The sequence below is a fragment of the Callospermophilus lateralis genome, unplaced genomic scaffold (genome assembly GCF_048772815.1).
Source record: "Callospermophilus lateralis isolate mCalLat2 unplaced genomic scaffold, mCalLat2.hap1 Scaffold_43, whole genome shotgun sequence".
In the NCBI taxonomy this organism is placed as follows: Eukaryota; Metazoa; Chordata; class Mammalia; order Rodentia; family Sciuridae; genus Callospermophilus; species Callospermophilus lateralis.
In genome coordinates this window covers 5,897,891-6,186,248 of record NW_027514380.1, presented here as the reverse complement: position 1 = coordinate 6,186,248, position 288,358 = coordinate 5,897,891, and the positions used below count along the sequence as shown (strand labels likewise).

The 288,358-nt window shown below is 37.8% G+C and overlaps 2 pseudogenes; both read right to left on the bottom strand.

Moving 5' to 3' along the window:
* Positions 1 to 111,800: 111,800 nt before the first annotated feature.
* LOC143389069 (mucosa-associated lymphoid tissue lymphoma translocation protein 1-like) lies at positions 111,801 to 217,345 on the bottom strand (annotated as a pseudogene).
* Positions 211,405 to 217,082, bottom strand: LOC143389031 (small integral membrane protein 30-like; annotated as a pseudogene).
* Positions 217,346 to 288,358: the final 71,013 nt, after the last annotated feature.

The window sequence follows — 288,358 nt, the reverse complement described above, 5'->3', positions numbered from 1 at the left end:
TGTAACTCAGTTGAGATAGCTCCTTTCCCTGGCCAAAGGCAGTTCCAGAAAGGGACTCTTCTCTTAGCTGTCAGAAGCCTGCACAGCCAGGAGAAAGACTGCCCTGGGACTGAGGGGTCTACTTACACACACCCCAAGCCAGACTGACCTTCTTTCTGAGCAAAATCAGCATGATGGGAATTCAAGGCTAGATCAGTTGTTGTGATGGGGGTCCATCCTGTGTACTATAGAGTCTGATGAGCGCATATCGAGCACTGACAACTCTGCAAGCCCCATCACCCCATTTTCCCTTTGGCCTCACCTCTGAATAAGCCCTAAGAAAGCTGGCTCAGGGGCTCTGTCTTGGCTTTAGTGGGAAATTCAAATCAGGCAAACTCAGGCCCATGGGTGGGACTCTTCATCCTAGCTCACCTCCTAGCCACACTAAAAATCCAAGCCATTCTCAGACTATCTCAGCCCACCCTTCCACTCTCCATGAAGCCTCCTGTGTGAATCACAAACCTTTACACACCTTCTCAGTATGCATGACACGATACCCTCAGTCAACACTGAAACCAAACTTAGGAGACTCAACCACATCCTTGGCCTTTACCCACTCCATGCCATTAGGACTCTCTCCACCCAAAACTGTGGCAGCCAAAATCTTCCCAGATATTGCTAGATGCTCCTACGTAACAAAATGGCCCCAGGGGTTGAGAATAATTTTACCAGGGTTTTGCTGAAGAGTTCACTGACCTCATGGTTCATCACATCCAGTGTTCTGTCTCAAGGATTATTGTATGACACTCAGAAAAAGTCTGTGGTGGCTCTCAATTCCAACGACGAAACAAAATAGGAAGAGTTTCATTGGTGCTGAGGATGTAGCTCAGTGGTTGAGCGCTTGCCCAGCCAGCAAAACAGCCCTGGGTTCCATGCCTAGGAGTGAAAATAAGGCGTCCTGAGTTCTCACTGATACATTGGGAAGTATGACATGTGTCTTCTAGTCTGACATGTATCTTTCTATCTGCTGACTGTGAATTCAGCAGAAGAGGTCTGGTGAGAAAACAGTCTCGAGCCTTTAAACTTTGATTGTTTTGTTTATGGGGCACATTAGCTCCTTCTTTGGAAGGAACATAAAATCATTTAAGCCTAGTAAAATGGCACAAGACGTGCTTGCCTGCCATTTTAAAAACCCATTTTATGAAGTGGGAGTAAAGCAGAATGGCAGAGTTGGGTTTTAATCACTGGAGTCTGGACCTCCCTGCTGGGGAGCTATATTACGCTCTTCAAAAGACTAGAAACTGCAGAGCAGAAAAGAGCCAGTAACCGAGGGGAAGGAGAGCCTTTTAAGTGAGTAATTTCTGAGAATGTTTTTGCTAACAGTTGTCGACCACAGAATCCACCACTTTACCTTGGTTGCCTTAATTTCTAAATCTATACTTGCACTAAATTATACAGGTTGAGACAAAGTGGCTACCCAGTGACGTCAGACCCAACCCGTAGTTATTTTCAAATATCTATCTGGAATATAAGAATAAATCTCTCCCAGCTTCTATTCAATCACCCTTTATTTTTAATGATTAGTACTGGGCCTTGAGCCCTGGTGTGCTTTACCACTGAGCTACATCCCCAGCCATTTCTATTTTTTAAAATTTTGAGAATGAGTCTCACTAAGTTTCTGAGGCTGGCCTCAAACTTGTGATCCTCCAGCCTCAACCTCCTAGGCCACCTAGATTACACCTAGATCTGTGCCTGGCTTCAAGCATCCATTTATGCTCATGATAATGAAAAGCATTATTTCTGCAATGTGATAGTTAGACAATCTTCTATTTCTGTGGTACCATTAATCAAAAATTTTAAGAGTATCATTTTAAATATTAATTCAGTTGTAAATTACTTTATTCTTGATATATACTGATATAAGTTTTAGTCTTCCATATTTTGATTTGGTTAACTCAAGGCTGATTTATTTGAAGGAGGCATAGGTTTCAATAGGGGAATCACTCATTTAGGAGGAGGTTTAGTCCTTTGTTGGGGTGGGCTGGCAAGAGCATGCTAGATATTAAGCACATTTGTTCCTCGGCTTACATAAGGGCTGCGTTCTGATAACCCACCATAAATTGAAAATGCATTTAATCTACCCAACCTACCAAATATCATAGCCTAGCAATGCAGTGCACTGAACAACGTTGGCTATTTCCTTTTGTGATCGTGGGACTGACCAGCAGTTATGGCTGGCTGCCACTGCTAAGGATCAAAAAAAAAAAAAAAAGAGAGAATCATACAACATTTTGCTAGCCTGGGGAAAAAAATTGAACTTGAAAATTTGAAGTGCAATTTCTACTGAAAGCATATCTCTGTCACATCATCACAAATTAAAAAACAAATCCTACATTGAAACAGGAACCCTTACAAGACGTGGACTATCTGTACATAGTATAAGAGCTGAGACACCACATAGAAGCCACTTGGTACAGTAACTTCTCCAGGGAGGGCTCCTTGGATTTCCGGGAATAGAGGGCGAGCAAAGTCCGATTCCACACTTATTTTCCACCTTCTGTTTGTAGAACAAGAGATAAGGGTCCTGGGAGGCAGGAGGAGAGGGAGACGTTGGGTATTCGATGGCTATCACTGAGGTAGTTTCCATTCCATTTCCTTCCTTCAGGTGGGTTTCTTCCCGCTCTCCTGCCTCACATATTCAGCTGAGGTGACGAGTTTCTCTAACCCAGCAGTCCTAGGTTGTCTGTCTTGTCCCTCCCCCTTTCTAACCTAATTTTGCTTCTTTTTATGGAAAAAAAAAATAAACTTTGCAAAATTTTTGCATCTCCAACTCCTGCCACCTAATTATTACTAGTTCTTTGTTTCCAGTTGAGTGTGAGTTGAGGGTCACAGGTGACTGGTAACACTGCCACACAATTAATCTAGTGTGATTGTTGCCTCGCTGTAACTAGGGCAGTGCTGGGGGGGGTGTGGAAAAGTCCACAAATGAATGAGGGATATGACTGTTCTCAGTGCAGTCCCCATAATCCAGTTTCAAAATGCAGAATCTTAAAGAAGTAGAGAAATAAATTTTTAACAACAACAAAAAAAAAAAAAAAAGCATGACACACTTGGCCAAGAAACTGAGTATTTACTAGGGAACTAGAATAAAACAGTGTTTGGGAGAAAAATGGTGCTGAAACGTTTTCAAATAAAGTTTTATTTAGAACAGGTTTTGAGAACAAACTAGTGGTACTAAAAGCTTGAGCCTGATTTAAGTAGTATTTAATGTGGGGGAGCTTGAGTTATATGCTTCATAGAGGTTGCAGGCACCTGCTTAGGCACTTACCACTCCACCCTCATCTTGTCAACACCCATATTTGATGGGTTCCTTTGGTCCAAGGATTACATAGGCCCTTCTCATGAAGCATCAAGAGGAAAACTGTGCATGAGGATATGTATATGAGGGATTTGTTCCAAGATATTCTCTCAAAGTTAAAAGCCCTCTAAAATTATGACCTGAAGAACCTTCAACTGGTTTTGCCATCAATCAATGTTTCGCTGTGCATAATAAAACATAATGATGCTAAGACTTCCAGAGCCTACATAACACTTTAATTTCCATATAAAATATTAATACTAAGTAGCTTTAAACTAAAGTAGAACTTTGATTTCATGGGCTTCCAAAGCACTTTAAAAAAAGACACCATTGTCATAGACTGGCAACATTTTAAAAATACCCACTAAAGAGAGCTCCTTTTCAAAATGAAAAGGAGTTATTTGCAGGTACACTCAGCTAATTTAAAAGAACTTGGTAATTTAAGGGAATTTTCAAAAAAAATTGTAATTACAAAGTCAAAATATAGCTTGAAATTTGAAAGTCAAAGTATGGTTTGACTTTCACCCATCATCTACACTGTGAAAATAAGTATTATGAGACAGAGATGTTTTCATTTTAATGATGCATCTAGGAAGTGGATCAACACATTGGAAATATCATTATTCTGTTAAAATTGAACCAGCATTGAGTATCCGTCAAAATTTATCACAGTCGATTACGACGGTACATTAGCTGTAGTTTACTTAAACTACCAGCACATAATTGGCTCTTTAGAGATTATTATTAAGAGCATAAATCTATCAAAAAAAAAAAAACAAATAAATCCATTGCATTACTGTAATAAACAGAGAAACTGCTTTCTTTGAATCTTACAGATTACAAAATTTTACCCAAGTAAAGAGGGCTGGGCTTTATCCTGTTCAACCTAACATTTTATGGATGAAGGAACCAAGGATCTGTTAGGTGATCTATTAGAGATCCCTCAGCTAATTAGCAGTTGACCTAGAGCTAGAATCCATGAGATAGGCTAGAACTGATGAATCCTAACAGGAAACAGTGTTTTCCATAGGGTTAGTTGTGACTTGCTGTTTTACAAGAAAGATGTGTGTTTTAGTGATAGATAGAAAGGTCCCTCTCTGCCACTTACTGGCTTTGGCCAAGTAAGTCTCAGTGCCACGATTTATTTGTTGGTAAATAGAAAATTTCACCCAGGCTTCTTTCTTAGGGTTACTGTGACCAACAAATAAAGAAATTCCTTTATTTATTCTATATTTTATCACACACTTGCATATTTATATTATTGTGTTGGGTGTTAGCTGAAAGGTAAATTGGATTGGGTCCTGACTTTGAGGCTTCCCAGGTAGTTGAGGAACTAAGACTCTTGCCTACCTCTTCCCTACCAGAGGGTAAAATGTTCCCTTTGCCACATCCCCAGGATCCAGTGAAACTTGTGAAGTGCAGTCAATGTTCTGTAAATGCTAAATGAATAAATGAATAAAGGACCAATTGAGCAGGAAGGAATAACTAATGTAAATCAAGAAGGTGAAAGAGCTTTGTGGAGACAGAGTTGGATGATTTGCATGTTTATAGGCCATGGTCAGAGTCCAAGAATCCAAGAGGTTGATGTTAACTCTCTGAGCAGAAAATCCAGAAGCGCAAGATAATGGGTGCCAATCCAGAAAGCAGAAGATGTATCATGAAGACCATCTAGCAGATTGTCTTCACTCAGAAACGAGGGCCTCGTATTTTCTGATCTTCCACATTTATGAGAGAAATCCAGATTTTAATTTTTTTTTCAATTTTCCAATTTTTCAATTTTCCAATTTTTACATGTTAGCAACCAATTCAAAATTAAACAAACAAACAAAAAAACCACTATGCCACCATACAAATCAAACATTTCTCTGGACCAAATTTGTCCCATGGTCTGCTTGTAGTTTACCTCTAGACTAAATAATCTTCAGGATTCTGACACTCTGATTCTTTATTTGTGCTGCATTTCTTAAGCTATGATGGCCAAGGTTAAGGAGGAATGGGATTAATTTTGGAGTGAGCCCTCATTCCTACCCATGTGTCTTGGTTAACTTTTCCTTATGAGTTTGACACCATTTTTTTTTCTATGCAAGTTTGGTCTGTAACAACCACAACATAAACATGACTTCCTAGAATTTTCGAGAGAGAATTAATATTTGGAAACCATATCCCAAATATGGAAACATTCCATTTGGGATATGGAATGGCTACTCATCACAGTTGGTCTTACAGAGTCTTTTTCTGAAATGTTTCCCCAAAGAGAAGCCCTTAACTGAATGTCGACAGTTGAGAACTGACAGAAAGAGGTTCTTAGCTTTCCCGTTGTGCATTTCTCTGCTGGCCTCCGTCTCTATTTTCAACGAGCTAGCTGTTTTAGAGCAGTGGATGCCTTTTATTATTGCTGACATAGATCTTGGGTATTTTTCCCCCCAATTTTCACCATGTACATTGATTTCTTTTGTGTTTATTCAGCTAAAACTTGCATGCCTGAGAGAAATTGAAATCGTATGCTATTTGTCATTTTACCCAGCCATGTCCTTAAATAATGCCTGCTTCTTTTTTATTGAAGATTTGAAAAATAATTTATTTATAGAATTTCTCTGAAAGCAGGCTGGCAGCATATTATAATATCTTGCATCCCTTGACCCTACAGTGCACTTCTTCCTATTTCCTTTTGTATGATATACTGTTTGGGGGGAGGGGACTTCATAGGTTTCCTTTTTGCTTAGTTTTTCTTTCTCCTTCTCTCTCTCTTTTTTCAGTATAGGAGATTGAATCCAGGGGTGCTCTCCCACTGAGATATATCCCCATCGTAATTTATTTTCTATTTTGAGACAGGTCTTACTAAGTTGCCCAGACTAGCCTCAAACTTGCAACCCTCCTGCCTCAGCCTCCCAAATAGCTAGGATTGCAGGGATGTGCCTCTGCATCTGGGTCCTCCTCTTACTTTCTTGTGCCATAGTCTGCCTTCAGTCATTTATCTTCACTGTAGATTTACCATGGCAATTCCTGAAATGACAAAATAAAATTGGATTTAGTTTGGAGTAGCACGGTACAGGCTGTGAGTTAGATTTCATGATTTGACTTTCATCCATTTCCATCATTCCCCAACTCTGTGACTTCCGGCAGCAAGATATATACTTTTATTAAATCTTAGTTTCCTCATCTGTAAAGTGGAGATCAGAATAGTATCTTCTCGTAAGACTGTTTTCAGAATTCTGGCTGACAGTTAGTTGTATGTAACACACAGCAATTATTACACACTAACTGTGAGTGATTATTTTATGATTTAAAAAAATATGTTCTTAGTAAGGATCGCTTTCGGTTACAAGTAGATTTGGCTACAATTTAGTGAATAATGCTTGCATTGCACTGTCTGCTTTTCCAAAAATTCTACCCCTTCTCCCTCCCTTTTTTTCTGCCTTCTATTGCCCTCCTCCCTCTTCTTTTACTCTCTCTAATCATTAAATATTTGAGAACCACTGAGTATCAGGTACTAGACAAGAGGCTGAGAAAACATGGATGATCAAAAAGATTGTCTCAGGTCTCAGGAGCTTGCAGGATGCTGGGATGGGAGCAGGAAGGGCAGCTAGTCTCACAAGCACGTGGATGCACAATTAAAAATCATAACACCTAGTCAAACTGAATGAACACCCTCAATTCACTCTTGCTTGAGGAACTGTGGGTGAGAGCAGCATCCTCAATATGTGTAAGGTGTTTACATCTTGCAAAGCACTGTGCTCACTTGGTTTAATTTGATAATGGTCAGGTGACATAGATATTACTAATCCGCACTTCCCAGAGGAAGATATTGAGAAAAATGCATGGCTTGTTTAAGGGTCCTACAGTAATCTTATGAAGCTCCATTTTTAAGCAGTCTACCATGTTGATGGGCTTTCTTGGTAGTAAATGTGGCTGTAAAGGAAGTGATTTTACTTTCTTGCAGTTAAAAGGGCCACAGCCAGTGCCCAACAATGACTAACTTCAGGGATCAACCAGGAGCATGCTCCCAGCTCCACTCCTGAGACCCCTAGTGGGTTAAGGAGCCTTGACACTGGAACTTACTTCCCATGATTTCTCCTGACCAGAATGAGTGCCCTCATCACAGAAGAGATTCAGTCTTTGCTTCTAGCAAACTTCTTCATGAGTCATTATGCAGAAGAAATATGGCTTTTTAGTTTTAGCAAAATATAAGTGCAAAAAAGCTCATGGCACGTTTGGATCTTAAAGAGCTTTAGTTCAATGTATTCATTTACTAAAAAGGAAGCTGGGGTATGGTGGGAAACACTATAAAGGACCCCCAGAGACATCTGGGTCCTAATCCCTGGAATCTGAAGGAGGTGTTGCTTTATATGATGAAAGGGACTTTGCAGATATAATTAAGGTTAAAGACCTTGAGGAGACTGGTCTCAGAAATAAGGATCCAGTTCTTGTTCCTGGGGTGATGAAGATTAAACACCCAAGAAACACTGAGGCAAATTTTATTTTGCAGAGAGAGAGAGAGAGAGAGAGAAATTCCTCTGGAGAGGAGCCTGGGTGCCCCCAAGAGTATGTGTGTGGGTGTGTCTTGCATTTTTATAGGTCTCAGATTTCCTCTTTTCTTGTCTAGGTGACCAAAAGGCAGGAAAAGAGCCTCGCAGGGGGTACTCATTAGCAATTCCTTGTGTTGGGAGGAGCTATCCCTCACCCCCTGGTGTAACCTTGAGAGGGGGAAAGTGCTCAGGAGACGTTAGCATTTCATTGCCTTTTCTTTTGAATTAGTTCCCCTCTTCCCATGGCAATCATTTATTATCTACACTGACTTTGCCCAGTTCTCTGAGATGGGGGAACACATCCTGGACTATCCTGTAGAGTCCAGTCCAATCACATGAAGGAAAATGTAAGAGAAAAGCAGAGGAACAGATCTCAGAGATACAGTGAGGAGAATCCACCCATGGTTATTGGCTTTAAAAACTAAGGAAGGGGATGGTGAGCCAAAGGATTTGGGGTATTGGGAGCAGCCCTCCCCTCATGGCAGCAAGAGACCAGGAATCTTGGTGGTACAACAGTGTGGAGGTAAATTATGCCAACAACCTGAATGGGAAGGAGATATGTTTTCCAGAATAGAGCCCCAGAAAGAAAAATAGCTCTACCTGGATTTTAGCCTATCAAAACCTATGCTGAATTTCTGACCTACAGAAATATCAGATGATATATTCATGCTGTTTTAAGCTGCAGAATATGTATTGCATTGTTATGGCAGCAATAGGAAACAAATATAAGCCCAGAGAGGTTCATAGACTTGGTGAATATCACCTAATTTATTGCAAACTGGGAGACAGACCCAGGATTTTGGACTATGGGTTGATCTGGGTATTCTCGGTCCCTTCCAACCTCAATGAATCCCTCATACATCTGGGTTCTTCCCCTTATCTTGATTGTTATCCCTCATGCGTATCTGAAATTATCTTGCTTCTAATTAAGTTTCTGATCATCTGTCTCACTACCTAGAATGGAAGCTCCCTGAAGACAGGGACTCTGTTTTTTATTGTTCACAATTTTCTACTTTGTTATCCCTACAATGATGATGACATACAAAGTACGGCTTCATAAAAAATGTAATGAGTGAATGAATGGATGGAAAAAAAAAGCATGAATAAATATGCTTGTGCACAATCACTGTGTCAAAATCAGCAAAGACAAAATGATCGACCTAAAAAGAATCTTTCTATCTTTTTTGGTCAAATCTCTCATTTCAAAATTGAGGAAGCCTAACTCTCCAGAGGTCAGAGGTCCATTTCTTAGGAAATCCAGACGAGAGCCTAGGTCTGCTGACCCCCTGCACAGCCCATTCCTGTTTTTCATTTGATGGGCACCAAAATATCACATTTTGAAAGCCCCATGAATCCGCTGTGCAGTCAGAAGGTAAAAATTAGAACTGACACCACCTCGGTGTATATATTTCTGAAAACACCCGGGGGCAATACCTGTCCTGAAAGTGTTGGCCTTTTTAATCTTTCTTTCTATATTAGATCAGATAGACCCCTGACAAGCCAGAACTTTCAGCCCTTCTGAAATAGAGATCATAGAGCACTGTAGAGGGAACAGGCTTGGTGAATCCACATCCTGATTGTGCTGCTCTGGGCTAAAAGGGGTTGACTCTCTGGCCTGTAGGTCTGTTAGAACTCACTTTGAAACAGATCATTTGTTGACCCAATTTCCTTTTTGACTTGTCTGCTCCCAGTGGCCAATCTTTTCATTTCTTCCTCTACGTGTTTTAGTAAATCATTTCTTGTTTTATTGTTTATGCCAGAAGAAAAATCTGGAGCCAAGCCATTTACTTTATCAGCTACAAGTTTCGTCCCCAAGTGTGTGCTGTGAATCCTCTTCCTCCAGGGACAGCTTTGAGGTGACATGTAGGCTTAGACCAAGGACATCTCTGTGGTGACCATCAAGGACAGATTCCTGGAGAACTGCCCACCCCTGTCCCCCAAGGCCACCAGTGCCTTGTGGCACCAGGCAGCTGAACAAATTGTGGTTTGCACTCCTGCGTATACTTGGGGAGTGATTATTCTGTTGGAAATGTTTTCCTCTGATTTATAAAGATTCTCGCCTTCTTTACATGTGGACTTTATCTCCTTCTCCTTCCTGAATAACAATGACACCCCACCCCCAAAAAAATTACCCATCAGGCCTAAGGGGGAGCAGAACACAGCATTTTAGAAATAAACAGACCAACAGAGTCCAAGGAAAGACGGGCTAAGCATCAGTTTCTAACCACAAGCGACTGGAGCCTTATGGGATCTCTCTCCTTCCTTGTCCTGCTTTGTCATTTCCTCTTGGGCCTGGAAGTATCTCCTGCAGGGTCAGGAAGACAAGGCAGATATGTCTCCTGGGCCGTCTGGAAGCACATCCCGTGCCCAGACTGGTGGCATCCATCCATGTGGCAGTTCCTGGCTGGTTCATCTCAGTGTCCCCCCGGCCTCCTACTTGCAGACAGGAAGCAGCAGGCTCACCCGGGCTCCCACAGGCGAATGCCACAAATCAAATTGTCATTGCTTTCATGAGCCTGACCTAGGCAAGGGCTCCCAGGAGACAGCCACTTTTCAGGAAAGCTTTTTCTATTCTGACCAAACCCTTGAGGCAACTATTTTGTGAAGAGTTTGAATATTTAGTCTTCCCATCAGGAACAAAAGCTGCAAAATGATACTCTGGGCGGTGTTGACAGTAACATCAAGCAGCAGGAAACCCAGGTCTGGTTTCATTGCTGTCTTGAACCAGCTGGGCCACCTTGGGAGAAGGTCTTCACCTCTCTGGATCTTTGGTGTTTCTTTGTGTAGAGAGAACTGGTGGAATCAAGAAACGGCAAAATGGAGGCTTGGGGTCTGAATGCAGCCTGTGAATGTATTTTACTTGCTCAGAGCAATTTCTTTCTTTTGATTTTTAAAAGCAAGTGTTTTGATGTCTTTAGTTGGGCCAGTTACCAGACAGATGAGATCTCGCTCCGTCTTGACTTGAACTGTGTTACTCATTTATCTTATCCATTGGGTCCCTGAGGCATTTTGTATCATAACCCCTCAACCAGATGATCTTGAAGTGTGTTACTGGCTTCAGGAGTTGATTGCTTTCCCTGTTTTGAGTCATCTGTAATTGAAGAAAACAGAGGTGAATTAGACATTTTCCATACGTGTTTAATCTAGATTCTCGATTCCAGGGGACTAATGACTTTTCCCATTTTAAATGTCCACAGATTTCCATGCCCTCTATTAATTGTTACTAGGAACTCTGTCTTTGGCAAAAATTTGGTAAATGCCTCAATGCCTCATGAGAGAGAAGACCATGATAAATTGTGCCTAAGCAAAGCCAAGTGTATGCTTTCAACTGTTTTAGATTCGCAGAAAGGCAAACCTCTTGGTGGGTGGCAGAGTGGCCATCATTCTTCATGCATAGTCTTGGCAATGTGCGATGCAGCTGTTCCCATCAAGGGGGAGAGTTTATTTCTTCACCCCTTGACTCTGCGCTGGCTTGTCACTCTGGAGCACACAAAATGGCGGAAGTGATGTTATACCAATTTCCAAGCCTAATCCTCAAGGAACCTGGCATGATTCCATTTGTTATCTCAGAACTCTGATTGCCTTCATATGCATAAGCACCAAAGAGCTTGCTGGATTCCAAAAATACTGGTGGCCCAATCATCCAGATTTCCCCTCATGTATAAATAAGCCCAGAAGATGCTAGAAGAACCTCCCCAGCTGATCCTAGCCCAAATGGCTGCACTAGAAACCACAAGCTATTTAGTTCATGGTGGTTATTTTAAAGCACTCAGTTTTGGGGTGTTCTTTTACGTAGCAAAATCTGATATGAACCGATGGGCTAGATTCATTCTCAAAAACACTAAATAAGGATCATGTGAGAATACAGATGAGTAAGATGCTATCTCTGTCTCCAAGGATTATACCATTTCACTGGGGAAATGAGAAAAATGCACGGGTATTGACAGGAGAAATAAGACGTAGCAGACACCATGATGAAGTGAAGGCTTTGGGAGTCTAGGTTGCAAGACTGGAAAAGACTTTGTTAACAGTTCCATCTGAAGTGATGTTCAATCCTCTGTGGAATTGCACAGGTGACGGTGAGAGACAGATTTGCTATGGGGGGTGGGGAGATAACTAATAGCAAATTTATAAAGTCATCACAGAGGCAGGGGCAATGTCAGCAGGTACTTCCTGCGCTCCTGTATCCCTGCTTGTGCACATACAAAGACATACGTAATCAGAGTCCAGAACTCAAATCATTCACGATACAACGGGAAAGACAAGAGTGATGGGGAAGAAAAATCATAAAATAAGGCAGGAGGCTTCTCCGGGAGCCACTGCAGAGAAGGCTGCGATGTCATTGCTACAGCTTAGATCTTAAATGTCCCCCAAAGGCCCATGTTCTGGAGACTGTATCCCTAACCTATGGCCCTAGGGGAGGTCTTCAGGTCTTTTGGACTGTGCCCTTAAAGAATTTCCTCATTATCCTTGGAACACTGGGAATGGAACCACCCTTTAACCCAGCTCTCCCTCTCCTCAGTCTATACCCAAAGGACTTAAAAACAGCACACTACAGGGACACAGCCACATACATGTTTATAGCAGCACAATTCACAACAGCTAAGCTGTGGAACCAACCTAGATGCCCTTCAGTAGATGAATGAATAAACAAATGTGGTGTTTATAAACAATGGAATATTACTCAGCATTAAAAGAGAATAAAATCATGGCATTTGTAGGTAAATGGGTGCAGTTGGAGAATATAATGCTAAGTGAAGTTAGCCAATCCCAGAAAAAACAAATGCTAAGTGTTTTCTCTGATATAAGGAGACTGATTTATAGTGGGGTAGGGAGGGGGAGCATGGGAGGATTAGATGAACTCTAGATAGGGCAGAGGGGTGTGAGGGGAAAGGAGGGGGGAGGGAGTAAAAAAGATGCTGGAATGAGACGGACATCATTACCCTAAGTACATGCATGAAGACACCAATGGTGTGAATATACTTTGTATACAACCAGAGATATAAAAAATTGTGCTCTATATGTGCAATATGAATTGTAATGCATTCTGCTATCATATATAACAAATTAGAATAAAAAAGTTTTAAAAAGAAGAATTTCCCCACAAGAACTTGAAGGGAAGAGTAGGACCTCCACTCCTTCTTCTCTCTCTCTTTTGCTTCCCAGCCACAGGGTGAATGGTTTTGCTCCACATGTGCTTTAGCCACGATATGCTGCCTGGCTACAGGCCCAAATCAATGGGGACAGAAGGTCATGGACTGGTATCTCTAGAACTGTGAGCTAACAGAAGACTTTTCTATTCATCCCTTAGATATCTTGGATATTTCATCAACAGCAATAAAAAGCCGAGCTAGCAAGCACCAGTCATTTCTGGTGATAAAAGAAACTTATTTCTCAGACTTCTGTAGAAGGTGATGATGGAAAGTCCTCTTGGAAATTTAATGGTGAGAAACGTGCTGTTGATCTGGGCCAGAATCAAGGTTAGCAAGGGTGGTGAGTGAAGGCTCAGATGGGGGCAGTCTATCATGTTCATCTCCATGTTCTTGGAGGTCGGCAGAGAATCAGCCTTGTGGCTGAGCATGCTAAAGGGATCATTTACTTCCCATTCTAGGCAATGATCATATATGCAAATTTTCATATTTGCCTGCATATGGGGGAAATTGAGGAAATAATTTCAAAACAAACATAATAAAATACATTGGTCCATGATTTACAATTTTTTAAAAAGGCCTAAGTTCAATGACTGCGAGAGACCCCACCTCTGCAATCTCAATAGTTTCCAGGGATTTTTCTACAGGAGGTCAACTCTGAAAAATGCTTCATGATCAACCATGTTGAAAGAATGCAGCATATTATAAACTACTCATGGAAAGTTGTTTTTAATTTTAATTTACAAAGGTTCTGAGAATTTCCTGATTTAAAAAATACCAGTTTAGCACCAGTTATTCTCCAAAAGCAACTAAAACATCTTGCTAAACTTTAATCCAATCTGACTTTTCTTTTGCCAGAGATAGGAACCAAATCCTGATTGAGATGACTGATTTTTATCTATTGACTTGACTGGCTCACAGGGTGCCCAGATATTTGACTAAGTGTGAATTCTGGCTCTGTGTGTGTGTGTGTGTGTGTGTGTGTGTGTGTGTGTGCGCCTGTGTTTCTGGATGAAATTAACATTTGAATTGGTATTAGATAAGGTGGGATAATATTAGCATTTGATTGATAGCATATAGCCCCCTGCCTTTCATCACCCAATTCATCAAGGGCCTGAACAGGACAGAAGAGCACAGTAGGAAGCAATCTCTGTCCCTGCTGGACTGCATGCAGATATTGATCTTTTCTCTTGCCCCTGGACTGGAATTTACACCATTGTTTTTTAGTTTTCTAGATTGTGGGACTCCTCAGTCTTTTTAATCATGTGAGATAATTTCTTAAAATAAATCACTTTCTTTCTCTACACACACACACACACACACACACACACACACACACACACACATGCCTGTGCACACACAGAGTTTTGTTTATTTGAAGATCCCTAATACAGGGCCTAGGTAATTTACTGAGTCTACGTTTACTGAGTGACTAACATAGACCAAACCCATTCGTGTGTTTCTACAATTCCAGAATTACAGTGAATCACCATAAATTCATCAACTACCTCACTTTTATCAGTGGTAGTTCACTGACTACTTGTAGGTAACCTGGGAATCAGAATCCAGGCAATGACAATCTCTTTTATTCCAATCTTAACTTCTGATATCTATAGCCCTCCATAAGTCACACATCACACTTTACAGGGTTATATTACTAGATTACAGAAAGGATGGGAAAAGGTGAAGGCAGCCGCAGGGGTTCAGGAGGCTGAACGAGAGCAGATACAGAGCCACTGTGCTGGGGGGGGGGGTCAGAGAAGATGATGAACCAGCAGGAGATCTTGCTCAGGGTGCCTAGCTGCCAAAGCACAGGGACTTATTCTAGGCTAAGATCTGGATGGACTGCAGCCTCAGAGGGTCAACTTGGAGTATCCATTTGAGATGTGAGGTTGGTGTGGATTATAAATGGCCCTCATGGGCAGGAGAGACTGCACTCTGATGGAGCCCGAGGATGCAGATTCAGAAGGTCATTGCTGTGGAGGTTTTCCTGGGCAAGGCTCAGGAAAGGTTCCTATCCAGGCTCGGGGTCTTTTCCTTTTATGGTCTTAGGTGGGGGGGGGAGGTGGTCTTGTGAGGTCGATAACGCACATGTCTGATATTCCTGGTATGATTTGGGATGTCTATGTGTCCGGGTGCTCCTTGATACAGTTTGATAAGTTGGCACATATTAGCTATTTATCAATTTGTATCTTACGATGGGGCTGGGCAGAGGGTAGTTGTTTATTTGTACAAACAAGGTGCAGTTGTTCTATCCTGGCTCTTCTACTCATAATGCCACAGCTCCTGGCAAAGTACTGCTGTTCTGTGAATCGTGGAGTTGCTCAGAGGTGGGCACAGCCTGGGTAGTGCTAGAGATACTAGGAACCAGGTTTCCCTGGGAGACACTGGTCAGGGTGCTATTTCTCCTGACTTCTCTTTGCCTCATGCAATATCATGAGAATTCCTGCCTCTGAGCAGTAGGAACCCCGAATCTGGGGAATCTACAAAAGAAACATGGAGACATGGCAGGGGGGCTCCCTGGTGGTGGTTGAAGTGGCTTAGGACTTGATTGACAGCATTCTGATAGGCCTGATGAAGCAAAGGGCATTAGGGATGGTGTACAGAACATTCTAGATAAGACCTGCTTTCACACATGCATTTGCCTTTCCATTTGTCATGACAAGTAAAACTCAAATACCTCTCTTCTATACCAAAAGAGCATCATCTAATAGGGAAAAAGTACTATGTTGCATTAGGAATTTAATTTCATAAAGGATTTGGGTTCTTGCAATTTTTAGCAACACATCAATGCTGTGACATCACTAAAAGTATCCAGCCACATCACAGTGTCGGGTTCCCTCCTCTCCCTTCTCTCCCATACTTGAGTATGTTATCATTAATTGTTCCTGTCCCCTGCCTATGACTTTGCTTTCAGAGTATATTAATTCAGCTAAGATTGAGTAATAAGCCAGAAGCTTTTTAGGAAATTACAAGCTCTTAATTACATAATGTTGTAAAGACACCAGGAGGGGGTCGTGCAGATTAGAAGTTTGAAACACTGTAAAGAATGGCAGAATAAAAACGGTGACAGCTGCCCGGGTCAGAATTCCATCACACCTCATGCGTTTCTCAGTCCCGCAATGATAATGGGATTTTTGTTCCTGTGTTGAATATTCACACAAAGCAAGGAGACCACATTTAGACTTGGAAGCGGGGAAAAATAAAAGAAAATAAATGAAGGACAGAAAAATCTAAAATCTGTAATATGTTTTTAGACTTCTGGGAAGAGGGGCCATCTCCACATTTTGAGTACTATTTTCTGGATCTTTATTTAATTAAAGAAAAAGTTCACAGATTGAGCACTGAGGGGAGCACTCTAGAGGGAAGGATTTCCCCCTTTTTCTCACGACAGGGGTAATATAAAAGTTGTGAGACCTTCTTTCTCCATATCTCCCTTCAGTTTCCCGCTGATTTAGGGTCTGCCTTTCCCTGTAGTTCGATATGTGCACCTCTTGAGAGGTAAGAGGATCTAGTTTCTCACTTAACTGTGTTTCTTCCAGAGATCTGAAACCCCAGGGTGCATGACACATTGGCCCACCAGGTAGAACAAAGGCCTTTCTGTGGTCAGTATCCCCCCTCTCTGTAAAATATATATCAGAGCCTGAAAAAAAGAGGTGTTTTGAAAGGACTCTGAAACTTCAGTTGCACCTTTTGAAGCCTCAGGTTAACTTTGAGAACTTTGTTAGCCTCAATCTCACCACTGGCATCCACTAGAGACATCGCGCTCTGTTGCTTCCCCCAGCCCCGCGACTTTCCCTCTGGGCTGCCTCTCGGGTCTCCTCTCCCTGCCTGCAGACTCAGTGTGCCTCTTGCTTCTGGGCAGAACCAAGCAGGAGTGAGTGCAGCAGATCTGCTGGGTGGCCTCCGCTTTGCACAACTCTGGCGGACTGTTTATAGAGAAGGTGTTTGCAGTGGCTGTCTTGGGGCCTGTAAAGACTTTTAGGAGGGGATTATGGGGGAAGGAATGGCCCAGCCATTTCCAGGAGAATTTCTCTGTACTCAGGAGAGAGTCTGAGTTTCCCGGGCTGGCAGGATCACAGGGCGGTAAATTATGGCCTTCTGGATCGTGGAGGATAATGTTCCCCAGGCAGGCCTCCACGGGGCTGGCTGGGGGCAGACGGGAAGAGAGGTTATAGGGCACTGGAGGAGGCCCTCACACTATAGGAAATGTACTGTCTGTCCTCTGGGAGTGTAGACAGAAAGAACTCATGGAACAGGGGAGGGACTGCAAGTCACTAAAAGGGTATATGACAAATGAGTGTCACGGGCCACAGCTGTAAAAGAATTCAGAAAGGAAAAATTATTTCTTTCCAGAAGACATCAGAGAAAAATAAGGTATGATTTGGAGATTAAAAGAATATAAAAAGGGCTGGGGATGGGGCTCAGGGGTTGACGGCTCCTGAATTCCATTCCTGGTACCAAAAAGAACCAAAAAAAGTGTAATCAGTAATGTAGGACAACCTTTCAAATTCCTGAATATTATTATTTTTAAGATCTTAAATTTTAAAAAACCCACCATTTTTCTAGGCTGGGGCAGGGGCTCAGTGGTAGAGCACCCACCTAGCATGTGTGGGGCCCTGGGTTCAATCATCAGCACCTCATAAAAATAAGAATAAAAATAAAATAAATGTATTGTGCTCATCTACAACTTAAAAAAATAATAAAAAAAACACCATTTTTTTGTGAGACAGAAACGTGATAAAACTGGCCTTCACACAGTTGCTTGTGTTGGAATTGCTCAACGGGAATTAAAATGCTTTAAAATTTGAAAAAGTAGAGGTCACCAGGGTCCTTGGTTGGGAGTGGCCCCTGGGGTGGGGTGGGTAGGGGACACAGCAGGGGCTTTTGAGGGCAGCAGTTGAAGAGAAATTTCTAGATCCTGCCACAGAATGAAAGAGCAGGCCATGACCTCCCCTCAGACATGAGCCTGCTGTCCCCACAAATTTGACTTCCTGCGAAGCTGAAGAGGGATGGAGAGAGGGTCATCTGTCCCCGATTGTGTCAGACATGAGCCTGCTGTCCCCACAAATTTGACTTCCTGCGAAGCTGAAGAGGGATGGAGAGAGGGTCATCTGTCCCCGATTGTGTCGCTCCCTTGACATGATAAAAGTCCCTGTCAGGGACTTAGAAACCTAAACCAGCAGATGAAACCCATGTCCTTTGTTCTGTTGTGGCTAGAGACACCACCCTCAGTTGGCCCCCTGGCCCACAGCTGGGCCTACTGTCCACAGGTTCTTCCTCTGTCTGCTGGTCACCACCAAGAAACTTCTAGACAAATATGAGTAGCTGAGAGACAGGGATGCCTTTCTACGCCTCCTGGGGGAATTTCATGTTTCTGTCCCCTCACAATGAATATGGGCAGACATTCCATTTGGAGGAATTTCCTCTTTGCAGAATAGAAAAGTTTCTATAAAAAAATGAAAGTAGACTTGAAAGCCAAGAATTTTCCAAGCAGGACAGTGTTTTCTGATACCTTCATGTTGTCTGGGAAATTTCTTTTCTTTTCTTTTCTTCTTTTTTTTTTTTTTTTGTACCAGGGATTGAATCCAGGGGCCCTCGACCTCTGAGCCCCATCCCTAGCCCTATTTTGATTTTGATTTAGAGACAGAATCTCCCTGAGTTGCTCAGGGCCTCAGTGTTGTGGAGGCTGGCCTCTAACCAATGATCCACCAGCCTCAGCCTCCAGAGCTGCTGGGACTTGGGGTGTGCACAGCTTCTCCGGACTTTGTTTGAGAAGTTTGTCTTGGGGTTCAGGAGCTGGAAATTTGTTTCATCAAACACAGAATGAGGCTTCTCTTTTGGGTGTTTTCCAAAAGCCCCATTAATAGGCTCTCAGGTGGATCCCAGGCAGAGGAGAGCTTACCCTTAGCTTCCAGTCTTGAGTGTCCCTGTCCTTGTTGGGTTTCTGAAGAAGAGAAGGCAAGGGATGGCGTGATAAGATAATGCCCCCCTTGAACAGTGGGAAGTGGCCTGAGTGTCTGATCCTGTGGCCATGTGTCTCTGCTTTGGGACATTTCCATATCAGCTCAAAAGGAGCCTGATGGTGGCCTGCAAGCAGAAGTCATCTGTGACCTCCCCATTTGTCAGGAGAGCAGCGACCCTCAGCTCTTCTATTTTTTTTTTTTTTTTTTGAGGTGGGGCACGAGGGATTGAACCTGGGACACCTAAGCATGGAGCCACCTCCCAGACCTTTTTTGAATTTATTTGGAGACAGGGTCTCATTGAGTTTATCAGGGCCTCACTGGGTTGCTGAGGCTGGCCTCCAGCTTGCCCTCCTGCCTCGCCATCCTGAGCTGGGATGAAAGGCATTGGCCACCGCTCCCTGCAGTGTTGCTCTCCAGCCATGATGGTGTCACTGGGTTGTACTGTAAGGTGACTTGTCAGTTCTTGTGCTGTGGCGAAGGTACGAAGGTTGTTTGTGGGGAGGAGATGGATGTGAAGAGAAGGATGGTCCCATTTCGCACTGTGTCCCCATCAGCCATCCCTCCCAGAGCTGCGGATAAAGGAGGCCAAGCAGGTCTATGAGGGGAGGTGACCGAGCTGACGCCATGTGGGACCGAGAACCCCGTGGGCGGCTACGGCAAGACCATCAGCCACGTGATAATAGGGCTCAAGACAGCCAAGGGCATCAAGCAGATCAAGGGGAGTCTTTCCTGAGCCCTGTCCTCAGCACTGTGGCACCGGGCAGGTGGTGGTACCTCTGTGTCCCTCTTTCCTTGCCCTCTGCACTGTCGATGCCATATGGGACACTCAGGATAACATCGTGTAGTACAAAGGGACACCTCGTAGAGGGCATGGATGTAGTTCCCTTCATGAGGTAGCTCTTTGTTTTCTTATTACTCCTGGGAGTTGAGTGATTAAGAAATTTTTTCTGCCATCTCATCTGCCACATGATGACTATTGGCCACCCAGTCACAGTGGAGCATGCCTGTCATCCCAGCCACTCAGGAGGCTAAGGCAGGAGGATCACAAGGTGACGCCAGCCTCATCAATTTAGTCAAGGCCCTGAGCAGCTCAGGGAGATCCTGTCTCCAAATAAAATAAAAAATGGGCCTGGGGACAGGGCTCAAGGGTAAGTCACCCCTGGTTTCAATTCCCAGTACTGCCCCCTCACCTCCCCAAAAAGTCAAAGTGGACATAATTTTGTTTTCTTTTTTCTTTCTTTTTCATAATATTTTTACTCATCCACTGTTTTTATGATTGACTCACACTAGGTCTGTACCTGTCTTCTGCTACATAGCCAGGTACCCTGCTGCAGGCTTGGGGAAGTATTTTACCTGTGGCTCCTCACAGCTGTGTGCCTGTGTGTGCAGATGCCATGAATCTCATTTCCCTGTTTTCCATATCAACTCTTCAGGTTCAGAAAGAGGCTTCACAGTCATCCTGTGTCCAGTGCTGGCTGAGGGCCAGAGTGACTGTGAGTCCCTTGGTGCTGGGTGACCCCTGTGAGTCCTCTGAGCTCTCTGTGGCTCAGTTTTTCATCTCTAGACCACTCTCCATCCACCATAGAATCTCTCCATCTTTCCCCCTTTTATAATTTGATGGTTCTTTGATTCTCTGAGGTGGTTTCTGGGTCAATGCTTTATGGAGATCATGAAAATGTCACTTCTTCCAAGGGCTATTTTTCTGTTTTCTAAAGGGGCCTTAATCTCAGGAGCTTGGCTCTGCAAACCTCTCTCTCTCTCTCTCTTTAATCACTCACCACATCCCGTCCACCCTGGATTAATGAAGTTCTGAGAAGGTGGAACCTTCTCAGGAATGACACCTCGAGCCAGTTCATCTGGTAAATCAACCCTATGAAAGTGCCTGAGAAGAAAAGATAAAATTTGACCTCTTCCACATAGGAGAGAGGACACAGGAACACAGTGGAAATTTGAGACATCCATCAGTCTGCATCATCCAGCTTCTCGAGAAAAATAGCCTAATGAAGAACAGGAAAATTTTCTTCCAAAACAAAGGTGGTACCTACCTCTGATCCCAGCAGCTCGAGAGGCTGAAGCATGAAAATCGTGAGTTCAAAGCCAGCCTCAGCCAAAGCAAGGAACTAAGCAACTCAGGGTTACCCTGACTCTAAATAAAATGCCAAACAGGGCTGGAGATAGGGCTTGGTGTTCGAGGGCCCCTGAGTCCAATCCTTGGTACCACCAGCCCCCCAAAACCCAAGTCCTTCTGGGCAGTTTCCACACATGGATGAGATATTGGGACAGAAGGAGCTCAGGTGCATTGTGTCGAGTTGTGAAGTGTCTGAGTTTGAAGGAGGCTTACCAATCTTGGCCTGGGGACTCCCCAGCCCTGGTCCTGTTTGCACAGTGCCCCAAGGAGGCCAGAGAGGCTGGACCTTGATGAGCTTCTGGCAGCTCTTTTGGGGTGCATTTGGAAACATAATCCACCCATTTTAAGTGTTTGTGCAGCCCACAGGATTTTGATGCATGACATAGTTTACACTCCTCATCTTAATTCTAGAACATTGTCATGAGCTTCCAAGGGACTTCATTCCCATGAATGGCCACTTGCTGTCCCCTCCCCTGGCCTTTAGCCACCACAAACCAACTTTGTTTCTGGATTTACCTTTTGGGGGGCCCCTCCTGCCAAGAGAGCCCTGCACTGGGTGTTAGTCTGTGTCATGCCCCCGTCACCCCACTTTGACTCTGGACACTGTCTGGGACAGATCTCAGGTGTGTTTCCACAGGGTGGCCGTCTGTAGCAGCTGCTCTGGAAGCTCAGCCTCAGGACCTGTCTGCCAGCTGGGTCCTGCAGAGGCTGCTGTTCTTGCCCAGTGCACATCCCTGGGGAAGAGCAAGGCCCCATAGAGCACTGTCATTCTGAGATGGTTGTGCACAGCCCCGAGGGGCAGGAGGGTGCTAGGATTTGCTCTTTTGTGGTCCTGGGGCTCAAATCCAGGGCCCTGGCCATAGCAAACTCGTGCTCTGCCATTGAGCTGGGACCCAGCCCCAGGGCCAAGCTATGTTGTCTAGACTGGCCTCCACCTTGGTGATGCTCCTTCCTCAGCCTCCCGACCCAGACAGTTTTGGGGGATTCCAACTTATGTTTCCCCTTCTGAGCTGGACTCTTCTGTGGATGCTTCTGGGTGCTGCCACATAAAGGAGGAGAATGAGCCCCAGAGAGCCAGAATCATGGGCCACATCAAATGCAGCCTCGGGTGGCTAAGCAGGAAGCTCTGGTGTTGCTAACCCAAGAACTGGAGGTGTAGTGGTGATCCCGGGGGTGCCGTGGGGCATGGCCATGGACACATGTCCCCTCTAAGGGCAGCTGTGTCTCTCTGAGAATGCTTCTACCACTTTGCAACTTCTGAAGGCAAGGCAAGGAAGAGTAATGTTGACGTTGTCTTGTCTCCTGCAGGTAGACATGGTCACCCTCAGGTTCACCTCCTGGGGTGGTAACCCCCCAGTCCAGGCTCTTGTGCCCAGCCACATACCCTCATACCCACCCACTCCTAGGGTCGCTGACTACCTCAGGTGTCTGTCTATATGTCTGTCTCTCTCTCTCATGTTTAGTCCTGTGAACTGAACCCATAGTGCTTAAGCAGGGAGCCAGAAGCCTGCCCTTTTTATTTTGCTTTGTATTGTTTTGAGATACAGTCTCCCCTCACTAAGTTGCTGAGTCTGCCCTTCAACTTGGTGATCCTCCTGCCTCAGCATCCTGAGTCCCTGGAATTACAGATGTGAACCACTGTGCCTGGCCCCTCAGGTCTCTTATGGAAAGGTGCCTTCCCTTGGGGTCAGAAGGAATTGGAACGTGCATCATGGTTGTCTGAGTCCCCCTTTGTCTGGTTGGTTTTGCTTTAACTCGACCCCAGCATTTTTGAAAGTCTGCAGAAGAACTTGTGAAGTCCAGGGACGTCATCTACATGGATGACATCAACATCAGGGCTGTGAAGGTATGCTCCCCGAGGACAGTGCCATGCCTGAGAGTCTGCCAGAGAAAGACCTGGGTGACCAGGACATCACTTTGCTCAGTGGGGGTGGGTGGGGGAAGGTCAGCAGCTGTCCCTTTACCTAAGTCACCTTGACTTTTCTGTCTTCCTCTCCTTGTGACTTAAGCAGGCAGAGTGTTCAAGACCCAAACCCTGTGGGGGACAGGGACCAGACAGCCTTCGTCCCTTCCTGATGCACCAGGCGGCATCTTCAATCTTCCTTTATCTCCCTGGTGTTCCTCCCTGAGTCCTGAGCCTGGGGACTTCACCAGGTGGCTCCTCCTCTATCTGCTGCTGCATCCCACGGTGGCTGCACCTCCCTGATTTATGGATGAGCCAAAGGCCTCGTGTCACCCATAAATTACCACCTAGAAGAGCCTGGGCCCCCTGCTCCAGTGAGTCCCCTGGATGCTCCTTTATCAGGAGTAAAAAGAAAGGGATTCAACTCAGGGGCTCTTGACCCCTGAGCCCCGTCCCCAGCCCTATTCTGAATTTTGTTCAGAGACACGGTCTCAACTGAGTTGCTCAGGGCCTTACTAAGTCACACTGTCTTTCTGGTTCAACAGGAGATGGGCCTGGGCCTGCTCAGCGCAGGTGGCAGGAGGGCCTCTTCCACCCCAGCAGTTGAGGGCCATGGGGACAAGTCCTCGAGAATGCATGCTGGGGTAGGAATTAGAAAAGAACCCTGTGGTCCAAGTGTCTCAGAATGGCTAGAGCCAGAAGTGACCCCCCAGTTCCCCATACTGGCTGCTGAGTGGCAGACAGTGGGAAATTCAGTGGCTCTCAATGAAGAAGCCCTGGCTCAGGAGCTAGGGGACCACAGTACCAGGCCAGCCCTGGGTCCCTGCCACTGGCTGTTCCCTTGCCCATGAAATCCGAGTGAATGGCCCAGGCTCATGGGCAGCATTCTTTGGTCCCCCCAAGTCCCCTGATGTGACCGAACAAGATCAGGGCGAAAGTGCTTCCTGCAGTCTTGAGGGCAGCTGGTGTCAGCCTGTCCAGCTTCTGGGGGAGCTCAGGGCACCCTGGGTGACATTGGGGACCAGGGGTTCTGCAGCCACCACCTGATAGTGTAGAAGTCCCCTCTCCGGGTCCCCTTACTTGATCTCCTCACTGGGTCCCTATCACTGGGTCCCCTCGCTGGGTCCCCTATCTGGGTCCTGCCTGGCTGGCTGAGGGCTTCACATGGATACATGGCACCCCCTGCTGGGGAGCCCTGTTCACAGTCCCCCAGGGTCCCTGGCCTGGCCAGCAGGTGTCTTCAGAGGGTGCTGCTCTGTCCACCCTGAGCCCCAGAGAAAGTTCCATGGGAAGGTGGCTCTGACCCGAGAACCTGCCTGTGGGGATGGAGCCCCGTGGTCTCCAGAACAGGACCCTGGTGCCCAGTCCCGGGGTCATGGTCGAGCAGCACTGAGGGATGTGACCCTGCCCCCCAAGCCCAGGAGCAGGGGCTGTTACCTGGTGTCCAGGGAGCACACAGCCCAGAAGCAGGCTGGGCTTTGACCAAGGCTGGACTGGGCCAGGAGCTGGGGCTCTGAGCAAAAAGGGGTTGTGGTGGGGGCGGAGGAGTATCTGGGACATGGGCACACTGTGGGTGACTCCTGACCTGCTGCTGACAGGCTGCTCCCCAGGGGACCTTCCAGCTCCCTGCCCTGCTGACCCTCGTCTGACTCTGGGGCCCATGAGGGACAGGGGGAGAAGGTACAGTGTTGGCTGAGGGCTTCTTCTCCTGACTTTCCACATGGGCCCTCTGGGGCAGTGGAACATCTTGATGTGCTGAGAGCCCATGGGGCTTTCCTGACTCGGTGACCTTCCCAGGCCGGAGCCAGAAAGTGTCCACCCAAGCAGCTCCTGGCTTCAAGGCCCAACCCCACCCAATGCATTTAGAGACAGTGTCTCACTGAACTGCTTATTTAGTACCTCACTTTTGCTGAGGCTGGCCTCCAGCTACAATCCTCCTGCCTCAGCCTCCCAAGCTGCTGAGATGACAGGCGTGGGCCTGTGCAGTATCCAGTCTTTTTAAAAATCTTAGATGATGAGTCTGGACAGCGGCCTTGACCTCCTCATTTCCTTCTGTGTGGGGCTAAGGAGGAAGATCAGCAGCTACTGTGCCAGGCCAGCTCCAGGTCATAGGCGTCAGGCCATAGGCAGTGGTGTGGCCTGGTCCCAGTGGGAGCCTGTGGCCTAGTCCCAAGTGAGGCTTTGAAGAGCAGCCCTCTGGATATGCAGCTCCTACACCCTGGAAAACTCCAGTAGCACTTAGTGTGTCCACAAAACCGCAAAAATGCCACCATAGTCGGTTTTAGAATGCTGCCACCCCTGTCCCCATCAGCTGTCCACAGCCCCTCTGCTGCTGTGGCCTGTCCATCACCCCGACCTCAGGCAGCGGAAGGCTGATTTCTGTCCCTTAGCCTTATGTGGTTGTGTGAGTGGTGTGACTGACAGGCTTCACCCCTGTCCTCCAGGCTCTTGAATCTCCTGTGGCTGAGGAGCACCCATTGTGTGGGGCCTTCACCAGCTCATGGATCTGTGCACTCATCAGTGCTGAGAGCCATAGCCAAGTAGGAATGACGCATGGCATTTTTGGTTGAAAGGTGACCCTGCTCAGGGATTAGGGTGGCTCCAGGTTTAGGGTGGATCCTGCTGGATTAGGGTGGCTCCGGGTTTAGGGTGGATCCTGCTGGGTATAGGGCATATCCTGCTGCCTCAGGCGCCCACTCCTTGGGTTCCCATTGAGTTCTCGAGGGGTTCTGAGAGAATTGGTATGCAGAGCCTGGTGGAGGGAGTGTATTTTCCCAGAACGTGCGTGTAGAGTGCCGGTTAGAGTTCGGGAATAAAAAGTTGCTGTTTGACTCCACAAGGCTGTGTGATGGCTCGGTTATTTTGTGCCCAGCCAGACTGCGGCATATCAGCTCGAACCCGTCGGGGGGGTTTGGCTGTGGGAGTAATACTGTTGCAGATGTGTGGGGACTGCAGTTTTTTTCTTTTGGATCTGTGTGGAGGGGTGGAGCTGCTGTGTCACATGGCACCTCTGACCTTCCAAGGAACTGCCAATAGGATGGCTTTATTGCCACACTCCTACCAGTAATGTCTGGAGGTCTTGGTTTTTCCACGTGCCACTTGACATCTTTTACTGTCCACCATAGATGTCCTTGTGGGTGTGCGGTGGCCTATCACTTGATTTGCATTTGCCAAGGGCCAGTGAGACTGCATTTTTTGTGTTTTACTGGCTATTTGTATATCTTTGTAGAAATATCTGTTTTTATCCTTGACCCTTTTTTACTATGTTATCTTTTTATTATTGAATTGTAAGAGCTCTTTATATATTGAGGATACAAGACCTTTTCCACGTGTGTGATTCGTATTTTTTTTTATTCTTTGAGTTGTCTTTTCAGTGTTTGAACAGGGTTTTTGACATTAACGAGATTTGAATTTTGATTTAAAGCTCCAGTTGATTGTCCTGGAGGTATATGTGGCTCAGTGTTAGAGTGCTTGCCCAGTGTGCCCAAGGCCCTGGGTTTCACATCCAGCATCACATTCACATACAAAAATCAAAGAATTGCAGTTTATGTGCTTTTTCTTTTGTGTTTTTGGCCTCATATTTAAGATATCATTGTCCATCCAGGAGCAGTGGCACACACCTGTAATTTCAGAGGCTGAGGAGGCTGAGGAGGCTGAGACAGGAGGATCACGAGTTGGAGGCCAGCCTCAGCAAGGACCTAAGCAACCCAGCAAGATCCTGTCTCTAAACAAAAATTAAAAGGGCTGGATCTGGGGCTCTGTGGTGGAGCCTCCCAGCCCCAAACAAAATCAATAAAATAGGGGTTCTTGGGGGCCTCATCCTCCTGTGCTAAAATTACAAGCGTGCAACACTGTGCCTGGGGCCCGGTCACTGTTGATCATGTTCTTTCTCCTCTGAAGGATCATTAAGATCCGAGCCCAGATGGAGGGGATCCACATCAGTGAGAAGGCACTAAACCACCTGGAGGAGATCGGCACCAAGACCACTCTGAGGTGAGGCGGTGGCCTCCTGGACCCAGGTGGAGGCTGCACAGGGCTCAGGCAATCTCTGGGCTTCCAGGTGTGACAAGTCCTGGGACATCCCAGAGAAGCTACCTAGCTTAGACTGCTGAGCGTCTGAGGTTGGTTGTGAAAGATAGATTGATGAGAGAGGTCCCCTTGTCCTGCCGCTGACACTCCCTCTGCAGGAGGTCACCAAATCTGTCACCATCCTCTGGGACAGGAGATGGACAGAACCAGAACCTAGGCTCCCTGGGAGACTCGTCAGCACAGCCTCTCCCCTGGCCCCTGGCCCCTTGCTCCTGTCCAGATGCATGAGGACAGTGGGCTCTCCAGACCAGAAAGGGAGTCCTCTACAGTCCATGAGGCCCTGTGACCCATTTTCTTACCCCCACATGTCCCTTGGTTCCAGTTGAGCCTACAGCTGAAGCCTCCTGTGTGGTGGCTTCACTGAATTTTAACCTCTCTTAGCTGGAGACCCACAGGGACGGGTCCTTGATTCTGTTGATTTATTGTGACATTGGGCTAAGGAGGAAATCCAGGGCCTTGCAAGTGCTATGCAGGTACTCTACCACTGAATCCTGTCCCCAGCCCTCTTTTGCATTTTATTTAGAGATAGGATCTCGCTGAGTTGCTCAGGACTCGCTAAATTGCTGAGGCTGGCCTCCAAATTGCCATCCTCCTGTCTCAGCCTCCAGAGCCTTTGGGAAGCCACTGTGCCTGGCTTGAGGAATTTCTAGACTAGGGTTAAGATGTGAGGACCAGAACTTATGTCACACTGGTGGCCTTCCTGATGGGGCTATGACTGTGATGTTCCCATTTGTGGAAGCTCTCTCCTTTGCTGGCTCCACAACAACCAGCCAGAGCCTGCAGGGGGCCCAGCTGGCAGAGTCCTGCTACCCGTGGACCTGAGGGGGGACCTCTGGGCCTGGCTGGACTCCTGGCCCAACTGTCCACTGCAGGTTCTTGGTGCAGCTGTTGACTCCAGCCAACATGCTGGCCAAGATCAACGGGAAGGACAGCATCAAACAAGAGCCCATGGAGGAGACCAGCAAGCTGTTCACAACGCCAAATCCTCAGCCAAGATCCTGGATGACCAGCAGGACAAGTCCATGAAGGGACCAGGGAGGCTCTCCATGGAGACTGCGTCCCCATGAAGGCAGCGTGCACCACCTGGGCCAGGCCTCCCCTCTCCCATGAGCTCTGCCGTGTGGTTAGTTCTGTCTGAAGAGTTTTTTGTTTTAAATTATAACTATTTGGGGATTGTTTTGCTGGAATCCTCCCTCCCCTGAAGTGCTTTCAAATAATGTCTTAAAAGTTATTTGGACACCACCCCTCCCCCTCCATCTCCCTCCCTTCCTCCCTCTCTCTCCCTCTTTTAAGCTTTTTTTTTTTAGGGGCAAGGAATGACTAGGATTAAACCCAAAGACATTTTTATTCAGAGACAGGGTCTCACTGAGTTGCTCAGGGCCTTGCTGAGTTACAGAGGCTGGCCTCCAAACTGCGATCCTCCTGCCTCAGACTCCCAAGCCACTGGGATGACAGGCGTGTGCCACCATACCCAGTTGGCCATATCTTAATTATCTACTATTGTTATACATATTTCTTCTAACATGGCTTGGGCTCAAGGCCAAAGGTGTGGTTCTGGGCACTATCCCCAGGAAGGGTGCCTCTGTGTTTTCCACTGTGTGCTGTTGAAATTTCTCTGAGGTCAGGCCCTGGGACAAGCTCACTTGTCACAGGGGACAGTGGGGTCCAGGGTGAATTCTAAGCTTTACCTCCACCTCTGTCCACAATCTCCTCATCCACTCTGTCGCATGTCCCCACACCCTGGCTGCTGAGGTCCTGCCCATGTGGGGGATACCTCTGTGTGCTCATGCACACTGTGCTCGGCCTATTGGGAAGGAACCTTCTGGAATGGCCAGCTGTCAGGGACTGCCCCCTCCCACTCACTCAGTGGCCCTCTAACCCTGAAATGGTCAGTGATGGGGATATGCTAAAGGGACCAGGAGTTAACAGAAGGCTCTCAATGGCCCAGCAGGACCAACCTGAGCAACCAGAGAGAGTCGTTCTGGGTTTTAACCCAGTGCGCAGTGATGTGAGTCACACTGACATCACAGGAACTTGGTCAACACAGGGGGCTGGGCTCGGCCACCTGTGGGCTCCAAGTCAATGAGGTAAATGTGCAGCCCAGGAAGCCAAGCCCATGATGCTGCCCTTCACAGGTAGATAGGAGAGGAGGGTACCATGTGGGTGTGAAGCGTCCCCTCGACCCAGTCAGGAGGTGGTGGTTAATGCCAACTGGAAGTGTCTGCAGCAAGAGCCTTGACAGACACAGGTATGGTGGACTCCCCACACCCAGGGTCCCAGTCAGGCAATGAGCTCAGCTGAGGGACATAAGCACAGTACCTGACAAGTCCTCCCTCAAACTGCTGAAGTCACCCAGAACAAGGGAAATTGAAGAAAAGGTTACATCCCAGAGAAGCCTCTAGTGATGAAACAACAAGGTCCCTGGCTGGGATTTTATGACAGAAAAAAAGGGGCATCAGGTAAAACGGAAGGTGGTGGGTGCAGGTGGTGATGGTGCAACTATAAAAAATGATGGGTGACACACCAGAACGCACTGCTACTGTCACACTGCTCTGCAAATCTAAAACTGTTCTAAAATTCTAAGTTGCCCAGGGCCTCACATGGTCGTCAAAAGTTCCAAGAAGTCGTGTGCAGTGGGGTCGGCCTGTCATCCCAGCAGCTCCAGAGGCTGAGGCAGGAGGATTGCAATTGGAGGCCAGCCTCAACAATTTAGCCAGGCCCTAAGCAACTCAGGGAGACCTTGTCTCTAAATAGAATATAAAAAAGGACTGAGAATGCAGCTCAGAGGTTGAGTGACCCTGGGTTCAATCCCTGATACCCCCCAAAAGATGGAAGCCAACTGGCCATGAGAGCCCAGAGCGCCCTGGGCCGCACCCCCTCCCTTGGTGCTTGGACCTGGCCTCACTAGTGTCCTGGGTATTTGGAGGTTGTGGTCTTCAGATCTGACCTCTAAGGGCAGGTTTCAACCCGGCCCCACCTCTGACCCAGGCCCCAACCTTTCCCAGGAACAGGCCAGAGGCTGCAGTGACAGCAGGCTCCAGTTGTGGGTTGGAACAGAGATGCCCTGGTGACCAGAGGGGTCTTCTCATTCCTGCTCCACAGGTGTTGGGGAGGTGGCCAGCTGGCTCTGGGCAGAGGTGCCCCTGGGTGGGCAGGTGGGATGGCTGAAGGGCCTGATGACCACATTCATCTCCCAGAGGAAGTTTTGACCAGTGACAGGCAGTGTCTCCATCCATGATGGGCAGGACACAACCCGGGCAGGAGCAGGGGATTTGTCACCTCTTATTGCAGTGACATGCCATCTAGCGGCCATGACAGCACCCCCATTTTTGGTGCCATTTCAGCTTGAGCCTGAAAAATGGTTGTGATGTTTAGGTGAAGCGGGGGGGGGGGGGGGGGGGCTGGTCCCCGGAAGTGGTTGAGGTGGTCAGAGCTGGGCCCAGGTTCTGGGGTGCCTCCCAGCATGGGATTGGGTGACCCATCAATCCCAGCTTCCTGCCCACTCTCAGGGGTCTCAGTGGGAGTGGGAACCCAGAACAGGAAGGGCTTTTTTTTGTTGTTTTGGCACCTGGGACCGAACCCAGGGTCCCTTACCCACTAACACCATCTCCAGCCCTTTTTATATTTTATTTAGAGCCAGGGTCTCGCTGAGTTGCTCAGGGCCTCTCTAAGTTGCTGAGGCTGGCCTCCAACTTTCAATCCTCTCCCCTCAGCCTCCCAAAATGCTGGGATGACAGGTATTTGCCACCCAGCCAGGCTCCTTTCTGTTATTGAGCCTCGGTTTCTACATCTGTAAGATGGGCCTCTGTCTCCTATCGCTGGAGGGTGTGATCATATCCCATGGACCTGGGAGGTGATGTGTGATCAGCCACCCAAGCAGCCTGGATTAAGAGGAGCCCCCAATCCTGGTCGCTCCAGGAAGAGGACCTGGCAATCTGTCAACAAGGAGACACCCTTGGTGGTTCCACCCTTCCCTCCCAGTGATAGACCCAACCTGATTTTCTCTTAAAATTGGGAGTCATCTTGCCACAAAGCCATGAAAAGCTAATTTTGGCTTTAGTATAAATTACTGCAAATTCTGAACCTGCTTGGAATGCCTGCCCGAGCCTTGAATTCACCCATGACTGGCTCTCTGACCAGATAGCAGCCCTCTCTGAAACTTAGTGACACCTCACAAATCTTGGCCTTCCCTGGCCAGACAATGACCCTCTCTGAGGCTCTAATGACCTTCATAAATTCTGATGTTGGGGCCAACAACAATGTAAACTACCAACAGTGTGATGCTTGTCAGAGTTCTGTTATCTGTAACCCACCTTTGTGGAACTTTCTGGGCTATAAAGCTGGGCTGCAGGAAAGCTATGGCTGCTGTCTCATTCCTGTAGTTTTGGGTGGGAGAGACAGCCCCGCCAGTGGAAATAATAAGCTTGCTTTAGTTTGACTTTAATTGGAGTCAGTGGTCTTTTCTTGCTTCCTGGTCTAACTCCCCATTATTCACGTGGCTTCTGACCTTCAAATTCCCTGTGTACTCTAGTCCTTGGGGTTAAATTTTCCTGTAGTTTACAACAAGTCTAGTCCAATTATTATTTTTTTCTTTACAACACCACATAAATATTTGATGGAATGTTCAGAATGATTCTACAGGTCATTACAATAAAGTAGTCTTACATAGAAGGGAAAAAAAATTTTAATTGGGATACATTAACTATACTATTTTACTTAGAAGAGAGTCATTATTTTTTATTGTCACCTGATTTCCTAATTTTTCCCTTTTTTATTCTTATGTGAAAGACTCACAAGGGTAAAGCAAAATCTTTTAAAACTGGCCTCCAGTTTTTGGAGAAAAAAATTAAAAATAAGGCAACCCTTCAAAATTAAACATGGGAAAAAGTGATTGATCATTTTGAAACTGGAGATTTTTTTAGATGAAACTGCATTTCCCTATAACCAGTCTTCTCTGGGATACTGACTCACAAATTTTGAAGAATAAAATCTATGGACACTCAGAGAAAATAAGAGTAAAAAGAATAAGATTTAGTTAAGCAGGAGAAAATAGAACTCAACGACATGAGAGAGGACATGATCACAGAAAAACCCATTTTGGTGTGGCAGCTTTGGAGTATAGGTATGGTTTTGAGAAGAGCATGAGGCAAAATCTACTTAAAATAAATATTGAAAAAAGCATCCTGGTTACCCCCTGGGTTCACATCTGTCCTTTCTGTATCCCATTCTTCTTCCTGTAACTTCCACCTGGATTCATCCCTGGGAAAAATGATTTGGTTGAAGGTACTCCCACAAGTGAGCCTCAAGGGTTTTTACATTTGAAATAGGCCTTAATGGTGCTTATTAACATATCTATCTATTAGCCTCCAGGTGTGCTTGGAAGCTCTCCATTATCCGCCTGGTCATTTTACTATCTCTTCAACTTATCCTCAATCCAGGTGAGCAGGGAACCCTGGCTTTGGGAATGTGAAGTAAGAGCTGGAAATTCAGAGATTTATTCTGAATATGGATAGCTAAACCGGAGTTCTGTATATCAGACAGCTGTTCTGGACTTGAAATACTGCTCACATTAGATATAGAGAATTCAGGTGGCATGAGAACGGTGAGTTCAAAGCCAGCCTTACAACTTACTGGGGCCCTGAGCCACCCAGTGTGACCTTGTCTCTAGAAAAATATAAAAATTGTCTGGGGTTGGGTGTCAGTAGATAAACATTTCTGGGATTAATTCCTGATCACAAACAAACAGTCATATATAAAAAAAAATCAAACAAACAAAAAAACTCAGGAGTAGCAAAAACACGGGTTCTTAAAATCACAGCTTATTTCCTGAAGAAACACAGGCAATGGAGTGGCCTTCTCTTTTGATGTCTCTCTTTACCACATAATCTGGGGTCAGGCCAGAATAGTGGCACTTCAAAAGTGGCACACAGATTCCCACGTAGGATTTCAGGAAGGCCCTGAAAACACCATACAGTGGTGGCAAAGAATGCCACGGGTCTCCAATGCTGGTCTAAGGTCCACTAGAGTAGGCAGAGCCAACTGAAGACTGAGTTGCCACAGAGACACCTTCTGGTCACCAGTCACTGGAGAGAACTCTGAGGAGTCCCTGGCACCCAATTCCAGTTCCCACCATTGCCAGTCCCACTGGCTTCAAATAGCCTCCCTAACCAGTCTCAAATGTGAACACACACCTACCATTTCCTGGCTTCCAGTGTGCTCACTTTTTTCCTTGATAGTTTCTTTCAGCTCCTGTGCAGTGCAGAAAGCTGGGGCTCCTTACCTAGGACTGGAAGCATAGAAATGGTTTCAAAAAAATGGCAGGCTCCAGAAACAAAAGGAACAGAAGATGGTGGAAGCCTGTCCCTTCCTCACTGGCTGTGTGAGGACTGGACAGTTCTCACCTAAGAGACAGATTGGAAAGGGCTCAGGCAATTCCTTCAACAGAGCCTAGTAGGCCAACTGTTTGAGTGACACTAAACTGGATCTAACCCAGAAACAATTGATGTCAGAAAGACAAGGTCCTGGGGCTGGGGATGTGGCTCAAGTGGTAGCGTGCTCGCCTGGCATGAGTGCAGCCCGGGTTTGATTCTCAGCACCATGTACAAACAAAGATGTTGTGTCTGCTGATAACTAAAAAATAAATATTAAAAAAAGAAAGAAAGACAAGGTCTTGGCTGCTCTTTTTTTGTAGATAAAAGACTGGGGGGCTGGGGATGTGGCTCAAGTGGTAACTCGCTTGCTTGGCATGCGCGGGGCACTGGGTTCGATTCTCAGCACCACATAAATAAAATAAAGATGTTGTGTCTGCCAAATAATGAAAAGTAAATATTAAAAATCTCTCTCTCTCTCTCTCTCTCTCTCTCTCTCTCTCTCTCTCAAAAAAAAAAAAAAAAGACGGTGGATCGACCATGTGCAGTGGTGCTTGCCTGTAATACCAGCAACTGGAGAGGCTGAGGAAGGAGGATTGTGAGTTCAAAGCCAGGTTCAGCAATGGTTAATAACTAAGAAATTTGGTGAAACACTATCTCTAAATAAAATACAAATATGGCTCAGGATGTGACTCAGTGGTCATGTGACACTGAGTTAAATCCCAAATAGTAAAAATAAATAGATAAATAGATAACACTGGGGATCAGATCCATGGATGCTCACTACAGAGCCCGATGAACACAGATTGACAGATGGATTGATGGATGGAGAGAAACATAGATAGATTCCTGGGGCAGCATCTCTAAATCTCCTGAGATTGATTTTCAACTGATATTACAAAAATGCTCCACAGTCCTGAGATCTTTTTTTTTTTTTTTTTTTTTTTTGATTTGTTGTGAATTGCATTAAGGGTCTTAGGATGGAAATATTTCATGCGAGTGTTTTCTCACAATACATAGACCCACCCAGACAGAAGTTCATTGAAATTTATCAATGTATATAAGGTTAAATCAATTTGTGAATACGTATGTATATATTTTTATTTAAAAAATCACAATTTCAAAATTTTATTTAATATTTCTGTACTCTGGTATTATGAGAAAACATCTTGAGATTTCTACTCATAAGTAATTGCCTGAGGCAGCCATGTCCCTACTCCCCTAAAAAATGAGGCTCAAATAAAATTTAATGTTTCTAGCATTAACATTAAAATGAAAAAAAAGATGTGGGGTGCCAGGTCTCTAGATCTGTCAGTATCCCAGACTATGAAGTATAAGCAATAAAAAACAAACTTATTTGCAATTCTGCCTTGAGACTAATGGGAGGATTATGCTGTCTTCCCCCCCCCTTTGGTATGGGGTACTATGAGAATATGAGCACAAATCACAGCCATGGATATAGATAGAGATAGATATTGTTTTTCCATAGCTCAATACAGCCCATCAAGAGAGTCAACTTTAAATTTAAATTAAAATAAATTAAATCTGTATTGCCAGGGTCAAGCCCTAGCAGAGGTCCAGGGGTCTTGAAGGATGAGTGGCTTAGGTGGAAGAAGAGGAGACAGGACTACAGTTGCAAGTTACAAGGGATCTTCAGAGGTGTGTGCTGCCCCTAGAGGGATCTTTATTTCATACCTTTTTATAGATGTTTTTTCATGTAGTTAATGGATAGCTTGAAAGCTCAAAATTTATATAGTTTCTGAGAGTTACAATCTTTTCAGACATGTATTAATTACCTAAGCTATTGAGTATATTGTTTAAAATATTTTCCTATAACATTTGCCAATCATGATTAAGCTTTTATATTTTCACCTCAATCACTAGACTACACAACTGGACTGCAGGTATCTTGATCTATTATTAATTTTTAACTTTAAAACATACCTATAATTATATCATTAACCTTTAACTTTAATGCATACCTATGATTATTGGTAAGATTTTTTACTTCTAAAGTCCCAATATAACACACTTCAAATAGTGAAATCCTATTACTCTCAAGTATCCACTACTATGATAACTTTAGTTTAATTAGCCTCGTATTTATGATTTTTAAATTGCATTCTTAAGAATAAACTCTTGCAGATTTTATGGTTAGTAGGAATTATCTTTATTTCCCTGAATCCCAGAATCTGGTCTGTAACAGGGTCACAAAATTCTCTCCTTCAGCGTAACTTGTGTTCCCCTTATGAACATTATTTTGAAACTACATTTCTCCTGCACATAATAGTTTGATAAAGAATGTGACACAACCTGTTCAGTTGATCCAGAAAGGGTGCAAGTAAATTGCTTCTTGGAAAATAAAGCATAGAATCAATGTGTCAGGCCTATTTATTTATTTTTTTCATTGTACTGTGTGTTGAAATCAGAGCTAGTCAACCATCGAGCTACATGGCCAGCTCCTTTTTTATATTTTATTTACATAAAAGACTCATTGATTTGCTTAGTGCCTCACCGATAAGTTGCAGAGGCTGGCTCTAAATTCATAATTCTCCAGCGTCACCCTCCCAAGCTGATGGGAGGTATGTGGCATGTGGCACCATGTGCAATCTACAATTTACCCTAAAGGTAATTTAGTTCTTTTACCATGCTCAGTGAAAAATACTACAATGAAAATATAAATGTAGTGTTTTCTATGATGTAATTACTCCAATATTTTTAGATACATACCCAGAATTACTAGTACTGAATCATATGGTATTTTCATTTAACGTATTGAAGAACCTTAATACCATTTTTAAAAATAGCTTTATACAATTTATATTCTCACCAGCATTTTTAAAACTGAGTCTTTATATCCATGCTCATATGTTCTGGAGTACATACTATCTTTCAGATTTTCATTTTTGCTACTAAATATTTTTTATTTGTTTATTTATTTGTCATAGATAAATTACTTTTATTTATTTATTTTTATGTGATTTTGATGGTTAAACACAGTGCCTCTCATGTCCTAGGCAAGCACTCGACAACTAAGGCAGAACCCCATCCCCAATCTTTCAGATTTTTATCATAGGTATTCTGACAAAACTACACAGGATGTAGGAAATTTTTCATTTCACTGATGCATTAAATTTCTGATGTAACTGTTTTATATTATAGGCTATTTCATATATACTTTTCCTCCCGAGGAAGAGTGTGCTGTGAATATTTTCTGTGATGAAACAGGAATCGGTGATTTCTAACACATTTTTACACTACTGCTGAAAATTTTATTTTTTGAAAGTAGTTACAAACAATGTAAATCCAGCTGTTCATAATGTCTGAATATTTGCACAAGCTCAGTCTCTATTGCTTATAGAAATTGGAAGTTAAAGATACACTCCCTGGAACAGAAGTCCCTATTTTTAGATGCTCAGTACATGGAGAAAGTCCTTCTGAAAACAATTGGTAGGCCTGGAATTATGACTGGGGTGAACAAGGGTAGGTCAGGGTTCAGAAAGTGAACTCAAATCTTATTGAGTCTATCAGTAGTTTGCTTAATTTCCCCTTTTTGTAACTATAATTGAATCAAGAGAGAAGCAATTCTTCCCACAAGAGAAGTTAGCAAAACCACTGGTAAATCTCTTTTTTGGGACAAATTGACATCTTTGATATTGAACTTCACTGCCCTGACTTCAGGTTGTGAAGCAAATGAAAACACACCAAATAGAAGATGACCACTGTGTCCTTTTTATACTTCTATATTATTTCTTCTCTAATCAATGGATAAATTAAGAAGAAAATCACAGAAATTTTTAAAGTCAGCTTATATATGATCTCAATCTTTCCTTATTTAAGGTGACCCCTGACTTTAGGGGGATTTTTTCTCAAGTATCTGGCACTTTACTCAACAACTCAAATGCCTAGGTGTATCCCAGCTATTTCCACTCATTTTGCTGTAGGTATTGTTTTCAATTGTCCAAAGTATCTAAATCTTAATTTTCCAATGTATCTGAACTTATTGATGACTTTGTCAAAGAATGACCCGTAACATGAGTAGATGTGCCATCAATGTATCAGTAGAGGGAGGGAGGATTAAAAGCCTCATATTCTCCTATATTTCTGTCATGGTCCAGTTGTTGGTGTCCCCCAAAAGCTCACATGTGAGACAATGCATAAAGGTTAGGAGAAGAAATGATTTAGTCATTGCCTTAACCGCATTAGTGAACTAATCCCTGAATGAATTAACTGTGGTAAATGAAGTGATAGTGTGTCACTGGAGGAAGTGGAAATTGGGGATTTGACTATGGAGCATAAATTTGTATATTGCCCCCAAACAGAGTCTCTCTTTGCTTCATGGTCACCATGTAAGTTTCTTCCCTCTGCTACACCTTTCTGCCATATTCTGCCTCACCTTGAACCCTGAGAAATGGAGCAGTCATCCATAGACTGAAACCCTAAGTCTGCAAATAAACTGTTATTCCTCTACTATTTCTATGGTCAATTTATTTAGTCACAGTGGTGACAAAGACTGATTAAAACAACTTCTAACTTTACCTCATCTGAACATCTGCTTTTTGTGATGAATTTGAATGCAGTACCTTACATATTCTGCAAGCAAACTCTCTGGGAACTGTGACCCAAGCTCAAACATCTAACTTTAAATTGTATTGTATTATCCACTTACTTCTAGTGTTATTTTGGACATGGATAGGCTTAGACTATTCAATTGCTCTTAACGATACAAAAAAATTTACATGTATATGAGTTTGTGTTTGGTTCATACTATAACTCCTTGCTCTTCATTATTGTATTAGAGTTTTATAATATACATCAATGTCACTTATTGATGCTACTAGTTTACTTTCTTCTCTGAAGCAGAGGTTTTGGGGCTATTTCATATATACTTTTCCTCCAAAGTATTTTTTTTCTTTAGTCTCTTTCCTTTAAAAGAGAAGCATGCTAAAATCTCTTTGTTAATGTTTTTTTTCATAGTTGTAGTTATAAATAATACCTTTATTTTATTTATTTTTTTATGTGGTGCTGATGATTGAACTCAGTGCCTCCCATGTGCTTGGTGAGCACAATACCACTGAGAAAAACCCCAGGCCCACATGCTAAAATTTTAATGAAAAATTTTACAAATTATATTCATGGAAAATTGTTTCCTTTGTAATGATGAGTCATATCTAAAGACATGTGTGTAATTGGGCCTTTTGTGTCCTTGTTCAAGTTTTTATTTTCTGATAAATTCTACATATTTTCTTTTAAAACATATATGCACTTGTTTAAAGTAGTATACAAGTGTGACATTTATATCATACTGATGTGGAGTTTTGTCCTGCTGGTTAGGCTGAATGTAGTGTGGACAAAATATGTGTCAACCTTAGAAACCATTTTACTCACACTTTATTATTTGTATCTTCTCATGTGTACATTATCTTTTCCTTCACCTTACAGATCTCCACTATATGGACCATTCAGCTCTACTTTTATATGTATTTTGTCTTAAAAGGGCCATCCGTTTTCTATTTTAATCCTACTGGTGGGTAGAATCCTGTCCTTGAATAGGCACAATTTTTAGCAGAGGCTTCAGCCAGGCGCAGGCCAGAGGTGAGTGCGAGGCCCAGCGTGTAGAAGGGACTCAGGCGTGGCCCCCACTGGAGGAGCCAGTGGCTGCCACCCAGACCAGTGCGGAGTGGGAGAGAGGCTCCTGCTCTCCCCAGAGCAGCGGCTAAGCTGGGCAGGTGACTCCTCCCAGAAGGTGCATTCTTTGAGGGAAACGCTTTGCAGCTGCAGCACAGGTGGGAGAAGGTGAGGGGAGGCAGGACTCGGGAAGTGATAGGGGTGTGTGGGGGTGAAGAGGAGGGTCCAGCGGCGGGCTGCGCCTCCAGGAGGAGGAGGTGGAGAAGAGGCGGAGGACAGCCCTGGCCCATGTCAGCGCCTGGGGCAGAGGGTGAGGGGTGCTGCAGGACCCGGGCTGATGGGAAGGAGCTCCTGCAGGCAGGGCGGCGGTGGCGGCTTGGTCTGAGCTGGCCAGGCCACGGAGGGGGCGGGGAGTCAGCAGGCCGAGCTGCAGAGGGAACGCGGAGCCAGGGGGCCAGGCCATGGTGCGCAGGGGAGCAAGGGACAAGACTGAGGTGGTGGTGGGGGCAGGGTCTCAGTGTGGGCTGGGAGCTGGTAGGTCCTCGGTAGGGTGGAGAGCCATGCGGCCTGGCTCCAGAGGGGGGCGGGGAGCCGGGGGCGGGGCCGCGGTGGGAGCAGGGAGCCAGAGGCCCCCTGCCTCGGTGGGGGCGGGGAGCGGGGGGGGGGGGTGGTGGGCGGGGGTGGCCGGGAGCTGGCAGGGCCGCGGAGACGGGGCCTGGCCTTGCTGGGGGTGGGGAGCCAGGGAGCCAGGTCGCAGTGGCGGCGGGGAGCCGGGGTCTGGGCCGCTCTGGGGGCGGGGAGCCAGAGGACCGGGTCTTGGAGGGGGCTGAGAGCCCGGGTAGGCCCGCCAGAGGGGCCAGGGAGCTGGGGCAGGGCCGCAGTGGGGGCGGGGAGCCAGGGGCCTGGCCCAGATGGGGGCGGGAATCCAGGTGCCAGATCGCGGTGGGGTCCGGGTTCTGGGGCTTGGTCGTGTAGGGGGCAGAGAGCCCGGGTCAGTTAAAGGAGGGGGCGGGGAGCCTGGTCCTGGCCGCATTCGGGGTGGGGAGCCGAGTCCTGGTGTGGGAGGGGAGCTAGCAGGGCCGCTAGCAGGGCCGAGGTGGGGGAGCAGGGCACGTGCCCAGCAGCCATTAACTCACCGAGGCTCCATCAAGGTCAGCACACTCATTTCACGTACCTTCTCCAAGGCACAGGTCTCCCTGGAGACACAGGACAGGTGACAGGAAGGATCCTGGGGGCAGACACAGTCACCAAGAGGACACAGCGGGCCATCTCAGCCTCACACCACCCACAAACCACAGACTCGGACACCAGTGAGGACCCAACTCACAGGGGTGAGGACAACACCTGGCCAGGACGTCCTGCTGCAAGGCACGTTCCTGCCCAGAGGGGACAGGCCAGTCCCCCTGCCCCACCCCTGGACAGACCCCTCAGGCCAGCAGGGATGACTGGGCAGGCTGGGGGCCCCCGGTGCCTACGGGGAAGCGGGGTCAGAGGGGGGAGTCACCGCTCCCCGAGCCCAGCAGCCCCTACGCTCACGGGAGCAGGGGACATGGTGACTCAGGACTGTCACCAGGGAGGGTGATGTGGAAAGGGACAGGCGGCAAAAAAGCCCTGGCAGCAGAGAACAAGGGACATAGAACAAAGCCAGGGCTCAGGAGAGGGGACAGTGGAGCCCAGACACAGAGACCCGAGAACACAGAGCTAGGACCAAGGACCCAGAGGACACCAAGACGACACAGCGGGCCATCTCAGCCTCACACCACCCACAAACCCCACACTCCACACCAGTGAGGATGGGCAGGTAGGGCAGGAGGCAGCCCCTAGAAGGATGTGGGGGAGGGAAAGCCCAGAGGGCACTAGGGGGATTCTGGAGGGAGGGAGGGAAGGGACTGGGAGGTCGCAGGAAGGGGAAGGAAGGGGTACCAGGGTCGGAGGTGGAGGCCAGGGATGGGTAGGGTCCTCACCCCCCACCCACGCCCCCACCACCCCCCCCCCCCCGTCACCTTGGGGACAGGGTCCTTTTATCCTGGGGACCCTACGTAGCCTGGACACCTGCAGCCAGGACTCTGCATCCACCCTAGTTTCCACACGGAGTCCACTTCCCAGCAGGGGCCTGGCCCAGGACTCAGGGGCCCATAACAAAGGTGGAGGCTGGCCTCCCTGGAGCCCTGGAGGCCTCTGGTTCCCAGCTCAGCAGACCCGGGCATTTGCATGATGCCACGCCCTGGGGGATGCTCATGCTCTGCTATCCCTGATCCTGGAGGTGACCTGCATATATTTTCATATCCCTGGGTAATTAGGCCCAAGGGCCTGGGGGCATCTTGGCTCCCTGTCTCCCAGCAGGCTCTTAGGGCTGCAGCCATATCCTGGGGGTGCCCTGGCAGGCAGTTTGACCTGAAAAGATAGACTGTGTGTGTCCCCCACCATGAGGCCACTGTTCACCCCAGGTCTGGGCTAGTGGGGGGAGATCTCCAAAAATGGGGTCTGACCTTTCTCATCCTTCCACAGCTTCTAGAATCTCACAATAAAGGCCAAAATTCTCCTGTAAACACAAAACCAACCCCTACCAGTCCCTGGTATCCGCTCTCTCTCCATCACCACCCACGGTGGAACTTCTTCGTTGGAGGACCCACTCAGCAGGCTTCTGGTCACCACAGGAGCCTTGCACATGCCACTCCCAGCGGCAGTCTTGCACTTCCCTCATCCTGTTCACTCCCTTACAGATGGTTCATCCTTTGGATTCCAGGGAGAGTGCCCCTTCCTTGGGAAGCCCTCCCTTTCCTGTCTGACCTCGTGCTCCATTAGGCCTCAGCTCCCTGGTAAGGGAGAAATTATCACGATGACGTGGAGGAGCTCATGCCCACTTCTCCCCCACCAGACTGTCAGACTTCACTCCTCTCCTCACTGCCCTCCTGGGTCCTGCCCTGTACCCAGGGGTCCCAGGCAGGTAGAATGAATGGATGGATGGATGGATGGACAGATGGATGGGTGGATGGACGGACGGATGGGTGGATGCACACGAGGACCATGGCTGCCGACTCAGGCAGTGCAAAGATCTTCAGACCCTGTCAGCTGGGAACCAGCCACATTACTGTGCATGAGCCTCATCCTGATGACTCCCTGAGGGGGAGGCACGGGATCCTGTGCACCTACAGATGAGGAAGAGACTCCAGGGAGACTCCAGAGTCTAGACCATGCGGTGAGGAATTGGCAGACTGGGAGGCCACCTCAGGGCCATGTGGCTGGTCCCCAGCTCATCTGCGCACATCGCCAGGGCCCTCTGGACGGTGAGTTCACTGGCATGCACACAGCCTCGGCCTCGCTGGGCCACACCCCTGCCTATGTGCACCACCCTGGCCTTCAGTCCTCGTGAGCGCGCACGCACACACACACACACACACACACACACACACACACCAGCACCCAGACTCTCGCTCAGTGATTCACCAACATCTCACCTGCATCCGCTCTCTGTGGCCTCTGGGCCAGGAACAGACAGGGCGGGCTCTGCCAGCCCCCTCGGACTTTCTCCGGGGGACACACACCTGACTGCCACTAACACAAACATCGCTTCCCTAGAGCAAAGCTTTCTGCTCACACAAGAGTGGACAGATGGGCCAGGTGCAGTGTCGCACACCTGTCATTCCAGCATCTCAGGAGGCTGAGGCAGGAGGATGGCGCGTTCAAAGCCAGCCTCAACCACAGCAAAGTGTGAAGCAGCTCAGTGAGACCCTGTCTCTAAACAAAACACAAACCAAGCCTGTGGATGGGGCCCAGTGGTTGAGGGCTCCTGGGTTCAATCCCCTGTACCCCCCACAAAAAAAAGGAAAATGAATGAACAAAGAAGAGTTCACACTGATCCTCCCTGAAGTTCCCCACCCCACTCCACCCACAACATCCAAAAATGGCCTTAATAGTCATTGCAGCCACATTGATGCAGCACCTACTATGTGCTATTGACTGCTCTGCATTAAAAACAACCCCATGAGACACACCAGTACCTCCATTTAAGAAAGAAACTGAGGCACAGAGAGGTTAATTAACTTACCCATGGTCACACAGCTCAAAAGAAGCCCAGCAAGGTTTTAAACGCAGGCCACTTGGTTTTCACCCCAGACCCCTCAGACCAAAGACTTAGTAAGTGGGAGGAGAACATCAGATGGATGATCCACCTAGGGCAGGAGAAGACTCGGGTGAGTGGAGCCTTCCATGATACAGACAGTGTCCCCCCCTCAGGGGCTACCTGGTCCTGAGAGGCCCACTCGGCCTGGGGGGAGAGCAGAGCCCCCTTCCAGCCTGTTGGTTTAAGAGAATATTCACTTACCTGAGCTGCAGAGGAGGCGGGACCATGTCTTGTCAGAAATCCTTAGAGGTGACCTCATTTTAAGGAAACAAGCCTGTGGCCAATGGTCCGAGATTGATTACGTCAGGGACCAACACAGGCAGCCAGCAGAGGGAACACCACTGCCTGCTCCAAACAGGCTGCCTGCCCTTTGTAGAGATGACCCAGAGCAGGGGCATGGGGCACGGTCTGGGCACAGACCCGGTGGCTCCCAGCTGACATCCTCCCTGTCTGGGAGCAGCAAAATCATGGTGATTTTCAGGTGCATGGGTGGAAGGCACTGCTTGCTCCAGTCTCAGGGTAGGACAGGGAAGATTTCAGGCCTCATCAGACTATGGGCATAAGCAGGATGGTGGCCGGGAGGGGAAGACATCAAGGGCCTTCATCTCACAGAAGTTTAAGCATTGTTTGTTTAGCCCCTATAGTGCATCATGTGGATGTATCTGGAAAGTGGATTTTTAGCATGTGCAAAGGACCTGAGGGAGCAGTGGGCTTGGTCCACTTGAGGCTGTGTGGAGTTGAGGCTGGCTGAGCCAGGATGTGCCTGGGGATAGCTGCACCAGATGAGGCAGTTTGGGAGCTGATTAACTTCTTTCCCTTGTGTTCCACCTATCGAAGAAGCAAGGCACAGAAATGAAGCTCTTTCACATTACAGATGAAGAGTCTGAAGGTCAGAGTGGTAAAGGCATTTCCAGGTCCCAAAGGTAATACATGGCAGAGCTGGAATTCTAACCCAGGTCTGCCTCTAGAGCAGTTTACCTGTACCTTCTAGCATGACTTTCTGACAAGTCCAGACCCACCCAAACTCAACCTCCTGTACCTAGTTTGGAGAGTCCCAGGTACATGAGTCATATAAGGCCCTGATAAGTCCTTCTGCAAAGGAAGTTTCTAATATTTCTTTAACCCAGCACTTCCAACCTTCAATTGAACATGAGATCCTTATAAGTGTGACCAGAATGAAGACATTTCAGAAGTGACCTTGGGAGACACTGATCTTCCTGATCTTGGGGAAGAGAATTCTGGATATATTTTGGAGACTCAGTAAGATGGTGAAGGCATGGAGAGAGATTCAAAGCACTAAGGGGGCTACTTCAGAGCAGGAAGGGATCCCTAGGAAGACCCTAAGAGGGACTCTGGAGACATTTCCTCCCTCCCTCCAGAGAAAAGAGCCAGGCCTGTGAGGGGAGGAAAGGGGTTGGAGACTGGACCTGAGATGGGCCATCTTGGTTGGGAGTGAGCTCCCCACCACCAGCAGTGTGCAGTTAGAAACTGTTGCATTACACTGCTGAAGGTCACTTCCTCTAGGATTCTGGGCTTCGGGGAAAGAAAACGCAACCCCAACTCGTCCATGCTCAGTCCCCTTTCTCTACAAAGTGGGCACAAAGAAGCCAGGCGTGGCACCTTCATGACATTAGGAAAATTCTTAGGAATAAGATAGTTACTATGAAAGCTGATGAGCTCTCCACAGTTCAGCACCTCTTTACAGGAATATAGCCAACCCCGTGATTCCAGTGTCACCTCCTGCCATGGACTAGAGGAAACACTCATTTTAAGAAGTATAACAAGAAAAGTGAGTGACAGTCTATTGACATTTTAAAAAGTGTGTGAGCAGGAGCGGGGCGTGACTGGCTGGAGAGACCCAGAGACAGGAGGAGAGAGGACCCACATCTGTCCCCTCCATCTCCACTCAACCTGGAGGGCTCAGGATCCTCCATCGCCCAACAGCTGCGGTTCGGTGTCCCCTCCACCAAGAAGGAGGTCGAGGTAAGAAGGGGCGGAGAGGGGGCAGACCACGGGCCTGGGGTGCCCTGACTCCTAGGTCAGGGTCTCCCCTGGCTGGGCTCTGGTGGCTATGTGGGACTGTCCTGGAAGGGCAGGCTGGGAATTTGGCCAGTGGCGACCAGGGATCCAGGTCCCCTCAGCTTTCCAGCAGGCTGCGGGCTCAAGGACACACATGGACCCCACCTCGTGCCCGCCCCACTGCCACCTGCCCCCCTGGAACTGAGTGCAGCCCAGAGTGGGGTGCAGCGGTGTGAGACGGATGTCCACGGAGACTATTCTAGGGAGGACCTGGGGCCACCCCTGCACCCTCTCCAAGGCGAGGGGCGAAGGGGCTGGGCCCGGGGACTCCCTGGGCACCGACAGGTACAGTGCCCTCTGGATTCTCGGGCCTTCACCGTGACGGCCTCTCACCCTGCCCTCCTAGTGCAGCACACGTGCATGCACGCACACACACACACACACACATGTGCGCACACTCAAGAGGTGGATGTCACCCACCTGAAGTAGCATCAGCGCACACGCAAGAGGGGCTGTCAGGGGGCGGTCCACCTGCACATGCGCAGACAGTGCGCACCCACCCCATGATGCATGCACCCCCCCCCCACACACACACACACGACCATTCTGTCTTATGCACGTGCACACTTATGTGCACACATGGGGACAGACCCTCGTTCTGGCCCGCGTCCCACACTCCCAGACAGGTGCCCATCCAGCACGTGCCAAACCCACAGAGCGTCATACACGAAGTCACGGTGGCCTCCCCACCTCCCGGGAACCCACCTTGTGGTGCCCCACTCCATGATCAGTGTTTGCACAGCTGTCCTGTGTCCCCTGAGCGCTGGGGGAGCAGGCCACGGGTGGCCTCGATGGAGAATGTCACCCTCTCCAGCCCCTCCTGCCCTGAACCTGCCTTTGTAAACCAGGACAGCACTCAGGGGACCCTGCTGTCCTGCCCTCCTAGCTGGCTTCCCCGCCAGGGCCCTGGGCAATGAGTGAGCCTCGGAGTCCCTCCTTGCCCCATCGCCCCTGCCCAGGCCCTATCAGTGGGCGTGGGTGGAGAGGACAGGGGTTGCCAATCGGGAGGCCTGTTCTAGAAGCATCTGCCCGTCCCTCCCCTTCCTCTCCACCCGCCCAGCCACTCACATCCGCTGGTGGCCCCACCTCTCAGCCTTTGTCCAGGCTGTTCCCCGCCCCCAACTCACCCCTTAGCATGGACCCTTAGCCTCCCTCTCCAGGAAGCCCTCCCGCTTCTCTTCCCTCGTGGCCTCGAGGCTGCCTGCACCTGTTCCCTGGTCCTCTCTCACCCCAAAATGCCCATTTCTTACTCCCTGAACATGACCATGGGATGGGGAAGAGTGGAGTCATGGAGAAGGTGTACAGCTGGGCTCCCATCATCCTGGCACCCCCAGAAGTGTGGGGGAGCCCTGGCCAAGTGCTAGACCTCTGTAGAAGGACGGTGGACGCTTCTTATCCATTAAGCACATGGCAAGGCTTTAAACTAGGTTGAACTGGCTGTACCTGGACTGCCTCTCAAAAGGTTTCTTGGGGCTTAGAGAGCAGCTCAGTTGCACATGATTCCAGGATTCTTTTTTTTTTTTTAAGGGGGGGGGAGAGAGAGAAAGATAATTTTTTAATATTTATTTTTCAGTTTTTCGGTGGACACACCCTCTTTATTTTATTTTTATGTGGTACTGAATATCAAACCCAGCGCCCCGTGCATGCCAGGCGAGCACGTTATTGATTGAGCCACATCCCCAGCCCAATTCCGGGATTCTTACAATCAGCTTTCCTTAATTTCTTAAACTTTTGATTATACTAGATATTTTTTTGAGAGAAAAATTAATCTTCACAATTCAAAATAACTTTAGGTTTGATGAAATACTCCTTGCCCTGCTCATGGCATTCAGATACATGATCACAGCCTCTTTGCTTTCCTTTGACGTGTTATTTCCTTTTTTTTCTTCTTACTTTTCTTTGTAGAACTATTTATTGGTAATGAGATTGTTTTATGGAATGTTGTTTTTATTCCTCTTGTTACTGTCAAGAGTGAATATTTCATAACCATCTCTCTCTCTCTCTCTCTCTCTCTCTCACACACACACACACACACACACACTAATTTTTTTTTATTTTGTCTTCTCTGACTTTTTCTGAGTCCTAATGTCTTTTTTTTAATGTGGTGCTGATTTTCAAAATCAGTGCCTCACACATGCTAGGCAAGCACTCTACCACATAGCTACAACCCCAGCCCAATCCAACTGTCATGATCTGAGAATTTTAGTATGTTGGCCTGGAAAATTCTGCCATCATAAGTCATATTCTAAGCCTTGTATACAGCAACAAAGATTATTTAGAAGGAGAATTTTAAGACATTCTTTTTGGGGGTGGAGGGCAGGTATGGTGGATACCAGGGATTGAACCCAGAGCCATTGGGCCACTGAACCCACATCCCTAGCCCTATTTTGAATTTTTATTTAGAGACAGGGTCTCGCTGAGTTGCTTAGTGCCTCACTGTTGCTGAGGCTAGCTTTGAGCTCAGGATATTCCTGAATTTTAAGACATTCTTTTAGGAAATTTGCTTATAAAATGTGATAGGTATTGTATAACAAAAAGAAAGAAAAAAGCCTGTGATCAGAATCAGAAGGCTAATTATACATTTAATAACATCAAAGAAAAACAAATGTGAGATAATTTATGCTCTTGTTATATTTTTTCCTATAAAAGTTGAACAACCCATGCTTATCTGTAGCACCACCTTCCATCTTTCTTAAATACAGCATTGATAGTTTCTTATTTTCTGGGTTTCATCATCATAATGAAAGACTATTTATTAGTCTCTCCCACATATATAGTTAAGTCCTATACAATATACTGCAAAAATTATAGATGTACACACACATATATACACATACACACATATGATATCAATTAATTTATAGGATGGTATCTGTATTTATATAATTATTTAAAGATGGAATTTTACTACATTGCACTGGCTGGACTAGAACTCCTGGGCTGAAAGAGTTTTTCTGCCTCTGTCCTCTTAGGAGCTGGGAATGATACATCCTGCACCTGGCATGTGGGATTGTTGCAAATTACTAGTTCAGTCTCTTAATCATTGTTAAAATTTCATGCAATATAGTTTGTGTTCCATAAACATGAATTCTCCCTTAATCTCATCTAATTTTCTTACCTTAATCATTAGATAAAAGACTTTAATTTATTGCCTTGACTGGAGGAAAAAAAGAAACCCAAACAGAATTAATCATAATGTTTAGATTTTTATAGTCATTTCATTAATATAGATTATTAAAGCAATTATATCTTTATACACCAAGGATAGCATATTTTTACTGTGAAAGGGGGCAACTGGTTGCTTATACTCTTCAGAGAAAATAGAAACAAAGATTTTGTCTAGATGTGAAACAAAAAAAGACTTAAATGTCTCAACTCAAGGGATTAGGCAATATAATTTTTTAAACAAATTGTTTTCAGTCTGATTTCATTTATCATTTTGCTTTTGCCTGGATATTTAATATTTATGATTTTCATGTTCTAAAACTTTTTTTTCTTTTTTTATATTAGTAGAAGGCGCTATAATTCACATTTTATGGTCACCTACATAGTAGATGAAAGAACTAAGAATTTGAAAAAAATTTCAAATCTTTTAAGGTGGGAAAAATGCTTTCTGGCTTATAGTACTTATTTTTTATATTTTATACACTCTTGTCTTAGTTTCTTCATTTAGTGCAATAAAATTTTATTTTTTAAATCAAATAATATTGAATATTTACAACATTGCAAGATACTATGTTTTGGGAGAGAATAGTGCATTTGTTTATAAATCTACTGAGCATAGCAGCTATATAATCTAGTACATAAAGTACAAGAATTCTGGTTTTGTATCCTCAAAATAAGGCAAGTTGGAAGCACTTAGTAGGAATTTAATGAATTCTTATTGAATGTATAAATGAAGATTTATGCCCGTGGGGGATTTATAATCTGGTTGGAGATGAGATGAATCATAAACACTTGGAAAATTAAATGAAAGCAAGAAAATAATTACATAATAATCCTGGCTTAATGAGATTAATTATATAAAGTGTTTAACAGAGTGCTTAATACATAGTAAATATTTGAAGTGCTTATTTTCTTCCCTTTGGACTAAACACTAAAAATTTCATAAAATCATATTTACATGTAGAGATTTGTTTTGTTTTTAAATGATAATAAATGCTCTTGAGTTTCAGAGAGATTACTATGAGCTGAGTGGGCTCGAATTTGAATATTGGTAGAATATGAAAAGAAAAGGTGTTTGGGGAGGATTGCAGGAAGAGGAAAAAGCAAACAGCAAGGCATGGACCTGGAAAAGTTCCGTTCTATCTGAAGATTCATTGCTTCAGTTGAAGCACAGAGTGTGTGTGTAGGGATTATGAAATGTGAGGCTAGGAAGACTAGTTTGGCACAGACTGTGGATATCCTTGTTCTGCTGGGAAGAGTCTGGTGCCAAAGTCTGGCTGGGCACAAATAACCGAGCCGCCACAAAGCCTTGTAGATTCAAACAGCCACTCTTTATTCCACAACTCTCACTGGCACTGCCCACACCACATGGGAACCACCCCCCCAGGCAGCAAGAGCCGCCTTACTGCCCGAGAGTAAAGGTCAAATATACAATACAATGAATCCAGCATCATAGCAATTATACATAACTTAACTCAAATCTTCATCTCAATGGTTCGCTGGCTCCACCTTTCAACCATTCCATCTGGTCTGGCAAATGCCAGGCCGTGGCTCTCAACAGGCTGGACTTTATATGCCACCTGAGATTTGTAGGTTTATACTTTATACATAGAGAATGAATGCTTTAAATATAGAACAGTAGGCCCCTTGAAGAATGCTACTTTAAGGATTAATGTACATATCAAAATAATTTTATTGGTTTATCATGTGTTTAGAACCCCTTTGGAGCCATAAACAACATCATACATTATAGAAGACTTGCCATTTGAATGCATGCTTTCTGAGACCATTTCAAATCCTCATATTTTAACATTGTAAGATTTTTGTTCAAATCTTTACTTGCTCTGACTGTATTTCTATTGAGTCTTATGTTTCTTGTATATACTACTATTCTACATATTAATATTCTTTAAAACATTAGTGAATGTTTTATTTTACTTTATGAATTATTTTTGCTCAGGTTGGAGTATTTGGTGAATCAGTTCAATAATTTTTTTTTAAATCTCAAACATTTGGTGGACTTGTTCACATTCATAGCTACAAGTTGTTACCAAATGTGATAATCTGTTCCTTTTCAGGTTAAGAGTTATCATTTTTTTAGTCTTTACATTTTTCCTTTTTCCAATATTGGTATTAACAGTTTGGCTTTCTTTGGTGGTGATGAGGAAGACATTTTTTATGAAGAAACTCGGGGGGCTGGGGTTGTGTCCCACTGGTAGAGTGCTTGCCTAGCATGTGCAAGCACTGGGTTTGATCCTCAGCACCACATAAAGATAAATAAATAAAATAAAGTTAATATGTCTAACTGTTAGACCAGGACTCAAGAAAATACCACTGACTCCAATTAAAATCAAATTAAAGCAAGCTTATTATTTCGACTGGCCAGGCTGCCTCTCCCTCCCAAAATGATGGGAACAAGACAACAACCCCACCTTTCCTACACCCCAGCTTTATAGCCCAGAAAGTTACACAAAAGGGGGGTTACAGATAATAGAACTCTGACAAGCATCACACTAATGGTAGTTTACATTTTTTTTTGTTTGCTGGCCCCAACATCAGAATTTATGAGGACCATTAGAGCCTCAGAGAGGGTTGTTGTCTGGCCAGGGAAGGCCAATATTTGTGAGGTGTCACTAAAGTTTCAGAGAGGGCTGCTATCTGGTCAGAGAGCCAGGCATGGGTGAGTTCAAGGCACAGGCAGGCATTCCAAGCAGGTTCAGAATTTGCAGTAATTTATAGTAAAGCCAAAATTATCTTTTCATGGCTTTGTGGCAAGATGGCTCCCAATTTTATAAAAGATCAGGTTGGGTCTATCATTCCCCCCTTTTCTTATGTGTCCCTTTCAAATCTTTGATAGGGTAGGGGAAGAGCACTGAGGGAATTTTAATCCTTCAGGTACCAGTCTCCAAATTTTTAGAACTCACCCCTAACCGGTCTCCCTGATTTTACCTGGCTTAATTAATTACTTAAATTGATAGTCTATTTATTTTTGGCTCCATTGTTGTAAGAAGAGAGGCGTCACTCAGTTTGGCTTCTTCTGAGCTGAGAGAGGGTGATGTGAGGGGGCATGGTGTGAGGCACATGAGTTGCCTTTTAGAAATCAGTTGAGGGAAATGAGTTGCCTTTTAGAAGTCAGTTCGGTTTGAAGTCTGGTTGGGGAAGAACAGGTTGTAAAGTCAACTGGGGATGGGTGCTTCTATGAGAGAAACAAAAACCATGAGTACTGAATGAATGTTGCAGCAGCTGGAACATATATCACTGTATAGAAGTTCCCTCACCAGGCTTTAACATCCCATTATCAGGACTGTAAACTTAACATTTAACTTTTAGTGTTACAGTTGTTCCTCCCCATAAGAAACAGTTTAATTTTCTTAATGTCATCTGATCTTGCAAAATCCTTTTACTAGTATGACCTCTGTGTCTAATAGAAAAACCTTTAATTCTGTTACTCAGGGCTGGATAATCATACTAGCGAACACGAAGTCTACCTGTGTAGGTTAGGAATATCTGTAGGCCTTAAACTAAAAAGTTCTGTCTCTGGCAGCTCCTCTTGATAGTCTCTTTTTACAGTTATCAGGCATTTCTGTCTGAGAATCCTTCTTTGTAGCCTCCAGTCTTACTTATTTTGGGAGGCTAACATAAAGTCTATACCTTAAAATATTATTTTTATTATTAATATTATTAATATTGCTATTATTATTATTATTTAAAATGCCCAGGAATGGCTGTATTTTGGTTTTAACTGTCTTTGCTAAGTGTTTAAGATGAAGCAGTCAAACTGACTTTTGTTTCTATCTATTGTTAACAGTCAGCTGAGCTTTTATGGGAGTCATTACTGGGGAAATTTGAGAGCAGCTTCTCAGTTTTGCTAGTACCATTTGCGCTAGGATGAGTCCAGGTCTTGCTTGACCATGTGCCTTCCCTCGGAAGCATCAGGGATGTCTCTCTTCTCTGATGACACTCCTCTTCATAGCAAATGCACTGTTTGGCTTTCTGTTCTCCAGTGGTCTCATTTAACTTTAATTTTAAATCCTAATCTAAAACATCCAGCAAATAAATTTTAACAGTCTTATATTAAGAGTACTGGGCTTTAATGTCTATAACTTTATAATTATTTATCTTTGTATTAATTGGGATCTGTATTATTCTGTCTGTCTTGTAGGGGATGACTTATTATCTTAAATTAACCCATGTTGTGTTCTTAAAGCAACACTTCTGTAAAACACTAACAGGAAATCTTTAGATCACTTATAAGGAAATTACAAAATAAAATTAACAAGAGTGAAAACACTTAGTTCGTTTAATAGCTACCCTGAATTTTTAAACTGAGTGATACATTATATCCCCTGTTTGAGATCCTAGTAATCTTGACAGAAAAAAAAAAACAACTTTTGAACATAACTTTAAATGAAGTAAAATCTGGCCTACTTCTTTCGTAGTCATTCTCACATGTAATAAGATGGGACACAGAGCCTTATTTCAGGTAAGGCAGGGCTCTTTATAAATCTTAAGTGTTTTAGTTCTAAAGCTGATCTTTGTTTTTTAAATATCATTTTACAAAGATTACATAAATTGTTTGAGGTCACATGAACATTAGGTAACACCATATGATATCACATTTAAAACATGAAATAAAGAAAGGCAGAAAGTTTTTAACCTTTACATAGATTAGGCTCTCATTAACTTAAAAATACATTTAAATTGTTCCCCAATGTAAAAAGTAACATAAAACTTTACACATCTTATAGATAACATGTAGATAAATCCCCAGTATATTTTTTACCATACAACTTCAGAACACCAGCATGATATAATGTGCTTTTAAAGTTTCTACCTTACAGATTTGTATACCTGGAAGATATGAGCACATTAATAGCATTACAATTACATTGATGTTTCTACATTAACCAAGTTTAGCTTTTAAAGAAATGGCAGTACAGTGCTCTAAAATAACAGTTCTTATTTTTGTTTAATTTTTATGGTTGCTTGCTCTAGAAAAAAATAAAACTTAATAAACACAATGTTATGGGTAAACTTATGTTTTAAGAAATTTTTGTCTCTTTAACACATGACTGATTTTTACAATCTTATACAGACTTTAGTACAAACTTATACAGACCTTAGTAAATCAATCAGATATTTAACAAAAGTACTCATTAATGAGTAATTCCATATCAAATTTACTTTACTTATTTATCAAAATATTAGACAAATGTATTGAACAGTGTAAACCATTTTTTTGTTGAAGGAAAAATCCTAGAACAAAGTCATATTAGACATTTTATAGACATTAATATTTTATTAGATTTTTGAACACCTAGAAAAACTTGTAAGCTTAAATTTAAAGACATTTATTTTTATCTGTTTATCCAATTTAAATTGAACCATTTAAATCACGTGAATTAAAGATCTTTGGATCCACTTTTTAAAATTTATTTTTATAAGTGCTCCTTATATATGTTAATTTGTATATCATATATATGATATATGGATATATATATATATATATATATATATATATATATATATATATATATATATATCACACATAACAATAGTAAAGGCCTTGTAGCCTTTCTCAGGTGAAATCTCCATTGCAATATTTCAAAAACTCCACAGTTGGTCAAAGATAGAACTGATCAGAAAAACATTAACATAGGTCTGTAGGATAAAAATGATGAGTTCAAAAAAAAAATAAAAAATACAGAATCTAAGGAAAAAAATAAAGACTCCTAGAAAAAATGACTTTCCAGTAATTAGTAAATACCATACAATTTACCTTTTTTTCCCCTTAGGCCTCAGATCAGTCTCCTACTGAGCTTGCAGGCTTCTTTCATTTGCATTTCAACATAAGTCCTGGCTGAGGTCTGGAAAGAGCAGGGAAACACTGCTATTCTGAGCAGACACCTAAGGCCTAAGGCATTTTAACCATAAGTCATAATTTTCAGGTTCAGATGTTGAAAATTATGATACAAGTTTAAGATACAATTCACAAAATTTTATATCTTTACATCTTGTTTTGTCAACAGATACCATACTATGATTTACTATCCTTGTCCAAATTAATGCACTGGTATACACAGTGATATTTTCCCAGGCTACCCAATTCAAAATTGGTGAAAAAAAAAAGACTGAATGATTGGGAAGTTACTTGCCAACTTGGAAGTAGAGTTCTTTAGTTTTCCATCCTAAGTATTTAAGTTCTCTGGCATGAATTATCTGAAATCATAAACTAAACAATTACCTAAACCCAACTTTTAACTGCAAGATTGTGCAATGCTTCAAAAACCCATTCAGATACCAGATTGTTACAATAAAACATCATCATTTAGACACACATTCAGCTAAGATAATTCCCAAGAAACAATTTATAATATCAACAGATTATTGCACCTGTCTTAAAGGGCCAGAAACAAAGACACAAGACAGACAGAAAGGAGCTCCAGACTATGGCTGACAGACAGAAGCCTTTAAAATAGAGCAGATAAGAGAAAAATCTCCTACACCACTGGCACCATAGATGTCCCCACAAGGGGGACAACCTGTAATGTAAAATCACAGAGGGGCAACCTGAAATGTAAAATCAAGGGTCTCCATGGTGACTTTACTGCATTTAGTGTCCCCTTTTTCTTTTTCTCTTTTTTAAGAAGACAGAGGTGGCAAAATCCTTACAGTGCAGGGAAGGAAGGAGGGAATTCCCCAAAGCAACAGGGTTTTGGCAGCTGCTGGGAGTCCCTCAGTCCCTCCTTTTACTTACAGAATTAGCTCCTCTGGTTCGGTTCCACCCCAAGCACCCTCCATCTCCTAACATTTCAGTAGTCAGCTCTCAAAAAGTTCCGGGGGGGGTACCAAAATTTGTAACTTAACGTTCAGTTCCTGTCCTTGAAGCCAATTAATGGCAATTTAATAATGAGGACAGGGTTTTGAGAAAAAGAAAAAGGGAGGTTTATTGTTTTGCTCACAAAGGAGAAACACAGGGGACTCTGCCCAAAGGTTGATCTGGAGGGACAAGGGGTTTTAAAGGAGTCTCACTTGTTAACCTGGGAGATATTCAGTTCTTAGATCCCCAGCAGGCATTGCCCTGTGCAGTGGGTGTGCTCCAGGCAGCCAGCTAGGGGCTTCTCTCATCCTGCTTAACAAAGGAGGGTAAAGTTCATCGTATTCCTTAAAACACAGTCCAAAGGGGTGTCAGGCTTACTTGCTTTATTACCCATTTTCACGTTCAATATCCTTAAGTTTTTATCACAGAAATCACACAACAAAATGCACAAAAACAAACAAACAAAAAACATATAGAACACAGAACAAAACACCAGTGCTAAAACAGAAAAACAGAGGAGCAATGAAACGTCTTGCTAAAGCTCCGGGGTAGGAGCGCGTGCAAGCCCGTCGGCACCTCTCTATCCTTCCAGAGGAATTCCCTACAGAACAGAACAGAGGACAGAACAATTTCTCATTACTGTCCCGGACAGGAGTATATGTGAGCCTCGCCAGGCCACCTCTCTGTCATCAGAAGAGATCTCCCTTAACTGGATACCAGATGTTATAAAGGCGCCAGTTACCTATGGAGGCCTCCTCGACCAGGTGCTTGCTGATAGTTTTAGTGCAGCAGTTCACTGCAGTGCTCTGGGGACCGAAGGCTCACTCCGAGGCCTTGGAATGTCTCAAGTAGCGGACCCACTATGGTGGCTCTCCAGCCCAGAGCCCTGGAGCGAAGGCCGGCTTTAGAATTTCCAGCAGTCTGGTCTTGTGATCTGGTTTTGCAGGGTCATCTCACTGGGGCATCCAAAATGTTAGACCAGGACTCAAGAAAAGACCACTGACTCCAATTAATATCAAATTAAAGCAATTTTATTATTTCGACTGGCCAGGCTGCCTCTCCCTCCCAAAATGGCGGGAACAAGACAGCAACCCCACCTTTCCTACAGCTCAGCTTTATAGACCAGAAAGTTACACAAAAGGGGGGTTACAGATAACAGAACTCTGACAAGCATCACACTAATGGTAGTTTACATTTTTTTTTGTTTGCTGGCCCCAACATCAGAATTTATGAGGACCATTAGAGCCTCAGAGAGGGTTGTTGTCTGGCCAGGGAAGGCCAATATTTGTGAGGTGTCACTAAAGTTTCAGAGAGGGCTGCTATCTGGTCAAGGAGCCAGGCATGGGTGAGTTCAAGGTATGGGCAGGCATTCCAAGCAGGTTCAGAATTTGCAGTATTTTAAAGTAAAGCCGAAATTATCTTTTCATGGCTTTGTGGCAAGATGGCTCCCAATTTTAATAAAAGATCAGGTTGGGTCTATCATAACTACAGCTAAAAATAAATATTAAAAAAAAGAAACTCAGGGTTTTAAAAAATAACATTTCTTTTATTAGTTGCTCAAGACAATACAATGATCTTGATATATCATACATTTGATTCAAATAGCGTATGAATTCTCATTTTTCCACGTGTACAAATTGCAGGATCACATTGGTTATACATCCATGTGTATACATACAGCAATCCTAGTGTCCTGACACTAGGATTGCTGTATGTATTTTTTGTGCCTGTATCTGTGTGTGTGTAGATGTGTATACTATATGCATCTGGTTTTGTATTTTTTAAATGAACTTTCTAGCCCCTTGAGCAAACATCAGGAACATTTGTAAAGATTTAATATTTAAGAGAGTAAAATGTGCTGGGGGAACTGATTGGTTGGGAACCTAAGTGAACCTTTTTGAGATTGTAGAAACCTACTGCTGGGTGGTTATTTATATTCTGTCATAAGGCAATGATATGGATATAATTAATTTAGTGGTTTGGGTAGTTGAGGGTTTTCTGTATTGGAAAACCAGTATTTGTTATCAGACATTTGGCGATGGCTTAGTGAAAGAATGCACCACTCTTTCCAATAGCATTTCAGAGGTAATATGTCATCTAAAAACTTCCTACTCTTTTTTGAAAAGGAATGATAGACAAATAAATGTAAACAGTACAGGAATTTTTCTATGCTAGTTACAGAATAAATACCAGGTCAAAAGTTTTTTAAAAGAGCAACAATTCTATATTTGTCTCCAAAATTAAATAGATGTCCCATTGTATTTTATTTGTGTTTGTTTTTATATTCACTGCTTTTGCCTGTAACTGTTTCTATTGTAAGTACATCTATCATATGTCATTTGTACTCATGGTGTATATGACATGTTACATCTACTGGACTGTGAACTGTTTTATTTCTATTGTTAGTCTTTTAATCCCAATGCCAGGAACTGTGCCTAGTACAGAGTAGATGCTTGATTAATATTGAGTTGAATGAATGTGAATATTTGACTGTATCATTTGAATTATCATTTATTAGAAGACTGTACTATCTTATCTTAGCTTTTCTTGTGGACTGGTCATGTACTCAAACCAGATTGGAAATGTGTTATGAGTAGGAACTTGATTTTGTCTTTCCTAAATTCTTCTTTATAACACTTTGGGCTGTAGTGGATAATAGGTATTCTCAAACATGTGATTGAACTGAAATATGTTGGTAGTTTTTATTTCCTTATCAGGAGATTCCTAAAAACACAGTCATTAATAAGAAATTTGGAAGAGATTCCAAAACCAGTATATATACTTGTCTGTCAGCTTGTGGACTTGTGTAAGACTCCATACTTTCATGGAGTAAAGAGTTATGGTTCTGGGTCCTTGCTTCTGAGTGGCCTACTTGCTTTATTTTGGACTTCTACTTGTGTCACAGATGATGTAAGTCAGTGGCTCTTCAAATGTGGTCTCAGATTAGAACATCACCTAGGTACTTGCTAAAAATGCAGATTTTCCTGCCCCCTCTAGATCTACTAAATCAGAAACTCTGAAGGTGGAGCCCAATCTGTGTTTTAATTAGTCTTCTAGGTAATTTTGATGGTGAAGTCTGATGTCACCATGTGATGTAACTATCTTTAAGAGAGAGGGCTCAAGGCAATGCTTACGTGCTAGAGAAAACCGAAGTAGCAGCCTAGATTAAAGAGCCTAAGTAATTAAAAGGTTTTTAGAGGAAGTTAGGTGTAGTTTACAAGAAGGCATTAAGATGTAAAGCAAGGGCAGGGATTGTGGCTCAGTGGTAGCGTGCTTGTCAAGCACATGTCAGGCAATGGTTTTGATCCTCAGCACCACATAAAATAAATAAAGGTATTATGTTCGTGTATAACTAAAAATTTATTTTAAGAAAGATGTAAAGCAAATTCCTGAAACTTCATTGTATGCTATTTTTTAGATTAAGTAAACCGGATTATGGATTTTTCAAGTATTTCTCTTTTTATGTGTGATTTTGTGTCCAAATTAAAAGATGAGAACTTTAGTTAAGTTTTCTGTACATTAATTTGGATTTTTATAGGGGCAAATATTCTTTGTCTCCCATAGCAGATGACTGAGAAACAACTGAAAAGTATTCAACACAACTGGCACTTTGTGTGTTTTCTTTTTGAGTATGCTTTTTTTCAATGATGTCATTGATTTTGAATTCGAATCCTTTTAAAAAACATTTTTATTTGCTCTAATTAGTTAAATATGACAGCAGAATGCTTTTTAACTCATTGTACACAAATGGAGTACAGCTTCTCTTTTCTCTGACTGTACACGATGTAGAGTCACACTGTTCATGTAATCATACATGTACATAGGGTAATAATGTCCCTCTCCTTCTATGATTCTTTCCACTCCCATACTCCCTTCCCTTCTCTACCTCCCCTCTACCCAATCCAGAGCTCCTCCATTCTTCCCTATTCCAACTTCATTATAAATCATCATCTGCATAACAGAAAACATTTGGCCTTTGGTTTTTAGGGATTGGCTTATTTTGCTTAGCATGATATTTTCCAACTCCATCCATTAATCCACAATTGCCATAATTTCATTCTCCTTTAAGGCTGAGTAATATTCCATTATGTATATAAACCACATTTTCTTTATCCATTCATCAGTTGAACGGCACTGATGTTGGTTCCAAAGGTTGTCTATTGTGAGTTGAGCTGCTATAAACATTGATGTGGCTGTGTCACTGTAGTATGCTGATTTTAAGTCCTTTGGGTTTTGGTATAAATTAATTCAAATGCTTTTTAATTTTAGATTACAAGGTAGTTAAAAATTGTGTCAAGTACATTTAAAATATTTTAGTTTATTAGATACAATGCATGCAGATAAGCCTGCTTATGTATGGAAGATTTCTATTCCTTTTACAAGTTGAGTATCCCTTATCTGAATACTTGGGACCAAAAATATTTCAAATTTCAAAATTTTTGATTATGAAATATTTTCATAGACTTTACTGGTTCAACTGTTCTAATAGGAAAATCCAAAGTCCAAAATGTAACATGGAGTGCAAAAGGTTTCAGATTTTTGAGCACTTTGAATTTCATATTTTTGGATTAGGGATGCTCAACCTATATATATTCTTTTGACAAATAATAATTTTTAAAAAATAGTTCTGGCATGATTGTGCACACTTATAATCCTGGTGTGGGAAGCTGAGGAAGGAGGATCGCAAGTTTGAAGTCACCCTCAGCAACTTAGAGGTGCTATAAGCAACCTAAGTGAAACTCTGTCTCAAAATTAAAAAAAATAAAAAATAAAAAGGGCTGGGGATGTGGTTCAGTGGTTTAGTGTCCTTGGACACAATCCCCAGTACCAAAAATTAAAAAAAAATAAATTAAAAAATAGTTTCCTATTTACCATGTAAACTAAATGGTAAAATACCTACATAATATTGTTTGTCTTTTTTCTAGTGGTTGGGAAATGGAAGATCTAATCTTAGATACACTATGTTAAAAAAAAACTTATAAAGCATCCCAGAAGTTTTTTTTTTTTTTCAAATATTTATTTAGTTGTAAATGAACACACAGTATCTTTATTTATTTTTATGTGGTGCTAAGGATTGAACCCAGTGCCTCACACATGAGAGGCAAGTACTTTACCACTGAGCTACAGCCTCAGCCCCCATCCTGGAAGTTTAACACTTAATTTTTTTGAAAATAATTCCAGAAATTTCTTTTGAAAATATGTTATTATCATTAGCTGTACTCATACACATAAATGGCAGTATGATGACTTGTGCCTGCTTTTTATTTAAACTCTGGAAAGTTCAAGGGAGAACACGTTTAAAAATATTGAGGTGACATTAGAGCAGCCAGAAGTTAGATTTCTGAAAAAGTAGTCAAAATATAACAATGATATGTCAAGAATTATCCCTTTAAAAAAAGTAGCTGAAATCATCACTTCTGTACTACTCAGTAAGTTTGGAAACCACTTACTCTCTTATTAGAGGTCTCTGTTCTGGAAGGAACTTTATTGTGAAGATGAGAAGGGAGAACTTTGAAGGAACCTTGCAAGCTATTGCATTTTCTGGTAACCTTATATATTAGGTGTATGCTGTAAGCCTTCATTGTGATAGTTTACTGAGGTCTTGGACCATCAACTTAGTTCATTTGTGAGAATGCTATTCCCTTTAGGGATATAATCCAACTAATCTCTTGGTGCTTCTTTTTATTTCTTTCTAAAACTAATGGGTGTAGACAGAAACATCCAAGACAGTCTACAAATTGGTGGGCTTATGAGACTGAATCTGATGAATGAGAATTGTTTGGTTGTAATAGGTTTCAGTTACAACACTCTGCCTATGATGGTACAGCCTTGACAAGGTTGAAGGGGATTGTGCATGTAAAGGTAGGTTTAACTCCAGTTTCTTTGTCTCTCAGTTACCTCGTTACCTATGGAAACATTCATAGTTACTATATACTTGTTCATTTTTCTAGAGATAATACCTACATGTAGAGACATATGATGTGTTTACCTTTTTCTTTCTGTTTTAGAAAGACACCTGAATGATTTTAAACATTGTTCTATGTCTGGCTTTTTTTCATGTACTCTATCATGGGTATTATCCCACCTCAGTGTATATAGAGCCATCCCCTTTGTAATAACTACCTAGTGTTTTTTTGATATCCTATTTTTTCATTATCCTACTTCATTTCTTTTTTTTTCTTTCAGCTTTTTCTTCCATTTCCTTCTCTCCCCTGCCTTTTCAATTAAATAATCCAATACAGACAACAATATAGTGTCATTAATGGAGACGTGTTAGCTGGAATTTAATCTTTATTTTGAAAAGGATTTATATTCACACCAATTACTATGTTTTAGGCACAGGCTATTTTTTCATAAGAAATAGCTTCCTTGTATAGGAACATGTATTTTAAGACTTTTGTTTTTAATTTTCCAGATGTGAAAAACTTAAGAGGGTGACATTATTCTTAAAGAGTCTTCTCTATTCTCACAGGTCTTAGTTCAGGTCCTAATTTTCTTCCAGTTGTACTCTTATAATCTGTTTAACCAGTTACCCATAGATGGGCATTTGGATTGTACATAATTTTGTCTTTTTTCATTATATCATTTCATGCTTTTGCAAATATATTTGAAAAAAGCACATTCTTTCAAAATTATTGGGTTAAAGAATGTATAAACTTATGGATTTAATGGATATTGTCCACTATAAAGTGAAACTGATATATACATACACAGCATACATATGCGTGCTTCTCAATATACTAGATCATTAAGTTAGTGAATTACGGACCTTTATCTGTCTAATAGAAAAAGGGATATAATTACTTTTTTTATTTTTGGCAGTGCTGGAGTTCAAACTGTGATCGTAGCACATACTAGGCATCGATAAACTACTGAGTTCCACCTCCTCACCTTTTATTTTTTTTTAAATGTTTTCTTTTTTAGTTGTAGTTGGACACAGTATCTTTATTTTATTATTTTTATGTGGTGCTGAAATTCAAATCCAGTGCCTCGCATATGCAAAGTGAGTGTTCTATTGCTGAGCCACAACTGCAGCCCACTGATTATACTTTTAATTGACATTTCTCTTACATTTGAGGTTGAAAATGTTTTTTAATAAATTTGAGCTTTTTGTATATCTTTCTATTAACATGCCTTCTTGTGTAGTTTTCTTTTGCGTTCTGGATCTTTTTCTTACTGATTTGAAGGTACTCTGTGAAAGTTAAGAAAAAGCAAATTTGTGAACTGTGATATTCTGACTTGTTTTGTTTTGATCTTTGTCAGAAATTGTCTTATTTTTGTATAATAGTTCTTCAGCAACTTTTTAATTGCTGTATAAAAATTTTTAATGAGGTCAAATGTATTTTATAGCTTTGGATTTTGTCTTATTCTCAGAAAGGCATTGCAAATTTTGAAATAATAAAAGAAAATAAAACCTCCCTTTTGTACTAATATTTTTAGTGTTAATTAGATTTTTATTTTTTTTATAATTTAAAAATTTTTATTTTTATAGTGCTGGGGATTAATCCTAGGCCCTTGCATATTCTGATAAACATGCTTTGCTGTTGAATTATACCATCACTCCTGACCCCAATTTTAAAACTTCATCTGGCTTTTGTTTTAATCCTCATTTTCTCCAATGATGTACAGTGCTACCTTGAGCTTATATTAAATTTCTACATTGATTTGGATTTTTGGATTGTCCATATATAAGTGCCATATTTAAAGTTAACTATTGAATTATTGCTTGAAATATTTTAAGACTTTTGAATAATTTTTGGTTATTCTTATTTATTGTTCCATGTGAGGTTTAGAATTATGTATGGTTTTGTTTTCTAAAATTGCTTGTATTTTAATTGATCTCATGTGATATTTAAAGATATATTTAGGGAGAAAATTTTTTGTAATGCCGAGTTTGATTAAGAACATGGTATTTATTCTCATTCTTTCATGTCATTTTTTTGTCCCCTAAGCATTAAAAATTTCTTTGTATAACTCTAATTATTAAATTTTCCTGGCATTCATTCATATTATTTGCAAATGGTAACAATATTTCCTCTTTTCTATATTTTCTGTGTTTTCTTGACTAAATTACATTGGCCTGTACCTCTAGCACAATGTTAAATTTTTGTGGTGAAAATAGATATTCTTATTTTGTGTCTTTGGCAGGAATGGTGTTCTGTAATCATGAAGGAGTATCATTAATATTTTGGTTATTCTTAGGTTTGTCTTTTCCACATACTCCCATCTTCTCTGTAGCCATTCTCTTTGATAATTCTGGGACTTTTCTTTTGATTAAATATTTAAATAACCTAGTATGAATTGGTAGGAGGATAGGAAGCAGGTATATGTGGAAATTAGGGGAGTTGTTAGTGGATTGGAGACTGAGTCCCAGTATTGTAGAGTTTTATAGGCTGACACTTCAGAATCATCCAAGATCTGTAATGATAGCATAAATACAGAACTAATCAAAGCATATAGAGAAGATAAAATTGATATTTAATGTTATCATTATTTTGATTGATTGAACTGTGTAGATTATTGCATTTATTAAAGCCATTTTAAGAGTATAAAATTCTATGGCAAAGCATACAAATTCACGCTAATATTTACTTTAGACTAAGATTTAATTTTTTCAGCTTTAAGTGCCCGTGTCACTATTCTACTTAGGTAAAATAATTATCTCATTGTAGAATATGTAATTCCAAAAAACTTAAGCATCATTGAAGTAGAAATAGATACTGTGGATATTTGATGCCTTTTCCTTTGTGTATATAATTGCTTTCCCATTAATTTTAATCATTTCAATAAGACACATACAATTCAATCAATTGAAATATCAATTTTAAGAGCTCATTGGAATGAAAATGAAAACATTACTCTACCTACATCTGGAAGATTCTGAGAAGATTGCTAAAATAGATTTTATATTTTTGTGGTACTAATAGAAATGAGTCCTTTAAAATAAACAGAATTTAATTGTTTACTCATTAAACTTATTTGGATGATTCTCCTAAATCTTTAGGGATGTGGTAAGGTCATCAATAAATGTAAAGTTCTTGCTTACTTGGAAAAGCAAGTGGAAAACATTGTGGGAAAACATTGTTTTCTGTTTTAGTGGATTCATATAAACGAAATTGGAATACGGAAATATATGAGAATGAATAATGATAGCGTTCCTTGAGGAAACTTAAATAGAGTTCCTCCCTCACTTACAGTTAACATAAATTACTTGAATGACTTAATGTTTACTACATATTTTTAATTCCTTAAATGGAAATTATTTTATTTCTACTTAAATTATTTTATTTCTACTTATTTTATTCTACTTAAAAAACTCTGACTCTTTCTTAGTCTCTCTGTTTTACTGAAGATAAAAGGTTTTTTTTATGGTTTATTTCCTGTAAGTAATTCTTCTGTGGGAAACAGGAAAATGCAGATGTCTCTGGTTTTCTTTTTTTGCCTTTCACTTACTTTTCTCCTGCATATAACAAAGCCTAAAACAGATTTGAGAGGTTGGGAAGTTTTGTTATTTGTAGGGAAGGGTTAGGATAAAATCACTCAAGACAAAGAATTCCTTGTAAAATTTCAATATATGGTTCAACTGAGACTTTTAATTTGGAAGGATATCATAATAGTTCATGTGATTTTGCTCCCCCTATCCCTTTACTCTTTATAAAATAAAGAAACCATCTCAAAAGTTTAAGAGAAAAACCCTGAGCAAACTACTGCACACCTTGCACTTGCTTGCATTGGCTGTTTTAGATGATCAGCTCTTAGAGGATCTGGACTATGAGTTGTAACATCCAGTCTGAATTAAACTGCATATAGGTGTTTTTTTTAATCTTTTGTCTCCTTGCAGTCTGTGCTTTTCTTTATTTTTATATACTTTGTGACAGATATGGAAAAAAATCATATATAATTATCCTATTTTCCAAAGATTCTTTGTTAAACTGAATTTTTAAAAATAAGTATTTGGTAAAATTGAGTTTTGTCTTCTTGTTCCTTACAAAGGCCCAGATCGCTTTTCTTCAGGGGGAAAGAAAAGGTCAAGAAAATTTGAAGAAGGATCTGGTGAGGAGGACCAAAATGTTTGAATATTGTCTTCATCCACTTCAGTGGATGGTCTTTGATTTTGTGTGTGTGTGTGTGTGTGTGTGTGTGTGTGTGTGTGTGTGTTTATGTGAAATCTAAGGCAGTTCATTGCTTTAGGTAATTAAGTATTTGGTAGTTGATATTGAAATTCTTTATTGTCAGTTTTTTCTTTGATTTGTAAATCACTTATTTTTTTAAGTTGGTAAATGGACTATTTGTTAAGCTGCCATAAAATAGCACTTAGATAGTATTATGAATATTGAGACATAAATATTTTTATTAGAACTTGTGTTCATCTTCATATAGGATCATTATATAGTACCAGACCTTTTTATCTCTTAGTAAAAGAAAATAGTTGTTTTTTTTTTTTTTTTTCATACTTTGAGAGCTTGGTTGAAAGTTGGAGAGATAAAAAGTAAAACATTTTTTTGAAGTATGTAATCTGGGAATTTTTGACATCTTAAGCTTTCTAAATTATAGGTTTAACCAAAGAAAGAATATTAGCATTAATAATGGTAATTTTTAAAATAACTACTGTATTCTAGGCCCTAAAGAATTATAATTAAGTAATTTGTATAGAGAAGCAGAGTAATAGTAAAGCTGAGTTAGGTCCCTCAGGATTGGTTCTAAAAGCTGTATTGTTTACCAGTATATTATACTGTCTTGCAAGGTAGGAGAACTGAAATATACAAATACTGAAGTAACCAGAGTAGGTGCATGGGAGTGTATTCAGACTTGTGAATCACTATAGTGTATGAAGTGTGATGGTTTCTATGGTAGATGTATGTCTAGGCTATACAAGGGGTCACAAAGAAGGGACTGGATATTATCTTGAAGTAGTAAGGAGGGCATTATTAGAGGAGGTGAGGCTTCAATAGCAACATAGATAATAAGAAGGTGCTTGCAAGTTAGATAAGGTGCAGGAAGTAGAACATGTTTGACCTGGAACAAAGCCTTTTGGTGTATTCAGAAAATTGTAGTCATTGCGTGTAAAGAGTAGGGTGTTAGTTGTGATTTCACCACTGATAAAATGGTAGGGGAGGTCCAAGTCAGATCATGGAGTTTAGAATACCGAAGAAGAGCTACCTAAGGAGTTCAGACTTTTACCTTACATGTGATAAGAAACATGGAAAATTTTCAGGTTCTTTTTATTCCAAAATGATCTTCAACTAACAGCACATTTAAGTATAATAAATTAAGGAATAAAAAAACATTTCTTCAAGACCTGGAGCTCTAGAATATTTCCAGTGTTTTCCATTCTAAAATTGTTTTCCTAATGCTTAAATGCCAAGAATTAAAAAGAAAATGTTTTTGATTGAGGAAAATTTGAGACCCAACAATAGAAAGACTAGTACCTTTTATGTACATCTCCAAGATTTAACAGATAATGTTTGTCATTCTTGTTTTAGTGTGGTCTATATAAGAGTGCATTCCAGACATCTTGTCATTTTGCCTATAAATACCTAAGAGCTAAGGCATGTGATGTTGTGTTGCTGTGTAGATTTTCTATGTAGTCCCACTTTAATATAAAAATTATTTGAGGGCTCAGGATGTGGCTCAAGTGGTAGTGCACTCGCCTGGCATGCATGCGGCCTGGGTTCAATCCTCAGCACCATATACAAAGAAAGATGTCGTGTCTGCAGAAAAAATAAATAAATAAATAAATAAATATTTTTTTAAAATTCTCTCTCTCTTAAAAAATTGTTTGAAAACTGAATCTTTATCATTATAGCAATTAATTTATTAAAGTATTCTTTAAAGTGTAATAAAAGTTACAAAATAAGCAAATTTACAGTTAGTTTTTCAAGAATACAAAGTATATAATCCAATATTTATTCAGAAACATTCATTCTGAGGAACTTCAAATACTATATAAAATACAGTTCTGAAACATTTTTCCAGTGTTGTTTCTCTCCATTCACTGCCACTTTTCTCTTATCTGAATTAATGTAGAATTTACCTGTCTTCCTTGCCTCTAATTGTTCCATTTCCTAGTCCATTTTCCTTATCCACAGGACTCACTTTCTGAAACACAAATGGAATAGTTATGTTATAGCCCTACTTAAAAATATCTAGCTGATTTCAAGGTTATTTTCCAACTAGGTCCTTTCTCTAGTCCCTTCACAGAACTCCATTCCTTCTAATACTAAATACACTGCAAAACTGCTGTTGGACCCACTGTCTATTTTTCTAATTCACTTTTATGGCGCTGCTTTTGACAGAAATACTCCCCTCTATTAATTCATTTGTCTGACTAGAAAATTCTTACTGTTCTTTTGAGGCTTAGGTGAAATCATTATCTTCTTTTTGATAGCTTTGATACATGACCTTTTATAGAATCAGATAATCCCTTATCTATATTCCTGTAACACTTGATATAACCCTTGTAAGTTCTTATCATAGTGTGCTGTAGTTATTTACATTCCTGTCCCTTAGGCACCTTCTTAATTCCATCCCTACCTGACTGCAAGCAACAGGTTATTCCCAGCACTCAGCACACTGCCTTGCACGTTGTAGGAACTCAGTAATAGTTAATTGCAATTAGTCACTATTTTAGCATCAACATTTAAGATGTTATTGGGTATACTATGTTTTTTTTCCAGCACATTATTATAACAGAATTTAACAACAAAGCTAGAATGAAACTTCTTTAGTTTATTATAGTTATCAAACAAGTTTTTTTCAATAAGTGCCAATTGGGGGGAACCTGACTCTTTTGTCAAATATGAGTTGTTAGACATGAAATCTGCTTATTTATCCTGTAGTCAGAGTATAGTGAAGATACTTTGCTACCACAATGAGCTTGAAGTATTAAAACAATGGGAAGCAATTTGAGTGAGGAAGTATATTTTAACATTGGCTTCAAAAGTATATTATTAGGCTTAAGGAGAGTTTTGTAAAACATTACTTCATGAATTTGACAAGTCAGTAGAGAGAGCATGATTCAACAGTTCTTTACATATTTTGTCTTTGTATGTGTGGGGCTAGGCATTGAAACTAGCCTTGTGCATGCTTATATAAATTCTTATGAAATGTTGGGTGTCTTTTTGTTTGTTTGTATTGGTACCAGGGATTGAATTGGTACCAGGGATTGAAGTGGTACCAGTGGTTGTATTGGTACCAGGGTGCTTAACCACTGAGCCACATTCCCAGCCCTTTTTATATTTTATTTAGAGACAGGGTCTCACTGAATTGGTTAGGCCTCATTAAATTGCTGGGGCTGGCTTTGAATTTGCAATCCTCCTGCCTCAGCTTCTGTCACTGGGATTATATGTATGTGCCAAGATGCCCAGCAGAATGTTACTTCTTAATGTTATTGTTTTTATTATATTTGTTTTGGAGAATGCTTTCTGTTCCTTCTTGTTAATTGCACTGCTGTTTTTCCTAAGACCACTAGAATGCACTAGAATGCAATATTTTCTGCTTATAAATGTTTTTGTTTCTCTTTTTTTATTTTTATGTACACATATAAATTCATAAATTTTCTTCTCACTTTATTTTAAAAGCCTTAATATAACCTTTCCTTAGACCATGTTGGTTCAGTTGCTATTTGGGCTCCTACGGAAATAGTATTGCTTTGTCTTATGGTAGATGAAGTATATTTCTGGAAAATCTGAAGAATGACAATGACTTTTAGAATCTTTTTTTACTTTCTGGTAATTGTAAGTCATATTAATTATAAATATTTATTACTTATAATCAACATTATTATAAATATCTTGAAATAGATTTAGAAAAAATTAGTCTGGTGATGATATTTCTCATTAAGAAATATTGGGAATAGAAATCCCCAGTGAACAAAAACAATTGAGCCACAGGAAATAGAAATAACTGGGGCCAAACATATTTACTAAAAAATATTAAAGATAGATACATACATTTAATTAATCAAATAACTACAAAAATAGATCCCTTCTGCTTTAGTTTACTGATTTCCTTCCCAAGGAAATCATATTAGCTAATGGCTTATCATGTATCTTTCCAAAATATTTTGTGCATGTGAAATTCTCTTTCGCACACACAAACACCCCCTCACACACACACCAATACACCCACACCACAGATGGAGGCATGTTGTGTATAATATTTTAGATGTTGCATTTTTGCTTAAGCTTAGAGATCAGTTCATATTAGCATATCAATGTTGTTGTTTCTTATTTTCTTATTTCTTCTTAATTGGTTACATGTTATTACAAAACCATATATATATATATATATATATATATATATATATATATATATAGGATTAAAGACAGATAAGAAATACTCATGTACCCTGCATTAGTTGTCTATAATTTTTATAGTTTTTTAAGACTCCTCTCTAAATAAAAGTGGCAAGTCAAAAATAAAAAGCTTTGATTTTTCTGCTGTAACTGCAAAATCAGTATTATTGCAAAATAATCATGAAAGATTTGAGTAACATATCTGACCAAATAATTTTTATTTCCTTTATATTTTTTGAGTTATAAAAACATTAATATAAATGCTTCAATTATTTTTTCAAATTATTTATTCTAATTTGTTATACATGACAGCAGAATGCATTTCAGTTTATATTACACATATAGAGCACAATTTTTCATGTTTCTGGTTGTACAGAAAGTAGAATCACACCATTTTTGTCTTCATACAGTACTTAGGGTAATGATGTACATTTCATTCTACCATCTTTCCTACCCCTACACCCCCTGACTTCCCCTCCATTCCCTTTGTCCTATTTAAAGTTCCTCCATTCCTCCCATGCTTCTTCCCCCATCTCCATTATGGATCAGCCTCCTCCTGTCAGAGAAAATATTTGGCATTTGCATTTGGGGAATTGGTTTACTTGGCATAATATTCTCAAACTCCATCCATTTACCTGCAAATACCATGATTTTATTCTTTTTTAATGTTGAGTAATATTCCACTGTGTATATATGTATACCACAGTTTCTTTATCAGTTCATCTACTGAAGGGTATCTAGGTTGGTTCCCCAATTTTGCTATTGTTAATTGTGTTGCTATAAACATTGATGTGGCTGTGTCCTTGTAGTATGCTGTTTTTAAGTCCTTTGGGTATAAACCGAAGAGTGGGATAACTGGGTCAAATGGTGATTCCATTCCCAGTTTTCCAAGGAATCTCCATACGGCTTTCCATATTGGCTGTACCAATTTGCAGTCCCACCAGCAATGTATGAGTGTGCCTTTTCCCCCACATCCTTGCCAACACTTATTGTTCTTTTTATTCTTAAATAACTGCCATATTGACTGGATTGAGTTGAAATCTTAGTTTTGATTTGCATTTCTCTAATTGATAGAGATGTTGAAAATTTTTTCATATATTTGTCGAGTGATTGTATATTCTCTTCTGCAAAATGTCTCTTCAGTTCCTTGGCCTATTTGTTAATTGGGTTTTCTTGGTTTTTTGCTGTTAAGATTTTTGAGTTCTTTATATATCCTGGAGATTAGTGCTCTATCTGATGTGCATGTGATAAAACTTTGGCCTCATTCTCTAGGCTCTCTATTCCCCTCACTGATTGTTTCTTTTGCTGAGAAGATGCTTTTGAGTTTGAATTCATCCCATTTATTGATTCTTGATTTTATTTCTTGTGCTATAGGGGTCTTATTATGGAAGTTGGGGCCTAATCTGACGTGATGTAGACTTCGGCCTACTTTTTCTTCTAATAGATGCAGTGTCTCTAGTTTAATTCCTAGGTCCTTGATCCGCATTGAGTTGAGTTTTATGCATGGTGAGAGATAGGGGTTTAATTTTATTTTGTTTCATATGAATTTCCATTTTTCCCAGTACCATTTGTTGAATAGGCTATTTTTTCTCCAACATATATGTTTTTGGCACCTTTGTCTAATATAAAATAACTATAATTATGTGGGTTTGTCTCTGTGTTCTCTATTCCATACCATTGGTCTACAAGTCTGTTTTGGTGCCAATACAATGCAGTTTTTGTTACTATTGCTCTGTAGTATAGTTTAAGAACTGGTATAGTAATGCGACCTGCTTCACTCTTTCTGCTAAGGATTGCTTTAGCTATTATGGGTCTCTTATTTTTCCAGATGAATTTCATGATTGTTTTTTTCTATTTCTGTGAGGAATATCTTGCATATTTTGATTAGGATTGCCTTAAATCTGTATAGTGCTTTTGGTAGTATGGTGATTTTGACAACATTAATTCTGCCTATCCAAGAACAAAGGAGATCTTTCCGTCTTCTAAGGTCTTCTTTAATTTCTTCCTTTAGTGTTCTATAGTTTTCATTGTAGAGGTCTTTCACCTCTTTCATTGATTCTCAAGCATTTTATTTAATTTTTTTGAGGTTATTGTAAATGAGCTGGTTTTCCTAGTTTCTGTTTCAGAGGATTTGTCACTGATGTATAGAAATGCCTTTGACTTATGTGTGTTGATTTCATATCCTGTTACTTTGCTGAATTCATTTATTAGTTCTATAAGTTTTCTGATAGAGTTTTTTGGATCCTCTAGATACAGAATCATGTTGTCAGTGATAGTTTTTGTGTTCTTCTTTTCTTATGTTCATCCCTTTAATTTCTTTTGTCTAATTGCAATGGCTAGAGTTTCAAGAACTACGCTGAATAGAAGTGATGAAAGAGGGCATCCCTGTCTTGTTCCAGTTTTTAGAGGGAACGCTTTCAATTTCTTTCCATTTAGAATGATGTTGGACTGGAGCTTAGTGTATATAGCTTTTACAATATTGAGGTATGTTCCTGATATTTCTAGTTTTTCTAGTGTTTTGAACATGGGGGTGCTGTATTTGTCAAATACTTTTTCTGCATCTATTGAGATGATCATATGGTTCCTATCTTTAAGTCTATTGATGTGATGAATTACATTTATTGATTTCCATATGTTTAACCAACCTTGCATCCCCAGGATGAACCCCACTTGATCGTGGTGTACTATCATTTGATATGTATTTTATATTCAGTTTGCCAGAATTTTAGCATCTATGTTCATTAGAGATATTGGTCTGAATTTTTCTTTCTTTGATATGTCTTTGTCTGGTTTTAGAATCAGGGTGATATTGGCCTCATAAATGTGTTTGTAAGTGTTCCTTTTTTTTTTTCTATTTCATGAAATAATTAGTTCTTCTTTTAAAGTTTTTGTACAACTCAGCCGTGTATCCATTCTGTCCTGGGCTTTTCTTTGTTGGTAGGCTTCTGATGGTGTCTTCTATTTCATTGCTTGAAATTGATCTGTGTAAATTGTGTATATCATCCACATTCATCATATGACTCTAGATTTTTGTCAATGCCTTTGATATTTTCTGTTTTATTGGAGTAGAAATTTTCATAATAATTTCTGATTATCTTCTGTATTCTGTACTGTAGTGTCCATCAAAAAATAATAATAATATAGTCAAATTGGAAATTACTTCCTGTAGTGTCCATCAATAAATAAATAAATGTAATTAATCACATCAATACACTTAAAGATAAGAATTATATGATCATATTTTCTTTTTCATCACAGATGTAATTTGAATTTTCTCCCTCTCTTTTTTAGCATAGCTAACGGTTTATCAATTTATTTTTTCAAAGAAACAATTTTTTGTTTTGTGATTTTTTTTAAAGAGAGAGTGAGAGAGAGGGGGGAAGAGAGAGAGAGAGAATTTTTTAATATTCATTTTTTAGTTTTTGGCAGACACAACATCTTTGTTGGTATTTGGTGCTGAGGATCGAACCCAGGATGCACGCATGCTAGGCGAGCGCGCTACCGCTTGAGCCACATCCCCAGCCCTGTAATTTTTTAAATTATTTATTTTGTTTCAATTTCATTGATTTCAGCCCTGATTTTAATTATTTCTTGTCTTCTACTGCTTTTGGTGTTTTTTTTTTTTTTTTTCTCTAGGGCTTTAAGATGTAACGTTAGTTCATTTATTTGACTTTTTCTTCTCCTAAGGAATGAACTTCATGCAATGAACTTTCCTCTTAGTACTGCCTTCATAGTGTCCCAGATTTTTCAATATGTTCTATTAGTGTTCTCATTTACCTCTAAGAATTTTTTAATATTCTCTATGATGTCTTTTGCAACCCATTGTTCATTCAATAGCATATTATTTAGTCTCCAGGTGTTGTAGTAGCTTTTATTTTTATCATTGATTTCTAATTTCATTCCATTATGATCTGATAGAATGCAGGTTAGTACTTTTACTTTTTTGTATTTGCTAAGAGTTGCTTGTGGAATAACAGGGTTTATTTTAGAGAAGAATCCATGTGTTGCTGAGAAGAAAGTGTATTTGCTTGTTGAATGAAATATTCAATATATGTCAGTTAAGTCAAAGTTATTGATTGTATTATTGAGTTCTATAGTTTCTTTGTTTAGCTTTTGTTTGGAAGATCTAGTCAGTGGTGAGAGATGTGTTAAAGTTACCCAGAATTATTGTGTTGTGGTTTATTTGAACTTGAGAAGAGTTTGTTTGATGAACATAGATGCTCCATTGTTTGGGACATATATATTAATAATTGTTATGTCTTGTTGATGTATGGTTCCCTTAAGGAGTATGCAATGTCTGTCTTTATCTCTTTTTTTATTAACTTTGGCTTGAAGTCTATTTTATTTGATATGATTTTTATAAAGAAAAAAATCCTATTTGACCATTTCCTTTTTCTTCCTTCTACAGTATTGCATTTGGTTTTTAAAATTATTGTTGTTTTATTATTATCTCAGTCTTAAAGCAATGAGTATTTATCACTGGCTTCAGTATTTTGGGGAGAAAATAAATCAAAATACATAAATGCATTAATCAGATATGGCCATTTTAAAATTATTCTTTCAAAAATTTCTGTATCTGGGTTATTTTTCTAATCTCATGGTTAAATCTGACATGGGCAATTCAGATGGGTAAATCTCAGTAACCAGAAATAATGACATTTTGTTAACTTTTAGAAAGACACAGCCTTTTCATTGACAGATCTAAATAAAAGACAAAAAATATCTTGACTAAGAAATATTTTTTCATTACTACTAGAATATTTTATTCAATACTGATGATTTAATACTTTAAATGGTTCACCATAAATATACATGGCAAATTGTACATAATCTAAACTACTATATTTATTTTAAAAACAAAACAAAACTCAATTTTGGGAAAAGTTAATCTTAACACATTTATTTCATAGTCCAACCCCCTTTTTATTGCTTTTGATTTATAGTAAAGTCCAATTTTGAGTCATTAAGAAAATTTGAATACTGTAGAAACTAGAATGTTAGGTGGTTGATTTGAAATTACAGGAAGATTTATGATTCCTAGTGTTATTCATTAGTTATGATGACACTGATGTTATAACAACAACAAAAAAGGCAGGTGTTTTTGTGATAATGACTTTAACACCATGAAAGACCTTAAGCCTTGAAAATTCTAGGAGTGTTAAGCCAGGACTACCACATAAACTGCTCCTGTTATACAACATAAAGTTCATTTAAATGTGTTTTAAGATGATTGATATTTTTGTCATTTCTTTGTTAGAATCAAATACCACAAGTTGAAATATGGGACAGAATTGAATCAAGGAGATATGAAGCCTCCAAGCTATGATTCTGGTAAGTTAGTTTTAAAGGAAGCTTAAGTAATAAAAAGAAGTTAATGACTAATATTTTCTGGCAACAACATTTATAAATTTAATTCAATTTCTAATCATTTGCATGTTTTTCTGATCTGCTTGTCTGTTGGTGCCGCAGTCTCTGGCTGGGCACAAATCACGAGTCACCACACAGCTTGTAGATTCAAACAGCAATTCTTTATTCTCGAACTCACACCGGCCATCTACAAACACGTTCTGGGGGAATCCACGTTCTCTGCCCAAATCCACTACTTCACCAGGCTTCTGTCTCCCAAAATATACTGTCTGACCCTAAGAACTCAAGAGGAACTCAGCAGCAGGATAAGCCCTATTCTAAAGAGGGAACACCCTAATCTCCTATTATGCTAAACCACCCTATTCTAAAGGGGGAACACCCTAAACATGGATCCGCCCTGGTCCTTGAGCAAGGTCACCTTACATGCAATGTCCTGCAAAATGTCCTATTTCCATGAGTCCTCCCACTAAAGAAACATGGGGGTACGCTGGCAAGGAAATTGTCATACCTACTTGGCTGATGGCTCCCAGCATCTCCCCCCTTCTGATTAATTAAACAACAAGTAATGTGGCTTAAGGACCGTGCCTGGTAGTTTGTCCAGTTCAACATATGGTTCTTACCCGTCATTGGAAAACTGACCTTCAGGCATCAGCCTCCTGTCTTAGGTTGATACCACTGCAACTGGATCATGCCCGTCACTGACTACCGGTCCAGCATACAGCCATACTTGTGGATAGGTCTATGCACCAGTGGGGGGGGTGAGGTTCTTTGCCTCACCTCTGTTGGCCCCCAAGTTTGTCCTTGGTGCCAGTGGGGGAGTGAGGTTAATGTGGCTTAAGGACCGTGCCTGGTAGGTTGTCCAATTCAACATATGGTTCTTACCCGTCATCGGAAAACTGACCTTTAGGCAACTGACCTTTAGGCGTCAGACTCCTGTCTTAGGTTGATACCACTGCAATTGGATCATACCTGTCACTGACTACCGGTCCAGCATATAGCCATTGGCCCCCAAATTTAGACCATCACTAGCAGAAGGGAGGAGGATACAGAAATGCCACGACACCAAGCCAATTGACAGTTTCTTTGGAAAAATTGCATCACTGGTGACACCTTCAGCAAAGATATGCCAGCATTACCACAATTTGCTGCACTAAACGTAGTTACATAGTCTAGGCAAGTTCTGCAAGCGATTCAAAGTGGAGGAATCTATCAATATGTCCGTCTCCTCCCAAAGTCCGTTGCCTCCCAAAGTAAGTTGACTCCTTGATTGAGCATACTTGTTGAGTTATATTCATTGGGATGAAGATAGGAAATCTGGCAATGATGCTAAAAAGACATTATCCTGAAAAGAATTATTAAATATAATGAAAAGGAAAGGTGAAAGTAAACAAACAGATCTGTTAACCTCCTTAAAAAACAATCCTTAACAGCTGTTTACCTGATTTAAATTAGTAAACAAGCAGATCTTTTAACCACCTTTAAAAACAATCCTTAACAGCTGTTTACCTAATTTAAATTAAGCCATTTAAATCACATGAATAAAAAAAATAATTTGGATCCATATTCTCATGAGCGCTCCTCATATATGAAATATGGACATATGCACACACAGACATACAACACAAAACACAAATGTGCAAACAAACGTACAACACATAAGATAATAATAAAGGCCTTGTAGCTTTACCTAGGTGAAATCTCCATTGCAATGTTTAAAAACTCCACAGTCAAAAAATAAAACTGATCAGAAAAACATTAACCTAGGTTTGTATGAGCTCAAAAAATAAAAACAGAACCTTATGATGTGGAAAAATGCAATAATAAAATAGAAATTGAAAAAAGCATCCTGGTTAATCACAGTCGCAGATGTAAGAATGGCCAAGCTGGAGTTCTGGATATCAGCTGTTATGGATTTGAGTCAAATCATCTTTTTTTCGATCTGTAGAAATCGTTTTAGTTAGTCTTTCTGGAATCCAAATCGGCTGCTGTTCTCCCTGTGGAAACACGCAAACAGAGCCCTGACTCCAGACAATCACTGGGTCAGGACCTTTCCATTGTCCTGTTAGAATATCTTTCCAAAGAACTTTAGGCTTATGCACATTTTTTGGATACATATGCCTTTCCGCAGCACTAAGTCCTGATGAATCCAAATTTAAAAAGTTTAGATTAAAAAGCGTTATTTTAAGTTTATCTTTGGGGGATATATACCCCTTTCCAATTCCCTCTTTTTGCTTTAATAAGTACATTTTAATAGTTTGATGAGCTCTTTCAACTATGCCTTGTCCCTGTGGATTGTATGGAATTCCTGTTATAAGAGTAATACCAAATGATGAGCAAAATTGTTTAAAAGAGGTAGAGGTATAGCCAGGTCCGTTATCAGTTTTTAACTGTTTAGGAACGCCCACAGTGGCAAAATTTTGTAAGCAATGAGCTATAACATCTTTAGTTTTTTCTCCGGCATGAAGGGAGCCCATCAAAAATCCAGAAGAAGTATCAACTGTAACATGTAAATATTTTAATTTTCCAAATTCTGGCAAGTGTGTGACGTCCATCTGTCAAATATGGTTAGGTATCAGTCCTCTAGGATTGACTCAAAGATTAACTTGTGGTAAAAAGGTCACACAATTTTGACATTGTTTTATTATATGTCTGCCTTGTTCCTTAGTTATTTTAAAATGCTTTTGTAAAGTATTAGCATTAACATGGAATTTTTTATGAAAATTCGTAGCTTCTTCTAGTGTAGAGAAATTATGTATGTCATGGGTAGTTTTATCTGCTAAATCATTGCCCAAACTAAGGGCTCCAGGCAATCCTGTATGTGCTCTAATATGTCCTATAAACAATGGATCTTTTCTGTCCCAGATTAGACTATGTATAGTGGAAAACAAAGAGAAAACAGTAGAAGAAGGGGAAATCCTACCAGCATCTTCAAGAGATACTATAGCATTAACTACATACTGACAATCAGAAAATAAATTGAATACAGAATCTTTAAACATTTAAAAGGCTTGTAATACTGCATTAAGCTCTACCTTTTGAGCTGATTGTTTGGGTACTAAAAATGTAAAAGTTTGATCAGGGGTAACTACTGCTGCTGTACCATTATTTGACCCATCAGTGAATATATTTGGAGCATTCATGATAGGGGTTTTTCTTGTCATTTTTGGAAAAACTACAGGATGCTTAGACCAAAAAGACAACAAAGGATTAGATGGTAAGTGATTATCAAATGAAACATTAGATTTACACATGATTATTGCCCAAGTATTTAACACATTAGCTAACTCATCAATTTGATCCATAGTATATGGAGTAATCATTTTATTGGGAGAAATTCCAAACACTCCCTTTGCTGCTTTTATTCCTTTGAGCATTAATTGTCCTACAGCCTCAGGATACCTAGTAAAAATAGTGTTAGGAGAATAAGATAAATGTATCCACAATAATGGACCTTCTTGCCAAAATACTCCTGTAGGAATATTTTTTGTTGGTAGTACAATAAATAATAAAGGCAAACTTATATCAATTCTATCCAAATGTATATTTTCCATATAGGTTTCAATAATTTTTAATGCCTTTCTTGCTTCAGGCGTTAACATGCGGGGTGAGTTTGGATCTGATGGACCTTTTAGAATATCAAATAAAGGTCCCAACTCTCCTGTTGGTATGCCTAGATAAGGCCTTATCCAATTTATGTCTCCCAATAACTTTTGAAAGTCGTTAAGTGACTTGAGTTGATCTACTCATATTTGAATTTTTGGTGGATGGACCATGGTTGAGGATAATAGAACTCCTAAATAATTAATTGGAAAATTTAATTGTACTTTATCTATTGCTATCTTGTAAGTGTGGCATAACATTCCAGCAATATGTTTTTATCTTTATGTGCCAATAATACATCATCCATACAGTGAAATATTTGTAGTTCACTATTTTGATTTCAAAGTGGCTGGATTGCTTTGTTAACATATACTTGACACATAGTTGGACTGTTAGCCATCCCTTGAGGGAGTACTTTACATTCATATCTCTGATCAGGACCTTCATGATTTAATGCAGGGATAGTAAATGCAAAATGTGGACTATCCTCGGGATGAATTGGAATTGAAAAAAAACAATCTTTAAGATCTATGGCTAAAACATGCCAGGTTTTTGGCAAAGCAGACAATTGAGGAATCCCTGATTGAGTAGGTCCCATAATAACCATCTCATTATTAATGGCTCTTAAATCTTGCAATAATCTCCATTTACCAGATTTCTTTTTAAGACAAAAATGGGAGTATTATGGGGAGATATGGAAGGTTGTATATGTCCTTCCGCTAATTGTTGTTTGACCAGATCATGGGCTACTTGTATCTTTTCTTTAGTCAGGGGCCACTGAGGAACCCACACTGGTCTTTTTGATTTCCAAGTAATTTTTATTGTCTCAGTGGCCCTTTCTGAAAATCCAACCCATGTCTGTCTGTTCCTTGATCTATTTGAATTGGTGCTGCTATACCTTGTCCTTGTTTTCCTAATCTTTTTTCTTTCCTAAAACCTTGTCTAGCCCTAGTAGTGGGCGCATGTTATTTGTTAACGTCAAACCTAATTGATCTAGGACATCTCGTCCCCATAAATTAATAGGAAGATGATCCAATACATATGGCTGTATAGTTCCCTCACATCTTTCAGGATTTTTCCAATCTAATACCATTGCACTTCTATGGGGATTAGTAGCCACTCCTAGGCCTCGAAGCGTTTGAGTGGCTTGTTGTAACGGCCAATGTTTTGGCCATTCCTGACTAGATATGATGCTAAGGTCTGCACCTGTGTCCAGTAGCCCATTAAAGTCGTGTCCTTGAATATTTAGTTTTAACATTGGGCGAGAATCTAAATTTAAAGACAGCATAGCCCAATCTACACCTGTGGAGCCTAATCCCCTGGAACCTCTTTTTCCACTATGACTAGGAAATTTATTATGTAGGCTGGGTATTATTAACAACTGTGCTATTCTATCTCCAGGTGAAATTACTGATATACCTCTTGGAGAACTAGCTATAATTTTTATTTCACCTACATAATTGGGATCAATTACCCCAGGGCTTATCACAAGTCCTTTTAATGTAGATGAACTACGTCCCAATAATAAGCCTACTGTCCCTTGGGGAAGAGGTCCTTTTATTCCTGTGGGAATGATTTGAACTTCCATCTCTGGAGTGAGTACTGCTCTGGCAGAGGCACAGATATCCAACCCTGCGCTCCCTCGGGTTTGTCTGATGAGGGATTTAATGGACAATGTGTCCTGGGTACTACTCTGATGGTGTTGCTGGGTTCCTCCACTGTCCCGTATATTTGTGGTTGTGGGCCCCGGAGCATTGGGCCCTCTTGTCCGTTTTTTGGCAATGGAGCCTGATGCCTTTCTCCATGATATCGTGGGTAAATACCTGGTCCTTGTCCATTTTTTGATAAGGGAGTACCCTCTATGGTAGTTTGAGAACGGCATTCATTAGCCCAATGTCTCCCTCTACGGCATCGTGGGCAAATACCCCGTATTCTATTTCTTTGATACCTAGTTTTGTTAAATCCTCCTCCTATGGGGCAACTCCTTTTAAAATGTCCTGTTTGTTCACAATCATATCATGTTTTTGGCCTGGCATCTAAAGCCTGTTGTACTGCAGCTGCCAAGACTTGCCCTTGTTCCTTAATATCTCTACATAATTTAATATATGTGTTTAAATCTTTATGTCTCCATGGTCTAATAACCTCTCTGCAGCAACAATTTGCTTGGTCATAAGCCAGTTGTTTTATCAATGGCATTGCTTGTTTCGTATCCCCAAATATTTTGGCAGCCGTTTGAATTAGCCTATCTACAAAGTCAGCGTAAGGTTCATTAGCTCTCTGTATTACCTTAGATAGCTGACCTTGTAAATCTCCATGTCCTTGTAAAGTCTTCCATGCCCTAACTGCGTCTGCAGCAATTTGTGCATATATAGCAGGATCATATTCAATTTGTTGCCGCTGACCCTCATAAGGTCCTTTCCCTAGCAACATTTCTAGATTTCTTTGAGGGTAACCGGCTGCTGCATTTCACCTAGCTGTCTCTGCGTAAAATTCCTCATTGGCAACCTTCCATAACAAATATTGTCCTCCGTTTAGCACAGATTTACACATGCTAACCCAGTCTGCTGGCGTCATGTCCAAGTTAGTAATGGACTCGACCATGCTCACCGTGAAGGGAGCTTGGGGACCATAGGTTGTTACAGCCTCCTTTAACTGCTTCACTGTTTTAAAATCTAAAGCACAGTGAATTCGCTGCCCTCCTGCCTGCTCAAGTACAGGGCATGCTAATCTTCGAGGTCCTGTCTCAGGATCCCAATTATCAACTACAGGGTTTGAGGGCCACTCAGCTGTCTCTATCGGTGGGGCTGTTGGTTGAATTAAACCCTCTTGTGATAAAACGGAGTTAGTAACAGCCTCCTGTTGTGGCCTTTTTCCAAACAACCCCTTTTCCTTTAAATTTTCTTCCTCTGTCTGACTAGCTCGAGAGACCTTCTCTTTTGCTTGATCTAAAATGTCTTTCTCCATGTTCTGAACCTCTAACAATTTACTTAACATCTTTTCAGTTTGTTTTAATCTACTATAAAGATAACACAACCCAATAAGATAACACAAAACAAAACTGAAACTGAATGAAACAAAAACGGAATAAAAAATCGTTGTATCAATTTTCTCTTTCTCAGGGCCGACAAACTTCAAGCCTTTAGTCAACCATTTTTTCCAGTTTGCCTGAGAAATTTCTAGGGATAGGCAGCTTGAAAGAAAAACAAAATAAATCAAAAGAAGAACACATTGTTTTTTGAAATGGTCACCCATTCTCTCGCCTTCACTCAGGGGCGAGCAATTTCACTTACCCGCAAGCTTCAGGCGTTCCCCGTACGGGCCACCAAATGCCGCAGTCTCTGGCTGGCCACAAATCACGAGTCACCACACAGCTTGTAGATTCAAACAGCAATTCTTTATTCCCGAACTCACACCGGCCGTCTACAAACACGTTCTGGGGGAATCCACGTTCTCTGCCCAAATCCACTACTTCACCGGGCTTCTGTCTCCCGAAATATACTGTCTGACCCTAAGAACTCAAGAGGAACTCAGCAGCAGGATACGCCCTATTCTAAAGGGGGAACACCCTAATCTCCTATTATGCTAAACCACCCTATTCTAAAGGAGGAACACCCTAAACACGAATCCGCCCTGGTCCTTGAACAAGGTCACCTTACATGCAATGTCCTGCAAAATGTCCTATTTCCATGAGTCCTTCAACTAAAGAAACATGGGGGTACACTGGCAAGGAAATTGTCATACCTACTTGGCTGATGGCTCCCAGCATGTTGGCACTAATCATTTTGTATCCTGTAGATTATTTCCCCCCACCTTTCTTCCTTTTCCTTCTTCCTCTTTCTTTTTGTTCCTCATTTTCTGCTTATGTTCTACACTTATTGGAAAGTTTCAGGCTTCATGGGGTAACATGCACCAACTTAACCTTGTCTTTCTGGGTCCTTCTATTATTAATGGAAACTTTGAGATGCACAGTACAAAGTACATGATGCCCTTGAAACCCTGAGAAAGAGTAGGAACTATGATGGTAAGAGATTTCTTTCTCAAAGCACAGGGGAATTCCTAATCCTTTAAACCTGATTTAGCGCCTTTGTGGGGGATAGAGAACAGATCATTCTGTGTGGTTTGGGCTGGAGGTGAAAAGACCACATGGACACAGATTTTCAGAAAGGAGCGGCTGTGGGGTGGGGGGCAGCATGACTCTGCCACCTCAAGGGTCCTCTTCTGCTCTGGAAGGCAAGAGAGCCAGTGCACCTGGAATCACTTGATTTATAGGGAAAAGCCAACAAAGGACTTTCAATAGAATATTCTACATTGAATAAGGCAGGGGATAAGGTTTTAAGGGAGTTGCCCAGTCCCATTGGGTAACGCTCAAGTCCAGAGCTGAGGCAAATTTATATGCCAGCTGAAGTTCATGAAGATCATTTGCTTTGAAGGTCATTTATGTACAGCCCAGGCATGTAATTCCAGTCCCACACCCCCTTTATTCAAGTCTGAGACGGGATACTCAGCTCATGTGCAGACAGCTCCCACAATGACTGCTCAGTTTCACACTGTTTTGGCCTTTCTCATGCGCAGAAAATTCTTTTCTATAAGCAGAACGTGTTTTAACAGGTGAAACATTTATCTTTTTACATTATTTCTTCTTTTTCTTTCCCCTACCTTCCTCTTTACCCACCAAATAATAGAAAGTAGCACTTGTAAACAATATAGATATAATTCACTTATTAGTAGATATAAGGGAAAGTGAGAAAAACTGTTCAGAACTTATCACATAGGTGAATTTTTGGCATGATTTCAGATGAAATTCCTCAAATATCTAAGGATTTTTTTCTTCATATTTCAAGTACTGAAAACTGTAATTTATATCACTTGCTGAAATTTGTACTTATGCTAGGAACTTTAAAACTATAATTATTTTATTATTATTTTTAGTTATACATGATAGTAGAATGTATTTTGACTTATACATATGTGGAGTATAAATTCCCATGATGTGGAGTTACACTGGTCATGTATTCATATATGAACATAGGAAAGTTATTTCAGATTCATTCTGCTGTTTTTCTCATTCCCATCTCCCCTCCCTTCTCCCCATTCCCCCCTCCCTTCTCCCAGTCTGGTTAACCTCCACCAAAACCCCCTCCTTTTGAGTCAGCATCTACATATCAGAATGTTCAATCTTTGTTTTTGGAGGGATTGGTTTATTTCGCTTAGCATGATAGCTTCTAGTTCTATCCATTTACCTGCAAATGCCATACTTTTGTTATTCTTTATACCTGAGTAATATTCCACTGAATATATGTACCACATTTTCTTTATCCATTCATCTATTTAAGGGTACCTGGATTGGTTCCATAGCTTAGGTATTGTGAACTGAGCTCTTATAAACATTGATGTGGCCACATCACTATAGTATGCTGATTTGAGGAGTAAAATAACTGGGTCAAATAGTGGTTCCATTCCAAGTAAAAACTATAATTCTTAAAATAGTTATTCAGTAAATAAAATATTGTTCTCATGTCACATATGTGTAATTTTAACTCACAGAAGTGGACACATTTTCCAAATTTCTATTAAATGATGAAGTGTAGAGCTAAATCCAGGTCTACCTAAAAAGAAAACTGATAAGGACTACTTTAATGTCAGAAGGAAGACCAAGAGAGTAGAAACTAACAGAGGAGAGAGTTCCAAAGGAAGGAATGTTTATCACTGCTAATGAATTAATTCCTAGAGGGTAAAGAGTATCTGTCAGATTAGTAGCACACAGAGGTCATTCATTGGGTCACTGAGAATATAACTGGAAGCAGTTAAGAAACAGCTGATGGCAGAATCAGATGTCAGTATAAAATGAAAAACAAATGCAGTCAGCATTTTAGATGCTTAGCTTATGAAAGTGAGGAAGGACTGAAGGACAACAGCTAAAAGATAACCTGGGGTCAGAGAGACTGTGCGTAGGTGGTTGGGGCAGGGTTCATAAATAAGGAGCCAATAAAAGGGAAAGAGTAGATATACTCAGATTAGGAAGGTATCTGGAAAAAATGACTGGGATTGGATTCTGAACATAATGGCAGACATATTGGAGGAATAACATATTTCTTGTTATTATCTAGAGAGAAACATAGAAAGTCAGGTAACAGATTGTAAGTTTGAGTTTCACTTTGGATGGTGGGTATTTGAGGGAATGTCCTCTTGATAGCTTTATGTACGAGTCATTATCTACAAAGAATTCATCAGACTTTTAAGAAAAGCAGAGAAGGTTTATAATACTGTTTGTGAAGAGGAAGACAAATTCACTAGGAGTTAGTAGCATTGAAAAATACCTAAGGGTTTGGTTAAGTTGTTGTTTTGTTGCAAAAGTCATTTTTCTTTAAAGAAATTTAAATAATAATATGTAAATTATATCTCTAGTACTCATAATGCCTTTGTATAGAACTGTATTTCCATCTGGTATCATTTTTCTCCTCCCTTTAAGACTTCTTTTAACATATTTTGTAATATGGGATGCTGGTAATAAGTTATTTCAGCTTTTGTATATCTGATAAAAGTTTTATCTTGCTATCATTGTTTCCAATAAGATGTCTGCTATTATGCTTATCTTTGTTCCTCTTTGTATAACGTACCCCGTTTTTTTTGGCTGCTTTTAAGATTTTCTCTTTATCATTGGTTCTAAACAAATTTCTTTGTTTTTTTTAACTGAGGAATAAACCCAGAGCCTTGCATATGCTAGGAAAATCCTGTACCATTGAACAACATCCCAGCCCTTTTATTTTAAGAAAGGGTATCATAAAGTTGCTGAGGCTGGCCTTGAATTTAGGATCCTCCTGCCTTGGCCTTCCAAGTACCTGGTATTATAGGTATGTGCCACCATATGTAGTCAAAAAATGTTTATTATGATGTTCTGTAAAATAAAATAAAAATGTTTATTATGATATAAAAATGTTTACTATGTTGTACTGTAGTTCTCTCCACAGTGTTTCTTAAGCTTGGGGTTTAATGAGTTTCTTTGACCAGTGGGTTTATAGTTTTTATGAAATCTGGAACTTTTTGGTCATTATTTCTTCAGATATTGTCTTTGTTTTTCCTCTCTGTGTTAAAAGCTAGAAACTCATAGAAACTCTTTTATCAAGGCAGTACCTGGGAGAGTCATAAGGTTCATCCCTTTGCTTGCCTTCTCTCAAAGATCACTATCTTTTGGAAAACATTGTTTCATTTGTTTTTGTTTGTTTATTTGTGCTAGGGATTAAACCTGTGGATATTTAATCAGAGTCACATCCTGATCCATTTTCATTGTTTTTTTAGAGACAGGGTTTTGCTAAGGACCCACTAAATTTCTGAGACTGATCTCAAACTTGTGATTCTACTACCTTAGTTTCTGAAATTGTAGGTGTGTGCCACTGTGCCCAGCTCATCTGTTTTGTTTCAGGTGGGAGGGTCAATGCAGTCCCTGTTATAGAAACTATACTGGATGTAGCAGTCATGTCATCAAGAAATTAAACTATTAGCTACTTTATTTATTGATTTATTTTGGTACTGGAGATTGAACACATGTGTACATTACCACTAAGCTATGTTTTCAGTCATTTTTGTTTTGTTTTGAGACAGGATCTCACTAACATACTGAGGTTGGCCTTGAACTTCTGGTCCTTCTGACTTAGCCTTCTGAGTCACCAGGATTATAGGTGTTCTTTATTGTGCCAGAGCTACCTTAAAATTCTTACATTAATATAAAGCTTCTTTTTAAATTTTGTAGGGCAAAAATGAATCTGATAGTTAATAATTACTTACTAGAAAGGACTACAACTTGGCCTACCATGTAAGAATAAGAGTAATTTGTCTTTTAAGTGAATATTAGTGCATTATTTTTTAACTGGTCTTAACTTACTTTCTATTAAGGCATAATTTTTAAGGGATAATTTCTGTACAGTAAAATTTATCATCCTTAGTGTTTTCACAAATATATAGTTTTATAACTATTATTGTTTGTAGTCAACCCTTCCTTACCCACTAATCTACTGGCAACCACTAAACTATTTTTTATTTTTATACTTTGGCCTTTTCCAGAATCATGAATTTAAGAATCTTATAGAATATAGCCTTTTTTTTTGGGGGGGGGGGTTGCTGGGGATTGAACCCTGGATCTCATGCATGCTAGGTAAGCGCTCTACCACTGAGCAAAATCCCTAGTCCAGAATATAGCCTTTTTTTGATCTGGTTTAACTCACTTCACATAATGCATTTGAGATTCATCCTTGTTGGTTGGCTATCAGTTGTTCATTCCTTGTTCTTATTGAGTTTATGTACCATACTTACACAACATCATTAGCTGCCAAAGTAGTCAGTTGAATATATCTGAGGATGGCATAGAAAAGATTTAGGCCTCTTCTGATGGGAGACTAAATGACCACAACATTTCTTTTCACATCTGAAAATTTTAAAGCCTTAAAGTGTCAGTGTACCTGCTCTTACTTGGCAAGTACAAGTTATTCAGTAGACTGAAGTGAATAAATTGTAACATAATTATGTTATGAGTAGTTCCTGAATTGCAAAATTCATAGAACAATGTAATTTTTTTCTTTCCACATTTTTAGTTGGTGCATTGTATTTGTACATAATGATGGGAATTTGTTTTTACATATTTATACATGCTCACAATATAACAATATAATTTGTCTAATATCATTTTCCAGCATTCCCCCTACTCCCATATCATTTTTTCATAAAGTATTGGGACATTATTTTTGCCCTGCTCTGCAAAACACACACACACACACACACACACACACAGACACACACACATACACACACACACACACACACACAGAGTTTGGCAGTATATCCTCTTTGAAGTTATCCCAAAGTAGTCTTTCTTTTGGAGTTAAATTAATTTCTTTCCTCCACACTCACTTTCAGTCCACTCTGTTACTATTTCTTTAAAATTCTACAAAACTCGCCTGAGTTATTTTAGGAGAAAACAAAACATAAGATATGATTCTTACTTTAATTCACATTTCTCCAGTTTTTATTATTGTTGTAATAATACATGGAGGAAAGTGCTGGGTCTCTAGAGGGAATCAGAAAGGATTTTTTACACTTACAACTGTGTTTCCAAGGAACCTGAAAATTATTCTCTAAAACTTAGCTTTTCATCTTTAACATAGGGATAAACATGAATTTTTTTTTAATTTGTAAGAATTGAAAGAGAAGGAGCTGGGCTAGTGGCACATGCTTATATTCCCAGCTACTCAAAGAGACTGAGGCAGGAGGAGTGCAAATTTGGGGCCAGCCCCAGCAACGTAGCAAGACCCTGTCCAAAAATTTAAAAATAAAAGGGGCTGGGGACATAGCTCAGTGGTAGAGTACCCCTGGATTCAATCCCCAGTACCAATAAACAAACAAACAAACATATAAATAAATAAATAAATAAATAAATAAATACATAAATAAATAGAAATAGATAGATAATGTATATGTATTTTAACATACATTTCGAAGCACAATAAGAATGCACTAAATGCTTAATTTTAGAAAATATGAAACAATTTCTTGTTCCCTCCTGTGTCTCCTCTTGAAAAAGATTTTATAAAGACCAGCAATTTCTTCATTTTATGAAGGACTGATAAAAAAAAAATATATATGATTTTTTTTTAATATTGTGAAAGTTGAACCATTGTCTGGTGCGGAACTTTTTAGTTTAGGTTTCTCATAGAGAAATTCTTTTTATTAATTCTTCTGAAAGGATTCAGCTTGTACATAATGATGAATTTAAGCTTTAAAAGTTAAAAGAGGTTTAAAATTCAAACAATGTCTTTGAAAGAATACTTGAACTTTTCATTTAATAACTTGCAAAGGAAACATATTTGGATTGAGGTTATTTCTTAGTACATCTGCTCTTTATAAAATTAGATTTTTGGTCTCATTTCTAAATATTTTGTCTGGTTATAATGTGATATCTAATACTTATATTTGACTCTCACTCTGTATGACTTGATTGGATAGGTCTTGGTTCTAGAGCAAAATTCTCAGGCTAGCTAAAAGTGAAAATGTCTTTATATTCTACTACTCTAAAGGGAATCCAGTAGCATTAATTAATATGTGTTAGAAGTTTGTTATGGAAATTTGAATTAAAAACTCTTTTGGAGTCGGTGTACTGGGGATTGAATTCAGGGGCTCTCAACCACTGAGCAAAATCCCCAGCCCTATTTTGTATTTTATTTAAAGACAGGGTCTCACTGAGTTGCTTAGTGCCTCACCGTTGCTGAGGCTGGCTTTGAATTTGTGATCCTCCTGCCTAAGCCTCCTGAGCCACTGGGATTACAGGCATGTATCACCACACCCAGTTAAAAACATTTTAATTGTCCTAAAACATACATAAATATTTACTGGATATTTATTAATTGAGATGCCCTCTAATATGTAAAACAATTCAGTTTTATTATGACAATGTATTTCAGATGAAAGTAATGAAACAGAGGTGCAGCCACAACAGAACAGCCAGTTAATGTGGAAGCAAGGTCGACAACTACTCAGACAGTAAGTATCTCGTGGCCAATCTTATCAATAGTCGAGGATGAGAAACATTATTTTCTTGAGATTGTTTTCCTTTTGTATTTTCAATTCAAAAAAATAAGTTTAATTCTTATTTTATTACTGCTTTGAAAAAGCTTAATTGAATTGCTGTTTAATTTTCATATTAAACACTTTTCCCCTTTTTGTTTTTGTTTTGTGGTACTGGAGAATTGAACCCAGGAATGCATTAGCACTGAGCTACATTCCTAGTCCTTTTTTATTTTGAGACAGGTTCTTGCTAAATTATAGAGACTGGCCTCAAACTTTTGATCCTCCTGCTTCATTTTCCTGAGTTGCTGCAATTACAGGCATGTACCACAGCACTCTTCCCTTGGAATAGATTTTATATAATTTAAAGAATTATTTGCCCTTATTTTTCCTACTGCATCATCTGTGCAAGCATATATATATATATTTCAATATAGGTCTAATCAGAATTTGCATGCATTTTTTTGTTAATTTAAAAAAAATTAAGTAATTTGTTGAGATTAAATTCTGAGATTTTGAAAATTCTGCATAGCATAAGCTTTCTCCTGTATAATGTGTATCTGAGACTATACAGAGGAAACAGTTCAGTTAAGGTTTTGGTGTCAAGTAGTAGACTATACCATCTCAGTGCTTGGTCCTTGTATACCACCTTTGAAACAGGTATTCAAATTTTATGCCAAGGTAAAATGAAATATGCTGCCTGTTTGAGACTTTTGGGTTTGCTTCCAAAATGAAAAAATGCTAGTTATTCCTTTTGACTTAAGGAAGATAATGTCACAACATCTCTTCATATTTATTGTTTATTTAGACAAAATTCGAAAATAATAAATCCTTACTAATATTTAAGTGAATTTTTATTAGTGTCCTCACTTTGGTCTGAAGTATGACTTAGGTATTTTGAATTTTAAAATAGGCAATTTTTCTTAAAATGCTGACTTTTTAAAATTGATTTCATAATGATGTATCCAAGATATACTTTAAAACCTTAAGAAGACCTATAATCATCTTAGAAAAGGGTGACATTTTATGAGTTACAAAGTAACTATTAGCCTGTTTACTTATGGCCATGTGGTTTTGTTGCCAAAGTGAGATACACATAAAATATTATTGCTAAAAATAGAAAAATACATTTTTTGTAGTAGTCTGTAAGAACAACTGATTAAATTCAGGAAAGTTGGAAGTTTATTATTTTAATCAAAACTTTCTATATATATTCATTAGGGTTGAAAAATGAGCATCTTGGTTTGGTAAAATACACTTATTCCATTTGATCAGATATCTTTGTGAGATCTTTCTGCTCTAATAACTTTTTTTTAAAGAGAGAGTGAGAGGGAGAGAGAGAGAGAGAGAGTTTCAACTTTTTTTTTTTTTTTTTTTTTTTAGTATTTGGCAGACACAACATCCTTGTTTGTATGTGGTGCTGAGGATGGAACCCGGGCCACAAGCATGCCAGGCGAGCGCGTGACCACTTGAGCCACATCCCCAGCCCTCTAATAACTTTTGAAACCAAATCTTCAAATAAACTGAACAAATAAACTATCTTGTCAACCTTTGTTTTCTTTTGTCCAGTAGATTCCATATCAACATATACTAATGCCTAATATTTTTCTACTGTTTATTAATGGCATTTGCCCTTTCCATGGTCCTGCCCCTGCCATTTGGTCTTTTTTTGATTAACTTTGGTGTTAAATAGGTAATCAAGGGCTGGGATTGTGGCTCAGCGGTAGAAAGTTCGCCTAGCACATGTGAGACCTGAGTTCCATCCTCAGCAACACATTAAGAAAAAATAAACAAATAAAATAAAGGTGCTGTGTCCAACTACAACTAAAAAGAATTTTAAAAAATAGGTATTCAAGTGCTGTCTGTATGCCAGAGACAGTATTAGTTGTGTCTGTTTTTAAGGAAAAAAAAACTCAGGTTTGGGAAAATTTAAGTTATAGGGCAAATAAGTGACAGAAATAGATGTGAGACCTAGGTCTAACTCTCACTATAAAGCCTGTGCTCTTTTTTTCTGTGCTGCTGCCTTTCTGCAACATGCACGAATTCACATACATACCCTCTATCCCACAATTTTATTGTGGTTTATTTTTTATTTTTGAGTTATTTAAGCATAGATTTTTCTGTTCTACAGAAGTGACTTTTGGGAAAATACTATATTCTTATATGATGTGGAGGAAACCATATGTACTGAAAACATTCTCTCCAGATCTCAAACAATTGATGTGTGACTGGGGTTATAGCACAATGGTAGAGCACTTGCCTAGCATGTGTGATTCCTAGCACCACATAAAACTAAATAAACTAAATGAAGGTATTGTGTCCATCTACAACTAAAAATGTATTTAAAAAAAAACAGTTGATCCATGACAATTTACATTTGAAATATAAAAAAGTTGCAATCACTCTTATAAAATAGTAATTTGGTAGAATTTGGTAGTGAACTTGCTCTGATCCTGCAGAAAGAATGTGCCATGAAATATTGAGATACAGTTTCTGCGTAGTATAAATGTAATTAATGGTGTATTGTAGAATTGATTTTTCTCAGTGACTATAGAGGCTGGTACTGCAGGAGACCATTCCATCTGCACCTGGAATATTATTGACAAGTCTTAACCACCATAGTGCTCCTAGGTCTTATGTATGCAGTGTATTAGAAGAATTGCTTTTATTTACACATTAAATTTTAGAATACTGATTCCTGTATGACTGAATTGTAAGGATCCTCTTCACACAGGTATCTTCAGGAGGTGGGTTACACAGATACTATTCTAGATGTGAAATCTAAATGAGTACAAGCTTTGCTGGGCTTTTCAAGTGATATCACTGACAGGGAAGATGAAAAAAATCAGGATTCAGTTATAAATGGCACAGAGGCTGAAGTTAAAGAAACAGCAATGATTGGGTGAGTATTTTTTCTGGGAAGTATTTTAGTTGTAACTTAGTTCATATTTAATATTTTTGAATTTGAAATATTACTTTTAGGTGGGATTTGGAAATAAGTTAAAGTTTCATTTGGTTAGAAGGCAACACAGGGTTTGAAGTTAGCATTTGAGACTATTTAGTTCAAGAATGTAATTTCATATTTAGGCTATTTTATTTGCTTGAAATTCATTTAATATAAGATTTTTTAAATATCTTGAAGCTCAGTCTCCTACTATTAGAACATCATAAAATATTTTGATTTGAAATGCAGTGGTAATCTATAAGAATGGAATTTCATTATAAGTGACCCAGAAATCATAAAAATATCTCACAATTCTTTAGAAGAAACCTTTTTAACCACTTTTGTTTATGTAATAATTCTGTAACTCATCTTTTCTTTGATGTAAAATGTCTACTTTAAATATACATATTTTTAGATTGAAAAATTTAATAATTTGAAATATTTTTCTTATTGAACATATTATTATTATACAGTTGTATATAATTCTAGTTAAATGAACACTAACAGTTCAATAAATTCATTGTTCTTTATTGGAAAAAAATTTGCTATGAGTTTTTCCTCTTTTAAAAAACTATTATTTTATTTACTTATTTATTTTTATTTGGTGCTGAGGCTCAAACCCAGCACTTCACACATGCGAGGGGAGTACTGAGCCACAACCCTTGCCTCTGCAATCATTCTTAGTTGAATAAAAAGCCTAAGATTCTCTGAAAGTCTTAATTACGGTGGTATTACATTTTAACCCATATTTAGGCTAGTAGAATGGTTTCAATTGAATGCTATAAATTTTCTAATGAGAACATATTTCCTGTTATTTGGAATATAAACTAAAATTATAAGATTAGGTAAAGACATAAGATAGGAATTTTATAAAAATATGTCTTTGGAACTTTCTTAAAAGTATTCATTAATAATTAAGAATCTATTGGGGCTGGGATTGTGGCTCAGTGGTAGAGCGCTTGATCGCACATGCAAGGTTCTGGTTCCTCAGCACCACATATCAATAAATAAATAAATAAATTTAAAAAAAGAATGTATTAACTTGTATTTACAAATGAAAGTATGGATTTTTTTCTCTGTAGACATAGATCATATAGGTATTATTGTTTTTGTTTTTACCTTTTACATGAACCTAAGTCATTAAGTTAACTTAGGTAATATAAATATTTTTAGGGATGGTAATGCATACTTTTACAAAACCTTCAGTAATGACTTTCAGAAGAGATGTCTCCATTGTCTATTTTGTGTTTACCTCTCTTTTAAACTGAAAAGGATGTTAGTCTGAATTTGTCAGATTTCTGTAGACAAAGAGAAAAGGAGGAAAAAATCAAAATCATAGCTCTCAGCAGATTTGAAATTGAAGATTTAGCTATTTTTTTAAAATTTCCCTATACTTGTGACTATAGTCCATCCCCCCCCTCCCCAAAAATGCCTTCTCATCTAAAACATTTTCTGATGAACTAGAGAGAAAACATTCTGTTGTGGCCCTTAGGAAAGTGTTAACTAAATTTATTTTGAGGGAGCTATGTTCAAGCCTTATATTTGAAAATTTAGTCATTTATAAAAGATTCATGGTTTATTCATTGGCAGAGTCAAATCTTACAATAATATCAATTTGACTAGTATATTGTTTTCAATAACTTTATTTGTACATTTGAGCTTTTTACCTCCTTAGCTAACTGTTTAACAAAAGATTCCATCAGAGAAAAATGACATATTTACTAGTTACTTAGTTATAAAAACTCATGTAATAAGTTAATTGAAGAGTTGCAGAAAGAAATACATAGGGGAAAAAGGAGGCAGAGATAATGAGAGAAATATTTTCAAAAATACATTAAGGTTGATATAATGATCAAAGTAAATATGAATCTTGAGAGGGAGTTCTTTTCAGCAGATTATCACTAATTTTTTTTTGTTCATTTGGTATTAGAGTGCTTTTATACACTGATCTATGTCTGCAGTCCTTTTTATTTTGATACAGGTTCTTGCTAAGTTGCTTAGGGCCTTCCTTCTTGAGACTGGCCTCAAACTTGTGATCTTCTTGCTCAGCCTTCCAAATTGCTAGAATTAAAATTGTGTACCACCATGTGAGGCACAATCCTAGCTATTAAGATAATTGAGCCAGGTGTGTTGGCACTGTAATACCAGCGACTCAGGAGGCTGAGACAGGAGAATCACAAGTTCAAGGCCAGTCTCAGCATCTTAGTAAGATTCTGTCTCCAAATAAAAAATTTAAAAAGGACTGTGAATGTGACTTAATGGTTAAGTGCCCCCAGGTTTGATCCCAGGTACAAAAAAAAGTTTATGATTATAAAGTACTTCTAAATGAATAGCCACTTCTTATATTGCTTTCTAAATTCATAGAATTGTAATAGATGAGAATCAATGTCATTTGAGACTCATAATATAATATAATATAATATAATATAATATAATATAAATGTAAGTTAGTAAAACTTATCCTGAGTTAATTTTATGTTGAGGTTAAAAAGAGTAACTGAGCATGATTATTTGTGTTTTAAACCAGAAAATCTGAGTTAATAGATTCTGCTTCTGTGCTGGATAATTTCAAATTCCTTGAAAGTGCAGCTGCTGATTTCAGTGATGAAGATGAAGATGATGATATTGATGGAAGAGAGAAAAGTGTCATTGATACTTCAACAGTGAGTTAAATAATTGAGATAATATATATTTTAAGGACTATGTTTACTTTAAAAATAATTCATGTGGGGTTAGGGATATAGCTCAGTTGCTAGAGTGCTTGCCTTGCATGCAAAAAGCCCTGGGTTCAATCCCCAGCACCATCTCTCTCTCTCTCTCTCTCTCTCACACACACACACACACACACTCACACACACACACACACACACACCAAAAAAAAATCATGCTCTTTAATATAAACCTTTTACTTTTTTGTGAGAAATTAGAAAGAGCTTTGGTATAGATTTCAAATTCAAGAATGCTTTTAATATTATAGCTTTGCCTTAAAAGCCCTCACTTGAATTTTTATTAATGTATTGAATATGATAATTTTTATGGAGCTGATGAATATAATGAAAATGATATGGGCTGAGATTGTGGCTCAGTGTTAGAGCACCTGCCTAGCATGTGTGAGGTCCTGGACTCGATCCTCAGCACCACATAAAAATAAATAAATAAAATAAAGATATTGTGTCTAACAACAACTAAAAAATAAAATATTTTAAAAAAAGAAAATGATAAATATGTGTTATAGCAGTCTAGTGTTACAATATTATTACAATGTAATTGGCTGCTATAATACAATAGAACTGGCATATAATCCATTATGGTGCCTAACATCAGCTCTGATGCAGTTTTTGTCTCTCTTGTGAGTTGCTTTGGTAGGTCAGGCCTACAGACTTCTAAAACTCTTCTATTACATTTCTTCAAATTGTTCGCAACAACTTTTCACTCCCAGTTGCAATCCCCACCTTCCACGCCCCCTTTTTTTCCCAGGAGAGAAAGCCTTTGAGCATTTTCCATAGGCAAAAAAAAATGAGTAACCACCCTAGGCAACTTCTCTTGGGCTGACATATTTCCGAGCAGAAACTGATTTATATGCGAAGGAGGAGGAAGGAGATGAAGGAATAACACAAGGAAAAAATAATAAGAGTCACACAGGGAGTGTGTGTGCTGAAAACGAGACTCCTCCGCCAACGGAAAAGGGCTACAGGGACATTGCGCAGCACTCAGTGCCACACTGCGCTATGCAGGGAGGGCAGCAGGGGTGAACTCCCGAGGGGGCTTGCTCAGGGCACCTCCACCTTGGGGCGAGGGCGGGTCACCCAGCTCAAGCCCACCCACCACACTTGTGGGTCTGTGCTGGGCGGGGATGCAATCCTGCCCTCATCCGCTCCCCACCCACGAAATCCAACCTAACCCACAGCTGGCTAAGCGCAGGGAGGGGAAGGGAGCGGGAACCGGGGCACGGGGCATCCTCCCTGGGCAGTGGCTGCAGTCCTCCCGGGGAGCCCTCTCTCCTAGGGAAAGTCTCAGCCAAACTTTGTTCAGCTCAGCCAGCGCCAAGGAGGCGGCGCGGGTCAGGTGGGAGGGGGCCTGCAGCTGGCGGCCATACCTTCGCAGAGGCCCACTTCGTACTGGGTGATGGAGTCGCCATTGAGCGGGGACGGATGACACAGGGAAGCCCCCAGTTGCAGGCTCCCTGGAGCCCAAAGGCGCCGCCGCAGCTCTCCTTCCTCTGCCTGGCACATATGTAGCAGCAGCCGCACATGCCCTGCACAATGCTTCCCGGGCAGCTCCTGGGCTCCTCGCACTTAGTCTTGTCGCAGGGCAGGCAGACCAGCGCCCGGGTGCCAGAGCGCGTCAGCAGCAGCAGCAGCCCCAGTACCAAGACCAGGAGGTGCCTGCAGCCGGCCAGCCCCCTGACCCCGCCACCAAGTACATCCTCCTGAGCCGCCGCCTCCTCCTCACAGCCTGGCCAGGAGCCCTGCGGGCGCCCTCCCCTGCCCGGGGCACACGCGCCGCCGCCGCACTCGAAGCCCGCGTTCATCGCCACCCGCCTCGGGGCCCCAGGGCGCGTCTCCCCTCGTGGGGCAAGGTCCCCCCGTCCCTCCTGCGGGCCGCGCCGACCCAGAGCCCACTAGCGTTGGCGCCAGCGGCAGCGGTGGCTTCCCCTCCTTCTCCTCCCAGAAGGAAAGGAGGAAAAAAAAAATTTCCACCTGGCAGCTCTGGTTCAACCCAAACTTCTGGTGGCGGCGGTGGCTGCGCTCCGCTCCAGCCCGGGTTGGTGGCGCCTCTTTCTTCTCCTCTTCCTAGTGGGCGGCAGGGCGTCAGCGCAGCCTCCAGGCCTGGTCCCCATCTCCCAAGCCGCCAAGTGGGCGCGGTGGCGCAGCAGAAGGTTTGCAGCCTCAGCTCTGTGCGTGCGTGCGCGGCTCTTTCAGGCGCTTGTTTATGGCTCCAGCCTCTGAGGCTAGGGCTGCACACTCCCCCATCCTACCTCATCCCCCAGACCTCGCACCCCCGCGCGGCGCGCCTCTCATTGACGGCCCCCCACCCCTCTTGGCCCAGTCTGCCCCCTCCCCCTCCCCCTCCTCCTACCCGGGCGGCGGGGCCTTCCTCCCTCTAATGCCTCCTCCTCTTTTCCCCCCCTTCTCCTCTTCCTCCCGGAGCCTGCCCTGCAGCTGCGCTACTGCTCTGACCCTTGCACCGCAAATGCGGCTGCGTCTCAGCTTGCCTTGGATCGGTGCACACCCAGAGAACTGGGAGAATAGCTGCGACTGGAGCGCCCGCCAGCACAGTGGCCACCACTGCTAGCCTAGGAGCACCCGGGCCAGAAGGCTACACCAGTGCCAGGCAGTTTTGAGATCTGAGACCCCAGAATCTCCTTGCCAGGGGATTGCTGTAATCTCCGCTGGGCACCAGCTGAAGCGAACCCCAGGAAAGGGAAACAAAAGCATGGAAGCTCTGCAAACTGGACAAGAATCCATCTTCCACTGGAGCTGGGAGTAGACTTTGTAAAAGATCATGTAATGGAGTCTCAGGAAGCTCCAGAGGTCTCCAGCGAAGCTGCTGGTGAATTAATTAAGTGCTTTAAATGGTCTAGTGTAGCAGTAATTCACTTGCAGGTCAGCATGGGAAAAGAAAGAAGAAGCAGAGCAAGCAAAGCAGCAGCAGAAAAAAATCCTTTATTGTATACAAGCAATCTTTTTGTAGAATTGTGAACAAAGAAGGCAACCTTCCAACAGCAATAAATCAGGTCTTTCAGCTAATATACATATATACATAGTATACAGAAGTTTTACTTTCTAATCAGAAGTGACCCACTTCTCATACCTAATCTACTGTCAGCCTGGAGCATGCCAATCTCTGCTCTTGTTAAGAACAGATAATAAACTTTTTCTTAGCGCCATTCTAGCCCACTTGGCAGAACATCCCGTTTGCAGGCATGTCCTCCGAAGGACAGCAGACACCTAGTTTTCAAGCATGCCTGCTGTTACCTCTCTATACCTTGACAGAATATCCCATTTGCAGGCAGACTCCATCAAGGACAGTAATAGTAAAACAGTCACATCTGATTCTCTACAGTCTAGGTAAATATTCCACCAGGGTTGGGAGGACTGTTGGGGATGAATGTAGTTAAAGTTGAATTTTAACTGTCCACTTCATGTTTTGTCACTCTGCTGTCTGTGCCAAGGGTGGGGGTGACTGGAAAGTAACAGCTGAATCCTTGTCCCTGGAGTAGGACCAAATCCTGGATTATTACAAGTCTTGACCTGGGGCGAGACCCATAGTTGCATGCATCATCAATATCATCTGACATCTGACATTGCCTTTTTTGTTTCCCAAGTTTACAGACAAAAGTGATGGTTTCTTTTTCTTTTCTTTTTCAAAAAACGTACTGTGTGTGTATTAATAAAGAAGATGTGTGGTAGAATGGTCTCTGTGATGAAACAGGTGAAGAAGCTACTGAAAATATGCAAAGTGCATGGTGTGGAGATTTTTTATCTTCTGTGGCTGGCAGAAAAGGTTCTTGCAGTGTTGTGTCTATAATTGATGGGATGAGAACCAATGATTGTTCTGGAAGTTACCCACCATCCACAGGAGGATGTGTACTAGGGTAACTAAAATTAATGAACTCATAGAAAGTGACTTGGATCAGTATGGAGATGGGGTGTCTGCTCTTGTGGCAAGTATAAAGTGGGCGTGGATGGTGACCCTCTAATTCAAGATGGTCTGGCAGCAGAAACCTGGTGGACAAGTGGATTCTGAAAATCCTTACTAATGATCCAAAAGTTAATAGAAGCAGTGTAAAGAGGAAGGAAACAAAGATACCTTTGAAATCTTCTGTTTGTGGAGCAAATTTATACTTATGATTAATATTTTGGTTTAACCACATTAATCCTCAAACAAAAATCCAAAGTTACCTGTGGAATATTCCCCCATTTCTGCCATCAGAAAACTATAAGCATGTCTTCAATCACATTCCTTTATTCTGAAGAGAGGAAAGGACTCACTAATCTCTAGTCTATAGTCTCTTATCACTGATTATTAGGGAGTCACAGGGAATTTGTTCAACATTAAAAAGGGAGAGGAAGTACCCTATCTTCCAGGAGAGTTTAAAGGGCTGTGGAGGAGAATTCATTTCCAGGGATATTGTAGAGACAATTCCTGCAATGGTGTAGGGTTCAGGTTAGATGATCTTCAAAGACCCTCATACCCTAGGGTCCCATAATAGGTATTAAGTGGTAAAATCATTTAAAACATGCCAGGTTTTCTACTAGCAAAACTAAAAAATAAAACACACAACTCTGTTAAATACTAAGTTGTTTCTTGTAACCCAAAATATACCCACACTTCTCTATGGGATTTGCCAACAAACTGTCATCATTGTACTGTGTTAAAAGGCTGCTTTCACTCTTGGAGAGGAGGTTATCTGTATTTCTGTCTAAATTCAAGTGTAAATACATTATTAAAATGTAGCAAAAACATGTAGGACTCAACAGGAGAAACCAAGGTCAGATGATGGAAAAAAAGGCAAATGTGAGAGAGCCACTATCATTTAAAAAAGGGTGGTAATGATAATTGCCAAAGTTTTGCTTTTTTGTTGTTTGTGATTTTCCTCTTTTAAAATCAATGTATTAAGGATTGAGACAGCTACAGATTGAGCACAGGAAAGGGAAAATATGGAGGTCAATATCTATCCTTAATGGGCCTTCAGAGACGGAATCACCTGTAAAGTAGATAGACACAATATGAGAAAGGCTGACTTCTCAAAGGAATTCTAGTCAAGCTTAGCAAGGACTAAAGAGAGTCTTAAGACTAAGATGGATGTATGAGCACAAAAGAATCAAGTTACACATGGTTCTTTTTTGCCATAGAATTCATAGTTATAGAAGCAATGGAGAAAAGATTTCTTGAAGTTTCCTAGTGGCAAATGAGAAATCTGCAAGGATATGGCAGCTCATTTGAAACAGTATGTGAATGAGGAGCTTAGTTAAGCTCTTTTCTTCTCTGCGATTCTGTAGAGACCAGAAGCTGAGGCAAATGTTTCCCTCATCTTCAGAAGCCAGATTAGGGGTACAGAAAGAAGTTGGGTGAGCCCAATATAACGAAAATAGGATGTCATATGAGAAATGGACTGGGAAAAATTACATGGATCCTGAATGGCATGTACATCTAACAATTAGAGCCATGCATAGAAAGTGGCTTAATGCCTCTTTCTTTAGGAAGCCTCCTTGAGTTCATTCTCTTCTCTGTTTGACAATATTTTGTAAGTACCTCTGCTTACAGCATTTATGATTTTATTTGATCAGTAGTTCTTTAAGTAACCCTGAACCCAGTTAGGCTGTCAGCTCATTGGAGTGGGTGGAATTTAAGAATGCATGATGCATGAATGAATTAGTTGAAAGGGAAGAGAGGGAAGAATTAAATAGAAAAAGATGTTTGGATATTTTTTGTGTGGCCCTTTTCTTGGTTGTAGAAAATACCCCTAAAATTAGGCACTTAAAAGCGATGCTTGGGGCAGGAGGGAGTCTTCCAAACTGGGAAAAAACAGTCTCAAAGGAAAAGGAATTAGAATGTATTTCTGATCGAGGTCTGGAAGAAGAGAGTGTCTGTCCCCTATTGGCCACTGGGCATGTTGGAGGGAGAGGATTAATATACTTGAAAACATCTGGAAATCAAAGTGTCTAATAGAAATGAGAAAGCACTAGACAGAATGCTGGTATTAGAGCCTTCCTCCCAGATACAATGTCTATTCTAACCTTTTGACTGGAATCACACTCTTTGGGATGTGCATACTATTTATATTTTCCTGAAATGAAAAATGTAGAAGTTGTTTTTTGAGTTGGATACAAGTATTATTATAGTGTAGTTGCACAAGAGAAAAAGTTTCATCATTTTATAAAAATGTGTCATACATTTTAGAAGAAATCAGGACAATAGGTGTGGCCCTTTCTGCCTCTTCCTGCCACATCTCTCTGGTCCCCATAGCTGGGATCACTTACATAGACTCACACCTAATCTAGGCCTTGGCCATTTCATGACATAAGTGAAACCCTAAATCTATGGGCTCAGCTATCTAATTTTGGTATCTGGATCTGGTACTTGGGCTGTACTATCACCATCTAGTACTTCATATTTACTAAATGGATCTTGTCTTATCTACTCTACCAGTGAATGGTAACTGTTCCAGAGATACTAGAAGAGTAACAAGGCCTGGACATAAAACACAGATTCTCTGCAAGGTTTAGCCTAGGGAACACACACACACACACACACACACACACACACACACACACACACTGCCCCCTTACTCCAAACAAGTTATTTATGCATTCTGCATTCATTTTCTCCTCTATAAAGTGGACCTAAGAATAGCAAAATTAAAGGGTATTGTATAAATCAAAGATTGTTCCCTATTTTGTTACTTGTTAGAGTTCTTCTGATTGCCCTCTCGTTTTTTTTATGCTTGGGTGGGAATCTCTGATATGTGATATCTTAGCATCCATTCCTCTGAAACATCTGCCTGCCCAGAAACTTGCTGTTTTTTCTTCTTAGGATCTTCTGTTGGTCCTGCTTTGGCAATCTGTCTAATATAGGGGTTTTAGTCTTTGTGATATTTTCTTGACCTCATTTGAAAAAAACAATAATTTATGATGATAAAAATAAGTAATAGCTAACATTTAGAAAAAGCATCTTAACTGCGAGTCAATTCATGAAACACTTCATATGGGTTATTTTAATTAATCTACAGAATACCCCTTTAAGTCCAAAGCCTTATATTATCTCCAGTGTCTTATGTTGTCTTCATTTTACAGTTGAAGAATCAGAGGCACAGAAGGTTGTACATATGGATATCAGTTTTGGAACTCAGTCCTGTTCAGCACCGCATAAAAATAAATCAATAAATTAAAGATATTGTGTCCATTTACAACTAAAAAATATTTTTAAAAAAGCTATGGTGCATTTCCAATAAATCTTCACATACTCATTCAATTATTTTCTTTGATAAATTCTTAAAGTGAAATTACTGGTGGGTCAAAAGTTATGTACATTTTGGCATGCATTGTCAGACTGCCCTCCACAAACACACATTCCCTCAAACACTTAGGGAAAGTTCTCATCTTCCCAGCTTGATAGCCCTTCATGTTAAAAACCTTTTTCGGTTGCTTTAAAAGCATCTTACATTGTAGAGCTTTTTACCTTTTTTGTCAACTTTTAAGAAATCATTTTCACATTCATTATTCCATTAGATCTTTTAAAATGTTCAGCATTAGAAGGTTTTAGTTATGGATTATCGAATGTTTTAACCTTACAAATTATCAAATCATGTAACCTGGCAAATTGTATACTCTACAGTTTTTTAAGGGAAAGCGTTAGGTATTTAATTAAAATTTCCTCCTAAGAAGGAATGCTTTTATAAAACTGAACTTATATAATTGGATGAATTATTGAAATCCTTTTCTAAAGGTGAGGCTATTTGAGGTCAGATGGACTGAAAGTTTTTTTTTTTTTTTTGGGTGGGGGGAGGATAGCTAGAAAAAGCAAGAGCAAGAAAGTTGAGATGAGAGAACCCAGCCAGGCATTGCAATGGAGAGGAGAAAGTTCCACTTAAGTACAATTCTACCTACCTCTCTGTCTTCTGTGTTCAACTCCTTTTCTCCTTCATGTCTTCAATAACCGGAAGATTCATAGCTCTAAATTGCAACCATTCTTCCTCCCAATCTATATGGCATCTATGTCAATAAATACAATCAAATTTATTTCAACCATGACATCATTGCTCAAATGTACTTATAATGTTTGTTTGGGAATTGAATTGGGTAGTCCTTTGAAGAAACAAGCCTTATTTTTTGTCATATCTAACCCAATGTACTATAACTCAGGCAGATTATCTTCTTTCTTCACCAGACAAGGCTCTATTCTCTTGTCATCTTTACCAATTTTATCCTCAAAGGAAGCTTTGCATCTGTTGGAAATATTGAAAGGAACCAAAACATGTTTAAAAAAATAGCAAAAGAAGAGTTAGGGAAAAAAAAGGTAGACATTGAGAGTATTCATGTGAAAAGCATACAGCTTTTCCAACTGCTGACAAGTAGACCTGATCTGAATGTAAATTCTCATATGATAATATTCTTTAGAATGCTAAGGCTTTGCATTCATTCCTACATATGCTGCAATTACTTTGTCATTGAGATGAGGATTCATTACCTATTTTCTGGTAGGAAATGGTAGGTCTCACCATTATGCCTGTTCCTTCTCTTCAATCTGGACATACATCTAACCAGCATTTATCAGCTTCCTTGTAGGTTTTTCTGGAGTCATGAAATGTGCAGGGAAACAATGGGGGATCTTCTATATGCCTGATATCAAAAGCCTCTCCACCATTCTGCATTCTCTGATATTCCATTTCTGCTGGCTGACAGGCCTTCCAAAGAGAACTCTAAAGCACTAGAAGATTCTAAATCCACTAGATAGATGAATCCTGGATCCCTGAACAACTGCATATATTGGACTTCCCACATAAATACACACATTCACATATACCTCATTGAATCTCACTGGACTCTAATTTGAGTGAGAAATTAAGCAGTGTAAAATGTCATGAGATTCGGGGCTTCTTTATTACAGTACTGAGTCTGTCTATCCTAACATAATATTTTAGCTTACACAAAAATGGCCTTTACTGTTTATTCAGAGCCAATTGTTTGTTTATATCCTTATACAAAATGCAATTTTGGCATGTGTTTACAACTAACTTACACTTGTTGATTGTTTGTGTAATGAATATATAATTCTTAGGCTACCAATCTTGACATTCAAAATATTTTCAATGTTATCAAATTACAATGAGAACCAGAAGTTTATTAGTACTGATTAGCAGAAATTAGAATAAATAATATCAAAACTTTCCACTTACTCAAGTGGGAAAACTATCATCTTTATTATGCTGCCCTGTAAGTTATATTTCCCGAGCCTCCACACTCTTACACATCTCTGACGGTGAATATTGGGAGTATGCAAGATCCTGTGTACTTAAAGGAAAATGAGATTCTTCAAATTCTTATTTTTCTTTTTTTTACAAGTCTTTCAGAGTCTTTTTCTTCCTTTCTAAGTCTCCATTGTAGTACTACTATGTGATTTCCCCTTTGACATCTTCTCTACTCTTTCCATTGCATCAAGATCTGCAGATTTATTGTGGACTATAAATAAGCACCTCTTTCTACTTATCATGTGAACTTTAGGAATATTGTAACATTTTTATATGGGAAGCTAAGGTCATCAGACCCATATTCCTTATAATTAACAGCTTAATATTTCTTAATCACCTTACAGGCTATATTTGTTTTGCTTCAACAGCTTTTTCAAGCTCAAACTAAAGCTCATACAACAAATCAAGCTCATTACCTAAAGTTACTAGAGTGTTATAACTGTTTAAATGACTATTGGCAAGAGGAAAAATGGAAGATTGATTATGTATATTGTTATAGGTTATCAATCGAAGAGTCAGGATTTGGGTATCTGATTTCAGAGCACAAGCTTTCCATCAAACCTAAAAAATTATAATGTTTTATTTAAACAAATAGAAAATTATAGATAGTGTTGTTTTTCAAAGTAATAATGCTGTTACCTTGAGACAATATATATGTACTCATTTCCTAAGAATGTTGACATTTCCCCAAAAATATTTTTGGAACTGACCTTTGATCCAATTATAAATCTACTAGAAAATTAGACTTGTTAGGTTCCTAGCCTGGTTTTGTTTTTTAAAAAACCATTAGCCTAGTAAAAAAAATAGTTCCTTCCAGCAACAAAATTGATGAATATTGTCCCTCACAGAAATATACAAAATCAGTTAATTCCCAAAAGAAGAAATAGAAATGACAAATAAACATACAAAAATAGTTTAAGCAAATATAGTCAAAGACATGCAAATTATAACAAGAAAACAATTTTCATCTATTAGATTGAGAAAAACGTTAATGATTGGCAATATCCAGGACTGGCAAGGCTGGAGGCAACAAGGACTTTCATGAATTATTGATAGTACTACAACACAGTTCCTTTTTTTCTGGAAAGCAGTTTGGCAACATATATGAAGTTTTAGCTGGATACATTCCTGATCCAGATATCATAATTTTGTGGGGCAGATGGTTCCGGGGATTGAACTCAGGGGCACTTGACCACCGAGACACATCCCTAGCCCTATTTTTTTGTTGTTTTTTTTTTTGTATTTTAATTAGATATAGAATATCACTGAGTTACTTAGTGCCTCACCTTTACTGAGGCTGGCTTTGGACTCAGGATCCTCCTTCTTTGGCCTCCTGAGCCACTGGGATAATAGGCATGTGCCTCAACACCCAGCTCAGATACCACAAATTTTTATTGTGTCTGGAAAGATATTTATGATACATTGTTGATTTTTTTAAAAAAGTAATAGTATGATAATAATGATGGTAGAATCTCATTTTATTTATATTTATACTTAACTTTATATTCTATCACTGTACACAAAAATATCATATATAATTAAAATTCTGGAAAAAATGTTCACACACATATGATCTACATTGGCACAGGTTGCAATAATTTTTAACTGTTTTTAAGACATGAAACATATTCACAAATGAAGTGGACTTGCCATGTCTGAAGACAAGCTTTCATTATGTGAAATGTAGATCAGCCTCAAAAGAGAATTTACAAAATTGTCTTATAATATAATGGAAAGAAGATCTCCAAATGGTGAAGGCATTCAAGTGCTCAATATTTGAAGGTGTAATTCTGAACGGTTTGTTAACAAAATCGTCATACTGGTCTTATTGTTGTACCTCATTTGTTCTGTTTATTTACATCAGTTTTCATTAAAAAATTTGAGAACTGAGCCCCAAAGAAATTCACTCACTCAGTGTATGAACAGGCAGTAATTTCTTTAGCTTTGGCATGCATTAGTAAATGAAAACATATTTTTACTTGATTGACCAAGCTCAGGAATCTGCAAGTCTGCTAACATAGCATTATGTGGATGGTGCCCTGAATAATACCATGTGCCTTGTTGCAAAGCTGAAGATGTACTTGTGGAATTTATTTTATTCCGATTTATGAGGACTGCTGAACACAAATAGATTATTGTAGTGTCTGTGATTAATGGGACACCACATGGCTGCATGGACTTCATAAATCATTTGATGCAATGTCTAAATGAATTTTACTTGCAAAATCAGTTTCAATCAGCCTGGCTTGAAAACTAGGTAAAGCAGAAGGAGCTGTCCAATTGTGGGAGGTATCAAGGTGGAGCAGTAGTGAGCACTACATCCAGTTTATATCTCCAGTTATCAGTGCTTTGGAAGAGTGAATACACAGCACATTAATTAAATCTGAAGATGGAATTGGAAATGTCACAAATGCTGAGAAGGCCAGGGAAATGATACAAATTGGCCTGAAATGATAAGTGGGGGGTGGAATAAAGGCAAAAAAATGTGACAGATTTGTCTGTGTGCACACTTATACTCGCATGAATCTGCGAGTGCTTTGAAAAGTTAATTGATTTTATAACTCCTTTAAAATCCCAAATATCATATAAAATCTATTTGGGAATAATGAATATTTTAAAAAGTGACTGCATGGTTTTATTCCAAGATCAATAATATTCAGCATTTGTTTTTAAAATAATGATTTTTTGGCTTTTTCAATACATAGATAACACATATTCATCACGGAAGAATCAGAAGCCATAGATCAGCAACAATAAAAATATTCTTTAGATTTTCAATGGGATGTATATTCATATAAACAAAAATGAGAAAATGAAATCATGTTGCATATTTAATTTGGTATCCAGCTTTGTGTTGTTGTGATGATTGTTTTATTTTTTCTTTGTTTTTTCAGTACTGGGATTTGAACCCAAGGTCTTTCATATGCTGGGCAAGCATCCACCAATGAATGACACCCTGCCAGCCCTTTTCTTAAATACGTTTTTTAGTTTTTGATTGGTCTTTGTTTTATTTATTTGTTTATATGTGATGCTGAGAACATGCTAAGTGAGCGCTCCATCACTAAGCTACAACCCCAACCCCACCAACCCTTTTATTTCTTTCTCTCTATGTGTATATGTGTATATGTGTATGTATGTATGTGTATATATATATATATATATATATATATATATATATATAGAGAGAGAGAGAGAGAGAGAGAGAGAGAGAGAGAGAGAGAAATGGGTTGATGGGTCTTTATTGTTATTTATTTATATGCGGTGCTGAGAATCAAACCCAGTGCCTCACACATGCTAGGCAAGCATAGAGTGCTTGCCTACAATTGAGCTACAACTCCAGGCCCACTAAACCTTTTTTTCAATATTTTTATTGGTGCTTTAGAATTGCACATAATGGTGAGATTCATTGTTACATACTCATACATGCAGACAACATAACAACATAATTTGGCCATTATAATTCCCCAGTATTTTTCAATATATTTCAGTCAATATCATTCTCCTTCCACCTTTCCCCTAGTCCACTCCTATACTGATCTCCCTCAATTCTTCTATTTTCATGAGATCCCCTCATTTTCTTCTCCTCTTTCCACATAAGATAGAAAACACAGGAACCTTTGCTTTCTGAGTTTGGCTTGTGTCACTTAACATAATGTTTTCAAGTTCCATCCATTTTTCTGCAAATGACATAATTTCATTCATAAAGGCTGAATAAAACTCCATTGTTTATACATATCACATTTACATTCTACCTTTTTAGATAGCCATTGAGTAACCAGTCTGGTGTCAGGTACAGTTTCTCAATGAACAAGGCAGACAAGCCTCTGCTTTTATGGAGCTTATACTGAAATGATTGGAGCATAAATCAGCAAAGAAAAAAGTCTTATTGGTACTAAATACTTTACATGGAATTAAAATGAAGAGTGTGAGGGTCATCCCAGATAGACTGAATGGCTATGTTAGAAGGGGTCAGGAGAGAGCATTTTTTAATAGGTAATATTTAAGCTGAAATAGGAATGAGCAGAAGTGAGCCATTGAGTATGAGGTCAGAGTCTTTCTGGCAAGGGGAACAGCTAATGCCAAGCCCTAGGCTGAGGACAAGCCTGGGAGACAGGAGGACATTAGGATGGTGGTAGAAGAAGAGGGATGATGCAGAATACAGGAGAGCCAGACTTAGTGAGGAAGGGGCAAAGTCAATGGGTTGGAAGTCTTAATAAATTGCTGATGCAAAGGAAATCTCAGAGCAGTGAACTGTCAGAATAGAGAGACATGAGCAGAGAAGAGTATGCTTGGAACTGAGATTATAGAGGAGCTATAGTTATTGGTGATGATGAGGTTAAGCATAGGAACCAGTGAGTGAAGAAATTGTGATGGAGAAATAGATCTTTGGATGACCAAAGTTCATTATGAAAAAATATTTTGTACAGCTTTCTTTACTTTCTTTAGATATATTTCATAGTTAACCTACATAAACACATTTTAAAAAATTAATACAATTCTCTAGCTAAAATACAAGGATAATTAAAAGAAAACACTTTTAAAATTTTATGTATTTCAATATTTAAGTGCTTAGATACAATTACATTAGACATAAAAGTAGACATACAGTAGACATATGCTTGCACCCGTGCATAGTATCTCCTGTGAATTTAACAGCTAAAAATACAGATTAATTCAGGTGTGTTATGATGGTGACTTAACTAGCATTGCTTCAAGTGATACACATACATTTCTAAAATGGCAAAGACCTACTTCCAACAACTCATTGTATAGTTCTGAATTTTAAAAAAGAACAGTCTTCTATTTATTGGATACTTCTACTCCTGAAAAATGCCATATTAAAACTTCACAAATCCTGTAATCTCAGTGGCTGGGGATGCTGAGGCAGGAGGATTGTGAGTTCAAAGCCAGCCTTAGCAAAAGAGAGATGCTAAGCAACTCAGTGAGACACTGTCTCTAATAAAATACAAAATAGAACTGGAGATGTGGCCTAATGGTTGAGTGCCCCCGAGTTCAATCCCTAGTACCAACAACAACAACAACAACAACAGAAATGTCAAAAATACTTTGTGTTTCTATGTTAAACATAATTAGGTTCAAGGATAAAATGGCTATAAACAATTCTTTTTAGCAACACGAAAAAATCCAGCACATTAAATAATGGTGCAGGACATAAGATGAGTCTTTGTTTCAGGGACTGGCCAGTATAGTGTAGGAAGCATATGGTCTGTGTATTCTGCCAACTGAGGAGCATCATCTTCCTACAATCATTGTGCCCACAGAAAATGACCCATAGATTTTTGAAAGCTGATATGTGGGTCCACCCACAGAGTCTATTTAACTGGTTTAAAGCAAGGCTCAGTTCAATTGCTGGTCTAGGAGAGGCCCAGCTGAGTGCTGGGAGAGAACTGTTTATATTAAAATATAGACTCCTTGCATCAAGGCCATCAAGAATGGTGGTACAGGGCTGGGGATGTGGCTCAAGTGGTAACGTGCTTGCCTAGCATATGCGGGGCACTGGGTTCGATCCTCAGGACCACATAAAAATAAAATAAAGATGTTGTGTCCACCGAAAACTGAAAAATAATATTAAAAAATTCTCTCTCTTCTCTCTTTAAAAAAAAAAGAATGATGATACAGTTTGTACACTGCATAGTCCCAGAGGGAAAAACTAGTCAAATGACTATTTTTGTCTCTCAAATAAAAATCATAAGCTTGCTGGGTGACTCAAGTGAAACTACATGTGAAAATATCATATTCATATTTTAGGTAACAATTTTTTAATTGTTATGTTTTTCTCTTCATAGACCAATAAGATTTATTGCATATATTAAAATTAAGCCTTATAAGGTATTTTAAATTAAAAAAATTATATAATCATGAACTCACAACCTGCACACCATTATTTTGTCTTTTTCTAAGAAACCCTATCCTATCATAACTCGGAATACAACAAACTCTGAGGTACTCAAAAGAAACAAGAAACTTCCTGAGTTAGAAAGATACTGGAGATTGAAAACACTCTTAGAAAAATAATAAGCATGCTTCCATATTAGGATAATCATAGATGTGAAAATACTGTTACAGAGAAATTGGAATTGATTATTTAATATTACAGACTAGTTCTTTTGTTCACAAAATGGCTCTCTGACTTATAAAGGAGTTTACTTTATGCACTTTTATAAAGCTTCCTTATTGCAGTGATAAAGTGACTTGACCTACAACAATATTCCTTGAGGCATAGTTCTTAAAATCTGAATATTCTTTTGATGGTATTTATTGAGTTTCTACAATGTGTCCCTCACTGTGCTGGGCTCTGGGTATCTCAATTAAGAACAGACACTACCTCTGGCCAAGAACAACTTCCAGTGTGAGAAGACAATGTGTAAAGTGTGAATTCAAACACAATACCAGAAGTAATGAATTTAGAGTTGTGATTGAGGGGTCCAGAAGACAGTGCATATAATTGAGCCTGGAGGAGGTGGCAAGGGTCTTACCAAGGAGATGGCAGTTCAATTGAGTCTTGAGTAGTAGACATTTTCCCAGGGAAAAAGTAAGGAGAGGAGCAATCCAGCCAGAGGAAATAGCAAGCACATAGGGACTGAGGTCTGACAACTGAAGGGCTACATGAGACTAGAAAGTGAATTGGCAGAGGTGTGGTGCTGGGGTGAGGGGACCAATAACCATGAAATTAGCTACAGCCTGTGGAGGCCTTTGGATGTTATGCTAAGGAGTTTGGATTCGATCCTGCAGAAAACTAGAAATCCACAGGAAATTTTAGGCAGAGGGCGATATCAATTTTGTTCTTTAGGGAAGCAACTGGGAGCCATGTGGAAGTGGGACAGCAAGGGGAAAGACAGATGACAGAGGGCAGTTTGGAGCCCTGTGTTAGTGGCATTATGCTCTGGTGGCTTTCATGTGTAAATTTCACCCTCTGCAGTCAGGTCAGGAGCTGTGGGCAGGATGTAGGTTGAAAATGAAGCTTAAAGTTGACTTTTAAAGGCAGCAGGTAAGAGACTGAACCTAGAAGAGAGGGTAAATGCAGGAATGAGCTACCAATATGGACTTCAGTGTAGAGCAGTCAGTAGAGGTTGGAATCCGGAACCTAACCTAGGAGAAACAAAGTGGGAGGGATAGGAAACCGTGGAAAAGAAATCTAAGACACAGGATGTGGGAGGGGGGGAAGGCATTAGACACAAGGTCAGGGTATGAAGAGTGGCACCAGATAAAAGACATGCCAGGGTTTCTCAAACTTTACTTAGTATCACAATCACCTGGAGGCTTTGAAAAATACAGCCCCCAAGATGATTATTCGGTCAAGGTCTGGAACAGCGTCTAACAATTGGCATTTCTGCAAGTTTCTGAAACAGAAACTTGATACTGCAGGTCCATGGACTAAATTTAAAGTAATGAGGTTCTGAGGGTGCTTCCAACCCTACAATAACCTGAGTTGTCTACAAGATTTAAAAATATTTGAAACTTCAGGTGTAGGCAGTCAGTTACTAGAGAGAGGTCTGAATCTGTGGAGAAAGGCCAGTTCTGACAGATCAAATACACAGTCTGGGAGGCAGACCAGGAAGGTGGGCAGCTGTCCATGAAGACTAAACGAGACGTGATTTAAATTCTTTTTTCTTTTTTGTTCCTTTTCTCTGCAGGTAGCACCTACAAAATGGGACTAATGGTTGTGCAAGAAGTGAGAGAAAGGGGCAGGCCTGTGCAAGCACTGTGCTAGAAACTGTCTCTGAAACTGGATCTGTCAGGCTAGACCTGGGGTTTCTGCTCACCCTATACTTCATTGCTCAGGCTGCCATCCAGGAGCATCCAGGGATCCCTGGGACCAAAGATCTCAGCCTCATTGTGAAGCTCACAGTTTTTCCTGGGACCTTCTTCAAATGGGACTGAAGGATTCTGTTGCACTATTAAAAAGGAAAAAAAAAAACATAGGTGCAGATAATCAAATTCTTGAGTTGATTAAATTGTCATGCATCTTTTTTTTTAAAACAGTTTAGAGATTTTTTAAATATATATATATTAAATATATATATTTAATATATATATATGTGTGTGTATATATATATAATATATATGTGTGTATATATTATATATATTAGTTATCGGCGGACACAATATCTTTTGTTTGTATGTGGTGCTGAGGATTGAACCTGGGCTGCACGCGTGCCAGGCAAGCGTGCTACTGCTTGAGCCACATCCCCATCCCTGTCATGAATCTTTTAATATGACAGACTGAAGAGGCTAATAGAAACTAGGCCATATTTTCTGGAGAGATGCCAGTAATCATACAGTATGAATGAATATACAAGCGAGATGTTAATGCTCAACAATTTTTCTTATTCCTTTTTCTTTTCTTTTTTTTTTAACTTAAGCTGTGAAGGTAACAGTAACACTGAAGCAATAACCAGTACAACTCAGGCAACAGATGGCAATTTGCTTAAATTGCAAGATGGGTTTGAAATTGGAATTGATTAAAATACTGATGCCTATAGTAGATGAAAAGAGTTGATTCATTTTTTGAGATCCTTCAAATATGGAAATTATTAATCAGCAAGTCTGCTGGTTTATCACTAGGTATTAGCATGTTACAAACACCAAATTCCTCCAACATTATTACCTATGTGACATAAATCCCTTTGGTTGCATAAGAAAATAAACACTCAATTTCCACATCATGAATAAACATAAAAGGTAATCAAGGCAACAGGGCAACTTGAACAGCATGGTTTACGTTCTAGTTACTTGCTATAAATTTATTGACTGACTGACTGACTGACTGACTGACTGGATGAATGAGCACCAAAGAGCACCAAAGCAGAAAATGGAGGGAACTGTCAGCCTGGCACTAGACCAGTACAATAAAAAATGGTTAAATATTCACTGTTGGATACAGAGTTCCAAATTGAGGGGATGTTAGAAGGACAGGAGACATGGAGGAGGAAGAGAGATAGGAAAGTATAGAGACTGGATTATTGGTCAGGAGGGACCTGGGAGACTGGAAGAGGACCACTAGAGAGAATTGGATGACTGAACTCCTGATGAAAAACACTCCAGCAAAGTAACTCTTCAGACAAGGAATGGATTAAAATCAACATTGACATAAACAAGCTCTTGGTTCTAATTATTTGGCAAGTAACTGCTGCAAATCTCAAAGAACTTGTGTGGGTGAGGGTGGATCTGTGGTTTCTGGAGTCTACTCAAGTCATCTCAAAGGCTCTTAGACAAACACTAGGTGATAGAAAATCCAAAATGTTGGGGATACCAATTAATTCAACAGGGTTCAAGGTACAAATATTTTGCTTGACACAATGGTGAGTGATGCGTAATTCATATCCTCAATCTGTATGGTGAGAACATAAATGTTTAGAAATAATTATATAACAGGGTAAACTTTGATAAGTGCCCAGAAATATGAGAATGATTCAGAATATCCATCCATTTATTTTTTAAAAAAATGTTTTCAATTCAGTAGTATTAGTATATTCACAAAGTTGTACAATTATCACCACTATACATTCCACAATATTTTTATCACTCAAAGAGAAACCCCCTCTCTTCCTAATCCCGGATAACTCTAATCCATTTTTCCATCTCTATGGATTTCCCTATTTTCACTTGATGTCTCAAAATACACTGGCCATAAATGTAGGGTTTCTTTCTGGACTCTGGATTTGTTCCAAGGATCTTTATGTCTATTATTACAACAGTATCTCACTGTTGATTTCTGTAGCTTCACAATAAGTTTTGAAGTCAGGAAATTTCAGCTATCCAACTATGATATTTTTCAGATTCTTTTGGTTATTCTTAGTCTCTTACATTTCCATCTATACTTCATTTGACATTGTTAATTTCTGCAATACACACACACACACACACACACACACACACACACACACACACATACTGGAAACTTGATAGGGATTCCATTAATCTGTAGATCAATTTAGGGATCCATTTTGTCTTAACAATATTAACATTTCAACTCGTGGGATGTCTTTCTACTTATTTGAATCTTCATTTATTTCATTAATATTTTATAGTTTTCAGAGTATATGTTTAAATTTATTTTTAAAAAACTATCCCTAGGTATTTTATTCCTTTTGGTACTATTAAAATGGAATTCTTGAAATTTTATTTTCAGATTATCTATTAAAACTAGTATATAAAAATACAATTGACATTTGTATGTTGATCTGATATTCTTCAGTTTGGCTGAAGTACAAATATCCTGAAGCATCACAGAGGAATTGTATATGGTTCTTGGACCAGAACAGATCCAGAGGGTAAGCTATAATTTTCTCAGTACATTATAAATGTCTTAGCATCCAACTTCCCCTGTACCAGGAGTAGAGATGAGTAACTACATAGGTCCACTCCAAGGAAGGGTAAAAGACCCAGTGAGGATTCTTGGGATTGAATTCTGACATAAATCTGGAAGAATCCATCTATAAAAGATATTGGTTCTTTGAAATCTATTGGGTTGAATACAGTGCTTTTGTTTCACACTGTGGCTTTAATATTCTAGATTTGAAAAAAAAAAAACAATTTCTCTCAACTATAAGAATCACTGTTTCTTTCCAATCAGTGGCTTCTACCGGCTGCTCAAGTATTAAATATTAATTTTCTCTGTGATTTAACAATGAGTGTATATGCAGCCAGATAGTTGCTGTATTTGAATCAAAACCAATGTACAACTCAGCTTGCTCACAGCTTATGAATAAGTAGGAAGAAAAAGGACTCCTTTACAAATGCTCAAACACATGTACCTTCTTGGCCACTCTTGCTTTTAAGAAGTTCTGGAGACCACTAGGTGTCGCTCTGTACAGATCCCTACGTTTGATGCAAAGAACTCTGTTCCTTGGCAAAGCTGTTCTCCTTTGCTTCGTGAGACTGACTGTAGATGATGGGTGTAATTTAGATCTGGAAGAAAACTCTCTGGGATTCCTGCCCTTCATGTTCATTTTCAATTCTCTTGATTTCCTGGCTAAGGACGTATTGGGTAGTGAGGCACACCCTGCCAGGTCTAGTCTCCTAGATTCCCCAGCTCCTCCAGGCAGAGCAAGCTTTAAGAGAGGGAGCAACCTTCATGGGGAGATTTGAAGCTATGACATCAAGACTTTCTTCTGCTTCAAATATTTGCTTTATTACTGGGTATTTCCTACCAGGTGTGAAGGTTGTCCAGCAAGATCTGCCCCTGGGCTAGGAACACTATAAGTTAAACATATTGTTATTTAGATGTATATGTAACCTGGTGCTCCTCAACATCACATTAACATTAAATTGAGGGCCTGGGGATGTCGCTAAAGCGGTAGCCCGCTCGCCTGTCATGCGTGAGGCCCAGGTTCGATCCTCAGAACCACATACAAATAAAGATGTTGTGTCCGCCAAAAACTAAAAAATAAATATTAAAAATTCTCTCTCTCTCTCTCTCTCTCTCTCTCTCTCTCTCTCTTGCTCTATCTCTCTTACTCTCTCTTTAAAAAGTTAACATTAAATTGAGTTATTTAAATATATTAAGTTAAAATGATATTATCTACCTGTCTCTTTGAAAGGCACAGAATATGGATTTAAGAGTGTAAGTTTCAGTTAATAAAAAGGCAAGCCTGCCAGGGATGTGGGGAAATATAAGTTTGGGGTGTTAAATTCTCACAATGTATATCATTAAATTCAAGATGGTTGATAGAACTACAGAGTCAGAATAATATTTTTTTTAAAAAAAGAAAGTAATATATGGCAGTATTAAAATATTAAATTCATAAAACTTAATAAGCACAACGTCAGTGGATATGAGGAAACAGTCTTCTTTAGAGTTAGAGCAAATACCACAATCATTTTCTAGTAAAATAGGTAACTGAGAGATGGGTGAGGGAGTGTATACCTGTAATCCCAGTGACTTGGGAGACTGAGGCAGGAGGACCACAAGTTCAAGGCCAGCCTTAGCAACTTAGTGAGATCCTGTTTCAAAATAAAAAGCAAAAAGGGCTGAAAGTGTAGCTAAGTAGTAGAGTGCCCTTGAGTTCAATTCCAGGTATTGCCCCCTCCCAACACTTTGAAAAATTATACACTGCATTATTTGGGAGACTGATATGGTGTCATGAATCCCACTACAATATATAAATTAAAAGATTCAATAAAAATAAAAATTAAAAACTCCGATGTACCAGAGTAACACTCAACTAAAGAACATCTTCAGCCCTGATTTGGTAGTAGTGTATATTAAAATTACAGCAAATTGTGTCATACTTGAAAAAAAGAAAACCCACAATTGCCTTTCAAAAAGAGAAAGAGGGAACTGAGAACTGTGATCCCATCACTGGTTTAATTCATTTGATGTATTAATAGTTTGAATGGATTACAAATCTAAACTGAATGTTTAAGTTAGATTTGCATAGAACCCAAAGGTTTAATCTGTAACCTCAATAGATATCAATATTTTATATTAAGAATATTTGAATGTGAAGTATTATATAAAGTACTTTATTCACATTATCATAATCTCCATAATAACCTATCACTTAGTATTTTATGTTAAATTTATTGATAAGAAATTGAAACACAAATGGGTGAAGTAAGTTGCCCTAAAAGACATTCTAATAAGGGTAGGGCAGGATCTAATCTCATATTGGAGGTTTCTCAGGGTCAGAGACCTTAACCACAGTGATTATTACAATTCAAAAAATTCTTTATAGTTTTCAAAATGTGTACAGCATTTATTTGTGGACAATATCCTGTTAATCCTGAGAGCAGGGAGAGTAGACATGACTTCCTCATCTTACAAATGTGAATCTAGAAGTTTGAGGAGTAAAGAGACTTGCCCAAGGTCATGGAGTCAGAACTCAGATGGAGGCCTAATTCTATTAAACAGTCTTGCTCCAAAGATTAGACATATAGTTAGCAGGGCAATGTAACAGCAGGCAGAGGGAATTCTAAGTAGAATAAAGACAAATGGTGTCAATCTTGCAACTTTACTGACTATTTAAAACCTGAACAGCCTTTGGTCAAGGGGAAGTGATGGTAGTTAGAATTATTAAAATCTGCATGACTTGATTTAATTAATTCTTATATTATTTAATTGCATATGGTTTGGACTCTCAAATACATTAATTTGTGCAAATCTGGATTCTTGTAGGCACACCTGATTACCTATGTAATCATCTTTATGCCCGAGAACTGCCTATTCATCCACAGCGATTGGATTAACCTCCTGTTATGGTTTAGCTATTAGGTTTCTTCCATCCCTCCACCTTAAGCTCATGTGTTAAATAATGCAAAAATGTTCAGAGGTGACCTGATTATGAGAACTGTGATCCCATCACTGGATTAATTTATTTGATGTATTAATAGTTTGAATGGAATACTAGGTGATAACTGTCAGCAGATGGGGTATGACTGGAGGGAGTAGGACACTGGGGGTGTGGCCTTGGACTTTATCTTGTTCCTGACTCCTTGAGCTCTCTCTTTCTCACTACTTCCTGTCCATCATCAGCTGAGCAGCTTTGCTTTGTCATGCCCTTCCACCATGATGTTCTATCTCATCTTAGGCCCAAAGCCATGTAGTCAATGGACCATGAACTAAACCATGAATCTGTGAGCCCCAAATAAACTTCTGCTCCTTTAAGTATTTTGTCATAGTGACACACTCCTACATGTGATGCTCTCTCATCCTCTCCCAACCAGAATTGAAGAGAACAGGATCCATGACCAATTCAATTAATTTCTATGTGTGGATAGAATGGCAGACCATGTAAAAATGGAGGATCATTGGAAATGTGTGAGTTAGAGACTGAATTGAGAAACAGGAAAAATAGATATTAGAAAATTAAAAACAAATGAATCAATGAGGCAAGCAGAGATGAAAAATAAAAAAGAACACTTTTCTGGACTCCTAATGCATTTCCAGTTTCTCGTCTCACTTCCATCAGGATGCCTGATCCTTTTCTGGCCATTTGGCTAGAGATGGGTTTGGCTATTTATGTAGCAAGGTGTACTGAGCCAACTTCCCATTTCAGTTGGTTATTGTCTCCGTTTTTCCCTTTGGGGGTTGCTATGGTTTGAATGTTTTTTGTCCATCCCCCAATTAAATGTTGAGACCTAATCCTCGATGAGAAAAAATTTAAAAGGTGGGCCTTTGTGATGGTGATTAAATTATGAGGCCTTATAAATGGAATTAATATCCTTGTAACAGAGACCCTAGAGAAGTAGCTATTGCCTTTCACCATGAAAGGCACAGTGAAGGTACCATATATGAGAAGATGTGTCCTCACTGGTCAACAAATCTGTTGGTGCATTGATCTTTGACTTTCTAGCCTAAAGAACTTTCAGATAAATTTTGTTGATTCTAAGATATTCAGTTTATAGTATTTTGTTATAGCAACCTCAGAGATAAGGGGGGTGGGGTGTGGAAAGAGCAGGCCCAGAGAAGATGTATGGTGGTCATAACTGAAGTCACAGCCTTGCAGTTGATGGTCATTGTACAAATACAAAAAAACTGGCAATTCCTTGGGACAACTATGGATATAAAAATGAACAGAAGTCATGACAGGACTCACTTGGCTGGAAAAGGGAAGGTTTTTTTTTATTTTTTATTTTTTTTTTATCCATAAAGAATAAGCACATTGTACTTCTTTTCTGTTTTTCTTTTTTTAAATTTTTTTTAGTTGTATATGGACCCAATATCTTTATTTATTTATTTCTATGTGGTGCTGAGGCTCAAACCTAGCGCCTCACACATGCGAGGCAGGTGCTGAGCTATAGCGCCAGCCCTGTTTTTCCTTTTTTTAAAAGTTACTATGGCTAGCATTGGGCTTCACTATGGCTTCGTCCTAGGTGCTTTTTTTTTTCTTTTTGTACCAGGGATTGAACTCAGGGGTACTTAACCACGGAGGCACTTCCTAGCCCTTTTTTGTATTTTACTTAGAGACAGGGTCTCACTGAGTTGTTTAGGGATTCACTAAGTTGCTGAGGCTGATTTTGAACCCTATGATCCTCCTGCCTCAAGCCTCCTGAGCTGCTGGATTACAGGTGTGCACAACCACACCTGGACTCCTAGATTCTTTTCTATGTATTCTAATAAATTTAGCTATGAAGTGTCAAGAGAGTGTAATGATGTAACTAACATTTATATAGTGCTTTAGCTTAGAAAATACTTTGACTCATTTTTTTTTGCTTTTTTTTATTTTTATTTTTTTCATCTTTCATACATTTGATTCATGTGAGTTATGCTTTTCCATTTTTACCCCAAATACAACTTGCAGAATCACATCAGTTATACATTCACAATGTTTACATAATGCCATATTAGTGACTGTTGTATTTTGCTGTCTTTACTATCCCCTACTATCCCCCCTCCTCTCCCCTCCCATCTTCCCTCTCTACCTCATCTGTTGTTGTTCCGTTCTCTCCCTCCCCCCCTTTCCCCTCACAACCTCATATATGTGATTTCGTATAACGATGTGGTTTTCCTTTCATTTCCATGCAATTTCCCTTCCCTCTCCCTTTCCCTCCCTTCATTCGTCTCAGTTTAATGTTAATCTTTTCCTCATGCTCTTTCCCCCTGTTCAGTTCTTAGTTGCTCTCCTTAAATCAAAGAAGACATTTGGAATTTGTTTTTTAAGGATTTTCTAGCTTCACTTAGCATAATCTGCTCTAATGCCATCCATTTTCCTGCAAATTCCATGATTTTGTCATTTTTTAGTGCTGCATAATACTCCGTTGTGTATAGATGCCACATTTTTTTATCCATTCATCTATTGAAGGGCATCTAGGTTGGTTCCACAGTCTAGCTATTGTGAATTGTGCTGCTATGATCATTGATGTGACTGTGTCCCTATAGTATGCTCTTTTAAGGTCCTCAGGGAATAGTCCGAGGAGGGCGATAGCTGGGTCAAATGGTGGTTCCATTCCCAGCTTTCCCAGGAATCTCCATACTGCTTTCCATATTGGCCGCACCAATTTGCAGTCCCACCAGCAATGTACAAGTGTACCCTTTTCCCCACAACCTTGCCAGCACTTATTGTTGTTTGACTTCCTAATGGCTGCCAGTCTTACTGGAGTGAGATGGTATCTTAGGGTGGTTTTGATTTGCATTTCTCTGACTGCTAGAGATGGTGAGCATTTTTTCATGTACTTATTGATTGATTGTATGTCCTCTTCTGAGAAGTGTCTGTTCAGGTTCTTGGCCCATTCGTTGATAGGGTTATTTGTTATCTTATTGTTTAATTTTTTGAGTTCTTTGTATATTCTGGAAATTAGGGCTCTATCTGAAGTGTGGGGAGTAAAGATTTGTTCCCAGGATGTAGGCTCCCTATTTACTTCTCTTATTGTTTCTCTTGCTGAGAAAAAACTTTTTAGTTTAAGTAAGTCCCATTTGTTTATTCTTGTTATTAACTCTTGGGCTATGGGCGTCCTATTAAGGAATTTGGAGCCTGACCCCACAATATGTAGATTGGAGCCAACTTTTTCTTCTATCAGGTGCAGGGTCTCTGATTTGATATCAAGCTCCTTGAACCATTTTGAGTTAACTTTTGTGCATGGCGAGAGAAAGGGATTCAGTTTCATTTTGTTGCATATGGATTTCCAATTTTCCCAGCACCATTTATTGAAAATGCTACCTTCCTCCATTGCATGTTTTTAGCCCCTTTATCAAATATAAGAAAGTTGTAATTTTGTGGATTGGTTTCTGTGTCCTCTATTCTGTACCATTGATCCACCTGCCTGTTTTGGTACCAGTACCACGCTGTTTTTGTTACTATTGCTCTGTAGTACAGTTTGAACTCTGGTATCGCTATGCCTCCAGATTCACACTTCCTGCTTAGAATTGTTTTTGCTATTCTGGGTTTTTTGTTATTCCATATGAATTTCATGATTGCTTTATCTATTTCTACAAGAAATGCCTTTGGGATTTTGATTGGCATCGCATTAAACCTGTAGAGAACTTTGGGTAATATCGCCATTTTGATAATGTTAGTTCTGCCTATCCATGAACAGGGTACATTTTTCCATCTTCTAAGATCTTCTTCTATCTCTCTCTTTAGGGTTCTATAGTTTTCATTGTATAAATCTTTCACCTCTTTTGTTATGTTGATTCCCAAGTATTTTATTTTTTTTTTGAGGATATTGTGAATGGAATGGTTTTCCTCATTTCCATTTCAGAAGTTTTGTTGCTGATATACAGGAATGCCTTTGATTTATGCGTGTTGATTTTATATCCTGCCACTTTGCTGAATTCATTTATTAACTCTAGCAGTTTCTTTGTAGACCATTTTAGGTCTGTTAAGTATATTAATATGTCATTCGCAAATAGCGATAATTTAAGTTCTTCTTTTCCTATTTTTATGCCTTTAATTTCTTTTGTCTGTCTGATTGCTCTGGCTAGTATTTCAAGAACTAAATTGAATAGAAGTGGTGAGAGAGAGCATCCCTGTCTAGTTCCAGATTTTAGAGGGAATGCCTTCAATTTTTCTCCATTTAGAATGATGTTAGCCTGAGGCTTAGCATATATAGCTTTTACAATGTTGAGGTAAGTTCCTGTTATCCCTAGTTTTTCTAGTGTTTTGAACATAAAGGGATGCTGTACTTTGTCAAATGCTTTTTCTGCATCTATTGAGATGATCATATGGTTCTTATCCTTAAGTCTATTGATGTGGTGAATAACATTTATTGATTTTCGTATATTGAACCAGCCTTGCATCCCAGGGATGAATCCTACTTGATCATGGTGTAAAATTTTTTTGATGTGCTTTTGCATTCGATTCGCCAGGATTTTATTGAGAATTTTTGCATCTAAGTTCATTAGAGATATTGGTCTATAGTTTTCTTTCTTTGAAGTGTCTTTGTCTGGTTTTGGGATCAGGGTTATGTTGGCCTCATAGAATGAATTTGGAAGAGCTCCTTCTTTTTCTATTTCTTGAAATAGCTTGAAAAGTATTGGTATTAATTCTTCTTTGAAGGTTTTGTAGAACTCTGCTGTATACCCATCTGGTCCCGGGCTTTTTTTAGTTGGTAGTCTTTTGATGGCCTCTTCAATTTCTTCTTTTGTTATTGGTCTGTTTAAATTGTGAGTGTCTTTATGACTCAATCTGGGCAGATCATATGACTTAAGAAATTTATCGATATCTTCACTATCTTCTATTTTATTGGAATATAGGGTTTCAAAATACTTTTTAATTATCTTCTGTATTTCTGTAGTTTCTGTTGTGATATTGCCTTTTTCAACCCGTATGTTAGTAATTTGCGTTCTCTCTCTTCTTATCTTTGTTAGCATGGCTAAGGGTCTGTCGATCTTATTTACTTTTTCAAAGAACAATCTTTTAGTTTTATCAATTTTTTCAATGGTTTTTTTGTTTCAATTTCGTTGATTTCCACTCTGATTTTAATTATTTCTTGTCTTCTGCTATATTTGCTTTTGTTTTGTTCTTCTTTTTCTAAGGTTTTAAGATGTAGTGTGAGTTCATTTATTTGTTGGTTTTTTCTTTTTTTGAGGAATGAACTCCAGGAAATAAATTTCCCTCTTAAAACTGCTTTCATTGTGTCCCATAGATTCCGGTATGTTGTGTCTGTATTGTCGTTTATCTCTAGGAATTTTTTGATTTCCTCCTTTATATCTTCTATAACCCATTGATCATTCAGTAACATATTGTTCATTTTCCAGGTGATGCAGGATTTTTCCTTCCTTCTTTTATCATTGATTTCAAGTTTCATTCCATTATGGTCAGATATGGTGCATGGTATTATCTCCACACCTTTATATTTACTGAGAGTCAGCCTATGGCATAATATATGGTCTATCTTTGAGTAGGATCCAGTGCTGCTGAGAAGAATGTGTATCCACTTGATGACGGTTGATATGTTCTATATATGTCAGTTAAGTCTAGGTTATTGATTGTGTTATTGAGTTTTATAGTTTCTTTGTTCAGCTTTTGTCTAGAGGATCTATTCAATGGCGAGAGTGGTGTGTTGAAGTCCCCCATAATAATTGTGTTGTGGTCTATTTGACTCTTGAACTTGAGGAGAGTTTGTTTTATGAACGTTGCAGCACCATTGTTTGGTGCATACAAATTGATAATTGTTATGTCTTGATGGTGGATGGTTCCTTTTAATAGTATATAGTGTCCTTCTTTATCCCTTTTGATTACCTTAGGTTTGAAGTTTACTTTATTCGATATGAGAATGGCCATACCTGCTTGCTTCCGAGGGCCATGTGAGTGGTATGATTTTTCCCAACCTTTCACCTTCAGTCTGTGTATGTCTTTTCCTATCATGTGAGTCTCCTGAAGGCAGCATATTGTTGGATTTGTTTTTTTAATCCAGGTTACTAGCCTATGTCTCTTGATTGGTGAATTTAAGCCATTAACATTTAAGGTTACAATTGAAATATGGTTTGTACTTCCAGTCATGTTTATTTATTTATTTATTTTAGATTGGTTAGTTTTCCCTCTTTGGTTATTTTTCTCCCCCTTTACTGAGATACCTCCCACTGTTAGTTTTGGGCGCTATTTTTCAATTCCTCTTCTTGTAATATTTTGCTCAACATACTTTGCAGTGCTGGTTTTCTAGCTGCGAATTCTTTTAGCTTTTGTTTATTGTGAAATATTTTAATTTCATTGTCAAATCTGAAGCTTAGTTTTGCTGGATACAGTATTCTTGGTTGGAATCCATTATTTTTCAGTGTTTGAAATACGTTGTTCCAGGATCTTCTCGCTTTCAAAGTCTGTGATGAAAAATCAGTCGTTAACCTAATTGGTTTACCCCTAAATGTAATCTGCCTCCTTTCTCTCGTAGCTTATAGTATTCTCTCCTTGTCCTGTATGTTAGCTATCTTCATAATTATGTGTCTTGGAGTTGGTCTATTATGGTTTTGGATGTTTGGGGTCCTGTAAGCTTCCAGGATTTGGCAATCCATTCTCTTTCATCTCTGGGAAGTTTTCTAGTATTATCTCTCTTAGTATGCTATCCATTCCTTTGTACTGATTCTCTGTGCCTTCTTCTATCCCAATGACTCTCAGATTTGGTCTTTTGATGAGGTCCCATATCTCTTGGATAGATTGCTTGTGAGATTTCAGCATCTTTTCTGTGTTGACTATATTCTTTTCAATATGATAAACTTTGTCTTCATTATCTGATGTTCTGACTTCTACTTGATCTAGTCTGTTTGTAATATTCTCATTAGCACTTTTAATCTGATTTACGGTTTCTTGCATATCTATGATTGCAGCTTGATTTTTTTTAACACCTCTATCTCCTGATAAAGCTCATTCTTTGCGGATTGAATTTGTGTGGTTAGTTCCTCTTCAAAATATACTTTCAATGCTTGGATTTGCTGTCTCATGTCTTCTCTAATATTCCGTTCCATCTGAATTAGGTATGCCTTGATTTCTTTCCCTGTCCATGTTTCTGATTCTTCTAGGTCCTCTTGTATATTTAGGTTGTCCTCTATTGTTTGTAACCCCCTTTTCCCATGTTTTTTCATATTGTTCACGTTGCTTTCCAGTTTTGTTTGACTGCTTAGTAACTGCTTTCTCCTATACATTTGTTTTGGCTTTGTATATCTCTGTTGTGTCTCTTTTGTGGTGGGAGATTATGCCTAGAAATGTTGGGCTTTGTTGTACTTTAAAGCTGATTCATTCAATTCATATAAGGCTTCTAGGTTCTGTATGCATATAATGTTTTGCTGTTTGTTCTTAGGACTATATGTTTAGGTTGGGTGCTCTGGTGGTACGATGGTTAGTATGTCTTGGCTGCTTTAGAAGATTGCTCCACTGAAGGTGGATACTACCAGGCAATTGGATCAGGGTGTTGGTAATAGCTAGGTATTTATGAGTCTTATAGACAGCCTCGAGACATTCACCTATTTGCATTTAGACAATTACACGCAATGGAAGATGTAATGCTTGGGATGAGAGTTGGGAGTTAGGGGAATGAGGGTGCTGTTAAAAAAAGAAAAAGGGATAGAGGGAGAGATAGATTAGAGGGGAATGAAAAGAACAATAAAACTTGAAATGGGATAGAAAGAGAGAAGGAAAATAGGAGAAAGGAACAGGGAAAGAAGAAGGAGAGAATAAAATATCGACAACAGCAACAAAACAAAAAAAAAAACAAAAAACAACAACAACAACAACAAAAAAATAAAGTCTTAGAGATCCACCTTCCTCTCTTCCAGTAGGCGGTGCTGTGCCCTCCAAGCGGAGCGTCTGCTCTCTACCTGCCGAGAACTATCTCTGTAGGGCGTCTCCTGGGGGTCTCTCAGACTTGTCAGTCCAGAGCCATTTCACTTCTCCAGCTCTTAACCCCCTTCCACCTGTCAGTCTACCAGCCAGGTCCTGTTCCCCAGAAGTGACTCCCTCAAGGTCTAGTTACACTTGCAGCCCTACCTTGTGTCCCTTTTAAGCCCCAGTGCTATGGTAAACTGGTGGCTAAGACCTCGGGATTTGCCGCTGGTGATATGTGGGGCTGGGGGGCTGGGATCCCCTCTGCTTCCCTACGGACACGACCCCTGAGAAGTCAATAAAGTCTCCTGGCTGCTTGCATCAGTATGGGGAGTCACGCACCTACTAAAGTGGATTCTGCTGGGAAGGAATTCCGCCGGCCGAATTCCGATGACATCACCTCTCTGCTATGGCGGGCCCCAGGCTCCTTGCCGGAGTGTCCAAGGGGAGGGGTGGGACTGGTCCGGCCCGGTTCGCCTCAGCTTCTGGCTTGTGGAGGTTTGGCTAAAGACTTCTTCCTGCCAAGCTGTGTCTCGGCGTCTAGCAGGACCCAGTCACTTTGGCTGCGGGCGGGTGGACGGATCTGCAGCTGTGCCCACGGTGCACGGATTGTGGTTGTTGGATTTGGAATTCCGCATCTCTGGCAGGGTCCCGCTCGTCTGGGTCACACAGACGCTTCAAAAAAATCCTAGTAGCTCCCGGGCGGTCTCTCTTCAGTGAAATTTTGCTAGGAGGATCTCCGTTGGTAGAATCCAAGAGTTATCCTTGCGACTTTATGATCCCATGACTGTGAGTGGATTAAAAGTGCAGCCTCTCTGCCCACCGCCATGTTGGATCCTCTACTTTGACTTATTAATACTTTACACTGCTATGTTTTATGGTACCCACTGTGTACCATGTGCCCTGTTAAGGCTTTGTGTATAACAGCCGACTTCCACAACCGTATCCAGTGGGAGGCATTTTATCCTTAACTTACAATTCAGAAAACTGAAGTTCAGTGAGCAGAAATGATCTGCCTGTGAATATTCAGGCAGCAGGGTTCGAACCATGCTTTGGAGCCGCAGTTTGCACGCTTTTTGCCCAATGAGGTTAAGTTCCTCCTTCCTTCATTTCACTTTATTCATCCATACAGATGAGAGGTAATCACTTCCATAAAAATATACATGATTAGGTCAAAGTAATGTCAAGTAAAGTATTCAAAAATAATTGAGAACTATAAAATGGAAGTACATACTGACATAATGAAGTCAAATGTGAAAGTATCGGATCAATTCCATCCAATTTCTCTGGCAGAGATGAGAAATGAGTCTATCATCAATTTTAATTTAATTTCATTATTTAACAAATTTAACAAATACTTATTGAATTCCTGTCTGTTCCATGCCAGATATTGTGCTAGACATAGGAGATTATAGTTGATATGACATGACATTCATACTTCTAATGGGCTCACAAAACAGTGGGGAGCCCAATTTATAAACAATCTGATACAGTCACTGAAGGGTACTGAGGGACGTATATATGAGTACAATAGAAACTCAAGTAAAATGTGTGTAAAATGTCATTTTTGCTGTACAAGGACACTGAAAATATTGCAAAAGAGGTGGAAATTGAGCTGAAATGTTAAGGATGCAAATAATTTGCTAGGTATACAAGGAAGTTAGCATTAAAAAGATCACTGCCTGTTCTATTTGCTTTGAAAATTCTTGTGAAGAAGATACAAGAATTTTCAGAGCCAGTTCCTCCTGGGATTTGTGAACCCATTTTCTTGTAGTGAACATGGACTAGAACAGGGAGTCGAGCTGCACTGGGAAGTTCTAACTCTGCTGCTGTAGAATTTCCTCTCCTGAACTTAGATATCTAGCTCTTTTTTTTTCTTTTTGGGTACCAGGGATTGACCTCAGGGGCACTCTTTCACTGAGCCACAAAGGGTTCCCCAGAGGGAGAGGAATTAAGCATGAAGGTAATTTTGCTGTCTTGCAAGAGTCCTCGATGCAATCGAAAGTGTTCTGTGAGACCTATTTTGCCCTAAAATATTCCTTTTTTCTTTCTCTTTTTTCTTTCATGCAGCACTGAAGATTTAACCCAGGTCTCTCTCGTACATGGTAGGAAAGCACTCTCCCATGGAGCTACATCCCCAGATATTAAAAAAAAAAATATATCAAGACAGAGTCTCATTAAGTTACTCAGGCTGACCTTGAAATTGCCATTCTCCTGCCTTAGCCTCCCAAGCAGCTAGAATTACAGGTGTCTCCCACCAGAGTGGCTAAATATTTCTTTTTTTTTGTAAGTAAATGTTTATTAGATAAAATTGTTAGCAGCAGAAAAGCAGGTCCTAATCATTTATTACACTCAGTACAATCTCCTTTTTTGTTCCTCCTCATGCTTCAACCACACCTTCCACAGAATGCTCTCTTTGTGCAGAGCAACAATACCCTGAAGGCATAACTAAGAGTCACCAGGCCAACTGATCATCCAAGGGCAACTCCAGGCCTGACCCTAACCCTGAGCACCCTTCTGAAAGGCAGAGGATGCAGAGTTCCCTGGATCTTACGCCTTGATCACAGGGAGGGGACTACTTCACACAGTTCACATCTGTCAAATCCCGTGATCTTTCTGATGAAATGCCCGCTGAGCACTCCAGATCAGTAAAATAACTCGATTTAAATAACAATTAGATTTTTAAAAAGAGCAGCAAAGACTCAACAATCTCTACAAAGGAAAGAATTTCTGTCTGGCCTACAGCTATATTTAAAATGCTGCTGCCAAAGATGAGGGCTCTGTAGGATGAGTAAATATCACACTGCCAGCAGAGGTATTCAAATAAGTTACAAGCATTGTGAAAGCAAATGTTTTGGACACAAGCCTGCCTAATACAATAATTTATTTTTATTTTTTGAGGGTAAGAATAGGATTTATTGAAGAATAAAAACAGGAACAGTACTCTCCATTTGTGAGAGGGGAACCAGTGAGAGGTTTCTGTCCCCCTGTGCTAGTGTAGGGGAGTGTACAGCACTCGGGTTAATGCTATTATTCTGTACTAATGCCATTTAGGCTTTGAACAAAATACCAATTCTGCTGATCCAAACTTATGATAATTAGAGTGAGGACACCTACTAATGCTATTGCTTAGCCCTAAATCCCATTCACGTTTTCCTTACTTCCATTTTCTCTTGGCCTCTTTTTTTAATTTATTTTTTTATTTTTTTATTGTTGGTTGTTCAAAACATTACATAGTTCTTGATATATCACATTTCACACTTTGATTCAAGTGGGTTATGAACTCCGATTTTTACCCCTTATACAGATTGCAGAATCACATCAGTTACACTTCCATTGATTTATATATTGCCATACTATTGTCTGTTGTATTCTGCTGCCTTTCCTATCCTTTACTATCCCCCCTCCCCTCCCCTCCCCTCCCCTCTTCTCTCTCTACCCCCTCTACTGCAGTTCATATCTCCCCCTTGTATTATTTTTCCCTTTCCCCTCGCTTCCTCTTGTATGTAATTTTGTATAACCCTGAGGGTCTCCTTCCATTTCCATGCAATTTCCCTTCTCCCTCCCTTTCCCTCCCACCTCTCATCCCTGTTTAATGTTAATCTTCTTCTCATGCTCTTCGTCCCTACTCTGTTCTTAGTTACTCTCTTTGGGTAGCCGACTCTGTTAGTTGTAACGTCACTTGGGTTCTCTGAGAAGTGAATGCTAAAATGAAAGCAGGAATGAAAGAGGTTTATTGAGCCATGATTGCTGATGGGGCAGGGGAAGAATAAAGTTTGTGAAAGATAAGAAGGGAAAGGAAGCAGGATGGGACAGGAGAAGGTTTGCTCACCATGTAGAAGAGACAATGTCTCTGTTGACCCAATAGGAAGCTAGAGACTATACTGAGTAGACATTTCTGTATGCATTGTGGAATGATTACCACAATCAGGCAGTTAACATATCCATCTCCTCCCATAGTTATTATTGGTGTGTCCACACCACTGTGGACAGCTGCTGGCTGGCCGTTGCTGGGAAAGAGCATGGCCTAAGCAATAAAACTGAAGCAGAGCCTGAAAGCATTAAAAGCCAGAGCCTATTAGCTGATTTCACTCTCCACAACAGAAAGGCAAGTGCTTTCCTGGAGGAAATTCTAAGACTGACCAGGCTTGGTGGTGCATGCCTGTAATCCCAGCAATTCAGGAAGCTGAGGAGGATGATCACAAGTTCAATTTCAGCCTCAGCAACTTAATGAGACCCTATCTCAAAATAAAAATTTTCTTAAAAGAGGATGGGGATGTAGCTCAGTGTTAGAGCACCTCTGGATTTAATCCCCAATTCTGGAAGAAAGAAAGAAAATTCAAGATGGACTTGCAAGGCATAAGACACTTCTAAAAATCAAGAAATTAGTGGGATGATAAAAAGAGCTGCCTTAAAGGTATATAGGAGGACTGACAACAGTAATTAAAGGAGAGGCTCAGGACAACTCTTGATTGACAGGGGAACCCAAAATACTGTCAAAAGCTGAAGGGAGTGAAGGCAAGGCAGAAGCAGGAATGGCAACTCTAATGTTGAGCAATCTGACCCCAGACTGGAGACCAGGCCTTGCTCCATCTCATAAGAATCTAATGGTCATTTCCTAATCTCTGCATATTGTAGCTGTCTCTTCTGTATAATGTGTAAATATAAGGGTTTGGAAATAAAAAGCAAGAGTCAAATTGTGACAAACTATTAAATCCCAATATGCCACTAGTTATACAGGAAAATGCCTGAAAACAACATGGGTTATGATACAGACACTGCTTTTGAAAACAAATTCCAGGGTGCCAGGTAACAGATTTTAGCTCCAAGTTTCTTAGAAACTATCATTAGACTCGGCTAGCTGAATTAGAGGTGAATTAGAGCCTTTTATAAATTCTGGATTCTGTTTCCACCTTTAACTATGTTTATAAAGCTTTTGGATTCCACAACTTTGGACATAATAGACTGTGTACCCTTTTGTGGCATATACTTGGAATGAGAGTTTCAATCAGAATTGTTTTTGACTGATTTGTCAATTTTAGAGTTTAATGCAAATGAATCCTGTCTCACAACTCACTTTTTTGATAAAGAAATTCTTTTTGTGGTTTTCAACTTGAATATCACACATTTAATTTCTAAAGATTTTTTTTTTTAAATAAAACCTACAAACAATTATTTTTTTTTTCATGGAAGCCAGTACCAAGAAAAGATTAATTCAATCCAGATGTAAAAATATATGTGAATTTTAAATTTGGATGATCTCAACAAGTTTTATTTTTGTTGGGGCTGGGGATGTGGCTTAAGCGGTAGCACGCTCGCCTGGCATGTGTGCGGCCCAGGTTCGATCCTCAGCACCACATACAAACAAAGATGTTGTGTCTGCCAAAAACTAAATAAAACAAATATTTAAACAAAGTTTTATTTTTGTTGATGAGGTTACCTGGTTCCTAGATGGCACTTACAAATTATCCCTTAGGTTGTATTCTGAATTGATAACCAAATTCATGGGCATTCTCTAAAAGAATTTTACTGTGCTATTAAGTCTTTAAAAGGTAGAAAGTGGAGATGACTTTTTTTTCTATTATTCATTAATACATACTTCATAATGCTCTAGTTTGGTACATGAAGCCTGTTTCCCAAGTGGGGAAATAAGTTATTTAATATTTTGTATCCTGGTGGGCAAGGTACAGAGACTTTCTTTTTTATTTGTGCAATTTCAACTTTTTTTCTTTTACCGAAGAAAAAAGTTTTAGTCTTCATTGGAATTCTGCTGCAATACAGTTTGTAGTTTCATGTAAAGCAATTGGTTCGTATATGAAGGCCCTCAATCCTCTATGCCCTTTTTTACCCCTGAAAACAAACAACAAACACAACTTATAAGAAAACTTCAGTATATATTTTAAACTGTATTCCTAACATTGGAATTTTAAGTGGTATTTGTGGCATACTTACAGTTACATATTTTTAGGAAGTCTTTGTATGATTATATATATATTATATTATATATATTAATTACATATTTTGAGAACTTGCTACATTGTGATTGTGTGTAAAACAGAAGGAGGAATAGAAGAAATGTAGGGAGGGAATTTATGATAATGAAATTTTAGATAAAATATATTCTTCCTAAACCTAAGCAAGGAAAATTGTATTGTCGGCCTCTGTGGTTAAACTTCAATGTATGGGGTAGTCTTTTTAAATTGTACCTTATCCTGAGGTAAAGACTTTGGGTGGGGATACAACAATAAGTAAAAACAAGTTAAAGAGATAATTTGAGATGAAGGAGGAAAGAGAATACTGGGAATTGGGTTGCAAAAAAAATTTAAACTTAAAATGATAAGTGTTTTAAACAAGGCTGAGGTAGGGAGAACTTTAAATTTAGATGTGGGAATTAAATTAGTTGAGGAAAAAGACTAAATGATTGGAATTGAGCTGCCTATATGCATGGAATATGTCTGCTAGTTGATATTTGCCTTGGAAACATTGTCTTCCTCAGTATTGTGTTGAATCACTAGTTTGATGTTAAATAATGTACAGAGACTGGGTGCTTCTTTCTGTCCCCTATGTCTACAAAAAGCCTGTTTCTGTTTCAAAGATTGGGGACATATTTTGTCTAAGAGCTTATGTTGAAATAAATACAAATATTTAATTAGTCCCCCAGCACTTGAGGAAACTGCCAATGTTTCTCTCTTATGCTGTGGGACAAAAGGGACTCTACAGCAGTAACAGCTGAAGTTATTATAAAGTTTTGAGTAAAACTGAGCAATCTGTATTTCTCATAATCTTATGTAATTTAGTGTTTGATTATTTCTGCTGCAAGTTTGTATACTATCAGTTTTTATGTGAATCATATTGAGCAATCAGTTAGTATACCATATTGATGAAAGATGGAATACAGAATAATGAAATGACATAGAATTAATTGAACTGACAATTTTTTATTTACCGTATCAAGATAAAAAAAATCTTCTAAATAAATTCCCAGATGAACCCACTATAGACCTAAGGAGAAGGCAGTTCTTTTCTGAACATACCTTTGAGTTTTATAGCATTTTCTTCAAAGAAAAGATACTTTAAATAATTAGCATAGAATTGTTTTGTTACAAGAATGTACAATGTATATAAATGAGATTATACCAGTTACCCAGATTCAATACCTGCTTATTACAGGTATTTTATGCTTACTTTTATTTTTTTCTGTGCTTTTTCTAATTCTCCAAGTAGACCATATCTTTTCTTGTATATTTACTTTTTGGTGAGGTCATATTTACTTGTCTTGAATGTCACAGATATTAATTATACAGTTTTGAAAAATATAATGATAAAAACCTTCACTGTTTTTAAAAAACATAATATTTACATGATCCCAATAAAACTATATTCTCTTACATGCAAATTTTATTTCCAGAAACATGTTAGTGTAATGGGTTTTTAACCATAATTTTATTTTGCTTGTCATCATGCAATATAATTTTAAATACAGCTGATTAACTATACAGTATCTGTGAGAGTCAGTAAGCATGTGTACTTCAGTAATGTGTTCTTTTGTATTGATGACTGTTTTTTTTTTTATTTTATGGATGCACTACAAATTGTTTATGTCAACATTCAAGGACTTTTGAGTCATTTCTTATTTTGAACCATTAGGACTACTGGTTTCATCACTATTCTTTAACAAAAAACTATTCCACTCAACTTCTTTCCTAGTGTTACAATGAAACTGCATTTTTTTTACTGGATGATATGAGAATTATAATTCCCATCTTATCATTTCAATTTAATTAGAGTTAATATTATATGAGTTAACTAAATACAAAATAAATACCTTAACAAAGACTGTTTATTTTATTGTATACTTTTTGCAACTATTATAAATGTTTATCTAAAAATTATACATAACAAAATACACTGCATGGTTTTTGTACAAAACAATTAAAGATCATTATACAACAAAGAAGAAAAAGTATTGATCATAAGATTGCTAACATGTGCCAGCCACGGTGGTACACACCTATAAGTTTAGTGTCTTTTGAGGTTGAGGCAGAAGGATTACAAGTCCAAATACTGCCTCTGTTACTTAACAAAGATCTAAGCCATTCAGCAAAACTCTGCATCTAATAAAAATATAAAAAATGGCTGGGGAGCTTATGATGTGGTTTAGTGCTTATATGTCCCTAGGGTCAATCAATGCTACAAAAAATCTATATTACAAAATTTTGAAGTGTGATAAAACTTTGATTATGATATAAGATGTACAGAATTTCCTAGATAACACAGATAAATTATGATATATTGTTTATGACATTTTTGCTACAATATTAGTAGATATGTTGTTTTTGGTAAATTTTCATTGTTACGTGCCATATAGTCTAAAGTATAAAATTCCAATGTCATTATTTATAGGCTGAGATATCATGAAAACAAAACATATATTATTTTTATACTGATTCTTTTATGTTTTACAGAGTACTTTGCTCTAAGCTTTTTAAAATTTAAGGAAAATGAATTCAAGCATGGTTTCAAAGTCACTAAAAACTACATAATAAAAAGTATAGAGATCACTTAACAACCCTGGTGACAACTCTAAAATGTGTTAAAGATGAAAAAAAACAGTTTTATGTGGATAGACTGATTTTAAGTCTTGATTCTATTTTTTATCTACATGATGAAAACACACTTTAGAGAACATTCAGCCAGAAATTCACCACATTGTACACATTAATCAGAAGCCCAAGTGCATATGTTTTGTTGGCTTTTTCATTTTATCTATTTTTTCCTATTTTTAGTCATTTCAATTTTGGTAACCTTGAAAATATCTAATTTTCAAGTTCCATTATTTTTGCTTTTGGGGAAAGAACAAAATTAAGAAAGCAAGAGACCTAAAGAAGTTACTTTGTAAGTACCTTATTTTCACCATATCGAAAACATTGGTGCAAATCTCACAAACCTAGAATTCATGGAAAATAAAAAAAGACCATCAAACAAACACAAATACACCTACTAAGAAAAATAAATGAAAGAAATGTAAACCAACAAATTTTCTGTTTTTAATTAATTATAATAGAGAGGACATAAAGAAATCAACAAATATTCAAATATAAAAAGAACATCTTTGATCAGGAAATTTGTCAGAATAAGTCCTACACTATGGTACACTGAAAATAATAAAATATATTCAAATTTATTTAATAACAAAATATTTTACAAAAAAATAAATAATGAGAAATTGTAAGAAGGACAGAGAGAATACTTTCACATGTCACACCACATAGATCGCTAAAGTTAAGGGGAAAAAAAATTAAAATACCGAAAGTGTGGTGTGATTCTGCACCTCTACTCTGGTACTCCAAGATTGTGATTTTTTTAACTACTTGAGCTCCTCTGTTTAACTTTAACTTTCTTTTAACAGTGATTGTGAAGTCTAAACAAAAATATTTATTACTAAACATAATTATTTGTCAGTGGCATATCTTTGATGCTTATAATCTATTTATGTGCTTGAGACCTCTAAAGAAATTTTAAATAAAGCCTGCTTACTGAAGTGTTTGTAAGCATAATGTAGTTTTTAAGGTTTTGCTTTTTTAAAATGAGCAAAACTTAATTGAAAAGAGAAATCTAACCTCATTCAAATCTTATAAAAATAAAAATCCAAATTCTATGAAGATAAAGATCTCACCAGTAGTTTTTACAATTTCTGAAAAAAATCTAAACTTGAACTGGTAAACCAATAAAATAATGTTCATAGTAGTCTCTAGATTTCAAGTTCTTGTTACTGACTTCAGCAAGTTTGATGCCAAAGGCCATGCTAGTACCACTGCACAATTTATCATTTTCCATGTTTTCATGCAGGGAATTGGACCAAGGGCTACCACAGAGCTATACTTCAGCCTCTAGTTGTAACTTATAAAATATATCCTCTGCATTTTAGCTAATATTGTTTTATACATCATTGGTAGTTTCTAGTTTCTTTTTTTAAGAATTATTTACAGCATGTAAAATTTATTTTTATTAGGCATATAAACTTACAATGCTATTAAAATAACATATAAGAAGATGAATCATAAAAGAAAATAATTGGAGAGTACAAAGGCAGCTCTTAAAAGTATTCATTCTTAAATCAGATTTAGTATTAATTTTATATAATAAAATTATCCAATTAGTGCTCTAATTTTTCAGTGTTCTAGATTATTATAAACTGACTTTTCTATTTAAAAATACTTTTGTTGAGCAATATCCAGAGACTTAAAATCTTGTTCAATTTAGAAATAATGTACAATTTTTTTGTGAACATTGTGTTAAAATCAAATCAAGAATAATATACTTTCAGCAATAGTAAGAGCAATATATTACAGAAATATCCTAAGTTTTAATAGAAGTGGTTTAGAAAAGATAGATGACAATTGTTGGCATAATTACAACTTTCTTTCCCCCACTAACACTTTATAAATGTTATTTTTATAATCAAGAAAAAGAAACAAGCTCAAGATTAAACCTGCTTGTCTGGTAATTTTTCTTTCTCTTTTCTCTCACTGAGAGACAGGAGACGAGTTACCCGCATTTGAGATGGAGAAATGCTGGTTTATCCGTTCTCTTTGAGATGATAAATGATGTGTCAATATCTTCATTCCCCCTTTTGAGATATAGGAAAACTGACTGTTTATTTCCTAATAAAAATTTGATTTCCACAAAATCAAGGGATGCTTGCTATGTCAATCATAACGACATCTGCTCTTAATGCACTGTCATGATTACAGCGTATAAAAAGTAACATTAAAGGGTGAGTTTCTACTATTCTCTTTCTCCTGCACAGAGCAGCTTCTCAGGCTGCTGACAATAAATCAGCTTCTTATCCTGGGTGTGTGTTCAATCACTCTTGTGTCACATTTCTTTTAAGTATATGCATTCTAAACATGGCACCAAATCTTTGAAAAACAATCTCTACAAATATCACTAGAACATATTCCCAAGTTGGGGCTCTGATCCCCACAATGCTAATGATGTCTGTGAGGCCAGTGTTTCCAAGACATCTGCAGAACACACCAACAATGCAGGTCTGAGAAGCAGCTCTCATAGGAACCACTTCCTCAGATTATTGTTACAGACCTGTGTGACCTTCTGTGTTAGGAGCACATCATACATGTGATATAGCACTTTCTGATTATTTGTCCCCAAGCATCCTGCAAAGGATCTGCTTACTCCTCTGCAGTTTCCTCTGGTAGCATCAAGGCTCAGGAATGTATAATTTTGGTGAAAGATCAGCACATTAACATGTTTTGTTACAATTTGTTCTCATCAGTGATGTTAGTGTGTACTCTCATCTCCACACCTCTTTAACTCACAGCACTGACACATATTGCACATCACATCCATAAGACCAAGATCAGCAAAAGAGATCCAGCTGGGAGCTGTCTATCACTAATGGTGATAGTGTCTTCATGTCAGCAACAAGAACATTTTTGTCTGAAGACTTAGTGATAAGTCATCAACATGAAAATATATTTCTAAGACTCTTTTGTATTTAAATTGCCTGAAATAGAAACAACAAAAACAGAGGAAGAAAGAACATTTTTTTTAGAAAATTGAAGCATTAAATGCTTACATATATTCAAGTCACAGCTTGAATGAGCTTGACCTGCCTCCCAGACCTGCAAGAGTAAAAGAAATTAGTCAAACATTCTTCCCGGTTAGTACAGGGGAGAAGAGCAAGGTCAGCCATCCACTGCACACTGAGGGTGTTTCAGGAGTCATTATAGTAACTCTGAAGGTATATACCATCAAGATGACAGGTATCCCAGAAAATTGCATACCTATGGGTCATTATCATACCATACTGTTGTTGTTTACTGGGTTTTTCCAGGGAGGAATCCAGGAAATAGAAAGGGGAAACTCTGAGGCACACTCTCAGAATGGTACAGAGATTGCCCCAGGGTTCCCAGGCCCACACTGTCATCAGTGTAGGGCTTGCTCTCATGTGAAAATTTTTCTGGAGTCACAGGATCCCAGTAAGGTTTTACATTGGGTTTTTTGCAAGGTGATTTCTTCAACCAGGCCAGCAGATGATTGTTTAGTGTCTCAAGCCAAGAAAGATGAATTGTTTCTTGAATAAAATAACTTAGACCTGTTTCTAATTAAACTGATGTGATCCTACAAGCAAAAAAAAGCAAAAAACAGGATGTCAGAAAAATATCTATGTTTTTTATAAAGGGTTACTTGAGCAGCTGAAGAATAAGGTTCAAAAGCTGTCCACCTACAGATACAATTTCTCAGGTTATCAGACCAATTTGTGCCATTTTAATGAAGCAACTAAGGACTTCTAATTTGAAAAGAAAGAAAGAAAGAAAGAAAGAAAGAAAGAAAGAAAGAAAGAAAGAAAGAAAGAAAGGAAGGAAGGAAGGAAGAAAGAAAGAAAGAAAGAAAGAAAGAAAGAAAGAAAGAAAGAAAGAAAGAAAGAAAGAAAGAAAGATAAGGGAGAACTCAGGAGTCTCTTCATACACACAGTGTGTGCTTATATTTCCTGGGACAAGCTGTTAGGTTCAAATTGATTGTGTCACTTTCATCACACATGACCAAGTCTGGAGCTGCCCATCTTAAAACTTCACAACAGTAGCAGCAGAATTAATGTAGTAAAATAAGTTAGAAGTAGGTGTATATTGTCATCACTTATGTGATATAACATAGCTTCAAAGAAAACCAGTTGTGTTTTCCAATTTTTCTAGATACTTAATATAAATAAAATATTGATAAATTGATGTTTGATATAATGTTGAAAGACAAGTAGATAATATTTTGAAATTTCAAAATATTGCACAATCATTCACACACAGCTCTGAGCTTCTTCAGGTGAGCTTCTTGAATGGGCAGAGTCTGCACACTGAGCTTAAACCTTTTGGGACATTAAGACACATAGTTTGTAGTGGGACACTTGGTGGCCAGTACACTATAGTAAAGAGTTGCAGAAAAATCTGTAGCTGTTGGTGTCTGCTCTTATGTAAATCATGGTAAGATGAGTGTCTACTGCTCAGTATTTTCGTGTTTCACCTGGGCGTCATCATGTTGTTGAGCTTGGCAGTGCCAGGCTCTGTGCCTGTTACCAGACAACTTTAACCAGTCCACCACTGCTGCTCTTTACTCTAACTCCACAGGATTATCTTCCCTTTGCCACAAGGGGTGGGTTTCTTTCAGCACCATAGAATGTGGCTACAGGGTTTAGTCTTTATATAATTATCCTGAATTATTTCTAAATAGCACAGAATGATAGAAATGCTATGCAAAGAAGTGAGTTTTCTCCTCTATTATCTTCTATGAGACCAAATAGGTGGAACAGTCAATGACAGTTAATTAAGTTAAAAGGTCTAAAACTGGAATCCTGAGAAGTCCCGGTGTGCTAGCCCTCAGGTGCACACCCTGGACCCATTTCACTGCCCTGTAAAAACTGGGCATGGTGGAGTATAACAAAGCCAGTTAATGGAAATAATGAGGCAGAGAACGCAGAAAAAGAGCTGCATTTTATTTAGATTGAGCTGGCTCTTGGGTGGATTGCAGCCCTGGGCCTTTCAGAGAGCTGTAGGCATGGCATGACCCCACTAACCCTGGGAAAGGGAAGGCTCCAGGCATCCAGGATGGGAACACTGCCTGGGTTGGGAGGACTGAAGACATTAGATCCCAGGGTCTGAAGTCCTCTATCTAGATCTTGTGGTAGCCACAGAGCCTATTCAGGGAGTCTGGCATTAAAGGGAAACCACCCCATCACAAAAGACTTAAAGGGAAAGTGAGGGTTAGGTTTGGGTAGGCTTAAGGGTAAAGATTGCGGTGTTTGTCTAGGACTAGAGAATTAACATGAGATTATTAGAGTTTGAGTTACTGTTGGTGCCAGAGAGGGTTAAGCTCTATGTGTGGATAGTGGCAGTGTTAGAATTAGGGCTTGGGCTAAGGTGCATGTTTGGGGAAGTTTTGGGGTAGATGATTCTATACACCACTAAACCACTGAGTGTTAACTTTACCCATAAGGTCCTTGGAGATGAGCAGAACTTTTCCTGGGCCCCTGTCTCTGTAGAAGCTGCTGTAGCTAAGAACTGAGGTCAGCCTGAAACAAAGGAAGAAAGATGGAAGAAACAGCTGTGTAATCTGCCTGTGGGCAGAGAAGGAAGCTAGCGGTGTTTTAGACTGCCTTAGGTTATATTTTTGCAGGGCTTATTATTGAATCCCTAAGGTTCATTATCAGAGTATTTTGTTGTTGTTGATTGTGTGTTTCCAGAGAGAAATCCAGGAAATAGAAAGGGAAAACTCTGAGACACATTCTCAGAATGTTACAGAGAATGCCCCAGGGTTCCCAGGCCCTGAGCCACACTGGGTCATTAGGGGGAGGTCTAATGCCACCTTATCACTTGCGTTTATTCATGCTTCAGTTGCTTATTTTTCTAAGTGTTAATATATTTAAACAGTATTGAGAAATGTATGTAGTAAACTCCTACATGACTCAGATGCAAATATGACATTTCTATAGAAGAGGAAACACAGGTGAGTACAGTGCAGTTTAAAATGTTTTCTTCACCTCAACTGTTTTTCATGTGCTGGTATTTATCTTTTCTTAAAACCCATGGTCTTGAGACCATTCCATGGCTGTCACTCTACCTTAAAGATAATATTTACAGGAGGCTTTTGGTGGCTTCTGTTTTGGCCTTTTGGCCCAAAGGCACATGTATGACCAGTCAAGTTCTCTGTGCAGGTGTAAATGGCCACCCAGGACCTGGTATTTTATGACTTTGCTGTTGTCTGTCCCTGGGCCAGAGCAGTGTTTGGCCTGCTCAAGTATTAGCATCTTAAGAAGGACCCCAAACTCAAATTTTCTCCTGTCTTTAATTTACTTTCTCTTCTTTTTTTCTGAATTTCCACTTTCAGTGATGTCAAAGATAAATAGCCAGACAAAAGATTATGGAGTGGGAAGAGATTTTATTCAGTAACTATTTATATGAGAAGAAGGAGGTAAGCTTTCTTTTCACCTGTGAAGAGGTGATTTGGGATTTTTCAAAGGGAGAATGAGGGAGATCAAGCATATGACTTTGGAAGTCAGTGATGTGCAAAAAGATAAAATGATCATTGGTGTGGGTGTGTCCAGACCAGTGGTGCTGGTAGTAGGGTCTATGGCTCTGCCTGCATAGACTGCAGATGGTTTTTTCTTCTGTATGGTTGTATTTGAGAGGAGTTACTCTCAGCTCTGAGCAGGGCCTTCCTGAAGCACATATATTCCAGTCTAAGTCCACTTAATATGGTCTTAAAAAGGGAGGTCAGAGGGTCATGGACAGGGGTGGGTTAGGGCATAGTTGGTTCTCTGTCAGCCCTTAGTTTTCTTCAGGCAGACAATAAGAGAAACTGTGGAGGTAGTGTCCTTCTGGGGTCACCCCAAGGATACAGCATCAGAGCTATGTTAGATTAGCTTGGTTGGGTTTATGGAGATGTGGAAGTGGGTAGATGGGGTGCTGTTGGCATCAACCTAAGGACAGCTTCAAAGCTTGGCAAAATAAGATTGGTGGCCCCTCTTAGTGGAAAGGTTTAGATGAAAATATCATAACCAGAGTTCTGCATTTCTCAGTGAGTTTCTTTCTGACTGTGTGTTCATGTATTCAAGTGCATGTTCTTATTAATTTGTTTGTGTGACTGTGCATATTTCATATGCATGTGTCCGTGTGTGTGTGAATTTATATGATTGTGTTCAAATGTTCATATATCTGTGTTCATAAGTGTGTTTGTGAGTGTGCATGTTCATGACTGTGTGCATTTGTTGTGCATAAGTTCAAGAGTGTGTATGGTGGTGTGTGCATGTGTTCATGTGCCTGTGTTTATGAATGTGTGTGCTACTTACTCAATACAAATTTTAGAAAGGACTCTAAATGTGCCTGAGTAGTATGGCACAGCTTTCTTTAATCATCTAAAACAATAAAATAATAATAATATTAAAAGACAGAAGTATAGTTCTTTGTTTTCAAATTTAAATGACACCTTTATAAAAAATGGAAAAAACTTAAATGCAATTTATATTTATGATATCATACCATTAAAGAGTACAAACTTAAGTAAAAACTTGGGAAAAAATAATTTCCTCACATATGACAAAATGTATGCCTCACATATGAAAAAAGGAGGAAAAGAAGCTAAGGCAAGAAGATTCCAAGTTTAAAGCTAGTCTTAGTAACTCATCCAGATGATAAGCAAATTAGAGACCCTGTCCCCCCAAAAAATAAAATATAAAGAGCAGGGAATGTTGCAGTGTAGTTAAGCATACCTGATTTTAAAACTGGTCACCAAAAAAGTAGAAAAAAATAAAAAGAATGTCAAAAACAGAAACTCCTAATAAAAAGAAGGTAAGGGCTATTCATGGTGGCACAATCTTATATTCCAAGCAGCTCAGGATATTTGGGAAGGAGAATTGTGAGTTTGTACACAGTCACAGAAATTTAGTGAGGCCCTAAGCAATTAAGTGAAACCATGTATCAAAAGAAAATGTTAAAAAAAAAAATATGTAGTATGTTGTACAGTGGTTAAATGCCTCTGATTTTATTCTGCATACCAATAAAAGGGAGAAGACTTCAATAGCCACCTTTTAAAGGGAAACATAAGTATTCAATAATTATAAAATATCTCAATAGCTTTAGAAATTGGAAAATGGCAAATAAAATTATATCTGTGAGACAGAATTAAAAAGTATCAGTAAACACATGAAGCAAATAAATTCTCAAGAACAAAACAGAGAGTAAAATTTGTTAATTCTATAAAGAAACTGGCTATCGAAAACACACCTTCATTTCCCAGAAGAAGTATATGCTTATGAAAATTACTGCAATCTGAAACATAACAACATATAAGGATATGGCAGTATTTGTTCAAACAGATAAAATTCAGGACATGCAAAAAAGGCAAATTACATTGAGAAAGATATAAGGAGGATAGGTTGAGAAAGACAAAAAGATTAGGGTGAGAAAAATAATTTCCAGATGCATTTTTATCATAATACATCCAGTTTGACAAATACGTAAGTCATCACATAAATTTATGTAGATGTAGCAAACATGTGATATTTTGCGTACATGCATATTTAAAAATAGGTAGTTTGATAAAATAAAAATAGAAAAAAGAACCTAAAAGACTTGACCATACACATCATTGTTTTCATGATAACAGTCATCATTAACAAGATGCAAAATTTCCTCTAAATCTACAATATCACCTCATTTAAAGGGTAATATATTTTACTTTTAATGGAAGAAGTGGCCAGAGCAAAAATTTTAAAATTCATCTGGAATGTTATACGTGAAATCATCCCCAAATTTTTAAAGTAAAAGAAAAACTTATTTTAAAATAATAAAACCCAAGGAATCATAATACAAACCAAAGTCCATAGATTAATGTATAAGTATGTAAAACTTTATGTATATTTAATAGAAATTGAAAGGCCAAAATAAATTTAAACACCTCAAGAAAAACATCACATGTGAATGGTTGACCTGGTCAAATCTAAAGAATGATCAACTAGGGGACAGAATTCACTGGAATACTTTGTGTATACAACCTGCAAAGCACTGGGTTAAAATTTCAGCCCAACTATAGAACACATATCTTAAGTGAGGTCAATGTTTGGAATACAAATGAATAAGAGTTTCTGACTCTCCATTCATGGATACATTAAAATCAAATATTGTTTTAAGTTCCTCAAAAGTAAAAAAAAAAAGTTGAGAGATTTATATAAACTGAAAAGCTATGAAAATATCTGCCACTTGATGATTTTAAAAACCTATGGTAAACTTGGGTCTCAGTCCAGCCTTAGGCAATGTGCTATGTAATTGGAAAATAATTACCAACAGCCAGTGTCACCCTGAGAAGGGGAAGATTGAGAATATATATATATATATATTACCCTACCTTTAAATAGTTTTCTCTGCTTTAGACCTTAATTTTCCTCATGCAGAAAAAGGATCTTCACATTCAAAAGTCCTAACAATACAAAAAATTTGATAGTTATCCATGAGCCTGCAAGGTCATCCTTGGTCTTAAAAACCCTGGGATAAGGACAGAGAAGTTAAATCACAAATAATTTGGTTTATGCATTTATGGGTGTTAAGCACACAAAGAGCTCCAGTCTCCCACTTGCCCTTCTAAAAATTCCATGACAGCCAATTTTGTCCCAGCAGGAAAATTTTTCTTCATTTACTGCTTTAATCACTTAACATCTTCCATTCAATGGAAGAAACTAATTACCTCAAATATATTAAAAAAAAAGAAATGAAAGAAAAAACACTCTTTGAAAGAAAGATCGGAGGCTTAGGCAGGAGCACCCAAAAAGAAAGTCATTACAAATGCTGAAGTTCTGGGAATAAAGATTTCTGATCTTAGAAAAATCTCCCCCAGAACACAAACTATTGGTTTTCAATTAGTTTGCAAACATCTCAATGGGTTGCTAAAATTCCAAGAAGTAGTTCATAGAAAAGGTTAGAAAGAACATATATTTTTTAATTCCCCAAAATGATTTCCACACGTTCTCTCTGTGGCTACTTGACAGAATGGACTCTTTAAACTTCCATGACAGATTTTATCCACAAGTCAAGTGGACACTTATATACTGAGCACAGGTGTTACAGTGGCTTTTGTCACCAGGCATGGTTGCAATATGCCTATAATCCCAGCAGCTTGGAAAGTTGGGGCAGGAGAACCTTGAGAACTTTGAGCCTTAGAAAAAGCGAGGCATTAAGCAACTCTGTGAGACCTTGTCTCTAAATAAAATACAACATAGCACTGGGGATGTGGCTCAATGGTTGAGTGCCCCTGAGTTAAATGCACAGTGCCTACCCCAGAAAAAGAGAGATAATAGTTTTGTCAATAATCTAATAAATGCTAACAGCTTATTAGAATCAAGAAACCATGGGTATGAGAAAAATGAAACCCTTGCACACTATTAGTGAAAAATGTAAGTTTAGGAAAGTCATCTGGAAATTAATGTAAACCCCTTGAACTATTTGAAACAGAACTAACATATAACATGGTTAAATTAATTCTGGGTATATATTCAAGGAGTTCACATGAGTAAGTCAAAGAAATGACTGCATTCCCATTATCATGTAGCAGTATTGCCAATAGTCAAAGAAAAATAATGACTTAAATTCAGGGTGTCTCAGGAGATTTCTTTCAGTTCAGGGCATCCAACTACTCCCCAGATAATCTTTATATTATATTTTAGACTGCTTCATCTTGGGAAGAGAGGACAAAGAGATTCAAATGGGCTATACACTCCAAAACTATAAAGACATGATAGCTGTGGATACCTCAGAAACCACTGACCCAGGAGAAAGTATGTGACATGAGGACCTAACATCCTGTGAAGTTTCCAATGGGGAATCCCTGCTTAAATATATTCCAGTAAGGGATCTGTTTCTATGGAAGAAAGAGAGAGAACAAGAATGAGCATATTAAAACAAAGTATCAAGTCATTCTGTCTCTTTCTCTGTCTCTGTCTCTCTCTGTCTCTCTCTCCTCTTCTCATATTAAATTCTCACAAATCAGATGATAAAAATCACATATACCATGCCACCTAAGACTTGGGTTATGGTTCAGAGGTAGCGTGTTCACCTAGTGTATGTGAGGCACAGGGTTTGATCTTCATCACCACATAAAAGTAAAATAGAGATATTGTGTCCACCTATAACTAAAAATTAAAATGAATATTATATAAACAGTGCCATATAGTGTTACAAAAAATAATAGTTATGAAATAATGAGTCTATTTGAAATATGAGAAACAGTTTATTATGTTTTGCCGTAATAAAGTTGTCATTGGGAATGTGAACAGAAAAATAAAAATAGAGGATTACATTGTAAGACCTTCAAAAGATATCACTAAAGAAATGTCCAGCATTCTGAATTTAAGGTCCTGCTTCCCAGAAATATAGAAAGCTCAGGAGAAAAAAGACATTCAGTCACCTATATGTCAGCAACACTTTAATGCAGAGAAAAAAAAAAAACAGTACATCTGGATTTTGAATTCTCTCCTGAAGATCATGCCAATTAGTACCACAAAGTCTGAGATGTCAGGCTTCCAGATCAAAGCTGTACACATATGCTTCAGGCCATACCTGAAGATGCCAGGATTGGATAGGACAGAATGTCTGGATTTACAGCTGCTGCTGTATTTCCCACTAAATTGGCCAGAGGAGACTTGAGAATGAACTTTTTCATAGGAGGATTTATTTTTGCATGTGCAGGAGACTTTGCTCAGCTGTTCACATCTACCAAAACCACTCCCAGCCATAGCAATTGCTGTTTGAAATTATTTCATATGGTCTTCCTTTCTAGTGTAGAGATACAGTCTCAAAACCATGCACAGTCACTATTGTCTGGCTTTCAGGGTGCTTTGCATTCTCCCTATAGATTTTTAATCATCTGGGTGAAAGCAGAACCTGAGTTAACTGAGCATTGATTAGGAAGCCTAGAAATAGATCTGAAAGAACAGCAAGCTCCAGAAAACTCAATCAGAAAGTTTAAGCCATACCTTTTATACTGATCATAGGTTATACTGAACAGTTATCACCCACAAGCACCTGATTGGAAACTGCTGCCCTCATAATCTGTATCCACTTAGCCTTCTATCAAAATGATAGTAGATGGTATCAACTTCAGGAATGAATGAAGCCATAATTAGTAAAGATAGGCAGGTTCTTGAGTGCATTTACTCTACATTTTTTTAGGTGATGACAATTGAGTACAGAAGCAGCTTTTTTTAAAGTCAAGTTTTTCCTAAAGTGTTGGAGTCTAGCCTGGCAGTAGGATCTTTAAATTATCCTTTTATACAGGATATTATCACTGTATGAATTACATGCATACATATTGTTCATTATTGGAAACCTTCAATGGTCATTTTTTGTTTTTATTTTAAATTTTCTGATCTATTTTCTAAAAAGGAAGTTTGAGCTCTCAACTAGGAAGCATTCACTTAATGTCCAGTAAAAATAATTTGTTAGCCACAGGGGTAGTTTTAACTATTTTAGTATATACAATAAAAAGATAAAAGACATAGTTGAAATTTATTATAATCATAAAACTGAATATATCAAAAGTACTATTATTATGTGAGAAATATAAAATTTCTGATGAAGAATATATAAGTATTTAGAAGTATATCCTCACAACTCCTTCTATTTTAAGCCACCAGTACATCTTAGTTAATTGTGGTCACATTTCATTTTGAGAGCTATGGCTCCTCTAGCCTTTGGGAGTCAAAGCGCCTGGACACCTGCATCCCATATAAGAGGTGTGCAAGAAACTTTTTAATCAATGCTTTTCAACAAAACAAAACAGCAAGAGTGGCACTTCCCTGAGAAAGAGAAGGAAGATCAAACAAGACAGGGTCCAAAATATGACTTTTTTCTATTAGGTGCTAGAAAGAGATTTATTCTGATTTCAGATGTAAGACAGCAGAAAAGGGAAGAAAGAATCTCAAAAGTTTGAGATCTCATTTCAGTATATCTTTTCATAGCCTTGATTCTAAAACTTAAATATATGAAAGAAAAACCTATTATTTTGAAACTTAGCCTTTGACCTAATTCCTTGGCTGTGATATTGTTTCATCACTTGATATGAGGTATTGTGACAGTTTTAGTTAATCTAATATATACATGTCTCCATAAGTTAATAGCATCTCAATAAATGTCCAAATTTAACTTAGGGGAAAATAGAAAAGAAAAAACAGTACCAATAAGGCAACTGCTGTTTTCCACAGAATTTGATAAAAATATATGACAGAATCCTGATTTCCAATTATAATTGGTGGATGAGTCATTCTACATCTTATTAGATCATGATTGGGCAGGTTTAGTAATTCATGCTGGGCATATCTGGGTTTTTTTGCTATAAAAAGTTTTAGCTGGTGACTGCTGAACTTCAGAGGGTTAGCTATCATCCTCACCAGGAACACCTTGATTCTCTGCTTTGATGACTCGTTCTCCAATGTGGGCTTGTTATTTTGTACACAGAAGGGTTTGAAAAGCAAAATCAAAATAAATCAAGACCTTTTTTGATTGTAAATACCATAGCATTCACTTTCATTTTTATAGGTTCATATGAGCCACAATAAATTTAAAAAAAATGTCAGGCACAGTGGTGCATGACTGTAATCCAAGTGGCTCAGGTTTCTTAGGCAGAAGGATTGTTAAATATGAACCTCACCAATGTTGAGGAATTAAGAAACTCAGTGAGACCTTGTCTATAATGAAAGACAAAATAGGGCTGGGGATGCTGCTCAGTAGCCAAGTGCTACTGACTTCAATCCCTGGTAATTGAATGCCCCAAAGAAGAAAAGAAAGAAATATTAGATATAAGGACTTGGAAACTGATTCTGCATTTTAATAGGTAAAGATAAAAAATAAAATTTCTTGTTTATAAATACAGAAAAGAAGGAAGAATTGATGATATCATGCACTCTACATCATTCTATCTTATTTTATACAAGAAACATAAATAATGGTTTGAAAAAAACAAAATATGTTCAAATATCCACAGCTATTAACCAGACAAGGTAGAATTCAGAATCAATTATACATGATTCCAAATTCCAAATATTTCCACCAGACCACATACTACATGCAAATTTTCTTACTCTTTGAGGTTTTGAATAAAAACATACCAAAAAAGCAGGATCTGTGTCCATATTGTGTATATCACCAGTGGAAATATAATACTCAAGAGTGTACTTCTGAAGCTTTTAGAAAGGACTTGGGATAATTTTGAATAATGGCGGATGTCTCAATTTAGAAAACACTTAATCAACAATACATTTTTAATTTTTTTCCATGTGAGAATATGAAAATACTACAATGCATTTGAAAGGCATGGTGATAAAATGTTCTATGAAAATGTTAGAAAGAAAATACTTCATCTGCATCCCAAAAGTCCTAAAAATGAAAACTCAAAAACCCATAATAGACAGTGTACTCTCACTTCTATACAAACCACTTTTAAACAACACACCAAAGAATACATTAGAACTCTCTTATGAGGTTGTTATCTGGGATTTTCTATATAAGAACATGAAGCTACATGGAATTTGTGTGGATACAAAATGATTTCTAATAGACATAAATGGAAAATACATTCATGATAATGATATATATGCATTGATAAAGCACCATGTTACATTTAATTTCAAGAATTATTCTAAATATCTAATAGAGAGAAATCCAAATATGAGTTATAGTGAAAAAAACATGAATATAAAAGAATGGAAAACAAATAATAATTTAAATAAAAATCAATTCTAAGAGCAACCTGATGTAATCCTAATGTATCCTGATTACTAACACTTATGTTAATAAGTGAGAATAATTACTAATAATACAGGAGAACAATATTTCATCTTTATAAAATATTTAAACTAACCAAGCATGGTTACACAAACTTTAAATTATAGTGGCTCAAGAGGATGAGGAAAAAAATAATAAGTTCAAAAATAGCATCAGCAACTAAGTGAGGTTGTAAATAATGTTGAGAAATTTTTTCTCTAAATAATATACAAAGATATGGGCATGTGGATCAGTGATGCCATGCTCCTTGGTTCAATCTCAGGTACAAGAAAAAAAGGGGTTTTGTTTTGTTTTTTGTTTTGCTTTATCTTATTTTCCTTAAAAATTTGTGCTTCAATTTTTCTCATTAGTTGTTCTTGTTCATGTCTCATAAAATTAAGTAAATTTTCTGTTGCTACATAGTGTACCTTACTGAAATTGACAATCCTAGCAAACTAAGCATACTAATTATTTAAATATTTAGATAGTATGTATACACATAAAATCAGACAACATAACAATGAAAAAAATTGGAAGTCTATAAGTAAACTCCACACCTCTGATAAATTTAATTTTGACAATATTTTCAGAAAAATTGAATAGAGAATAAGTAGTCTCTTCTTTAAGCAAGATTGATATAAATGCATATTTATATTTCAAGTAATGTTATTAGATTTTTACATGAGATAATGTACAATATTTAACATGAAATGTATCCTTACACTAGAATATAAGAGTTAAAACTATAATAAATTAAGAAAAATTCAATTACATATTTATAAATCAAATTTAGCTGTGGAGTTTTAGTTATGCTTCCAAAAAAAGAAGAAAAAAGAAATTGGACTTGAAAAACACTTCTGTACAAAAAACAACCTCACCATGAAAGTGAAGATATAAAGTTTTTCCCCCCAAAAAACTATCTGTCCCAGTTTTTACCTTGGCTAGAGGGCAGTTAATTCTCCTTATTGAGAAGCTGATTGAGACCACAGCCCAAACAATTTTCTTGTTTGGCTCTCTCACTCCAGTGCCAAAATGCACCATTCATAATTACTCTACAAAAGGGACTAAACCATTAAAAAATATTTTACATCCAAGAGACCCCCAAATTTTTCAAACTGTCAATGATAAGCTCTAAAATGTAAATGATTTCATAGTACTTGACATTTAAAAATTCCTGCCTCAGTTCCAAATTGTTTTTGTTATGCCTTTGAATAAACCATTATGTCTTTATTTTTGTCAGTATTCTTTTGTTCCTTTTGCCTATCCAAATGCATCTCTCCTATGTTATGTAAACATTTGCAAAAAATACCCTAAAATGAATGAACACAGAAAATAAAAAAATATACCAAACATGAATAAAATTGAAAAATTCATGCCTCTTTGATACAAAAGTAAAGTTACCTTTGTGTTTTTTTTTTCTTTTGGTAAAAAAAAAAGAATTTCTAGATGAACAGTCACCTCTAAAATTTACGTAAAGTACCTGGAAATATGTTGAGACTGTATTTCATACAGGAATATTTACTGCAGAACTATTCATAAGAACCAAAAAGTAAAATCAATGCAAGGTAAGTAGATAAATAAAAACCTGTAAAGCCCAAAAGTAGAATATTACTCAGCTTGGCTGGGGATGTTGCTCAAGAGGTAGCGCACTCACCTGGCAAGCGTGCGGCCCGAGTTCGATCCTCAGCACCACATACAAACAAAGATGTTGTGTCTGCCAAAAAATAAAAAAAAATAAATATCAAAAGTTCTCTCTCTCTCTCTCACCTCTCTCTTTTTTTAAAAAAAGAATATTACTCAGCAATATTATTTTTGTGTCTCACACATGCTAGGAGAGCACTCTACCTCTGAGTTATAATCCTAGCCATATTTACAAAGTAATTTCATGAGAGCACTAAATGTTACAAACCATCAACTAAGTGAGAGTAAGAAGAAAAAATATAATATGTTTTAAAATTAATATTATATGAAATTTTCTGAACAAGTAGATTCATGAAGTCAAAAAACAGATTAGTCATTGCCAAAAGCTGTGTGAAAAAGAAACAAAGGAAAAACTGCTAGTGAGCACTAATTTCTTTCCTTCTCAAATAGTTTCTGGAACTAAATTTTGGGGATTTAGTATATTCAAATAATAAATAATTACACCCTGAAAATATTTATAAAGTTAATTTTAAGTTCACATGTGCTTTGCAGGAATGAATAGATAAGTAATTTAAACAATGCATAAAGCATCCAAAATCCCAGCCAGTAAAATAGGAAAATAAAAATGTCACTGCTTACTCTTCAAAAAATCACTGAGTTTTTACTATGAGATCCACTTACATTTATGTGAATATACTGTGGCTTTTTTTTGTTTTTCCTTTTTGCTTTATAATTCCTGGAAAATATAAAAGAAAACTATGTCTATACATCAATTATTATTGTAAAGTTGTCAAGTTTTTAATATACTTATGTAAATAAATATGCCTTTTGTGTGTGTGTGTGTGTGTGTGTGTGTGTGTGTGTTCATTGATTGAGATCAAACCCAAGATTTGCACAAGCATGGCAATTATTTCACTGTTTTGCCAAAACCTATGTACAAAAGTGAATTTTTAATCTTGGTTCTCTCTCTCCCTCTCTCTCATTTCTTCTCTCTCTCCCTGTCTCTCTTTCTCTCTCTGTTTCTCTCTCTCTTTGTCCCTAACTCACTCTTTATCTTTCTCTCACTCTCTCTCTCTGTTTTGTAGTTTTGAAACACAGGTGAAACCTAGTTTTTTTGTTTGTTTGTTTGTTTTTTTACCACTGAAGTACATCCCTAGTTCTTTTGATTTTTTTAATAGTTAAAGAGGGGTTTTTTAAGTTGATTAGGCTGGCTTCAAATTTAAGATACTCCTGTCTCAGCCCCCTGTCCTGGTATTACAAGCATGACTTATCATATCTGTCTATTTATCTCTTTTTGGAAAGATAGCTAATGCCAATTTTTAACTTTTTATTGTATATATTTTTTATTGTTAAAATGAACTTTTATCATGTTCTAATTAACATTCTCTTACTAGTCTACTGCTTGTTGTTTCTGTTTTATGAGTGAACAAAAATTCCACATGATTAATCACTATCATCTATGACCTCACCATGTGATTTTTTGTATTACACATTTATTTTAGAGGGAGAGTCTGATCTATACCTTCTCCTACCTTCTGGTGGCTTGCTGCCAATCTTTGTTATTTCTTGACTTGTGGAATCACTATTCTTATTTCTGCCTCTGTCTTCACATGGTATTTATCTTGTTGGAGTCTCTGTGTCCAAATTTTCCTTTTGTAAAAGGAAACAGTCATATTGGATAAATAGTCCACTCTAGTGTGTCCTTATCTCAACTGATGACATCTGCATCTACCACTTCCCACATAAATTTATATCTAGGTGTGGGCTTTAACATGTGAATTTTAAGGAAACAATATCTTGATGCATAACATCAAGAATGACATTCACCGCTTCTTATGAACAACCTGAAACAGGGCCTGGCACACAGTGCTTGGTACTTAATACAAATAAAGAAATAGATAAATGAATAACTCTTTGTGAGTTCCAACAAAGAAGTACATGGTTTGGGGTATTTTGGTTTTGATGGTCACTACTGAACCTGAAACACTACTGAAAAGAAAAGTTGATGTTTTGAAAAGCTTTCTGAAGCTGTTTCCTGAAAGATCACGGCCCCCTTGCTTTCTGATTACAGCAGAAATCTATGCATTTGAAGTTTAAATACTATAAATTGCATTTTGTTTCATCTTTCAAAATTTCACATGTACTTAAAAAAAAGATCTTAGTGTCATATAAGGGTCCCTGAGTAATTTGATTTATAGGAAAGGATGACCAGAGAGAACCAACTATATTATAATTCATTACATATGCAATGGTAGAATAAATTTAGGTACACAATTACATGTCTAATCACACTCTGCAAAGGTTGTAAACTGTATGCCTGGACTGAGGAATGAGCCCTCTGCTCAGCTCAGGTGCTCAGATACTGTCAGTGGACTCCTCAAGACATCCAAGACTTGCATGCAAAGAGAAAACCTCAGAACACTGTCCTAGAAGCATGCAGTCTTCCTTCCCAGGAGCTAGGTTATGCCACTCAGCCTCTCCAGGACTCAGCCACCCTGCAGGGAGCATGAACATGACACCATAGGACAGCTGTGTGGAAAAGATGGGCAGCATGTGCAGAACCAGCAAGCACTTGCATCATGAAGCAGGGGACATAAAAACAACTTTGTTGTCACTTCAACAAGCCAAATGTAACTGTAATAGGTTGTCATTGCTACTTAAATGTAAGTGAGGTCTGGAAATTAGTGGATTTTGGGAGCTTTCTATGTACTTGAGTCAAATCACAGATGCTGGGTTCTTTTGGCAGTTCTGAGACAATTAGCTCTATGGACATATGATGGATAGCCATTGCCCATTTTCTGTAGGACAATAAGGGCACTAGCTGAAGATAGGGATTGATATATAAATGATGATGGTAAAGATATAAAGATATTTAGATGAGCTATAGAGAGATATAGATATATATGATAAATATTTTACATATGCATATGTGTTTGCATATGTAAATGGGTGTGTGTACGTGTCTCTATATAAATAGAATAACAGAAGCCACATTGCTTATCTCTCCAATTGCCACTGGAATGCAACTTCCAAGTGTATGAAGCAGATTGCTGGGGTTGTTATGAAGTGTATATAGCAAAGTTCATCAACAGACAGACAGACAGACACACACAGACACACACACACACACACACACACACACACACACTGTATCATTTCCATTTTCAAAATGTATGCATGTGCCTGTGTGTGTGCACATGCACATACTACCTACAAAGCTATAGAGAGGTGCAAAGAATAATGGCTGGGGGGTTCATCAGAAGTCCTTGGTTTGAGATCTAGTCATGCCATTAATGAAAAATGGATGGAATAATTTCTACTACCCAAAGTTTGAGCACAAAATGAATGGGTTCATGGGGAAGCACCATATAAAACTATTTAAAAAATAGAATAAAACTCATGAGCCTCACAGGTCAGCAAAGGTAACAAACAACTGAGGGGAAATGTTGCAGGCCACCTGTGTTCATCCAGGTGGAGATGTGACTGAGACCCAGACCGTGCAGACACTCTGCACAGATCCTCAGCATACATTCAGCTGCTGCTGCTCTGCAGCTGTATTGAAATTGTGTTATTGGCTGTGGTCTACAGCATTTTCCTACAGAAAATGTGACTAGATTAAATTCCTCTTCAGTGCCTCACACTAAGTCTTTCTATACCATTTCCTCTTTATAGGACACTCATTCTCTCACACAATATTCAAGGAAAGAAACTTGGTTTGTTTATTCACAATTAGAGGTTGGAGAAAGAACAGAAAGTGCCTTTGTCAGGCACAATGATCTTCAAAATTAAATCTGCAAGTAAGAGTGCAAGGACTCTCTCACCAGCATCTTTTAAACACCCACTTGCCCCATGCTCATATAATCACATCTTTTCCCCTGAAATTGGACTAATAATCGTTCCTGTTATATGGAAATCTGGAAAGCAGCAACTCACAATATGAAAAAAGGAACTTGGTGACTGCTCATCTTGAGACCCTTAAGGTGCAAGGCCTCCTCTCCTGTTCCCTTTGTCCACCCCCCCCACACTCACCTTTAGCACTAAATTCTTCACCAACACTACATGAAGTAGACTCCCCATGGAACCATTATGGCTACCTTGTAAAAAGTCTTTATAGAACAGGGGCTCAATTTGTAATCTGGGTAGTTATAGAGAAACTGTAAGTCATTCAAAAATGTTAGCATTTCTGATTTCTGCTCCACACACTGTAGACCTAGGGCCACATATTTTCCAACTTAGGAGATAAAACTACAGTCTCTCCTTGAGTGCCAAAGAGCTCCATGGCTGTGGAAAAAACTCTTATTGGTGTGGATCACAGTTTCTTTTTTTGTCTTAAAGAGAGAGAGAGAGAGAGAGAGAGAGAGAGAGAGAGAGAGAGAGACAGAAAGAGAGAGAGAGTTAGAAAGATAGATAGATAGAGAGAGAGAGAGAGAGAGAGAGAGAGAGAGAGAGAGAGTTTTTTATATTTATTTTTTAGTTTTCGGTGGACACGACGTCTTTATTTGTATGTGGTGCTGAGGATCGAACCCAGGCTGCACGCATGCCAGGCAAGCACGCTACCGCTTGAACCACATCTCCAGCCCCTCACAGTTTTTATCAATAAGTGACTGATTTGAAATATGTGTAGATATGTATGTACATAAATATATATGAGAGAAAAAGAATATGGAATTTTGAGTTTTACATACAATGTTAATTCCATAGTATCAGATATATAAGGTGTATAGTTTTATGGCTAACACAGAATTACCATGGAAGTACACATATTGTGCTACATATAATTATCTATTTTACAAGAATCATGTAAGAAAACATAGATATTTAAAAATGCAAATACACAGAATGACATTTTAATGAATTTAAAATGCAATACCCCTCAAGGTCATTATAAACTAATTTTTTAAATTTATTAATGAATCTTAAATTACCAGTAAGTGGAAATCTGAAACATTTTTGTTATTAGGCTTTTTGATACTTTTAAAAAAGTGTATGCATGCATGTGAGATTATAAATTCAGGCAGTTGAACATCTGAACATTGCCCAATTATGTTTACATTTCACTAATTTTGATTGGACCTTAACATGTCTTCTAAACTTTGGTAGGGCATAAAAACGCCACAAAATTAAAGTCCACATTTGTTTCACAACTAGTAGCATTAAGTTTATAAGTATTCTTTAAATCTCCAGTGAATAGTCATTATGAAACTAATATAGAATTATGGTTCATCTGATTAATGGGTTCAGATTCATTTACAGCCCCCAAATAACAACCTTACCTTTTAATTGTTTTCAAACTCAAAAGTTAAAAGTGACCTTTACATTTTTTCAGCCAAGACTTCTCAAGAAATAGGCCACATTTCCTATGGCAACCTAGGTAAGACTGGTCGAACCCAAACAGGTGTAAGGAGGACAGGACCACAGAGGTGCTCTCAAACATTAGAACACAACAGGATGGAAGCACCCTTCTGTTAGCACACACTGGACTGAAGACTTCATAGGTTTGAGATGTGACTTATGGGAGAACTAAAAAGTACTTTATGAACACAGATATCCATTTCTCTGTAAAGGTCATGCCAAGATGTTCAGAACATTGCCAAAAACTCCTGGAGCAATTATTTCAGCAGCTTAATGCCTGCAACTTAGTGATGTTAATATTTCAATATATTAAAAAATACTAAAAATTTTTGTTCCACATCAGTTTGAGACCATTTTAATTTCATTAGTCACAGATTTTCCTAAGAATACCTGGAAATCTGAGTCAAATTAAACCAAGATAGTATATAGCTAAGAATTATAAGAACATATTTCCATATCCACTAACCCTTTTCTTTTGCTATCATGTTTTTGCTGTTGATGAATCAAGTAATTGGTATCCCAGACCTGGGAATATAGGGTAAGCACCCCTGGGTTTGATCCCCAGTATCAAAAAAAATTGCTGCAATTTCAATTTGTAGATTTTTGTTAAAATTGCATGAAGGGGTTGGGATATAGCTCAGTTGGTAGAGTGCTTTTTCACAGGCACAATGCTCTGGGTTCAATCCCCAGCACCACAAAAAAATTAATAAAACTTGCATTAACATTTGACATATTTCAATATAATAAGAAATACTAAAAAAATGTTCCACATCAGTTTGAGACCATTTTAATTGCATTAGTCACAGAATTTCCTAAGAATACCTGGAAATTGGAGTCAAATTAAACCAAGATATTATGTAGCTAAGAAGTTTAAGAGCATATTTCCATGTTCAATAACGCTTTTCTTTTGCTATCATGTTTTTGCTGTTGATGAATCAAGTAATTGTTATTACCAAAATCGTTTTTATTCATTTTCTTGTTATCCAACAAATAAATACATCAAAGGCTAGTTTCACCATGCAAAAGTCATTGACATGATATTATTAAGGTAATAAAAAAAGAGAGTCTAGATGAAATCATATCACTAATATATTAATCAGATAAAATTTTCCAGGAGTCTTTTTCTTAAACCCTTTATTGACTTCTTTGTAAATAAAAACGATAATGTCTAAAAGGTTTTACTCTATTCTTTTTAACTTTTGAGCATCTAAAAAGATACATAATTTACAATTACAAATTTTTTATCAATCAGGAAAAAAATAACCTCCTATGAGTAATAAGTTGCCATACCCTAGAGGGATTTGAACACTTGTTCTGAGATTAACTGGCTTTCCTCTCACTTGTTAGATAAACTAATAGAACTATATTTAACTCAGATCACAAATTATTTCACTAAGCCTCAAACTGCTGCTTAATAGGATCCAAAGAAAGATAAAAATCAGATGCATCTTCTTAAGATCCCAGTGTGCAGCATGTATGTATGTATATGTGTGTCAATGTGCATTTGATATGAACTGGAGCATACACATATGCTTTATTTTTTGCTATGTGTTCCCTTTTCTGATGTTGTGGGGAAAGATGAGACATGACAATGTTTTTCCGACCAGAGAAAATAAAAACAACATGAGACTTAAGTGTCCCTTCACTGTCAGGCAAAAGTATAGAGAAAGAGCTATGAAAATGAGGAATGGAGGCAGGGGACCCTCTCTCTAGAACCTCCCCCACAACAGAGATAGCAGCCTGCCAGTGTTGAGATTAAGAGCCTTAGGGTCAGATTGCCTGGGTTCAATTCTACTCCACCATTTATTGGACACATCCCCTTGGGTCATTTATATATCTCACCAAGCGTGCATTTCTTCATCTGAAAAATGGGCATTTAAATCCACTCATTAAACAAATGTGCACTCAGTACCTAACACATTCTCAGCACTAAACTCCATGCTAGCTTATGACTGTAAACCAAACTGAGATTCATTTCCCTGTAGGTGTTCAAGCAAGTGGTCCTTTTGAGGATCAGAACAGATGACACTGGGTTTATGCCTCTGGCACAGAGGCTGGGACAGAACCGGCCATCAAGCAATGTCAGACCATTGCTATTTCTGGATCTGGCACCATGAAGAATGAATATGCACAGGACCTCCAATCCTCTGGACAACTGCATACACTAGCTATACACCCTGTGTTACCAGTGAGAAACCTGAGGCTAACCTGGTATAAGCATCTCGCCCACTCATTCTCTATTAAATACACATATTGCATTTTAATATAAAGAACTATGTGTTCTAAGCACTGGACAAACATCAACACATTAAAATAATAACATTAAAACTCGTCCTCTTTTCATTTTATCATACCACTTGCCTAACCACTAACTGATATTTTTCACTTCTGTTGGTAACTACAGAAATGTTAAAGATGAATTTTTTTTGAAACTTTACTGTGATTCTCAATCTAGTATAGTAAACACAGAAACACAGAATAGCACAGTCATAAGACTAAAAAGTTATAAAAGGAAAACATTCTTGAAACATCTTACTATATCAAGGAGAAAATGCTCAAAGGAAATGGAAGAAATTTGAAAGTAAAAAATAGGGTCAGACCTCCACAAACAGCTACCAATCACTGCACAGGAGCAAGCAAAAAAGGACCCCAAGGAAAAATTAAAAATATTATACTGATTATAACCAACTCTGGAGGTACCTATATATATTCTTCTCTAACACACTCCTGTATTTTAGTTTTGTCTGTTTCCCTTTGTCTACCCAGATTGAATAGTAACTCAATGAAGGTGTAGATTGTTTTGGTATTATAAATCTATTCATTGATGTAACTTGAGAGATCAAGAATAGACTCATTGCTCTCTCTCTCTCTCTCACACACACACACACACACACACACATAGTTTAAAAACAACGGGTTGCATAAAGGGAATTGAAAAGATAAACCAAAATACTTAGAACAAATACTTGAATGTGATCTGACACTCTGTAGACGAAGGGGAGCTGCTCTTCACTACTGTGAAAAAAATGAAGAAAGAGAACTAAATTTTTTGAGTCTCTACATTAATATGTTTAATAAGAGAAAAAGTGTTCTCCTCTCCTCTGTTCTTCCATCTGGAATCAAAAGTAGTGAAGTTCAATTGTTCTTTTTTGTACTTAAATTTTAACATGAATAAAAATGTCTGCAATTTAATCAATCCAGTTAATAATCTTGAAGATATAAGTATTTTATAGATGAATTTATTATTTGTTCATCCATCTATTTATTAATCAATTTTTTAGGATTTATTATGTATAAACTGTGTGCTAAGTGGCATATAACTTCCCAGAAATCCAATTCTTCACAGCTGACTGTAAAATTCTGTTAATCTTTTGGCTAAAATGTGCAAATTTTGTCCCCTTGATAGAATATTCTATCTACCATGTTGGAAGAAAACTAACCCCAGCTCCTCTATTCTTCTCCCTTACCCTCATCCCCACAACCCCCAGGTCCTCAGTACTGTCTGTGAATAGACCATTCTTACTGCCTTAAAACCCATCACTGACCTGCCATTTATTGCAATCATAGTACCAATCACAGGCTTCTATTTTCCTTATAGGTATTTGTTGGTATATTTCCCTACCCCTCTAGGCAATAAAATCCTTTAAACAAGGACTCTATCCATTTATGCACTCCCTTCTACTCCCTCATTCAAAGCACCAGTGTGCCACCTGATACATTATTGATGCTCAGATGGTTTGCACAGTGTGATACATAAAGGTGCAGCAATAACACACTGGTAAGAGGGGAAATCCCCAGTTCCATAGCTGAGCATTCTCATAAAGAAAGGAGATGAGTTTCTAGGTAAAAATATCTTGTATAATTTAAGAAGTGACACTACTCACATTCCAGGAGTCAGAAGAGTCTTGCAGATACATTGGAATTCCTGGAGAAAGAGACACCATCATATGCAGGAAGGAAAATCTGGAAATCTCTATGCTCTTGAAAAAACTCCCACCCTCTTCTGCCCTCAGGACACCCAGCTTTACCACCACTCTCTGCCTGGAAATTTTTGACACTAAGCTTACTTACCATCTTTAAGAAGCCCTAGAGTTCCAATTCATTCCTTCTTTCTCAGATTATCCACCCACAAGTCTCCACACATGCTCTTCTTTGGCCCTGTCTCCATCACAGCCTAACCCTGCTGCTCCTCCACTGTTTTCATCAAAGCTCATGAGCTTCTTTCTCCAAGATTGAGACCTACATGGCTCTCCTTTGAGAACTCAGCCCTTCTTTACCCCAAAAGTGAAGGCTACTCTTTCTCCCTAGACTACACAAACTGCATCCTTCTCCCTGTCCAATGTCCTCCTCATTGCTCTGTGCCAGACCATTCTCCCTTCTCCTTCAGGAAAGAACCCCTGCTCTCAGTACTGCCTGTGAGCCATACTCACAGGAGAAGATCATTCCTGTTCCTTTAAAACCCACCTCCAACTTGCTGCTCATTAAAATCCCCTGCTGATCCCTCCTCTCCCTCATGGAGCTTACTTAATTCACCATCACCCTCCACACGAGCACTCAAAATAATTTTTAGTGACTTCCCTTTCCTATTAAAAGTGGCCTTTTAGCTCCATGGTCCCTTCTTCTTGTCTTCTGTTTCTCCCATTTTCCAGAATACATAGTCCCTGAATTTCCTCATTATCAACCACCACCTTCTGGTTCTCACCTTGCTCTGTTCTTCTTGACTTACCATAATTTGCCATCTACTGATCTTGTCACTCTTTCAATTTCCTTCACCACACCTTTTTATATATGCACTTCCAAACTTCAGATCAAATTTCATAATTATCATCTCTTTATTATAGTCTTTCAGGCAAAGGTCAATTTTCCCCACCTATTTGCACACCCCAAGCTTGACATGAGAAATCAACTACAATAACACCAATAAAAAAATAAATAAAAAACTTGAAAACACTGAAGTCTAAACAATTATAGGTAGAGATGACAGAAACAAACTATGGGATTGGACAAAACTTCCTTATCTTTGTATTTGAACACATGACCCAAGTAACTGCATTATGTAGAACAACAAAAAGAATCCTAAATACAATGAGTTATACTCCATGTATTTATAATATGAGAAAACATAATTTATCATCATGCATATCTGAAAAACCAAATAAAATATAAAGAAAGAAACTATAGAGTTATAGTCACCCACATGTACTCTGAATCACCAAAATAAAGCATGGATTGTAACACTGGATATCAGAAATCAAGAGCCTTCTCTGTGTTTGGCAGTATTCTTGATTCATTATTTACTCTGTCCTTATCTTTACACTATCTTGAGTCTTGATTGGAAGATCTCTTATCTAACAGATGAGTACAGTAAGTTTGAGGGATTATTGATTGTTCCAAGGTCACCATCTATTCAGACTAAGGCTCTGAAAATTAATTTGTGTGATTTATAATCTACTGTATTATGTATCACAATACAAAGTCAGTCTGTGTTGTTGTTTTGTTTTGGTTTGGTTTGGATTGTTTTTTTCCCCTGGTGGGAGGAGAAAGCAAGATATAGAAATTACAACAGGGCACAAAGAACCATCTGCATAAATTATCAATGTAAATAACTTGATTGTGGTCATTGTTACACTGGTAAAAAGGTATATCCAACATGAAAAATTATGACATACATATGTATAGTTTATTGAATTTTAGTACTACCCTAATAAAATTGTCTTAAATTTGAATGAAAGAAATACATATGTTCCTTCACACAACAATGTATATATTTGGAAAGCATAGAAAAAGATGCTGAATATTAATGTTATTAAAAAATTACAAATTAAACACACCTTTAAAAATTTCAAAATTTCAAACATGACAATATGATGAGCTGACAAAGATGGGGAACAAAAAGAACTCTGATACATTGCTGTTGGGATAAAAAAATTGGAAAGCCACTCTGGAAAACAGTTTGGTGTACACTTAATAGGGCCCACTAATTGTATTTCTCAGTGTTAATTCAATGGAATTGAAAGTTATGTTCACACAAAACCCACATACTTTGTATGTCCACAGCTTCCTCATTCATGATTGCCAAGAACAGGAAGCAGCTAAGAGAGAATTCCGTAGCTATTTACCTGTTATTAATGTAAACACTGTGATACATCTATACACTGGAGGGTTATTAAAATTTTTTAAAAATAAAATTTGCTATCAAACATTTAAAAACATGGAGGCATCATAAATATATACTTCTATAAATGATATATTGTCTGAAATGTCATATTTGTACAATTCCAAATTTATGACATTTTGGAAAAGTCAAAACATTAAAAATGTCAAAACATTGCCAAAAAATCAGGGGGAGAAGAAGATGTTAAAGTGGTGAAGAACAGGGATTTCTGGCATGGTGAATTCACTCTGTAAGATTCCATCATGGAGAAAATTGACATTACTCTTTGTCACTGCTTAAAAAACTGTAAAATTAGTGTTTTAATAAATAATTAAACTATTTATTGCTATTAATAATTACTTAATACCATCACTATTGGCAAAACATTTTGATTTTGTGCTTATGTAAAATGTTTCTCAGTAATACACAAAGAAAAAAATATTAAAAACTCTGGATAATGGAAAGCATATGTACTAAGCGCTTTATTTTCCTGTAAATCTACAAGTCTTCTTAAAATAAAGTCTGTTAATTAAAACAGTCAAAGGCGGCTTGGTGGTTTTTCTAGTCTCAAACATACCTGGCCTAGGACTGGTCCTCGGCAATAAAATTTGTACTGAGAATTAATAATTTCCAACAACCTTGTTTTTATTTCTTTGCATTTCTTTCTTTCTTTCTTTCTTTCTTTCTTTCTTTCTTTCTTTCTTTCCTTTAATTGTATATTTTTTCTGTGAAGTGTTGCTGGTGTTTTCCTAAAATAATGTCAAGAAAATCTAATTTTACAATTTTCATTATCTTTTTAGAGAAAAGTGAACATAAGCTCTTAGTGAATAAACTAGTACCTTACATTTAAAAGATGCTTATACATCAATAAAAATGATTATTTATCACTCTACTCCATAGGTACTAATTCTTTTAATATTAAGGAAAAGATGTTCTAAACTTATTGTACTACACTCATAAGAAAATTATCTGAGCTTTTTTTATGTTCACCTCACTTCCAATATACTACCTATAAAATAAGATTACTTTCTTCTTCTCACCCAACAAATCTCTGGTTGAAATAAATGAAGATAGTTCAAGTAAAGAGGTAAGCTGATACACATTAATGGGCAAATAAATTGCGGGGGATATTACTGAGAAACAGAGTCTTATTGATCAGATAAATACTAGGCATTTGGTGATATTGAGAGCTCCGTATTCTTTTTTCATATTTTTTTTAATAACTTAACCCTTCCCTTGTAGATCTTGCATTTCTGAGCTATGGTAGTTACTAACCTATTAGCAACAGGTAACAGGGTCTGTGAGTCATTTCTGTCTAGATTAAGTTCCATTATACTAACAACAATATTTAGTAGAGTTGGACATGACCGGGGCTACTCAGGACCTTCTTTGGGAAATTAAGACATCTTCTTTTACATTGCTCAGACAAAGTTAATAGAAAAGAGGTTCTCATTTTGGGTCCTAGAATGTGAAAGAGAAAATCCTGCATGATTGGCATCTACAGTTTATTGATTTTTTCACAGTTCATAAACTACTTAGTCAGGGCTAAGCTGAACTGTACAGTAGCTGAAGAAATCATCTTCAAGCTCAGATTGGTTCATAATGACAATGTATATCTGCTAAATATTTAATATGATTAGAATGAGAGAATTAGAAGATGTACTACAATGATAAGGGGTAATTGGAAGAAAAACTGGCTCCCTCAGGAAGAAGGTGCTTTAACCTATCTTCATTCTCAAATGAGAAAAAACATTAGTCAAATGTCTTCCTTGCTTTCCCTCTTCTCTACTTTATTTCTTCCTTATTTCATTGGTTACTTCCTTCTTATTTCTCACTCTCCATCCCTTCCTTGATTTCTTTCTAAGAGAAGATGTCTCAGTTCACTCTCCATATTTACTTCTCACAAACTACTCATTTGGAAACTAAAGCTCTATGGGAGGCATACACATTTATATTGGTTGTCATTACTCTGAATTGTTTTCAAATGAAAAACCTGAAAAATCTATTTTAAGAGTATATACACTCACATGAAACATTAGTTTGAGTTTTTTAAAAATTTATTTTCTTATACAACAAGCCATACATATCTGGGGTCTAGTGAGAGGCCATACATTGTTTTGCTAGAAACAGAACCAAAAAAATGAAAGAAAAACAACAACAACAACAAAATGATAACAACAATAAAAATCAAATTATTTTTTATTACATTACTGACTTCTCTGTAATAAGAGCAGTTTATAATAATTTAGAAAAGTTATTTTTTTCCTGAGAAGTATTCAAACTTTCAAAGGAATTTTTACTGCTTTTTCACCCAAATATCAAAGGATGATTTTGTTCACTGAAAACTTTAAAAAAGTGTTTTTCAAAGACAATTTAAATTCATTCAATGAATGACAACAGACTTGGGGTGTTCAGGTAAAATAAGCATTTTCTACAAAAATTTTGTAATTTTTAAGGAGAAAGGTAATTAGATCATCAGAGTACAGCTTTGCCCCAAATATTTGAATTCACACATTGACGTCAAGAGAGCCAAAGCTTGGGAAAAAAGAAAATTTTTCTCGAAGAATACTCAAAGCCCTGGGTACTTACTTTGCTGGCCCAACTGTTCAGAGGATACCTTGTATCTAAATCATAACAGAGGATAAGACAGAATTGGCAGCTTTGGTGCAAGGAAGTTTGACAGTGACATCTGAGTACCAGAAAGGGCTGTTTTCATGGAGAACATTAGCAATCACTATCCCTCTGGCCAGACACAAGGACTGTGGCCATAATATTTCAATGGCAAATGGCTTTCTTGGGAAAGCAGGTGTGTAAAAAGGCAAGGGCAAGAAGGACAGACTGAGCAATAAATTTAGATATGTGTGGGAGATGCAGCACTTAGTGATAGTGTGGTCTGCTTTCACACCTAGGGGATATAAAATAGAAAGTGGAGTTGGGGTGATGTCAGGAAGATGGTGGACTAGGAGGACTCAGGGCCTCATTTCACATGGGAACATTTTTTAAATTGGTCAAAATGTTACAGGAGCTTTTGAAAACAATCAAAGGTCTACAGCAACAACTGAACACTGAATCAAGAAAAAGCCACATTTAAATTAAAAGAATTTCTGCAAGGTTTTTACTTGAGGTTTTACCTAACCTCTTCCCAGCATGTCATGGTGCAGTCTGTATCCTAGAGGGTATAGAACCCAGTTTACACTTTCTGCCCTAATATCTGAAGGAGTGGAGCAGCGTTCTTACCTGCCTGGGAGATTAGCCTCTGTTTCACTGAACTTGGAGCCCAGATGGGGAAGAGTAGCCTCGTTCACAGCCCAGGCTAGGAAAAGCCAGGGAAAGTAGTGGCAGGCATAGCTAGAAAACTGCCAGGGGGCTACAAACCTGGATAAGCCTGGGGGAAGAGATTATGAGTATAGTACAACACACAAGGACCCAAGAAGAACAAGGGAAGGGTGAGACTTTTTGGGAAATTAAAACATCAAAAGGAGAAACATATTTGGGGGATCTGAAAATCATGTACAGACCCCTGAAAGTTGTGTGCCAAGAAAAGTCCTGAGGATACTTCAGCCTTCGTGAAGGGCTGACATCAGTCTCAGAACATGACCTGCTAGTTGAAAAAGGTCTTCCCTTGTCCAGATCCAGGATATGAATATTGAGAGGGTTTGCAATTTTTTCAAATGCCCAGTTTTTCAACTTTCATATTGAGTCACATTATAATCAAACAACAACAAACTGCTAGACATTCAAAAAAACAGGAAAACATGGCTCAGCTAAAGCAACAAAATACAGCATTAGAAATTCTTAAGAAACACAAGCATCAATGTACTAGACAGAGACTTTAAAATGGCTCTTTTAAATATGTTTAAAGAGCTAAAGGAAAGCACATTCAAAGAATGAAAGTAAAATGGGTGTGGTGGTACATGCCTGTAATCCCAGGAACTCAAGAGGCTGAGGCAGAAGGATGGCAAATTCAAGGCCAGCCTCAGCAACTTAGTGAGACCATATCTAAAAATAAAAAAAAAAAATAATAGAAAGGGCTGGAGATGTGGCTCAGTAGTTTAGCACTACTGGTTCAATCTCCAGTACAGAAAACAAAACAAACAAAAAATTAACTATAAACAGCATGTATCATGGCCCATACATATATGCAAAAATATGTAAATCTCAGCTAACTTGGGAGTCTGAGGCAGAAGGATCAAAAGTTTGAGGCCAGTGTCTCAAATAAAAGATATAAGGGCTGAAAACATGTTCAGTGGTAGAGCATCCCTGCTTTTAGTCACAAGTACTAAAACAAAACAAAACAAAAGCAAATTTTAAAAAAAAGTATTTGAACAAAATGAGAATATTGAAAAAGAGATTGAGATTATAAAAAGAATGAAATAAATTTTAGATCTGAAAAACTAAAAAAAAAAAATTGAAAAAAATCAATAGATGTTTCAACAGCAGTCTAGAAAAGACAGAAGAAAGATGCAGAAAACTTGAAGTCAGTGAATGGAGCCCAAGAGATTTATTTAAGGGGCACCATCAAGTAGTTAAATATATGCCTTAAGGAAATTCTAGAAGAAGAAGAAAAACAAAAGTGTAAAGAGATTATTTGAAAAGTTAAAGACTGAAAACTGCAAATTTGAGTAAATACATGGCTTTAAAAATCCAAGAATCTCAGTGAATTCCAAATAGGATAAATTTAAAGAGTTCCACATTGACCCACATTATAATCAAGCCAGTGGAAACCAAAGACAGAGGGAATCTTAAAATCCCCCAAAAAAGGAACTTGACAAAGATAAAGATAATCAGTGGTTTATTCAGGGGACACTTTGAAGACTGGAAGGCAGTGGGATGACAGAAAAAAAGAAAAACGAACAATTGAGAATTCCATACCCCACAAAATGGTCCTTCAAAAATGAGGCAAAAATTAAGATATCTCCAGATAAATGAAAGCTGAGGGAGTTCATCTTCCATATACCTGCCTTACAAGGAATGTTAATGGGAATACTTCAAGTTGAAGTAGAAGAACGTTAGCAATTTGAAACCACAGAAAAATATAAAGATTCTCTACTAAGGGTAAATATATGGACGAGCATAAAAAACCAATGTTATTTTAATTTTGATTTGTAATTCTACCTTTTATCTTCTGTAGAATTCAGAAGACAAACATGTAAAATTTTATGAAACTTCTGTAAATGGATATAGGGCAATATAGAAAGATGCAATTTGTGACATCAGTAGCATAAAGGGAGTCAGAGCTATGAAGAATCGGACTTTTGGTTTGCAATTTCAGCTGGTGTGAGTTTAAATTAGATTGTCATAGTTTTAAGATGTAATGAGTAATCTCCATGATAGTCACAAGGAAAATATCTGTGGAATGCACAAAAAATGGAAAACAAAACAAAACAAAAACAAACAACAACAACAAAAAAAATGTCACTAAAAAAAAATCAACTAAACACAAAAGAAGGTACTAAAAGCTGGGGGGAATAGCTCAGTTTCTGAGTACCTGCCTAAGGTGTGCAAGAATCTGGGATAAACCCCCAGCAATTAAAAATAAATAAATAAATAAAGAGGAAGAAATAAGCAATAAAAATCTACAAGACACACAGAAAAACAGCAAAATGGCAAGAGTGAATCCACCCTTATCAGTTCACTTTAAATGTTAATGAATTAAAACTCAGTAATCAAAAGGCATAGGAGGAAGGAAAAGATTTTAAAAACAGGATCCCACTTTATACTGTCCTCAAGAGACTGACTTTAGGTGTAAGGACACTTATGGGTTGAAAGGGTAAGGATGGAAATATAGTCCGTGCCAACAGTAGCCAAAAGGGTACAGGTGGCTATAATGGTGTTAGGCAAAGAGACATTAAGTTAAAAACTGCCAGGATACAAAAAAGAATATGAAATTTTAACAGGAGGGCATACTTACAATTAACTCTCATTTATTTCAAATAGTAAGTGTACTAGTTATAAATACATATGCACCAAATATCAGAACTCCAGATTATATGAAGCAAAAAAAACAGAATTATAATGAAAAGAGATGGCTTTACAATAATAGTAAGATGGACCAGTACCCCCACTTATTTTAATACCAGGGATTACACCTAGGGGTGCTTAACCACTGAGCAACATCCAAAGCACTTTTTTTTTGAGACAGGGTCTCACTAAGTTGCTTAGAGCCAGCTAAGTTGCTGTAGCTGGCCTTGAACTTGTGAAACTCCTGTCTCAGCCTCCTGAGTTGCTGAGATTACAGGCATGTGCCACCATGTCCAGGCCGCTTTATTTTTTTTAAAAAATCTTTTTTTTAATTTGTAGTTGGACTCTATACCTTATTTTGTTTTTATGTGGTGCTGAGAATAGAACCCAGTGCCCCTCACGTGCTAGGCAAGTGCTCTACTGCTGAGATACAACACCAGACCCCAGACCCCATTTTCAATATTGGATGGAACAACCAAGTAGAAAGCCAATATGGAAACAGAGGACATGAACAATAGGCCATTTGGAACGAATATATATATATATATATATATATATATATATATATATATATATATAATGTATATATAATTATATAATAAATAAATATGTAAAATAAAATGTATATGTAAATATCTATCTACATCTATATCTATCTATCTCTCTCTCTCTCTCTCTCTCTCTCTCTCTCTCTATATATATATATATATATATATATATAAAATCACAGGAAAAGTAGAAAAAAAATCTTGAGACAAATGATAGTGAAAATACTGTATACCAAAACTTATGGGATACAGTGAAAACAGTGTTGAGGAAAAATTTTAGCTGCAAATACATTTTAAAAAGAAGTATCTCAAAGCAAGGAAGGAAATAATAAACATTAGAGAAGAGATAAATAGAATAGAGAATAAGAAAAGAACATTTACGGTGAAAGCAAGAGCTGGTTCTTTGAACAAAATTGACAGACTGTTAGCTATATTGACTAAAAAAAAGGGAGAGAAAAGACTCAAAAACTCAAATTGGAAATTAAATCAGGGGATCATTATCAGTTTTCCTAAATAAAAGGATTATAAGAGAGTACCATGAACACCTGTGTGCAAAAATATTGGGTAACCTAGATGAAAAGGACAGCCTAGAAATACACAATCTACCAAGACTGAATTGTGAAGAAACAGAAAATATAATCAGATCTATAATTAGTGGGGAGATTAAATTAATAACCACATATTTCTATGTGAATACACCATAGTGAATCCCACCATCATGTACGTTCATAAGAATGGGGTCCTAACTAGAATAAGATATACTCCATACAATTATAACATACAATTACAACATGTAGGAATGTGCCACCATGTCCAGACTCCTTTATTTTTTAAAAAATATTTTGTTTTAATTGTAGTTGGACACTCTACCTTATTTTATTTTTATGTGGTATTGAGGAAAGAACCCAGTGCCCCTCATGTGCTAGGCAAGCACTCTACCACTGAGACACAACTCAAAACCCCGGACCCCATTTTCAATGTTGGATGAAACAACCAAGTAGAAAGCCAATATGCAAACAGGGGACATGAACAACACTATAGACCATTTGGTGTGGGGGGGTACAATTATAGCAAAATATATTCTATCATAAATAAGTAAACAGAACCAATTTTTAAAAATGAAAGAAAAACTGAGAACTAGATGATGTCACTGGTTAATTTTATCAAACACTTAAATAAAGAATTAATACCAATGCTTCTCAAACATTTCCACAAAAACTGAAGAGGAAAAAAACATTTTCTAAATTATTTTATGAGACCAGAATTATCCTAATGCTAAGCCAAAGACATCACAAGGAAAGAAAGTGCAGACAGTCCTTCTTAAGAACATGCAAAATCCTCAAAAAAGACAAAACCAAGCTGAAATCAATCAAATAGTGAAAGGATTGTTCATTATTCATGACCAAGTGGGAAATTTTCTGGGTTTTAAGCAGAAGAACCTTTTCTTCAATTGACACTTATAGGGAAGCCCAATGTGTAAATGAATTAAAAGCAAAACTTCTCTGGAAAAAAGCAGGAGGGTGGGGAGAAAACCCAAAGCCCTGGCAGGCTACATTAAGTAAGACAGTGGTTAAGTCATGGGGTATAACTAAAATATCTACATTGACAAAAACATGAAAATAAACGTGACTCACAGTTGCTAGTGAAATAACTTACACTCAAACTGTTATCTCAGGAACATTCATGAAACTCATTTTTAGGGAGTGCTAGTTTGCACTAGCATTACCTTATTTTTGGTCTGGACCATAAAAGGACATTTCCACAACACTGTAATCTACTGATGTAACATATACTTATTCAGACCTGACATGAGCACAGACAGGAAGCACTGTACTAGAAGGCAGGGCAGGGGACAAGAGGATATAGAAGACACAACATTAGACCTCTAGGATCATGCCTTTACAGCAGGCTTCAAAAATACTAAGCTCACCAATTAAAGAATGAACTTGGCTTTTTCTATCAGAGTGTCAAAATTTCTGTAAGATTCTCTCTCTAATCCCAGAAGAGACTGTTCACTGGCCTTTTCCCTCACTTTCTTCCAGGCAAGTACAGTGGGCAGCATCAAGGCACAAAAACAAGGTATAGTTCTGAGGATTACTTTATCACTGTGTCTGATGTCAGCCCTGTCAGCTAAGTGATACTGCACAAATGCCATGAAGCTAAGACTGCACGGAGAGAAAAAAGGAATTAAATAGCAGGAGCTCTGATGAACATTACATTTAAAAATTGTTTTATAAAACAAATGTCAATTCCAAATCCACAGGGTACTAGTAAGAATAAAATAATCACCAAACAGGGAACCCTGAGTAGGTTTATCTCCCACTCCTTTTTCTGAGTTGATTTCTTTCTTTAAATTTTACCTTCTGCAACTTAATCCAGTAACACAGTAATTTTTTTATCTTCTAATAATCTATCTTTTAAAAATTTCATGAAGATTCCATTTGCCAATCCAGAATGCTGGATTTCAAAAGCTTCTGCTCCTTGACACCTTAAAAACACCAAGAGAAAGAAGTGAAATAAACCAGGCACAGAAAGCCAAAAGCCACATTCTTATTTACATGTGGAGGCTAATCATATCAAACACAGAGAAGCAGAAGGCAGAATGGTGATTCCCGGAGACTGGCAAGGAGGGGGAGTGGGAGTTGCTGGTCAAAGGACAAAATGCTATTAGACAGTAAATATCTTGAGGTGATGAATATGTTAATTTGTTTGATCCATCACTTTGTACTCCATAAATACATAAAACTATACTTTGTCAATGTCCACTGAATAAGAAATTAAAGAAAGAAGTTTTTAAAGAAGCAAATACTTGCTACCTGGAGTATCCATATACAGTGATGAGCTTCATTCTCTCTCCTCCTCCCCTACAATGACATCCCTAATTAAAGAGTTATCTTTAAACAGGAACTAAATGCATTGGTGCTTAGTAATAAGACACCAAGACATTAGGTACTGATGTCAAGTATTTAAAACTTTGCACCAAGAACATCAAGGAGGCAAATTTATGTCTAGATATCTATACATCTAGGCCTCTAATCTCCAATCAAAAGAAAACATCAAAGAATAAATAAAGGAATCTCAACATAAGCATAAAATTTTCTTACGTGGCATATCCAAACACAATATTGGCAGTGACTTTTAGTGCATCCAAGATTGGAATGGTATCATCATAATCATTTCTACTTAAAAGGAAGAAAGGAGAGAAGGACAGATATGAAAAGTTGAACAGAATTCTTTAAAGAATATAAATAATATAATGAAAAATACAATATAATTTTAGTATAAATTATTTAAAATTGCAGGTTCCAAATTGCTTCATCTAGTCAGCAATTTATTTACCAAAAATAATCTCAGGCTCCTACACACACACAAAAGCAAACAGTCACATCTTCTGTTAGCTTTAAAACTGGAGGTACATTTAAACTTGGGCATTGGGTTTGATTGGTAAATGCTGAGAAAGTGAAAAGCAGTAAATCCAATAATCATTGGTTCTGTTCCTTAGCAATGCAATGGCAGAAAAATGGGATCCAAACCTTTAAACATTTGCTTCAGCTATCCTTTCAATATTTGCAGATCCAGGGCTAACTAGAGACGTGTCCCAACTCTAGGGGAATGGTTTTGTTTTAATTCCTGAAGGAATAACTGTAGTGACTGTCAGAAACATGTTCAGGCATTCTGGAGAGTTAACTCTTTGTAGTGTGATAACCATGCCTTTTAGTTCTTCACTTTTATTCACTGACAAACAGGAATAGAATAAAAATAATTTGATATACATAGAGAAACAAGGAATTTTTTTCTAGTTTTCTTCTTTCAGTTTCAATTTATAATCAGAAATTCAAAAATTCAAATTGTTCTTGACTTCTTACAAGTTTGCCTTAGGTTTATCAAGGTTGATATTTAACAACAAAAGTAATTTAATAAACATTAAAATTTTACCTTTTCCTACACATATCCAACAAGAATACATTGAGTCCAGTTTCTTTTTCTTGCATGAATTTCAGTATATTTTGTACACACAGGCAATTTTCAGACCTATATGGATTTGGAGCATCTACAGGGACCATAAAGCTGTTTCCAAAGTTTTCACAACCATGTCCTGCATAATATAATAACCCTGGAGAGAGGGGCAGGGAGAAAAGAGATAGATGTTAACTCTAAGAAACACCCAATATAAATTCAGTCAATGTTAACTTCCATTTTAAATTATTGAGGCAACAGTCTTTACTTAAATTCTGCATTTAAGACATCAAGATGCAGTATGAAGTGTATTCTAATTCATACAAGAATATATTTATAATATGAATTGCAGTTTTATCTCAGGTTGTATAAAGAAAAGGGTGTAGGACTGTTTTCCTGGCTCATTTATCACAAAAGGTGAAGATTTCCTTCAGTGCACAGAAGTCTTAAATTCATCTGTTTATTCCTGGCACAAGGAAGGAGCTTAGGAAATATATAAAAGATGAACAGGCAAGCAATGTTCAACATCATGAGCCACTAGAAAAATGCAAATCAAAACCACAATATCACTTCACACTTACTAGGTTATCTATAGTAAAATGACAATAAAAAGTGCAAGTAAAGATGTAGAGAAATTGAGATCCAATTACTTCTGCAGGGAATATAACATGATGTAAGAAGTTTAGAAAGTTTAACAATTCTTCAAAAAGGTAAACAAAAAATTACCATATGACCCAGCATTCCACTCCTAGGTACATACCCAAGAGAACTGAAAACTTAAGTCCACTTAAAAATGTGTACCCAAATACTTACAGCAGCATTATTCATAATATCCAAAAAGTGAAAACAATCCAAATACCTACCTGCTGATGAACAGACAGGAATAATGTGGTATATTCATATAATGAAATATTATTCAGCCCTAAAATAATAGAGTCTGATACAGGCTACAATATGGATGAAACTTTAAAAATTTACACTAAGTAAAAGAAGGCAGACATAAAAGACTATATATTAAATTTGCATTTATATGAAATGTTCAGAATAGGCAAGTCCATAAAGATAGAAAAAGGTAGGGTATGGAGGAAAAGTACTGACAACTAATGGGTTTCTTTTTGGGTTAAAGAAAGTAGAGAGTTGGTGATCACCAGTGCACAACTTTGGGGACAGTCTGACCCACTAAATTATACATTTTAAAAGTAAAATTGATACTAAGTATTCAAAATATGACTCTATTTCCCCATCAGTGACTTCACTGCTTATTTTAAATCTTCATGACTTTTATTCTTTGATTGCCCTATATTTTAACCCATCCTCAAAGAGCATCTCAAGTTCAGACTCCTGGGCAAGTTATCATTTGCTTATATCTTTCTAATATACTGCAATCTTTCCCTGCTTTGAAAAGTGGTGGCAGTACATTTAAATAATCACTGGCTTTGACTAACATTGTACAGTTGTACACACACTTCATTTTTTCTGATAGAAAATGATCATAGTGACATGTAATTTCATACAATCTAATTTTAATATATATAACACAATCTATAAATTATTCCTACCTACATAGATGAGAAAATTATAAAGATTAAATGATTTGCTTAAAATCATACAACTGATAGGTGAATAGACTCCACAGACAGTGCTTTTTCCCATTATATTAAGGAACTATAATTTTCTTGGGAGAATAGATCTTGTTTTTTATTCTCTATATTGCTCTCAGCAGTAGCACATTTCTTATCTGGACTGTGGATATGCTAGGAATCCAGTAAGTACTTACTGAACTGCATTATATCAAACTGATCAAGACAGAATCAGATATAAAGCCCTTTTATAAAGGGTCTGATTTAAGTAGAAGTGGTGCTATTCTAACTATGGATATTAGAGAGCATCAACCAGAAAGCCTGGGTGCTACCCACATCATATTATTGAACATGCATAGCTTTAGTAAGATTTGGTCTGGGAGAAGAAGCAAATTAGGGAGGGAAGAGAGGGAAGGTTTGTTTCCATTCATCTAGGGGAAAGCTAGGTATGGTTCTACTATGTCAGTCATATGCTCAGCCTTGTAACTGCTGAAATCAAGGTACTTAAACCAAAATACGTCTTCTTCCCAAGAAGATTCATGAAAAGTATAAACATTTTCTATTAAAGCCTGCAACCAAATTATATTAAGTGTTTTTATGTAAAGTAGTTGAGATTTATTTTAAAAATTCCATCTCCAGTAATAATAAACTAACCCATTACTCAAGGACAGAAGACAATATAGATGTCTATAAAATGTCAAAGAACCTAACATAGTCAGAGATATAATTCTGCACAATAGATCTTTAGGGTATTTATTTCTCTGGAAAATGATTTTCAAGAATAAAATTTGTCAAAGCTATTTATTTCTGACCACAGAGGAGATATTCACTTCTCTAGAAAACTCTCCCTCCCAAGAGGATCTGCACTCCACCTATCACAGTGCTCTGATGAGGTCAACCCCACCTCTGGGAGACTCAAGAGAACTTGCTGTGCCAGGTCTGGCTCCAGGACAGCACTTCAGTTATGTGACCTCATATAATCCTCAGGACAAGGTATATAATATTATATTATCATTACCCCTTTACAGATGTGAAAACAGACAATAATAAGTTTATAAGCTTACCTGAATTCAAACCACTAAGTGATAGAATCAGAATTTGAATGTAGGCCAGTTTATCACTGTGCTGTATTATACTGTCTCTATTATTTACTGCTGACTTTTTACTTAACATTATTCTCAGAAAATATAAAGCATAAAATGTTAGTATACCAGTTTCTCACCATTTTACTACTTTATAAAATCCTCTCCGAACACCTCCTTAGAAACCTAATGGAGGCCCAAAGCAGAATGCTGCCTAGTCTAAATCCTCAACCTAAAAATAAAGGTTGAATTAATTTCTTTAATAAATTTTCAGGAAGTCATCATTGCTGCAATATTTTGAGCACTTCAAGGTGCCAGGCATGGAAGTAATTATTTGCTCTTACTTTTCCTTTACCAATCCCATTTATTACTAATCATTTTTTGAGATCACTGTTGGCTTAGAAAAGGTAAACCACCTTAGTTACACTGCTTGTAAGCAGAAAAGCCAGAGCCTGGGCTAGCTTACTCTGAGGCCTCCTACTTAACCACTGAGCTGCCATGAACTGAATGACAAACTCTTCCTCAGTGAACAAGGCTTCTGCCATCTTTTGACCAGACACTTTTATTTCTTCCCCACAAAAGCACAGATAAGCTGCAGCCAGTGATGAACATACTAAAGCATTTGGTAGATGGATAATAGGCCAAACAGCTACTTTTAACCTTAGCTATCTATATAACTAAAAATTTTTATCTTACTTATCTTCAAGGACACCTAGTATCATTCAATTTTTTCTATTTTTAAGGCATTTGTAAACATAAGTTTCATATGTTTTGAATTACTTATTTTCTGTTCTACTGTAACTTATATTTTACAAGCCCATAAATAACATAATAATAATAATGGCATATACTTGAGTCCCTATGTTTTTCTAACCTAAAGTTGTTCAAGCTGAAATCTCCGTGACTCTACCTTCACCTCCTCTCCACCCCTCAGGTACTACCAGTCATCTGGGGATATCAATCAGAGTCAAAGGCACAGTCCAAACAAAAATGAAAGGTTTATTTATGAAATGCCCTAAACCCTCAGGCCTTTAACACACTTACATTTAATGTAGATGTGTCTGATGTTATGGATAGTCACAATACTTCAACTGAAATCTTTCCCCAGCTTTTTATATTTCTGGTTCTCTCTTTAGCAGGGACAAGTAAAGGTTTTGATTTGATTAGCCAAATAAAAAGGCTTAAAAAGCAAGGTGACACTGTCAATAAAAATAAGAATAGATACTCAAGTACATACTTTTTCAGAGAATTCCTTCACTCTCAATAGTTTACCAATCCAGAAATCTAAATTTACCAATATTTTTTCTTACATCTCATTGCTTCTAAAGAAGTTTTGAAGACTTTTCCTGTTTAAGCCATTTAGGTACCTTAAAAACTGAGATGAATACACTTAAGCAATCCACCTGAGTCTAAGATGAAAGTATAAGTCAGTAATAGGGCATCTTAGTACAGTATATTCTTTCCTATTTTCATAAGAAAAATGGATGGTTGCACCCATCAGTTATCATCCCATAATGCTCATTAGCAAAGTTATACTATTACAACATGAACATAATAGCTGAAGTTGCAAATAGTAGTTACCTTGTTAACTTCAGCTGTGTCACAGTGGTAATTCTCATTATTCAGAAAATGAAAGTTATTTAAATAAGATTTTTTTTCCCTTTGGTACTTAACCACTGAGCCACATCCCCAGCCCTTTTTAATATTTTGTTTAGAGATAGCGTGTCACTAAGATGCTTATGGCCTCACTATGTTGCTGAGACTGGTTTTGAACTGGCAATCCTCCTACCTCAGCCTCCTGAGCCACTGGGATTACAGGTGTATGCCACCATGCCGGCCTAAATAAGATTTTAAGACTTTTCCTCATCTCTTATACTCAGTGTGCTAAATCTTGAAAGAAATGCTTTTTGTTCTATTAAAAATTCTACTTTGAGAATTATGAGCAATTCTGCCAACTTGCCTGATTAATCAATCTAATTATAAATAAAAAATCAAGATCCATAAATTATTAAAGTAAAATTACTTGAAACATATAAAAGTAAAATTGAAACATTTTTTTTTAAGTTGATTGTATGCCTAAGGATAGCCCTGGAAGTGTTATTTTCCTGGCAGTCAAATTTTATTGCACAATGTCATAGTAAGCACAATTTTCAGAAATACAGTTCAGATGAGCTCAACGGCTGGCCTACTGATGTTTGAGGTTGCGCATATTAAAAGAAATAAATTGACAAACTACCACTGAAAACATATTCTGTTGCTTTAAAAATTCTTTATCAGACATGCAGTGTCTTAATATATTTAAGTAAAAGACTGGGAAAAACCATTAACATTTGAATCATATCTGTATAAGCTCTCTTCTTCGTATCTGTATAGGCTCTCTCTCTCAGTACTAGGGATTGACCAAGGGCACTTTACCACTGAGCTACATCCCTAGCCCTTATTATTTTTATTTTTAAAATCTGACCCAGGGTCTTGCTATGTTGCCCAGGCTAGTCTTAAACTTGTGATCCTCCTGCCTCATCCCAAGTTGCTGAGTTTAGAGGTGGGCACCATCATGCCTGGCTATCTGGATTTTTAATTTCTAAACTGACTAGGCCAGGGGTATAGCACAATGGCAGAGCACTTGCCTAGCATATGTGAGGCTATGGGTTCAATCCCCAGAATCAAAAAAGAAAAAAAGAAAAAAATATATACCTTGTTCACCAACATTTCCATATTAAAATATGGTTCTCACTAAAAAACTACAAAATACCACACAATGATTAGGAAAAAGAAGGAAAAAACTCCCACAATGTATATTCTGGTACAACCTTTCATATTTATTATTTTACATATACGAAAGTATCTTTTCCTATTTGATCACCAAGCTTTACTCTATGGTAGCTCTCATAATCAATAAAAATAAAATCACAAAAGACTGCTAATAAGTCTAATAAGAACAATATTGTTTTGATGAAATAAGAAACATAAAAGTAAAGACATTGAGCTAAAAAGTTATCAGTTATACATGGAATGAAGATCAAATTTATCTTTTTTATAAGAAAAATAAAACTCTTCAATAATGTATTTATCTTACCTTTACCCTAATTTTCATTTCTTAACTTGTACAATGAGAATAGTAGATAATTATAAAGAGATTATAAATATCTTACCATATACTCCTTTCTCTAGAAGCAGTAAAAATTCATCCACGGCATTACGCATCTCATATTCAGTAAGATCCAATAATGAAACAACTTTGAAATCTAGCTGTCTTAGTAAGTTGGTCAATTCATACACATCCACCAAAGGAGCTTTAAGTTTGGGATGCTCCCAGTAATTCATATTTCCTATCAAAAGAGCAACTTTGTCCTTTGCTGTAAAAAAAAGGGGGGGCATCGTAGGTTTAAAGGAGGATACACAAATTAAAACCTATGGAAATGATATCATTTTAATGTACTTTTGCTTTAAGATTATATCATTTCATTTCAAATAAGATTTTATCATAATCTAATTTCATTTTAGTACTATTGCTTTATGTAGGAAATCAACACATGAAGGGACTTAAGAGGCAAACAACTGAAATTAAGCTTACAAATACTTTTGAGAACCAGGTAAAGGACATTTGTTAGCTGCAAAGAAATACAATGGTAACTAACATTAAAATACACTTTATTGGACACCCATAGCACAACAGTTAATAACTAGAATCAACAAATGGGACTTACTCAAACTAAAAAGATTTTTCTCAGCAAAAGAAACAATAAGAGAGGTAAATAGGGAGCCTACATCCTGGGAACAAATCTTTACTCCTCACACTTCAGACAGAGCCCTAATATCCAGAATATACAAAGAACTCAAAAAATTAGACAATAAGATAACAAATAACCCAATCAACAAATGGGCCAAGGACCTGAACAGAGGAGGACATACAATCAATCAACAAGTACATGAAAAAATGCTCACCATCTCTAGCAGTCAGAGAAATGCAAATCAAAACCACCCTAAGATACCATCTCACTCCAGTAAGATTGGCAGCCATTAGGAAGTCAAACAACAACAAGTGCTGGCGAGGATGTGGGGAAAAGGGTTCACTTGTACATTGCTGGTGGGACTGCAAATCGGTGTGGCCATTTTGGAAAGCAGTATGGAGATTTCTTGGAAAGCTGGGAATGGAACCACCATTTGACCCAGCTATTCCCTTTCTCGGTCTATTCCCTAAAGACCTAAAAAGAGCATACTACAGGGACACTGCTACATCCATGTTCATAGCAGCACAATTCACAATAGCAAGACTGTGGAACCAACCTAGATGCCCTTCAATAGATGAATGGATAAAGAAAATGTGGCATTTATACACAATGGAGTATTACTCTGCATTAAAAAATGATAAAATGATAGAATTTGCAGGGAAATGGATGGCATTAGAGCAGATTATGCTAAGTGAAGCTAGCCAATCCCTTAAAAACAAATGCCAAATGTCTTCTTTGATATAAGGAGAGTAACTAAGATCAGAGTAGGGACTAAGAGCATGAGAAGAAGACTAACATTAAACAGGGATGAGAGGTGGGAGGGAAAGGGAGAGAGAAGGAAAATTGCATGGAAATGGAAGGAGTCCCTCAGGGGTATACAAAATTACATAAAAGAGGAAGTGAGGGGAAAGGGAAAAATATAAGGGGGAGAAATGAATTACAGTAGAGGGGGTAGAGAGAGAAGAGGGGAGGGGAGGGGGGGAGGGGGTGGTAGAGGATAGGAAAGGCAGCAGAATACAACAGACACTAGTATGGCAATATGTAAATCAATGGATGTGTAACTGATGTGATTCTGCAATCTGTATATGGGGTAAAAGTGGGAGTTCATATCCCACTTGAATCAAAGTGTGAAATATGATATATCAAGAACTATGTAACGTTTTGAACAACCAACAATAAAAATTAATAATAATAAAAAAATAATAAAATAAAATACACTTTTATGGCCAGGAGCAGTGGTGCATGCCTATAATCCCAGTGGCTTGAGAGGCCGAGGTAGGAGGATCATGAATTCAAAGCCAGCCTCCGCAAAAATGAGGTGCTAAGCAACTCAGTGTGATCCTGACTCTAAATAAAATACAAATTAGGGCTGGGAATGTCAGTGATCGAGTGTCCCTGAATTCAATCCTGGTACTTTCACCACCCCCCACCCCCATACTTTTATGGAATTACAAGAAAATTATATTCAACTAGACTTTCAGAGCAAATTAAACAAATAATATTTAGAATTGAGTCCCCATCAAATTAGGTCCTGTTTTGCTGAGAACAGAAGAGGTAAAAACAAAAGAAATACCTAAAAAAGAGACATAAAGAAGTCTTATCAGAGCAAGTAAGGGAAAAGATCAGAGAAAAGAAGAAACTCCAGCAGGACTGTATTTTTTGTTTCTGCAGTAGCTCTGTAAAGCTACTACTGTCTTCTCCTAACTTCTTTTAAAAATACTTCCTGTCTGTCATGAGGCTATATGAGGGATATGTGAGCTCAGTGTATTGTGAGACTTTGCTAAAGAGTGGGTTCTGATAAAATAGGCTTTTCTGTGTGTGTGTGTGTGTGTGTGTAAGATACCTATACCTAATGCCTTAAAAGTACCAGCTAGTCTCCAGAATGGCAATATGTAAATCAATGTGCAACTGATGTGATTCTGCAATCTGTATATGGGGTAAAAATGGGAGTTCATATCCCACTTGAATCAAAGTGTGAATTATGATATATCAAAAACTATGTAATGTTTTGAACAACCTACAATAAAAATTAATTAAAAAAAAAATAAAATAAAATAAAAAAAAAAAAAAAAAAGAACAGATATTACACTTAATCTTAGCCAAAAGGCTGATTCAGTGTACTTCTAATTTGCATTTCTATTATAAAGAGTGAAGTTAATCAGTTTTTTAAATACATTTAATAGATTCTGGTATGCACTATTTTCATTAACAATACTTTGGGAAATTCAAAAAAAAAAAAAAAAAAAAAAGTACCAGCTAGCTTAATCAGGTGTGTGACTTGCTCTAAACAACCAGCTTAGTGCTTAAGAGACTTTACCACTACCTTTCTTTGAGGGTCTAGGGTGGGGACAAAAGGTGTAAACAATATATTATGCAGCCTGTAATATGAAAATATAGCACATTCAATGACCTAGAGGACATATTTGAAAAGGATGATAAGTGACTATGCTATTAGTTTATATATTTTAAATTAATCAGCGTTATTGCAGAGTGTACACCTTCTACTTACATTAAAAGAAGTTCACTGTACAATTGCCTTGTTATGCTGACAGCAGTCTCATACATCTTATGTTTACTATATCTCAACTGTACTGGGGCCACATTCAGTAATTGACCTACATGGCCTAACAGAGCATTTCTCAGAACATATTAGTGTCATTAAATGACACAGACTATATTTTGGAAAGAAGAGTACAGTTTAGAGAATGCCAAGGTTCAACAATTTGAGAACTATATGCCTTACAATGTATGTATCAACAATAATGGTCCATAACTCTTCCAAAATTTTCTCCAATGCTAGTTTTTAATAGGCAGTTCCTAAAATCCCATAGAGCATTTTCTTCAAATTAATGTTAAGAAAATTTATACAAGTAAATCCTACCTTGCCCCATCTACTTGTGAAGCAGTTCCTTGATGGCAGGAGAACTGGGGTGAATTTAGAACAGAGAAGCAGATGCTATGGTTGAAATGAGAGTTGACAAAGACTTATTCCAGAAAACTGGTTGTGGAAAGAGAAAGAAAAAGTAAAACTTTAGAGAAAGGACAGAGAAAAAAAATGGTAAAATTTGAATTTGAGGAGTTAAGGAAGAAGAATAAAGAAAAAACTTCAAATCAGTAACTATACAATTTATGTTTGGGTTTTCTTTTAAAAAAAATATTTATTATTTATTTTTTAGTTATCAGTGGACACAACATCTTTGTATGTGGTGCTGAGAATCGAACCCGGGCCGCACACATGCCAGGCGAGCGCACTACGGCTTGAGCCACATCCCCAGCCCTTGGGTTTTCATATAAGAAATAAATGCAAGAAATTTTTTATGAAAACATTAACTGTAAGAACCATCCACAATGGGGCCAGGGATGTGGCTCAAATGGTAGCGCGCTCGCCTGGCATGCGTGCGGCCCAGGTTCGATCTTCAGCACCACATACAAACAAAGATGTTGTGTCCACTGAAAACTAACTAACTAAATAAATATTAAAAAATTCTCTCTCACTCTCTCTAAAATAAATAAATAAATAAATAAATAAATAAATAAAAAGATCTGTGCCATTAATTAAAAAAAAAGAACCATCCACAACTTTTTGAACACAATCCATTTAGTGGAAAAAGAAACATGGGGTTGGGGGTGTAGCTCAGGGGTAGAGCTCATGTTAGCATGCATGAGTCCCTGCATTCCATCCCCAGAATTGCTACCCCAAAAAATAGGATTAAAAAAATAAAAAATGCTAATTCATTACACAAAAGAAAAATGAAACCATTTCAGAAAGATATTTTAACTACATGATCTAGACCTCTTCTGAAGTTTAATGCAGTGTTTTTCAAAAATTGGTAAAGTTTTATATGATTAATTTTGTACCTAATAAGTCTAATTATTATGTTACTTATTCAAAATGAGTTAATATCCCTTAGTACCTAGAAAAGGGACTGGTACAAATTAAGTGCTATTAAATATTTGTTAAATAAAAAAATCTTTGCATATGCATCAAAAATTGAGTAACAGCATACAATCTGACTGGCTAAATATATAGTCCTTATTATTCTGATGCATTAAACTTTTTAATGACTCTCCCCCCATGTTCTACAAACTAAGGTCCAAGTTCCTTAGTCCAACAAACAAGGCCATTCTCATTCTAGATCATGCCCATTATCTTTCCAGCTCCAGTAACAGATGATCCTCCAAGGAATAATGTATTCTTGCCCTTGTGTAGTACAGACTCACTCCTGAATTTGGGCAGCTCTGTGACTTTTGCTGAGCAACATAATGTGGTGTGACACACTGCCAGTTCTGAGTCCAAGCCTTAAGAGTTCCTGACAGTGTCTACTTTTGGGATCCAGCCACCATTTAAAGAAAGCAGTAGATCAGTGAGGGAGAAGGTACAGTAGGAGGGGATCTTCTATCATTCCTCACTAAAATACGTGAGCAAAGCTATCTTGGATGCTGCAGTCCTGATCATTAAGTGACTGCACACCAATGAGTGTTCCTAAAGAAAAACAGTCAAGAATCATCTGGTGAACCCAGATGAACTGCAGAATCATGAGAGAAAATAAAACTCCTGTTTTTAAGATAGTAAATTTTGGAATACTGTTATTCAGCAATAGACTACACTACCACTCTAATCTGTAAATTCCTTTCCTAGGACTCTGCCTTCCCACAGTACTGACCTGCTTATTCCCTACCCAGGTCTCATATCTCCATGCTTACCATGCTTCATTCCTTCTGCCTCAAATACTTTCTCAATTTGTCTACTTGGGATCCTCCTATTTATCTGAAAATTCTCACGTGGGCTTTGCCTCTTAGGTAAAGCCTTCCTGGGTTCTTCTTGGACAAATTTGATTACCATCTTCCATGAACAATTTCTGAACTATTTCTAAATTCTTTACCTATTTCTTGTATGGCATGTATTACATATCTATTTGTGTTATAGCATGCATCATGTACTGCATTATTCATTTAACATCTGCATCCCTCATTAGGATTGTAATGCCCTGAGTTCAGAATAAGCCAAGGCTTATTCTCTTACTTCACAAAGGGTAGCATAGATGAGACATTTAATGTTTGGTGAATTTCATGATAAAAGCTAAGCTAATCTTTAGTTTATCTAGCTATTCTTTCAATTAGTACAGCTTGAGAAAGGACACCCAACATAAAAGAAGCTGTGGAACTCCTGGGTAAATCAGGGTATGTCAATACTCCTGGGTATTGATCCTCAGCTATGAAATTATGTAATCCTAAACAAGTTTCATTAAACACTTAAAGAGTTTTAGCTGGCACAATGGCTCACACCTGTAATCCCAGTGACAGGAGGCTGAGGCAAGAGGATCAAAAGTTCAAGGCTTGCCTTAGCAATATAGCAAGGTCCCAAGCAACTTAGCAAGAACTTATCTCTAAATAAAAAAAAATATATAAAGTATCTTGGGTTCAGTCTATAGTACCAACCCCCACAAATCACTTATATCTTTAAATTATCATCTAAATAACACCAGGAAAGTGTCTACATCTCAAGGCATAATTATACATTTCACCAAGTGAAAACACTTAGTTTACTGGTATTACACTAATATTAGTGTATTTGATATTCTACTAAACCATCAGCCGGTTACATTTGGACCTCATCATACTGTGTACTTACATACATATATAAGGATAGAATAGCCATTGCTTTGTTCAGGATACTATTCTAATAGGACTTTCTTAATAACTGAGGCTTAGGGTTCTAGAGGAAAAATAACAGACCTGCAATGCACAACAACTTACCACTATGAATGAAACAGAGCAGCTTTTTTAAAAAATGCAGTAATTCCTAGTCCCTTGTCTTCTTTAGCACCAAAGGCTTTACCTTCACTGTTGCCAGTTTCAAGAGCAAATCCTGAACCGTGCTGTCACCTAAGCTGCTGCACCTCTGTAACCCCAAACAATGTATTTTCTCTCTGTAACCATGGTGGCCTCTTATTTATTAACATTTTTGCCCCTTTATTTTTTCTTTCAACTCAGTAAACTCTTCATCTCCTGACTCTCATATTCTCCTGCTTTTTCTTGGTAGTACTGGTGGTTGGATCCTACTGGGGGTTGAACATGCTAGGCAAGTACTCTTTCACTGAACTATATCCCCAGCCCATCTACTAAACTTTTTAAGGCTGTCTTTCCTTATGTAGTCTTTATCCCTTGTTTAATTTCTCTAAATGCTTGCTCCTTCTGGATGTGCCCTGTAAACTCTACCTCAGTGCCTGGCTTGCAGAAAGGAGCAGGAAAACTAGTCCATCAGTCTTCCTTCTCTAAAAAGCTGAATTGTTACAGAGAAGTCACAAAACTGATTTGTACCATTATAAATACTAATTTTTTAAAAAATATTTATTTTTTAGTTTTAAGTGGACATAATATCTTTATTTTACATTTATGCAGTGCTGAGGATTGAACTCAGTGCCTCAAGCATGCTAGGTGAGCACTCTACCACTGAGTCACAACCCCAGCCCATAAATTCTAATTTTTGAAAGTCTTAGTTTGATTCCTTCCATATTCTTGGAGATGGTAGCTTTAATTTTCTTTAGCCCCTAAATCTCTGCTATTGCCCAAGTTCTATATTTAATCTTACTCTACTCTTTTTCTCAATTCTTTAAGCAGAATTACCCAGAAAGGAAAACCATCAATTGAAAAATGTCAACTTCCTGACAAATCTTTCTACATCTTTACCAATCTCTCCTTCCTGCTAAATCACCCCTCTCTCTCTACCACAAAATAAGGTCTCAATATTCCACTTAGAGCCAATTTCTCCTTTTTCCATGTTGGCCCAAATCCCTAATATCTCTATGAACTTAATCCATAAATTGTCTTCTCTTTGATGGAACCCTGTAACCTCTCACCTGCAGTTTTAGGAAAGCCCACCTCTCAAATGTAAAGCCTTGTATTTCTCCCACCTTTTCAAGAACATTGATTATACATCTATCCAATGAATCTTGCATTGCTATTTTCCTCAACAAACTAATTTGTTTTTGTTTTCACATGTTCACTTTTTTTTTTCTTTTAAAAGTTTTTAGTTGTAGATGGACACAAAACCTTTATTTAATTTGTTTATTTTTATGTGGTGCCAGGGATCAAACTCAGTGCCTCATACATGCTAGGCAAGCACTCACCACTGAGCCCCAACTCCGGCCCACATGTTCACTTCTGAATCATTCTTTATCTACATATTTTACCTACATCTGAACCGCCAGCAAAAGCTCAGTAACTGACTCATGTTAGGTGGGCACTGTTGACATTTCACTAAAAGTAAACATGGCTTCTTCAGTAACCAAATCCAGTGGTGAATTTTAGATATTTCTTTACCTGACTTCCATTGAAATCAACATATTGACTGTTTTTACCCTTTTAAATGTTAATCTGCTAACTTTTACATGGTATGAATCTCCTGGATATTCTCCAATTTTCTTGGTTTTCTCCCTTATATTTTCTTCTCTAAGCATTCTTTAAATGCAACTGTTCAATTATATCTTGCCCGTCATTCTCTTCTGTTCCCACTGGAGAGGATGGGAAATCAAATGCCAAAATTTACTGCAATCCCTATGGCTTTTCTAATTTCTACTCCACCAAGAAGTCATGTTAAGCACTTCCTTTTTATGATCTATTTAACAGGCACATGTTTCTCTTTGATTACATTTGTGATAAACACAGAAATCACACACAAAAACCGACCCCTGAGATGGAATTTGTCATCTTTTTAAAGCCTCTTTCTTTTCTAATTTTTTCTAAAAATATTAAAAATAAATGCTTGGTCCTAAATGGATTACACCTGTAATCTTAGCAACAACTTGGGAGACTAAGGCAGGAGGATTACACATTCAAGGCCAGCTCTGGCAAGTTAGCAAGACCCTGTCTCGAAATAAAAGTAAAAATAAAAACAAAAAAGGCTGGGAAGTGGCTCAGTGGTAGAGCACCTTGGGTTCAATCCCAGTACCAGGAAAAAAAAAAGGTCTCAACATTCAAATGTTTATAAAACCAAGTTAAAATATCTTAAATCCCTTCATGATCATCATAAAATAGAATTAAATTATGTTAATTATATTTGATTATGCACTTTTAACTCTACTCACCCAAAGGCTGGTCAGTTGTTTGCTCTTTATTATCTATATAAAGATAAAGAAAGCAAAACAGATGTTATTATTTATGATACAAATATTATCAGAGCTAAAGATGTGAGAAAATAATGAATGAAAACATCAGAAAAGTCATTAAAATGAAGAATATGGTAGAACAGAATTCACTGAAGGCTGGAAAGGGGAGGGGAGATAGACAATGGGCAGCAAAACACAGAGGGGGTGAAGGAGTTCTGTCATACTATAACCAAAGGACTTAAAAACAGAATACTACAGGGCCACAGCCACATCAATATTTATAGCAGCACAATTCACAATAGCTAAACTGTAGAACCAACCTAGATGCCTTTCAGTAGATGAATGGATAAAGAAAATGTGGTACATATACACAATGGAATATTATTCAGCATTAAAAGAGAATTAAATCATGGCATTTGCAGGTAAATGGATGGAATTGGAGAACATAATGCTAAGTAAAGTTAGCCAATCCCAAAAAAACCCAAATGCCCAATGTTTTCTCTGATTTAAGAATGCTGATTCATATTGTGGTTGGGTGGGGGTGTGGGAGAATTGGATGAACTCTGGATAGGGCAAGGGGGGAGAGAGGGGGTATTTGGGTAGAAAAGGTGGAATGAGATGGACATCATTACCCTAAGTACATGTTTGAAGACGAATGATGTTACTCTACTTTGTGTACAACCAGAGATATAAAAAACTGTGCTCTATATGTGTAATATAAATTGTAATGCATTCTGCTGTCATATATAACAAATTAAAAAAAAAAAAAAACCTGCAACTGCAGTTTACAACACATACACATTTCAAAATAATTCGAGAAGCATTTGAAGGTTCCTTACACACAGGACTGATAACATTTGAGATGAAGATGCTAATTATAGCGTGATATGATCATTACACACTGTATACATGTATAAGATTACATTGTGCTCCATAAATAAGTACAAATATTATATGTCAATTAAAATATAAAGAATTTAACCCTGGGTTCAACTGTAAGCAAAACAAAACAACAAAAACAAAGAAAGACTTTAAAAGGAAAAAAAAGTACATCTAGTTCCTAATAACTAATTTACTGTTTTAAAATTTTCAGATTTTTAAATTAGTGCTTTAGAGTTGTGCGTTATATCTGGGTTCATCCCAACAAATTCATATATGCATGGAATTCAATTTCAGATCACGATCCCCCACTTTTCCTTTCCATCCTCCCATCCCTCCCCTGTTGTCCTTCCTCTATTCCTTTCATTCATCTATTTATATTTTATTATTTTACTTATACATAAAGGTGAAATTCTCACACAAACACACACACACACACACACACACAATTTTTAAAGAATTCATTCTGTATTACCCTTCCATTTCCCTTCCCTCCATTCTGCCTCTAAAATCTTCTACACTACTGATCTTCCCTTTAAGACTTTGATATTTTTACCAAAACTATATAAGGATGAATGGAATTGGAAACAAGGTAGTGGAGTTCCTTTGATAACTGAATGACAAAACTGGGGTAATAATCCTTAATACTTTACTAGCAATAACAATCTGAAAATGGGAGTGGTGTTAAGAATACATACCAGCAGTAACACTGATGCTTTGGTTGGCACTGTTATAACTGCTCTCTACACAACAGATTTAATTAGACCTCACTTTACCCCATGAAGTATGTGTTATCATCAACTCCATCATACAGATAAAGAAAGAGGTTCAACTCAGTCACTTGCCCAAAGCTGTCAAGCTGGTAGTAGCAAATCTAGATTTTGACTGAAGGAGTCTCATTCTTGATCCTACACTCTTACTGTTATTCTACATAGAATGAAATCCCTCTCATCCTTGAAAGCCACCAGGAAGAGAGGAAGGGAAAGATGCAGTTCAATCCATTGTATGCCCACTTCTGTAGGGAGGGTAACTATTCACACATTTAGTAATATAAATGCTACAGGAGCCTATTACAAACACAAACTTTGCCCACATCACTTTTTTTTTGTACCAGGGATTGAAACCAGGAGTGCTTAACCACTAAGCCTCATTCCCAATCCTTATAATATTTTATTTAGAAATAGGGTCTTGCTGAGTTGCTTAGGGCCTCACTAAGTTGTTGAGGCTGGCTTTGAACTTGCAATCCTTCGGCCTCAGCTTCCTTAGCCATGGGGATTACAGGCATGTGCTACAGGCCAGCCATCTGTCCCTCTTTTTAATCTCAAATTTTTTGTCTCTATGAATCTTGGGGAGTTAAGGAAGAAGAGGGGCAGGAAAATTTTAGAAGTTTAGTAATGGATGTAAGCAGAAGGTTTTATGAAATGACTTCACAATGTTCATGAAAGGGCAAGAAATAATAAATTTAGGAAGAAGGATTCAATGTAGACCAAGTGAAACAACATCTGATGGTTCTCAACTGTATTCAGTTCTGAATGTTTGAAGCAAGTCTCAGGGTTCACATGAATTCAAGGATATCACAGCAAGGAAACTGATATATTTTGGTAATGGTGTTTTTTTTTTTGTTTTTTTTTTTGCTTTATCTAGGTTGCCAATAGGCAATTAGCACAGCTCAATAGCATTTAGAATGATATATCTTTATTAATGAAATAGAAAACTTAATTAAATAGTTTAAACTATTAATTAAATACTTCATTTAATTAATAGCAAATAGCAAATAGGAGCTTGGGTAAAGCTCAGTGGTAGAGTGCTTGCATGGCATGCACAAGGCCCTGGGTTTGATTCCTCACATTGCCAAAACCAAAAACCAAACAAACAAAAACTCCAAACAAAAAACACACAAACTAGTTATGTGTGTTAAAATAATGAGAAATAATGACTTTCTGTAGACATTAGATTATATAATTCCCTTCTTAATGTATTGCTGCATGCTTTTACTTTCAAATCTATTCACAGTCTCACACATCAATCTGCACCTTTTAGAATGCCTCATAAGCTATACTGACATCCTCTGCTTTACATTTTGATAGACCTTTTATCATAGTTAAAGTCTTCCTTTATCTTGTTCAGAAATCTGTTCTGATTAAAATCAACCTAGATTCTTAATACAGCCTGCATATTCCTGCCATCTGTCAAGTCTCTTAATGGTCACTGAGAAGCCTACTTGCATAGTGCCAGCTTTCCCCATTCACACACATCTCACCTCAGGTAAAGGTGACCTACCTAGCTACTTCAGATGCATCTGTGTCTCCAGAATGGAGAACATGGGCAAAAGTATGACCTGTTCGGAAATGTAGCCTGTCACTTTTTTTGCAGTGCTGCAAATCAAGCATGCTAACCATAAGTTGCACTGAGTTGCACTCCAGCCACTATCATTCTTTCAAACCTACTTCCCTTTTACCAAATTAAAGATCATCATATTACCCATTAACTTTGTTTATGATATAAGGAATAATGCACAATTATAAAAAATACAATAGTATTTTATGCTGCCTCAAATACTTAGTTTTCTACCATTATTTTTGTTTCACTTGCATGAAATTCAACTTCATGTAAGTAATTTCAACTCTAAATTATATTCTTTCAACAAAAAATTACTATTATTACTGTACCAAGAATTATCTATGCTGTTTTTACTGTATTCAATCACTTAAAAATTTAAAATTAGGGGCTGGGGTTGTGGGTCAGCAGTAGAGCGCTTGCCTAGCATGTGCAAGGCCCTGGGTTTGATCCTCAGCACAACATAAAAATAAATAAGCAAAATAAAGGTATTGTGTACAATTAAAAAAAATATTTAAAAAAAGTTAAACTAAAACATTTTATGTTTGTACTTCTCAGCAGGATGCCCAAAATCATTTAGTTCATCTGAAACAGAATAAGGGAAAATATATTACTTTTAATAATCTGCCAATTTCACACAAACAGACTAGAGAAGTAGTTTTTGAGTTCTTAAATTATGTCATAATGTTTTATTAGTTTAGAACTTTTCAAACTAAATGAAGAAGCCATGCAAATACTGCATAGGAAAGAAAGCTGTTGTGGACATCATTTAGGACTATTAAGCTACTGTTGTTTTCATTAAATACTGAAAATTTAAATAAATTCATTCACAATTTGTTCAAAGTTTTAGATATTTTGGCCAATTATGGGGGGGGGGACTCACAAGATGTCTATTTGTGGCAACTGTAAACTTCTTAAAACTAACAAAACTTTAATTTTAGAACATTATAAAATTTACATAACTACTGAAAGAAAATTTACGAAACTACTGTACTCACTGACTTAGTCCCCCCCACTTTTTAAAAATCTTAGGTTAGTATGGTGTATCTGTCATGACTAATGAGCCATTTTATATTCTTTTTTGTTCTAGGACTCCATTTAGGAAACAATTGCTCAGACATTCCTTATTTCCAATGAATGGACAGTCTTGAGGAGAAATTGGTCAGGTATTTTGTAGAATGTCCCTTTACTGTGCTTTACCTGACGTTTTCCTTCTGGTTACTCATGGTTTCTCAAAAAGTGATTATGCTTCAGGGAAGTAGAGTGGTTTTAGAATTAGCCTGTACCCACTCTGGGTCATCTTACCACGGCTCAAGAACAGTTAAAATATTCCAAGCAAATGTCCATGTCAATATAGCCACTATTTCTAAAATTCTTCAAAAAATTTTATGAAAGTAAAAACTAACATTAACAATACATTGCAAATGTTATAGTATTCATAAAGTGTTATGCAGAAATTTTATTATTATATGTGGCATAAATCAATCTAAGAGTGGTATGAAGCAGTGCATGGGGTGTGGAAAATTTCTTCTGCCTTCAGTCTACTCATTTCCAGTAGTGATGTCAGCACATTCTTAGCAAGGCTGTTTCACACGTTTGTCATACAGTTAGGTGCTTTGGGCATATTCTGCATTCCATTGTGGGGGACCCTTCCTCTGGCCTCCTAAGTGATTGTTTAAAATCTGTACATGTGCATTACTGCCACACTTTTAACACAGGACAGATTCCATGCCACTCAAACCCCTAGACTTCACCTATTCAACCTCTGCCCCTTGTCCTAATCAAACATTTTAACAAAATACACAAAATGAAATAGAGGACATTATATTTTGTAGGTTAAAAAAAGATATAACATGGGATACTGTTCACAATATATATCAATTCACCAACTATAAAATATCTCATCTTTATAGGCTCTTTTAAAAAAAATGGATCTAACTTTTCATTCTGAAAATTTTGGAGCAACTTCACCACTAGACTTTCATCTCTACATGTTCTGAATAGAGGTGTCTGAAAAAAACAAATTTTTATATTTTTTTGCCACTGAAAAAAAATTACTTGAGAAATTGTGCAGGTATAGAAGCAGCATGGCAGGGTGATAATCACACGCATCACCATGAAGCCAAATGACAGTGCTCTCTTTTTATTTATTTTCACAGTGTTCAGGTATCCAATATTAGGATGTTTAAAAGAAAATATGCAATTAGGAAAAAAGGAGTTAGAGAGATGTTTGATGAGTAAATCTTCACATGGCTCTCTCACCTAGGGTTAACAGATCATGGATTAGAACTCCCTTATGTGAGAAAATTCTTATTTATTATCATGTACCAGGATAAAAACAATAGTTACAGTATTTTAAAGTGATATGATATGAAAGACAGGAGATATGAAAGACAAGAAAACCAGAAAACATGATTTAACATTATTTTCTTACTTTATCCAAGTAGAACCCAAGATTATGTAGTAGTCTGAAGAGGCAGCAAGTGAAAAAATACTTTGCTATCCACAGACATAATTTTACAAATCAATGTGACAGCACACTAAGGGAAGGTATCTAAGTTTTAATATTTACCCTTTACTCATTACAATTTAAGTACAATGTTTGGCTAATTAAAATATATTAGAAGTTTGTGTTGAAATAGATTTTCCATTTTTTTACATATTATGGTAGAGGTGACTATAATCTATAGATTTGTAGCTTAAAAAATTCTTTTATTATTTTCAGAATATTCGCTATTTGATTAAAACATGTAATAAACAACAAATCTCCTGTTCTGAAACTTTTATAGTAACTACATTTGCATTTGGGGGGCATCTTATAAAGGCTAACAGATAAAGTAATCTAAACAAATATTCATGACAATATAGCTACACATTATCTAAATTTTTGTATGATAAAAATCAACATTAAGGATTAATCACAAATGTTTATTATTTAAAACAAGTTATGCAGGAGCTTTGTTATATACAACAGAAAATCAACTTAAGACTAATAATTTCAGAATTTTGGTTTAATAGGATCTGTGGCAATTCATAAAACTTCAATGACTAACATACATTATTCTTCAATCAAAATAATTTCTTAGAGCTAGTATTTTTTCCATCACTGCACTCAGTAAGCTAGAGCACTTCACCAGTCCCCAGAGCAACCAGCATGCAAGAGCCTTGGTCTTGAACCAAAGAATTACACAACCTTCAGTGCACTCTACTGCCTCATCTGTTCTTCTTTGTTTCAGAGAAAACAAATTTGAATATATTATAATTCATGATCTTATGAAGGGCAGCCATCAAGCAAAGAGATAAATAGCACAAAAACATGTGGGCACACCAACCCATGCATCACCATCATCTACTACTAACAACAGGATCACACACATAGTAAGCTTCAATAGCATAAACTCCCCAATAATGCTGTTCATAGTGGGGATTGTTGAGTAATAATTATGTTTTCCTTTATGAGTCTGTGATGTTTACTTTTTAAAATGTTTTATTAAAAATCTTTTTCTGGGCTAGGGTTGTGGCAAAGAGGTAGAGCACTTGCCTAGCATGCATTGAGTTTAAACCTTAGTAACACATAAAGTAAAATAAAGACCTTACACCTAGAACTAAAAAGTAAGTATTTAAAAAAATCTTTTTTCTATCAAATCAAGTTTTTTGTATGTAAAGCTTTAAAGAATATGTTTTCTTGCCATGAATGTTTAAAATAAACTAAAACATTTCAAGAAAATTAAAATTACTTAAATGGCTTTTGTTTGGATTCATTTTGCTTTTTGTATGTGATTCTAGATATGAATTTAGTGTGCATTCTCTCAAATTCTATATAAACAATATAACTCCTGACATCAAACACACTGTTAAATAGTATGGGGTTAAAAGTAGAATTTCTTTTGCATAAATGTTTCAGTTTATATAGCTTATATTACATGAGTAATATAGCTTATGATGACATCTACCTTCTTGCTATCCTGACTGTCTCGATCATTATAAATATGACACCAGTAGGAACCTTGATGTTCTAAATCCACATAGGGCACCTGTATCAATATTAGAGCACATACACATTTCACCTTAAAGTTTTAATTTAAATTGGCTTGGAGAAAAGTCATCTTGTACTAAAAAAAAAATTCTAAAACATTTCAGAAGGCTTTAAATGTTCTTAGATTATTTTCATTTACTAGGCTAAATAGTAGCAAGAAAATAATATGATTTCAATAGTGGTGAGTTTGGCAAAATACTATTTGGAATTTTATACAGACACCAGGATTAAATTCTAATTTAAGAACCAATTAATTTAATTTATTTTTATTTTTTTATTTTTTCAAAACAGAAAATAAATATTTTAATGTACTGTTACATTCATTTCCATTAGAATATATTTATGGAACTTACACCAATACCATTTTTAATTGGCTATTCTATTTACATGTAGTTATTTACCTCCCGGAAAGGTTAGCAATTTAGGAATAATTATTAAAATAATAATTTACTTACATATTGGTTTTCCCCAAGTGCAGGATTAAATATCAGATACTAAATTTATAACCACATTTGTCAACACTTTATATTTTACCTTCTTATACTAACATTAGGAGGAAATCCTTGATTTTACAATGTAATGTTAGAATGTGCAAGTATTAAAAGTTCATTAGAGTAAAACTGAACCTCAAGTTATTATATGTCACAATAACCAAGGTACATAATTTTACATAGTTTTGTAACTGCGATATTATTATATACATAAATGTCCTATGTAAGTCTTAATTTGGCTTAAGATATCAATTAGATAAAAAATTATTCATTAGCAAAATAAAGCTTTATTTGAGAAAGTTATCTTATTTAAGTTAAACACATTTTAGTACTGTATGTAAAGTTTTAATATTTGGTAAGGAAAATTTATTCTTATCATCCCTCCTTTTTTATTATTACAGGGAGAATCTTGCCCTGGATTATACAGTACAGTAGGTTGTAATTATTTATGTAACTTTTATCAATTAATTAAACTTAACTTTCATGATATCCTTTTATTTATCTATAAAATAAGGGCAATGAAATAATATATTACCCCTAAGATCTCTTCCAGTTCTAAAATATAATAGTAAAGAGTAAATTACATAAATTTGTACATTTGTAAAAATGTATCTCTTAAAATGATTTCAAAATAGCCTTGTAAAATATGAATTTCTATGTTGCAAAACTGTCAACCACAATTTACTTTCTTACTCAGTTCTAAAATATACTTACTTTATCAAGTCTCCTTAGAATATGTTGAAATAATGTCAAAACCAAGATGTTGTATTTGAGCATTATAAACATTGTTGGTAATGATTATATAATTTTTTGGTTAACATAGATACAGCCCTCATTATGAAATGAAATAAAGTCAGCAGAACCAATTAATTTTAAATCAAAAGGGACTTGAAATAAAAATGTTGAAAACATTCAAGCACCTTGAAGAATATGAGTTTCAGTGTTCAATTTTCATTTTAATTTTACCATTTATTTCCCCAAACCCCCCAAATCAACTCCCTACCATGTATAGCTTTTTTTGTCTCATGTGGTAATGGTGATTCATTTTTGAACCACTGGTAGTGAGGAATAGGGCTTCCAATAGCAACACACTGTAAAACCAATGTGCTGCCTAGCATTAGCTTTTGGGACTTTGGTTCAACACAAATTTGCAACCTGGATTCAGACAAGCTATCCGGACTTCCTTAAATTAAAAGAAAAAAATCTCTAGGTTAAAAATAAAGAACACATTTTTCCTATAATTAAAAAAATACATAAGTCCAAGTTCACTATTCAGTTTTCACAATCTTTAAAAACATTTGCCAAATTAAGTTTCACAAAACTGTAGTATTATCAGAAACATTAAGAGATGTTCTGAGGATAAGCAAGTGCTATGACAAGTAAGTTTAGAAAATTCTGAATTAAGCAAAGTTAACAGGCAGGTAATGGGGAGAAAATAAGCTTGAGATGCAGATGCTGTGCATGAAGGCAGAGTAATAGGTAATGGAAACTGCAGGGTAGAGGAGCTCAGCAATAGGGACCAGACTGAGAAGATTCTGTGTTATCTTAGAAGATGGCATGAACATACAAGTGTGCTTATGCAAGAAAACGAACACACACACACACCACACACACACACACACACACACGAAAGATGATTAAACCATATGGGGTCAAATCTTAGTGACTAGTGACAATGTATTAGACAAAGTATGTATGTGAGCTTTTGTTACTATTTTGACACTTCGAAGTTCTTTTAAAGTAAAAAGAGTTAAGGCAATTCATCAATCAATATTAAACTTCTTTTGTCACTTACTCCAGAAGCTTTCTGTTACTTCTGTCACATCACAAACATCCAGCTGTGACCACTGGCTGAATTCAAAGGTAAGATTATAATTAACACAACAGATATAAAAGCCTGCATCTTTTACATGCACAGTGTTAAAAATAAGTTCTGATGCATTTCCATATGGAATCTGTGAAGGAATAAGGGAAAATAAGTGTATATTCATCAAAAAGGCATCTTAAAATATATGACATAATTCATGATATAAATTTGGTAATTTTCCCCCTCCAAGTTCTGAAATATTAAAAAAAAAACAAATAATAGCATTTGGAGTTATTTAGGACTTGAGTTAATAGAAATCAAGAGCCTTTTTTAAAAAAAATAATTAAAAGGAGTGAGATGTCTTCCAAATATCTTTCTGAAACTAATAGAAAAGCTGCTCTGCTATAAAAAACAGTTCAAATGTTCAGTACTGAAAGGATTTGCAACTGCAACCTTTGTAAGTTAAGTAGCATATAACATGATAAACATCACTATGGTGTGGAGAAAACACAATTAGACCTGGCTATAACTTTCAGTGTAGACCAAATGAGCTGTGAATACATGGACACATTATTTCACCTCATCTACAAAATTCTGTAAGAGGATAATCTTCTTTAACAAACCATATCCAGCTGGGCAGAAAAGGGTTATGGAAAGCATGTAAGTTACAGGAGGGATGGCTACCCAGGGTCTCCTGAGTTCTTCTGCCTGGGCTCTGTCAGTGTAGTAACGTTTCTTTCACCTTTGCTGCTCCCAGTTCTCCTTTGCTGCTCCCAGCAATTCATCAACTCTCCACCCAACTTGGACACACTGCCAAGGGGCTTCCTCAAGTGCTGCCTCATTGTGTTACTGCAGCCCCTTGCAAGGTTATTTCAAGGAGACTGCAACTCTTCCTTTCCATACTCCAACCAACTCAACTCTCAGTACAAGAGCAAGAGAATTTCACTGAAAATGGAACTACTGGGATGAGAGGCTACTTAGCATGGCCTGACAATCCTTTTACGTTACCCTGCTAAGCCTGCTTTCCCATTAGATGATTCAGTAAACTTTCAAATCTCTTGCAATCTTACTTCTCTCAGACATTGAATACAGAGAGAAATTCTTTCCTCTTGCTGCCACTGAATCACAAACCCACCTATCAGTGCCCATGCCTATTTATAACTGCCCTCTTCCTTCCTGTTCAGATGGAAGATGCATTTTTCTAACAAAGACTGCTTGGGCTAAAGACCTGTGAAGACCCACTTGGCACCTCAGAGTTAGTGTGAAGATTGTATTAAATGAAAGACATCTGGGATTAAACAGAAGCAGAAAAAAAAACTTCTCATATGTCCCTTTTCTGGCCAAAAGAAGAAAATTCTGGGAAATGAGGCTGCCATAAATTCCCTCCTAGGGTAACTTCTGCTCCTTGGAAGGTGACCAGAGTAAACCTACTATAAATCCCCTCTCCAGTTTTATGGCTATGAAGAACAGGAAAAGACTCAGCACCACTCAAAGATTATCACAAACTTTCCTACTCCCCTTATTCTTCTAGAAATTCTTTGCTGTTTTCCACATAAGTTTCTATGCAACTTAGGTATTTAACCAGTTAGCAAGTAACTTCTTTGTAGATTCCAGCATACATATGAATAACCTCCTTCTCTTGCTATTTGCAGGTTCCCATCACTGGAGGCAGAGCAAACACTTTTCTTTTCCAACAATCCCATGCCCTCTGATTTTGCTCCTGCAATGCATCTATTTCTCCTATTTACTCTATCACTCTCCAAAACACACTCTAGTACCTTCTACCTTAAGTCAAAAAACAAACCTGTCTTGACTCCACATGCCTCCTCCAGGAAGTACTGAAGAAGTTGGCCACCTTTCTTCTTGAAATACTTTACTTTTTATTTTTCCAGGTTTCTTTACTGGTTCATCCTTTAATACTGAACTCTCAATGTTATCTATCTCACCAGATATCCAAACTGCCTAGCTGATTCACTTGGATGTATAATAGACATTTCAAATTTAACATGTCTAGTCAAATCCTTGATGTTTCTCCCTAAATCTATTGCAGTCTTCTCAACTCCTCAGCATAAATATGTACCAGATGCTCAAGTGGAAAACCTAGTCACCATCCTCTACCTTTCTTCCTTCTTCCTCATGTTCCACATCCTAGCTATCAGCTGACCAACTCTATTCAAAATACAAGCTGAAATACCCTGGGATCCATCTCTACTGCTTTACCCATCTCCATACTAGGGTTATTTCTTTTCCAGCACAGTCAGTAGATACCTGGTCTTCTTTGATGTTCTCTGTTTCCTTCAAATGTTTTTGTGTTAAAAACATAAATCCTCCCATACTACTTATCTTGCTTAAACCTTTTGTGGCTTCTCACTTTATGCTTATTTTCTTACCACATGCTTATTTTCTCCTATCTCTGAACTCAAAGAAATGATCACATTTGCTTACCATCCCCTCCCCCTGAAATGGGCAGGGACCTTGCATTTCACTGCTCCATTGTCATTCCTTCAAATGTGACCTGGCACAAAACAGGTGCTCCACAAATGCTTAAGTGGATATCTCCTAAAATAGACCGAGGAACATAAGAGTGGTCTGGTAAAACTTGACTTGTTAGAATTTTCAAATCCACTACAGGGCTGAGGATGTAGCTCAGCAGTAGAGCATTTGCTTAGCACATATGAGATTCTCGGTTTCATCCCAACAGGACACACAAAAAAGTCTTTTCTAAAATCCACTTTAGCTCTTCATATCTAAGATGTACTCCACAACCACTACATTTGCACCTTTCTCCAATCAGGAAAAACCTTAAAAATGTAGGCTTAATGCAGTAGGATTTTTCTATTACTTATCTTGCAAAAGGTGTTTATTCAAATAAAAGCAACTTTGCAATAGAAAAAAAAATGGTAAAAATACCTTTCACTACTATGTTCCAACAGCCAAGGCACATATTTAATTCTTATAACTCCTGATGGTGGGAGTTCATGTGGTGAATAACAGTAGTCAGCGTTCAAACACAGACCTGTCTAGCTCCAAAACCTACATGTAATCTTTTTACTACATTCCATAGTTGCTCTACTTTACCTATGAAGGGATGGAAATTAAAAAAAATTATATAAAACCACAAACTTTTTCTATGGTTTAAGGTGATTCCATGTAAGCAGAGATCATAATCTCATGGCTCTTTTACTTGGTTTCAGATTTGCAAATGGAGCCTTGGCATCAAGTTTTAAGGATGTTGAATTTACTGTGACGAACAGGTTGAAAAGAAAATGCATGGAGTTTCAAGGTGTAATGTTGGAGAAAAGTGGGTGAAGGAGAGGGAGTGAAACAGAAAAGCCCACAAAAGTGGATATATATGGGACAACCAGACAGAAATCCCTAGTGGAAGGGTGGCTCAAAAAATTTCAAGAAAAGATAATTCTAATATATGATTTTAAATTACTTATTGGGAGGTGCAGGCATCTAATCCTTCTCCAAGTGGAATAAATGCCCCATTCTGTGAACCTTAATTTTACTTAAGAATGGATAGGACCAGGGGTATGGCTCAGTGACAGAGTGCATGCCCAGCATGTACAAAGACCTGGGTTAAATTCCCAGGAAAAAAAGAAGGTCTATATCTTCTAAAATAAAATTGTTCTGTATAATTCTTCAAATAATAACATTGCATTAGCTTTTCATCTAGCCTTCAAAGACTTTTAGCTAAGAATTGTGGTTGAAATATAATCTGTTGTAAAGAAATCAGAAGATATGTTAAAATGTATCAGTGATGGTTCCTATTTGCTAACACTTTTGCCCTGAGTAATCCCTATTTCCCACAATTTTTATGGTGGAAAACTGATTTCATTATTGTTTACATTGTTTTGGCAATTTTGGAATTATGTTACCATAATAAATATTTTTGAATACTTCATTAATAATATTAACAATATCTATCAGACTCTTAGCCAAATTCCTAAAATTGCAGTTAGGACAAAAATATTAATTAATTTTCAATCTTTTTCTCTTCTTGAAGAAATTAAAACACTTAAAAAAATCACCTCTTTATTCATTTTGAACCATTGGTATTGTACAAAAGGATGTCCAGTTGCCCGGCAACAGTTTCACAAACTGTCCATCCAAGACTGCCTTTGATTCTGGGTTTACAGTGATCTTTAATCCTTAAGAAAAAAAAGTTGTGTAAATAAAGTCACAAAAGATGGGTTCTCCTTGTATATGTCTGAAACCCAAAAAGGAAATATTTTGAAAATAACCTGTATATTAATCTTTGTCATAAATGTGTTTATTCAAATAAAAGTAACTTGCTTCTACATTAGTTTATGAGGTTGTGGGCTGTAGGCTTTGTAGAATCTTGAGGAAAAAAACTTACCTGCAAAAGACATTGATTTAATCTACTTCCACATGACTGAAGGAGAATTACATTTCTTCAATTCTTAGACATGTTTTCCCTACATTCTAATACTTCTGAAATCAGGATGCACTTCATAGCAGATGTTTGCCAGGCAACAGTATACTGTAGTTCTCAGGGCCTGTTCATGCAAATACCTGGTCCAAAATGCTCACATGGCTGGGATTTCAACTGAATTAGGTGCACTATTAGTAAAATAAGGATTAAATTTAAATGTCTGCTGTGGGGTCTCAATGTGTCACCTAAAATTCGTGTGGTGGAAATAGTCCTCCAGACAACAGTGTTGGGAGAAGGGCCAGTGGGAGGGGATTAGATCATGTGGGCTCCATCCTCACGAATGGATTACTACACTATAAAAAGAGCTCTCAGGAGTGGGTTCACTCTCTTGCTTTTCTGCTATGTAAAGACACAATAGCCATGCTTGCCATTCTACCTTGTGTCATGTGAAGCTAAAGCAAGAAGGCCCTCATCACATATCCATGCCTTGATCTTAAACTTTCAGCCTCTAGAAATGGAAAAGTAAATTTTGTTCTTTAGAAATTACCCAGTCTGGCTGGGTGTGGTGGCACATGCCTGTAATACCAGTGTCCAGGAGGCTGAGGTAGGAGGATCACTAGTTTGAGGTCAGTCTCAGCAACTCAACAAGGCCCTAAACAACTTAGTGAGAATTTGTCTCAAAATAAAAAATAAAAAATGCTGGAGATGTGGCTCAGTGATTAAGCATCCCTGGGTTCAATCCTGGGTTAAAAAAAAGGGAAAAGTAATTTCCCAGTCTATGGCATTCTATTTAGTAGAATAAAACAGATTAAGTAAGATGATAGCATAAAAATGTCATGAAATGATCATATTATGACTTAGCACTGATATGAAACCTAAGCTTTGGGGTAATCTATTTGCAGCAATAGATAACTGACATTACAAAAACCTCCAAAGTTAGGAAGTTTTATACTTGCCAAGATTATAATCCATAAAACTTGGTTAACTTATTTTCAGGAAGAAGAAAAGATCATTAAAACTTCCTGATCCTACTTGTTTTCTCACTTATCCTGAATGTGATCTCAAAACTGTTTTTTTTCCTCTACAACCCACTAATCCAAAGTAACAAAACAAGATTACAAGTAATGAGGAGAGATAAGAAATAATAGCAATCTTAATATATCAGAGATACTAAGTTTTTATTAAAAAAACCAACTGCTTAAAAGTAAAATGTGAAACCATACCAGAAATATACCAAATAAAAACAAAACTTGAGTAAATATTTATTGCATACCTAGCACAATTGATGATCTGGAGAAATCCTAGACAGTCTTTAGCAAATTAGTACAATTTCTTAAAAAAAAAATTAAAGCTCTTGACAGGGAAAAGACTTCAGTTTCATTAATCATTTATATTGAGGATGAATGAAGTTCAGAATTTTTTTGAAATCTGTGACACATATTGGTGGGAAAGTCACAAAACTATATTTTATTTATTTATTTATTTATTTATTTATTTATTAATATTTATTTTTCAGCTTTCGGTGGACACAACATCTTTGTTTGTATGTGGTGCTGAGGATCGAACCCGGGCCGCACGCATGCCAGGTGAGCACACTACCGCTTGAGCCATGTCCCCAGCCCCAACAAAACTATATTTTAATGTCTCCACATTTATCATTTATCTACTTGGGAAGTCTTACAGCACAACTTTAAAATGTAGATATTCTGATTTTCCAGGTTTAGGTATGATAAGAAGGGGAGACAGTTGCAACAATGATGAAAAGGAAAAAAATAAATATGAAAAATATAGCTTTGATTAAACTGGCTTTAAATATGGATGGCCTCAATACCTCCAGACACAATCAGACTGCCCCACCAGTTCTTGTAGGTTTCCAATGGGAAAGGTTGCAGCCTACCATCATCTGACCAGTTACTCAGGATTAAAACTTGGAGCAGTCATCCTTGAATGCCTCCTCCTCCTTAGTCTTTCTGCACTTGCAATCTGTATGCAAGCCCTGTCCATTAAGCTTTTCCATGTCTCACCATCTTTTAGTACCTTAATCTTTTTTTTTTTTTGTACCAGGGGTTGAACCTAGGGGCTCAACCTAGGGACTCCTAACCTCTGAGACACATCCCCAGCCCTTTTTTCTATTTTATTTAGAGACAGGGTCTTGCTGAGTTCTTAGGACCTTGAGAATTTGCTAAAGCTGGCAAAAAAGTACCTCCTCCTACCTCAGCCTCCCAAAGCACTGGGATTAAAGGCATGTCCACCACACCTGGCTCAAGTGCCACAATCTTAATCCAAGCTGCTGTTAGCTATGGAGTGATAATAAGCCTGTTCACTTATTTCCTTACTTCCAACCAACAGTCCAAATATCTATTAAAACATGAATAAATTCAAAATCACTCCTGTAATTAAAACCCTCGAGTGCCCTCCCACTATACTTGGAATAAAATTCCAACTCCAACCACAGTTTACAAAGCCCCACATGAGCTTTTCTCAATCATTCAGGTCTCTTACTAAAATGTTATCAGCTTCTCTGGGAAACATCTCTAAATTAGCTACGTTTTCACCCCAAGTTCCCTATTACTTGAAATACCCTTTCTTGCTGCCTGTCTAATCTATTAAAATAAAAACTCTGTGAGAGCAAGGACCATGTTTGTCTTAATCACCAGTTTACTCCACACCTAGAGTAGCGCAGCACCTGTCAAACATAGTGGTACAGTGGGGTTCAAAATGCAGTTGTTAAGTGAATGTGCAGAATAATAAAAATTATTGTAGCAGTAATTTACTGGCTGTTTAATATGCACCAGCATTTTTATCATTACCCTCCAAAATAACTATAAAATGTAGATATGAATTATATCTATGTTGCAATAAAAAGAAGTAATTTGCAGAAGATCACACAAATTATCTCTTTTTTCCTTGTAAAAAAAGGCAGAGCCAGGATGTGAATCTGAACTTTTTCCAGTGATTGTCAATGTATTCTCCACATCTTTGCCCCAATAAGCCTTTCTTACAATGTCAGGCAAAGCAAGTCTGTACAATAATATTGCTTACAAATTTACCATGGCACGTATTCTCTGTAATTATATAAAAAGACAAGAGACAATAACTACAGAAATTAAAAGGCTTTCTTCCTAGAGAGTCTTACAATGGAATGAATAACTTTACTGGAAGATAATCAAATGGCATAGATGTTCTAAAGGCATCTTTCCTTTGTGTGGGACACAAAACTAAATGATTTCTAAAGAAGATTCCAATTCAGTTTGTAAACTGGCCCTATACCAAAAATTTTAGTACAGTCTAGTCTTTAACAACAAATAAATATATTTTGTTGTTATGTATATACACATACAGATATATGTATACATATATGTATGTGTGTGTATATATACAAATTTAAAAAAAAAAACCTATCACTTATTGCTTCAAAGACTGAGAATTTATAGGCAAAATGAGATTTGGAAACTGCCCCCAGTGAGTAGTAAATCAAAGAAGTTGCAACACCTCCCATTTAAACCACACACATTTCCTTCTTCCCACGATGCCTTGTATGACAGGGAATCATGGTCAACCCTGAACCACCCCTGTGCAGCGCCAACTAGTCAGAAGGTGCTGAACAAAGGTAAGGAAAGAATCTGGCACCATGCTATGTAGGATGTAGCAAGGTACACAACTGAAAGTTCTATTTTAAATGGTGAATGCAGTTTCCTGGCAAACAAGCAAATTTTCAGATAACATCTGCAAAGAAGTCAAGAGAAGTTACTAGATTTCCTGTAAGCCTGGGAGAATATGACTAGGTATGATGGAACTAAGGATTGTGCTTTACAAACACACACACATATTATATTAAGCAATAAAGCAAAGTTTAAAATACTGCTAGAATTACAAAAAAGGTAAATTAGGATGATTCTTGGTTTGAAAAAAGTATTCATCATAGGTTCACTTTACGTTATTTTCACTATTCATGTAAATATTGATGTAATTTACAAACACCCTTTCCAGAAACAGATCTATTGAATGTGTTTAAATACATCTACTTTCAGAGGCCATGAACCAAAAAACAAAACAAAACAAAACAAAAACAAAAACAAAAAAAAACCCATCAGCTTCCAACTAAAATGTTTTCTCAAAGTCACTCAAAATTTCTATACTATCACAGAAAACTATCAATGTACCCTACAGCATTCCAGAATAAACACCCCTCCTCTTCCTGTAAGGTAACATCTCCCCTTTTATACAACCAGTGCATGCCCACGAGTATCCTTCTTACATGTCAATTTGCATCTATGAGACTAAATCTAGTCTCCCACATCCATCCCTTGTTGTGCTGCAGGGCCTAAGACTGAACACTCCTCACCCAGAAACACATTCTTTCAGACCTCACTTAATACTCCCTTTCCATCTCTATTTTTTAATCTTATTCCTATCCACACTATCTCTGTCTTTTTTCACTTCTTGTTATTTTCTTTTTCAGGAATAATTGCCCATTTTTGGATTCATGAAACAAGCAAAGACCTTTATGAATAAGAAATAGCATTTAAACACTTTTAAACGTGGTAATAAGAAAAAAAAATTGAAATCCATGGGTCAAAGAGGCGCCTGAGGTAATAATCCATAACTAAATTTCTCAAATGACCTAGAATTTTCTAGCATTTTGAAAATGGTACTTGATTCAGCAGACCTAGTTTTTAATCTTACCTTTGTCAATAACTAACTGTGACTTTGGCCAAACAATAACTTCCAGGAGTCTCATTTTCCACATAAGTATTTGCTGGTTAAGATTAAATGTTCACACTTCACTGAGGTATGAAGATTAAATTGAAGTTCAGGTATTTTGGAAACTAAAGAATACTGTTCAGTAGTCTCTGCACTTATCTTAGAGATCATTTGACAATAAAAATTGATATAAAACATAATGAGTATGCTACAAAGAATTCAAGAATAAAAGTGATATGAAGTCAAAGAAAGGGGTGGGGGCAAATGGAAAAGATGCTCCTGAAATCATGTGCTGTGTCATAGTTATCTGATAGGTATCTTCAATGAAGCATCTTTTATATGAAGAATGAAATAAAAACAGCAATATCACAAAACCAGGGTAAGAAACTTATAATTCATCCTAATGAAACCCACATATACAATGTTAATTATCTTTAAATGTCTCACATTTCCAGCCCCTGTTCTACCAATTGCAGGTAAGTATCTTAGTTCTTTAGGTAATCATTTCATGATCTACATAAATATAACTGATATAGCTTATAAGTCTGTGCTTAAAATGTTTTCACTTAGAATAAAAGAAGCAAAAATATCTTGAATTGCATATCTAAATTTATCTACATCTTCCAAGACTATATATGCCACTATTGTTGCTTTGGGATCAGAGTCTTTGACCCTTAAATACAATAAAGATCTGAAATAAGATCTCTTGTTAAAAACAATTTTAGCACATTTGATTACCTCCTTGTCCAATTCCCAAAGGAATAAAAATAGAGAAACACTGTGAGTGCTGGAAAACAGGAATGTATACCAGCCACACTAAAACACAAAACAATTTCTCCAACATACAGTTCAAGCAAGACTGAGAGGAAGCTGGCCAACTACCTGCTGTGGAAAAGTGCAGTGAGAAAAAAAGCAGAAGGGAGGAACTTTAGTCTGGACTTCAGAAAATGTATTAGGTGCTAGAGCCTAAAGACAGCAAGAATTTCAGGATGAGTTCACACTCATCTAAGACTTTACATTAAATGGCTACTGAAGCTGGCCCCACATCACAGGGATTATTCAGTTAGAGATGGAGGAACATTCACAACTTTAGCTACTTCTGGGCTACCAAATATATAAAGGAAATTTGGCCAGTTTCTTAAAAGACATATCAAATACTACAGTTATCTCTCAGGGTTATTTTACAGTTATCTCTCAGAGTTATTTTACATTATTGTTTCATAACAACTGGAATGGAATATAGCAAACTAAAGTTCCTTCTGTCAGAATATACCTAGAATTTCCCCTCCTCCTTGCATTTGGACTTGCAAAGACCTGTTCTAAGGCTCACAGTGTCTTTGACAGAATTCATATTATTAACCCTAACCAGATCCCTATCAGAGCCCCAACATCAGAGAAAAATCATCTGACCCCTATCAGAGAAAAATCATTAGACTTTCTGTGGAATAAGGACTAATATCATCCTGTGAAATGATATTAACTACAAAATACAGAGAAAACATTAGAATATTTCTTAGTTTTTACTAAGATTCAAAAATATAATACACTGAAAAGGAAAACTAGAGATTAGATAAACTTACTTTACATATACTTATTTTTACAGTTGTACTGACTATGATGTTTGCCTCCCCTACTAAACTATGACCTTCAATAGGTAGAAACTATTATTTAATTCAGCTCTAAATTCACAATACTTGACGTCTGAGATAGCAAAGTATTGGAATACACTAAAGGTTTATTTAATGAATGAGCAAAGTCACAAATTGAGGTGATTCTATCAGAGCTTGCAATCTTCTCTTTTTAAAAATATTTTTATGTTGATGGACCTTTATTTTATTCATTCATTTAAATGAGGTGCTGAGAATCAAACCCAGTGCCTGACACATGCTAGGCAAGCACTCTACCACTGAGCCACAAACCCAACGTCAGAGCTTGCATTCTTAATATAATTATAATAGTTTTTATTTTTGATAGCCTTGAAATTAAAATTCTTCTTTATAAATCTTACATTTCTTTATTCTAATAACTATAGTGTAAATTTTAGATTATTGGGGAGCTATAGATATTAAACTAACAATAGTTTACTGCTTCCTAAAATTACTGAGCTTTATTAAATCCCCAAAATATTTCCTTTTAAATAAATAAATAATATTCAAGTAACAACTAATTTTATTGATACCATGTGGTTAATACAACAAAAACCTTCACAGAAACAGCATACAAGTGGTAATATAGAAACTGTTTTCCTATTTCCTACAAAAGAGCCCTATGGAATGATCTTGTAAAAACCTGTTTGCCACATATCAAAACAACCTGAACAGGGCATACTGACAGGAGAGTGCTCTTATTATTTGGAGAAAAGCACAAAGAGCAAAACTGTATTTTTAAAAGGAAGATTACTGATGTTTACTAGGGAGGCCCTTTACCAGTTGCTGGCTTGTCAAAAGTCAAAATATAAAATATTATTTAAAAAATTCAGGCAGATCATTACATATCAATAAATTTATAACTCAATTTCAGTAAAGCCTGGTTTCACATACAGATAACTTTAATTGGGAACCATAGATTTCAAGGTCAGTGACTGCACCACAAATTTAAGAGATATGTTTGGCCCCTGTCACTCTCTAGAAACAATTCAACACATCATTACTCCATGTCGCTCCTGCTCTTCTGATAGACAAAACACTCCACTCATTTTATAGAATTGATAACCAATGGTCAGAATGATTGAAAAAGAGAAATGAGATTCAAAAGTGTTATTGAATTCCAAGAGAAGTTTCTTAAGTTTTCAGAGGCCTTATTGTTCTACAAAGTATGAGAACTTAGTGCCCTAGACTGGTGGATTTTGATCCTCACAACTACTGCATACTCACTATTTGAGGCACTGGGCATATAAAAATTAATAAATAGTATCTTAAGAAGTTTACTGACTGGTGATGGACAGAGTTACGTACTGGGGCATCTGTATTAGCAGCTAGTTATTCCTAGTCTGCAACACTTGATATGAAGAGGCAGAGGGAAACAAAAGCCAAACATTCAAAACTGTGCATATCTCAAAGGAAGCATTTACTGGTGGCTTATTTTACCATCTACATTAGTAAATTGGGATGACTTGGGAGTCCATGTTTCTTCTCATTTGTTCATGATTTTTTGGTTATATCCCCAGCATATGTTGCTTCTGTTTTCCATCCAACAGGTTTAATTTTGTTTGGTGATACATGTGGTTCCTGGAAAGCTGACTCAACCCAATTCACTACTGGCTTTAATCCAGGCAAATCAGCACATTCCATGTCCCTGGCTACAATGACAGGTTTAGGGACAGGGAAGTATACAAAACTAATTAATGAGAGTGAATCTTTTGATCTTTCTGGGAATGTGGAAACAAAGATACATGAGACCAGGAATGGATAGCAGACATCTTAAAAGGAAGCTTATGTCAAGAGAAGAACAACAAAGAAAAAAACCAACCAGTCCCTTAGAAATAGGTTTTTCAGTCGGGACAAGCAATGTATTCCCTCTATTCTATCAGTTTGAGTTGGGGTTTCTGGTACATGTAAATCCATAGTTTACTGCTATACCTTCTGTCCCTAAATCCTTATTTAACATAACAATATATCATAACCAGGTTGGTTATATAATGAAGTGGCATACCTGAAATTTATATAAAACAGAGAGCATCAATTCCTTAGTCTATGGCCCTTCCAAGTCTAGCTGGCCACTTTGCTTTCAGTGGACACTTGGGAGCCTGTAGTACTGTTGCATCAGGCAACTCTGATACATGTCTTTCCTGACACTATTGCAATTGACTAACTCTAACTATAGCTACAGAGAGGAGGAACTGTTTCCTATTCCTCATTTGATTTTAGAAGTAAGATGCCTCACTCAATTTTGACATATTGAGGAAAAATTATTGTGGTTTATTTAATTACACTTAAAATATCATGTTGGCAAAAAAACTTAAAACTTTAAACATCTGGCAGGTGTGGGGGCACATGCCTATAATCCCAGTAGCTCTGGAGGCTGAGTCAGGAGGATTGCAAGTTCAAAGCCAGCCTCGGCGATTTAGCGAGACCCTGTCTCTAAATAAAATATAAAAAAGGGTTGGGGATGTAACTCAGTGGTTAAGCGGTCCATACCAAAATCAAAACAAAATAAAATAAACATCTGTCCTACTTCCTTTATCATCCATATACATACGTATACAAAAATAATTGTGTGAGTTCACTTTTTTGGCTAACTGTTTCAGTGTCTGTTACCTATAACAGACAATACAGTCTTATCTATAATAAGATTATTATAATCTTACCTATAAATATTTTAGCATGCATCTCCTTGGAATAGATTCCTTTTATAGAACTACAATATTATTGCATGAACTCCATAATGTCAAATATGTAGGCTACATTAAAAATTTCCCAATTGTTTCAAAAACATCTCCTATAGCCGGTTCTTTGAACTATAATCAATGTTCATGCATTTTTATTTGCTTTTTATGTCTTTTTTGGTTTCGATATAGGACAAGAAAAAATTTAATGAAATTTACCTGGTAAATGAGATGTTTTTCTCTAAGTTTTACTCCACAAACTTCTACCAGAAAACCCACCTGGGGGGCTGAGAAGGTGAAGTACTTCCATGTGTTCCATAGCCTGTAGGAAGTCACTCAATTCCGCTACCGTGCAACCTTTTTCACCCATTAGTTTTAGTAAACACAGGCTTGGGCTTCCTTCAGGATCCAACACCTTAAGAGAACACTGCTCCAGGTTCAGACAACTGAAAATGACAAATTTATTCAAGTCAACAACCTCTTTTCAGAATGATACATCTACTAAATAGCTGAACCATTCCAGGTACTATAAGGGATTAATCACAAGTTGGTGTGTGCTGAGAAACTATTTACATTATCAGTGCTAGTGTTCTTTCCTCCTCCTTCTTTAGAATTTCCTCCTCCTCTTTATTCCCTTCACTCAATTCCCAGAGTTATTAAGGCAGGAGAGTTCAAGAGAAATCTTGCAGCAGGATGTGAGAGAAATTCAACCTTGATAGTGATCGAAATTTTTGTCTTTCATTTGAAAATAAGAACTAGGAAGAACAGAAAAAAATTCTTTTTAACTTCTTCTTTGAAGATAATGAAGCACAAGATGATCCAAAATGAAGGTGCTAAAAGGTTAAATTCTGCTGTTTTATGAAAGGAATATGCCTTCATTCCATTGGGGAACTACAATATCTGAAATCATGGCACATGAGCAAATACAAATAGTGCTAGTAGGGCTCTAGAGAAAAAGAGAAGCCAATGACTCAAAAATGTCACTAGATAAAACAATTAATGTTACAAAGTTAGCAATTGGAAAAGACTTAAAACACCCAAGTCAAGCCAAGGAACAAACATGGAAATAACATCAGGACTACTAGGCTTTTTTTTTAAAATTACAACATAATGAATGAGCTTATATTTAATATAATACTTCTCAACATGGGATGTTACTCAATTAATACAAAGGTTGTTTTGCTTACACTGAATCTCTTCCAATGTCAATATAAAGGGTTCTTTTTAACTTTAAATCTTTTTCCATTTCAATATAATATATATTAAAATGCATTTTCCAAACCTTTTTCCCCCTATAGATAAATGTTTTAATTTTGGCTATTTGATATGTAAGTACAATATTAACTTGGTATATAAAGCAAACATATAATAAAAACATGGAGAAAAAGACTCCTTAAGGATTCAGGAGGCAGTGATAACTTGACAGTAGAGATCTGCCAGATTCTGGACAAGAGATTCTTCCTTCCTATTTCCTGTGCTTTGAGAATTCTGAAACTTTCAACTACTATTTACTTTATACCATCCGATGCTTTGGTATGGTATAAAGTAAATACAATTTATAGGCTGCAGTTTTCAGTACATTATTTGTTATAAAGAAAACATTTTTTTCCATGTAACAAACATCTATTTGTTCTCATTTCATGGGAAACAACTAAGAATAAGAAACCATTACCGTTCATTGGGAAGTTTACAGACTAAACTCAGGTTTATCCTCAATAACACAAAAGTTTTCAGGGCAAAGTTTGATTCAGGAGGCCCTTAAAAGTTAAATCTGTCCATTCTGCTTTTGTGCATACACACCAAGGCAAGCCAAATGCCTGTAATGCTGAGAACCACATCTAACAAGGTAGCGACTGCATCCCCGGTTTCTAGTGTTTCAACAACTAGCAGAACCAAAAGCAATGAAATGAGGACTAATAACAATTGTATTGAAACTGAGGTTACGATATTGGGATCTTGAAGGCTGAGAAATGGTACATATAAAAATCTATCTGGCTTGAAATATTCCCTTTTTGGAGCTATGGATGCTGAGGCTAAGAGAGCACATGTGACACCGCTTCTGGGAAGCAGCCATTACAAGAATCAGGATTACTAAGTTTTTAAATAATCAGAATAAGACTTTTTAAAATAAGAATACTATATGCTAAATAAACTTGTTTTATGAGAAGTTTGCCAGGATCTAATACATGAAATTAAGACATCATCTCATTAAATCTGATGCTTCAACTGTTTACATTGATATAGAAACACTCTGACTTTTCTTTCCCACTCTGACTTTTCTGTCCTGCTGGACAGCTCTGAATGGACTTTTCTTGTGGTTTATTGATTTATATTCTTAAGTAGATTCTTATCTAATTTGAGGAAAGATATAGAGGCAAAGAGAAAAGCAAGATTCTGAATATTCTGCATGGGTACTGGCTTTCAGCTAAGGTGATGCATGAAACATACTCAAATTTTATCTTTCCTTCCTTAGTTATATTCCTGCTTCCTGAGTCCTAATTCAGAATTTTTGAATTACATTTAAAAATTTCTTTATTACTAAAACAAATGGGCTTTGCTTTTTATAAAATCAAATGGAACATATTATAATGGCATTTTTGGGGGTATAAACCACAGAATTGCTTTTAGGTCCTTCTGCTTCTTCTCTTGGTACATTTACACTCTGGAATCTTCATTTATTAATTCAATTTATCTATCTATCTATTTAAGTAATTAGTTTTAATTTATCAGCATCAAAATTATGCCAGAACCACTTATTTATTAATCACCCAAAATAGGTAAATTTTTTTCTAGGTATTGAGGATAGATCAACAAATAATATTTGCTACCCTCCTGAATTTTTCACTTTAGAGGAGGATAGATAACACAAAAACCTCTCTCTCTTTTTGTTACCGGGGACTGAACCTAGGGGCACTGAACTATTGAGTCACATCTCCTGTCCCCGCTGCCTTTTTTTTTTGAGTTAGAGTCTTGCTATGTTGCTTAGGGCCTTGTAAACTTGCTGAGGCTGGTTTAGAACTCTCGATCCTCTGGCCTCAATCTCCTGAGTTGCTGGGATTACACGTGTGCACTGCCATTCCCGGCACATCTCCTGATATATATCCATCTATCTAGTGTTTTGGAGAAAACTAAAGCAAAGCAAGGGGACGAGAAATACTGGAACAGATGTATGGGGTAATTCCAAATCTTATAATCCATAAAGTACTTATCCAGAGGATGGCTTTTAAGCAAACACTTGAAAAGTGGACAAGCAAATCATGCAGTTATTTGTGGAGACCACCTCATTCTGAATAAGCAGCAGGTACAAAGACGCTACTATATTCAGGGGGTATGACTAAAGTGGTGGTGGTGGAGAGAGATTGATTAACTGTAGGATGTAAGGTTCAAGCGTTAACTAGTATCTAAATAGCATTTTTACACTGAGATGGAAAAGCAACTAGACGGTTTTGAAGAGAGGATAGACAAAATACGATTTAATGTTTTTAAAGAATCTTCTATGCTGAGAACAGACCAGAAATAGGGGAAAAGCAAAAGGAGAAAGAAGTTGAGTGGCTATTGGAATAATCCAGGTGAGAAATAATGGTAGCTTGGCCCAGTATGGTAGATGTGGAAGTTGGATTCCAGATATATACGGAGGATTTGAAGATAAAAATAATATATCTAGAAGCAGAATCAGAGAATGACTGATATTTTTTTGGCCTAGCAACTGGAAGGATAAAGTTGTCATTTATAGAGATGCAGAAAACTGAGAAAAAAGTTTGTGGGAGGGGACATGTTAAGATCAGACATGTTACATTTAAGATATCTAAAAGACAATCAAGAAGAGATGACAAATAGACATCTACACACACCCGGGGTTTCAAAGCAGATATATTGGGAGTAATCAACTTAATGATATATAAAGTCATATGACTGAAGAATACATCAGGAGACTAGGTTAACAAACAAAATAGAGAGATAAAAAGCCTGAGCTCTAACCTACGATAAATTCAGAGACAGGAGATGGAGAGGAGGGAATCTTTGGCTAGAACTTTTACACATATTTACACATATTCTCATTCCTGTTATAAGCTGAGTGAAGGCAGGGTTTCTGTAGCTAATGGAGCACCTTTTACATGCATGTATGCAATGACTGATGGTTTTTCCTTGGTGCGTGTTCCACAGTCCCATTTTTTAGCCTCATTTCTTAGCTTCTGACTGAGCAGAATTTAGGCATTTTAGAGCTCCCTCCCCACAAATCTTTGCCCATCCCTGAAGCTTATAATTTACACTATGGGCAAGACACTCAGATTCTGTGCCTATATACAGCAGTGTCCAATATTAGATCAGTTTGGAATTTAACCACGGTTGGTTTTCATGTAGGGCATTCATGGTTGTGGCAAACTAAACCATAAGTAAGCAATCATGCTGAGTCATCAACAACCGTGTGAAAATATTTACAAGTGTTCCTAATTCCTGCTGGACAGTTCTGAATGGACTTTTCTTGTGGTTTATTGATTTATATTCTTAAGTAAATTCTTATCTAATTTGAGGAAAGATATAGAGTCAGGAAAAAAGTAAAGAGAGAAGAAACAACTTTCAAGATATTTGGGCGGTGAATCTAATTAACTCTGAGGAAAACTCTTCACATTCTTTTGTGACTCTGTTCACTTGAATCAGACTCTCACTACAAGTCTTGTTTAACACTAGAGAAAAAGACTTTTAGGACCTTCAGATGCTCTTCTCCCATCATGGTATGAAACCACTTTAACATAAGCTTTTTTGGTCTTAAATGGACTAAGAATCACCAGCTATCCCAGACCCTTGCCTATCACTCTCCAGACCCAAGTTTCCCCTGCTAACTTTTATAATGGCAGCTTAACTCTTCTGATCTCAATAGACACAACCTTAAACATCCCAAATTCTCCAACTCTCCCCACCTCAACTAACCTACATGGAACTAATCTTCATCATCCTGGAAGACTGGTGTAACTCACCTGTCTTGTCAGGCTTCCCACCCAGAATTCCCAGATTTCACAAATGCATGCCCTTCCATGCTTGTCACCTCTTACTAGGGGATGGCCCTCCTCTCTATATTACTCCACAGAAAAGTGGCCACAATGCTTTCACCAAACTCCCAAAGCTAATAGCATTTTGCAGCCTCTAGTGACTGAAGGCTTGGGAGGAAAATACAACACCCAGGATCAAATATCCACTCTTTGAGATCCCAGCAGCCACACGTTTTGCTGGCAAAGTCTTACTGACTTTCTTCCTTTATCACCAAGTGGTAGTACTCTCCAAGAAGCCCAGATTCTTTCCTAACTAGGTTCTTGATTAATGCCAGAACAACACAAAGATCTGCCTCCAAAGACAGTTTGGTTGTGTGTGTGTTGGCAGGGAGGGTACTGGGGATTGTACTCTCAGCTCTACCACTCAGCTACATCCCCAGCCCATACCCCGCTTTTTTTGATTTTGTAAACTTTGAGACAGGTCTCACCAAGTTGCTGAGGCTGGTCTAGACTTGTGATCCTCCTGTCTTAGCCTCCCAAGTCACATGTAACACCACTCCCAAGGTGACAATTTTTTACATTATGATGAATCTAGAAATTCAGAAATCTGAGGACTTAGACTAATAGTATTTTGCATTTTCTTTGTACAGCTAAAAGCCTAATGTGTTTTTCCTAGAATAGAAAAAAACTTGCACCCTATATCTGCTTGACTTTCTTAGCTTACATTTCTTACCTCATTTCTGCATGGGAAATAATCCCAAATTATCATTAAGTTTTGCTTCGATCTTAACTTTGCAACTCAGGGTTGTTGGGAGGGTTAAAGTAGATAATACATGTAAATACTTAGTACATTGTTTGGTACTCTGTACTCAATAAAAAATAAAACCCATTTTTAGTATTACATTCAACATGGCAATTAATGTTACTGTGAATGTCTCAAAATTCTAGTCTATTGCTAGATAAACCCTCATAAAGAGGAATAAAATATTTAACTTTTAATCTTCTGGAACTTTTAGCTAATAGCAGGCCTCAATAGTTTAAATGAATGACTCTCAATTCAACAAGCACTTATTGTCAAAGACACGATCTATGTGTAACAGTATTACGAGGTGACTTTGTATAAAGATATGTACAAATAATGGTAGAACAATATGAAGTTTGGTCACTTGAGAAGTTTAAAAAACTGCTAAGGAATTCAAAGGCAGGCCAAAGTCATAACAATGGCATAGAGTCGTGGTTAAAAGTATGGTCTCAGAAGCCCTGTTGCAGTTCCTGGACCCTTTCAGGAGGTTCATAGGTGAAAATGTTTTTTTTTTTTCATAATAATATTAAGATTTTATTAAACTTTTTCATTCATTCTCATAGGAGTGTACACCAAAGTTTCCACTGTTGTTATCAGCCAATTTCAACAGACTGAATACAAAGAAACATAAAGAACCCAGTTTTTGTGATTGAATCAAGACATTAGAGATTTTCAAAATGTAAATCAATGCTACTTTGCTAATTATGTTTAAAAATTTTGAACAAGTTTGCTTTTTTTACAAAAATGTTGTTAACCATTGTAATAGGTTCTTTTAAAATAAATCAACGTCTTGGAAATTTCTTGCTTTTACTTTCAAATGTGGTAAATGTCAATATATATAATATATATGTAATACAATAACCTGCATAAAAGCTCTCTGGGACATATATGTATGTGTGTGTGTATGTATGTGTGTGTGTGTGTGTGTGTGTGTATATATATATATATATATATATATATAATATTTTACACACACACACACACACACACACACACACACACACGGGGGGGGGGGGTGGAGGTGCTAGGATCCCAACCGAGGGCTTCATTCATTCTAGGATAATTCTTAGGAGTTTAAAGGAGTCCTGAGACCAAAAACTTCAAATATCATTAATAGCATGGACCCTTTCCTTATCAGGAAGTTTCACTTATCAAGTTTACGCTCATGACGAAGTCAAGAAGAAAACCTGGTAACTTGATTTGATGGAGGAAGATGGTGAGTTTAGATTCAATTTCCCTCTTTCCTTTTCTCTGCACAAAAATCTTCAGAAATCCCTGCACTCCAGTCCTTGGCTTCACTCCCTCTTCACTGCACACCTGCCTCCTGACATTCCTTGGCCCCTCAAGGGCAGGGTCCACATAACTTTCTTCTGCATTTTAAATTCTCTGGAATTACACTCTGGAGAGAATTTCATTCTCTCAATATCTTCCCGGGTCAACCTCGACTTGTGGCTTTCAGCTCCAGGGTCAGAGGGCAGGAAGAGGGTGCAGCGGCCGCCGGGCCACTTCAGCCTCTCCCCCTCCCCAACGGGATCCCACCCCGCACCCCTCGCATTCCCAGGACTTTGGGGTTCCGGGTCTCGGAGACTCTGGGGAGGCTCTCGGTAGCTGTCCCCACCTGCGCTCTCTCCTCACCCCGGCGACGCGCTCCATCCCTCCGCCCCAGGCCACACACCCGCCTGGGCTCACCTGAGCCAGAGGCGCCACCGACTGTCGGCCAGCTCGGCCAGCCGCCTCCAGCCCCGGCCATCTGGCGCGCGGTCCAAGGTCTCCCCGAGCCTCCGCAGCAGCGGCTCCCCAAGGCGGAGGAGGGTCACGCTGGCCAGGGAGGCTAGCGACTGACCCGAGGGCGCGCCCGGAGGCGGCTGCAGGGCCGGGGATGGCGAGGCCTGCAGCGGCTCCCCCCTCAGCAACATGGCCAGCGCGGGCGGCGGCTCCGGCGCCCTTCCGCTAGCCCCTAGGCTCGCCTTGGAGTCCTGACACAGCGGCGGAAGGAGAATTCGGGCAGCGCAGCGCAGCCCTCGCAGGAGGAAGCCCTGCTCCCCGCCCCGGGAGACAGGTTCTCCCGGGCACCCGCCCGGCGGGCTGAGGGGCGGGGCCTCTGCTGCGCGCGTGCGTGCGACCGCGCCTCCCCGCCCTCCCCCACAGTCTTCGGCCCTGCGCGGCGCCTGCAGCGAACCTTTGGAGAGCGACAGCGCGGGTGGCTACTGCTGCAGGAGGAAGCTGTGTAGGAACTGCGCCTCGGCCGCTCCTCCCCGGCGAGGAAGCCTGCGGCCTTGGGGCTTCCCGAGGCCGTGGGAGGAGGCTTGCCTCATGCCGGGGAGGGGAGCACTCGACTCCCAGACTCCGGCCCCCACGCGCTTGTTCCCGAGCCTCGCTGGCCAGACTTGGGGACTTGCGTGTGTCAGGCTACGCCACCAGCTCCTGCGTTGGGCAACCTCAGTGGACGCTTCCTTTTTGGGGGTTTAGATGTGTATGGCGTTGCCAAAGGAAAGAAGTAGTGCTGGAGCTTCCTATACTTGACAGAAATCGTCCGAAATGTCCGCCTACACTTTAATTTTAAAAACCTGTTAGTGAGGTACTGCTCCATACAGGCTCCCCACATTCCAGCATAATCAGTCATTAAACTTTTTCACTCCTGTATGAGTTCAGACTTCAGAATGCAGTATAATGGTAAAGAGCATGACTTTTGGATCCAGATATATCTCCTGGGTGCAGGTTTTTATGACTTTGAATAGGTTACTTAACTTCTGTGCCTCCTCTGTAAAATGGGACTGAAATATAGTTTATGTAGGTTTCTGCTAGTGAAAGAATTTGATGTATATAAAGCACTTAGCTCAGTGCCCGGCACATAGTACACAATAAATGTAAACGCCTACTCTTAACAATACAAATGCTGTTTCACGTTCTGTTTGACTTGGCAAGTCTCTTCCAATCACTTTTAGTGCTTTCCTGTTTTGTCCTTCATCACTGGACAAATATTTTCTCAGAGTCATTACCTTCATATGCCAGTTGGGGAAGTTAAGTCTTCTAGTCTTTATTAGAATCCTACCTTTGAATTTAAATTCAGTAGACTTCTTTTCTAAACCTACCTTGTACAGGGTGTTACTTAAGCAGCTCTTCATATGTGAGTATGGACTAAAATGGGTAGCTGTGTTATATTTATTTACCCTCTAAGTATCCTTGTCAATCTGATCCAGTGTTCTTTTTTGCTCAATACAGCTCAAGGGGGCACTACATTGACTCTCCTTCCCATTCCCCTACTTCCTAAGTGAGGGCATCCTTCATTTCACCCTGTTCCCAACTCTGTTTTCTACCTAGTCATCTTATAGCCTATCCAGTCACCCTACTTATCACCCTCCATCCTGTACTCTGGATTGACATTACATTTTTATGACTGGTCTTTTTCTTTTTCTTTTTTATACCAGGGATTGAGCCCAGGATGCTTAACCACTAAGCCACATCTCCAGCCCTTTTTATAATTTATTTATTTGGTACCAGGGATTGAACTCAGGGGCACTTGACCTCTGAGCCATATCCCCAGCCCTATTCTGTATTTTATTTAGAGTCGGGGTCTCATTGAGTTTCTTAAAGCCTTGCTTTTTGCTGAGGCTGGCTTTGAACTCACAATCCTCCTGCCTCAGCCTTCTGAGCTGCTGGGATTACAAGTATGTGCCACCACATCTGGCTTTATATTTTATTTTGAGATAGAGTCTCACCACGTTGCTCAGGACCTTGATAGATTGCTGAGGCTGGCTTTGAACTCAAAATTCTGCATCAGCCTCCTGAGTGGAGGATTACAGGCGTGCACCACCATGCCTGGCTGCTTACTGGTCTTTTTCTGCTCTCAATCAAATGTTAATATTTCTGCTACATAATTTTCATTTATGTTCTGGTGCATAATGGTATAGTAGGAAATACATGATCTTTAATTCAAATCTTGATACTGCCACTTATCGTGGTGTGACCTTAGATGAGTTACTTAAACTCTCTAAGCTTAAAGTTTTATGTCTGTAAAAAGCAGATGATAATAGTACCCCAGCATATAGTGTTGGGGAAAAGCAGGGCAGTATATATAGCCACACTTTGCTTATGGTTGGGGATATGTTCTGAGAAATGCATTGTTAGGTGATTTCATCATTACGTGAGCATCAGAGTGTTCTGGATGGGCTGGATGTGACATGACTGGGCAATATAATCTTATGGGAACCACATTGGTATATGGTATATTGACCAACATTTTGTAATGTGGCATATGCCTACATCAGTACTCTAAAAATTTCACATTAATTCTGGAAACAATATAATCAGTAATTCAGCTTCCTTTTCCTGTCAATTATGTATATATAAAGACAGGAGAAAAGTTGAGAGTATGGATCTGATTTTTAAGTGTCCCTTAGAAGTTCATGCATATAGATAATATCCTTGGGAGTTCTTTTTCATTTAGTTGAAAGTGATATAGATCTTTATAAATCCAGACAATTTGCAGGAAGCTCATGGTTTCATTCTGTGGAACTTTACTGATGTAATCTTCAAAACACTCAACAGATGTGGAAGTTGACTCATAGTTTTTTTTTTCCCTTTATACAATATGACTGTAGATGGTCTCCAACTAAAAATGGCAGAATGATATATAGTATAGAATACCTGTGGGTCCTTGGATCTGTTTACAACTGAGAAAAGGAAACAGGAGTTATGTGATTAAATAATGTTCACTGTCTCCCATCTCTTATGCCATGCCTGGAACCCTTGGTGACCTCTCTGACTCAGCTCCTGTATTGGGGCCACTTGGGCAGCCCTCAGACAAGACTTGCCTTGCCATATGCCCTGTAGCCTGTTCTTGCTAACATTTCTGAAAGGATTAGGGGAATTTCCTCAACTCAATTTGAACTTTGGAATAGAGGCCAAGAGTCACACTAGTATTCCACACCCTACTTTAAGGATGAATCATCCAGACCAAGAATGATACGTACTACTAACAGTTTTCTACAAGTCAGTTTCTATTTCACTGAGTTGTTAAACAGCCTAGTCAAACACAACGCAAGGGAAAGATCAGCAGGTCTTCTGACCAAATGAGCTGGTCAAGATGCCCAGTATATTTCAGCCTTCTAGCAGTGTTTTGTTTGAGTACAATGTTGACAAAATCCAAGGACAGGGAGTGGAGAGTACTCTGCTGATGGCAAAGGAAGTGTAAAAATGCTGAGGAGGGTCCTTCCGTCCACATGAGCAGATGAGAATAGATGCTTGGAGAGAAGGACTGGAAAGAAGAGCTATGTAATGATCACAAAACATCATGGCAAGTTGGTGACCTGCAGTTGGTTCATGAGAGCTGGCAACACACATGAGAAAAGGGCAAGGACCAAAACCAAGAAGGCAGTGAAGATCCGATTGGGTCAGGCCAAAGGACCAGGTTTTTACCTTATAGGTCTGTGCCTTCCAGAGGATCATTTGTGCCTCTTTGGTGATACAATATACTTTGGAATAGCACATGGATGTTTTTGTCTTCATAGTTATACACTTATTTAATACAGAAAAGAAAAAAAATCTGCCAAAGTTGCCATTTCTCTGATAGTATTGATTAGGATGAGGCCAACTTTAAGTTAAAATGTGATTTCATTTAAAGGAAAAGGAATCTATTAAATTTCCAAGACTATAGGTGAAACGTGAATATGTCAAAACTTAGCAGGTAAATATTTAAAGTTTGAGAAATTCTGCTTTAAGTAAGTGATGGGGAGTAATGGAAAATTTTTAAAACTCACTTTGGCAGCATTGTAGGGAGGGACAAGTCTGGAGATTCAAGAAGTATTACAATATAGTATAGATGAGAAATAAGGGCCTCTGCCAAGAGTCTTGATTCTGGGCATGAAAAGAGGGGACAGAGTGAAGAAATGTTTGGGGTTACTTTTTGCCAGTCCAGGGTAGTATTAAGCTGTATGAATCACTATGCTTTAGAGAATGTTTAGTTTAAACTTTCATAGCTTGTTTTAGCCAGCAGGAAATGAAACAAAACATTTCTAGTGTGTGGAATGTTGTAAAAGTACAATAGAGAGGGCAAAGGTATTAGAAGGTCCTGTCCTGTTGTTTTCCATTTTATTTATTAACTTCCTTTTTTTCCATGCTGGAGATTGAATCTAGGGCCTCACACATGTTAGGCAAGTTATCTACCATAGTGCTACACTCCAGCCCTAGCCCTGTTGTTGAATGAAGAAACTAGGAAAGGTAGAGAAGATGAATTATTCCCAAGAGGAGAATTGTGTATATATGTATCATCAGCAGGTTCTGTGTGATAATAAGATTGAATACAGTGGGATTTAAATAACTGGTTATTCATAAGTATTTAATAAGTAATCAGCAAATGCTTCCTGTAGGCAGAGTTTAGAGTTGGATCTTGAAGACAGGGATGAAAATGTTCCATGTGGGGAAATAAAGGCCAGAGGGATGAAGGTGGACTTCAGCATTCAAGGGTTGGAATATACATTGTCTTGGAGAGGGAAGTGCATAGTAAAGGGAAATGAGAGCCGTGAAGGGCTGTGGTTGACAGCAGGTTTTGGATACCAAGAGGAGTGAGTAGGGTTTGAAGAGCCAGGCATACAATGGAGCACTGGAGTCAGAAGCAGCTACTTCTCTGGCTCTAGGGCAACATTTGCTAGGGATTCTTTAGGTTTTAGTGCCTTTACTACTTGAAATCAGCTGTGACATTACTAGTTCCTCAGTATGCTCAGGGGATTGATTCCAGGCTACCCTTCCCCACAGCTACCAAAATCCTCAGGTGCTCAAGTCCCTTATACAAAGTGGTGTATTTGCTTATATACTATGCAAATACATAGGTATATTTGTATATATCCGATGTACATCCTCCTGTGTACATAATAATCTCTAGGTTTACTTATGATACCACATATTAATGCTGTGTAAATATTTGTTACACTGTATTATTTAGAGAAGCATGACAAGAAAAAAGACATACATGTTCAGAACAGATGCAAGTTTTTCCCAAATATTTTCAATCCTTGATTGGTAGAATCAGTGAATGTGGAACCTACATATAAGGAAAGCTGACTGTCCAGCATTTCTCCAAACATATCTGCTTATTGGGCCTAGTTTTACCAAACATATCCCAAAACTAGTGTTCTAGAGATATCCACAAGAACCTAGAACCATTCTAGAACCACCCAGATCTGAAGACACACAGCTGCTACATCTCCTCTCAACTGAGTGTCCAGGGAGCACTGAAGTGCCACTGCTCCTCCTGCCCCACTCAATGACCACAGTGGATGACCTGGAACACTGTCCTTATCCTCACATTCAGTAGTGATTATCCAAATTCAAACACGTTTTCAAAAATGATAAAACAAGACTCCTCTACCCCCCCAAAAAGAGAGAGATTAATTTATTTGAGAATGGCAAGTCTTGAGGCCTTCACTCATTATTCCTTAGACCTGTTGTCCACATTTTCTTTCTCAAAGTTCACTGTGGGATTTCTGTTTTTACCCATGTTATGCATATATACATTCTTATGGACTTGTAACCTGTATACATTGAGGTCTGGGATTAAAAACTACAGGGAACCTACATGTATTTTCATCTCCCGCCATCTTTCTCTGTCTTCGCATCCAGAATCCCAGTTGATTTCTTCATGGAAACAGAACCTGCAAATTCAGAGAAATAGTCCAATCTGCAGAAAGGGTAACAAAGCATTTTAAAAGGTAGTTGATATTTCAGAATAGACACCTGTTGGGGAGGAAGGACATATAATTGTGTAGTAAAGTTTCCTTGCAGTTCATTTTTTAGGTACACATTTTTGTGCCTGATAGAAAGGAATAATTTAGCAATGCTTTATGAGATGGAAGACATGCACAGGAGCAACATCCCTCCAAGAATATTACCATCTTATTTTTCCTCTTTAAAATAACTTATCTGAGCATGAGTTTTATGACATGAGCAATATTAGGCATTATGATAGAATTGCCATTATAATAGGAAAAATATTGAATTTGATTGAATTTGTTATCCACAAAAGAAAATGTCAGACATTTGGATACTTAAATTACCAGAAGAGATACATTTCAACTGTAGGTAGGAATTATAATTGAGGTGTTATTTCTATTGAAAATTAGATACTTTCTTGGGTTTTCCACAGGGTAATAACCACATTAGTCCACACAACAGGTTTTTGAATTTATGACAACAACAAATGCAGTAGGTTACAGTGCAAATGGAATCTCTGAAGAAATTATTTCAACAATGAATTCATTCTTTAGTACCAACTACCAATCAGTATACTCACTTTAGTTGTAAGAGTGATGCTGCCCATACTAATGATTTTCTTTTTTTGATTCTTTTTTTATTATTAGTTGTTCAAAACATTACAAAGTTCTTGAAATATCATATTTCATACATTTGATTAAAGCAGATTATGAACTCCCATTTTTACCCCATATACATATTGCAGATTCAACTTGGCTACAAATTAGAATCAAATGAGGGAGCATGGTGGCACATACCTATAATCCTAGTTCCTTGGGAAGCTGAGGCAGGAGGGCCACAAGTTCAAAGCCAGCCTCAGCAACTTAGTGGAGCCCTAAACAATTTATTAAGACCATAGATCTATTTTTAATAAAAAATTGAAAAAAAAGGGATGGGGATGTGGGTTAGTGGTTAATCACCTTTAGGTTTAATCCCTAGTACCACCTCCTCCAAAAAAGGAGAATCACATGAGGGTATGTTAGTTCCTCAAAAAATTAAACATGGAATTGGCATACAATCCAACAATTCCTCTGCTAGGTATAAATCCCAAAGAATAGAAAACAGAGACTTGGATCCTGCTTAGGGTAAACATATCCCTCATGTATATGTTTAGAGTTGTATATTCATAAAAGCCAAAAGATGAAAACAATTCAAACATCCAGCTACTGATGAGTGGATAAACAAAAGGTGGTGCATATACACTATTGGAATGTTAGTTAGCCTTAAATAAGAATGACATCCTGACACATGCTATATCATGAGTGAACATAGGGGGCTTTGTGCTAAGTGAAATAAGCCAGATGGAAAAAAAACAAATATTGTATGATTTCACTTATGTGAAGTATGTGGAGTAGTTACATTCACAGAGACAGAAAATAGAATGGTGGTTTCTAGGGGATGCAGGAGGAGAGAATGGAGGAGGACTTATTGTTTATTGGGTACAAAATTTCTGTTTGTGATGATAAAGAAGTTCTGGGAATGGGTAGTGGTGATTTTTGCACAAAATCATGAATTTACTTAATGCTACTGACTTAGATACAAAAATGGTAAGTTTTATGTTATACTGTTTCTCTCTCTCTCTCTCTCTCTCTCTCTCTCTCTCTCTCTCTCTCTCTCACACACACACACACACACACACACACACACACACACCCAAACACACCAATCATCTGAAGAACCCTGAAACAGTACTCCATACCTGGGCCTCAATCCCCAGAGACTTAATTGGTCTGGGGAGGGATGTTTTTAAAAGCTTCTTTGGTATCTAAGATGAAGGCTGGCCTAAGAAGAGATGCATAATCTCCAGGGCAGTGGTGTTCAGTCTTGACTTGGAAATTTTAAAGTATACCAATGTCTGGATTTTATATGGTCCTGGGTCAACAGTGTCACTATCTTTGGGGAACTTTTAGAAATGCAGATTCTCAGTCCCCAACTCAGACTGTTTGAATCAGAACATCTGGGGACAGACCCAACAGTATGTGGCTTCACAAGCCCTGTAGGTTATTCTGAGCTTACTAGTGCTCCCCCAACACCTCAGCTTCAAAATATCTTGGGGCAGTAACTTCTCTTAGGAGGCTTTCAGTCACAGAGAGAATTACTTCCTGTGTTATGTCTAAATTTATCTCCCTGAAGCTTTGAAGAGGAGGGCATAGTCTTCAAAAGTATAGGCACTTTTCTCACGTTCCTTTGTAGGTATCAGCAGAAAAGGAACCAAGCTGAAGGAGGAGATGAAGGCAGAACTGGCGCTGGGCAGGAATGTGGGGAAAACAGGGCTGATTTTTGCCACTTCTTTCCAACCATTGCTTGATAACTGGATACCTCAAGATCCACTCCAAAGAGGAGCATGGCATAGTCTGGCATGAGTCATGGGTACTTAAGATTAATAACACTAGTCAAAGGACTTGGGGTGAAACTTTGGAGCTATGTAGAGGAGATGATGAGAATCTCACATAATGGATGACATTACTTCAGAAATTGTCTGAATAAAGCAATATAGAATAGAGAAGGGCAGAGCCTTCTGGGTGCTGAGCACAGAGAGGGAAACATATGGCCCCAGGTGACTGGTTGTGACTTAGAATGTGATGTTTATTTCAAGGAATTCAGGGAGAATTTCATTTTAGCATCCCATTATTTGTATCTTCTGTTATGGTTTGGACCTTAAATGTCTTTCCAAACTCATATGTTGAAGGCTTGATTCCCAGTGCAGCAATGTCCCTTGGGGAGGTGATTTGATCATGCTGGCTCTGACTTCATGAATGGATAAATCTGGTAATGGACTATCAGGAGCTGGTAGAAGCTTTAGGAGCTGGGGTCTAGTTGGAGGAAGTAGGTCATTGGGGGCATGCTCTTGAAGGGTATATTTTGTCTCCAACCCCTTACCCTTTCTCTGTGTGTGTCTCTCTCTCTACCCGACCCCTTCCCAGCCATCATGCAGTGAACATCTTTGCTTTACCATATGTTCCCCGCCATGATGTTCTGCCTTGTCATAGGCCCAGAAACAAAGCCAAGTGACCAAGGACCAATCCTCTGAAGCTGTGAGCCAAACTAAATCTTTCCTCCTTACAAGTTGATTATCTCAAGTATTTTGCTCTAGTGACAGAAAGCTGACTAATACATCTTTCTTAAATTGGCATTTCCCTAGGGTCATTGATACACTACCTAGTAAATTTTAAAGCTCACACATCTTTACTACATATAACATTATTCTAGGAAGAACTACTACCTTCTTCCCATGAGAAGCATATTCCTTTGTGCTACCTTCACTTCCTGACATCAAGCCAGTGCCTAGCTGGGCATGGTGGTGCATGTGTAATCCCAGCTGCTCTGGAGACTAAAGCAGGAGGGTCCTTTGAGTTCAGGAGTTTGAGATCAGCAAACAAACACCACCAAGCAAATGCCTGAACCTTTCTTCACATGTTTTAATCCTATGTGTTAAGAAAAATTGGGGTTTTGGGGTTTGTTTTTTTTTTGGTGGTCTTCGGTATAAAACTCAGGGCTTTGTGCATGCTAGGCAAGTGCTCTACCAATGAGCTATGTTCTTTAGTGCTAAATTTGCATTTTGTGTAGAACTTTTGATAAAGAATTTTATCACTATAAATAATTTATGTCCCCTAATTTGCATAATATTAATCAATTATGTCTTCCTTTCTCTGGGTACCATGTTATTATTTACTTTGTGTATTGTTTGTGCATTTTGATTTTCCAATCTTTATTACAGATTCCATGATGTATTATTGCCAGTTTGATAGCTTCTAGTTCAGTGATCACCTGCAACACCAGTTTGATTGATGGTCACTCAGTTTCATCTTCAGTGAATACAGCCCAGTATTTATTCTGGTGACTTAAAAAACTGAGTTTTCAACACCTCTTTTTAATTGAATGCTTCAAAATTATTTGCTTCAAAAGATACTTGGACAAGACTATTTCTAGAATAGAGAGCAAAGACCAAAGCAAAGAAAGTGTGCCCATACTGACTCTCTTCTTCCTGAATGCACATTAGCTCTTCATTAATCTACACAGACGGCAGCAACATGGACTATGCTTTGGTTGTAAATTTTTGGTTTCACCTTGTTAGGTCTCCTCCCTTTGTGGTTAGCCACTTGGGAGGGGATTTCCGGAGATTCAGGCTCTACAGATGGTTTCCCAAAATATTTTGCATTGTTTTGGGTGACAGAGTGGGTTGCCTACCCCATGATACCTAGGTCTTGGAGAGCTAATATGATTTATAAAGCATAATCACATGATCATAATTTATCCCACTGGTGAAGGAGGGAGTCTCTGTCAAAACGTGTTCTTTCATAAGAAAACTTTAAAAAAATTTTTTAATTGTGGTCAAATATAAACAACATAAAATTGGCCACTTAAACATTTTTAAGTGTATGATTCAGTGGTATTAAGTTCACAACATTCTAAAACTTACCACTATCCATTCCTAAAACTTTTTTCATCATCCCATACAAAAACCCTGGTCCCATTAAACGATACCTCCCTATTGTCCCTCTGTCCAGTCTCTAGTAATTTCAATTCTACTTTCTATCTCTATGAATTTGACCATTCAGAGGGCCTTATAATTGAAATCACACAACATTTGTCTTTTGTATCTGGCCTATTCCCATAGCACAAAGATTTCTAGGTTCATCCATGTTGTAGCATGTATCAGAATGTCATTACTTTTTAAGACCAAATAATATTCCATTGTGCATGTGTGTGTATGTATAATCAAACCAAAACACAAATTCCAAGCTTATAAAATAGTTTTTTAATCCATTCATTCATTGATGGGCATTTGAGATATTTCTATCTTTTGGCTTTTGTGAATATGCTGTATTGTGTACAAGGGTCTTTGGGATATATACCTAGCACTTGAATTATTGAATTGTATGGTAATTCTGTTTAACTCTTAGAGGGACTGAAGAAGGACAACTTTTGAAGTATATGTTTTCTTCAATGACCACCAGTTGACTTCCCAGGCTCCAAATGTGATATGAAAGAATATTTCAGAATATGCTGTTGCCATTTAGAATCATGGAGTTTGGGCCTGTCAACTGCCCTAGAAGCTGGTTTGGTGTTCCTGACAAAGAGCATGTTGAGGAAGGCAGTTCAGTCTAGGGTATCTTATCTGGAGCCCATGATATTTCTATACAGAAAAATCCAGGTCTTTCCCCAGGAGGATACTGATTTTTAGGGCAACTCCAAAGGTAAGACTGCATCCTGAATGAAGCAAACTGGAGCTTTTACAGAACTGGACTAATCCTAGCATTGATTCAGGTAAGACTAACACTTTTATTTCCTAAACTGTCTAATCATATTCATCCACGTTCTGACAAGTTCATTGCTACATTCTATTTTACTCCGTTTCTACTGCTGCAATCTGGTCTAACTTACCTTCAATTCCCTTGTGATCCCCTTTAGTAGTGTATCTTTGGCATGTACTGTTGTACTTCATTCTGTAGCTAAAATGATTCTTTCGAAATCCTAATCTGATCATATTGCACTAGGATTTTATGGCAGGGGGAACCAAGCAAAATAACTATAAAATTCATATGGAAAAGTAAACAGGAAATAATCAAGAAGTTTTTGAAAAACAAGAGTAAGAAGAAGGGACCAGCCACATCAAAAATCAAAATAGATGACAAAAGCCATAAATACTAAAATGGTTTCTCATCAGTACATAGACAAATCAATGGAAAAGAATACAGAGCTATAAATGAGACTTGAGACCCAAAATAGATTTAATGAATTTAAATTATAATAAAGATGCCATTTTGAATCAGTGGGGATTTTTTTTGGGTGGGGTACTAAGTATTTAATGCAAGGGCAATTTACCACTGAGGTACATCCCCAGCACTTTTTATTTTTTGAGACAGGGTCTCACTAAGTTGCTTAGGGCCATGCTAAATTGCTGAGGCTGGCGTTAAACTTGGAATCCTCCCGTCTCAACCTTCTGAATTGCTGAGATTACAGGCAAGCGCCATTACTCAGCTGGTAGGGAGATTTGATTTTACATAATTAGGTATTGAGAGGATTAGAAAAAAATTTCCTTAATTAATGCATCACACCAAAGAATTCCAAGTATAGGAAATATTTTTGTGTGTGTGTGTGTGTTGCTGGGGATCACAACTCATGACCTTACACATGCTAGGCAAATATGCTACCACTTAGCTAGCTCCCAGCTCCTCTAAATACATGAAACATTTAAATAATATTTTTTTTAAAAAAATAAAAATATGAAAAACAAGAATTCAGGAAAATATCTTTATATTCAGAGTACAAAGAGTGTTTTGAAAATGGAAAGTCTCAAAAGCCTTCAAGAAATGATTCACAAATATTCTACATACAAATTAAGCTTTTTAAAAAATATTATAGGTTAGGTGAAAATGTATGTGACAAATTGGCAAGTATGTTAAGGACAAGGAGTAACATACTTTACTTGTTTTAATATTTATTTTTAGTTGTAGTTGAACAAAATACCTTTATTTTATTAATTTATATGTGGTGCTGAGGATTGAGGCCTTGTACTTGCTAGGTGAGCACTCTACTGCTGAGCCACAACTCCAGCCCAAAGAGTAACATAAAGTACTCTTACAAGTCCATATAAAATCAATTATCAAAGAGAAGATGGGGGGCTGGGGATGTGGCTCAAGAGGTAGTGCGCTCACCTGGCATGCGTGGGGTGCTGGGTTCGATCCTCAGTACCACATAAAAATAAAATAAAGATGTTGTGTCCACTGAAAACTAAAAAAATAAATATTAAAAAATTCTCTCTCTCTCTTAAAAAAAAGAAGAAGATGGGCAAAGAACATGAACAGGCAGTTTGTGGACAAAAATCATTCAAATGGCTTTTGAAAATATACTTAGATTCTTTTTAAAAAACAGAAATGTAAGTAAATAATATGATAATACTAACTCCATTCATCAAATTGGCAAAAAAAAAATTCTGATATATTGTATCAACAAGAGTGTTTGAAATTCAGCATCTCAAATGTTAAGAATTTAAATTAGTATTATTCTTTAAAGGCAATTTAACAATAACTATCAAAATCAAAATGCATTTACTGTTTAACCTAGCAATTGCATTTCTAGGAAATTTTTTCTGAATTTTTTTCTTGCCAGGGGCCTAAGCCATGATAATAGATTATTAAACCTACACTTGAAATAGCATTGTATAGATAAACCTAAGGAAACAGACTTCTCTACCCAGGTTATTAACAGCTTCTTTATATGATGGGTACAAGGCATGTTTGTATATTAAGGAGGGCATCTTCTTACTGTCCCCTGTCCCATTGCTCTGATTTTCATCAATAACAGTGATATCTTCAAATTAACCCTTTGGGTTTTTTGCTTTGAGGTAAACATTGCTTTCTTTGGGCATTCTATTTAAAGTACAAATATTCTCCAAAGTTAAGGCATGAAGTTTATTAAGGCATTAATGTCACAGTCAGTATGAGTTTAATTCAGACAAATATTACCAGCCTACTGTGGGGTGGAAAAAATACTAGGTGAAACTGATAATGCAATTGGTGAAAAGTGGTTGATAGCTGATAAATGTCTGAAAGTAGTGATTCCATTGTGTTGTTCACTAGCTGCTTGCTCTCAGAGAGCTTGTTGAAAATGCAGATTTCTGGCCTTGATAGCACTGAATAAGAATCTCTGGGTACCTAAAATCTGTATTAAACAAGAGTCCCAGGTAATTCTGATGCATACATAGGAAAAGTTCAAAACTAACTGGCTTAAAAGTCATTTATTTTATTTTATTTTTTTAAATCAATGTTTTTTTTTAATTTCAATATTTATTTTTCAGTTTTCATACATCTTTGTTTGTATGTGGTGCTGAGGATCGAACCCGGGCCATACACATGCCAGGCGAGTGCGCTACCACTTGAGCCACATCCCCAGCCCCCTTAAAAGTCATTTAAACTTCAAATAAAATCAGATGAAAATGTCTTAGAGCATATATTTTGTTTTTATCTCTACTTTCAAATTTATATTAAAATTGGGGAGTGAGTGGAATTCCACAACATTGCACGGTTAGAGCAGAGGGAAAACTGATGAGAGGGGTGAAGGACAGATAGTTGATCATCAAAGAAAAGTAAATGGCACTAGGTTGCTAACAGCCTCCAGAGGAAGGGAAGGATACCACTTTCCAACACAAGCAATCACCCCCGGAAGGAAACCTAAAATCTATAAAGGGGCAAGACATCCCCACTCCCTTGGGTACCGCTCAGGGCTTGCTCCTGTCTGAAGTCCTTCCCTGCCCCTTCTGTTCTATCCCTTAAATAAAAACTTATTTTCTTGCCTTGGCATTTCTTGGATATTTAATCTTCAACACCAGGGAAACGAGGACCAGATCCTAATTTTCAAGACCCATATTAATGAGATGGGGAGAAGATGGAGTGTAAAGAAAAGGCCTGGGAAATGATGTTTCCAAAATTCCGTCTTTCCTGCTGGGGTTGAGACTGGCCTGCTGAGGCTCCTCAGAATAACTACAATTGATTTTACCTTCCACTTTAATGAGTGCCATTTCATAAATTAGTTTTTTGAGAGTGAATGAGGAATGTACTGCTATGAGAAGACTATATGTTTAAGATCCTGCCATTCATTCACTGATTTGAGCCTGTTCCAGTCAGACACAATGTTAGGAAAGAAAGAGTGAGCAGTGCATCTCATAAAGCTTATAGACTGGCTGGGGAGAGAGGTAACAAGAAAATGAAATCAATATTGACATTTGTTTCAAAACAAGTTTCTATGCTAATGGTAAAAATGGCAAGCTGTCTTTGTTATTTTGTTTTACTGTAGGAGGAAAAGCTAAAATGGGAAAATCCATAGTGCTTACAGGCTTTATTTATTTTTTTTTAAATTAGTAACGAAAGAGCTATCCAAACAAAAGTTAATAAAGCACCATGGCACAAGCAGTGATTTCAACAGCAATATAAATGCATCTCTCACCATCAGGAAATAATTTGTTTTAATGGGGTGGTTTTCAGAATTACTGTCTGCTCTCCACTGCCACCAGATCTTTGGGTTTGTCTGAATCTGTCAGATGGTCGAAATGAAGAAATTGGATTAGGTAATTGTGAAAGGACCTTGAAATTGTAGTTGTTCTTCCAGAAAAGCAATTTCCTCCACTCCTTTAAACTTGAAATGGAAATGGAGTGGGTTAAAAAAAAAGATCTAAGCTGTATCTTGGCTGAGGCTGGACAGATGTATCCAGATGAGGAATATTCACATCAATGCTCATTACAGGCACAATACTGTGCTAACCTGGGCCGGAAACCCAAAGAATGAAGACAGGTCAGCAGCCTGTAGGACTTAACAAATACAGCTGAGAAAATTGTACATATCAAGTGATGTTCCTCTGTAGTCAGAGGAAACAGCTAAATGTATTTGGTTGTGGCTGCCTTGTCTCCTCCTCTTGGCCAAGGGAGGAGGTAAGCTCCATCTTGCACTATCTTCCCACCACCAAGAATCTAGGGAACTCAAAGTGTCAAAATAAATATGCAACAAAATGAAACTGAATCCTTTTCTCTCGCCATGCACAAAAGTTAACTCAAAGTGGATCAAGGAACTTGATATCAAATCAGAGACATGGCATCTGATAGAAGAAAAAGTTGGCTATTATCTACATACTGTGGGGTCGGGATCCAAATTCCTCAATAGGACACCCATAGCACAAGTGTTAATAACTAGAATCAACAAATGGGACTTACTCAAACTAAAAAGTTATTTCTCAGCAAAAGAATCAATAAGAGAGGTAAATACGGAGCCTACATCCTGGGAACAAATCTTTACTCCTCACACTTCAGACAGAGCCCTAATATCCAGAATATACAAAGAACTCAAAAAATTAGACAATAAGATAACAAATAACCCAATCAACAAATGGGCCAAGGACTTGAACAGAAATTTCTCAGAGGAGGACATACAATCAATCAACAAGTATATGAAAAAATGCTCACAATCTCTAGCAGTCAGAGAAATGCAAATCAAAACCACCCTAAGATACCATCTCACTCCAGTAAGATTGGCAGCCATTAGGAAGTCAAACAACAACAAGTGCTGGCGAGGATGTGGGGAAAAGGGTACTCTTGTACATTGTTGGTGGGACTGCAAATTGGTGCAGCCAATTTGGAAAGCAGTATGGAGATTTCTTGGAAAGCTGGGAATGGAACCACCATTTGATCCAGCTATTCCCCTACTCAGTCTATTCCCTAAAGACCTAAAAAGAGCACACTATAGGGACACTGCTACATCCATGTTCATAGCAGCACAATTCACAATAGCAAGACTGTGGAACCAACCTAGATGCCCTTCAATAGATGAATGGATAAAAAAAATGTGGCATTTATACACAATTGAGTATTACTCTGCATTAAGAAATGACAAAATCATAGAATTTGGAGGGAAATGGATGGCATTAGAGCAGATTATGCTAAGTGAAGCTAGCCAATCCCTCAAAAACAAATGCCAAATGTCTTCTTTGATATAAGGAGAGTAACTAAGAACAGAGTAGGGACAAAGAGCATGAGAAGAAAATTAACATTAAACAGGGATGAGAGGTGGGAGGGAAAGGGAGAGAGAAGGGAAATTGCATGGAAATGGAAGGAGACCCTCAGGGGTATACAAAATTACATACAAGAGGAAGTGAGGGGAAAGGAGAAAAAATATAAGGGGGGAGAAATGAATTACAGTAGAGGGGGTAGAGAGAGAAGAGGGGAGGGGATGGGGGAGGGGGGATAGTAGAGGATAGGAAAGGCAGCAGAATACAACAGACACCAGAATGGCAATATGTAAATCAATGGTTGTGCAACTGATGTGATTCTGCAATCTGTATATGCGGTAAAAATGGGAGTTCATATCCCACTTGAATCAAAGTATGAAATATAATATATCAAGAACTATGTAATGTTTTGAACAACCTACAATAAAAATTAATTTAAAAAAATAAAATAAATGGGAAACAGATGAGTTCAGAGAAGGAGGATGCAGAGTGGGGAATTGGAACTGCCTGGAAGGGCACCCCTTGAGCTGAGCTGTGAAGGAGGTTGGAGGAGTGTGTTACAGAGGTTAACATGGGGAGCTTGGTCACAGGAAAGAGGTGGGCCTGGTTGATACAGAGTGCTGGGGAGTGGAGAGCAGATTTCAGTGGAAGCAATTCTACCTAGGGCTCAATGTATTATGGTCCTGGGAATGAGCCTCAGGTGGTCCAGCTTCACATTAGCTTAATGCCAGTATAAAATATATTCTCTGAAAGATCTCCAAGATGCTAATGATAAATGCCACAGACAATCTGTTATGGACTAAATTCTGATCCATACGTATCACCAATCCACTGAGGAGACAGTATGGCTGACAATTGATACAGAAGTTGAGGAAATGTGGTAGGGAGAATGCCGTCACACTCTCTATGGGAGAGCAGACTGCAAAATCAGGGCTGCAGTAATTGATTCTTTGTTGACTTGACTGGGCCAGGGGGTGACCAGATTGAAGATTATTTCTGGAAGTGTCTATGAGGGTATTTCCAGATGAGATTAGCATTTGAATCAGTGGACTCAGTAAAGCAGATGCCCCCGCCCCCAAAGTGGGTGTCCAGGGCTGAAATAGAACAAAAGGTGAAAACAGAAGTAATTTACCCTTTCTGCTTCCTTCCTGCCTCCTTGAGCAGGGTCACTGGTCTTCTGTCTTGAACTAGGATTTACGCCATTGGTAGCCCTTGTTCTCAAGTCTTTAGACTTGGCCTACCTAGAATTACCCCACCAGCTTTCTGGGTCTCCAGCTTGTAACTGGAAAAACATGGGCCTTCTCCACCTCCATAATCATGTGTGCCAACTCCTCATAACAAATCTCTTCGTATGTTTCCTATTGATTCTGTTTCTCTGGAGAACCCTGAGTACTTACTACAAGGACCTACTTTTTTTTTTTTCAATTCATTTCTGGGTCAGCTTTATCATAGGACAATAGAGGACTCAAGAAATTTGGTCCAAGAGGTCTTAGATTTATGTCAAGCCTCAGGGAAGACTTAACAAAAAGTGAGAGATATGAAAAACCAGAGAGTTCTAGAGGACTGGCCTGATGGTTGTCTGCAGAGCAGCTGGCAGTGGCTGCAAGTGGTGGTGATGATGGTAGACCTGGATGGAGGAGGGTGGGGCCTACTGCTTTGGCCCTGTCTGTGTCAGGTCAGGGTGTTGGATAGGAAAAAAATGGACTCATAACACGCTCATGAAGCAAATGAGCATGGATGAGTGCACGTGGACCATGCACAGATATTAACTGCTTACATTATTGGTCACATGCAGATGCCTTGACAGGTTGGGATGCTAGCTTTCACTTTGGAATGAAGTTCTATTTATTTATCAGGAAGACAGAATAGACAGGTTTGAATTACCTTAAGAGAGAGAGGGCTATGGAACAGAGAAGGGCCATGTTCTCAACAGTGCAGCGACAGCTTTGCCTCCCAAAGATGGGAGTTTGCAGGGCTGGCAAAACAGCCCAGAACTCAGCCTCCTGAGCATTTTATACCAAGAGAAGTTTGACCAACTTGCACAAAACCTAGACAATACTTTGGAGTTCCAAAAAGGGCAATTGGGGTAAATTATGCCTCAGAAAGCTATGACTTGGAGTGATTCTCTTTTGTGAAATTTTGCTCCAGGGAAGGAACTTAGACTTTCCTAACCTTTGTTGTTGTTGTTAGATACTGTTAGATGCCTCCTATCAGGTTGAGAAAATTACCTTTTATTTCTAGTTTGTTGAAATAAAAAAAAAATTGAAATGGGGTCCAAGTTGCTCAGGCTGGCTCAAACTTGTGGTCCTCTGGCTGGGGTAACAGGTGAGTGCCAGTGTTGGCTATTGAGAATGTTTAATCATGATTGGCTATTGTGTTTTTTAAAAAAATTAATTAATTAATTTATTTTAATTATATATATATATATATATATATATATATATATATATATATATATATATAACAGCAGAATGCATTTTGATTCATTGTACACAATTACAACACAACTTTTCATTCCTCTGGTTGTACATGATGTAGAGTCACACCATATGTGTAGTCATACATGTACCTAGGGTAATGATGTCCATCTCATTCCAGCATCTTTCCTGCCCCATGCCTCCTCCCTCCTCTCCCTTTTGTCCAAAGTTCCTCCATTTTTCCCCACGCCCCCTTCCCCCATTATGGATCAGCATCCAATTATCCGAGAGAACATTTGGCCTTTGGTTGTTGTGTTGTGTCCTACTTTTTCTGCCTCTGTTGAGTGGATGATGTGGTTTTGTCTTTTATTCCATTAACAGAGCATTATATTGATTTTTAGATGTTAAAACATCCTTGCATTCCTAGGATCAATCCCAGTCAGTCACGGTGTATAATCCTTATGATATATTTCTGGATTCAATTTGGTAAATTTCATTAAGGATATTTGTATTTATGTTTCTGAAAGCTATTTTTTTAGTTTCATTTTCTTGCAATATTTTTGTCTTGCTTTGGTAGCAAGGTAATACCAAGAAACAGTTTCTATTGACAGTTTTTTTCCTCTGTAAAAATATACTTTTCTGTTTCTTTGCAGGTATCATAAATTTTTGTTGCAAACTTGTCATTTTAGATAGTATATTGTGGTAACTCTAATTTACCCTCTCCCTGCCAAAGGGTGATGTTGCTTTTTGGTTTATTTGTTTACTAGTTTAATAATTTGCCTAGAATAAATCTATAAGATTTGTCTTCCCAAAGTGTGTGAAAATGGATCTCTCTGCTCAGTTATATATATATATATATATATATATATATATATATATATATATATATATAATCTTGATTTTATTGTTTGTTTTTGTTCTTTGAGATTGTATCTCATTATGTTGCCCAGGTTGGCTTTAATTCCTGCACTCAACTGATCCTCCTACCTCAGCCTCTCATGTGCTGGGACTATAGGTACATGGCACCATGCCTGACATACAAAAAAGCTTGACTTCCTGGGGGTGGCCCCCTTGTATGAATAACTTTGTGGACAGCTAAGGATTGGACAGAGGTTGTGCCCAAATACCTTGAGCCATTAAATCTTCTATCTTCTGTCAGTGAGTTAGTGTGTGGATAGGGGAGTACATTCAAATATCTACCCTGATGTTTACTTTCTGCTGGGCCTTGTTGAATCTCCTCTAGATATGCTAAGGATGTGTAGATTGCTGGGTTCTCCAATGTGCATGTATGCAGCATCAATCTGTCAGATGTTTGTCTCAACCCAATCTCATCTTTGGCTAGTAGAGCTTTTGGTCCTATTCATTTGTGGCTTTCAAGGTCACATCCATCAGTAACACTTCTGGGCATAAGCATTTTCTAATGCCCCATATATAGTGAACCGTCTTCAATCATGTCAATGAAAATGCCCATGCTCAGAGCTTGCCTATAGAACATCTCTGATATCAGAGTAAGAAAAGGGAATGAGAGCTGTTTCAGGCAAGAATATTGTAGATTAATTGTTATTACCCAAAGTCAAAAACTTTTTAAGCACAAATGCTTCTCAAAGTGTTTTATGTCTTCTGTTGAATTCCAGAGCACCAATATAGTGGTTTGTCTATATTGTCCATTTTATTATTGGTTTTTGGAAAGAAGGTTTTCTGAAATTCTGTTTTTAACGGAGGAAAAATCTCAAGTCCTAACTATTATGTCTGTGTTAAACTCTTAGTTGCAAAAAGTTGAAAACCCTATAAAAGCAGAGAAAATTAATAATCTTAGATATCCAGGTTGAGAAAAAAGGCACAAACTGATCTAATACATTAGAAAGTAACATGAAAAATTGGGGAAAAGGCTTGATTTGAACCTAACCTTGTTCTTTACACTATAGCAGTATGACCAAAGAACCTCCTACAGGGCCCCCATTTAAAAAGTCTCACCACTCCCCAATAGCACCATCCTAGGGATCAAGCCTCCAAACATGAACCTTTGTGAGGGCACAAAATTAAACAATATTCAAACCACAGCAAAGCCGATCAAAAAAATTTAAAAAGACAACCCATGTATGAAAAAGGGTTAAAGAACTTTTATAACCTCAATAATAGTGAAAGAAATGCATATTAAACCAGATACCAATTTTTATTTATATTTTTAGTGTTGAGAATTGAACCCAGGACTTGGCACATAACTTGGCAAGCATTTCACCACTGAGATACACCCCCATCAAGGTGCAAACATTTAAAGGACAGTGATCAGTGCCAAAATATTAGAGCCTGTAAACAAGTCAGGATGGCACCTGGTATTTTGCCAGGGGGAGTGGATGATGAGGCAGCACCAGCGAGCCATTAAGTGTGGAGATTTCTTATTGATTGACTGCTGTATCTATTTTATGTTAATTAAGATAAGCTGTGTGGAATATATAAATACCTCTGTTGTCCTACAATAAACGGCTCCCACTCCTGCTGTATCAATGTACACAAGGTGCTTTTCACCCCCCGGTTAGTTTGCTGCAGCCAGACTGCGGCACCAAGATTACTTTCTTGGAGATGTGGGCCATCTTATTACTGGTGGTGGAAACATAATGCAGTACAACTGCTAGAGTTTTGTTTGGTAATATTTCTTAAACCTTGAAAACATTATTGGGCAAAGGGGAGGAAGGGGAGAGCATGAGGGCAGGAAAGATGGTGGAATGAGATGGACGTCATTACCCTAGGTACATGTATGACTGCACATATGTTGCGACTCTACATCATGTACAGCCATAGGAATGAAAAGTTGTGCTGTAATTGTGTACTATGAACCAAAATGCATTCTGCTGTCATGAATACCTAATTAAAATAAATAAATAAATGAATAATTTAAAAAAGATATACCGATTCTGATAAAATTGCATTTTTTATTAATATTTTGCAAGTATTTTAGAACTTCATCTTCTCTTTAAGAATTTTATAGGAATCTATTAACTGGGATGAAAAATGCCACAACAGGACAGAGTATTGCTTATAATATTTTTTTTTACCATGGTACCTGAGGGTGGAAATTGCCTGTTTCCTGGACCTACCTGAGTAACTGGCAGCGATTTTAAATGGGTGAGCTGAATGAAGGTTGCAAATGCATGTTTCAAGTCATGCCCACCCAGGAGAAGCCCTGGACCCCGGAGAAGGATGAATTGTTGGGAGGAAATTCTCTCAGAGCTGGGAGGACCCTGCCCCAAACATTGACTGCTCTGTGCAGCAGGAGTGACCTGCTTAGTTCTTGGCCGGAGGACCCTGGCAGGACCTCTCACCTGACATGTGATTGGTGTAAGTCTCAGCCAAGAATGTGCTCAGCTGCGAAGGGCATGACATCACTTGTGCCATTCTACACATTTAGGACTTTCTGTGCCAGGCAGACGAAAATGAGCAGATAAACTACTCACGTACCATCCTAACTTAAGTTATAGAAGAGAGAGCAGCACAAGAAATGAATAAATTTGCTCTAAGTGTTCAGATTACACTAGGGGTTGGGGATATAGCTCACTTGGTAGAGTGCTTGCCTTGCATGTACAAGGCCCTGGTTTCAATCCTCAGTCCAAAAAAAAAAAAATCACAACGAGTCAGGAACTGATTATATTCCTGTCCCCAGCAAGCCTAAGGTGGCTGTGACTACAGTGGCTCCAATTCATTTGGGAACCCCAAAAAATAATAGTGGGAATTTTGGGGAAGCCCAAAAGGAACTCTCAAGAGTTCTAAGCTCCTTAGAAGGACAATACCTCTACAAATCGTTCTTTTCCCTTTTTTATAGGTTTAGGAAAATAGATTACTTACAACATGTTTTTTTTAAATGCTCCATACTGCTTGACTTGGAATTATACTCAAGTTTTTATGTCTTTACATTTAATCACAAATTCATGTATTTTTTGGTGCAATAGAGGTGCACCAACTTAGGACTTCTGTTTTCTCTTCAACATCTTACTCCTTCCATCTCTCCTTTAATAATCACAGAAAATTCAAAGCAAGTGTCCTGAACTAATTGAACTTAATTTCAAGATCTCTGATTTTCTTCTATCCCTGCTCCCTAAAACCTAAGATTGAAATAAAAATTCCATGGCTGCAGGCTAACAAGATGATAATGAAGCAAATATGGTCAAATCAGTCAGTTATTCTATCAATCACCTATTTATTCTTCTTCTGCTCCATTATTTTTTTGTGAGATGAATTCTAGAGATTGAAGGAGTTAGTTTTTCAACTTGTTTGTGAGAAGGAAAATTAAGTTTCACAGTGAAATACATTCTACTGTCATGTATAACTAAAAAAGAACAAATAAAATATTTTTTAAAAAGTTTCAAGATTTAGATTAAAGTACTCCCAGGTAACTTGTCTTTCATAACCATATCAGATTCATCTGTTGCTTTGGGGCATGTGTTCACTTTCAGCTTTGTCCTCTCCTGCTGTGTGTGACATTTGTTTATTATTTACCATTACTCCTCCTCCTCTCTTCATTCCCATCTTCAAGTTATCTCTCTGTGTCCAGAAAAGCCCCTGTGAAATGTTCAGCTTTACAGAAAACCAAAAAATACCCATAGTCAATGATCCTTGGTAACTCGTGCATTCTGTTGCATTGCAAAGGTGTGATCTTAGGAGACAGGTGTTATTTTATTTTATTTTTTTATTTTTTATTAGTTGCTCATGACAATGCAATGATCTTGACATTTCATACATTTGAATCAAATGGGGTATAATTTCTCATTTTTCCAAGTGTATAGGTTGCAGAATCACATTGGTTATACAGCCACGTATTTACATACAGCAATACTAGTGTTTATTTGACAGGTGTTATTTTAGATTCTTAGTGTTCAACGTCTATCTTCCCGTAAAAAGATAATATTCAAAAACAAATTGATTCTACAGTACACTTATTCATGTTTAACCATTTTAGATAATTGTTTTTGGTCTGCAAAACAACTTTGCTTTTGAGGATTATAGTGCTCATTCCAGAGTGAAAATTTATAGTTATGTCCCTTTCAAAGTCACCCACTTGGAGCTGCTAATTTTAGCTGTCTCTGGGTCTCACAAGAGGTTTCTTTCTAAGCTGTCAGTATTCAGGTGTCATGCATTCAAATACTTTTGTCGTGAGACAAAATAGCTACAGAAGTATACGTCTGGATTTTTTTTTCTTGGAATTAGACAAAATTCAACCATAGAAATGCCCACAGTACAAGTTGACTTTGTCAACAGGAAGAGTTTCTGGCAATCTGAAGGAATAGAGCTCATGGTATTTCTTCTGTGACTTTCTTCTGATCTTTGTGCATTCTTTTATTTTTTACTAGTATAGTCAAAATAGGAAGAGGGTGTGGATGTGCATGTGGAGGGGGAGGCTGGGTAGGGAGGGCAGGGGAGAATGGGTCCTGCCTTGTTTCTGTGGCTCAGAGAACTTTCAAGGACGACTATAGTGCCATTTCTAAATGAACAACACATGACTCCTATTTTCACCTCTTCTCTGCCCCCCCCCCTTCAGGTTTCCTATGTACTTCAAGCACCTGCTCCCTGTGGTACAAAACCCTGGTGTGTGTTACTCCAGCCTCCTGGAGCCGTTTTGCTTTCCTAAGAGAGGAGCCATTAACTCCTGCAGGGTCTGTGCAAGGAGCTGTCGGTGTCCCCACAGCAGCAGTCAGTGACAGCTCATCTGGGTTTCATCAGCTCTCTGGGGCAGCGTTTCACCAGGCCCCTTTGCCAGAGCCTCCCCGGCGTCAACAAGTGTCGCACCTACTGCAGAAACCGCCCTCAAGTTTCATCACAGTGATGCTCAAAAATATTCTCCAGCTTCGGCAATGACCTAGTTCATTCAAGGGCAGGGAAAAAATGCCCTTCTTCCAGAACTTGCCCGGGCACAGAGTTTTCCTCTTAGGAAGACAGACTCCCAATTGTGCTTTGATCAGTTTTTGGAAAAGACCTTGAATTTGAATCCCTGTCCCAGAAATCATGTCACCCGATCAGATCAATGTCTCAGATACAGCCTGGGGAGCCCACCACGGAGCCAGCCCTCCAATAACATCTCTTGGACGAACAGTACTGAAAAGTAAGTATGGAGACTGGTTCTTACTGAAGGGATGGCTGTGCTTTAAATACATAATCATTTAGCAGACTGCTTCCTTAAGAACTAAAACAAGATGAAGCAAGGGGTATCTGGGTGGGACGCTGGGACATATCACGGTTTTAATGTGGTCAAATTCTCTTGGTCTGGTAGTTTAAGTCCACTCTGACCTTTCTCTTCTTTTTCTTTTTATTTCTTTTTGTTGAAAATTATGATTATTTTAAAATGTTTTTTTATTTTGGCTTGACAATAATTAAAATAGTTTCTTTCAAATTTTGTCTATCTTAACAACAAGAAAAAACAGAGGAAAACTCAAAGGAGTGGTCTGCAGGGGCTTTTCAAAGTAACATGAAAAATTGAGACAGTTATCTGGGTAATTTTGGCCCCAGATACTTCTGCCTAATATAAATGAGTATTTTAGTCAAAAGTTATTCCTCTTCTTTGGATTATCTGAATGATTGAAAATTTGAAAATTTGCCCTATCTGGAGGACACAGCAGTAGTTTTTTCTGATAACAGGTAATGCAAGTTGCTAAAAAGATCTCTGATTATTTCAAAATAGCTCGATGGCTCATGCAAACATTCATCCAGTTGTTAAGTAGGTTTTTTTTTTTTAATGTAAGGCAAAAAGTCAGTAAAAAAAAGTGCCTGCTGATAAAAAGGCACCACCATCATGTTACATTTTAATCAACACATCTAAACTTTAGAGCCACTGATTAAGGGTGTCAGTTACAGACATCTGACAATCATTTAAAAATAGATAAAAGCAAGAACAGCATTTAGAATTGCTTCTGCTTGAATTATTTCCTTTCCTCAACCTTCCCCTTGCGCAAAGGTAGCCCTCATTTTTGAAGAACAATTAATCAGGAATGGTAATCATTCTTACTGCTCTGAAGGCATAAGGTTTATTTCACAAAGAATGAGCCTGTCTGCTCTGAGCCTTCTCAGTTGGAACCCACGATGTTGAGAGCTACCTTCTGAATCAGCAACTCTACAAATCCTGTACTAAAAGGTGCTGATGGCCAATAGACATATTCAGATCTTGGAAACCAGGATTTGAAATCAACTAAATGTCTTCAGGCTCCCAAATAACATTCCTCTTTTAAAGTTTATATAAAACACTTGATCAAAATTTGAGGATGCTTTTAGGTAGGGCAGAATTCCTGTTTTTATCACCTGATACCCCCCCACCCCCCAAAAAAAAGAGACATTAGTTTTTTACAGCTCCATGCACACTTACATGTAGCTCTCAGCCTATGTGCAAGGGGAGGGCCATTGTGAGTAGTCTCATTTGGATGGAGCTGGGAACAAGGGGAGCGCAGGCATCAGAGTCAACTTCTGACTCCAACACAGTTTTTCCAAATGTCTGAACCACAGTTTTTTCATCTGTAAAATGAAGAAAATGAAATCCACTTTACCAGAATTGATGTGTGATTAGATGAATAAGTATATCTAACATATCTGCCACATCTGAGTTTCTCAACAAAAGTTAGTTCATCACCTTTGTTCATTCAAAGCTTCTTTCTTTCTCTCTCTTGTTGCTAAGACTTCAGGATATGATCATAATATTAACTCTATGAAGTAATGGAAACTATACCTTAGAGATATTTGTATAGGGTGATTAAATAAACAACATGGATAATTGGACTGAGGAAAATTCTGTATTTGGAAATAGTGCATTTGGAAATAAAATTAATTAAAAAAAAACTATGTTTTGGAATGCATCTAATAAATAAGAAAAACATTTTACAGAAAACCATTGGCCATATGTTTACTATCTAAAAAGAGAGGTAGAGATTTATCAACTTCATCTTAGACTAATTTTATCTAGCAATACCATATTTAGATATGAGTGTTTGGGAATGGATAGGAATGGAAGATGGAGTGAATCTATATATAAGGTGATGTCCATGATTATTATGGAAACTATGAAATCTGAAGCCTAAGTCCAGATTTTACTCAAAGATGATAGTTGAGAACTGCATTGATTAGATGTAGGTGCTGTGGAGTGGAGTGGATAGAAGTGGAGGTGATGACTGTGAAGAGGATTGTCAGTATGTGGGGGACTGAGCAGAGATAGTACCTGGATGGGCTGTCTCAGGAGCAGTGCAGTTTCCAGTGCTAGGGACCACCCTTCAGGTTGAAATCGCAAGGTCCATGGTGAAAGTTCACAGTGAGCACACACACACACACACACACACAAACACACACACACAAACACACACACACACACACACACACACACACACACACACACAAGATTCTATTTCCTCGGATGAGCAAAATCAAAGCCTCTGGAACTGGTGTCCCCTGTTCTCATCGGAGGGAATAGAATCTTTTGTGTGTGTGAATTGCTTAGCACCTTGCTTTGCCTGAGGCTGTCTTTGAACTTAATCCTCCTGCCTCATCTTTCTTAGGCACTGGAATAATAGGCATGAGCCACCATTCCTGGCAGAACAAAAAGTTTTTTCAAAATAAACTATTCAAAGACTGCCTGCCAGGTACTTCATGTAAAGAAGAGTAACTGTTCACTTGTTAATTTGGGAGATAGCTATTCCTTAGATCTCCTGGGGCCATCTTTGAAGTCTGAATTATTTGGTTTCTCTGGTGGGTGTGTTCTCAAAGCTGTCTGATTAATTGATGGGAAAAGGCAATCTAGTTCCTAGTTATGGAACAGGAGAGGGAGGGAGAGAGGGAGGGAGAGAGAGAGAGAGAGAGAGAGAGAGAGAGAGAGAGAGAGAGAGAAATGTCCCCCTTTTCCCTTTCTTTTTTAAAAAGCCTCAGTTGCAGAGTGACAAGGGTTATATTCAAAGCATGGGGCAAGCCACTGTCACATATGAAAATGTCCACAGCAAATTTATTCAACAACAATTTAAATTGGAGGAAATATAGCAAATTAATGCTAAATGTAGCATTAATATATGGAATATATGGAAATATAGCAAATTTACTAAAAATTCTTTAGCAAATTAATGGAGAAGTATATGTATTTTTTAAAAAAATCCATTCAACAAGAAAAGAGTAGCCTATTAATTAGCTCAACAACCAAAATGAAACTTAAATGCATTTTCCTAAGTAAAACAAACCAGTGTAGTAGAATGAGACAAGGTCAGACACCAGAGGAATATCAGAAAGTAGATTTATTTGGCTGCAGCCAGGTTCAGAGAGAAAACTTTTTACTCTACTCAATCAATTGGCCTAAAGGCCATTTTCAGGATGTTTTATTACTTCAAACCTAGTGTATATGGAGAGGTACTCAGAGGTTCAAAATCTACAGAAGTTTCCATCACAACAGAATTTTTTCACTATTCTGGGTAAATTAACACCAGAAAAGTACTTTTTTTCTCAAAAATCAGCACCTGAGAAAGAAAGAGCTTCTCCCCCCACCTTTTTCCCCCCTTACCTTTTCAACCATTACAATGGAGCCCAAATAGTCTTTGAAATGTAAATATCCCTGTGAATATCTCTGGCCCAAATACAAAGACTTTCTTACAATAAAACACACTTTTTCAAATACACTTCCCACTTAAAAAATTCAAAAACTAGATTATATCATTGCAATAATAGGTTGCTAAAAAATCTTGTGAAAAACTTGTAAAGAAGTGTTCAGCATCTGATACAGGCTCGTGGCAAAGTAAGACAGAGCAACAGGAAAAATGAAGCTTAACTACATTGAACTCTTTTGTATTTTCTTTTGCTCATAGTCATAAGACAATTATGGTGAAAATTTGTAGAGAAGCTTAATTAATATTTTGTGTGTAGAAGGGGATCACATTAGAATAGGATGAAAAGGGTACTTCTTTTATTCAATTAATATGACATATCTGAGAAGGAGACAACATGAAGTAAACTAAGGCTACTTATTTTCATGGTTGGACAAAAGTATAGCCTCTGATGAAAAGTGGATTTTTTTGTCTTCCTGCATCACAGTTCCTGATATTTCTTTCAATAAAAGTCTATTAGATGCTTTTCTTTTTTTGTCTATTAATATGTGCATGCTCTATCAAAACTACGCAAGAGTCTGCAGGAGTATTTCAAGTCTGTGAGAACCTTGGGTAACTTAGTGAGACTTTGTGAAAAAAAGAGGCAGGAGATGTATCTCATTGGTGGACCAACTTTGGGTTCACTTCCCTATATCAAAACTACCACAACAACAACCTGAACAACAGAAATCCAACAAATAACATGAAAGAGTACTTTATGAACAAGAGAATGCCTTAATTATGTTAAAAATAGAAGTGTTGGGCACCATGTGAAACAACTGGAAGCTACCCACACTTCTGTTAAATATATAAAATGGTATAGTAGGTATAGGAATAAAACTGATTATTACTAAAATTTTAAACATAGAATAACCACATGACCTACCAATTTCATTTCTAGCTATATTTCCAAATGAACTGAAAAGAGATATTCAAACAGTTGAACATGAATATTAATGGCATCACCATGTCCACTAGGAAATATATGAAAATCCAAATTTCCATCAAGAATGATAAACAAATGAGTTTATTTATTTATATGTATCCCTGTCTGAGTAAGCACATGTACATATAGATATATTGATAAAAATATATACATATATCTATAGGTATATATTGATATACCTATAGATATACTGAATATATATATTACTCTGCCATAAAAATGAAGTACTGATACAGGTGACCATGTAGACAAATCTCAAAAAATGTTAAGAAAAGTAAACAAAAATCAATCATGAAATTTCACCTGTGCTATAACTACATTTATATTAAATATCAAAAAATTGGAAATCATAGAGTTGGAAAGGAGAGAGTTCGTTGCCAGGGCTTGGAAGGTATATAAGTTAGTGGATGATTAACAGATTACATGGTTTATTTTCAGTGATTGAAATGCTTAAAAAAAGGTAATTGTGGTAATTATACCACAACATTGTCAATGTCACTACTTAAATTATTTTTGATAGGCACTTTTATGAGAATTCAACCTCAATAACACCAATAAGAAAAAAAAAATTGAAAACACTGAAGTCTATACAATTATAGGTAGAGGTGACCGAAATGAACTATGGAATTTGACAGAACTTACTTATCTTTGTATTTGAACACATGACCAGAGTAACTGCTCTATGTAGAACCACAAAAATAGAATCTTAAATAGAATGAGTTATATACTCCATGTATTTATAATATGCCAAAATATAATCTATCATCATGCATTTCTAAAAAAAAAAAAAAAAAAAAAAAAAAACAAATAAAAGAAAAGAAAAAAAACATGGAGTTATAGTCTCCTACAAGTACTCTGAATCACCAAACTAAGGCGTGGATGGTAACACTGAATACCAGAAATCAAAAGCCTTCTCTGGTCAGTCAGTATTCTTGATTCATTATTTACTTTGTCCTGATCTTTACACTATCTTGAGTCCTGATTGGAAGATCTCATATCTAACAGATGAGTACAGTGTAAATTTACAAGTCTCCTTAAAAAAAGTCTGTTAATTAAAACAATCAAGGCTTGGTGGTTTTCCTTGCCTCAAACATTCCTGATTAGGATTGGTTCTCAACAATAAAATTTCTTCTGAGAATTAATAATTTCCAACAACCTTGTTTTTCTTTCTTTTCTTTTTTTCTTTTTCTTTTCTTCTCTTTTTTTTGTATATTTTTCTATGAAGTATTGCTGGTGTTTTCCTACATAAAGTCAAGAAAATCCATTTTTACAATTTTCATTATCTTTTTAGAGAATAGTGAACATAAGCCCTTAGTGAATAAATTAGTACTTTACCTTCAAAGATGCTTATAATCAATAAAAAATTATTATTTATCACTCTGCTCCATAGGTAGTAATTTTTTGAAAACTAAGGAAAAAATGTTCTTAACTTATTTTAATACACTTATATTCATGAGAAAATTATCTGAGATTTTTTTTAAGTCCACCTCACTTTCAATATGCTACCTATAAAATGAGATTACTTTCTTCTTCTTACCCAACAAACTCTGGTTGAAATAAATGTAGATCATCCAAGTAAAGAGGTGTACTGATACACATTAAGAGGTAGATAAATTTTTGGTAATATTTCTGAAAAACACAGTTTTATTGATAAGATAAATACTAGGCATTTGGTGGTTAACAGTAAAGAGGTTCTCATTTTGGTTCCTAGAATGGGAAAGAGAAAATCCTGCACGATTGGCATCTGCAATTCTTTTTTTTTTTTTCACTGTTCTTAAACTACCTGCTCATGGCTAAGCTGAACTGTACAGTAGCTGATGAAATTATCTTCAAGCCAAGATTGGTTCATAATGACAATGTATATCTGATAAATATTCAATATGATAAGGGTGAGAGAATGAGAAGATGGACTACAATGGGAAGAGGTAATTGTGAGAAAAACTGGTTCCCTCAGGAAAAAGGTGCTTTTAATTTGTCTTCATTCCCAAATGAGAAAAAAAAAAAACATTAGTCAAATGTTTTCTTTCCTTTCTCTCTTCTCTACTTTCCTCCTTCCTCATTTTATTGGTTATTTCCTTCTTATCTCTCAATCTCCATCCTTTCCTTGATTTCTTTCTAAGAGAAGATGTCTCAGTTCATTCTCCATACTTACTTTTCACAAACTACTCATTTGGAAACTAAAGCTCTTTTGGAGGCATATACATTTATAGTGGCTGTATTTACTCTGAATTGTTTTCAATTTAAAAACCTGAAAAAAATATATTTTAAGAGTATACACATTCACATGAAACATTAGTTCAAGTTTTTTAAAAATTAACTTTCTTATACAACCAGCCATACATATCTTTGGTCTAGTGAGAGGCCTAACATTGTTTTGCTAAAAACAGAAACAAAAAGAAAAAACCAGCAATAAAAACCAGATTATTTTCTATTACATTACTGACTTTTCTGTAATAAGAGCAGTTTATAATAATTTAGTGAAAGTTATTTGATATTTTCCTGAGAAGTATTCAAATTTTCAAATGAATTTTCAGTGATTTTTTTTACCCAAATATTAAAGGATGATTTTGTTCACTGAAAATTTTAAAGAAAAAAAATGTTTTCCAAAGACAATTTAAATTCATTCAATGAATGGCAACAGACTTGTGGTGTTCTGGTAAAGTAAGCAGTTTCTACAGAAATTTATGTAATTTTAAAGGAGAAAGATAATTGGATCATCAGAGTACAGCTTTGCCTCAAATATATGAATCCACACATTCATGTCAGAATATCTAAAGCTTGAAAAAAAAAGCAAATTTTTCTTGAAGAAGACTTAAAGCCCAGGGTACCTACTTCTTTGTACCCATGAGTCTTTCAGGCTCTGAGTGACTATTCTGTAGATGTGCCAGAGTTAATGAATATTGCAGCATTATTCAAAGTGTAGCCATTTATCTGAGAAGACTTTCTGTTATTATTGAATCAAAGACAGTTTAACAAGTTGAACTTGACAGTTCCTTCTGCCACAGCCTGGTTTATTAGTTTCCCTTGAAATGAAGCATTCTACTGAATTTATTAAAAGTATGTGTTTAAACTATTACCTTCAACTCTGTCCTCAGCAGAAAGAGAACTGATAATCTATTTGCTTAACTTAGTTGCTTTCTACAAAACATCACTAGGCTTCACATTTGGGCTTCCAGCTAAATTCAGCATGATGTTTATGATAGAGTGCCTCTTATTTTCTTATTTTTTAAAAGTGTAATACTATCTTCTATTCTCTTACTCTACAAAAACCTAAATATCTTAGTGTAGTAATTATCCCAATATACACACATGAAAAATGTTGATTTCACTTTTCATGGAACTTAGCTTTTAATCCAGAAGTATTTCATAATGTTCATCCTGCTCTCATGGGGGCTCTTTCACTTTCCTTGACTGATACTCTTGTGTTTTCTTTATTTCAAAGGCTTTTACATTTTTTAGGAGCATTATGTCAAGAGTATGATTAACATTACATTTCATTAGCAATAAATTTGATAATATTGGAGAGTTAGAGTTTTAAAATATTTTATCCCATCATTTCATACTTCCATGTAGAGACTCTGATAGAAATTATAGCTACTTTAAGTGTTGTATGGATCAAAACTTTAAGGTGTGGGCTAAAAATCTTGAGTAAAATACTCAAATTGAAGTCATGACTGTGTTATTTAATGCAGTTTTACCAAGTGACCACAAAACACTGGATACACACACACACACACACACACACACACACACACATGTTTAAAGAAAGGGGTCTTCAAGGTGTCAGTACACTGGGGAAAACAAAAAATGTTTTAAAAAATGTTATTTGAGGATTAACATTTGTCAAAGCAAGCTAATGTTAAGGTAGGTATTTCTCCTCTAAACTATAATGTCCTGAGTGTACTACATTAATTCTCCCAAGGAAGGGTTTATCACAAGCCTAAAAAGTTACAAAAAAATTAGCAAAGGAATTCTCAGCCCAGTTCTACACGAAGTTGAAAAAAGAATGAACACCAATTCTTCTAAAATTATTTTATGAAATAGAAAATAGAAAAACCTTCTAACCTCATTCTATGAAATTAATGTCAACCTGATGCAAAAACCAGACAAAAACACATCAAGAAAGAACATTTCAGATCAGTATTCTTGATGAACAGAGATGTAATAATTCTCAATAAAATTATGGCAAACAGCATACAAAATCATATTAAAATGATAGTACATCATGATCAGTGGGCTTTGTCCCAGGGATGCAGGGTTGGTTCAACACATGGAAATCAATAAACATTTTTTTAATAAATAGATGTAAAGAAAAGAATTGGAAAGTTATTTCAATAAATGCAGAAAAAAATTTGACTAAATACAAGGTTAAAACACTAGAAAACTATGTATAGTAGAAATATATCTTAAGACTATAAAAGCTGTCAATGGTAAACACAAGGGAAACATTCTTTGTCTTTTTTGGAGTATGGAGACTTCACTGAAAACAAAACCGGGGAAACAGAGGATTAAAAACAGGAATGTGGACTTGAAGCAAAACAAAAACAAAAACAAAAGAAAAAAATAGGGCGGGGGGGAGGGGTGTCAGGAGGACAGAAGCGGGTAGTGAGAGTGAGGCTGAGTAGATTTGTTGTTGTTCTTCTTCCCATTTCTTTAAAAAATCAACACAAGAAAAAACACACACATGCACACACAACCATTTGTTCCTGAGTAGAGACATAAATGGGGCAGAATGGAACATTGCGTTCTTCTCTCTTCCAAAGGCAAACAAAAAAAAGTAAAAAAAAAAATGCAAGCTGGAGGCTGCTTCCTACAGAGCCCCCTTCCACAGTGGCATGTAAAAAGGGGTGGCAGATGGGACGAGGGAGGGGGCCTGGGCAAGGTTCTGTGCAATACAGGGCAGAAGCGCAGGGAACAGGGGCAGCTCAAGGTAAAGACAAAGGCAGCACGAGGGGAGAGGTCATGTGCTGCCCCCTCCCCCCAAGGAGCAGGAGGTCCAGCTTGTCAAGTCCTAGGCACCGTTTCTGAGTTCTGGGCACCCTGGGATATCCCCGGAAACCGCACCCTCTCCAAGTGGGGGGCGCCCACGCCTTCCTCCGGGAGCTGGTCCCTCCAGGAGGGGTGCCACGCATGCGCCCTGTACTTGGGCTCAGTACACTGGCACCTGATGCTGGGGCAGCAGCTGGCCGCTGCTGTTGACGTGGTTGAGGGCTTTCTGCTTGAGCTGTGCCACCTGCTCGCATAGCAGACTCTGCAGTGGGGGCCTCCTCCGTGTTCTGGCTGTTGAGCTCTTTCTCCTCCAGGGACCATGCATTCCAGCTTGAGATTGCCACACTTGGAGGCTGCCATGCAGTTGAGCTCTGCCTTGATGCACTCCTGTGTGTCCTTGTGGATGGGCGACAGTGGCAAGCTCTTGCCAAAGCTTGGCACATCGGGCTGGGAGCAGTGGTGGGAAGAGAACAGGCTCAGATGTGAAGGCGACCACCCCAGCAACTCCAGCATCTCTGCTGGCACCATTTATGTATGCTGAGTCAATGCATTATACTGTTATGTGTAGCTAATTGTAACAATAGCAAAAAAGATAGGATCAAACAAATTACAAAGTTTAAAACACACAAAATATCCCTATGGAAAACCAGTAAACAAGCTGGGAACAGTGGGACACACCCTGAATAGTAATGGTTTGAGAAGTTGAGGTGGGAGGATCACAAGTTGAAAGCCAGCCTCATCAAGTTAGACAGACCCTAAGCAACTGAGGATAAAAGAGATGGAGGTAGGGAGGGATGATGGAGAGAGAGAGGAAGAGGCAGAAGGCAGAGAAAAGAGGACTAGCCCCATGATGCTCTTCCTACACAGTCAGGATTCCTGCTCAATGTGGACCTGTCATTGATTGAATATTATGCTGTTGCTATCATAATTTTTATTGATTTTATCTTACTACTTATATTTCATAAGTAAATTCCAAGAAGGCAATGAACCGCAGGTATAAACACAGCACATAAATGTAACCTGCAGGTATACTGCATTTGGCCACCTCAGGCACACTGAGTTTTCATTTCCATTTAAAAAAAAAAAGAAAGAAAAGAAAAACTTTGCAGAACAGAAGAGAAGCCTCAGAGAAAACCTCACATATATAGTTATTTAATACTAGACAAACAAACTGTAAAACATGTTTTGGGGAAAGGACAGGTTCTTCAACTAATTGCGTGGGGAAAACTGAAAACCCAAATATAGTAGGAGAGATTTAACACCTATTTCTCATCCCACGCAAAACCCAGCATAAAGTGGATCAAGGACCTAGACATTAGACTAGAGTCCCTAGGCCTCTTACAAGACAAGACAGGCCCAACACTCCATCATGTCAGTGTAGGAACTGAATTACTCAAAAAAAAAAAAAAACTCTTAAAGGACAAGAAGTAAAGTAAAGAATCAATAAATGGGGTGGTATCTTTACATAGAAGGAAACCATCAAGAATGTGAGTAGACAGCCTACAGAATGGGAGAAAATCTTTGTCACTGACACCTCAGATAGAGCATTAATCTCCAGAATATATAAACAACTCAAAATATTAACACACCCACAAAAAGATACCCCACAAAAAATTTAAAAAAAAAACCACCAAATAACCCAAAGAAAAAGACATGCAAACAAATAACCAGTATATGAAAAAAAATGTTCAACATCTTTAGCAATTAGAAAAATGCAAATTAAAACTACACTGAGATTTCAAGTCACTTCAGGTAGAATGATAAATATAAAGAATGCATGTAACAATAACTGTCTGTGAGAATGTGGGGAAAAGATTCACTCATACATTGCACCAAGCAATCACTCAGGAAAGCAGTATAGAGATTTATCAGAAAACCTGGAATCGAATGACCATTTGACCCAGTTATTCTGCTCCTCAGTGTATAATCAAATGAAACTATAGTGACACAGCCACATACATATTTATAGCAGCTATTCACAAAAGCTAAACTGTGGAATGAACCTAGGTGCCTTTCAACAGATTAATGGATAAAGAAAATGTGTCATATATACACAATGGACTCAACCATAAAGAATCAAACTGTGTCATTTACCAGTAAATGAATGGAACTGGAGACTATCATGCCTAGTGAAATAATCCAGTCCTCCAACTCTGAAAGTATCAATATTTTCCTTAATATGTGTATGCTAGCACACATAAGTATGGAAGGAAAGAGTAGAAGTTTGTTGGATAAGACAAAAGGGAATAAAGGGCTGAGAGGGGAGAGGAAAGACAGTAGAATGAATCTGACATTACATTCCTATGTTCAAATGTAAATACAGGACTATTTTTGACCACAGGAATGGGATCTTTAATAGAAGAAGTTATATGCTATGTATGTGTAATATGCTAAAGCAGCTAGACTATAATGTATACCTAAAAAATAAATAAAATAATAATAATTCACTATTTTTCATGTTGATCCACTTTCAGGATCATATTATCTACATGTTAAACAGTTTAAAATTCTGTTGGGATTGATTCAGTTGCAAATAAAGAACATTTACAGAAGGGGCCCAGAGGCCTGCTGGCGTGGTAGATAGACAACCCCAGTTGGAGGAGCTCAGCCTCCCGCCTTCACGGTAGGCAGACTGCGTGACCCAGAGAAGAGGCCCAGTGGCCCTCCAGTACGTGAGACAGACCACCCCAATTAAAGGAGGGGAGAAGCCGCTGCCTGCGCCTGCAAGGTAGGCAGATCACGTGACCTGGAGAAGGGGCCCAGCAGCCCACCAGTGTGGTAGACAGATCACCCCAGGTGGAGGAGGAACCCAGTCTCCTGCCTCCCGCCTGCATGGTAGACAGACCACCCCAACTGGAGGAGGGGCCTTGCTGCACGCCCGAGCAGTAACCTGACCAAGGTCTGAACAAACATAAGGTTTCCCCAACACCCCCACCTCATCAAACACCTTATGAGAAAAACTGATAGAACTCATTTTGGAAAATCCCACCAACACTTAAAACCCACCAACCGGTTGGCATGGCTACCAGCATGGTTCTGCAGCGGATCAGGCACCTGGTTTACATTTCAGAGAATAAGAGTAGAGAGGCCACAGGTGGAAGCTCAAGTCCTCTCACACGGACTACCACCACCATCCTGAACCCAGAGACTCAAGCTAGGAATAGACAATGCCACCAACTAGAAGAAATGAAAGAGTTCTGAGAGACATTTTTTTCTTCCTTTTTTTCTCTTCTCTGTCTTTTTTTAACCATTCATCCTGTCTCCTCTACCCTTCCCCCCTCTGGTCCTCGCAACTTCAACATATGTGAAACCAAAAATTGTACATGAAAAAGGTCTTTAAGAACTGAATCACCAGAATAATATACTATAGAGGAATTTCATATGCCCCACCTCCCTTTCCCCTTTTTATTTCTTTTCTTTTTTCTCTTATTTTCTTTTTTCTGCTCTCTTTTTTCTGTTCCTTTCCTTGTTATTTGTTTTCCTACCTCTTACTACCTCTAACCCACTTGCAACCCTCTAAACTTTACTATTCATAAGTAGGATAATCTTATAAATACAGATAGGAATTTGAATCTATACATATTCTTCCATAAATTTCCCATCTAATGGTTAGAGCTCTCCAAAGTTACTAAGGTAGATTAACCCTATACCCTCACTCCTTTCCCCCTAAACATAACATCCTACACCTGAAATTCAGTTTTCTTCAAGATACCAGAAACAGTATGCCTTTCATGAAACTAATGACTATATTTGTAAACAATAATCAAAACCAACATTTGTAGACATAGAGTCTAGTTATATATGTAGTAATAAGGAAAACATGCACTTAGATGATGTACTACTGATATTGAGAACTGTTAACATTGTCTTTCTCCACAAAAGGGAGACTTTGCAACTATACAAGAGCAATATAAATATATATGGGGAAAATTCAATAGCACAACACTTTCACAAAGCAGAAAGAAACATGAGCAGTATGAAAATACAAGGAAAGAAAGGACCACAAGCAATGCAGGTCAACTCAACTTTAGAAGAGGTAATATCTGCAGCAGATCGAATATCAGATAAAGAATTCAGGATTTACATGCTTCAGATGATCTGGAGTCTCAAGAAGCAAAATATCAACTACACAGGGAGATAGAGGTTATAAAAAAAAAAAAACAGAAATCATAGAAATGCAGGAAGGAATAAACCAAATTAAAAGCTCAAATGAGAGTACTATCAGCAGAGTTAGAACACTTAGAAGATAGAACATCAGACAATGAAGACAAAGTATTTCAACTTGAAAAGAACATAAACAGCCCGGCGAGACAGTTAAGAAACAATGAGAAGAACATCCAAAAAATATGGGATAACATAAAGAGACCAAACTTAAAGAGTTATTGGGATACAGGAAGGTATAGAGGTTCAAACCAAAGAAATGAGCAAACTGTTCAACAAAATAATGTGAGAAAACTTTCAGACTTGAAGAATGAAGCAGAATCCCAAATCCTAGAAGCTTACAGGATGCTGAATGTGCAAAATCTTAAGTGATCCACACCTAGACACATTATAATGAAGACGCCCAACATACAGAATAAGGAGAGAATTTTAAAAGCTACAAATGAAAGGAAGCAGATTACATTTAGGAGTAAACCAATCAGGATAACAGCTGATCTTTCAACACAGACTCTGAAAGCTAGAAGATCCTGGAACAACATATTTCAAATGCTGAAAGAAAATGGGTTCCAGCCAAGAATTGTGTATCCAGCGAAATTAAGCTTCAGGATGGAAGATGAAATTAAAACCTTCCATGATAAACAAAAGTTAAAAGAATTTACAGCTAGAAAACCATCTCTTCAAAACATCCTCGGCAAAACATTACAGGAAAGAGGAAATGGATAATAATAATGAAAACCAACAGCAGGAGGTAGTACAGTAAAGGGAAAAAGTAATCAAAGAGGAAAAACAAACCATGTAAAGTAACATAAATAAACAAATATGGCTGGGAGTACAATCCATATCTCAATAATAACCCTAAATGTTAATGGCTTAAACTCACCAATCAAGAGACACAGGCTAGTAGAATGGATCAAAAAAAAAAAAAAAAAAAAAAGATCCAACAATATGCTGCCTACAGGAGACGCATTTGATAGGAAAAGACATACATAAACTGAAGGTGAAAGGTTGGGAAAAATCATATCACTCATATGGACCTCGGAAACAAGCAGGAGTGTCCATACTCATATCAAATAAAATAGACTTCAAGCCAAAGTTAATCAAAAGGGATAAAGAAGGACATTACATACTGCTCAAGGGAACCATATACCAACAAGACATAACAATCAGAAAAATATATGCCACAAAGAGTTGTGCAGCTATGTTCATCAAACAAACTCTTCTCAAGTTCAAGAGTCTAATAGACCACCATACAGAAATTATGGGAGACTTCAACACACCTCTCTCACCACTGGACAGATCTTCCAAACAAAAGTTGAATAAAGAAACTATAGAACTCAATTATACAATTAATATCCTAGAATTAATTGACATATATAGAATATACCACCCAACAACAAGCATAAATACATTTTTCTCTGCAGCACATGGATCTTTCTCAAAAATAGAACCTATATTATGTCACAGGGCAATTTTCAGAAATTTTAAAGGAGTAGATATAATACCATGTATCCTGTCTGATCATAATAAAATGAAACTGGAAATCAATGATAAAAGAAGGAAGGAAAAATCATGCATCACTTGGAAAATGAACAATAGGTTACTGAATGATCAATGGGTTACAGAAGACATCAAGGAGGAAATTAAAAAATTCTTAGAAATAAATGAAAACACAGACACAACAGATCAGAATCTATGGGACACAATGAAAGCAGTTCTAAGAGGAAACTTTGTTGGTTGGAGTTCATTCCTTAAAAAAAAGAAAAAAAAACTAATAAATGTTCTCACACTTCATCTCAAAAAAACAAGAAAAAGAAGAGCAAAACAACAGCAAAAGAAGTAGAAGGCAAGAAATAATTAAAATCAGAGCTAAAACCAATGAAATTGAAACAAAAGAAACAATTAAAATATTGACAAAACTAAAAGTTTGTTCTTTGAAAAAATAAATAAGATCGACAGACCCTTAGCCATGCTAATGAAGAGAAGAATATAGAGAACTCAAATTACTAGCATACGGGAATGAAAAAGGCAATATCACAACAGACACTTCAAAAATACAGAAGATAATTAGAAATTATTTTGAATCCTTATACTCCAATAAAATAGAAGATAGTGAAGGCATCGATAAATTTCTTATTCTGCCCAGATAGAGTCAGGAGGATATACCCAACCTAAACAGACCAATATCAATTGAGGAAATAGAAGAAGCCATCAAAAGACTACCAACTAAGAAAAGCCCAGGACTGGATGGGTATACAGCAGAGTTTTACAAAACCTTTAAGAAGAACTAATACCAATACTTTCCAAGCTATTTCAGGAAATAGAAAAAGAGGGAGAACTTCCAAATTCATTCCACGAGGCCACCATCACCCTGATTCCTAATACAGACAAAGACACTTCAAAGAAAGAACACTGCAGACCAATATCTCTAATGAACATAGATGCAAAAATCCTCAATAAAATTCTGGAAAATCAGATACAGAAACATATCAAAAAGATCGTGCATCATCATCAAGTAGGATTCATCCCTGGGATGCAAGGCTTGTTCAATAAATAGAAATCAATAAATGTTATTCACCACATCAGTAGACTTAAAGATAAGAAACATATGATCATCTTGATAGATGCAGAAAAATGATTCTACAAAGTACAGCATCCCTTTATGTTCAAAACTCTAGAAAAAATACAGATAATAGGAACATACATCAATATTGTAAAAGTTATCTATGCTAAGCCTCAGGCTACCATCATTCTGAATGGAGAAAAATTGAAGGCATTCCCTCTAAAATCTGGAACAAGTCAGGGATGCCCTCTCTCACCACTTCTGTTAAACATAGTTCTTGAAACACTGGCCAGAGAAATTAGACAGGTGAAAGAAATTAAAGGAATAAAAATAGAAAAAGAAAAACTTAAATTATCAGTATTTGCCGATGACCAGATTCTATACCTAGCTGACCCAAAAGGGTCTACAAAGGAACTACTAGAGCTAATAAATGAATTCAGCAAAGTGGCAGGAAATAAAATCAACCCACATAAATCAAACGCATTCCTATATATCAGTGACAAATCTTCAGAAATGGAAATGAGGACAACCACCCCATTCACAATATCCTAAAAAAAATAAAATACTTGGTAATCAACCTAAAAAAAGAGGTTAAAGACATATACAATGAAAACTACAGAACCCTAAATAGAGAAATAAAAGATCTTAGAAGATGGAAAAATATACCTTGTTCATAGATATGCAGAACTAACATCATCAAAATGGCAATATTTCCAAAAGTTCTCTATAGGTTTAGTGCAATGCCAATCAAAATCCCAATGGCATTTCTTGTAGAAATAGATAAAACAATCATGAAACTCATATGGAAAAAAGAAGACCCAGAATAGTGAAAAATTTTCTAAGCCAGAAGTGTAAATCAGGCGGTATAGCGATACCAGACTTCAAGCTATACTACAGAGCAATAGTAACAAAAATAGCATGGTACCGGTATCAAAACAGGCAGGTGGTCCAATGGTACTGAATAGAGGACACAGAGACCAATTCACAAAATTACAACTATCTTATATTTGATAAAGGTGCTAAAAGCATGCAATGGCAGAAGGATAGCATCTTCAAGAAATGGTGCTGGGAAAACTGGAAATCCATATGCAGCAAAATGAAACTGAATCCCTTTCTCTCACCACGTAAAAAAGTTAACTCAAAATGGATCAAAGAGCTTGATATCAAATCAGAGACTCTGCATCTGATAGAAGAATAAATTGGCTCCGATCTACATATTGTGGGGTCGGGCTCCAAATTCCTTAATAGGACATCCATAGCACAAGAGTTAATACCAAGAATCAATAAATGGGACATACTCAAACTAAAAAGTTTTTCTCAGCAATAGAAACCATAAGAGAGGTAAATAGAAAGCCTACATCCTGGGAACAAATTTTTACTCCTCACACTTCAGATAGAGTCCTAATATCCAGAGAATATAAAGAACTCAAAAAATTAAACAATAAGATAACAAATAACCCAATCAACAAATGGGCCAAGGACTTGAGCAGGCACTTCTCAAAGGAGGACATACAATCAATCAACTAGTACATGAAAAAATGCTCACCATCTCTAGCAGTCAGAGAAATGCAAATCAAAACCATCCTAAGATGCAATCTCACTCCAGTAAGATTGGCAGCCATTATGAAGTCAAACAACAACAAGTGCTGGCGAGGATGTGGGGAAAAGGGTACAGTTGTATATTGCTGGTGGGACTGCAAATTGGTGTAGCCAATTTGGAAAGCAGTATGGAGATCCCTTGGAAAGCTGGGAATAGAACCACCATTTGACCCAGCTATTGCCCTTCTCAAACTATTCCCTGAAGACCTTAAAAGAGCATATTACAGGGATACTGCCACTTCGATGTTCATAGCAGCACAATTCACAATAGCTAGACTGTGGAACCAACCTAGATGTCCTTCAATAGATGAATGGATAAAAAAATGTGGCATTTATGCACAATGGAGTATCTCTCTGCACTAAAAAATGACAAAATCATGGAATTTGCAGGGAAATGGATGGCATTAGAGCAGATTTTGCTAAGTGAAGCTAGCCAATCCCTAAAAATCAAATGCCAAATGTCTTCTTTGATATAATGAGAACATCTAAAAACAGAGTAGGGAGGAAGAGCATGAGAAGAAGATTAACATTAAACAGGGATGAGAGGTGGGAGGGAAAGGGAGAGAGAAGGGAAATTGCATGGAAATGGAAGGAGATCCTCATTTTTATACAAAATTACATATAAAAGGAAGTGAGGGAAATGGGAAAAAAACAAGGGGGAGAAATGAATTATAGTAGATGGGGTAGAGAGAGAAGATGGGAGGGAAGGCGAGGGGAGCAGGGATAGTAGAGAATAGGAAAGGCAGCAGAACACATCAGAAACTAGTATGGCAATTTGTAAAACTGTGGATGTGTAATCAATGTGATTCTGCAATCTGTATATGGGGTAAAAATGGGATTTCATAACTCACTTGAATCAAATGTATGAAATATTATATGTGAAGAATTATGTAATGTTTTGAACAAACAGTAATAAAAATTAAAAAAAGAACATTTAACTTTAAGAAGAATAAGTTTACAATCTGACACCTTATGTCTTCAACCAGCCCATAGCTCTACATCTACCCCAACATACAAAAGTTCCCCAAGGTATTTTCCTAAAAATATTCCTGGTATATTCTGTTTTCTAACATTTTTATAGCCAAGAATAAGAATTGCATCTTTGATAAATTATGAATGTAGGAACAGCATTAAACACATAATGTATATCAATGAACAATTCATCACAATTCTGAAACGGAGCATAAGGATAAAAACGTAGGCAAGTTTGATAATTTCTCCAAGACTTTTGCCTCTGCTACTAGTGCTCATTCACAAAGTCAGTTATTTTTGTCCTGTGAATGGATAAACACTAAAGAAGGCCTGTGTCTCAAAATACAAATGACAAATAATGCAAAACGCATAAGACTTTACTCAGAAAATCCTGAGATTGCTACTCATTAGCATTTGTTTTACCTCAGTGAAGTTTAAAACATGAGTAAATATAAAATAAGGAAAATAAATGGATCATATGTATTAGGGACAAATACTTACCAGTAACTTATTTCTAAGAACACATTATGGTATGCCACTGTTTCCAATGTTGTTTTGTACTGAAGTAGGAGATTACTTGGAGCAAAGTGTTTGTTTCTCTTCTCAAAAGTGAGAAAATGATACACAAAACCAGGGTATTTGTTGTCCCCACTTTTCCTCTTTACTTAACAGTGTGAGTAGTAATACACATTAACACAACAAGAGAGTGAAGTCACTTTCCCAAACTATAAGATCTACTATTAGAAGCAAGGGTTTTGAGATCATAGAAAAATAATCTCTTCCTGTGGAAAATATTAAAAGTCTTTTCTCTTTATAAGGCTACTCTGAAAGTCATCATGGGACTGCTTCAGAGAAATAGAGTTGAATTTAGAACTTTACTTAATTCAATAGGACAGACAATGCCACCCTCACCTCCAAAATATGTACATTATGGTTATAAACATATAGATTTAAAACACCCTATACTTTCCCATGATCAATAGAGTTACTCTTTAACCATGTTACACACACACACACACACACACACACACACACACATTTGAAAACAGAATAAAATAATTGAGGAAACATTTTCTTTCTGCACATATCTATCTCTTTTTGTTTGCCAAAGTGTATTATTGAAATTTCTTTGTGTAAATTCTGGCATTCTGGTCTCATGGAAATTGTAGGTTTCATTTTGTTGTGCTAAACTCTACAAATTTATTTCAGCAAGGTTTTGGCTGTATATCAGAAGGTGATAGAAGTCTAAAAGCTTAATTTAAGAGTGGTACCTTCAAGGTTAAAAAATAACACAAAAAGACTTATTCTTTATGAGTCAGTATCTTAAATTTCAACTGCACAAATGACAGACAAATTTGGGTGAGTGAAAATATTTCTTAAATACAGGCAGTATGTAATTATGAAACCTTTTAAAAAAATTTTAAAGCAGTTGGAGAGCAATTTAGTCTGTATCTTAACATAAAAACTCCTAAATTGGGGGCTGGGGATATGGCTTAAGCAGTAGTGCACTTGCCTGGCATGCGTGCGGCCCAGGTTTGATCCTCAGCATCACAAACAAAACAAATATGTTGTGTCCACCCAAAAACTAAAAAAAAAAATATATATTAAATCTCTCTCTCTCTCTCTCTCTCTCTCTCTCTCTCTCTCTCTCTCTCTCTTTAAAAAAAAACTCCCAAATTGGTATTTTTGTCAGTGATTAAACTAAATTTCTTCATTCAGAAAACAAATGCTGAACATCTATCAGATGCTAAGATTTGCTGTAACTAGTTTTGTCATAAATGTCATCATTTAATTTTAGAGTCAGATAACATTGTGTTTTAAATCAAAATAGGAGTTCACACCCCACACACCAAAGCTTTGGAAAACAGCACACTTCATATAAAGTTCTGTAAGTTCTGTAAGTCTGTATTTCCTGGCATTGTGAGAGATCTGAAGTGTGTGGGTGTTCACACCCATGATGACTGCATGTTTTTTTGAGTTACTGCATGTTCTTTTGAGGTATATCTGAAGTTAAATATGGTTACCTTTAAATTGATTTTTCCTAGAAAACAAAAATGTATTTTTATGTTCTGGCTCTTTGTATACTGTTTTAGTATCCTAATGAAAATTCTATATTCTCTGAAGCTTTTCTAGTTTAACATTTTTAATTTCTCCTTTAATCTTGTCTAAAACAAACATAATTGAAAGTAGATAGTACAGAAAAGGAATTTTGAAATAATTTGGTAAATTTACAAGTTTAAGGTGATTTTTTTTGCCCTCTCTTAGATCCTCCCCAGTTAAAAAGATAATTTCAAGTAAAATAAGTTTTAAAGACTTATTGTTTATATACAAATTTATGAATTAAGTAGTAATAGATTTATCTTCATAAAATATGTCGGGTATACCTATAACTGGCTTACAATGTAAAAGCATATTCAGAAATTCTTCTTTCAATATGTATCTTTTGGGGCTGGGGCTGAAGCTCAGCAGTACAGTGCTTGCCTAACATGAGTGAGGTGCTGGGTTCAATCCTTAGCACCATATATAAATAAAATAAAGATGTAAGAAATTTATCTTTTGTATTACTATAACCCCAAACTGGGATAAGAAATCTAAAACCTGTTATAGAGTTTTTATGTTTCTTTTATGGTAATACTTTCAGCTTACCTTGGTGATCACTATGTATTTTACAAACAACTTAATATCCACTTTTGAACAAGAAAGGACCTAGTATTTCATCTAATAATGAAGACTAATATCCTTCAACAGATAAATGAAGAATATGTCTGTGTGTACACACACACACACACACACACACACACACACACACACAATAGAGTATTAGCCATAACAATATATTGTCTATTGTCATGTACACCTAAAAAACATAAAAAAGTATATGTCCATTCAATATAGAAATCTGAACAAATTTAATTTATGAACAAGAGTGAATTTGAATAAAATAACTTATAATCAGTTTCCATTTCATTATTTAATGAATGTTATTGTTAAAAGTATAGCTGAGGGTCTAGCTCAGCATTAGCATATCACATTACCACAAAACCCTGGTTTGTTCCCAAGCATCAGAATAAAAACGATAAATGTATAAAAACATGTTTTAGGGCAGTGAAAAATGCCTCATTGGTGGAATACAAACTTTCTTGAGAGCAACTTATAAATCCTGAAATCTTTTTTTAAAGTTTCCCAACTTTAACCAAATAACTATATTAAATTTTTTTTCAAAATTAAACAGAAATATAGAAAATTATTTTTTCTTTTGTTCTCATTCCCATCTTTGGTACCAGGAATTGAACCCGCAGAAGCTAAATCACATACCTATATCTCAAAGCCTTTTTCATTTTATTTTTAGTTGAAGACATGGTCTCACTAATTTTCTAAGGAGCTTGTTAAGTTGATGACGCTTGCTTTAAACTTTTGATCCTTTTTTCTCTGTCTCCCAAGCTGCTGGAATTATAGGCACATGCCATGGTATCTGAGTAGAAAATGATTTTTTTCTAAATTTCTTGAAACATTAATTGTTTCAAGAAATTTTTTGAAACATTAATTGTAATAAAAAGTTAAAATATAAACAAATAACAATCCCATATTCTGTTTGCTAAATAAGTAGGTTTCTAACAGATGGGGTTCCATGGAGTTATTAAAATTGTAATGGGGAAAAAAGCACTTAGTTTTTAGTAATCACATTTAATAATATGTTATCATATTTGTAAGAATTTTATAATTTATTCAAGTTTTATCCCTTGCAAAGTGCTAACAGATAAGTCAGCAGTTAAAAAATATCTTTTTTTTTTCTACTGGAATAAAGGAAAGATTCCACCCATTCTTTCAATGAAGTATATAATACCCCAAATTGTTGAGTTGTTTCAATTCTATATTTTCTTGCTTAAACTCTGATACCCTTGTTTTTAAGCTCACAAATCTCATTTTCCAGTTGTGAATTTTTTTAACATTTAGTGAACACCGTGTGCAGTGACTTTTTTGCGTTTTATTATTATTTGAAGTAAAGAAACTGCTTTCTGGGTTTTTGACCGGCTAACAAAATCTGTCAGAAATAAGAGAAGATAGAAGTAAAATACTTGACTAATTTACATATATGAATGCTGTATATTTCACATGCATTATTTATACACTAAACCAATGAGTGCACAAAAGCATGTGACACAATATGGTGTACTCTGCACATATAGCAGATGAGATTAGTCCCCTTTTATTATTTAATTATTTTATTATTTAAATTATTTTATTATTTAAGTCTAATGGAGAAGACAGACACATAAAAAAGATCATTATAATTTCAGACAGATGATTTTAGAAAAGAGGTTTGAGATCTAATAGAGGAATCTGAGCTACAGAAAAGATTCCCTGAGGAAAATGAGAATACACTGAGAAATGAATAGAAAACAAGTAGAATATAAAGAAGAGTATTCTTTCAAACATAAAAGTTCAAGTTTTCCAACTTCCCTGTGGTCTCTGCATGTATTGCATAGAAATGAAGAGGGACACTCCCACTATAACCTGCTGCAGGACTTTGGTCTTAAGATAGACAACTCCTTATCTTTCTTGATTTTTCATTATTCCCTGTTTATTAGGTTCATTTCTTTTTAGTTCTCTCTCAGAGCAACATGTTGTTTACTCTATCCGGATTCTGTGTGCTGCTTTCTGTTAGAGTCTATAAAACAAGTCAGGATGGCGCCTGGCAAATGTTAGAGTCTGTAAACAAGTCTGGATGGCGCCTGGAATTTTGCCAGAGGGAGTGGCTTGTGAAGTAACGCCAGCAAGCCATTAAGTGTGGAGATTCCTTATTGGTTGACTGCTGTATCGAGTTTATGTTAATTAGACAAGCTATGTGGAATGTATAAATACCTCTGTTGTCCTACAATAAACGGCCTCCACTCCTGCTGTATCAATCTACACAAGTTGCTCGTCACCCCCCGGTTCTTTTGTTGCAGCCAGACATTCTTGAGAAATATAATTAATATTATGTTGCATTACATGTTTTAAACAATAGACCTACAGAATTCTTTAGTGTCAAAATATGAAACTTGGTTTGTTAAGAGAGTTGGAATTATATGATGTTTAGCAGGAACAAACCCTTGTTGGGTTTACCTCATTTTGATCATCACAGTCTCACAGGATCTAAAGGTCTTTTAGTAATTGTTTAAATGAGAGGAAATCCAGTTTAATAAAATGACAATGTAGGGTGAAGAAATGTTTTTATCATACAGTTAGAAAGCAGCACACAGAATTTGGGTAAACAACATTTTGCTCCAAGAGAGAACTAAAAAGTACACCAATGAAGATAGATGACAGAAAAAAAAATGTACAGCACTTCCTGACTATTTTTCAGAGATTGAGTCATAATGGCTCATGTGTGTTTTCTGGATAGAAAACAGGATCTGTGGGGGAGGGGGACTTGGAGCAGCACTGTAGAGAGCCTCAGACCAAATGAAACCCAGAATTTTGGCTTTTAGAATTGTAAATGAATTTGTGGGATGTCACCAGCCATCCATGGGCTTTGTGTGTGAGCTATGCACATTGAAATATATGAGGAAAACTGGTCTGAAATTGCTGATTGGGCTCTGCAATGTATGTGTGTCTTTTCACTCTCCCTGCTTGTGATCCCCACACAGCACCTGAGATGGGTGTGATTTTCCAAGATTTCAAACGGCTGACCAACACATCACCAAGCAAGACTTCACACTCTGAAACCTGACCCTTTGCCTTATTCGGGTGGAATATTCTATAAATGGTTTCTCACCGATAAATAGGTGGATTTCAGGCATGCTCTCTTTTGCATGCCTCTCTTAATTTTCTCTGGCTCCCTTTTATGAGCTGAGGTTGATGAGGAGCCATTCTGACACTCATAGAAAAGTATTTTCTGTGTCTGTATAGTTATTTAGTGCCAGGGCAATTAACCTTAAGTGATAATAATTCTGTCACAGGTCAGGACAATAGGAGAAATATTCTGATGCAGTGTTAGAGGAAAATTCCATGGTGTAAACAAAGGGAAGCTCCTCTCTACTAACCTGGGAAGAAGAATTCTACCAACCCCATTAATTATTAGAAGATACAGTAAACACTTACTCACCTACATTGTTGGTGAGCCTGAAAATAAGAACTTCCACTCTGGAAAGCAATGTGGAGTTTCCTCAAGATATCTAGGACTATAACCACCTCAACCCTAAGTCATACTAAACCTTGATATTTATCATGAGGAACTAAAAATCAGTTTATAAGTAATTTAGACACATCAATATCACTGTTCTTAGCAGTGCAATTTACAGTACACAAGTTATACAACCAGCCCAGTGAAATGAATTGACTAAAAATTTCTGCTAGCAGCATCAGGGTGCTGGAAAGAAGCCATATTTACTCAGGGTCATTTTTCTAGTTATTTATCATAGGAGATAAAAATACCCAGAATTTTTTAAAAATATTTTCAAGATTTTACTGTATCATTAATTCAGTGGCTTTGGAGGCATATCCCAACACTATTCTGATTGGTTTTTATAGAGAAAATGAGAGGCAGAGACACTGAAAGCTCTGGGCAGCCACAGCATGTCTTGTGGTCTATGGAAGAACTAGAAAAACCCAGTGCACTTTCATTCTGATGTAGGTGTTTGCAGTTATGTGAAACATTCAGGAATGGATGTTTCTGGTATAAAACTCACACCATGCATCACCATATATGTGAGCAGATATCCCAGGTAAAGTCAACCCACCATGATCAGTGGTTTTTGGAATATTTTCTCCCATTTCTGCCACAGAGGTGGTTCTAAGCTCTTCCCTTAAAAGAAAAGAGTGATTGCAATAGACTCATGTGGTCCACCTCCTTTTGGAAGTATCTCTCTGTGTGAAAGATCAAAAAGAACTGCCTGTCTTGTTTCACTGAGAGGAAATCCAGTTTAATAAAAATGACAAAGTAGGGTGAAGAAATGTTTCTATCATACTGTTAGAAAGCAGCACACAGAATCCAGATAAAGTTCTCCTCACAGGATGGCAGCTCTTCTACCTGATACTAGGGATTTATGACAGAGACTGGAGGCAATGTGCTGAATACTCTCATTAGCAAGAGGTTTGTTGTGCCAACTAGACAATCTATAGAGTAGAGGCCAACAGGGACACTGCACATTTCAAATAGGTACTTTGAGAATAGTGGTTGTGACGTACAAAACCTGTGTAGTAATTCAAGAGACAGAAGAATCCAGGAGACCTGGGGCAAGTTCTGGTGAAAAGATAATTTCTTGCAATTTACAGAACAAAGCACAGATTCCATCAACAAACCTCATCTACCATGCTCAAAGAAAGTGCCAGAAAACCCCTCAAGACACTGGTAATCTTGCATACCCCTGAGATAACTGACTGCAGGAGTCTCCAGCTGGGGTATGACAGGCCAGTCCCCAGACACCATGGTGAAAGGGTTTATCAGAGAGACATACTCCATCTCTGAGTGAAAAATAAAGTACTGAGGGTGAGTTTTCATCTGCACTGGAAATCTTCCCTAAGAGCCCTCTGCAAGAATCTGGGCATAACCGAGAGAAGATCAGCTTGTGTACTTCACCATCACATCACTACTAGATTAGGTGTGTTTCAGCTGGAAAGACCAGGAAAGAGTTGGCCTACATCTGCCTTGAAGCAATCACACCATGGTTTTGGTTTCTATAATTGAAGATTCTGAACAGAAATTCCCCAATATTATTAACAAGGAAAAATTTTATGCTTTTCTTGCTGCTCTGGGATGATGTGTGAGTCATTGTGTAAGGGGTTTTCTCATTATTTCTTTCTTCATGTTCCATCTCATTTTCTAAGATTTTGGATTATTTCGTGTATGTTTTCCCCTAAATCACCTCTTCTTGTCACTTCAAATCCAATACTTCCTCAGTTTTGTTTCGTTTTCTCCTTGTTTCCTCCTATAGCTGTTTTTAGTGACATCAGTTTTATTCTTTTTTCTTATTGAATTGCACCCAAATAATTTTATGAACACTACTGCGTATTTTTTTCAGCCAGGTGTATACTGCTATTTTGCACCATAACTCACGAGTTTGTGGACTTATAAAGATCACTTTAAACAAGCAATTTCTTAATAAGTGATATATGTTCTGCTTTAAATTGTCATTCTTACTGGAGCTTATTCTCTACTCTTAGAAAGGTCCTGGTGGGAAAAACTAGCAACTCAGTCATGTCAAGTTGGGTAGTTGATGCTGAGATATCACCCCTGCCCTGGGTGCTTTCCAAAGGGAAAACTTTGCATTAAAGGACACACAAATATACTAGGAAAAGAAATACATCCCAATGCATAAAATACCTTGACCTTACTAACACAGACAACATAAAAAAATGCAAAAAAACACATCAAATTTCTTAATTCTCCAATAACAGCATTCAAAGACTTCTTTTCCTATCTTTCACTAAAGAAGTTGGATAAAAATGTTTAATAATATTGACTGCTTTATGGTATGGAAAGAAAAAAAATTAGGGAGTTCCTCCTTTTACCCAAAAGCAAGGGTTCATTCTGGGAGGATTTAATTTCCTTAATTGGCCATTGTGTATCTTATTTGAGGGTATTATTTGAATTGAAAGAAACACTGATATTTAGGCTATATGAAAATCTTTCACTTTGGAATGAAAACTTGTTCATATTTAACTAAAACTGAGCCACTGGGATGAATCATCTTTACCATAAATGCACTGAATTACAATCACCACTATATATGTTCATTAATTAAAATCGGTACTCACAGGGCTGGGGATGTGGCTCAAGTGGTAGCGTGCTCGCCTGGCATGCATGCGGCCCAGGTTCGATCCTCAGCACCACATACAAAGATGTTGTGTCTGCCAAAAACTAAAAAATAAATATTAAAAAAATTTTCTCTCTCTCTCTCTCTGTCTCTTTCTCTCTCTCTCTCCCCCCTCCCTCCCTCTCTCTCTCACTCTCTCTTTAAAAAAAAAATTTTAAAAAAAGGGTATTCACAAATCCACCTAACTTTAACTTCTTTATCATTTAAGGGGGTTCGAAAAATGGAAGTCCAAACAATATTCAGAAAAAAATTCTGCCTCAATCACAAGGATAATGTATACCTACATGTTATGCTGAATTCTAATGCTATTTTCAGATACATAATCAGTTAAATATTTTTAGGCTTGAAAATCATCTTTAGATTTCAAAACACTGTTATGAAAGATAATTGAATTTGCCTGTATTTACTTACTTAAAACAACGAATACAGGGGGAAATCAGAAATTTAAATATATGTATAAACACACCTGTGGCTGCTTATTTTTGGTGTCATCAAGACCTTCCTCCTCTTCTTCAGATGATGAGAACCAAAGAGGTTCAGCTGTAAAGTGTATGTAGATTTACTTAAACTACTTAGAACATTTTGAGAGAATGATTGTCTCTCAAAAATAAAAAGTAATAATCAGCTTGAATATTAGGTGATATTAGTTTTTAACTCTTTATTGGTGAGGTATACTTGTGTGTAGTCAGTGATTTAACCTCAGAATATTGCAACATTGGCAAACGCTCTTCCAAAGTTTTATATTTATTTATTTTTGGACTGTTACACAAGGTTTCAAATGACATTTTCAAAGTGTTTGTACTGGCATGAGACTTGCCATGCTCTTCTCTCAGTCTCCCAGGTAGCTGTGTTTGTGACTCACTGTACCAAGCAGATATTGAGTATTTCAGGGAATGATTTTAGTGATATAAAACTTTAACAGTTTACTTGGGGGGGGCACTACATATCACCAGGTTTATGACACAAAAATATCTCAAAGTTATGTGTCCATCTTATAAAATGCTGCAACTCATAAACATCAAACCTGCTGCTGTTTGCAACAATCCTGGTCTCCTGAGTTCCTGGCCAGCACCTTGACCTCTGCATGACCTGCCTCCTCTGTGTGACTGAGGAGTGAACAGACAGGTTCCATTATTTGAAATAGTAACATGTCATATTTTTTATTCATCATATGGTCTATTCATGCATCATCTCTATATACATAAACCCAGGTTACACCTATTTTTATCCCCAAACTCTAAATGATAGGGTTTCAAAACATGCTCCCAGAAATGGTGGAAGAAATACGCATGTCACCTGCTCTATGTATTCCTTTCATCACATCATCTTCAGGACACAAAATGCAAAACTCACACTTATCTTATTCTTCTACCAAAGCCTCATTTTAATGAGAGCATGGATTACTAAAATCATCTATGTCTGCATTGCCTATTGTTTTCAAATCTCAATCCTATGGTGAGTATACACTTGTTTCTTTCGAGGATAGTGTGTTCAACCACCCCCCTGTTGAAAATATCCCTGATCTTATCATTGATTTTGTACTTTGCTCTTCTCCTAACATCCATATTAATATCTATTTCCCCAAATGCCTTGTTGTGACTGACTCTTCATGTGTGCTGACATTCCCATTTACACTTTAATAAAAATTCATTGGATTGCAAAAACGGCCTTTGGTCCAAATCTTAAACTCACTCTTCTTCCTTACCCTACCCTGGAATCCTGCCTACTATATCTATTTCACTGCAAGTTCTCTTTTACATTCAGTAGTCCCAGGTACAAGATCTTAGGGCGTTGTCTATGGATTTAGAGGATTCATCTCTGCAGAACATAATTCAAACTATGTATCCAAATCAAGGGCCCAACAAACTTGTGTGCTTCAGATCTTACCTAGTTTTCTGTTTTCATACTTATATTTCACCTCACATTCGAAAAATATCCCAGTTGCCCAATAACCGCATTCATCCAGCAGAATGACTCCTAACTGAAATCGAACATGATATGACCCTTAACCATACTCTGTTCCCTCAATCTATTTTCACATAACAGCAGGTCCTGAGTTGATCTTGCCATACAGGTATATAGGGAATCCTCCAGCTGCTGAGAAGCTCAAAGGTAGAGGCAGAAATGATCCCTGGAGCAAATGTAGGCAGCTAGGTAGGACCTGTGAGGTCTAAAGTCATATTCCATGGCCAACAACCCAGTCAGGATGAAGGCATGAGGCTGAATCAGCCTCTCTCTTCTCAATGCAGGGAAGATGGACACAATCAGGTCTGTGTGGATTGCTGATCCCGGGCTCCTAGGGGATATAGACCTTTATGTCTTGTGAAAAAGTCACAGGAAGGTGGGGCAGGCTCCATCTCATGGGGCCCTTGGAAACAACTGTTAGGACAAAGTGGTTGCCAAGGCAGTGACCTCATTCACTTCCTTGAAAGAAGAGACCTCACCTCACTTCCTTGGTGATGGAACTCTCTGAACTTGGGATCCAGGAGGTGAGGCATCCAGAGGCACTTCCACTTCCACTGGGTTCACTTGTTTGTCTGTACCAAGGCCAGAGTCATTCTTTGTTGGTTCCTAGTGATGTGTGGATAGCCAAATGCCTTGAATGGTCTCAACAGGGGCCTTTCCTGAGAAAGAAGTGTTGGCTCATTGCTGGCTCCTGAAACCAAACAGAAATGGCCAAGGAGAACAGAGCTGAAACAGGACAGGCCACTGCTGGGGAACATATTTTCACCCACCACTCAGAGAACAGAGTGGATAGATGCAGACCAAATACAGGAGTGGTTTGTGTGTCTCAGTGGGTGTGTGTTTCAATTTGTCGTTTTGTCTCATGTTCTGAGAACATGAAGGAAAAACGTTTATTTTGTTGTTGTTGTTGTTCTTGTTGTTGTTGGTTTGAAATGGACTGTTAACTAGTGAGTCTTTTTATGTCAGTGAATCCCACTGGGTTTGTGGTTAAGAGAGTAGAGAGAAGAATTCAGCCGTGAATGTGTCCTGTCTAGTGGAAATCTTTTCAGGACTCCTCATGGCCAATTTATGAATGGACTGCTGCTTGCCTTGCAGATAGGCAACACCTACCAAGATCCTAAGTTCCTGTATTCTTCCTGAATTTTGGCCACTCGCTGAAGGGGTTCATGGTTTTGTGTCCAAGATGTGTACCACATTGAAGCTCTGTGACATGGCCATGGAGTGGATTGCTGAAGGGCATGACAAGCATCTCAGAAAACTCAAAAATTAGCATGACTGGTAAGGATCTCTCTGGAGAATCCCTGCTGGGATAGATAGTAACCCAAGTTGCATGATTAGGAGCTGTCAGTGCCACAGTATTCAATTAAAGAAAAGTTTTTCTCCAGGCTTCTTTCTTCCCTATTGTTCTGTTCCCCTGAATGTCAGGGAGGTGTTTGCCTTAGGGCACTCCTTTGGGACTCCTCAAGAAACTGTTTCAAATGGAAATGAAGAGGCCTAATCTGTGCCTTTTAAGTAAAGTGCTTTGTAAAAGCTGTGTCTGAATCAGACTCTTGGCCCTGTGTGTGGCTGTGAATTACATTCTCAGCACTCCAGGAAACTCAAGAAAAATCATCCAAATCTAAAAGGATGAAACAGAAGTGTAATATTGGATGAAGTCTTTTGCCTTCCTCTGGTCAGGCTCCTGACCCCTATGAAGTCAGAACAGGGATCCTCTGGGTCAAATGAGTTGTTGCAAGCCCTCCAGGAACTAGCACACAGGTGTTTGGGTTTTTTTCATGAGTCCAGTACACAAAAAGAATCTACCCCTGGCAGGCAGGAGGCCTCTAATTTGAGAAGCAGAGCAGTATTAACTACAGGCCCACTTTATCTATTCTGTTTCTCAGAAGGGTGTCCAAGCCACCATGACATTTGGCATATGATGGGTATGAGAGCTTACTTTGCATACCATCTTAGTTTGCTCCCCCTATGGAAACCCCCAGCCAGAATGTTATGATGAGTGTCTGTATGGAAGAAGATGAGGGCGATGTGGGAGTGTTTTTGTGAGAATAGTGGTGTTTTGTTTGGTGGTTGGAAAAGATGACTGGGTCCACCTCAGCTTGAACTCTGGTGTGATGCCATTAGAGACAGTTCTGGAACTGATCTCAGAGAACTATTGCCATAAATTGTGTTGGGATTTTAGAAGGCCAGGCATTAGAGGAATCTTTGGAAACTGAGATGTAGGGCGAGGGTGGCTTTCTCCACAGCACTGGGAATCTCAGCCAGGATTTCACATGATTTTGCTGTTAAAGCCTTTTCAGCTATAGTTGAGAGCCAAAACTCACAGGAACCTCATATTTTAGACCCCAATGGGCCTGCATTCCTGTCACCGTTCGCCACTCCTTGTGGCGAACTGTTTTGCCATTTGAAATATTGAATCTCTGACACTAACCCATAACCTTCTAGTCTGTGACTACTTATCCAACTTGCCTGGATGGGATCTCCAGAGCTTTTACTGAAAGGAGATTCCTCAACACTTAATGGCTCCTGAAAGAATCAAAACCCACAGTGTCAACTTCTTCATTCTTGAAATATGGCTAGGCCAATACCATGAAGTTTTTGAGAATCCCATGACCAGAAATCCCTGGAGAACCTTTATATCTCCTGTTGCTCATCATGACTGCACCAGCGAGTGCCATTTTTGACTGAGTGGAATTCATGACCATGGTGAAGAACAGAGATGCCAGTGAGTAGGAGCCAGCAGAGAACTGGGCCTGGAGCAATGGAGTGCAGGTTTGTGATCCAACATCTGTGGTGGGCCCCTGTGGTTCTGTCATTGGCTTCCAAATGACATGTGACTGACAAGGTGCAGCCAGGAGACCCAAAAATATAAAGGCATGCTGTTGTGGGGAGGTGATTTAGGGCATTGCTCAGAAACAAGTTGCTATGCTCAAGTGGGAACGATATATGGGGTAGCAGCCCAGTTTGTGCTTTTTCCTTGAGACCCTGACTCACCCCACGTGACACAGCTCCCTCCAGCACTGTGTCCTGGTTGACCTTTTTGTATTTCAAAAACAAACACCAATTTTCCAGGGAAGCTACAAGAAATGACATTAAAACTGGGCGGTGAGCCAAAGGATTCACAATCCACCCAGGGAGACATTCATACCCCAACGGCCACAGTTATCTGCAAAGAGAGGATTCAGCTCTGCTCACTCCTGTTCCTATTGGAAAATATGAACCCATGTCCTCCTGTTCAAATAGACTCAGACCAAGCTTTCATGGTCTCACTACAAAGGAAGCTAAAGCATAAAGCTATATTTCTAGTGCACAAATGTCAGAGGCAGATAGTCAAGAAGTCATTAGGACAGCAAAGTTTCATATTTGTGAAATGTTTACCCTACCCTCTACTTTTGGGATCTCTTCTGCCACACTCAGGTTTGTGAGCTCCTCAGAATTTCCAATTTGAGATATGTATTTACAGATTTTTATCCTCTTCTCCTCTCATTGTGTCTTCTTGGGGTCATAGTAATGTTCAGGGATTGTGATGGATGACAGTGGAAGATTTTTATGTGCCACCTGTTCGCATATATATTACACTCATTTTGCGTTTTGCCATTTGAAATATTGAAACTCTGAAACTAACCCATAACCTTCTAGTCTGTGACTACATATCCAACATCGATAAAAATAATCCTAAAGGAATAGAAGTAGAGGCATTTGATAGGAGGCATGGTGTATACTTGGACTTGCCTTTTGCTTCATCAGAGATACGTATTATGAAATCTGTTACACATTTTTCTCATTTTACTTCTCCATGAATTTTAAAAATTAACCAATATGTAACTTCCTGACTCCCTGTCTCTGTCGCCTGGGTCACAATGTATATTTTTATATACATATATATAATCCTACTGCCATCACAGGTATATTCTTGAGAGTACTCTCACTTTGGAAAATACGAATTTCATGAAGAGAACACTGTGCCCCAATACACTGAGGTAACTGAAAATTCAAGCTCTGCTCAGCTTTGTACTTCAACAATTTTAATCATGAAAAAGTGTAGAGGAAAATGAATATTTTGGGTACATATGTGAAGGATATATATCCCCTAATGAATTTCAATTGGCATAGGTACTATTACATTTTAATGTATTAAATATATATTATATATATTATGAATTTGCATACATGAAATATATGTGTCATATACTTACATAATTTGCCTGAACTTTGAGACACACAGGGTATACTTCAGTTCTATTAAATTGCAATGCTAAACCACCTGGAGTTAGCACAGGTACCACATATCAAAAGCAAGTTTCAACAAGACTGCCCTTGCTTCATATGCCATTTGAAAGTTCAGTAGTCTCCAGGACACCAAAGGGGATACAAATATGAGGAAGCTCCCAATTTTTCCCCCAACTTCATTAATTTGCCTGAATGACATAAAACAAATGGAAGTAATACATTAATTTTATTATAAATGATATGAATCATTATAAGACAAATTAAGGGTGGGGTTTTGAAGAATTCTGAGTAAAATTCCCCTGTGCCTTCTTCCTGTGGAATCAGGTTACCCTCCCTGTATCATTCTTCTACCAGGAAGTTCTGCCAACTTTGATTATTCAGAGTTTTTAATGGGGCTTTTATTATGTATACATGATTGATTGAACCATTGACCACCTGATTAAACTCATTCCCCTTTACCAAGAAAGTAAAATTTCCTGGAATTTCAAGGTAAAATAGTAACATCTAAAACATGGTCAGTATTTATGTGAAATATTTCTTTAAAGTTAACAATTTTTTTTCTGAAAATAATTGCTTTTAAAACATATGACCAAGTTCATTTTCCAGAATCATTACCTGTTTTTTAGCTGTGTTGTGTTAGAATTATATCCTTGGAGGCATATTCAGACATATGGAGCTCTTTTTCCATTCTCAAAGACCCAGAAATTCTCACATCTGAGTTTTATAGTTTTTTTCCCCCTAGCTTCTCATTGCTCTCAATTCTGTTAATTTCCTCTAACAGAATTTCCTTCACTGCCCTTCTTATCCTTCAGAATTAGCTTCCTATGTGAGTTGAGAGGATTTGAGTAAGGACCCAATGACCTTCTTTGCAGAGGGCCAGGGAAGTCTGCCAGGAATGGTTTTGTAGGAGCCATTTCACTGTCTCAGAATCTGCAAAGTCCCAGATGCTTAACCTTTGAGAGCAACAATCTAATAAACAGTTTTATTCTCAATAAGTGGACCATTTAAAAAGGGACTATAATTCCTTACATATGAAACATCATGAATTAGAGTATCTTTTGAATAAAATATTTATGTTTTTACCACTAAAACCACCTTGGAACATTTGGAAAGTTTTTATTTTACTATTAAATATATGATCTTACTTAAAGCTTTTAATTGCATCGTTATTGTTTTTTAAGAACCAGATAATATATTTTGGATTTGAATTTCAATAATATATCACTTCCTACTGTTAGCACAATAATTTAGTTTCTGAGAAAGGTAAAATTTATTGGAATTTCAGACTAAAATTAAGAAACAAATACAATTACAATTAAAATGTAGTCAGTAGTTATCTTAAAAATTCTTTAATTCTAACTAATGATAACCAGCTTATTGAATTATTCTTTTTTTCTAAAAACAATTGCTTATAAACCATATGTCCAGGTTCTTACAGCATTTTGTAAAATATTTTTTTAGTTGTCAATGTACTTTTTATTTTATTTATTTATATGTGGTGCTGAAAATCAAACCCAGGCCCTAAAACATGCTAGGCAAACACTCTACCACTGAGCCACAACCCCAGCCCAAGGTTCATACATTATTGGGTAAGGAAATTAAATTATCTATGTTTTATAGATGTGGGTTTAGGTATCTTCTCAGAATACATGGTTTTAGTTTTGTAATATATGTTTGAAAAAGATGAGAAGCACTTTTAACTGTGTATTAATATATGCATTCTAACTTGTTCTCCTATTTGCTTTATTTTTACTGCATTTAATGTCTAAGTTTCCTACAATGTGTTTGTTTTGCTTGTAAGCTTTTTATACTTTAATTTCTCAAAATGATGGCATTTAGTGTTCTCTCTTTTTTTTAATTTATTTTTTTATTGGTGATCCTATACCTAGAAGACACAAAAGGGTCTACAAAGAAACTACTAGAGCTAATAAATGATTTAAGCAAAATGGCAGGATATAAAATCAACACGCATAAATCAAAGGCATTCCTGTATATCAGCGACAAGTCTTCTGAACTGGAAATGAGGAAAACCACTCCATTCACAATATCCTGAAAAAAAAAAAATACTTGGGAATCAACCTAACAAAAGAGGTGAAAGATTTATACAATGAAAACTACAGAACCCAAAAGAGAGAAATAGAAGAAGATCTTTGAAGATGTTAAAATATACCCTGTTCATGGATAGGCAGAACTAACATCATCAAAATGGCAATATTACCAAAAGTTCTCTATAGGTTTAATGCAATGCCAATCAAAATCCCAACGGCATTTCTTGTGGAAATAGAGAAAGCAATCATGAAATTCATATGGAAAAATAAAAGAACCAGAATAGCAAAAGCAAGTCTAAGCAGGAAGTGTGAATCAGGAGGTGTAGCGATACCGGATTTCAAACTGTACTACAAAGCAATAGTAACAAAAACAGCATGGTACTGGTACCAAAACAGGCGGGTGGACCAATGGTATAGAATAGAGGACACAGAAACCAATCCACAAAATTACAATTATCTTATATTCGATAAAGGGCCTAAAAGCATGCAATGGAGGAAGGATAGCATCTTCAACAAATGGTGCTGGGAAAACTGGAAATCCATATGCAACAAAATGAAACTGAATCCCCTCCTCTCGCCATGCACAAAAGTTAACTCAAAATGGATCAAGGAGCTTGATATCAAATCAGAGACTCTGCGTCTGATAGAAGAAAAAGTTGGCTCCGATCTACATATTGTGGGGTCGGGCTCCAAACTCCTTAATAGGACGCCCATAGCACAAGAGTTAAAAACAAGAATCAACAAATGGGACTTACTTAAACTAAAAAGTTTTTTCTCAGCAAGAGAAACAATAAGAGAGGTAAACAGGGAGCCTACATCATGGGTACAAATTTTTACTCCTCACACTTCAGATAGAGCCCTAATATCCAGAGCATACAAAGAACTCAAAAAATTAAACAATAAGAAAACAAATAACCCAATCAACAAATGGGCCAAAGACCTAAACAGACACTTCTCAGAAGAGGACATAGAATCAATCAACAAGTACATGAAAAAATGCTCACCATCTCTAGCAGTCAGAGAAATGCAAATCAAAACCACCCTAAGATACCATCTTACTCCAGTAGGATTGGCAGCCATTAGGAAGTCAAACAACAAGTGCTGGCTAGGATGTGGGGAAAAGGGTACTCTTATACATTGCTGGTGGGACTGCAAATTGGTGCGGCCAATATGGAAAGCAGTATGGAGATTCTTGGGAAAGCTGGGAATGGAACCACCATTTGATCCAGCTATTGCCCTTCTCGGTTTATTCCCTGAAGACCTTAAAAGAGCGTACTACAGGGATACTGCCACATCGATGTTCTTAGTGTTCTCTATTGTATTTTTTGTGAAAGCATTTCTTTATGTTTCTTGACTATGTCAATAAGCAGTAATGCTAGCATAGTAACCATTTGTACCTAGCTATTGTATTGTCAAGTTCAATGTTTATTGTGATAATTCACATATAAAGTTCTACCTTCAGCTATGAGGCCTGCAGGATATGAAGCCATGCTTCTTATTCATTATTTTATAATTTCTATCCCAGCACTGTTCTTCACATTAACCACTCCCCAACAGTTTCTCATTATAAAGATAATGAGAAACCAGAAAAATTTATTTTTAAATTGAAGTCCATTTCCTTCTTCTAAGCTTTTTGTATTCCAAATAGATTTAAAAAAATTCTCTAGTATATCTTTAGACAACCATATTATATTTAAGTGTAGAGAAGCATTTCATGGAATGTAGTGACAAACAGACTTAATAAATGATATATTTATTTTTTTAAATCATCTGGTTAAAAGTATTTGAAGTGTTATTAATATCAAATGATTGAGATCCGCCCACACTGATCTGCATGGGACCCAGGCTCATAGTAGGCCCTGGTCCATCCTTCCACCTGCAGACGCCTACTGGAGCCCCACCTGTGGCACAGGACCGCCTCTCTGACAGCAGATTACTGCAGAAACCCAGGCCTGGCCCAGATCTGCCTATAAGGACTTGCACAGAACTCAGGTCCAGAGTAGGTCTGAGTTTGCCCCCACACCCCCACCTGGGAGCCTAAGCCTAACCCACTTCCATCTTGGGACACTGCAGTCATCACCATAGCCTTTCCTGCACAGTAATCCCTAACTTTTTGACAACAGGGCCTAAAAGCAGCTGCATCTCAAACCACGAATCCCAAAGAGAGTGTGAGGCCCATCCTTTCAGCCCCATCTATGAAAGATATGCCTTCCATCTTGGGGCACGTCAACTTTTATCCTGAGTTACTTCAGCTATCGCCACCACTATCTTTAGATGCAGTAGCATACATTGAGGGACACCAGCAGGGTCTGGAAGCCCAACATCAAGGTGAGGTATAGACAATTTGCATGGGTACTACAAGAATATATGGTAGAAACTGTAATATCTCAGATTCATGTTGCAAGAAAGGAGGACACATAGACAACATGAAAAAGCAAGGGAGGAAAGTGCCCCAAACAAACCAGGATACTGAATAACAGAATCCATGGACAGCGAAGTTGATGAAATGTTAGAGAAAGAATTCATAAGATTCATAATTAAAATGATCTGTGAATTAAAAGAATGACCTAAATGAGCAAATACAGGCAAAAATCGATCACTCCAACAAAGAGATAAGAGAGCAAATACAGGTAGCAAAAGATTACTTCAAGAAAGAGATCGAGACTCTGAAAAAAACAAAAGCAGCCATAAATCCTTGAAATAAAGGAGACAATAAACAATCTAGTCTGTTGTACAACCAACAGACTATATCACTTGGAAGAAAGAAAGTCAGATAATGAAGACAAAGTATTCAATCTGGAAAATAAAGTTGATCATACAGTGAAGATAGTTAAGAAACCATAAACAAAACATCCAAGATTTATAGTGTAGCATCGAAAGACCAAATCTAAGAGTTATTGGGATAAAGGAAGGCACAGAGTTTAAACCAAAGGAATGCCTGCCCAGTCTCTTCAATGAGATAATATCAGAAAATTTCTCAAAAAGAATAAATTGGAAAACCAAATACAAGAAGCTTAGAGGACACCAAATGTACAAAATTACAACAGATCTTACACCAAGGCACATTATAATAAAGATGCCTAGCACACAGAATGAGAATAGAATCTTAAAAGCCACAAGAGAGGGAATCAGATCACATATAGGGGGAAACCAATTGGTTATGTGCAGATTTTTCAACCCAGGCCCTCAAAGCCAGGAGAGGATGGAACAACATATACAAAGCCCTGAAAGAAAATGGATGCCAATCAAGAATCTTATACCCAGCAAAACTAAGCTTTAGTTTGATGATGAAGTAAAACCTTCCAAGATAAACAAAAGATGAAAGGATTTACAACGAGAAAGCCTACACCACAGAACATCCTCAGCAAAATGTTCCATGAAGAGAAAATGAAATACAATGATGAAAATCAGCAGAGGGAGTTATTACCCTAAAGGAAAATCGAGGAGAAACCATGTCATGTTAAATACCAAAAATAAAGAAAAATGGCTGGTAATACAAATCAAGTCTCAAAACTCTGAATGTTAATGGCCTAAATTCACTGGTCAGAAGACATAGACAAGCAGATTAGATTAAAAAAAAAAGACCCAACAATATGCTGCCTCCAAAAGACTCATCTCATAGGAAAAGACATCCAGAGACTGAAGGTGAAGTGTTAGGAAAAATCGTACCACTCACATGGACTGCAGAAGCAAGCAGGGATTTCCATCCTCATATCAAATAAAGTAGACTTCAAGCTAAAGTCAATCAAAAAGGATAAAGAAGGACACTACATACTACTCAAGAGAAACATACAGCAAAACTTAACAATTATAAAATATATATGCCCAAAACAAAGGAGCATCTACGTTCATTATACTCTTCTCAAGTTCAAGAGTCAAACAGACCACAACACAATAATTTTGTGTGACTTTAACACAACTCTTTCATTACCAGATCGATCTTCCAAACAAAGCTGAACAAAGAAACTCCTGACCTCAATAATATAATCAATAACTTAGACTTAACTGGCATATTTTTGAAGGACTTTTTAATTGTGAAAAAGAACAAACAGTAAACTACATAAAAATGGATGGACAGATTAATGAATTTTTTGTAATGGTGCTGGGGATCAAACCCAGAACCTTACGTACACTAGGCCAGCACATTACCACTGAGCTACATCCCTGGATCCAGCTTCATGAATTTTATGAAGCAAACCCAGCCATCCAAAATCAGCACCATGTCAAGAAATACAACACTGCCCATCTCTTCAGGACTCTGTGTCCCTAGCAGACAAGAGTCTCCTCCTCCCCCTGAGATAACCACTTCCTCATTTTTTCCACAGTTTGACCTTCAGCATGGCATCCATGAGCAAGAAGGCTTAGGTTTTTCTGAGTTTGGGATTCACACATGTGTGATCCACAGATGTGTGTGTGTGTGTGTGTGTGTGTGTGTTATTATTTTTTTTTTTTTTGGATTTATGTACCAGGGATTGGAACCCAGGCCTTGAGTATACTGGGCAAATGCTCTCCAACTGAGCGGCACTCCTAGCCCCAGATTTGTGTCATTGTCTCTGGTGGATTCTTATTATTCTTAGTTGTTGATAGACCTTTATTTTATTTTTATGCAGTGCTGAGAATAAAACCCAGTGCCTCACACAGGCTAGGCAAGTGCTCTGCTGCTGAGCTATAGACCCAGACCCTGTTACTAGCTTTTTCTTTTTTTTTTTTCTTAAATAAGTGACAGCAGAATGCATTACAATTCTTATTACACACATAGAGCACAATTTTTCATCTCTGGTTTTTTAGAAAGTATGTTCATGCCAATTTTTGTCTTCATTCATGTACTTTGAATAATGATGTCCATCACATTCCACCATCCTTGCTAACCCCCTGCCCCCTCCCTTCCCCTCCCAGCCCTCTGCCCTATCTAGATTTCGTCTATCCTTCCCATGCTCCCCTCAATATTTCGTCCTTCAATGAGAGAATACACTTTCTTCTCAGCAGCCATTGATCCTTCTCTAAAATAGAGCATATATTATGCCACATCAAGGAAGAGATCAAAAAAAATTTACAAGTGAATGAGAATACACATACAACATATTGAAATCTCTGGGACACTATGAAAGCAATTCTAAGAGGAAGGTTCATTGCATGGAGTTCATTCCTTAAAAGAAGAAAAAGTCAACAAATAAATAAATGACTTAACAGATACTTCCATTGTAGTACTCAAACAGAGGTTTTATCTGTGCTGACAAAAAGATTCCAGTCACGTCTCCTGTCATATTCTCTAGGAGGAATCAGACCTACATGATCATCATTCCTGGCTCATCTCATTTTCTGTCCTTTAGCATCTCCTCCCACCATGTTACTCTTTCCTTTTGAGTTCTTTCATAACCCCTATAGCTTGCACTCTGTGTTGCCATTATTGAATTGCTTTCTTGTCTCAATATGAGAATCCTTAATTTGAAAACTCAAAATCCAAAATGTTCAAAATCCAAAAAATTTTGAGCATTGACATGATATCACCAGGGAAATTTCCACACCTGACTTCCTATGACAGGTTACATTCAAAACACAAGCACATTAAAAATATCAAATTACTTCCAGACAGTATATGAAGTATATGTGAAATGTAAATTAATTTTTTGTTCAAATTTGGAGCCCATCCTAAAGCTCTTTAATTTATGTATATGCAAATATTCCAAAATCTGAAGAAAAACTGAATTCTGAAATACTGGTCCCAACCATTTTATAAAATATTCAACTTGTACTCAAAGTACTGATGGGCAGGGATTCCAGCCTATTCATCTTTGTATCCCCAGAGTCTACCATTGAGATAGGCACATGATGGTACCCAGGGAGTGTTTGTGAAAGGACAGAAAAGAGGGAGGGAAAAGAACAAGACACACAGATACATAAATTTTTGAAGTGCTGACTACTCACATGTGAGTTAGTCCTTATCCCTGAGCCCTTTTTTTCACTTTATGGTCTCTCCTATTAATAACTTAATTATCTGGTTTGTATTGTTTTGTCAAGAATTTTCATGATGCATGTCCAGACTTAAATGATCCATTTTCTTCTTAAATATATCCAAAAGGAATTTCTAGCCTTAGAGTATTAGAATATTGTAGTATAAAATAGGAAAACATCTTTATGGGTCAGGTTTTTGGTCCCATACAGATACTGAGAAAACTGTTGGAATGCAAGGTAAAGCTATTTAAAGTTGACTCAGGAGATCTGTGAGAACAGAGAAATTGAATGTCATATATTAGAAATTCCCTATTCTTCATATGTAGAAATCAGAGAATTAAAATTGAAGTGACATAGATCATAACATCATAACCACCAATCTACTTAATTCAGTAACCAAAAAAAGTGATAAATTGAAGTCAAACCACAATGTTTTTCCAGAGAAATGTGCAAATACAAAATTTTAAAGTATGTGAGATTTAATGTATGGTGTTTTGGGGTTAGGCACTAAAAGGTCACATGACTTAGGATTCAAAACTCATTTTTACTGACTCACCTCTAGAAGAGATTATAACAAGTTTATCCATCTCACCTTAATCAGAAACTAGAAAAGGTAAAGAAATCAAGATAGCATTTATGTAAAATGCCATGCTGTTTTTAGAGGGTTGGAGGACACTTTGCAGTTGTTTATATCCCATAAGACTCTGTTTAACTCAGTTACAAGAAGGTCAGGGCCTCCCAATATCAGAAAGGCTTTAAAATAATCATCTCACATTTACATCCCTTAGTACTACACTTCTATATACAAAAGAAATTCTCTGCTATCTCAGTTTATGAAGGGCTTTCTTGATAGGAAAAGATACATAATTGGTTATTATTTGATTTTTACACATCTCTAGAGGAATAATTGAGAGTAAACTTGAAATATTTTCAATAATTGACCTCAATAATATGGTAGCATTCTTAGAGGTGCAGTGTACCTTGAATGTGAGAACTATTTTTTTTTCACTTTAGGTAAAAACATGATAATGATGATGGTTATAAAAGATAATAGATAATGTTTATTTGAATAAATGTGCTCCTGTGCTGTTTTAAATATGTAATCTAATCCTCTCAGTAACCCACCAAAGGAGTTACTGTTATTATTTCCAAATTTTAGAGGAGGAAAATGAGGTTTAGAGAACTTAGAAATACCTTACCCAGATGACAAAGCTAGTCAGTTACTGATCTGAGATTTAATAAGCAATAAGTATGCGTTCAATTGACAGTATTCCAGTGGAATGAATCTGGAATACTGTCAATTTAATGCATACTCATTGCTTACTAAATTTTAGTTCAGTCATTTATGTTCTTTGGCTTTCCTATGTACATATATGTATATACCACAGTGAACCTCAGCAACCTGTATATCCATGACTGGGATCCTAATTAGAATATGATATATTGCATGCTTATATAAATATTTTAAAAATAGATTATAGATTATACTGTCATGTTCAACTAAAGAACAAATAATTTTTAAAAAAATTGACAGTATTCCTTTACAATGAAATTTGCTTAGTAAGATTTTATTTTCTCAAAGATGTCAATTACTGACTCAGCCATTTAAATCTCTGTTGAGAGTGTTTGTCCATATTTTTGTCAACAAATGCAGATCATTATCTCCTTTCTGTGACTCTTGTCCAAATTCTTCTTGACCATAGGCCATCTTACTCAGTCTACTTGTTTTGCTATCACTTTGTCCTATAAATTCAGCTCCAAGAAGCAGATTTAAGAAAGCAGGTAAAATTGGTTAATGATAAGATAATTAAACAATTTACCTGGTGAAAAATAGGTTTTTGAAAACTTTTGTTTTATGTATATATTTCTTTCATAAATAGTTTAATGTGTACAACCTTGCCTACTTGTTGAACCTACTTCCCATAGGAACAAAACAAAATGAGAACCCAAATATTAGTAGTTTAAATAGTTTAGTTATTTTATTTTTAATGGATTTTATTTTTTTAAATACACGCCAGTGGAATGCATTACAATTCTTATTACACATATACAGCACAATTTTTCATATCTTATATATAAAGTATGTTCATGCTAATTCATGCCTTTATACATGTACTTTGTGGGGTTTTTTGCATTATAATTCCTATTACATGCATATACCACAATTTTTCATATCTCTGTTTGTATATAAAGTAGATTTTAAAATTTTAGTTAGCCCACAAATTAAACAAAACACCCTTAGGACTAATTCCTAGGAGTCTACATTTTAGGCAGGTAACTTTGCTTTTTATCTGTATAAAGCAAAACAGATTAATGTCCATGAAGTCCTTTTTATTCTTTTTTTTTCTAACACTTTGATCAAAAGATAATTCACCAATCTATACCCCTCACTTCCTTTGTGCTCTGGCTCACAATTCATCACCAAGAAATCTCCCCTAATTAACTGCACTATGCTTTCACCAGAGCTTTATACTTCCTCACTATGGGACTAGCACCCAGGTTGTGGGGAGATAGAAAGGATATAATACAACCTTTGTAACAGACAAAGTATAAATCAATGTGTGCTTCAATTGTTTTCTTATGTATATAAATCTGCACATGATTCTCTGCTGTGTCATTGAGCACTGTTGCAAGCATGGTCAGGTACAATAAGTGCTAGCCCCTGGTGAGCCCCTGCTTGTCAATTTTTTTGAGCTTTCTCCTGTGCTTCTGAAGCTGCAAGCTGCTAAGTGAATGGCTCAGACAGAATTAATACCCCTAGATTCATCCCCCTAGAATACTAGACTAAAATCTACTGCCTTCTCTGCCTTCTACTAAATAAAAAGGACAATTTATTAAAAGTCAAGAATAGGTTTCCCACTTAATTATCATGGTGACAACTGACCTTTTCCTTAAAGGATTGTGTTGAATTCATTCTTTCAGAAGACAACTAATTTTGGTGGGATCTTACTTAATGCTTTTGTCCAGAAAAATATGACACATAGGAAACTGAGCTAAAGGTATATTATAATCAGTGAACATATAATTTAACATTTAGATTATGTGGCTATACTCTTTGACTTAATTTTCTCCTCTGTAACATTCTAATTTTTGCCTTCTCCTCTTGCTTTTGGAGCAAAAAGAAAAATGTGTATCTGCTCCTTCCACAGCAGCAAGCTTATTTCTTAACAGGCCAGACTCCACCTCTGCATGCCCTTGGCTTGCATGCATATGTTATTAAATCATTGGTTTAATACATCTCCGTATCTTATAGCATGAAATATAAACATCCCAATTAAAAACTAAACCTCAAATTTATAGTACCTTTTGTTACATTTTCTGCTGACAAAGAATGTGACATTCTTTTTGTCCCTTTAGATATCTCTTATCTATTTTACGTCAGAAATAGCCTAAGGAGGCACCTTTTCAAGGGTAAATTACTTTAAAAAATCTCTTCTGTGTCTGGATGAACTCTCATGGTTCCCATTTCAGCAGAACAAAATGGAAGAGGGGAACACTGACATGGAAGAAGGTGCAGGCATCCCTGTTGGGTGTATGGAGCTGCATAGTGCCCTTCAGAATATGACCCTTTATATCTATGGGTGAACCAGATTGCTTATCTGATGATGGCTGTTGTACCTCCATGTACTGGGTCTACATTTCCAAATAAGAACAGTGATGGAGAGAGAAAAATGTTCATTTCAACATTTTTGTCTTGCCACTAATTAACTTTTCGAGGAGCCCCACCCCGTTACTTGCACCATAAAATCAGCCCAAAAGGTGAATGGAGAATGCGAAAATTTTGCTTCATCGATTCTTACCTTGAACAAAAGTGGGGTTGTATTGATGAAGAAGAAAAAATGGATATGGCTTAAGCAATTAGCACTGTCTCCTTCAAGGATAGTAAGTCTCCACTAAAATTTCAAGTTAACTTTCACTGAATTACAATTAGAACAATAATGAGGAATTAGTATCATCTGTCTATAGCTGAACTTAAGAATTTACATTTTGAAGTATAATTTAACATATAAAGAAAAATTAATATTTTACATGCTCTAAAAAATATTTGGACTTTTTTACTTTCTCAAGCACGACTTAAGAACAACAACAATAAAACAGTTTTGATTTTGAAAATGTTTTTTGAAAATTTTAGTGTTTTGTTTTGTTTTGTTTTGTTTACCACTAAAGCATTTCCTCATCTGAAGACTCCCATTATTTAAAATGGGATCAGATAATGAGAAGTAGCCATGGCACTATAGAAGCTTCCACTCAAAACTCATTCATAATGAAATACTTAGGTGGAAGATGTACTGACAGTATTGTGTCAGATCAAAGCAACCTGTGTGTGTACAAAGGTACATTTAGTTCTCTGGCAGAGTGTTCAGGCAGAATACCTGGGTGTTTTCCAGGTAAGTCTGTTACACATGTATTGGGAATTTTCTGACATACATATTATTAACTCCATTTTGACACTAAAGATGTAAA